Below are 288,358 nucleotides of genomic sequence, written 5' to 3' on the forward strand. Positions count from 1 at the left end.
TGTCTGGCCACGGTTGCAATCACAACTTTTGTCAGAATATGGAATATTCCTTATCTTTTAACATTTTATCTTAATACAATGAATTTGATTTGTTTTTAGTATGATCAATATTTAATTTGTACTCTGGATTTTCTTATGTTATTTCAAATTTACTCAAGTTTGGCATGATGGTTGGCCTGGCCAAATTCATGCAAATTCATATTCACATGTCTGAGAAGTGGGTGGGATTGTATTAGAGGTCGATGTTTTTTTTTCGAATCATTCAATTCAATTCAATTTATTTATGAGGTAAAAAATCACATGAGTAGATATGTACATTGTAAAATGTGAGGATCGAACGCCCTAGAAAAGCCAGAGGCTTGAAAAGCAGGGGGATCCATGACAAATAGTGATGTAGTGTCCCCAGAGTAACCACCCCCCCCCCCCCCCCCTAATAGGTCTAATGAAAAATATTTAGATATTTACATACATTGTTTCATTATTTATTACAAGTATAAATGCGCATGAGTTTTGAGGAAGAACAGTAACTATATATTGCATGGTACAAAAATATCTGTTTCTCCCCTCCTCCACCTCTCTAAGGTGGAAAAGGGAAGTGTTATTTGAGCATGATATGGTATATGTTGTAACTTAGATATGTTGAATATACTCTTCCATTTTCAAAAATTCTTTCTAGCAATATTCCTCAAAGTGCTTTCTTGATGATTGTATTTCTGTCTGTTTTGTATTGTATTCCCTTTTAAATGTGCCTTTTTGCATGTTTTGTGTTATGCGTCTGTTGGTCTTTTTTATGAATATTTATGTATGAGAATCCGGGGAATGGTTTTACCAAGAATATATATATTTGTATTGTAAAACGGAAGGTGATGAAATATTAAAGTGAAGGGATATATATATCATGACTCGTCTGTCAAGAAGTTGTATTTTCGTTTCTTTGTTCACCTTACACATGTAAATGTACGACACAAAATAATTACAACTGAAAGAAGCATTATTGAAAAATCATCACAAAACTTTATTTGGAAAACATTTCCAGAAGCAGAGGACGGAAGAAAATCGCAAATATGCTTTGGTTCACATCTGTATGGATGGAAGTCGTTAATGAAATATTAAATACATGTACAGCTGAAAATTTTATATTTTCATAATGCATAATTTGGTTCACTTTGAAAGCTCCGTACAGTTTGAAAAGTACAATCATGTACAAACAACTCATATATAATATACATATATATCACACACAACATATCTACATTTCATTTTAAAAATTTATGTATGTACATTCAGTCAGTCGTATTTAGCGGTGATATGCCACTGTTGTATAGCATATACATTAATAGACTTGCATCGTTTTCATCTTCTGAAGACCATGCTGAACTCTGAAATAAACCCCCCAAAAATCACTGCAAAAATGGAATTTTAAATTGTCATTCAAATTATTGCATATCAGACCATACAAACATCCTTCTTCAAACTCATATTTACAAATCGTACTAATAATGCTTGTTTCTTTACACTATGAATAAAAATTTGAATCATAAATATCCATATACTTATCCAAGAAGATAGTATTCATCAAGGTTTTCAGCACTGAATTCATTTTAATTGATGGTATGGATAAAAAAAGGGAGTTTAATACAACTTTGGTAACCATATAATTTGTATGAGAGGAAAAAGGAAAAAAAACAGTCATCGGGGCATTATGTTACCGAGTTCAATCCTGCTGTGAAATTTTGGAAACAAAAATTAATAATTTAGGTACAAAATGAGGAGTGAAAGGATGATGACTGCTTAACAAATTTCATTGAATTCTTAGGTGTCTCTTTCATGAATATTGAACAAAACAAAAACAAAACAAGTGGAATGCCTCTGGCCGTCTCACCTGCATCACGCGGTTCAATATAGCAGCAGTGCTCACTTTGAATACTACTCTAACTCGCACAAGATGTTCAGTGATACATGGTTACTCTTATTTCCCTTTTTTATGAACTAGACCAATAAACTTACAGAGATATGATGGTTATTCAACAAAAAACCCAACATGGCCAAAGTTCATTGACCTTACATGACCTTTGACCTTGATCATGTGACCTGAAACTCGAACAGGATGTTCAGTGATACTTGATTACTCTTATGTACAAGTTTCATGAATCAGATCCATAAACTTTCAAAGTTATGATGGTAATTCAACAGATACACCCAATTCGGCCAAAGTTCATTGACCTTTGACCTTGGTCATGTGACCTGACATGCGCACAGGATGTTCAGTGATACTTGATTACTCTAATGTCCAAGTTTAATGAACTAGACCAATAAACTTTCAAAGTTATGATGGTAATTCAACAGATACCCCCGATTCGGCCAAAGTTCATTGACCCAAAATGACCTTTGACCTTAATCATGAGACCTGAAACTTGCACAAAATTTTCAGTGATGCTTGATTACTATTATGTCCAAGTTTCATGAATCAGATCCATAAACTTTCAAAGTTATGATGGGAATTCAACAGATATCCCCGATTCGGCCAAAGTTCATTGACCCTAAATGACCTTTGACCTTGGTCATGTGACGTGAAACTCATGCAGGATGTTCAGTGATACTTGATTAACCTTATGTCCAAGTTTCATGAACTAGGTCCATATATTTTCTAAGTTATGATGACATTTCAAAAACTTAACCTCAGGTTAAGATTTCGATGTTGATTCCTCCAACATGGTCTAAGTTCATTGACCCTAAATGACCTTTCACCTTGGTCATGTGACATGAAACTCTAATAGGATGTTCAGTAATACTTGATTAACCTTATGGCCAAGTTTTATTAACTTGGTCCATATACTTTCTAAGTTATGACATCATTTCAAAAACTTAACCTCAGGTTAAGATTTGATGTTTACGCCGCCGCCGCCGCCGCCGTCGCCGTCGGAAAAGCGGCGCCTATAGTCTCACTTTGCTTCGCAGGTGAGACAAAAACCCAGCATTCCAAAGAAGTGTAGAAGTGTTTTTGTTAAGTCAGTGCCAGCGGGTAATTCAAGGTTTAATTAGGATATGACTATTACCAAAGTGACAAACAGGATTTTATTGTGAGATCCATGTCGTGTTAACAAAGGATCAACGTGGACCCATCCTTGTTAAAGTATCATTCACACTTGAACCAACTGATGGGAATATACATTTGACAAGTTAATTTCATGTTTGTCCAACTCATAGAAAGAATGAAAGGTTGGACTTAAGCAAACAGTGCATGTCCAATAATGAAATTGCATTGTTTTTAATCTCATGATAATCTATGATCACTTGCAAATTGAAACAGACATTTAAGAAAAAAAATATGTATATTAATTAACGTTGCTGCAGCTGGAATGTTTTAATCCCATGAGCATTAAATTTTTTGAGATACAAAGCTATAGATGTCGTGAATAACTTATCAGTGATCATGTTGACGAGGACAGGTGTGATTGTCTTCGTGAGAGGGTCTAACAGTTGCCATCAACCTCTCAGGACCTACAGAGAAAAAATCATATTGACCGATGGGAGTGAAAGTTTTATCGCCTACAAGCCTTGCGTGTGGCTTGCCGGTGACTATTTTTGCGACCCACAGAAGACCCACTTTGAGCGAACCGGTATCTCGCGCGCAGTTGCCCGCAGGAGTGCGTGCAAAGTGTGATTTGCCCACAGAAAAGATTTAAACACGCCCAAATCTTTGTTGTGGGCGAGTAGGACAGATGATTCATATCTTTCCTTTAATAGACAAAAGACAAACATGGGCATTCTGTTCTTCTTCAAGATGGCTCCAACTGTAGACAGTCCACTTTGGAGATCGCCCTCCTAGGAGGGTCTTAGAGAACTTTGCAGCCAGCCCTCTTCACAGGCCACTTGGATTCAGATATCTTATATTATCACCTGGGGGAATAGGTATGATCATCCTCTTAATAGGGCCTAATTGTTGCCGCCAGCCCTCTCAACGCCCACTTGGACGCCGAGATGTTATCATGCTTGACGTCAAGGAGAAAGACGGGTGACCTCGCACAGATCCTGGTAGGATACACGGGGCATAGGTACATCTCGCTGGTCCTCTGTTCGTTGTAAGCTGGCTTCTCGCTGTACGGCATGGTGGTGATGTGGATGATCGGGAGGAGGGTGGCACCGTGACGTGGAGGGGAGTCCTGGAGCTCCCCCGTGGTCTTCTCCCAAGAGCATCCCCAGACGTACACACCATACACGAACATGCCTTCCTGGGGTGGGTCACGAACCTGTCATAAAAAATAGAGAATGTTTGATATCAATAATAATACAAATAATAATTCTTATTTACCCAGCGTAGCCACTTAAGCTCTTATGAACTCCTCCCAACAGCAATCCTGCCAACCTCTGGGAATGAAAAATTGTATTCTGTGATCAAAAAAAGTGCATTTTTCCCCAAAAAAAGTGTATTTCATAAAAAAATGCGTGGCGCACTCGCTCACCGCGGCGCTCAAGCTGCATGCGAGCTAAAATGTGTACTGCTCTTGCAGATGAAAAAAAAATTTTTAATGATGTGTATATCCCACCCTGGTTTTAACAAAATGATTAAAAAAAAAAACAAGTGACATGAAATTACATTGATCTAATAAACATATTTGTCTAAGTTTTATGAAATAGAGACATAAGGAGATGATTTGTCTCAATACATTACTTTTTTGTAACAAAAATATAAAGTATATATTTTTTCGAAAAACATATTTTTTAAAGAAAAATTGTACTGCCGTATTTTAGTTGCAAAAACGTTGGCAGGTCTGGAACAGGCCCTGCATAACATGTTATTGATTTAAGCAGCCTGGAGTTATAGTGAATCATTCTCAAGTCTTTCAGATATCCTGGGGGATGTTTCTTAAAATTGGTCCAAGATTAAGCATGACTTTAAACATGACTCGTGACCATTTCTTGGGAGCTAAATCAACACCAATGAAAGTTTGGGGCATATCATTTCTCTTGGGATTAGGCCAAAGGATGTGTCATAGGCTAGTTCTGGGTCAATTTTCTCCCAAGTTGAGCAGACTTCTGGGTTCACAATAGTTCTGACTCTGGAAAAATTACAGGTACATGCTTCATAGACCAGACTTCTTCAAACAGTTCAATATCTTACATGGTCTTTGTCCCTGGCTGTGATCTCTGTCTGGAAGACGACCGGTTCTGACTGTGCAATGTTGTGTCCATAGGCCCTGATGGCGTCCTGTTTGAGTAGGGCTAGCAGAGCACGAGGGTGGAAGAATGCCCCAAGCCAGTACGCTGGGAACTTGTCCTTGCCCTAGTGGAAATCAATAATCAGGAGTAAATTTAAGTTTATAATTAAATATCACAGTTGTCCAAACACTGAATAATATTTCGTATGGAATATACAATGTACAATGTCTGAATAAAGTACTGTACTCTAAAAAAACTCCACTGGAGCATCACTTCTAACGCTACTGCGAAGTCAGGATTGGTCATACCAATGTTTTTGAAACTTTTGGAATAACAATAGAACTATATGGTGGGTGAGCATAGAGAATAAGTTGGTACGTCGTAATTGATAAAAAGGGACACTGTATTCAGATGCTTAGCCACGGATGCAATGAAAAAACGGGCACAAAAGACATCAAAATTATCTGTTTCTTGATAAGGAGGCAGGGCAGTAAACATTGAATATCATTTGGGTTTTGGGTTTTTTTTTTTTGGTATTGTATACCTGTACGATGATCCTTTCAAGATGTTGACATCGCTGGCTGAGATCAGACATCCACTGAGCTAGGGTCCAGTTAGGAGGCGGGGCCGAGTCACCACACATCTCGGCCCAGACAGACGGAATACGATGATGGAACAAATCAACCGCAATATCAATCAACCGCTCGGACATCTGATCACCAAACGTTTCATTCGGACTCTCACACAAAACTTTCAGTTTCTGTGAAAACAAAAGATAATGAAAAGAATATTATGACTTTAATTCATAGAATTTCAATCAAAATCCTTAAAATAAAAGTGTACAAAATCAATTTACAAATATCACACAGGGGATAACAAAAGAAACAAAGGTAAACTTTATCTAGGTTTTCCCCTCATAAACAAGTATATAAATGTACATGGACATATAAAGCTACTCATTTAATATTGATACAAGATCAACAGATGTATTCGCTGATTTACAACTAACAATTATACACAAAGACTTCAAAGGGATAGCTCCTTGCCGAAGTAAATTGATTTGCTTAGTTCAACTCGATCTAGCAATTGAAAATTTGCAACTGAAATTTGTTTTTGGTTGCAAATATTTTCTTCCAACACCCGCTAAGATTTGAATGAATTTATCTGTGCCCCTTTCGCAACTTACTTATGCATACGACGTACAGTGTATGCAAGCAACAAAAAAAAACAAAGATCTGGGTTATAATATAGATCTGGAAATCACTTTTTAAATACATATATTGCTGTCTATTGCCCCATTTAATGGGAATGCATTTTGTTTACAATTATACAATATACAACATAATCATGAAGAAAATATACATAAATAAAGGACTATCCATATTACCAAGTACATAATTTAAATAACAGTTTTGCATCACCCACCAGAATTCCTAGCTAGATCCTGGTGGGGGCTGGTGCCATCCTAACTGCTGCTCCGTTCAACGACAATTCGAGGGGCAAGCCCTGTCAGCTCAGAACTCACAGGAGCTCTAGCATATAAGGGCACCAGCCCCCTAAGGAAGCCAGTCAGACCAGTGAGTGATAAAACACAAGATTTAGCTTTACATGTATACAAAATTAATTTTTAAAAAAATTGGATTAAGTTGTCGAAGGCATTCAACTTTAAAGGTTGAAGAAATAGGTCTTCAGATGCACTCTAATGCAGTGGAGTGACGGAGTTGATTCCATAACTTGGCCTCAGCATGTGAGAAGGGCCTATTCCCCCCCCCCCCCCCCCAAGAATATTGTTACCATTACTGCGATGAGTGATTTCAACACAGGGCGGAGAAGGGAGGGTTACGTATGTTCTAATTTACTTCCCTAGAAATATTACTTACGTTGAATGTAGCCTTGAGATCAGCTATGAGTCTGATCATCATGTCAATCTCTCGCAGGACAAAGCGGTTAAATGGCGTATCACCTCCGATCTTACGAACACGCTCTGTAATGTAATCCTGTACAAAAAGCAAACATAAGCAAGTATTTAGACATTGAAATTTCATTTTTTTGTTCTTCCCAAAAATGTATGGAATTTCATTAGCAAGCAATATACAACACCATCCAAATAAAATTTCAAATCTTCAAAGTAACATGTATGGTCTCTTTAATAGAATATGGAAGTATGTTAATTCATTATTCACATTTAATGTAATTATGGTTAATATACACTGTGGAAGATTATTTAAAATAAAATTCCAGTAATGATGTAATAGAATAATGAGTTAAGTCTTGGCTTTTATTTAAACATTTCTAAACTATACTTTAATATCGTTGCCTACTCCAATTTCAAATTAATACCACTTATTTTAATTACTATCTGACATAAATTTCTCACTCACTCAACCACCCAGCAAACCAACCCACCCACCTACCCACTCTTTCAATCATACACCGACACACGTCCTCACTCATTATATCAATCATCCACCCACCTACCTACTCACTCACTCAATAACCCACCCATCCACTCACTCATTCACTGCACCCATAACCAATCACTACTCATCCACCCTCCCACTGATTCACTCACTCAATCACTTATTCAATCATCTACCTACTCACTCACACATTCATCCACCCACCTATCCACCCACCCATTCACTCATCCACACACACTCACCCACCTAACATACTCACCCACCCATCCACCTAACACACTCACTCACTCATCCACCCATCCACCTAACACACTCACTCATCCACCCACCCACCTAACACACTTACTCATCCACCCTCCGGTCTATTTACCCACCTCCCCACCCTCCCACTCACTCATCACACACCTACTCACACACCCACCTACACATGTAATTAATCACTCACCCACAGAATCTTCCACCAAAGAGGCACCTACCCATCCAATCATTCACTCTGAATCACCCACTCTCACTCTGAATCGCCCACTCACTCATCCACCAACCCACTTAATAACCCACACATCCACTAACCCACTCACTCACTCAACTAAAAAACCTACACACCCACAGACTCACTCACCTACAAACCTGAACATGCACCCACCAACTCACACACACACACACACCAACCCACTGCATCAACCAACTCACTCATTCATTCCATGTTTTGGTAAAAACTCACCCTGTTCCATCCTTTGGGTATTTTACTGATGATGTTATGACAGATCTCCCATATCTCCGTCTCTCGCTTGCTCTTGATGAGTGAACGGCTAGCGCTGGCGTACACCCCCATGCTGGCAACATTGGGTTGTAGGGCGGTACCATTCACTGAGGCAACAGAAGGACCTAGTACATACATGTAGGAAGAAAATACAGAAGAGGGAAGTTACCAACAGAAACAAAATAAACCACCATACATAATAAAATCTGAGTCTATGACTTTTGACCATGACACCCTTAAGGTAAAATGTCAGAACTATGTCTATTCCACAGAAATGCTGCAAGTGGCTTTTCTTATCCCTACATTTCATCAGAGACAGAAAAATGGGGAAAGCGGGGAAAGCCTATTCCTGTTAAAAGACGCAATATAGCCTTTGGCCAAGTTTCCAAACTACATGTAATCAGATCATCATTAGCGTATCCAGCATCAACTATGACAAAGATGTGTATGAGCCCATGCACAAGCATAATAGAGTCTCTATTGTCCCCAGACAATTTGGCCCATGAAATGCTTTGTAGGATCCGATGCTGAATACGCACCTCATCGTCACTCCTGTATACATACTTGGATCAAGTTGCATGAAGTTGATCCACCACAGCGATCTTCCATTATCATTAAATGATGGGATGGCTCAAAAATATATTGCTTCATATGGTCGATGGAAGCATGAAATGAGTGACAACAAGCAGACATACCTATATGTATATTCTTATTCTCCACCCAAACATAATATTGATTTGTAATATTCTGAACGAAACATTAAAGGAGAATGAGACCTTTGGGACATGATAGCTTGTGTGAAAACAGAAAAATCAAAGAAACAGATCAACAAATCGCACAAATATTGAGAAAGTTATTGGCAATACGACAAAGATGTGTAATGTCACTTGTGAACAATTCTCCCCATTACTTTAGTATATATTTCACTTAAATTACATCTTTTATCACATCCATCAGTAGACCATTTGTTCTTTCTACAGGAAGGCATGTAATACAGATTTTTAAAGAATACATCATGAATAAAGAGTTTGTATCACCATAAGAAAAAGCAAAAAGAGACATTTTGGGTGTATTTTTAGTTTATCAAAGGGAAAGTTGTTCAGATGTGACATCATACATCCTTGTCGCATTGCCAATGGGAGGATCTCCACGGCATTGGTGATTGCAATATTCAAATGCTCGTAACTTTCCCATTATTTGTCTGATTTTTCTCAAAATTTCTTTGTTCTTATTTTTTTATTTTTCTGTTTTGACACAAGCCTACTTGTTCCAAAGGATTCGTTCTCCTTTAATGAACATTCTAGACTGATTTTTATCAAATGGTCAGCACAAAGGCAGTCAATGGACTCACCATGGAAAGGTGTCGCCGGTCTCGGCTGAAGGACATGACTCAATGTCCGAGTTGATGGCATCGCATCTAAGACTTGATTCAGCCGTGTGAACACATACTGATCATCTCCTAGGACAGTCTGTTCAGACAGATACACAACAAGATGAATTTATAATAGAAGGTCATCGGTACAGAAATATACACCCCTTATTTTCCCTATTGACAGTGTATAAGGAGCTGGCAGCAGTGTAATTGCATGGAAAATTCCACTCGCAGTTCTCAGTGGGTTTTAGTATGGTCAAATCAATTAAAACTATCATTATGCATCTTTAAGCGCATAATTTCTGAATTCATTTGTAAGTATAACTTTAGTATTTTAGCAAATCCATCAGACCAAATTCAAATGATTTGAAGAGCTTTAGTGGTAACAATAATTTCTTTTTTATTTGCAGGCACAGGCAAGTTCAGTATTGTAACATAAATCAGATTTAGAGCTTTCTTTGAAGTTTTAGCGATCATTTATTAAAATTGTTTCATTTGATTAGTTCATTTTTAAGCACCTTTTTTTCAAATTTGAAGAAAATAACAGTTGCTTGCACTTAAGATACAAATATATAATCGAAGTTATTTTTTCATATATACTGTATATTGGGTAAGTTCAAAAAGTAGATCACTTCATTCATATTAAGCTGCCAGATTAATTACCAATTTATGAAAGGTTAGAACATTATTAGTTAATAGATTAAGAAGTCATAGATTATGATATTGAATCATAAGTGGGTTGTTTTAAGGCCCAGTATTAATATGCTACCATACATTTCACTTCAACCTCCTTGGCTACACTTATCAGTTTGTTTACTGCAATCAATGTTCACTCAAGCTGCATTTACTGAAATTCACTCTTTCACAATTATATATAGTATCTCTGCTCCAATAAATGCTTTAAAACTCAACATTCACAGCTTAGTAAGCAAAGAAATATTCACTGAATGCTACAACGGAACAAAAACACATTCAAATGTTAGCCAAGCCCATACATATACCTATAGTACACCAAAGTGCACAAGCAAGCAGAATTTATTTTAAATCAAGCTTGGAGAAAGATAATCATGCACATCATGTTCCCATATGTTCGAAAATATAATTTTCAGTAAAAGTCTGTCCTAATTAGGAATGTTATAAAACTCGTTCAAGGATGCACCATGCATATGTCATGTGTCATGTGTGATTGGTTACAGCAATGCGCAGTTTTGATACATCACTGTACATCTGCAGTGTAAATGCTATTGCTGCTAATTCTCTCATAACTGTGCATTACATGAATAATATTGAATAGCTTGCCTTTAACAAGATATTTATTCCTCTCATTTTTGGAGGGGCAAATCACCCTTTTGTACATTTGTACCTACCTAAATTCATTACAGGACAACTGCTAACAAGAAAAGTAGGATTATCAGGCATACAGAAAAAGAGATACCAATCGAATTCAATGAAAGCCATGAAAGATTTTTATCAGCAGAGAACAATCTGGATAGAAGTATGACGTTAACCCATAGTTAATCAGATCCATATACAAGACAGCCTGCTGAAAGGAAAAGTGATATGGCCCACTGTCCACGGAATCAAAGATGTTACATGTAATCACAAATAAAGAGAAAAAGAAAGCTACAAAAAGAAAAGTCAACAAATATTGTCAAAACTTAACCAAGGCATACATGTGCTCTTGGACACTTGAAATTCAAACTCAAAACCATATCCAGTAAACTGACAAATCCCCTCAATAAAATTTCTTTCAGCTGATAAAACTTACCTCAATAGCTGCCAAACTCTGATATATTGCAATGTTATTAATCAAAGGTAATGGCATAAAAAGTAAACCAGTCGTGAGTAAACTCATAAAAGAACAATTTTGTGAAAATCCCACCAGGTTGATTCTAAACTATATGCAAATATGTAATTTTACTCTTTCTCAAAGTGAGCACAACCCCCCCCCCCCAAAAAAAAAAAAATAGTGATAAAAACGATCCAAAAAAGAGAGATAATAAATGCATTAAACAGCAGGAAGGCTAAAATGATCATAAAAGAAATTAAAGAGAGAAATGGAGAGAGAAATGGAGAGAGAAAGAAATGGTAGCAGAGAAGAAAGGTAAAGAGAGTGAAAGAGAATGAGATAGATTTGAACAAGCATACAGGTAACACTGCCCGAGTCAAATCTATTGCAACCAAAGAAATCTTTTCGCTAAGGAAAAATCTGACATAGAAGAGGTATATATATCACATGGTCTACATCATGGAAAAAAAATTGCTCCAACTTTGGCAAATAATCATCTTAAGGAAAGTCAACATATGCCAGTTATGAATGGAAAGACCAGCAACAGACAGGGAATGCAAGAGACATGTGTTTATGAAGCAATTATTGGTTGCGCCTATTACTAAAGCAGCAACTTCAATGCTATCCTTCCAATCATACCATGATTCCAGAGAATTCCAGAAGAGCAAAAGAAGACCTGGTCCATTTCTCCTACAAGTTTGTGAAAGGACCAAATTACACATACTTACAAAAAAGTTAAAATTAATCAATTCCCCTAACATTTATATCAGCGCATATATATTGCACAAAGTGCCAAACTAGGACTACTACCCCACACACACGTGTACCAAATTTGCCAAGCAATATAGCGCCATATGGCATAATCTAATGGATATTTATCTTTAAAGATAATAATTCTATTCTTTTAGATAACTCCTTTTCATAGGATACCAGAAATATACCACTCTTAATAATAATAATAATGTCACTATTGCACTATTCTTTGTTTCATGCAATATTGACCCTAACTCATGGAATATTGGTGGTATCCAATTCTATGCTATCCAATAAAATATAATTACTGGAGCCAAAATTGTCAGCACATACCCATTTTCCAATTCTTGGAGAATATTTCATTAAGTGCACAAGAGGAAAACAATACAAAAACCCACCCAGTGAAGAATACAAAACAACCAATAAAATAAAAAAATATAATCAAATATATACATGTAGTACACATTCTCCACTCCATTAGGAATACCTCAGTGAGTGCTCCAACAATACAAAACTGTAATAGTGGAAACCACTTTGACAATAACCATTGAAACAAATGAAAGCAAATCATCAAACAAATACACAAAATCCAAAAATGAAACTAGGTAAGGTGACAAAGTCATCCCAAACTGCAAAAAAAGAAAACAAGTACCAAGTTCCCATAGCCTCAAGAAGATACTGTGACAAAGAATAATGGTATATCAAATGAATTTAACTTTTTAGAATTCCATACGAGTGAGTCAGAAAAAGATGAGGAATAAAGAAGGGACAGGCCACAAAAAGGAAAGTGGAAAATGGAAGAAAGGAAAGAGGAAGAGATTTCAAAAAAAAATAAGGAGAAATCTTGGAAATAGTGACATGAAGAGTAGCAAAAAAGAAGAGCTATAATGAGAGTCAACATAAAGAGATGTAAAGAATACCAAAACTGGAACGAGGTTGAAAATGAAAACAGAGATGAAAATGAAAGTGATAGAGCAAGGAGTTCCAAAAACAAAATGATAAAAAGTAAAGAGAGTTCAAACATCCATATGCAGAGGAAGATAAAATACAGAATAAAGTACGAAACAAGACTTATAAAGAGGGCCAAAAAATGAGGAAAATGAAGAGAAAGATAAAATCTGATGTTGAAAATATGAGTTCATTCACCAGACAGTTCTAGGGGTCTATTTTATACAAAACGTTCTGATTATTGTAATGTTGCTATTATGGTTACTATCATGGCAACCTTGATATTGAATTGTTGCCAAGCCCAGCTGTTACCAGATAATTACCATGAACGGAATTTTCAGACTTTCATGAAATGGGCACAAGGGGCCTGTTTCACAAAGGACTTACAACTTTGGTAACTTTGCCATTATTGTAACTACCATGGAAACCTTGATTGTGATTGGCTGTTGAGACCCTGTTACCATCAAAGAAGTTACCATATAATAGCAAAGTTACTATATTACTGGACCTTTATCAATCATGCCCCAGAACCTGAAGGAGAGCTCCAATGGTGCAAAGGATGTAAAAGTTGAAAATCTGCAAAGTCAAAATTTTGCCTCTAAGTTTATCAAACATGTGCAAAATTCAAAAGCATGTGTCAATTTCCTAGGAATTTCTCCTGCCCCTTCCTTTTTTTTTTGGGGGGAGGGGTGAGGGAATATCAGAAATTTGGGAAATATCTTGTGAATATGCGGAGTGATAATTTGCAACACACTCTTGCAAGAACCAATCTGGAACGGGAATAGATTCTGACAGACTTTGGTAAATACATGTATTGACCCTAATTGTTCACCAAATCATCAATTCTATTACACCGAAAATCATTTGTCAGATGTTATGTTATCTCACTTGTGTTTATTTTCCTGTAATGTGTAAATATCAAATTTGCTTGCCCCCATGAAGGTCCCTGTGGACTGCTTGGCAAAATAACAGTTGATGGTGGCACACTTTGTGAAATGAACATCTTATGATAGAAGAAAGAATGAGAGAAGGAAGACAGTGAAGACTGAAACCCCAAATGATTCATTTTCTTCCAAGGAGCAGACATTCTTACCTTTTGCACTTGGTTTCCAGCCATCTTACGCAAAAAACCAAATCAAGTATGATATAATCAGATTTCGTGAACAATAGGAAAGATCAGGGTCCCGTAACACAATGGTTAGTGGTTGATCGTATGCTTGAGTTTACGATTGATTGTACATTGTAGTCAATGGAGTAAATTGTAGAAAAATGTTCTACGATAATTGCTAACCTTTGTGTCATGGGTCCCAGGTTTATCTTCGACCAAAAATTAAAAATTCACAAACTAACATCCACTTTTGAGAATTTAAGATGAAAAATTCTGAGACCAAATAGGATCAAATCAATGGTGTCATAGGAATATTTTTGACAGTGCAAAAATGACAGAAACACCATGGACAACCACTGATTCTTGAATATTTACAAGATGTTAATAGAAATATTAGAATGGCAGTTGTACACTCAGCTAAAACTGTAATATAAATTGATTTCAAAGTACATCAAGACTACAAATATTTTCTAAAAAAAAAAACCATTCATGGACACAAACGGGGGTGGAGCATACAAAATGAAATAAAATGTACAACTTCACACCCAAAGTAACTCAGTGAACAACTTGCTGTTTTGTAGCCCCCCTCTTTTTGTAAAGCCATCTTCTAGCCCTTTTGAAATAAAAAAAAAATAACAGGGTACAAAATGGCAGAGTTCTATCAATTTTGCAGAGCTTAATACACTGTAATCCGAGTATGTCGTTGATATCTCAAACAGGCATTGATGTGTCAAAACATCTTTAGAAGGTTGAATGTACAAGGCTTGTTTCCATGGAACTCCCCCACCCCCTCCTTTTTCCCCAAGTAGATATTTCACAAATAAATTAAGACACACTTTGTAATCAAGTTAGTTTGGTCCAGCATAAATTGTACATTCATACACAGGCCCAAGACTGCTTCCATTCAATCTCAAAATAACACTAAATATTTACATCACTTAATCGTGAGTTAATTAAATTCAAACACTGATCTGTGTCAGTTAGTCATCTAACAACACTCCATTGTTAATGTCTCTGTCAAATAATATTGCATTTTTACACAATCCTGTTAATAATCATACAAAAAAATGTTGCAACAAAAGCAATATTTGAAAAAATGATAATAACTGCACAACAATTATACACCATATCACTGATTAGTCGTCACAGATACATATTACCAATTGTTCAAAAGCATCAATCACTATATCATCAGAGTTAATAATTCTATTAGTTCATACCAAACACATAGCTCATGACATTCACAAACAGTTTACATATTAAAGGGGAAGTTCACCCTGAAGAAAAGTTTGTTGTAAAAATAGCAGAAAAAATAATAAAAAATATTGGTGAAGGTTTGAAGAAAATCCGTTAAAGATTAAGAAAGTTATTAGAATTCAAAGTTTTGGATTTGTGACGTCATATGCGAGCAACATTCCTACATAGCGAATGGTAAAAAATCAATGAATTTCAAATTTTGTATGGTTCCTGATGACTTTATTTTGTTTTCTATTTATGATCGGGTGTGAAATGATTTGTCTATTGATATACAAAAGGCACAGTAAAAACCATTTTCAATTTTCTGAGAAAATTACATTTAAAAGATTTTTTACCACTTGCTTTGTAGGAGTGCTGCTCGCATATGACGTCACAAATTCAAAACTATGAATTCTAATAACTTTCTTAATCATTGACGGATTTTCCTCAAACCTTCACCAATATTTTTTATTATTTTTTCTGCTATTTTTACAACAAACTTTTCTTCATGGTGAACTTCCCCTTTAACACATATTGGGACTAGTTTAGTAATAATTAATGAGTAAACTCTGAAAACAGCAGCCATTTTAGGTGATATTTTCTGCACTCCAATTTCGCTTACCACAATACGCCATTCATCCTATTCAGATTGTTAGATTGAAGTATAGAGAGGCAAAAATCAAGGAAAGTTAAAAGGATAGATCTTCTTATAATAGGAGTAAGAAACATTTCATAAACAATAAATTTCATGCTTGAGAAATAACATGCAACATGCATATATGTACATTAGTAGTTTATTGAGAATTCCAGAAAAGTTATGATAGGGCCCAGTCTTATGAAGGGTTGAGATTGATCCACAACCAACCACAACTATGGAAAGCCAGCAATACCAACATCTAACAGACGTGTGTTTAAATTATTTTCTATATATGCTGAATATTCATACATTCATTATTTTATTGAAAATTCAGCGTGCTTCTCTTTGTTTACAAGGGACTTTGTGCAAAATTCCAGTAGAAAAAATTATGACATTGGTGGATTTCCATACAGATTGGATCAATCGTAACTCTTTGTAAGACAAAGCATAGCAATCGATCACAATGTTGATTTTTACAACTGATTGCACATAATGGACAATGCAATCAATTGTAAAAATCAACCCTACAATCAATTACTTATACTTGTGATAGAAGACCTTAAAAGATTTTTTTCAATGTGCGTCATATAAAATTGAATTGAATATATATACGATTGTTATGCATGCTGAAAGGAAAGTTTTTACATATCATGAATAATTAATGTGAAGAGGAAAAAAAATGCTGGAGAGAGAGAATTACATCTACAAAAAAAACAATTATTCAAAAATATACAAGAAATTGGAATGTGTGAAGGCCAAGAAATTAACCTTCATTTCTCATTGTCCCATACCATGTTTGTTGGATTTTTTTCAATGAAGAATACTTCAAAGTGTTTAGGATGTGAGACTTAGTGATTAAAGTGATGCTTCAAGATTTCATTCATATATGAAACTAGCACAAGATTAAGCAAATGCCTTCCCTTTAATTCTTCCTTGTAGGAATTTCAAACGGAACATAATGAGAAATGAAGATAAAATCTTGGCAACATATTCAATTATTTACCACAATAATGCATGCAAAGCTTTGTGAAGAAGAACCCAAATAATAAAGTATATCACCAGTGACTATCTAATTATATTATACACCACATTTAGTACAATTAGACAAGGTTGTTGTTGTTTTTTAGGAGAAAGCATGTATTAACTCCTTTTTCCTTCTTAATTTGTGAGTAAATCACCTCATGTATTTTATCAATAGTAACAAACAACTGATCATCAGCACCGGTCTGTGGAATAATGGGCAATGAGATGGGAATAAAAAATAAAAGAGATGGAAATTATCCATTCAGAAAATACTGCCAAGTTATGTATCAAACGTGCTCTTGCAGTGCCAAGTGTTTACATTTTAAGCGGCTTTACATTCAAATGCTACCCATGTACAATGATGATCTCCTGAAATTTAACAATTATTCGGAACATAGATATATGGAGATCTTCTATGTTCAATTCAAAGTATGATTTTTTTTTAAGTCTTCAATTATTCAAATATAATTTTCAATAGCACAATCCATAAAGCGCAGAAATAACGCGACAAAAGCATTTATTCTACTGCTCTACAAGAAATCTTGGTAGGCTTGTTATTAATTAAATACATATGTTTTAAAGTTTGCTTTGAATTCTAATATAGAAAAAAAATATATATCAAACTATAGAAATATAGAATTGTCATAGTACATTCTGTATAGGCCTATAACTATACAAAGAGTTATGATTTTTCTAAACGCTGAAAATATTTTCTATGATGCAAACTAAATGTATATGACACTAAATATTGAAAAAATTCACATATTTCACCAGAGTTCTTTTGTAATAATATGATATGGACAGGGGGGCATTTAGATTGGTAATGATGTGAAGATAATATATTATTATATCTTATTCAATAAACATCAAAGTTGCATGAAGTACAGCAAAAATCAAAAGTAAAATTCATTTGATTAATTTGCATTGTCAAAACTCATGAAGCTTGGAAGAAAAAAAACCTTTGCAAAGTAAAACTCAATTTTTCAAAGGAGAAACATTGCACAAATCACCATCACTTCAGTTGAATGCCTCATCATTTTGTCCAAGTTTTTTTTTAGCTTATATTCATGCAAGCTTGACCAAATTGGTAGAAGTAAAGAAATATGATGCCAAAGGTTATCTACGTAATATGAATTAGTTAAAAACCTGTGATGAGAGACAAATGAAGTCTGGAAGATGACAACAAATGGAAAATCAACTTCAAACAACAAATTTCAGAAACCTACCACAAAATGGAGTCACTTTTGCTTTCTTTATCATTCAGCTAAGTGTCTAACCATTAAAAAGTTTTCTGAATATTTTCATGCTACCTTCATCATAGAAAAACTTAGATATTTAGATGGTAGAACCAATCGCGAGGAGCATTTCATGAGAAGACTTGTTTAATGTTTGATCCGACATTGATGCTTAATCTCAATTTTTTTTATAGTTATCAAAAGAATTATGCTTCTCAGCAAATCAAAATTAAAGAAAGTCATCAGATATGACAACTTTTCAGACAAAGAATGTTGATAAAATACCCATCAGGGGGCCGTTTCATGAAAGGACTTGTCGGACGTTTTATCCGACAAGTCCCATTTTATCCGACAGTTACCATAGGAACAGTGCCTCTCAGCCAATCAGAATCAATGAAAGATGTCAGATCTGACAACTTGTCGGATGAAAATATTGATGAAACGCCCATCAGGATTGTGGACTACATGCATGACACAAGTTAACACAATCTAAGGGGAGATGTTGCCAATTTAATGTAACAATATTGAATAGTGGTAATTACCTCGTATGATGTGTGCATACCACAGGCTTCAGGGACGTCAAGGAAATGGTTCGGCAAGCCCTCTATGGCCTGACTCAAGGAACTCACTCGTACGAAATTGCTGAAGAAAGCCGGCGGGATGCGGAATTTCACTGCAGTGTTCAGTGGACAAAATAAGGATGAAAATGATGTGGATGTTTTTGGGGTACGAAACCAATGATTTGGCTGACGTGTGAGTGTTCTTTCTCAAAACCAGTAATATTGTCTCAAGGTGATGTAAAGCATTTCCATTCAACATAATTATGCTAAAAAATAATCACCATCAGATATAGGTACTATTTTTTCATACTTTTATTCACTTTCAGCATATCATCGTTGTTTTCACACAATATCACAAGAGGTCGAAATTGATGAAAAAATAGTTTTCAAGATACATGACACATGTAAGTCTTGATCAGATCACCAGATTTCTTAGATATTGCACTATAATGGTATTAATAGTTAGACTGAATGCCCTAATTTCAATCCTTTAAAAAAATACAAAACAAAGACAAATTCTTAACACATGTATCTCAAAATTTCCTTGTCTCTCATGAAAAGGGTGACAATATTTGAAACACTGATTTACACTGCTCCATTCAAAGTATATATTTTTTTATCACTTAATCAATTATGTCAAGATTTATGTTTAAGAAGGCAGAGATAAAGTCAAGTCTTAACCCTTGGCCTTCCATCACCTAACATCCTCTGTTTAAAACACTCTTGGGTATGTAAAAAATAGATAGATTTGAAACAACTAGAAATCACACTCAAGGACTGGTACTCACACTTTGTGGCTTCAAACTCCCTCTTGGTAGCATTTGGTCCAATCCAGTAGTCCACCATGGCGGAAAGGTTTGTCCTGTCGTAGTCATCGTTGATGTAACTGCCATAGATGATCTCAGTTAAGATGTATCTCAGGCCCATCCAGGAGATACCTTTCAGAGATTCATTCTCCGATGGGCTGTCGCTGAACACCATCCTAGCAATGTTCAATGCTTCCTGTAGGCAAAATTACAAAGAACTAGAAATCACTATCACTTTGTGTACCACGTACCATCAGCATTGGGCCAGAATTAAGGAAGTAGTTTGCTTCTAATTTTATTTTCTATGCAGTTACTGTGGCAATGCTTGAATGCCATCGTTGCAATGTTCAGTGCTTCCTGTCCACAAAATATGAAATGAATAGAAATCACTTTCATTGTGTGTACCAAGTATCAAGAGCATTGGGACAGAAGTGAGGAAGCAGTTTGTTCCAAAGGATTTTTCTGATTTTATTTACGATGGAATTTCCATGGCAATGCTGAATGCCATCCTAGCAATGTTAAATGTTTAGAAATCACTTTCATTGTGTGTATCAAGAATCAAGATCATTGGGACAGAGGTGAGGAAGTAGTTTGTTCCAAAGGATTTTTCTGATTTTATTTACTATGGAATTGCCATGGCAACGCTGAATGCCATCCTAGCAATGTTCAATGTTTAGAAATCACTTTCATTGTGTGTACCAAGTATCAAGAGCATTGGGACAGAAGTGAGTAAGTAGTTTGTTCCAAAGGATTTTTCTGATTTTATTTACTATGGGATTGCCATGGCAACGCTGAATGCCATCTTAGCAATGTTCAGTGTTTAGAAATCCCTTTCATTGTGTGTACCCAGCATCACAGGCATTGGGCCAGAACTGAAGAAGTAGTTTGCTCCAAAGGATTTTTCTGAGCAGGCAATTATTGTGGCAAAATGGAACATAATGTTAGTCATGTTCATTTCTTCTTGTAGGCAAAATTTCAAACAACTAGAAATCGCTATGTACTTATTATGCGTACCAAGCTGTAAAAAGTGCGAGGGTGCTCAAGCTGACTTTGACCACAAAATGCTCAACAGAGCTCTGGGCAAAACAATAGCCTGGGAAATGCTGATTCATTACAAAGTTAAAGCTGTAATATCCAATGTTGCTGATTTAGGGAGTAAGTTATGAAAATGAATTTTTTTTTTGGCATGGTACCAAATATCTTGAGCATTGGGACAGAACCGAAGTTTGCTCCACAAGAGTTTTTTTTATTTTCTTTGCTATGCAATTGCCAAGGCAATACGGAATGCTATCCCAGCAATATTCAATCCTTCCCGTAGCAAAGATTGAAAAATCAAAAGAATACCCAACTCGTCTTGACTTTTGTGCATGTGAATATATACAGAATTCAGAAAATACTTTAACATTCCTGATTTTCAATGCAGCCTGTATATAGAGCTTTTAATAATAAATAACTGAATATTTATAAGTATTGATGTATGACTTTAACAATAAGAAATATATACATGCGTGAAATAAGTTGCCATTAACTGATTAAGCCTATGAAATCATGTGACATCTTGCAATAATGTTCAACAGGTGATATAAAAGTCATGATGGTATTTCATGGAGCACATATTAATGCTTTTGAGTATTTTTTTATTTTTACTTCTAACATACTAATATTCTCATGACATGATGAATGCCAAATTCAGAAGACTACCAAACCGCTAAGAAAAGATAAAATCTACTCACAGTAAGTTCGTTATGAGAGAAATCCATGACGTCAGGATAATTCCATCCAGCGAGGCCATAGCGCCCTCGAAGTCTGATCATAGCATGAACCATTGCAATGTTATGAAGTAGGGGGACCCACTCCGACCGGGAACTGGCCTTGAGTTGTTCCGGTTCAAAGGAGCTGACTGCTCGCAAGAGAGACTCCTTGACGATCTGAGGATCGAATGGGGGACATGCGATGAGGGAGTACTTGAAGTGTTAGGATCACCACCATCATCAGTATTAACATTATCCTCCTCCAGCTTCTTATTAGTACTATCATCATCATCAATGTCTTCAGTATCATCATCATAATTCTAATAACCACTATTGCCATCATCATCATCCCCATCGTCATCATCCCCGTCATGATAATGATCATCATCATCATCATCCTCATCTTTGTCATCATCATTATCATTGTCATCATTAACATTTTCAACTTCATCATCATAATCAGTATCGTCATTATCATCCTTTTCACCATCATCATCATCATAACCATCCATATCACGTCATCACCACCATCAGCGTAATCACTACAATCATCATAATGAAAATCAAAACTTCCACCATTATCATCATAATATCCATCTTCATCATCGTCATCATTCTTGTCACCACCATCATCATCTCCATCATGACCTTCATCAGTACTTTCAACATTGTTATCATCCTCATCATCATCATAATCATCATCATCATCATCATCACCATAATCATCATCATCACCCTCATCATCATCATAATAATCATCATCATAATCATCCTAATCAACCTCACCATCATCACCATAATCATCATAATCACCATCATCATCATCACCATCATCGCCATATTCATTATCATCATCATCACCATCATCACTATCATCATCATCATCATCATATCATCATCAACATCATCACCATCATCATCATCACCATCATCATCACCATCATTATCATCATCATCATCATCACCATCATCAATATCACCATCATCACCATCATCATCATAACCATCATCATCATCAGCATTATCATCATCACCACCATCATCAATATCACCATCATCATCATCATCATCACTATCATCATCATCACCACAATCCTCATCATCATCATCACCGCCTCCTTGTCCTCCTCATCATCATCATCATGATCCCCATCACCATTACCATCATTAAAATCCTTGCCATCATCATCACCTACCTTGGGAGTATCAATGACAACCTTGACAGCATACTGGAGCAGTCTGACCGGTATACTCCTACTGACCTGTGCCGAGATCCAAACCCTGAAGGGGCTTTCACCGCCCTGCTTGTTATCATTCTCTTGTAGTAAAGTCTCTAGCGAATTCAGGAGATGCGTGGCATTATGGGCACTCTTTAGCATGACCCAGGTACCCTAAAAGGAATATTAACAAAAGATGGATTACATAAATATCTGTTTGTATCATTCTCTTGTAGTAAAGTCTCTAGCGAATTCAGGAGATGTGTGGCATTACGGATACTCTTTAGCATAACTATGGTACCCCTAAGAAGAAATTATCTTTGTCAGATTATATTCATTTATTCACCGAAATGTACAAACCGTCTTAGAGGCCAGCTAAGGCATAACATTACATTTCAGTTGGTTATCATTTTTTTGTTATTTAACTGTGGATGCCATAAGTTTTGAGGTCGTGGTACTTTTATCTCATACTCAGTGAGAGAAAATTAGTTTGCTTTATTGAGTTATAGTTGCTTAAAATCAAGCATTATTCTGATTAAGTTTTCAAATGTCATATTGAATCATTCACAAGAAAGACCATTTTCCTTACTTCTTGCATTGCATGTTGTATTGCTTTCCTGGCTCTCCTTTCCTCGTTATGTTCAGCACTGCTGAGATTGACAACCAAGCCCTGAACCTGTTTCTTGGCTGAGAACTCCTGGAAGATCTTCTCAGCCACATCACCCTCCCGGGTGTAGAGAAGCAGAATGGGAATGACGGGTGAGGTCTGCCTCAAGATCACGTTGGGATCGATGCTGACATCATTGGTATACCTGAAAGATTTGATAGATTACAATAACAAATATTTATTCCTTTTTCAATTTGTTTATTAATTTATCAATTCATTTAGATATTTTTAATGTATTCATTTCATCTCATTTATTCATTTACATCATCGGTGTGTGGGCTCAGTTGGTAGAGCGTCCATCTCACAACCGGGAGGTCGGGGGTTCAAATCCCGGCAGCATCAGACAAAAGACGTTAAAAGATGGGAGCTGCTGCTACCCTGATTCGCGTTCAACAATTAGAGGGATAGAGCCTCGTCAATCTGGCGCTGCACAGTGGCTGCTGGGCAAAGCAATCAAATCAAGTGGGCAAAGCAAATTTTCGGAGTATTACATTTCATGTCTATTTCGAACAATAATATATGGATTTTCATCATTTTTTCTATCAATCAATATTGTCATTTGCAATTTTATTCAATTACTCCCTGATTCATTCAATCATGCGCACCTAATTTTTTCATTAATAAATGATATCTATTAATTCATTCTAATGATAATATATATTCAAGACTACTTAACATGAGCCTTTTGGTGAAATAAACTGTTCAACTTAGGCAGAATAAAACTATTTCAGTCTACACAACTCTTTTCTGTCCTGGCTCCAACATGGAACATGACTTAATAAACAATATTTCGTAATTTCCAATATGAAATATTACATGATTCTATGCCTCCCCACTTCCCTCCCCTTGCGCTTTTAAAAGTAGTATACTTACTTCTTTCCAAGTGATTTGCCGACGAACACAGTAGCCGCTTGCATGATCCTGTCAGGACGGAATGCTCTGATAACCATGAGCCTTTGCATGGGATTATAATGATCATCCATCTTCTCGGGTAGAGGATGGAGTTCCGGGTTCTCGTGCTCTCCCAACGTACGCCACTGGGTTTCTCTGCCATCCTTGGGCATCCTCTCAAACATGTCTTGAAACCACTCAAAATTGATGGCAAGGGACTAAGAGAGAAAGATTTTTTTTTTAAATCAAAACTATTAGCAAGGGACTAAGAGAAAAAGAGAATAGAAAAAACAACTCAAAACTATTAGCAAGAGACTAGGAGAAAGAGAATGAAAAAACAAGCAAATCAAAACTAACAAGGGACTATTAGAGAAAAGAGAATGAAAAAAAACCCCTCAAAACTATTAGCAAGGGACTAAGAGAGAAAGCGAATGTAAAAAAAAACTCAAACTATTAGCAAGGGACTAAGATAGAAAGAGAATGGAAAAAAAATAACTCAATACTATTAGCAAGGGACTAAGAGAGAAAGAGAATGAAAACAAAACAAGCAACTCAAAACTATTAACAAGGGACTAAGAGAGAAAGAGAATGGAACAGAATTAATGCCCAGCTAAAGTTTTGGCAATGGGTCAATTCTGGGAATCATAACCATATCCCAATATTATTACAAAAGTGAAGCTGCAATTGAAACATTTCAACTGTCAATTAATTCTTGGTTAAAATTGACATTTAAACCATTTATATATAGCATCATATATTTTAATTTTCTTTAAAATGTGCCTTTTGAGTATTTTATCTTTCTAACTAGTAAGTAATTAGATAACCTGATCCTGAAATTTCAAACGTTAGTTTATTTTTTAAATCCATATACTCACCTGTAGATTATGAAACTGATCATCAAGCATCCAATCGAAAGGTTTCCTAATCTGACACACCCTATGATCAGAAGCGGCCGATAGACCAAGTCCGCTCATCGTCGCAGAGCCAAGCTGAGGCGAGATCACGTATTCGCGCTCACCGAACCCAACATTGCCAATCGAATCTTCCACCTGCCATGGAAAACAAATGAATCATATGGATTAACATAATTAAAGGTCAAGTCCATCTCAGAAAAATGTTGATTTGACAGGGGACAGGGGCAACGCATAATGCCCCCTCTGGACTTTGTCTGCGGGGGGCATAAAAAAGTGGTCTGTATACATGTACAGGTGGTCTTTGTGGACAGGTTCCTATAATATAGCAATACCTGTATAAAAAGATCTTATAGAGACAAAGAAAATGGGCTTTATATACAGTTAGTCTTTATAGATGCATCCGTCATACATGTGTCAATGGGACATACTACTCCAACGAAACCAAACTTGTAGCCTTTGTAGACACATCGTCCTTCTGTATAACCACATGTACATGTATGATCATTCATCGTTATTTTTAAGCTTACCTCCATAGCCAGGAAGACAGAGTAGATATGTCTATCTCTCTCTAGCAGCGAGCGAGCTGTTGCCTGGAAAGCATTGAACGTCAATCTCTCAACAACAGCCTTGACGGCAGCCCTGTCAATGAGATAATAATAATGACGACGATAATGATTATTACAAACATATCTTATTGATTAATATGCAGTAGAGCGAATACTCTTACATGTAGTACGATTTGACTAAAGCAGTGATGCCTTATACATGTATACCACACTTAAATCTTTGTGGCCCTCTGCCCCTTGTTTTATGTTTTCTCGCTAACATGAAATTTCAAGTCAAAAATAAACATTTCTCTTTATTATATTATATGCTTGTACAGTTATAAGATGATTAGAGGAAATAGCTTAACTGCGGGTGAATGTATATCTCCTCCCTTTAACATTAATATGATAAGACCCATTCTGGCCCATATTCTGAAATCAGGGACCATTTCATGAAAGTTGTCAGCACTGACAAGCCGTCTTTTCCGACAGTTACCACTGTAACAGTCAGGAGCCAGCGCCTTTCAGCCAATAAAAACCAAGTATTTCACTGACATTGTCAGCACTGACAATTTAATCAGTGCTGACAACATTCATGAAACACCTACCCGGTTTAATATACATGTAAACTCTGGTCTAAAGTAATAAATACATCTTTTTTTTAAGCAGCGGTATAACTATGGATAGCCAATTGTGACGTTACTATCTTACCATAGAAGTCCAATGTATCAGTCATTTTGACTCTGAAATCATTATTAACTGTCTAGGAAATATCAATGAGACAACTATTGTCTCCAACATTAAAGAATGAGGGGAGATCACAGTAAACATTAAAAAGATGCAATGTACACAGATTTTTGACATGTTTGGCTTTCCATAATTTTAGCACAGAGTTTAACCATGGACTTTTAAAGTTAAACTCGACTGCAGAATATGGGCTTTTGAATTTAAGACCTCATTTCCTGGGACCCCAACACCTCTGACTATTGACAGAGCATCATACAATGATAAACAAACAATCATAATACTAGATAGAAAATGCAACTATAATTGTTCATCAATTCATTTCACAGCATCATATTTAATTTGCAATTATCTTTACAGCCTTCATTTTTTCCACTGCCACTGTCTTTTTTTTCACAACAAAAGTGATCAATTTTTTTTCAGGGCACCAGAATATGCAAACAGACACACAAATGGAATTTAGCCATCACTTTAACTCTTCTTTGCACAGCACATTCATCCAATGAGGAAAACTTCTTCAAAGAACAGTTCAATTCATTTCAATATGTGCAAAACAATGACAATATCTGTGACTAAATTTCAAAACGAATGTCAACTCATTTCAAATAACTATCAAAAAGTCACAAGAGTTCAATATCTGATATACTACACTTATGGAAGTGCCATTTTTAAAAATGATAAAATTAATAGGAAAATAACAAATTATAATGTTATAGTTGTAATTGAATAGTATTGGTTAATATCACGGTACCATTTAAAAAAAAAATACCAGATGAAATGACTAAGGATGACCAAATTCTGTTATGATTGCAATTGATTTGCATCATTTATAGTTTTCGAAATAAATCTTTATCATTTCCATCAAAGATATAAGTTTAAAGAAATCAACTCAAAGTTGTGATATAGATGTTCCTTCATCTTTATAGGCACTTGCTACAATTTAGTTCAATGGTAACATAGAAACTAATCACCACAAATGTGCAAAATTGAAATTTTTGCATTCTAATAAAAACATTTTTGCAAACTAATAAAAACATGAAACACACTTCTATACAATGGACTAAGGTAAAAATGAGTGCAAGTATGGATATGTAATGCCAGGTTTTTTGTGTTTTTTATCTCTTGTTCGTAACTTTGATGGCAAAGTGTCAACATCTATATAGTATATGGATTGTGTAAATACTGAATAATCAATGTGCAATGATAAACTTATTAAATGGAATGAAAATTTACAGGAATGGTCTCCTATGATGAAGATAGAATTATGCTTTTCAAACTGCATTCTTGAATAAAGCCATTTATACAACTTAATTAAGAGATGATGACAAGAGAAGGAGGCAGAAAACAAAGACATCAAATTTTCTTTCCAGATGAAGTCAAGATGTCATTTGTCACATCAACAAAGTCTTTAATCAGCTTTAAGCTAAGATTTAGATCCTGAATTAGAAATCTTCCTTAAATTTTTTATTGTTATGGAATCTTCCATTAAAAAAAAAAAACAATGAAGGGATAGAAAAAAGGCTTCTGTGAAAGTCTTCTTTGTGGTGAATCTGATGGACAGGACTAAAATTAAGGTACCTTCATTTTTTCCTGTGCACAAAACATCAAGCCTGTTATTGTGAAATGAAACTAAGTGATTTTAGAGAGTTAAATGATAGTGTGTACCAGAAGAAATGATAAACTTACGATCTGTGGCCAGGGGGCAAGCAAGCAGGAAAATTGAAAGATTATTCATGCAAGTAAAAGTCAAATGAATAAAGAGATAAGAAATCAAAATGCTGAATCAAATATAACAGAGCTGAATAAAAAGTAAGTCAGGTAATGTCGAAATAAAAATTAACTCGTAGCAAACATGTCAGTATAAAAAAACATTAATAATTCAATAGAAACACAGTAATCATAAATAACCTGTATATTATTATGTAAACAAATATTCTTTTCATAAGTATGGATAGCTTGTTATATATGTGTAAATCAAAAATAGGGATACTACAATTGTGGCCTGCAAGTGATAATATCAAGCAATATGTATTATATTGGTATATTGTTTTCATTACTTTATTTTCCATGTACAAATTTCGGTAAGAAATATTTCATCTGTAATTCTACTAAATTGAGTGTACAATTCTCCATATTTCCAAACTTTTTATGTAAAATTTCAAACAATGCAATGAAATGGTGCGAACATAATTTTGTCTTTCACAATATGATGTAATATCTACGGAGTATGGTGCTAGAATAAATTTGATGTTTTTTATGATAACCATACTATCACTTTGCCAAATAAATAGTAGAAGTAATGTCATAATTAATCAGAATAGAATTTTTAAAATATGTCAACAGAATAATGAATCATGCATCTCATTGAGCACACTGAAGTTTGATTAGGAAGTAATAATAAAGAGCAGATATAAGGGAGAATTAACACATTTCAGAAATATAACTTTAGTTCCTGCAATCAAAAGTGAGTGCATTAATTATTAATGCAATCAAATATGAATGCATTCACTCTTCAATGCAATGAAAGATAAATGCTTTCACTCTTCATGCAATGAAAGATGAATGCAGTCTTGACTTCATGCAATTGAAGAATATTGGAATTATTATCATGTAATCAAAGATGAATGCATTCACTCTTCATACAATTATAAGAATACTGAAATTATTATTCATGCAATCAAATATGAATGCATCCAATCTCCAATAAATGAAAGATGATTGCAATCAGCATTCATGAAAGTAAAGATAAATACATTCATTCTCCATGCAATGAAAGAAATCATCATTCATGAAAATCAAAGATGAATGCATGAGTTATCAGAGTCGAGCAATCAAGTAGCAAATGAAACTACTTCTTGATTAAAACATACACTGTATACAGTTGTAATTGAGATTTCAGGGAAATAAATATATAGATGAATTTTCATAAGAGCGGAAAAAGAGAAAAGCATTATTATTCTTTCTTACCTTTCGGAATGTTTGATGGAGATGTCGAATGTCTCCAGGAACTGTTGCCACGACGTCTGATAGATGAAGTTGACCTCCGACATCCCTCGAGAGACGTCAAAGCAGACGGCTCCTCTACGGGCGATAGACCGGTAGCCCTCCCTTGCATTGTGAATTGCACTCTCAGAGATCTGGACACGCTCTTGGCTGAAGGGAAATCAACAGAGCAGGAGCCAGTTGTAGGAAGGGTTGTGTTTAAACACAATTCAAAAAAAGCATATGCAACTTTGATTTTCAAACACACACATTCAGGACTTGCGCTTGATAATTTCAGTTACACCTCTTTCTGTAACAAGCCCCAGATCAAAAAGGAAAATGGTCTACATTGGTTGGATATGTGCCAGGTAAGGGAGGACAGCCATGTTTTATGAAGGTCTTTTGAGTTTGTGGTGGACGGCTAGAAATGGAGGGGTCGGCTGAAGAAGACATGGAAGAAGCAAGTGGAACAGGAGAGTAGGAGAGTTGGGTTTGAGGATGGAGGATGCATGGAATCCTGTAAAGAGGGAGGGAGGGGGGTGAGGGCAGCTGTCATGAACGCGAGATGAATCCGACACAATCACACAATGTAAAATGATGAAGAGTATGGGCATATCCCAACAACACCATCTCTGCTGTAAAGATGCAAGAATTTTAATGGGACTCTGAAAAGGGATTTGGGATACCCTGTCTGGTGGGTGCTTCATGAAGCTGTTCGTAAGTTAAGAGCGATTTTGTGAATGACCGGTGATCCTTTCTTGCGGTGAATGGTATACACCACAATGTTCATCGGCGATGGTTAAGCATGTAAGAAAGGTTCACCAGTCTTTCTTAACGTCGCTCTTAACCTACAAATTGCTTTATGAGCCGGCCCCCTGGTTGGGTATATAGGGGCTCTGGGAAATTTTGTCCCTGAAATTATCAAAAGAGCCCCAAAACATCCCCTTTCATTGAAATATTCAAGCTTTATATACAATGATGGAGAAGATCGTAAAAAAAAATGCTCCCCCCCAATAAAAAAAAATCAATTTTTTGCCTGGTAAATTTAAACAAGAGATTTTAAAATTGCAATAATGATTTTTGAATTATTTTCTGCTATATAATTTTAGCATTGCTGTGATTGTATAACTCAGTAGAAAAGTAATGTCATCATCCAGTAATCAAACTATCAAATCCATATTAGTCCAACAAACTTAACCTAACGAGCCTGTATTTGCTTTACTCACCTCTCAACTGTTTCATCATAATGCTTCTTCATGTCACCTAGTTTCTTTGTAGTAGTTAGATCATTGAGGAGCCTGTTGTCGGAGGCTAAGCATTCTAGCATCTGATCCTCAAGCTGGTCCAGTTGCTTCATGTTTGAAATCCTCTCCTGTAAAACAAATCAAATCATCATCATTATAATATTAATAACAATATTTCTTTAATGCCCTTTCAACAAGATACAAACTGCTTTAAGATCCCATCCCGGATCAGCATAGGAGATATACAAATTATCAAAAAGTGAGAATAAAACAGAATAGAAACTTATCGGGACTAAGGGTGATTTTGCCTTTGTGACAGACCTTGAGATTTAGGCTTACCTTCAGGGCCTTGACTCTATCCTCTTCTCGTCTCAATTATGTACCGATCTCGAAGCTTTCTCACAATCAATTGTAAATATTAATCACATCTCTTTATGATACCACCCCCAGACCTGATGATTCAAGCTAACCTTCAAGTGTGTGATCCTATCCTCTTCAAGTCTTCTCTATGGTCATGAGATTATCAAAAGCTCTTATTCACAATCAGTTTCAACTATCAATCATATCCCTTTATGATACTATCCCCCACATCTCAAGATTCAATCTAACCTTCAAGGCTGTGATCCTATCCTCTTCTAGTCTCGCCTTCTCTTGGGTCATGAGACGATCAGAAGCTCTTATTCACAATCAGTTGTAACTATCAATCATATATCTCTATGATACCACCCCATTCCACCAAGATTAGGAAACTGCCCACAGACCATGAGATTCTAGCTTACCTTCAAAACCGTGATCCTATCCTCCCAAAGTCATGCCTTCTCTAGCGTCATGAATCGATCTAGAAGCTATTTCTCACAATCAACTCTATCAATCGCATCCCTTAATGACACTACCCCCAGACCTTTTGATTCTGACTTACCTTCAAGGCCGTGATCCTATCCTCTTCAAGTCTCGCCTTCTCTAGGGTCATGAATCGATCCAGAAGCTCTTCCTCACAGTCATCCCTGGTTTGATAGAAGTACATCACACTGGTGTAGGCAGCCAAGGCATGGGGTACGCAGTGAGGCTGGCAGGTGGTGTGAAGGTAGAGACGGAATCCTGGATGGCACTCTACCTCGTGGTCAGCCACCTGAAGATCAAGACCAAATAAGATGTTAAACACAGTCCCAGGGCCCCATTGCATAAAAGTGGCTATAATGGTAACTTTGACATCCAATGGTAACTACCCTGTAATCCTTGATTCTGATTGGCTGCTTAGCATCGTTACCATGGAAGTTACCGTTGGATGACAAAGTTACTATAATAGTAACTTTTATGCAATGGGGCCCTGTTCATAAAGACCATACCCAAGGGGAACATGAGAAGAGGTCTCAATGAGCAGGTTGGTGTTTCAAAAAGCTGTTTGGAAGTAACCAGGCATGATATTCCCCTCTGAAAATAATCTGAAAAATAGCCAGGGGTCGCTAAGTCAGCGACGAAGTCCGAGACACCCTGGTCGGGGTTACAAGCTCTTGCTTAGTGAAGAAATCATAGGTGATTTTTCAAGGTGAGTCTGCATAATAGTTTTATTATTTGACTTTAAAAAGCAGTAAAAAACAGTATAAGAATGTTCTTGGGCAAAGGATTTCATGAAAAAAATAATAAAAATAGAAAATAAAAATCTGAAAAAGAAATTATTTAAAAAATCAGAATTCCGATCTTAATTGGGATAATATATAATACAAATGACTCTACATAAGACTGGTGACCCTTTCTTGTGCTAAATGATATATTCCATGTAGCTAATTTAGCACCTGAGGACATGTTCCAGTCGCGCTTCAAGTTGTTTGTAGCTTTAAACAACGGCTTTATGAAACACTCACTGGGTAGTCTTTATAAACAGTGAAACCTGTATGTAGAGACCACAAAAGGCTCATCTTCATCATCATCATTATCATTACCATCATCATCATAATCATTACCATCATCATCTTCATCATCATCATCACCATCATCATCATCACCATCATCATCATCACCATCATCATCGTCATCACCATCATCATCATCACCATCATCATCGTCATCATCGTCGTCATCGTCATCATCATCACCATCACCACCATCATCACCACCACCACCACCATTATAACCATCATCATTATCACCATCATCATCATGATCTTCATCATCATCACCATCACCAACATCATCATCATCAACAATATCATTATCATCACCACCATTACCATGACAATCAGTGAAACCTCATCCCCCTCATTTCCATATCCATTTATGCTCTATATTATACTGTGTTTTTTTTTACGAAGTAAGAATGCCCTTCTGTAAAATTGTATTTGATTTATATTGTTTTATATTACTTTGTATTATGTTTTGAATGGAAATGAAATAAAAGAATTGAATTGAATTGAATTGAATCACCATCATCACCACATCCACTACCAAAACTGCCAACACCAATACCACCATCACCACAATCATCATCATCATCACAACCATCATCACAATCCAAATCAGCATACATACCATCATTTTGAAATTGCCCTTTCCGTTGATAAAAGCCAGTCTGCTCCTTAGTAACCTATAGAATCTTGGATCCTCGGCGAGTTTGTCTACGTCACAATCCATCAAGAGTAGTGGAGTACCTTCAGTCAAACAAGTCTCCAGCTGTGCTCTAAGCTCCTATGATTTTTGAAAGTAAAGTAATTTGTCGCTAATGTGCATTAGTACTTATTTTTTGTTAGTTAATCATTGACATTGTATAACAACATTTTGTTTGAATATATATCACCACTGGAATTTATACATAAAAAAACCAGTTCATCAGCTTTGACAATAACAGATGATTGGTCAACAAAATATTCTTATTAAATAGCAAAAACAGATCAAGAGGAAATATAATCTAGACAAATAGGACATGGTACGTCCAGAGAGAGATCCTGAAACAAACATTTCCATTCCAAAATTCATTAGGCCTACATGTATGTGTAAATGACTGTTATATTTGAGGCTCACTTATCCTCAAAACTAATATTCCAAAACAAAGAAGAGTCATACACGTGCACTACTCACAAAAGATTGCGTAAAATCTAATAACAGTGGATCCTTCCCCCCTCCCCAGTTGACGTATTTAGTGCAACAAGAATTACAATATCGATAGAATTACAAGAACATACATGTATGTATCTTAAGATCAATAAACTAGTAGGAAAATAATCGCTTAATACCTAAAACTTGATGATGACCAGTTGTTGATTGTGATTTGATTTGATTTAGTCCAGGATTCTATTTCTAAATTATCTTTTAATCAACAAATTCTATTTGAATGGTATCTTTAAATCAGCAAATTCTTATTGCATGGTATCTTTAAATAATAAAAAAATCTACTTGTATGGTATCTTTAGATCAACAAATGCTTCTTGTATGGTATCAATAAATCAACAAATCAATGAGACAACAATCACTTACATGATACTTGATAATGACCAGCTGTTGATTGAGATAAGATTTGATCCAATCCAGGATCCTACTTGTAGGATCACACAGAAGAGACCAGGCTGTGGAGCTATGTTCTTGCATTACAAAGCATGCATTGTCCTGTGAGTTGGGTGTGCTAGGTAGCTTCAACGTCTTCAAAGATTCAATCTCAACCTAGAGAGATATTATGGATACAAATTTTCATATTGCTTGGTTAAAAGTGCATCTAAATCAATCACGGTGTGTTGGCTCCGTTGGTAGAGAGTCCGTCTCACAACCCGAAGGTCGGGAGTTCAAACCCTAGCCGTGTCAGACCAAAAGACGTTAAAAGATGGGAGCTACTGCTACCCTGTTTGGCGTTCATTGGTGTAAAGGGGATAGAGCCCCACCGATCTGGAGCTGCACAGTGGCTGCCAGGCCTTAGACCAATTGGGCAAAGCAAATTTTTGGAGTATTTCATTTCATGACTATTTTCGAACAATAAAATATGGACTTTCATCTTTTCATCTGAATTAAGCTTTGCTAAAGAGTCATTAATGTGAATTGTATTTGAGTTCACGTATCATCTATTTTGCCAATCTTAGTGTGATGGCCATTAAACTATTTTTCTGCCATCGATTTACTGTGAAAATGTTGAATTTTGAATATTTTGTATCTCTCTTGTTGTATACAAAGATAATGTCCTGACATTTTCAGCCCATTCCATACTTGAGAATGGATTTTATATAGCCAAGAAAATAGGTACATATTCTTATCAATTTGAGACCAGTGTTTATGTAAGATAATCAACACAAACAGTGGATTCAATAATGCAGTGATCTTGGTAAATAGCATAAATTTCAATAGCGCACTGTGGTAAAAGTAAAGATTCATTATATTGGAGTTTCTCAATACACCTGCAGAATTAGGCTAAATAATTGCGAGAAATGTGGATAAACCTCGGTTACAAACCAGACTCAAAACAACCTTTGTCACTTCAGGCCAATGAGTGCATACATGTATATTCAATGATGGTAGTCGATACTCACGGGTGTGTAGAGGAACTGGATGAGAGAAACGTCTTTGAGAACGCGACGTTTGGGGATCGGGAATCCCGTATCCACGCAGACTTGGTTGATGTAATCTCCAAAGCGTTGACGGGAGTCGGAGGTCATGCCGCCGCAGTACGTCAGGAATGCCGCGGCCGTCATGCAGTTGCTTAGCAACCATTCGTTGTCGGCGTTCTCGTCTACGTACGTCTGCCATCTTTCCTTCTCTTGCTGTAAACTACAGATGACCATAGGTGGGGTAAAAAGAATGAAACATGTGAATAAATTTAGGAAATAATTATTTGCCAGTATACTGCTTCAAATGACATACTTCACTTTTCTTCCTTAAAAGTAGAGATTTACACAAGGGGAATCTAATTAACTTAAAGAAACACCAAGCTTCATCTAATAGGCCTTGGGGGGTGTTTCACAAAGATTTAAGTATGACTTAGAGTCGCACTTAAATACCGAGTTGCACACGATACGAAAGGCTTGACCGCATTGGTCAGATCATGTCATGAGGATGCGCACTAATGCTTATCTATCAATAAGATCGCGCATTGCATATCATTTACGCGTCGGCATTTAAGTGCGACTAAAGTCACACTCAAATCTTTGTGAAACACCCCCCTGGAGCGGTTTCTCAAAGCTGTTCCTAAATCACGTCTGAATTTACACCCGACTGGTGACCCTCTCTTGTGGTAAAAGAATGATATATCCCTTTGTACCTGATTTAGCACCTAAGAACATATTGAGTCATGGGTAGAGTTGTGCTTAATAGCACTATGAAACACCGCCAAGGTTCCTACCTACCATCAATCAGTTGGATCTGGGTCCCCGAAAAAAAGTAAGTGATTAATCATACACTTGATTTTCATGATTGATTGTACATTGTAGTCAATCATAGAAAAAATGTTGCAGTTGGATCAAGCAGTTAGATCAAGTAGTTGGATCAATCAGTTGGATCTGGGTCCCCGACAAAAGTTAGCGATTAATGATACGCTTGATTTTCATGATTGATTGTACATTGTAGTCAATCATAGAAAAAAATGTTGCAGTCGGATCTGGGTCAGTTGGATCAAGCAGTTAGATAAAGAGTTGGATCAATCAGTTGGATCTGGGTCCCCGAAAAAAGTTAGCGATTAATGATACGCTTGATTTTCACGATTGATTGTACATTGTAGTCAATCAAAGAAAAATGTTGCAGTTGGATCTGGGGTCCCCGAAAAAAGTTAGCAATTAATGATACGCTTGATTTTCACTATTGATTGTACATTGTAGTCAATCATAGACAAATGTTGCACAATCATTTCTAAGTAAGCTTTCTGCAATGGGCCACTGGAGACGGCATTTCATCAATATCCGTCATCTGACAAGTTTCCTTGATTTTGATTGGCTAGGAGAGTCCGACTGCAAGGTAATTGTCAGATAAAACATCTGACAAATCCTTTTGTGAAACTCTTCCCAGATCCAATCACAGAGTAGCTTTGAAAGGTCAGCACAAGCAATGTACTATGAATGGACTGATCCACACTTGTTTGATATTCCTGAAACGGTCCAAATGCCCTCGGCTATGCCTCAGGCGTGTTAGAGCCTTTACAACGGTACCTCGTGTAATCCTTACTAATGCTTTCGATAATGTGTATCATTTGCATATAATTTTTGAACACCATTACCTAACAAGTTGTTGCCCCGAGTCTCTCTTTACTAAACATGCAGTCTCCAACACTAACACAAAATAAAGGAGTGCTATATAAAACTGTGTTTTTCATTATCATTACCTAACAATCATATTAGTTGCCGCCCGGAGTCTCTCATTGCTTGCAGATAGTTCGATCTCCAGCGAATGCTTCTCGACGACGGAGGCATCAAACTGCCTCTGGAGCTCGGTGACCTCCTCCTGTAGAATAGGGATATCGGCTTCAGTGTACTCCTTCTCAGGCTCTGGGGCAGGCTCCGCCTCTCTGCTAGCCTCCTTCGCATCCTGAATATATAAAATACATTAAAATAATGAAAACAAAGGCAGGGCTTTTGAGATCAATTTTAAAGTCGAGATCAGAAGCAGAATTTGTTGATCTATGCCAGTCCTGATTCAAAGTGGACAAGTTTGAAATACAAAGAAATTAAGCGCAGGATCTGAAGTATACTATCGTACAGATAAATTAAGCAAAAAAATATACAACTGTAGTGCATATAAGGAGAAAAAAATAGTGCTCATGAAAATATTTCAATTATTAAAGCAATGTTTTCATACAAATAAACCAATTGGTAAAATATTAACAAAAGATTTTAGGATTAAGAAGTCAAGATTTCTAATCTCATAATATAACTCAGCATATTCATCTGAAATGATGAAAATGCCGATTAAAATTTAGTCATAATGCCTTGTAGATTACATCATACCCAAACAACATGCGTAAATATATATATATTTAGGACAATCAAGCGATCCGAGCCATAGACCTAGGTTTATTAGGTGAATTGGATCAAGACATATATATGCTCATATAATGTATATCAATTAATATTTTTGGTATAAAATACAATCATGAGGTTTTCAGTTATAATGGAAGGGTGCATACATGTCCATTTTATAGAAATAGATGACTTATTCTTTGATATTTTCAATATCAAGATGCATGAACTAGGTATGAATATACATATGTTTATACATAAATAATCTTAATAGAGTGAGTGTCCTTAAATAAGAATTTTCCTGGTATTCTATATACAGCTATGCACCAATTCTGATGAAAGGGGCTTTCAAAAGATATTTCTTGCATTTTCAAAATGACTACATGAATCCAACAGAATCACAGAATACATTAAACTTCTTTTCTAATGGATCTTAACATACTACACCACTTGATTTTGTTTAATATATATTTTCAATTAAATACAAAATTTAAATGATCCTTACTGATAAAAACATGGTGCATATGTTGAAAATTGCACAACAAAAACAGCTGTATCATGTTTATTAGGCCTATAAGCACAATACATACTCTAAATGCTAACAATTTTGATAAAACAAATGCACAGACTTTGGTAAGAACCACCTCTGCACATTCCTATTATGCACAAATTGTCTTGGGTACATGTACAGGTATATGTCATTTTTTTAATGAACTATTTAGAAATTTACATGCAGTCAAGTAGTTATGTCTTTTGAAAACCATGCAAAAGGTATTGCTTGAGAAAAAAAATAAAAACTCATGCAAGAAAACAAAAATGCCTGGAAAACATCAAACATTAATTTAATCAAAATATGAAGAAAAAAAATAAATAGAACTTCCCTTTGAACTTGAAAAGAGCCTTAATTTTTTATAGAAATGCATTAAAAAAAGAAGTGAATTCTGAATGGAAATCTGTATGGTTACAGCATATTACAATTATGGCATTAGATTATAAATACGAGATCAGGAGGAAAACATTCTCATATCAGAAAATTCTCAAGACAAAAAGAAGAGAGAAAATATGAAGGGAATCTAGAATAGGTGTCAGAGCTTTCTCAATCATGATACACCTCAATTTAAGAAGAAGTTCACCCTAATGAAAAGTTTGTTGTAAAAATAGCAGAAAAAAAACAATAATGATAAATATTGGTGAAGGTTTGAGGAAAATTCATCAAAGATTAAAAAAGTTATCAGAATTTCAATTTTTTTGATTTGTGATGTCATACACTAGCAGCTGCCCCATAATTATGTTATATAAATGTAATATAAAATGAATAAATTTCATTTTTTAGTGATTTTTTAATGATATGAAATGTTTATGTTTATATACTGAAAGGTACAATAAAATCAATTTTCTGAGATGATGACATTTATTGATTGATGTGTATGAGAACTGCTCTCATGTGACGTCACAGATCAGATAATTAAAATTCTAATAAGCTTTTTAAATCTTTGATGGATTTCCTCAAACCTCTACCAATGTTTTTTTTAAGATTTGGCCTGCTATTTTTAAAATGACCTTTTTGTCAGGGTGACACCCCCCCTTAAAGCCTCTCTGCTTTAATAGCCCTCCCCCCCCCCCCCATCAAGCATCTACATGTAGATTATATGAAAGTGTATATACTAAAACAATTATGCTGTGGAAGGTATGAAAAGGAAATATCTTTAACTGGATATTTTTTTGCAATTTCAAATGCCATATCAACTTGAAGCACAAGCAAAGAATAGTCATGTATTTTCATGTTTGTTTGTTGTTGTCTTTTTATACCAAAAAATTTCCAAAGCATGGAAATGGCTTCAAAAATTGCAGGATATAATGATCTTAGTATGTATCTTTCTGATTTATTATTATTATTATTGTACATGTAAGATAATTGCTGAAACAGAGTTTATCAAGAATTTTCTTTCATTGCTGAAGAGAGGCCACTGGATATCAAAAATAAGAATATTGAATTTTCACAGAAATTTGGCGCTAATGTCAATGGCTACTGAACTTCTGCATGCAAAAATGGAAATAAACATGCACAAGACTTCGTTTCTTTGTAAAAAAATAAACATGAAAATGAAAAGAAACTGATAATGATACATATTTCAGAAAAAAATTTAAAACATGTTTTTCGATAAAATAATCACCAGAAACTACATGAACAAACTATATAACAAAAGAAAAAAGTATGTGAAGGCAAGACTAAAGAAGTCTAACGAAATACGCTAATGCATGCAGTCTTACCAATTGGCTATCCTGTGTATGGATATATAACATGCAGTTTCGAAAAGAAAAGAGGAAAGTAAGAAACAAGAAAATCATTTATTTCCACAATCATTCCAGATGTTAAGCACAAGAAAAAGCAAACACACACAATGACGAGAATTCTGAGAATTTTTTAAGCAAAGAGAGTAATCATGCCCCCCCAAAAAAAAAAATAATAAAATAGATTTCATAAGTCTTACTATTACATTTCTTAATATTTTTTTTTTTGTTTTTCTGTCTGTTTGTCACACTGAAAATATTCATTATTTGAGAATATCATGCCAACTAAACTTCATTTAAATTCTTCAAGACAAGAAATATTTTGAGAAAAAACAAACAAACGTGCTTTTGATTTTGAAACAATTTTTTTGGAGTAGATTTATTTAGTTTCCTCTTAGGTGATTATCTTTCTTTCTAAGTCAAACAAAGAACAAATTTTCATGTGACAAAATTTGAAATATGTTGCAGATTTGAATGGCGTTCCTCAAGAAAAAAGAGTTTTGACTTGCAACTTGTATGTGCGGGTAGTTTAAAACACTGTTCACAAACCATGCTTCCATTTATGTGGGCCATAATGTAACTAAACATCATCCTCAAAAAATACTTATTAACCATGTTTTTGACAACACAATGTTACAATAAATGAACCCATGAGGGGAATGTATCTTCATTTTCTGGGAAATAAAGGAAGGATTGTGTGATCAAAACAAGGACTTCCAAATCAATATATTAAAAAGGAAATCTTCCCCTTCACCACTTTCTTGCTAAATCCAGAGATGCCAACTTTTGGAAATCAGAATTAGGGAGGATTTGCAACCGCCACCAAATTATGTGCGCATAGCGCACATCTCGAGCGCGGAGCGCTCGACCCTTGCGGCCGGGGTCCAGGGCCCGCCTTAGGGCCCTGGAAGCTCTGGGTTTCTAGATGCTCTCTGGTGCAATCTGACCCTTATTTTGGGGCATTTCACATGTTTTGAAATAAACATTGTTCCCACTTTTTTAACATTAAAAATATCAAATGCATTTTCACATGTATATAAAAAATGAGGGGACAAAAGAAGTACCTGTTCAACAACAATATAATAAGGATGAATTATCACTATCGGCTATAGGCAGGTTATGTTCCACTATAAATCCAGTAAAGAAAAGCTCAGCGCTGGTCCCTTGCTTGGTGAAATAAAGACAACAGGGTACTAGTGGAGCTCGAAGGTCTTGACATCGCTATGTCCGTAGGCCTATGCCGTTTGCTCCCGACCGAAAGTGCTTCCGAATTATCAATCATCATGACCTCCCTGCTAAACTGAAATGTCCACGCTGCAAATTGCGCAAAATGCATGGTAAATTCCTCTTTCCGACTTCCGAACACACAGGTACTGGAGACTGTATTCAGTCTTATACTTCAGAGACCATTTCTTGGTCTTCTGTTGATTTTCCGCCATTTCGTGTCAATATCAACCCATCAATACGCCGAAATCACACACCGATATTCCACCGCATGACTCGACAAATCCAGTGGCCGCGAGCGCACACGCCTCGCGAAGCTAGCCGGGCCTACCGGCCTGGTGCACAGTGGATTCCCGTTGGGCATATCACATGCACCAGCTTTTCGCTGCTCCTTATTTGTCTACTTTTCACACAGAATTTAGTAGCAGCGAACGTAATGGAGTTACTACATGCTTAAGTTAGCAGACGATACATGTCCTTCCAATCCAATTTGATCAATGCAAAAAAAAATCGTAATTTCGGGAGGATAAGGATGGTAATCGTAAGGGCGGGAGTTGGGATGAATTTTCGGGAGCCTCCCGATGAAATCGGGAGGGTTGGCATCTCTGTAAATCGCTCTTCAAATTTCAACTCACTTAAGAATGATCCCTTACCCTTTCATCTTTCTCCTTCTGCAGCCTCTCTGTCTCCCTCTGCTGTTCCTCGAGCTCCTTGACCTGTTTCAGAAGATCCTGCAACGGTCCGCAGTGATGCGTGTACTCCACCATGGCGCAGATATAAGCCACCAGGTTACCCGCATCCTCGGAGCTGTAGCGGGTAGCAGCAATGGTGATGTTGGGGGCACCGTCACCCGGAGAGGGGCTGCGTCGGGAAGAGGGGGGCAGTTTTGGCCCACCTGGGAAGAAGAATGATTGCAAGTGGGGTTACAAGTATGAAGAAAATCATACTTGGGTAAAACTGATTTCTGACAATAGGAACTATATGACTGAATGAAATGAATTGTAAATATATATGAAATTATGGATTGATTAGCTGAAATGACAATATATACTTAAATAATGTTTTAAAAAGTTTCAAATAATAGAAATATGATTTATAATCAACATTATGATCATCAACATCATCATCATCACCATCACTATCACCGTCACCATCATCATCACCACCAACACCATTATTACCATCAGTACCATAACCATCATGATCATCATCATCTCATCATCATCACCATCTTCACCATCATCACCATCATCATCATCATCACCATCATCATCACCACCATCATCATCATCATCATCATCATCATCACCATCATCATCATCATCACCATCATCATCAGAAGAAGATGAAGCTACCTGGGATGTCAAGCAAGGAACCTTCTCCGGTGACACCATCACCATCCTTGCTCTTACTGGGAAGGTAATACTCTACGTTGGCCAGGATGTTGTGCTTGAGACCGTTCTGCCAAGGTACACCATGAAGCATGTCAACAAACTTGACAGAATCCTGCAGGAGCACTGTGATCTGCTTCCATCTCTGCTTGTCCGAAGCTTGGTCTTTCCCCTCTGTCATTCAAAAACGAGACATCAAAATTATAGCAACATTGTAAAGACTTGCAATGCCATTCCTCTTCCAATAAAAAATGTCACACAGATCCAGTTTTCTAGCCTACAAATCTTCCCTTAAAGCATCCCTTTTTCTGCAATAATTCCTTTTTATATTTTTTCTTGAACATATGATTTCATACTTGTGGTATGTGCTGTGGTACTTCTTCTTTTCAGCACTTCAAAGTAATCATACCAGTAATTATTCTTATTATGATTAGTAATGGTTTATCATCATTTGAATATGTGGTTTTACTATGGAAGGCCACATGTGACGATTTTGTCTACCCTCATTATGCCTTGAATTGACCTTTGGTTTCATGCTCTTAAATTTATTGCATTCATCATTTACAAGAGGTTACAAGAAACCTACTAGAATCGACTGACGGTTTTCAATTTTCAATGGCAGCTACTTGAATCAAATGTCCGAGGAGGTCTTGCGTGAACCTTATTGGCAAATGGCTCCTAATATTCATGCACATTCAAAACATACATCCATTTCATAAAAAGCTTTTCATTTTATATTTTCTGTTGCAAGTGCTAGACCAGCAAATCAATAAAAAAATTGCAATTGATTGCAAGAATTATGACTGATTTGGGGCCTACAAATCAATTGCAGATGATCATAATTTGTAAGCAACTGCAAGACTTCTGAATGATTTTAGGAACTGCAGATTCCTTGCAATTGACATAAAAACTCTGAAAGTGAAAAGGGTGATTCTCAATCATGTCACCCCAAATCATCATCTACTTCCTGTGATCTGAAATGTTTGTGTTGGCAGTTTCTATGGCGACTAAATTGACATGCATGATCAGCTGACTAGGAGGCATGCAGTACTTGTCCACACAATGTTATACTCCTAATGTGAGATCTACGGTACACTTTTGCTACTCTGGTCACTGGTATGAGGGGAGGGGGGGGGACATAATGGCATTTGGGAAGAGCACATTCAGCACATAACTAGAGTAGCATACTAAAAGTGAAACATTGCAACATAAACATAGAAAAAAAATTCTTGCAAATACATGAAACAAATAATTTCCTTGATTGAGCGCAACTAATTTTTTTTTGTCACTACTGCAAGCAAGCATCCTTGAATTTCTACGCAAATCTTGGAATTTCAAATTAAAGAAATGATACTACTTCAACAACTGCAATATAATAATGCTATGCATAACAGCCTGTTATATGTACAAAAAGTGTAATGCAGGTCGTCTACCATAATTCATCTTTAGAATATCTTTAAAACTAAATTCATATCACGTGATAAATCAAAATATGGTGATAGGCAATGATATCAAGTGCAATACAAGTTTTAGAGACCCATGTGTAGAATGACTAATGCTGTGCAGAAATAGTGCAAAAGGAAACCTTGGCAATAATGCTAGTTTTTTAATCAACAGGAGAAAAATCAAAGATTGTCAAAGAAGTGTCAATTAACATTAGACCCTTAAAATGGAAAGAAGCAATAGGATTTGTAAAGAATAATCATTAAATACACTTCAAACTGGCTGGAAGTGAAACGTCAACTTCCGTTGAACAGGTGATGGTTGGTCTTTGAAGATACAAAGATCTATCTTGAAATGTACCTTATAGGAGGGAAAAGCAAGGAGAAATGACAACAGTCCCAATCACTCCCTAATTTAAGATGTTATATATGCATGGATCTAGTGAATTTATATTTTCCACGAAATGTGTAAATAATTTTAAAAATTACCAAAGCCTATACAGACGAAAAATTCTCCAAAGGCAAGCAGTTTTCGAAGTTGAAAGTCATAACTATATATGTACATGTATTACCCAATCAATAATTCAATTCAAATTGCATCGTTTAAGAAGAAGGTTACTGTACTGCATGTCACCATGTGATTTTTTTTTTGGGGGGGGGAGTAGCTCTTGAAATAACTCAAAAGGAGATCACAAAAAGTCCTTTTTTCAGGACAAAGTGATACAGTAACTGGTGTGTTGGCTCAGTTGGTAAAGCATGTCTCACAACCAGGAGGTCGGGAGTTCAAGCCCCGGTCACGTCCGACCCAAAGACATTAAAAGTTGGAAGTTGCTGCTAACCTTTTTAGAGTTCAACAATTCAAGGGATAGAGCTATGTCGATCTGGAGCTGCTCAGTGGCTGCCAGGCCAACGATAAGTTGGAAAAAATGAATTTTCGGACTATTTCTACTTCTAGTTTGTGTTTCATACAATAAAATATGGATTTTCATTTTCTTTTAAAAAATCTTCTATTAGAATGATGAAATTTTTATTTGAATTATCATTAGGGTTATCACATGGTGATATAGGGTAAACGATTCAACTATCATTCCATAACGAAAACAGATTATATCATAATATCATTTTTCATGTTTTCTATTCCACACCGATGAATTCATTGAAAGAGTGTAATCGCCATAAGCATGCCAGAACATCTAGGTGTGCATGTAGAACAGCAATGGTCGACTTTCTTTCCACCTACCTGGTTGAGGATTGCTAGTTTCTTTGGGCGTTTCACCGGTTAGTAAGGGTGCTGTTTGTTAAAAATTAAAAACTGGTAGTAAGGTTAGTGACAACCAGTACAGCAACTCCTGAAGTTTGATGGCTTTTAATAGTACAAGCACAAAAAAGGGCCATCAAAATCATTACCATCAGTATTATGGGTAAAAAATTGTCAGCATTACCATCATTATTATGGGTAAGAAATTGACAGCAAACATAAAAAGTACAACTGGCTTCAAACGTTTGAATGTTCAAATCATGGATTAAACAAAATATGAGATTATTGCAGATCTCAAAAACTTCAAAAATAAAGAAATTTTATCAAATGTGGATGTAATCTAGTATATGAACATTCTTGAAGAAATAAAATTAGGTGGCTTTTGGTATTGCATTCCAGAAATAGTAAATAATAATAGTACATTTCTTAAATACGCATAACACCTACTGGTCTCTATGTGCGAGTGACTAAATCAAACATTCTGAAAGAGGTGGGTTTTTAACTGAACTTTGAATTTCTCAAGCTGGGTAATATTTCTTAATGTCGGTGGTAGAGAATTCCATTGTGCTGGTGCAGCTTTCTGGAAACCATTGGAATGAGATTACAACCCTACATGTATTGATATTTATTTTCCATAATCTGTCTCGCTTTTTTTACAAGAATCCACAGAAATTATTTTATTCATTATTACACAGTATTCAAAACAAAAAACAGGTGATCACTACCTCGGGGTATAAAAGACATGAATATTCATCCTTCTGTACTAGGACACAAAATTACGACAATTGAAAAATCAAACAATGGGCTTTGATCCTGCTATACAATGTCCATAATTGCTATAATAATTGTTAATATGTTCGAGTTGGATTGTAATGAAAGATGGCTTACAATTTGGTTCTGAAATTAGAATCCAGATTAAAAAAGTATATAGACTTGTGATTGCCATCTTCCTGCATCAGACCCTATACACTATACAGTGTAAGGCCTTGACAAAAGGCTAATGATATAGAAGTTGATATACTAGTGCATTCTGATGGAGAATGATAGGCATATTAGTGCACTGAAACAACACAAGTTAGATGCAATTCATATATATATAGATTAACACTGGGAAAATCAAACTTGAATAAAAAGCTTAAGAAGACAAAAGATTTACAACAGTTCTATAAAAAAAACTTACTCGATTTGGACCCAGTATCTCCTACATGACGTAAGGATAGGCCATCGAAGTAATAAAAAAGAGTCCAAGATTCAAATTAATAAGCAGACAATTAAAATGCTTCAGAATTTTGTATTTTCCAAGAGATTCTGGAGCAGCATTGTCCATTGTCAATTTTTTTGGCCTGGCGCTGAGCACAGAAAACCAATAATTAAAAGTAGCTATGATATCAATTATAACTTCCATGGGAACAATGATCAACAGCTAATACAGGATGCCATGGACGTTTAATACCAAAGTGTGGTAATAATTTGACAATTTGGATGATGTGTGTCAATTCTATACAATGTCTCCCTCGTACATAATGAATTCATGAATTCATTAATTTTACCTAATTTGTTAACCCAATCGACAAAAAAAGTATAATTTAATCTTTTGTGGTGTTGCAATATTAGATACATGTACATGTAGCATGTGCTTTGAAAGGGTGTTAACCGTTTTGATTTTTTTAAGTATAAAAATTGCATGGGTGTTGTATTAAAAAACTTTAATCAAATATAAAATCACAAATAACACAAATCTTGAGTAATATAGGAGAAAAGGAAACAAAAACCAAAACAAATTTGCAACAAAAAAGTTAATTAATCTTTGCAATTAGAACAGGAAAATATAAGTGTGAATGTGTGCTGTGTATCAAAGAATTTAACAGCACAACAATTTAAAAATTAACTTTTTAAGTTTATAGATTTCAGAGAAAATACATGAAATTATTAATACAGAACTTGATGCATCTTGAATTTGTGATATGACTTTAAAATGTTGAAATTCGAAAGATTTTGATTTCTTTAAAACTTTTTATTTGAATAAATTGCCTGAGAACAGCCTGTCAAACGCAACATATCTCAGTACGAACGAACGAAAAAGATAAATCAAACAAATGAAATACTATTAAAGGCAAAATGAGACTTTTCTATACTTCCACATTTAACTTGATATTTTATATTTATGTACACGTACAGTATACATTAATGTCAGACAGACAGCAATGGCGTAATTTCCTTCAGCAAGAAATTCATCCACATTGTGCTGCACTCAACCCAGGTGAGGTGAATTGGTACCCGGCAGGATTAATTCCTCGAATGCATGAGGCAGCTCGAGCTTAAACCAGGTTGATAATCGAAATAGAATATTTCTAGATAGATGGTGCTACATAAATGCCTATTATTATCATCATTATTATTATTAATGTTATTGATTCCTCTGAAGCTATCATTCCATTCATGCCTACCATTTTCTAATTTGCAAGAGAATGACATTTAGAGCTTCCATCCCGCACATGTACCTACAGACATATAACTTTTACAAGAAGCAGACAACATATATTACATTGAACTATAATGCATCAAGCTGGGGAAATAGTTATTTTTGCAGATTGCTTTGGTTATTAGCAACAACTGAGGAGCGTTTCATCAACATTTTTGTCCGACAAATTGTCAGATCTGACAACTTTCCTTGATTTTGATTGGCTAAGAAGCACTGTTGCTATAGAAACTGTCAGATAAAATGGGACTTGTCTGATTAAACGTCCACAAGTCCATTCATGAAACGCTCCCCGAAATCAAATGTTAAGACATCTCTGGGTTACTCCCAACATAGACTGCCTGCAACATCTCTATTTTACCATTTTACATTCAGGTTGAAATTAAAAGATGTCTTTCAGCAATTAGAACTTCCCTAGCAAGTGTAATATTTCTATTCAAACTAGAGAAACATCCATGCCCTAACATGATGGTATCAAGTAATTTTCCCCAATTCATGATAATAATACATTGTTACCATGGCAACTCTGTACCTGACACATTTTAAAATGATGTGATGCCCATTTTCACCCAAGACCAATATTTATGCCTAGTTTCATGAGCAAAAACTGAAGAAGCACTAGTTCTGCAATATTTTCCCTCAAGTTGTTAGCATATGTTGTTACCATGGCAACACCCAATGCAATAAAAGAAACAATGTCTTTCCCATATTCACTCCAAGACCAAGATGCGTGCAGAGTCTAATGAGCATTGGACATGAACTGAGGAAGTAGTTTGCTTCGCAATATTTCCTTTGGATCATTACCATGTTGTTGCTTAAGCAAGCAACACAGTGGCCAAAGCAAAAACAAAAGGATATGGCAAATAAGCAATTTTGGAATGTACTCACTTGACTTCCATTTGGAAGGGCTCTTCATGCCACCGCTGGATGACGTCGATTGTCTTCCAGAGATCATGGATGATTCTTCATTGGAGGGTAGGTGTAAGGTTCTTTCTCCTTGATTTCCTAGAGGTTTGTTCTTGCCAAGGAGAGCCATAACCATCTCCATGACTTGTAGGACGATGGGAGGAGGGTTGGTGAACGACTTGAGACGCTCGATGCAAGGACGGTCGACCTTCTCCTTCCACTGCATCACCTAGTCATACAACATATACCAAGAAATATCCATTGTTATTGGAGATCTAGCTAAGCATTATTTCATTCAAGACAATTCAATCTTTTCATAATACAACATATATGCAAGTCACAATTTTTTACATTACATTAACACCTTTAAAGGCCAATGCTGGCATAATATTCTCAGAGTATAGAATGTTAAAGTCATATTCAATTAATTTTTTTTATTTTGAATTTCAAATCAACAATCTGAACTCAATATGACTTTATTAAGTTATTTGTCATATTCTATTAAGTGGTAAAGGTGAATATCATCAGAGTATTGCCACTTTAAAATTGTTGATTACATTGGCTTCATAGTGGCCCAAATTCTTAAGTCCAGTTCAACTTTGGCCATGGCCTAACTCTGTGCTAAATTCAAGGGAAGGTGAAAATGTCAAAATTATGTTTTATGTATTTGTTTATGTTCACTGTACGTTTCCCTCATGCTTTATTGATTAAAAAAAACTATTCACTAATTAATTAATGCGGCCATAATTGACTTGGTTTTGAAATGAGCTGATAAATGGAACCTGTCCTGTAAGAGATTTGTATCACGATTGGTTATCAAGATTTAAACCACAACTTTAGGCCAGAGTTTCATTATACCAGCGTTCAGAGAACAGGCCAATGAGTCTCTGGTCCTACCTGATCATGTATTTTCTGAAGAGTAGCTCGACACTCGTCTACTTTCTTCCTGACTGTAGCCAGATCCTCCTCGATAGCAACCTTCCTGGATTTGAGATTCTCCTCCCTCATACGATCAAATTCTCGATCGTACTCGTCCCGTTCATCTGAAATTATAAAGAGTTGTTTGTGCCAACAACCATTTTCTATTTCTTCTTCTACTTCAAGAGTTAACAACGGTAGCAAAATGTGCTATCATGCCCATAATATTCTGTGCACAACTTAATGGTTATTATTCCCAGGATTCCAGAGGGGGCTGTTGGACATAAACTGCACTGCGGACGGTGCCAGCTGTCTATTAAAACCAATATTATATATACAATGCAGAAGCCATGTTCTGAATGCCTGAACACTGACGATTCTCAGTTCACATATCCTTCACTGCTGCTTGAAGATTCTGGCAGGTTGTCTCTGCCAACTTCTGCTGTGTGAAGTGACGTCAGCAGATGTTTTGGCAAGCACCGATGTACCCAAACGCAGCATAGCGTACGGTACGTGGGCTGTGAGTCTGTGCATGCGCTGCACAGCCGGCTTATTGACAGCTCCGTGCAAATTACTTCAATGGTCTCCGCAATGAAGATGGTGGAGAGTACAGCATGTAACAAAACTGTCCAACAACGCCCTTTTGAATCCCAGGAACGATTGATTACCTTTAACACCTGGCGATCATTTCATCAACATTTATGTCTGACAAGCTGTCGGATCTGAAAACTTTCCTTGATATTGATTGGTCAAAAAGCGCTGTTTAACAGAAACTGTCTGATAAAATAATAATCGGCTAAAACGTCAAATACATCGTCTCACGAAACACTCCCCTGGTATCAAAATTAAATTTGTCAGATACAATAACAAAGTAAACCCCTCACCATCGATCAGGAGCTGATCTTCTACCTCCTCATCGCTCTCGACCTCATTCATGTGGAGGAATGCACTGAGGCTGTTACTGGCCTCCGTGTACTGGGCTTTCGTCTTCTCCAGGATGGTGGCCTTGGCGGTCAGCTCCTGGAGGAGATCAGCCGTCTTCTTACTCGCCTCCTCGTAGAGGGTGTGCAGGCGACGGATGTCCAGCCGCTTGTTCTTGCAGTCGCTGTAGGTTCGGGCCAAGCAGTTCAGGGCTTTCCTGCAGGATGAAGATAAGGTGTACATTACGCGAATCCTGTGTTTAAAAAATACCCCACCAGCTTATAACACAAAACTCCATTGCCTTGCGTGTTGTGTCAATGGGAGCTCAGGTGGGGTATTTGAAACCCCAATTTCAGATTTTGGGAGAGCTCTCGTTTAAACTGGGGTGGGGTTCACCTGACTGCTGATAATGCCTTGCGTGTTAGTCAATGGGATTCTCTACCCGGTAACTCGAGTGACATGACAGTGCAAATGCTGATCTAATTCTGCTGAGTGCAATAATAATAATGAGAAATTAATTTTGCTGCAACTCTTGTAGTTTTTTTTTTTTACTTCAATGAGATCTGGATTCATTCATTGCAGTCATGCGTTACTTTGCAGTCATGCGTTACAAATCAAATTTACATGTAACATCACAGCCAAGAATACCTCCTGATTTTCCATTTGTAATTATATACCTGTACCACATAAAAAATGCATTAACTTATTTTTCAGAAGATACTCATTCAAAATATATTTAAAATAATTCAGCTATGACATGTTTTTTTTTATAAGCTGGCAATTTTGAAGTGTAAATTCTTATTCTGATTCACTCAGTCAAATCTGAAATCTAAAAGCATGAGAAAAGTTCATATATCTTACTTGAGTCTGCCTACTTTGGCAGTATTCTCTTTGCTCTTGTTATTGTAGATATATCTGAAGCAATCCATGAACCGTCGGAACGTCCTCGGACCTACAAACAGTTCCTGTTTGCCTGGGCTATCAGCATGATAGTGTTTTTGCTACATAAAAATAAACAAATTCAAACAAGGAAAAGATTGTGAATTAGACATTTGAGCAAGTAACATACAAGAATGTGAATGTTGTCTGAACTTGAGAAGATACACATGTATACTGATTACCCTATTAATCCTAATACCATTTCCATTTTTGTCAGTTATTATCATCATTATCATCATTAACAATATAATTATCATCATCAACATTTATATCTTTATAGTAGTTTAGAATAGTGCTGGGCCAGGAACCGTTTAATTCAGAAGGGAGCATAAATAAGACAAATAAGGAGATTGGAAAATTTTGTGTTTACAGTCAACACAAATGTTACAGAAGGAATATGAATAGAAAGAGAAAAGTGTAATTAAACGCTTGCTACCACTTCCAGTGTAATAATGTTTTAAACTTCAGCTAATCATTACACATTCTAACTTGGCAACTCAATGAAAGCAAAAACAAAATCAGTTTCAATATAAAAATGGCAACTATTCATCCAAATATTCCATTCGCCATACAATGTGAGTGAAGATATATACATATGTTATATTTTGCAAGTCTGAAAATGAATATAAATGAATAATTGTCAATATAAGGATTGATTAATCTTTGACTTTTAAAGCTGTGTACATCCAGTGGCGGACCGTGACCCGGAGGAGACAAAGCATTGGGGGGGCACAGCATTGTTCACAGACAATGCAGTGCCCCCCCCCCCCCAATGCTTTGTCTCCTCCGGCTCACGGTCCGCTACTCTGTACATCTATATGAAACACAACCCTCGGTGATCAATGCATACCTTAATCCTCTCTTTCATGATGAGTTTAGTGTACGGTAGATTGTCGACCTTGTGGGTGTGGACCTTGACGATCTCCTTCTTGCCGTGGAGTTTGAGGGTGGTTAGTTTAATCTTCTCGTCCACGCTCCCAGCCCATGGGATCTGATTGCAGTCGCGCAGGACAAAGCTGTGTATGGTCGACATACAGGTCACTAGATTCTCTCTGAAAAATAACCAGTAAAAATCTCTTATGGGGGCATTGCAAAAAAAACTTGCAAAGAATTGGTCTATTTTCTTGATATTAATTGTAAATTTATGACTGTTGATGTAGAGGTAGGATTGATCCCATCAACCTCAGCTAAATGGATATCCATCAATGTCATAATTTCTAAGACAGGAAATTTGCACCATGTCCTTTGTAAATAAAGAGATTGAGAAGCACAATGAATTTTCAAGAATACAGTTAATGTAATTAATCTGGAAAATATTTTGAACAAACATGCAGATTAAATGTTGATATTGCTGGCTATCCATAGCTGTTGTTAATTGGAAATATCGCAACTCTTTGTAAGACGGGGCTCTGATTTGCTATAGTGAAAAGTGATCTTTCAATTGTAAAATTTAAACAGAGTATTTGCAAATGATTGCAAATATTTTCTTGCAAAACCTCCTCAGGATCAATCTTCAGCAAGTCGTCAGACAGTTCAGCAAATGATAGTGATAGGAAATACATGTATAGCTCGCTTGGTGGGTGTTTCATAAAGCTGTTTGAAAGTCATGAGTGCATTTAGGAATGACTGGTGACCCTTTCTTGGAAGCTACATGTAAATCAACACCAATGAAAATGTCAGTGTATCTCATTTATAATAAAGGGTAACCAGTCGTGTGTAAAATTATGTGTAACATACATGAAAAGCATCCCCCCCCCTGTACTGTGGAGGGGGTGGCATTTTCTCAAAAAATCTTAAGGGGAGAAAAAAAAGCTTGACGTGTTTACCAATACATAGATAGACTTACAGTGATTACAGTGACTTGAGCAATGCCACAGTTGAACTATCGCACCAGTAAAACCAAAGAAAACACAATAGTTTTTACCATTGCACTGCAAGAACTAAGCACTAGGGATATCATTACATAAAACAATATTGATTTCATATGTTCATGCTACTGTAAGTGTCACAATTTGTGTCAAAATTACACTATATCACTTAACTCGGCTGTGCTTCTCGGAATGACAAAATCAAAATCTGACCTCATTTTAGATTTTGTACTATTGCACTCTAAGGCATTTAATATTTGTATAATAGGGATACCTACCTTGTTTCTACAGAACTATCCTTGGCAAGATGATGTTTCTGAATGTAGTAACCTGCTTCTCCTAACAGTGCACTCTGAGACCAGTCGCAGACCCAATTCATCTGCATACCGCTCAATAACCCAGGGTATTGACTGAAAAACACATCGATGAGAAAATTACGATCATTCACATGAAAAAAAAATAAGTCGGTATAAAAATGAACCTGCAAGTAATTCTATATAACCTTGTACTTTTCTTCATCCTCCTCTTCTTTTTTCATGTTTCTCTTCCAGCATCATGCTTCTCTTTCTTCTCCTACTTTTCTCACCTCTCCTTGTCTCATTACATCATTCTCCTCCTGCATATAATTCTTTTTTTCCCTTCCATCTTCTATTTTGCGTTTGCACCATGAGCATCTTCTTTATGATGGATACTGGTGCATTACAAATGTTCATGTTATTATCATTATTTATTTTTGCCTCTTCTCCATATCTCCCTGAGCGTCTTTCATCATCACCACTGTAGCCACATTGATAGTCATCATCTCCTTCCACTTTTTCTTCAAAATCATCATAAATTCCGATGATATCATTATAACCATTCACATCATTATCATTACAAATTCCAAATACAACAATATATGATATACAATACTGCCCTAATCTTAAAGAAACTTCAGGTTTCAAAATTAAATTATAGATCAATGTCAAAACTTACCTCGGAGCTATCTTGAGTAGTCTGTGTGTTGGTGGAAGGCAGAGGATGATATGCAAATTAGTCTTGACCCTTGACACAAAGAACTTCATGGGGTCAACCAACACATTGGGGAAATGCCTCTTCATTGCCGGTGTCAATGCCTAGTAGTACATCAAGAAGAAAAATGAAATAAGAATATTTCACTCAGTGATTTATACATTTTTTTTAAATTTTCACCATTCATTTATTAAATTGTATTTCTTTACATATCTCACTTTCTATTTTATTCATTCACATACTTAATACTCATTTGGTTTAAACAACTAAATAGAACATGACTTTCTCAGCTCTAAAACTATTCTGCTGTACTTTGGCAAAAGGAAGCAAGTTACAAAAGTATCATTTGTTGTAAATGAGCAATGTGTGTATGTCATCTACATAGGCATCAATGCAATTTAACAGCAAATTTTCTTCAATGTTTCCATAGAAAGATATTTTCTTCCTCAAATTTTGCCCAAACGTGCAACATACAAAGGGTGTTCCAGAACTTGACTGATATGTAACTTTCTTTCTTTCGCCAAAGTTGGGCAGTATTTTCCTTAGAAAAGTTTTGAAAAAATTGTTTTTCAACATTCAACTATTTCTAAACCAAGCCTTTAATGTCTGCAAGAACTGCACCGCTGCAAGAAAATAACTGTTTTTTGTTTTTTCAATTTTAGGATCCACGGATACGCCGAGAAGAAAAGCATGAGTAATTACCTGTAAGAGTCCATCCAGCTCATCATTAGAGAAGAGGGGAGGGTATTCCCCACATATCAAGATACTGTTAATTGCATCCAGATATACATCTTCCTTCAGATCACGACCCTACAGATCATAAAACAATCAAAAATGAAACTCGCTGATGATGAAGGGCTGAGGAAGGTTGCACCCTCAAAGGCTGCAAACTAAAGCTTACCAAAAATACAATTTTTTTATTGTGGAAAAAACAGTTGTTTCCTCGTGTCTACACAACAATCAGATGGATCTATTCTTCTTCTTCTTCTTTAGGTATACTGCCAAACGACCCACAGTGGGAGCCAACCGTGCAGGAAGTGCGCAGATGTTAATGGCGCGGAGAGAGAAGATGCTTTTTTAGTCTTTGCTTTGCTTTGTATAGATTTGAAGTACGTTTCGCTTGAAGGTTTCTATGTTCTTGATTTCGATGGTTGGGGGTGTGAGGGAGTTCCAGTCTGGGATGGTTCTTGGAATGAACGAATACTTGTAACAGTTTTTGTTGGTCGAGATGGGAATGAAGCTTATGGATGAAGATTTCCGAAGGGGCCTTTGGACCGGGCTCAGGACTTTTCGCACTGGAATGGCTAGGCGACCCGCAAGCGCCTCGCGCAAAGTTGTTACGCGACTTACTTTTCTGCGCAGTTGCAGCGGCTCCCAGTCGAGCCTCTGCTTCATGGCCGAGACACTGTTATACCTAGAATAGTCTCCGGTTACAAATCGAGCTGCTCTGTTTTGTATAGCTTCAATTTGATTTGTTTTCATTAATATATTATGAGGCCCTAAAGCAAAGAAAATCATGAGTGTACATCAATCAGCTCTTATCATTTCAGGAGATATGAAGTATTCCCCACAATTACTGAACAAAACAGAATACATAATACTTAGTAGATACATTGTAATAACATAGGTTGCCTTACCTAGCACCAGGCATGTTACAACACATTCTGACTGCTGAAACATCTTATTTACAACATGCCAAAAATATGCATAAATAAATCCATCTGATTCTACCACGGATTTCAATTTTAAGTAATTTGTAATCAAATTCTTTTTATATTCCGTGAGCTGTACTTTTGTACTGGTGTTATACTGTAATGATAATTGTACATGTATGGCACTTAACACTTTGTACATTTACTGTTTGGGTGACAATATTCATATTGTCATGCTTATCTCTCACATACCTCTATTGCAATTATGCAAAGTAAAGTAAATTTTGAATTTGACATCCATCTGTGGTAGATCCAAAAGCACCCTTTACTTACCGTGAACATGAGCGTAAGCATCTTGCCCTCCGTACCGGAGAGCCTGACCGCCGAGCGTAGTCCGTCAAAGAATGTATTCGCCTTGGTGGTATCCATGGGATGTATGGGCATGTCTGCAACATGAAGGGCTAGGTTCACCAACGTGGTGAGATGACTACCGATGGCACCGACCAACATCATGCTACCGCTGCACCATGGATGGTGGAAAGTATGTGAGGAGAGAATAGAAAATAAGTATTAGCCTTAGTGGTATCAATGGGATGTATGGGCATGTCTGCAATGTGAAGGGCTAGGTTCACCAACGTGGTGAGGTGACTACCGATTGCACCGACCAACAACATGCTACCGCTAAACAACGGTGGGGAGAGTGGAAGAAGCGAAAGAAAACTGGTTACAATCTGCAATATCTAATCCCAATGAAAATCTAGCCGTCCCTTTGACATCTATTTAGACGTACAAGGATAAGATGTATACTGCCTTCCCATGACAAAATGAAGCAACTCTGTCGACTTAATTTCTTAGTAAATGAGGAGGTACATGTACTCGCTATATTTCAAAAACATTAAAAATATACCATTTAGGATAAGTATCAGTAATTTAAAGGTCAAATTGGCCAAAAAAGTATTTGTGTAGAGAAACCATTTTTTTTAATTTAATTTTTTTTTTTTTAAGAGGATTGTACCTTTTTTTGGCTACTTGGTAACAACATAATTATTGCGATATGAATGTATTGACTGGTGATTAGTGTGTGTTCTAATTCAAGCGGGCCTATATTGCAATACTGCACTGTTGAGAATGATGCATTATGGGAAATGAACTTGGCCAGATATGGGTAGTTTAGGACTTGAGATGGGGCTATTAAGGATGCTGGTTTGTATGCACTTTAACTCCGAGCATACACCTACCCATGGTGGAAGCTGAGAACACGGTGCATACGGATCACGTGGTAGATGACATCATCGGAGAGCATGATGTTGAGGGTGACATTGCCGAATTCTTCGTTGTACCGGGTCAGGTGGGACAGGATGCACTTGTGAACCATCTCCAGGTTGCACACCGGCTGGAGAATAACCTGCAAAGAAGAAGAGAGAGAGTAAAGCTTGGAGGAGGTAATAGTTCCACCACAAGCTGTATACCACAATGCATTTTCTTGGGACGTCGTGGTCTAGTCATGGTCTAGTGATTATGACTCTCGTCTTTCAATCTGAGGGACGTGGGTTTCGATTTCCAGCCATGTCCTGTTTTTCTTCAGCAAGAAATTTGCCCACACTGTGCTGCGCTCAACCCAGGTGAGATGAATGGATACCCGGCAGGAAGATATTTCTTGAATGCCAGAGCGCCTGGAGGTAGCACGGCTATAAAAAAAAAAGCGCTTTAAAAATCCAGCTATAATTATTATCATTAAAAAGGGCCCATTACACAATGCTTAGTGATTGATCACAGGAGTGATCCTAATAATTGATCATACGCAATACCCAATGCAACTAATCATACGAAGGAGCCCTGTGATCAATTGCTAGAGGAGGATGGAAAGGAAACAGACCTTGAGTGGGATTCCTGGGCCCCTTCTCACAAAGAGTTGAACACTGCTACAAAACATGGCTCACAGAAGTTTTTGAAGGGTAAGTAACTACCAAAGGCTGTATTACTTTCAATACAAATCACAGAGAGTTACTGACTTCTCAGAAGTGATGTAATGAAAAAGAAAATTAAGGGCTTGCATTAGACAGTAGAACTTCAACAGAACCTACCCTGACTGTTTTCTGTGACATGGAAGTGACTGGTCTCTGATATCCTCTATGTTCGATAGGAAACGTCACAAAGTGTTCAAAGATGCCCTCATCCTCCTCACCCTTCGGGATCTCCTACAGGAAAAGATCAATACCAAATATAAAATCAATTTTATCATGTAAGTGCCAAAATATGGCCTATGCCTAATTACATAAAACTTAGCTATGGATTGTGTGGCTAACTTTAAGATTTATCATATAGTACACAATAATCAATTGTAATAATAAGTTTCTGAATTCTTATTTGTGTTTTTAATCTTATTGGGCAATTCCGTGAAATAATCAACCTTCTTGTTCATCCGACCCTCGTTTTTCTCAAGAATTACTTTACTTCATAAACTGACCAAGTCATGGCCTTTTGACAGCATTAAAGACTGACATAAGAACCAGAAATCGGAGACAGAAAATTTCATGGGGTCAGACATGGAACTGCCCTCTTACGAATGTTACTAATGTTACATACATAACAGAAAGCAAGGGTAGTATAACTACATGAACTGATATTTCCATTTCACGTTTACGACATCTGAGTAGAACTGTCATCACTTACCGCTTTGCAGATTTCCTCCAGGTTTTTATCAAACCAATTAATGTCTGATGTTCGGCACAGGCGATCACGCATTATCCTCTGAACCTCGTGTCGCCATAGCGATGCCACCATATTGATTTCTCCTCTGGCTTCTTCTGACAGTCTCATCAAACACTAGACAAAAAGAAGCAGATGATAAAAATATTTTATGAGACTTATTTTATTTCTATACTCATTTTATGAAATGGATATATGTGATATTTTTCAATTCATTAGTAACATTTCCAGATATACATATATATTAAATCCATTGATTGTATAAGATGCATTTTCAAAATATTTAGCAATAAATCTTATCAAACAGTGCTATTCTTGAGTAGTAGAATTAACCAGTTGTCTCACGATGGATCAAACGTACTGGGAAAGCGACGTTTCGTCTGCAAGCTGCTAGACCTCGTCAGGCAATGAGCAAAGACGCTGCTGCGCACGGGTTATATAGCGTCGGGAGCTATTGTCCGGCTCCACTCGGGCGTGAGCCGCGCTGTGATTGGCCGAAGCTGCTGGCCAATCAGGGTCCGCACTGGTGCTTGGTGCCCGCTGGAACGTGCACCACACGCTGTGACTAGCCGATGCAGCTGGCCAATCAGCGTCCACGTTGGAGTCAGGCACCCGCCAGTGCGGGCGCTGCGCGCTGTGAACGGTGGATGCAGTATGCCGTCTAATAGTAGGAAACCACTCATCAGGGATCTCAATGCCGCTGTCCCTGTTGATATTGCTCGTGTGTAAACGAATCTGAATTGCTTCCTAAATGCGCCGCGCATACCAATGCTTATCATTAGCGATGCAGCTGACCTCATCCCAGTTAGGCGGATGATCGGAGTCCTGTTCTGCAACAGCAGAGTGCTATTCTTAATTATTTTTTTATTTTATATTGTTGTTATATTAACATTCCATACAATCCATGATAAAAAATAACTGGTCAAACACAAAGTTCCCAGTTTTTACCAATTTTGTTTGGTTTTCCAAAATTCAAATATAGCTGAGATCAACTGATTAGGATCTACTGATTGAAATCAGATTATAAAATGGCAATATGGAACCGAATAATATGATTGGTTGAAATCTATCACATGACCAGTCAATTATTTTAGCTAGTGGGTAAATTAATTGTTCTATTGAATAGTCATTGTTTTGAGATGAGGGTAATTTATAAAATAACAAGGAGCCAGATCACAATTATAGAGAACATATAATCCACATCATATTGCTCTAGCATTAGAGTACTTGCACATGCTCATTACCTTTGAAATAGTTCATAAGCCCTCGGCTATGACTCGGGCATGTCAGAGCTGTTCCAAAGTTACCTCGGGTGCATAATTCTTACCAATGCCCTCGATGATGTGTATTGGCATCACCTGTGCCTGGGAGGCGAAAGGTGAACTGAATGACTATGACCCGCAGGTCTCTCCTCCCTATATAATTGATGAGGGGGTGCAGGTGGACCACTGCATGGGGATTTCCCCCAACTCTTTTCCCAACAGTGCAATGGGTTCTTAATGTGCAAAGGTGGTGGCCTCCATATAATGTCCTATCCGAGGGATGGAGTGATTTCCACTGTAACATAGCCTTCATCTATAGAACAGAGAAGGGCATTTTTACACACAACTAATGGACAAACATACCAATTCATCAAACCTACCTGGAATGTCTTGGAGATGTCCCTGAGGGTGAACATGTAATGGTATCGCCCAGGCATCGGTGTAGGACGCAGGACATTCTGGACGGAGGTCAGGAGCTTACAGGAGGCATTGACGATAGCGTCCTGGAGCTCCTGGGCTAGAGACTGACCGTTGTGCTTGGTCATGTTGCCATCCAGGACAGCATCAACGATGCTGCTCAATGCTCCTTCCTTAGGCTCGGGCAGGTGGATGAGAACAAAGTGGCGCTGTGGATGAAACGAAGAGGAAATATTTGGAGTTTCCAATTTCTATGATGTTGTTTGTTAACAAGGAAGGATGATTGGTTTAATTGATATTGAATCAATAGGATACAAAATCATAGGCCAGCATCCACATCATCATTACCACAATCATCAGCATCATCATCATCGTCATCATAATCATCATTAGCAGCATTATCAGCATCATCATTCTCTTCCTAATCATCATCTTCAGAGCTGCCAACCTGAACAAGAACATTTCAGTATTTTCAAGGCTGAAAATCAGTATTTTGATGAGGAAATTAGTATTTTCACAGGAATACCATAGGACAACAAATAAACTCAAACTTTAGAAATCAGTATTTTGCATGAAACCATCAGTATTCTTCTCTATTTTCAGTACTAAATACGGAAAATCAGTACTACTTGGCAGCTCTGCATCATCATCAAAATCATCATTAGCAGCATTATCAGCATCATCATTCTCTTCCTCCTCCCCATTATCGTAACCACAAACATCATCAGAGACGTATATAACAAATCATCATCATCCTCATCTTCTACATCCTCATTGCCATTCTCCTCCTACTCCACCTTATCATCATCATCATCACCATCATCATGACAATCCTCATTATCATCAATCTCTTACTCTTCCTCCTCATCATCACCGTCACAATCATCATTATCCTTATTACCAACATTATTATCATCACCAACACCATCCCCATCATCATCAGCAAAAGTAGCATTAACAGCAGACATCGTTCCCCTCCTCCTCCTCTTCTTCATCATCATCATCATCACAACCACCAACATAATCACCATAATCACCATCATCATCATCCTCATCATCACCACCATCGATCACCATCACCATCATCCTCCCCACTATTACTGCAACCAAGATAACCACTTGAAGTGTTCTCACCAGTAATCTATCCGGTATCTTCCTGCTGCTAGAACTGGGATAGTTGTTCATGGTGCAGGCAGAGAGAACCACCAGATCTTCAATCGTCCTCCACTCAAACGGCTTCTGCAGCGTGATCAGAAGTCGCTCATCCAGGAGTTGGCGCATGAGCTCGTTGCAGCGCTGCACACCGTGCTCATCACAGGGTGGGAGGTTGATGTCGTCTATGAACAGCTGGAATCGCTTGTTGTCCCGGGCACCATAAACGAACCCTGAGGAGAAATCAACAAAGTGGTAATTGTACTACAGGACGTATTTACGACCAGTTTAAACTCCAGGTTCCCTGACATTTGCTGCAATGACACTTGCTCTGCTGCTAATTCCACAAATTAAATGGAGTAACCAACTTAAGGAGAAATTCCAGTAGTTGCAGTGAACACTGATTTCATGAGAAAGTCTGTAAAACAAGGCTTAATTGTCACTATATCATCGAGGATCTAGATCTGGTACAGTTACATAAACTGAACTTTGTGAAATCTTGAAATCTACGCTGAAAAATGTTCACACTGAAGATCACCAACACAGATAGGCACATGTGGGACAGTGTATTAATATTGCTGGAAATAAAGACCCGACGGAAGTGACCGAATCCGCGCTTATTTTGCTTATTTCTCAGCAATTACACAATTTCTTCCAGAATCCTTTGGTACATATTTTTTATTCATACAAACAGACACTTCAGTGGTCATTGTATTAGATTCTGTAAAAAGTCATTTTGAGGTCGTTACCAAAACTGGAATTTATCTTTAAGCCCTGGAATTAATACTATACCCTATCCTACACCTAACATAAAACCCCATTGCAACTCTAGCCCTATATCTTAGACGAAACAAAGCCCAGAGCAATTGTCGCCGGAGCAAATGTTGTGTCACCTTACCCAAAAGCACTATCTTGAATGACAATTATGATGCTTAAGAAGACATCTTATCAACAGTCTGTACCAGGGGCCATAACACAAAGGTTAGCGATTACTCATACGCTTGATTTTCACGATTGATTGTATATTGTAGTCAATGGAATCATAAAATGTTCTATTATCATTGCTAAGCTTTACGGGCCACAGGTCTAAGTTTTAGCAGGAATCCTGCAATATGGATCCTACGCATCTCTTTTAACGTAGCTTTCGTGCAGCCCCATAGTTTTATCTATGGTGATTGCAATGGTCTGTAATAAAGAGCTGATTGCAAGATCCTGCAGAAAGACCCTGCACTTGACTTTTGACAAGATGCCTAATACAGTATCTATGAGACTGTAAAATATTTCTTTTCATAAACAGTGATTCTTGTAAAGTTCTACCTTTCAGGATAAAAGCAGAGTTTGACCAAATGTTTATACAGTAGCACAAATTCAAATTGATTTATTTCAATCTCTTCACAAATACATGGATAAGTAGGTGTCGTACAATATGCCTTGATGAACAAAAGACTGGTAATATTGCTTTGTACCTTGTCTATGGTGTATGTTGGCCTCAATGAACTGCTGTAGCTGAGAAGCTGTGGATGCCCCGGAAAATACCAGCCTCTTTGTTATCTGGTTGCTTGAATCTGGTAAGGAATAAATCATTTAATTGCAATTAATAGAGAATTTCTGTAATACACTCAATTATCATTATGTGCATTCTAGCATTGTAGAATGAGAGACAACATGCAATGACGATAATCAGAGTTGGGCCATAATGCCAAACCTGTAAAAACTGAAATATTGTATAATTCAAACAATAAATAAGAAAAGAAATAGTGAGTGGTAGACATCATCAACTCTCCCATTTACATGTCACCAAAGTGTGCATATACATGTAACTGTTTTTATACATAAGCGAAACTTTAAAATGCCATAACTTACTTTATAATATTTTATATCCAAATTCTCTGAAACTTTCAGCATTATGCTTGTGTGATTTTTCTCTACTGATTCAAATCAACATTTTTTGGGGGGTGGACTTGACCTAAAGCATCTAATTCTACTATGTTTTATTCCAAAATCTTATCTTAGACCAATCGAAGGGTGTGCAGTGGCCTTTAGGGAACACACAAATTGTCTCACTCACCTAGAGTATTGATGAAGTCGTTGATCATAGCTGTCTTGCCACATCCTGGTGGTCCCAGTAGCATCACGTGCATGTTGGTAAGATTGGCAAACTCTAGAAGAACTCGCGTACGGATCTAACAAGATTGGATAAAATGGGGTCAGATACAATCACAGAGTGCATTGGATTCTCTACCCGCTTCTTAAAATAAACATTATTATAATTTTATTTGCCATAATCAAACCCATAAAGAACATACATGTATACAAGCAAGGATAAGGAGAGTCACGTGGATACTTAGAAACATAAAATGAGGTTTTTGTTTCCTGCTACAGTTATTGTCTCTTTTTATGCGCTAAGATGTGAGGCATGACTTTTGTATAAAAATCTGACATTAGTCACTGAAAAGAAAGCCAAGAATGGGCAGTAAGTTTTCCATAGTTTGCAGTCTTCCCATATCGGGGTTCCGTTTCAGCCAATCAGATTAAAGGATTTCAGTAGCTTTTAACTGTCATCGGAAATTTGTTATTAAAACAAGATTCATGAAACGGACCCCTGGGGAGCGTTTCATGAAAGGACTTGTCAGACGTTTTATCCGACAAGTCCTGTTTTATCCGACAGTTACCATAGTAACAGTGTCTCTCAGCCAATCAGAATCAAGGAAAGATGTCAGATCTGACAACTTGTCGGACAAAAATGTTGATGAAACGGACCCCAGATGTATCGCTGATGTTCGCATAAGTGTCAGACATGTAATTTTGCAAAGTCAATAATTGATGCTTCTGCATGGATGATTTTTTTATTTATTATTTCACATATTCAAAATTACAAAGCAATATAAAAAATTACATAAAAATTATACAGGAACGTGAAATATTTGATAGCAGTTTGCCCAGTGCTTCAGTCGGTGGCAAGGGAAGTGGAGAGCAAACTTAATCACTTATAAGCTAGTTATGTCCTTATTCCCCTTCAAAGAGATTCACAGACAGTGACATAAATACAGAGAGCAGTAATACTTACAGTATCGACAGTGTCCACAAGCACATCACCTAGGAGATCCCTGGTGTCTGTGTACGCTACGTCAGGAACCTTAGAGATCCAGGGGTCCCATTCACCCGACTCATCAACATAGTAATCAAAGACTGAGATATCATGGTCATAGTCAGGCAAGCTGAAAGATAAAGTAAAGAGAGGATAATTAGTCAGAAGATCTTAGGCACAAGAGATTAAATCCCCCTTGCGTGCGAACGGGTTCTGAATGCGCTCTGAACGGGGATTAAAAAAGTAGACAATAGACCCCGTTCGTTCAAGTTCGTTTACGTTCAGAATTCTACTGAAGGAGTGAGCCAAGAAGAGTATTGATTTTCATTGTCTTCTCGCACAAAAGGGGGTGTCACTGAACGGCAAAGCGAACGGTCGGATTATTAATGAATGGATACATGCGAACGTGGGGATTAATTCAAGCCTTGATAGAGATTTCTTACTACAACGCTGAGCATTTCCCGAATAAAAAGGGATGATCAAACTTTGAGCACTTCTTAAGTTGGACGAATAAACACGCATCCTTGTATTTATTCATTCATATTGAAAGTTTATTATCCACCTTCCCCTTTTTAAGACGGGCGTATTTGTTCATTTATAACCATTTTGACATTCAGTACAGATCGTTTGTCGATAATTTTAAGACATTTCCCGTGTATAAAGGAATGTCCAAACTTTGCGCTTTTTGATTTTGACGGACTATATTTTTTCATTTATATTTAAAGTCAATAAATCATACATTCCTTACAAATCGTCTAACAATAATTTTAAGACATTTCTCGAGTTCGAAGGGATGTCCAATCTTTGCGCTTTTTAATTTTGACGAACGTATTTCATTTAATTAAAAGTTGATAGTCGGACAACTTAACGATGTCGGCGCTATCTCTGCGACACCAGGTCCGACAAGAAAGTCGGCCGCTAGTTTATCCTAGACATTTTACTTCCCGTGGGTATCATTTATTTCATTCCCTGACATCGTTTACGTGATCATAAAATAGGTTCTGACGTCAGACAACTTAACGATGTCAACGCTATCTCTCCGACATTTGATCAGGCACGGAGGTCGTCCGCTAGTTTATTCTTGATATTTTTCTTCCCGTGGGTATCATTTATTTCATACCCTGACATCGTTTACGTGATCATAAAATAGGTTCTGACGTCAGACAACTTAACGATGTCGGCGCTATCTCTCTGCCATTAGATCAGGCGCGGAGGTCGTCCGCTAGTTTTTCCTTGATATTTTATTCCCGTGGGTATCATTTATTTCATACTCTGACATCGTTTACGTGATCATAAAATAGGTTCTGACGTCAGACAACTTAACGATGTCAACGCTATCTCTCCGACATTAGATCAGGCTCGGAGGTCGTCCGCTAGTTTATTCTTGATATTTTTCTTCCCGTGGGTATCATTTATTTCATACCCTGACATCGTTTACGTGATCATAAAATAGGTTCTGACGTCAGACAACTTAACGATGTCAACGCTATCTCTCCGACATTTGATCAGGCACGGAGGTCGTCCGCTAGTTTATTCTTGATATTTTTCTTCCCGTGGGTATCATTTATTTCATACCCTGACATCGTTTACGTGATCATAAAATAGGTTCTGACGTCAGACAACTTAACGATGTCGGCGCTATCTCTCCGCCATTAGATCAGGCGCGGAGGTCGTCCGCTAGTTTTTCCTTGATATTTTATTCCCGTGGGTATCATTTATTTCATACTCTGACATCGTTTACGTGATCATAAAATAGGTTCTGACGTCAGACAACTTAACGATGTCAACGCTATCTCTCCGACATTAGATCAGGCTCGGAGGTCGTCCGCTAGTTTATTCTTGATATTTTTCTTCCCGTGGGTATCATTTATTTCATACCCTGACATCGTTTACGTGATCATAAAATAGGTTCTGACGTCAGACAACTTAACGATGTCGGCGCTATCTCTCTGCCATTAGATCAGGCGCGGAGGTCGTCCGCTAGTTTATTCTTGATATTTTTATTCCCGTGGGTATCATTTATTTCATACTCTGACATCGTTTACGTGATCATAAAATAGGTTCTGATGTCAGACAACTTAACGATGTCAACGTTATCTCTCTGCCATTAGATCAGGCTCGGAGGTCGTCCGCTAGTTTATTCTTGATATTTGACGTCAGACAAAATGATGTCGGCGCTATCTCTCTGACATTAGATCAGGCGCGGAGGTCGTCCGCTAGTTTATTCTTGATATTTTTCTTCCCGTGGGCATCATTTATTTCATACCCTGACATCGTTTACGTGATCATAAAATAGGTTCTGACGTCAGACAACTTAACGATGTCAACGCTATCTCTCCGACATTAGATCAGGCTCGGAGATCGTCCGCTAGTTTATTCTTGATATTTTTCTTCCCGTGGGTATCATTTATTTCATACCCTGACATCGTTTACGTGATCATAAAATAGGTTCTGACGTCAGACAACTTAACGATGTCGGCGCTATCTCTACGACATTAGATCAGGCGCGGAGGGCGTCCGCTAGTTTATCCTTGATATTTTTCTTCCCGTGGGTATCATTTATTTCATACTCTGACATCGTTTACGTGATTATAAAATAGGTCCTGACGTCAGACAAAACGATGTCGGCGCTATCTCTTCGACATTAGATCAGGAGATCAATATCATACTGCTAAAGGCGACCCCCCCCCCTTTTTTTTAACAATTCAGTGCCCAAATCTAGTTACCAAGAATGTGTATAGCTTTTTCATTTATTTTAATACATGATAAAAGAACAATGCGGATTAAATGCCTTGCTCACGAACATAGGTGCCGCGGCCGGGGATTTACCCCCGTAGTGATTCTTAAAGGTATGAATGAAATCAAAGTGTATGTTATTGTGAGCGAACATATAAATCTCCTTTGACGCGGATTCGGGTCATTATTGTTTGGGTATTAACAGAACTTCTAATCCAGTGGGTAGAGGGGGGGGGGTCGAATATATTTGAGCAGGATAAATCCCACTAATAACAAGTATACAGAGAATAGCGAGGGAGTAGGAGATAATGATCACTCATTTATACATAGGCATATCATTGTGACCAATGTTTTTTTCTTGGGATTTTCATAATCATGATCGTTGTTGAATGAAACCATTTCCCCCCAAAACCCTAAAATTCGACATTGCTGTTTTGATAAATTCTTACTCCGACATCGGAGGATATTTTAACGACATCAGAGCTTATTATGTAATTTGCATTGGGAAATCATAGTCATCATCTTCCATCCAAATATGAGTCTCGCTTTTTCTCGATCCGACACGGCATGAAAAATGAAGGTTTAACAGTATAGGATATTAAATTCAAAGATGATTGTCTGTGAGCGTAATTCTGAATAATGAAATGATAATTTTGACATAATTGTGTGATTTACTATCTATCCTTCCACAATATACACATATCTCTTCTTGATGCTTCTCGATTAAAAGTTTTAAAACTGAAGTATAGAATATCGGCCTCAACCCCCCCCCTCCCCGAAATCGTCAAGCTCTCTGACGTCAGAACCTATTTTATGATCATGTACACGATGTCAGGGTGTGAAATAAATGATTACCACGGGAAGAAAAATATCAAGGATAAAGTAGCGGACGACCTCCGTGCCTGATCTAATGTCGGAGAGATAGCGCCGACATCGTTTTGTCTGACGTCAGAACCTATTTTATGATCACGTAAACGATGTCAGAGTATGAAATAAATGATACCCACGGGAAGAAAAATATCAAGGATAAACTAGCGGACGACCTCCGTGCCTCATCTAATGTCGGAGAGATAGCGCCGACATCGTTAGTTTTCTGACGTCAGAACATATTTAACAATCATGTAAACGATGTCATGGTATGAAATAAAGGATGACCTAGGGAAGAAAAATGTAAAGGATATTACTAGCGGACGACTTCCGCGCTTGATCCGATTTCGAAGAGATAGCGCAGACATCGTTAAGTTCTCTGACGATTAACTTTTAATTAAATGAAATACGTTCGTCAAAATTAAAAAGCGCAATGTTTGAACATCCCTTCTGACTCGATAAATGTTTTAAAATTATTGTTAGACGATTTGTAACGAATGTCTAATTTATTGACTTTCAATATAAATGAAAAAATATATATATATATCGTCCGTCAAAATTAAAAATCGCAACGTTTGGACATCCCTTCACACACGGGAAATTTCTTATCATGAACTCAAAACATCTGTAATTGATCAACTTTTAATAAAAATGAAGAAATACGTCCGTCAGAATTAAAATACGGGAAGTTTTGACTCAGGATATTTCTTAAAATGATCACCAACGATCTGCAATGAATCTCAAATCCATACACCGGCAAACTGCTTTTTTTCGTCACATTAATCACTTGGGAAAATCCCCTTGGACCCGGCTGTATCTGTTTCTAGCTGAGCAGAACCATTCTCTGTTCTGAACGGAGTACTTAAGCGCTTTCTATTGACTCCTTTGTTATTAGTAATCCTTGCGTTCGTGGGTATCGTGAACGGAGTACTTCAGCGCTTTCTATTGAAAACTTTGTTTACAGTACTCCTTGCGTTCAGGTGTATGCAGGGGGCACTACGAATGCGTTCGTTATGGGGATTAGCAAGACAATAGAGCATTCCGAACGCGCGCGAACTTAGGTGATATTAAATCTCTTGTGCCTTAGGTGTCTGGATACGCTACGTCAGGAACCTTAGAGATCCAGGGGTCCCATTCACCCGCCTCATCAACATAGTAATCAAAGACTGAGATATCATGATCATAGTCGGGTAAACTGAAAGATAAAGAAAAGAGAGGATTATTAGTCAGAAGATCTTAGGTGTCTGGATACGCAATGTCAGGGACCTTAGAGATCCAGGGGTCCAATGCGCCCGACTCATCAACATAGTAATCAAAGACTGAGATATCATGATCATAGTCAGGCAAACTGAAAGATAAAGAGAAGAGAGAGGATAATTGGTCAGAAGATCTTGGGTGTCTGGATACGCAACGTCAGCAACCTTAGAGATCCAGGGGTCCCATTCACCCGACTCATCAACATAGTAATCAAAGACTGAGATATCATGGTCATAGTCAGGCAAACTGAAAGATAAAGAAAAGAGAGGATTATTAGTCAGAAGATCTTCAGTGTCTGTGTATGCTACGTCATGGACCTTAAAAGACCTAAGAACTGAATATTTTTATTGTTTTTATTATTATTATCATTATCATTATTATATTCACAAATACATACTAAAAAACAGGTTATCAATGGGTGATATGAAAATGGATAGCATATTTAACTTTTACGAGCCTTCAAAGCTCAATCTTGGATACTGAAAAATGTTACAACCTGTACACCAAAATGAATATCAAAGATTTGAGTAGCAAAAATGCTAATAAATTGAATAACTAGTGTTAGACATTTGTATTACTTCTGATTGAAAGGTTCATTTAAAGTTGAAGAACTAGATAAATGAATCCTAAATTGAAAAAAAGCCATCAAGACTTAGGCTGCTGTGAAATTCAACAGTAAACAATAAGATAACCAAACTGAACTTAAGCCCAAATTTGGAAGAAAAGATCATCAAAACTTACGCTGATGTGAGAGTACGCAGTAGATCACTGAATCCCTTCCTATCGGAGCCTTCCAGAAGACCGCCAAACGTCCAGATCAGACAGAATAAGAATAGTCGCTCAATATGAAGCTCACCACCTATCTCAATGTGTTCATTGAGCATAGATTCTAGGAGACCAAGACAAGTCTTGAAGGTTCCTACTTCTGTCAGAGTGGCAAGGGGTCTGTAACGATAAACGAAAGATAGAATAAAAAGAGGCCTTCATTGACAATCATTCTAGGAGACCAAGACAAGTCTTGAAGGTTGGCAAGCGGTGTGAAGAGATAAACAAAAGACAGAATAAGAAAAGTTGTTCAATGTGCAACTCCCCTTGTATCTCAATAGTCAGGCAGACGTTAAAACCTTGCATCTCAAAATTTTGGAAAAATCAGAAAAGCTCTATACTAGACTTTTTCATATAGGATGAGGTTGTCTGCATTGTCATAATTCTAAAATTTAGATTTGTTCGTTTTTATCAAATTTGAGATACAAGGTTTATGCGGCAAACCTATGAATTACAGTTTCCCGGGTCCTGGGAAAATTTCAGAAGAAAGTGTGATCAAAATTTAATCATCGTGAAACTTCCACTTGGGAAATTACAGAAATATATGTATACCAAATATGCAGTATATAGTACTCTGACTTGACATATTAATTGTCCTATGTACACCAATCATTGATTTTTGGTAAATGAACTTTCTTGAATGTTGCGGCATCTAGATCTGAATCATTCAAGTGTGGCCGTAATTTTTGTATAAAAAATATATTCTTGATATATTAAAGAAATGTATTAATGCTACTGATGGTGTTTATTTGCTTGTTATTATGCTGATCATGAAATCATTAAAACAATTTTTTTTAATCTAAAATATAAATAAGAACTCATTTTTTTACACATTTCATAACCTGTGTCATGTGTAATTCATTGTGAAAATGGGAAGATATCATTAAGCCTGGGAAATAATTATTAGACCACACCTTATGGGATCTTGGTAGGAAAGTGGTCTAATGATTATTTCCTAAACTGTATACGGCAAGTGAGAATATATATATATTTAGATTTACTTTGTTCTCTAAGGCATGACGTTCATGTAACACACACAAACAAATGACAATACAGATGCATTCTTACTTGGTTTCAAAGAGGACATAGTTGACCACTGCATCCATGGTCTTGTTAAATGCTTTTTGAAGACACTGTAAAAATGAAACAAAAAAAAGAAAGGTTATTTTGAAGTTCAGAAAATAAGAAATAATTTGGGAGGTTTAATAGTCTTTTTTTGTCAATAAGGAAGAAGTACACTGTACAGAAATGTTCTTCAATACTCTCATATTCAAAATAGTTATGCCTCGATTTAATCCCTTACATTTGAGTCTGCGCTTAGCACAGCTGTCTTTCAGAGGAAAATAGTGAATTTGTTGTGAATCAACTAATTGTCAAATTTCACACTTTCAATTCAATTCAAGCCAATGTTTTTTGCTATATATTTTCCAATAGTTATTATTAATAACACAAAGCAAATTATTCATTTCTTTATACACATTTCTACAATTAATTTACAATTACTGATTGCACTTGTCATTGACGATCATGGAATATAATGGTTAGAACACCAAAGAACAAGGAACTGGCATCTTAGAAATGGGAAAACGGGATCTCTAGGGTAGACCTATTTTCACAAAAAAATACTCACATGGATCTCCTGTTGATTGCGATTCTCTAACCATGCTTGTGCAACCGGCCTCCAGCCTAACACCTCACGATCCAAGTAAACAATACCCTGCCATAATGCAATGGTACAAGCAATCAATCTTCAGAAAATATCAAAATACATTAGTCAAAATTAGTCAAAAATGTTCAAATTCTTTGTCATTATGAGGAATGGACATGCATACCATTCATTTCAGATCTACATGTAGATATCAACTGGAGAGAAATAAATATACTGAAATAAATGTTTCAAGCATAAATGATACAGAATTGCCCCTTTCCTCCGTTATCAATCATACAGAAAAGAATCATACTAAACTTGATTTTTTTTACAAGGAAATGGCGATTAATTTAATGATAGCTAATCTTCAAAATGAAAAGAAACCTTTCAATCTTTCAACCAAACTCAAAGATTGCTAAACTTTATGTTGGTCAAAACATGGCTAAAATGTCACTAGCCTACATGTAGCTATTTATCAATGTGTGAAAGTTTGAAGCTTGGAGATATCACTTCGCTTTCCTCCATCTTCTTATTACAAATGAAAAGACTCAAAGCTTGTCCAATGACATATAACCCCTTGCTTTACTGGAACCGAGTGGCCTTGTACAAAACATATGTGGATTCACAGAATTCAGTAGTCAACAAGTTAAGAGAAAACTTATGATTCAGACTCACAGCTCTGGCAACAGAAGCCGGTGATGCGTTGGACAAGCTGTCGGTTTCAAAGAGAAGCTTCACATTGTCTGCCAGGAAGAGGCGGTCACCGTTCCTCAGGTTCAACACCCGGTCACTGTCCAGGACCGTGTTGAAGTTATCCGTCCAGCTAGGGGTCAAGGGACCGTCCAGACACAACCAGGTGGTGCTCACATTCTATCAAAATAAACAAAAAGATCACGTAATTGCACCTGCTGGGATTGTCAAAAATCAATCAATATTTGGTAATATTTTAGCAAATTGAATGAGTAAATCAAACCTTATCACTTCATTTCATTACTATAATCATCACATCCATCCATTCACATCTCTTGATGCTATGTTTAAATAATAGTCAATAGGAAAATAGGTCTGGGGGCTGTTTCATAAAGCTGTTCGTAAGTTAAGAGCGACTTTAAGAGCGATTGGTGATCCTTTCTTACACGCAAAACCATTGCTAATGAATATACATGTAGTATTCGCCATAAGAAAGGATCACCAGTCGTTCTTAAACTTACGAACCTGGTCATTTTTAGTATTTATGGTATTCAGAATTCTTATCTGGACCAAACAGCATGAAGATACAATCATTTGCACAATGGATTGAAATAAAAGTCGAGGCTAGATCATAATTTAAAAATAGAATTGATTATAAATACTGCTTGTACAGTCAAACCTGTACAAACTGTCTTAATGAAAAGGTGATCTGTAAGTAGAATACAAGCCTATAGAGAAAGACAGGTGGTCCTTCTAAAAGTGGAACGAAAGTTTGCATATTTCAGTTACAGGATCCTGGAATTGCCGGATTAAAATCTGATTCACTGGATTATAATTCCAAATCTTTCCTCACCCTATTAGCCTTCTTCCAGACATTGGTGAAGACGCCATCCGTCCAGTCATGGTTCTGGTTGAGGTAGCCGAACATGAGCGAGAGATCATCCACCACCAGCGGACTGATCCGCTGCAGCTTGTGGCTGATTGAAGTGATGCTGGACACGCTGCTACGGGATTGGCGAGACTGGGCGGGGTTCACGGCAGAGAGAGCTTCGACCAGGATCTGAATGCAGGTGGACTTCCCGGTACCAGGGCCGCCGGCTATGATGACACCTGGATGGTAGATGGTGGGGAAGAGGGGGAAACAAGAGTGAAATATAAATATGTTGCCAAACTGTTTCCACAAAAGAAAGGAAAGCGAACAACTTGTAAAGAACCTGTACGGTTCTTGAAGAGTTGTTTATTGACAATGTGATATGGCATAGAGTTGTATAGCCCATCCCTTCGTGATGGGTCATAGGTATTGGACTAAAGAAACACAAACCATGTCAGATCAAACTGAACAACCCATCAAGAACCTGCAAGGGCTATAAATCTAAATTATGCAAGGACTAACCTATAATACAAAATAGAGCTAGATCGTCCCATTCTGTCATGGTGGGTCGTCTTTGAAAAGCACAAACCTCTTAAGTTATCAATTGAACAACCCCTACTGGAACTTACCATTCTTACTTGTGATGAATAGCAATTATCTTTCTAAAGAATGTAGAATTCTTCAAATTACGTACAAAAAAAACAGCACACAAACTGAATACTCCCTGAAAAACTTACCATGATTAACCTGTGATATTGCATAGAGCTGCATGACCTTGGCCACCCAGGTGGAGGAAGCAACAAGACCATTCTCCTGGGCCTTGTCGATCACCATGTTTTCCACACTCATCTTGTTGCGTCTGGCTCGGCTGGAGTGAGGGGTGGGTGGATCGCCCACACTGGAGAACACATCCTTGATCACATTGTTGAAGAGGTACAGTGCCTGGAGGAAATCAATTCAAGAATGATGGAGTTATGACTGGAGAATCTGAATATCACCACTTGAAAACCTTGTATCTCAGAATTTAAAACTTTTGAGGATCTAACATGATGCAGTAATTAGAATAATGGCAATGGTAGCAACCTCATTATATAATAAATCTCCTAACTCCTGCAGTTGTTTCTTGGCTAAATAAGGTCACTTCTGATATCATAATTCTACAATTGAGTTGGAATTTAGAGGATTCTAAACAAAATCATCTGCTGAACTATAAGTAGGAAAATATATTTGTTGACAAACTTTGTAAAACTTATCTTCTAAAACCAACACCATGAAAAACGGCCACTGGAAAAAAAAACTTTTCCCCATATCTTGCCATTCAGATATTCATACCTTCAAATGTGTTAATTGGTGAAAGGTGGCCAAAAAAAGGTCTGTAAAATGATATAAACAGTGAAAATTTTTCTCACCCTTGCACCATGTGTGAACATTATCATTTGATCAAAAATAACAAGAAATGGACAACTTACATCTGGTTTGAGCCTTGGTCCCACTATGTCCTGTAGAGCCTGTGCAACCACTGCATGTTCAGCCTTGGCTGCAGGGGTCATAGGGTTGGTGGCTCCTGTCTTTCTCGGTTGTTTCTCAACAGTCTTTAGCATGGCTGCTGATGCTACAAGGTCACAAAATAAAAGATGTCTTAGAATGAGCATGTTAAGGAAAGGATAAATAGGAACTTTACATGAATTTTCATTCAATTTTTAAATGCTGTCAACATTTTACAGAAACTTTAAAGTAGACAGAAAGAGAAAAAGAGTAGACGGAAAGATAGACTTACATCATGAAAACTATGAGTAAAGAATATCTCATGCAAAGAGCTTCCTGTTTGGACAAATGATCCTTGACTTTGGGCCAAAGAGAGTTCCTTTCTCAAAGGTCATGTCCAATAATAGCATGAAGTAGACAGAGAGATACAGACACAGAGATAGAGAGACACAGATGACAGAAAAAGAGGAAAAGACCAACTTAACATGCGAGGTCTATGATTCAAGAATGTCTTACGCATAGAGCTTCCGGGCTGTACGAGCGATCCTTGACTACTGGCCCTAGAGAGCTCCATTCTCTCTTCTTTGGTCAGCTTACGTCCCATGTTGGCAAACATGACGGTAGCTGCAATGGAGCCGATGCTGAACAGCTGATGATACTCCTTAGATCTGTGATGGAATGTTTATAAAAGATATAGAATCAATTAAAAACTGAATTAAGTTAAACAAGATCTTTTCTATAGGATTTCAAACACATGGCTTGCGTGTTGTATTTTTTCATTTTATATGTTCATTAAATCCATCATGATGATAAAGTCTTAGTATCTGTCAAATTTGAAACTCCAAAAGAGAATTTCATGAAAGGGCATGTTTGGATGTTTTATCTGACATGTCCTATTTTATCAAACAGTTACCATAGAAACAGTATTTCTCATTAATTTAGAATCTTTTTTCAAAATGTCAGATCTTACTTGTCAGACAAAAAAACTTTGATTAAATGGTAGTACACTCATGCATCAAAATCTTTATTGTAGCTTAGAATATCTACCAGTAGGAAACTATGAACATGAATTTTTTTTTATATGACAGTACAGTTATCAACCACGTTTTTTTAGGGAAGGTCTTGAATTTCCTTTGAATAATCAGTAGCAGCCCTGAGACCCAATACATACAATCCACAAGCAAAGGGCTTTCATGGGAATCTTGACCCATGATAGATGTACATGTACATTACATCCCAACGCATTGTCAGAAAACAAGATGGAATACCAAAGGCATCAGGTACCTCAAGTCTCTTAAAAGGAAATAACAAAATATAGAAGGGAAATTCTATAAAATAATCAACCTTTTTGTTCATCCGACCCCCATTTTTTAAATTATTACTTCACCTCATACACTGACCAAATCATGGTCATTTGCGAGTATTATTACAGACTAAAAGAACAAGAAATCAGAGACAGAAAATTTCATGAAGGTCCCACATATACGGGGTCGGACATACATATTTCATGGAATTGCCCAGAAAACACTTTTAGAAAAGGTGCATCACAACTGAAAGAAAACATACATGCACATCAAAATAACAGAATTAGTAAAACACTAACACAAAAGAAACACTAACACTTTCATCTGATCTTTTAAGGGGGTACAGACATAGGACAAACTAATTTACATAATTACTATAATGGTTCATACAGTGTAGAAATCGTCTCGTTCTGTTTGTTCCTTCTTTTTTTCTTCTTTTGTTTTAATTAGGCAATTAGTCCAAGTGTGTCCAAGACAATCAGTGTAAGACAGAATCTAAAAGGGAACTGCTTTAGGTGCAAGTCCTTTGAAATCTTGCAAATCAATTTCACAACATCTAAATATTGGTACATCTGAAAATCAACTTTTCACAACAAAACCAACCCAAGACATGCCGTGCTAAAAAATAAAAATAGAATTAATTAATTATAACAATTGGTGCACTCTCTTCCTCTCTCTTTGTAAATTTTACTGACAGGCATAACAATGAAAAATATGTTAAATAAACAAATGCAAATAACTTTCCAAGAAAGAAAAATAAAAGACCTAAAATTTCATTATCCTGTCTAGTACGAAACGTAAACCAAAGATCTGCTTTCTTTTGTTCAATAATCAAAGAATGTCACTTGAAAGATCAGATACAAAACATCCTGACATAGCTGATCTTTGTATATACATTTTGATTAATAAAATTTCTGAAAAATAATCCATTCAGTACTTTTTAATAGTTTTCTGTGTTTTTTTTAATTTTGGAAAGCAAATCTTAAAAACTAAGCTTGTAAGTTTGCTATTAATCATTTTTTTTCTATTTCAATATCATATCAAATGAATGACTTCGTTATCTCTAAACTCAACCAATCATAATACAATGTTTGAAAAACAAATCTATTAAAAAACATATAGTTAAATTTGCTTGATGAATGGTTAACAATAAAATCCTTCCTTTTAAACAAGAAACAGCCACCTTAAAGAAGAACATGACAATTAACATAAACCTGAAGCCCAGTGCATGAACTCAATGCAAGTGAATTAAAGTGCAGGGCACATCTAGCTCTCAGGTCAGACCAAGGTCAAACCCTAGGTCAGACTGAGGTCAAAGGTCAATTGTTTACCCTTCTACATCTCGCCATGAAGAGACGGCATGCAAGAGAACGGTTACCATGGATTTGAGGTTAAAGAGCTCCGTGTCGCCGGGGTTCCTGTGTGGGTGTGTGGGAAGGTATCATGGGAGGAGGAAGTGAAGATACAGAGGTCAAAGGGCAAAGGTCAAAGGTTATATGAGAAAAGTTCATTGATAGCCCAGATATACCAAGGAATGTGGAGTCATGGGATAGTTGATTAAGTTGTTATACAGAGGAAAGTATGTCAGAGAGGTTGGTCATGAAAACGAGATTGGTTATAATTTTGGGATGGGTAAAAACAGAGAGTATCGAGTCATTGGTTGATAGATTTTTGAGGAGTGATTAAGTGACCGTAAAGGAAATTTGACAGATAAAAGTGAATATGTGATATATTTAGGTGGTTTAGCAAAGAAAAGAGTTATACATGTAGGTTAGTTGATTTTTAGATTTTATGCGGAGAAAATGTGCAAGATATAAATTTAGTTGATTAAAATAATAGTAAGAGGAAAGTTACACCAAGGAAGTAAATTTGTGCATTAAGAGATACATGAAGGTTAGATGAATGAAAGTGAGAGAAATGAACTCGTAGAATAGAGATAAAGGTTTACATTTAGTATCATGGTATGTTGGATTTCAAAATACAGGCATATATGGTGTTTATATTTACAGGATGGTAAAAGATGGATGCATGAAAATTGCAAGTGGGGGATAAATTTTCAGAATGTTTGAAAGATGGAACAATACATTACATCAAACAGAAGAAAATTGAAGAGGAATTAAGAAATGGTAAGAATAGATATATAAAAGAATGAAACATTTTTAACATTTGTCATGCAGATTACAAATATACATGTTCACAGCAATCAATGATTATATCCAAATAAAGTAAGATGGGGATGAAATGGAGAGAGGAAAACAAACAAATGAAAATTAATATCGTTGTAAACTACAAGTAGATCACGGAAGACTTTACATTAAGAATTTTAACTGAAGGCTATAGGTAGATATAACACTTGAAAATAAACAATTTTAGAATATATAGAAGATAGTTCATGCAAATTAAAGTTTTATCCATGCACATTTATACAATCACAGGTGTCACTAGAAACTGTATTGAGCATGCACTTTTGGAGTATAAGGAGCTACTTTGGAGGTTATGACAGAAACTGATTTGGGGAGGGGGACTACTCCTGCACATCTTTATCAATATTCCACTGTTACAGTAAAGAATATAAAAGGATGAAGAAAAAAATCCTTTGTGAATTTGTTTTTTTATCTCTAAAATAAATATTCAAATACCAGTTACATTAGGCTAGATTTTTGACAGGGTAAAATTGGAGATATATTTAGATATTTTAACAATGCTGCAAACTGAATAGAATTACAGGACTTTACCACATGCAGCTAAAGAAATAATTGTAACAAGTTAAATCTAATTCTACTTCATTATTTCTAATGACCGCTGAAACATCGTAATCACCAATAATTGAATAATTTGATTATACCAAGGAAGGAAGAATGGAAATGAACTCACAGCTGGTCTTTGCATTGTTGGACGACCATCTTCAAACGGTCCGCTAGGACCTTGGGAGAGCGGAAGCCGTAGGCTGCGCAACGTGCCTTGAGGATCAAAGACATGTCGGGTACAACCAGGGAGACGGTGCGGAAGAGGAGTTTGATGTCTGTTGGTATGTCGCCATGGAGACCGGTCTCGCTGTTGACGGTGATGAAGAGGGCGATATTACGACCAAGCGTGACCTGGGAGAGGAACACAAATATACAAGTTGCAGCTGTAGAAATATATTTTTCATCTTCAATAATACTCTAACAGTATCCTCATCATCATCATCAGTACCATTATCTTTATCATCATTATTATCAATATCTTCATCACCATCACAATCATCTTTACTATCATCATCATCCTCATCATCCTCATCATCCCCATCACCATTATCATCATTCTCATCATCTGCATCACCATCATTATCATCATCATCATCATCATCACCATCACCATCATCACCATCATCACCATCATCATTATCATCATCACCATCATCACCATCATCACCATCATTATCATTATCATCATCATCATTATTATCATCACCATCATCGTCATCATCATCATCACCATCATTATCATCATCATCATCATCATCATCATCACCATCACCATCATCCTCATCATCATCATCATCATAATCACCCCCACCACCATCTCCATCAACGTCATCATACCTCTTCTCCATCTCCTAGAATGGCCATCTTCTTCCTTGCCTGTAGAGCTGATATGACAGCGTGGACGTGATCCAACACCATAGCGACAGCTTCCTTGTGAAGGAGCTGGAACTCATCAAAGCAACCCCAGCTTCCATCCTAAATCGCATCAAAACCAAGTAAAACTCTCAAGTTTGAATTAAAAATTATTACCAATTTTGTTCAGTCATTGCACAACACCAAAATTAAACAATGTTTGTTTAATGTCAGGGAAAAACTGAAGGGCTATTGGATTTCTCAAAGTTAGATCAAATATGTCATTAACTTGCCCTTGCAAAATACTCATTCACTATTCAAAAGTATATAATAATAAAAAAAAACTTCAAATAACCTAACTTGCTTATTTTTACAGCTACTATTTTCTTTGGTAAACTCAATATTCTAATCATTCAAATGAACTCAGTAGCTTAGCACACTTGATAATAACATGTTTTTGATGGTTCAGTACATACAATTTGATGTGTAATTCAAGGAACACTGCGTTTAATAAAAAAAAAAATTGATGCTTTATTACTTCTTTGTATTCTATGTCTGGTGTAGCACTCATTGCAGCTCCATGTGAATATTCTTTAGCATGGAGAAATATAAAACAAATAATTGACTGGTCCTACCATATCAATCTTCAAATGTCCTTACTTCCCTATTTCACATCTATTTCAATTCAAGTTTCCACTATTTTCAGTGGTTAATTCATTTTTTATCCATTCAAATAACTCAATATTTAAGTATAATATAACATTTCCTTTACAGTAAAAAAAAATTTGCTGGTCTTACCATAGCAAGTCCTTGAACTACTTTTCCCAGTGCTGCAGGATCTGTGTGCGGGGAGCAGCCAAATAAGGCAAGGTAGCGGCCTAAGAAGAATGCCAGGCCTTTGACGGTCTCGGTCTTGCCCACACCGGTCCCTCCCGTCAATGCACTGCCTCGGAACTGATTCAAGCACTGAAAGGGGAATAGTATACAAAAAACACACAATTTTGAGGGCACTGGTAAGAATTATACACACAATGTAGCTTTGGAATGGTCTAACATGCCCAAGCCTAAAGATTTTGACCACCAATAACGCAAGCACAGCAAAATTTGCACTATGGTAATCGGAATGATAAGCTACAAGGCTTTATTGTTGATTTTTTATTTCCTAGATTGGTTATGCTAACTTATACACAAACCATACTTTTAACTCTAATTCACAAAATAAAGCTCCATTAATCGTAGGTGTAAATATTTATAGAATTCTTAACAACTGAATTTTTACCCCCCAAGAAATTTTTTTTTTGAAAACAATTATTTATGTATTCAAAGGATTTCATGAATTTATTTTTATACATATATATATATCCTGAATTTTCCTCAGAACCATTTAGAAGCATATTTAGGCTCAAATCCATTTTTTTCAGCCAATGAGAGCGAAAATAATCATACATGTTGTGTAATTTCAGAACACTGAAACTTGAAAGAATTAAGTCAGAGAGTGACGTGGTAAAAAAATACTGCACAGAGGAATGGTCATGGATTAGGGTAAGAAGCAGCCAACAGAAAAAATGTATTCAAAATTTTCAACATTTGAAAATTCAGTCTTCTTTCATGTACGTCAGAAAGAAACAAGTTTTATTGTATTATCTTACCATAGCCATAGTGAGGAAGCATCTCTCAGTAATAGGAGTGACGACAAGGGATGATTGTCCACCGAAGAACTCATTACCGTATGGATGACGCTCCTCTAAGATTGTCATCTGAGGCTCATGGCTGCCATCTGCCAAAAAAAAAAAAACTTTGCATTTAAAATGTCTCTACTGGCGGGTTGTCTTTTAAGACATTTTCTTTCGTTGAAAATCTGATAAGCAATATGTAGTGGGAAATACAAACTGTGGACTTTATACACAGGTGGTCTATATACACAGTTGGTGACTAAAGTGGACTTGATCATACTCGAAAATATGAAATAATTTCTACAAAAAAGTAACTTATTTTCAAGAGATATCTGTAAGAGACACTGTATATTGTAAGCACGTTGAGAGTAGAATTTATTAATTGCTATGCTACCCAACATTGTCAAGCGCTATGACGAAGCACTATATAAATGCTTAAGGTATGCACATATGTAAGAGAGTGGCACAAATATTTTGATATTGTATCCAAAATGAACTTCCATAAATAAGAAATACAATATATTTTAGAGACACATATCGACATGTACATGGAGAAAAGAAATTAAGAACAAAATGCAATGAGCGCTTTTTATACCTAATAGTGTAAACACACTTTTAGTAAGTATATAATATCAAATTATGCTGACCACAAAATTGAAAAATAAGTGGGATCTTAAAAATCAGTTTATACAGTGGAAAGAAAATTATACTATGTTGACGAAAAGGGATAATGCCTCCGGCAGCCACGTACGGATCATGGAGTCATAAAAAATGTCACTGGTTTCATAGAGATATGTATATCTAAATCACCAAGAGAAAGTGACTTCAAAAAGAACAAATTTAAAATACTTATCCAGTATATGATAGGTAGGGACATGAATGGTCGTACTTATATTATATTTGGAATACCAAAACTTCTTGAAAAAAACAATGTCTGAACACAAAATGAAATACGTGTATAAAATGGGTGTAGATGCAATGTAATAAGATTTGAATATAAAACAGAGTGCCTACACATTGGGAGTAAAAATACCTTTTCCATTTTGAACGGGCAAAAATAATGAAATACACAATCAATATTCCTCCCCTATGATTTTCCTTACACAGTACTAAAACTATACGCCACTCATAGGAACTGTTATATATATATATAGCAGGCTATATTACCCAACAATCATCAAGAATACCTGATGCAGAGCTGCCAACCTGAACAAGAGGATTTCAGTATTTTTAAAGCTGAAAATCAGTAATTTGGCGAGGAAGGCTGTATTTTCAAAGAAATACCATAGGACAACACATAAAACTGAAACTTGAGAAATCAGTGTTTTGCGTGAAACCATCAGTATTCTTCTCATTTTTCAGTACTAAATACCGAAAATCCGTACTACTTGGCAGCTCTGCTGATGGTACCCTTTGCAACCATGCAATCGCTTTTTCACAGCATATTGCAAGTACGAGAATTCACACTTATCCAATTATTGTCATCCTTCATGAATTTGTGCAGATAGCTCACCCTTACTTGCACAAGAAAAAGTTGCAAAAGATTTCCAAAGATGTAGAGACCAAAACAATATTTAACACACACAATGATAGGAGAAAACCCATTTGAAGTGCGATGAGTGCTTGAATGTAATCTATGAATGGCCCCATGATTCGAATGTACATATGCAAATATCATATACATACATTTACGTCTTCCTTTCCCTATGGTAGGCAAGGATGTAGAACATAATCATTTCAATCACATTTCAATCTATATTGTTTATCATTTTGTTGTAATGGGATATTAACATTTGCTACAGACAGAAAACATACAAAATAACAACACACAAAATATATCTTCAACATTAATCGTTATTAATATTTTTTTCCTCAAAAGGGAACCAATTTTTATTAGAAATGGAAGCAAGACATTTTCCAATGCAGAAAGAGTACAATTAAATACAAACTCAAACTAACAAATAATATGGACTGACCAGAAATTTAAGAATTAATAACATCTTGTATCTACTTGGTCTACGAGCATATGATCTAATTCTCAGATCATGTAACACCATCATAACTAATCCTTGTAAATACAAGTTACCATTGACAATGCATTTATATTAAAATATTGGCGTTAATTATTGTAATTATATCTTATATAACTTTAACTTATTCATTATATAAGATGTTTCCATTGCTTGATGACTTTATATACATGTAATACGTCTCTCTCCCCCTCTCCCCCCCCCCCCCCTCTCTCCCTCTCTCTCTCTTCGTGCAATATCTCACATAAATAATGCCTAGTCACTGGTGTAACTAATTTTAAATTTAGGGTCCATATAATTTGATATTCTGTTTTATATAAATGCTAGTTTTCCCTATTTTATTAGTATTAAAGTATTCTTTCAATAATAAATGTAAAGTTCTAATGGTTTTCTCTGTACAATTTTGATAGTTTTAACTTTACTCATGATTTTTTATGAATCGAATCTAGTTTAATTTATGCCTTGTTATACCGAATTAAGTAAGAACTTAGTATTTATATAATTATATATTTTTTTTTTCATGTCAAGTATTTACAGGGTCATTTTCGTGGTGCACTTTGGATGATTGTATTCAAAGTTAATTTTCTACAGGTACCCCATTTGGGGTGCCTGGACTGGATGTGTATTCCTCCTTGCCGAAATTAAGTGCACTGCGAGAGTGACCCATTAATTTTAATTTTAATTCCTATGTAATACTTTATATTGCTTTTTGTCTTGTAATTGTTTTAATCTGTAATTCATGTTCATTTCAGTTTTTACTGCGAGACATGATGTTTTTAATAAAATCCATTTATCTATCTATCTTGGTATACTATCAATTTAATGCCAGCTTTCTCTTTGGGCACCAATACCAAACAACCTATGTGGAAATTGTTGTTTTAGAATGACCATGAATATAGGCCTCCTGATATAATGAAGACAGCCAGCTAATTTTTGCTTTAGGTAGACCCTGAATAGCACAGGCCTGCCGATAAAATGAAGACAGTTAGCTAATCATTGATTTGGATAGACCATGAAGAGCATAGCCCAAGAGATAAAAATAAAGAGACTTACCTGATCGTTGCTTTGGATAGACCCTGATGCACCTACGCCATTCAAAGTCAGTGAGTTCTCTCAGCTTTCTGTTGCCCATGTTATCAAGGATGTCACGCAGGTAGTAGGATTGCTGTTGGGATATCAACCAAGATTACAGAAAGAAAGGAGAATAAATATTAAGCTGGCAAACAATAGTATATAAATAAAGATAAGGTAGGTTATGTTATAAAAGTTTTAAAGATGTAGCCAAAAGTGCAAATGAGAGTTTCATGTCCATGCCTTAATTCTACACAGTCTTCCAGCCATGCAGCCCTGAATTTTGGGTGCATCAATGTTTCTTCTTGCACATCAAAATAAATGAGACACCAAATGAGATTCTTTTCTAGCATGAGCTATGGCAAGGAGTTTAATGCACTTTGCTCACTCAGGCGCACATACTTGATACACCTGTGATGTCATAATCGAAAGCAGAGCCCTGTCTTACAAAGAGTAATGATTGATCCAATCAAACGCGACTATGGAAGGCCTGCAAAGTCAACATATAAAATGCGTGTTTGTTCAAAAAATTCTAGATGTGAATGCATATCACTAAATTCATTGATTTCTTGACAATTTGGTGTGTTCTCCTTTGTTTACAAAGGACATTTTGCAAATTTTCTGTAGAAAAAATTATGACACTAATGGATTTCCATAAAGTTACGATGATTGGATCAATCGTAACTCTTTGTAAGACGGGGCCCTGATGTGATTTCTTCATCTATGCGATCCTACTAATCTGGGTGAATACAGCAACCATACTATCCAGACGCCAACTGTGAAGAAGAGTCACATGTTCCTCTGTGGCCTTCCATGTTCCCTTGGTAAGAATCTGTGTCAGATTTGACATGGTGGTCAAAAACTTCTTTGCTTTACTGATAAGTGACTGACAAAGATACTTACAGCTACCATACTTTCTAGACGCCATCGATGAAGCGGAGTTACATGTTCCTCTGTGGCCTTCCACGTTCCCTTGGTAAGAACCTGTGTCAGCCTTGACATGGTGGTCACAAACTTCTTAGCCGTGTTCGGGATGGCCTTGCGGTCGTTACGGATCTCCATGATACCTAGTTCGCATTCCTTGGTCCAGTATATGTTCAGACCAAGGCTTGCTACTTGGGTTGGGTACTGTGAAAGATAAGGAAAATAAGAATTGTGCAATAGTCTTATTCCTTCACAGTATTCAGACATTTTTACTAAACAGTCATGAGCCATGCATAGTTATTCCTCTGACTTAAGTGTTTATATGTATGAGCACGATAATGATAATGATACTAATAACAATACTAAGGATATTAATAATAATATGTAATACCTTCATAAAGCACTCAATACAATGTTTCCTGTATTTAGCACAGACACCCTGATCGGGTGCTTGTAAGCATGCTCTTCGACTGGCAGGCTATTCTCTGTGTTGTTGATCATATTATAAAGAATAATAATAATAGGCATTTATATAGCGCCATCTATCTAGAAATATGCTATTCCGAGGCGCATTGTTATTATTATTATTATTACCCCAGCTTTAGCTTGAGCTGCCTTTCAGCGCTCGTGCATTCAAGGAATTAATCCTGCCGGGTACCCATTCACCTCACCTGGGTCGAGTGCAGCACAATGTGGATAAATTTCTTGCTAAAGGAAATTACGCCATGGCTGGGATTCGAACCCACGACCCTCTGTTTCAAAGTCAGGAGACTTATCCACTGGGCCACAACGCTCCACAAGAATACAAGAAAGAATACAAGACAGTGTTGAAGTGATGTATCCAAAATGAGGCAACTTTCACTACCATTGATATGAATCAAGACATTATAAGATTACCGGGTAGGCAAGCTCTTCGACTGCCAGGCTATTCTCTGTGTCACTGATCATATCATAAACAATACAAGATACTGTTCAAGTAATGAATCTAAAATAATGCAACTATGCATCAGTAATGGATCTTAGATTACCTTGTAAGCAAGCTCTTCGACAGCCTGGCTTCCCCCTCCCCCCCCCCCCCCCTTGTAAAAGTCTATACAAGACACCATCAGGTAATGAACTTAAAACAATGCATCCATAACTACAATTGATAAATCTGTATCTAAGATTACCTTGTAAGCAAGTTCTTCCACTGCCAGGCTGTTCTCCATGTCCTTGATCATGTTGGAGACCGTACTGGACATGGTCTTAGTGATGGACTCCTTCAATCCCTTCAGCCAAACCTCAACACCATCTTTGATAGGAACCTACAATCAAGGTCAGATAAAATCATATGATTACGTATTGATTAGATTAGTGGGTGTTTTATCTGACTGCAAAGAAAGTATGAATGATCATTAGTTAGCATCAGTTCTCATAAAAAAAAATTAACATAGCTCCTACCAGATTATTAGTCATATCAATTCTAACATGCAAAAAGCAAAATGTGTCCCAACTTACCCCACCTTCCCCTACTATTTCATCATAACTTTTATGCAAATGGACTCAGGTAAATCAGAAAGACATACAAATTTCATTAAATTGACCATATGAACATTGTGTTACACCAGGGTTGAGAGCGTCAATCATAGATCCATGCCTACCTCCTGATCAAGACTGAGCAACTCTCCTTCCTTAGACGTGACGGCTATGGCCTGCATCAACCCTCCCTCTGTGCCATCCTGAACACCCCCCTCCATCCCAGTGGCAGCTCCCATTCTGCTGTCAACAGAGAGCCGTGATTGGATGCCGGTCAGCCCCAGGCCTGATCCACTTCGCGTGGGGGAGGCATGTAGCTCTTTGGTAGGGCTGTGCAAGATGCCTTTCTCCGGGGATGGGGCTACGCTGCGTTGTGCCTGGGCAGTGGTCAGCTGGATACGTTCCAGACGGATGTCGTACACATAGTTGAAGATACATCTATAGATGATGAAAATATATTTTACTTGCTCATATAGTGCTTATCACTTACTTAATTAGCAGTCTCTATACACTCAACAACACATAATATTTACCCTGGCATAACTGGAACACCTGTTACATGCTTATGTGTTTTAAGAAATATATGCCTAGAATTAAGTCAAATCTATATTAATTATCTACGATGCTTGCAATGCGTATCTAATTTTCACTCAACCTTATTTACCTATTTTTTTCTCCCTAATTTGCATGCATAGAGACCTAATGGTGTTATGCGTAATTACTATGAATTACTAAGGACTGTAGTGTTATAAAACGGGTTCAAGGATGTAGCCAATAGGGAGTGTGTATGCAAGTCACATGTTCATGCTTATAGTATATGCTACCATTCTGCCATGCATTTTTCATGCAACACTGACTGCACTGTGCATTTTGGGTGCATTGTTTTACCCATAGTGGGTAAAAGCTGAGATACCATACGAAATATGCATTCTTTCAAGGAAAAGGAACTACCAGCCTCGGCTCCATCCCTGGAACTTGCACTGCCTAGAATGATATCTTCATAGGAGCTACTAACCTGATGTGAGGTTTGACGGACTCAAGGTCAAAAGGTCGACTGAGGACGGCCAGGAGAACCGGGTCGGACAGGAAATAAAACCTTGGAAAAACCTGTCTCTTCTTGTCCAGGTATCCCGTCAGAGACTTGAAACAGATCTCAAGCTCTTCATGGATATGACGCAAGACAACTCCCTTTGGAACCTCACCGCCGTATGTACACTGAAGAAGATATCAAGACGAACAAAGTAATTAATCATCTCCTCTGTGTGAAAACTTATTTAACTCTTATTCCGAACTCAGGTTTCATTTAAACTCTGGTCCTATGTTGTAGTTTAACTACGGATTGCCGAGTCTGACACATAACTCTTAGGTTTGGGACTGAAGACCTGCCAGTTAAACGGTAATTTTAACCATTTCTATACTCTAGCAGATTCTCTAACTATCATCCAGGTGACATATTCCTTATCATGTAAAAGACACTGTTGTAATCATTGTTCTTCTCATTGCTTTGTTTATACATATACCTCTGTGATAATAATAATCATCATAATTATAATAACAATTATGATATGTTATTCTTCACTCACCTGTAGAACATTCCTGGTGTCGTAGGCTCGTCTCTGGATCTTACTCCAACTCTTGTCGATCCTGTTGAAACGTTTAGCCTCCTGAGGTAGTTCCTTGGCCGTCCTAGGTATGCTGAAGACGGCTTCAAGGTACTGCCATAGATCCTGGACCTCGAGCCATTGTTCAAGTACCTCTCCAACACCTATCATGACAAGAGTGGTAGATTCATTTCAGATTCATATCAAGAGGGGATTTTTTCAAGTTATTGCAATTCCTTCAACAGTCTCTCTCAACAAGAGTTAAGACTCTGAAGACAGTATATTCTTAAGGATTATTTGGCCGAAACTGAAACAAAACACAAATCAACCTTCCATTCTATAGAAATCATCAAAAGATGTACTACTGAGCATCCTTCTTCTCAAGCTATTATTCAAGTGCTTCACCAATATGAAAGAGATGTGGCACACGAAAGATGATGTAAGTCTTTAATTCTCAATAATCATACGCTTTTCAATTTGCTACTAAACCTTGAACAGCCTCCCTCAAAAATCCTTGAAACTTCAAAGACAGTTTATTTCAAAGGACCAGTTGGTCCCCAACAGAAACAAAACCCAATCAGCCTTCCATTCTACAGAAATCCTCAAGACCAGGGGAGCGTTTCATCAATATTTTCATCCGACAAGCTGTCAGATCTGACAACTTTCCATGATTTTGATTGGCTGAGAGGCAGTGTTCCTATGGTAACTGTCGGATAAAATGGGACTTGTCGGATAAAACGTCTGACAAGTCCTTTCATGAAACGCCCCCCAGGAGAGCATTTCATCAGCATTAGTTAATCTGACAAATTACCTTGATTTTGATTGGCTGACAAGCACAGTTCTGCATGTATGTTACATGCTTCTGCGTTTAAAGAAATAAATTCATGGAAGGTCCCATTTACCACACCAGGTTGATTACTTGATTACATTTTTTGCAGAAGGAAATAATGCCATGGCTAGTATTTGAACCCACGACTCCCTGTTTCAAAGTCCCAGAGACTAATCCACCGGGCAGCAACACTCCACCTTGACATTAGGGAGCTTTTGCTTCCATGACACACAACAGATTCAAGAACATAGGAAATGTATTATCAAATGCCCTTCATGACAAAGCACAACCAAGAAGTCTTTGTCAAAAATTCGTGAATCAAATCAGCAGTTTCATCCTGGACTCTGGACAAACGACATATTTGCAATTTTTGTCAGCTCTGAAACTTAGGACCAAACTGCTGTTACACTCACCAATTATCAGCAAAGAACCCACAGCTGTTCTTGGTCATTTGACGGGCATTTTCAAAATATTTGATGTGTTTTTTAATCCATCCCTGTTGCAGTTGAACAAACTATTACAATCTATTATAGAAACACAACCAACAAGCTACAATTCTGCAGACAGCAATTGCCAACTTGAAGACACTCTAAGCCCTACAGAAACAATCCAACGATCTCTCACCTCTCAGTTTTTCTGCCCATCCTGCAGCCTCCTCCCTCAGTGGTCCCACAAACCTTGACGTCAGCATGTTTGCCAGGATGGCCTGGGCGTTCTCCAGCTGCTCCAGGAGGTGCTCCATGGAGTCCTTCTCCAGGAAGATGGGGCCACGTCTCTTGTATTCGGTGAAGGTCAGGACCTGCTCTGTCCACTCCTCCTCGGTGATCCGGAGCTTGACCTCCAGTTCCAGCTCCTTGCTTGCGCAGTGGCAGATCTCCTCGATCTCTGTCTGGTGCCTGGGTGGAAAAACATAAGTAATGAAGGATGGAATTCTTAGCTTTGTTTTAGTTCAATTTGCTAGCATATTGAGAACACAAATTTGAACCCTATTCAAAATTTAATACTATGTTGCAATCATATCTTTATAAACAGGGAATGTATAAACATTACCTTCCCAAATGGCAGATATAAGATTCTGAGTAGAGTCATATTGTTGGAGTCCTTTTAAATTTTCATTATTTAATTTAGATTTGAATAGACTCCAGCTACATGACTCTACTTTGAGTTTTATTTCACTTAAGAGATTTCACTAAATGAGATATGGTAATAGTATATCACTTTTTCAATATATATCGTTGTTTATATTGCGATTTGTTTTCTCTGGAATTTACATATGGTGCCCTGCATGTAATTTATTAGTTCATGATCTGGGCTTATTTTTCTTTTTTATTGTGTATTCACCTATGTTCCTTTGTTTGATTTTTAATATTGAATAAAGTGATGATTACAAAAAAATACCATTCAATCCTGACAATCACACAAACACAGCTTTCCAAGCATAGCTACAACAAAATGATACTCACGGTATAAGGCCGATATCAAGAATATGACAGAGTTTGAAGACATTGGCCTCAAGCTGGAAAGAGCTCCCTGTCACTCCCATCACTTGCAGCCAGTGACGATTGCGGATTTCCTGCGATTAAAAAACAACATCAACATGGTCAACTGGTTGAATCAAAAGACTGCAAGATAAAGATATTGACTTTGTAGAAATCAACCTATGAATAATCACTAAGCATTATGTTAGGGAGCCCAGAGCAATCTAGTGCCACTGCTTAACACTCTATGCAAAGGATGTGTGGAGAATAATGAGCAAATCCTCAAAGAACAAGTGGAATGCCTCTGGCCATCTCACCTACATCACGCAGTTCAATATAGCAGCAGTGCTGACTTTGAAAACTACTCTAACTCGCACAAGATGTTCAGTGATACATGGTTACTCTTATGTCCACTTTTTATGAACTAGACCAATAAACTTACAGAGATATGATGGTTATTCAACAAAAAACCCCAACATGGCCAAAGTTCAGTGACCTTACATGACCTTTGACCTTGATCATGTGACCTGAAACTCGCACAGGATGTTCAGTGGTACTTGATTACTCTTATGTACAAGTTTCATGAATCAGATCCATAAACTTTCAAAGTTATGATGGTAATTCAACAGATACACCTATTTCGGCCAAAGTTCATTGACCTTTGACCTTGGTCATGTGACCTGAAATGTGCACAGGATGTTCAGTGATACTTGATTACTCTAATGTCCAAATTTAACGAACTAGACCAATAAACTTCCAAAGTTATGATGGTAATTCAACAGATACCCCTGATTCGGCCAAAGTTCATTGACCCTAAATGACCTTTGACCTTAATCATGAGACCTGAAACTTGCAAAAAATGTTCAGTGATGCTTGATTACTATTATGTCTAAGTTTCATGAATCAGATCCATAAACTTTCAAAGTTATGATGGGAATTCAACAGATACCCCCAATTCGGCCAAAGTTCATTGACCCTAAATGACCTTTGACCTTGGTCATGTGACGTGAAACTCATGCAGGATGTTCAGTGATACTTGATTAACCTTATGTCCAAGTTTCATGAACTAGGTCCATATATTTTCTAAGTTATGATGACATTTCAAAAACTTAACCTCAGGTTAAGATTTTGATGTTGATTCCTCCAACATGGTCTAAGTTCATTGACCCTAAATGACCTTTGACCTTGGTCATGTGACATGAAACTCTAATAGGATGTTCAGTAATACTTGATTAACCTTATGGCCAAGTTTCATGAACTAGGTTTATATACTTTCTAAGTTATGATGTCATTTCAAAAACTTAACCTCAGGTTAAGATTTGATGTTGACGTCGCCGCCGTTGCCGTTGCCGTCGCCGCCACCGGAAAAGCGGCGCCTATAGTCTCACTCTGCTATGCAGGTGAGACAAAAATGACTTAAAGTATAATTTATTGATATATACCTTTGATGCAAGCTTGTGCAAGATTGGAAAGACATCGAGATAGAACTTGATGCTATTCTTCATGTTATTATATGCATCCCAATCCTTGATCTTATCAGGCAGACTCTGGCACTCGTCCCAGTACTGTTCAACCTAGTCCAAAAAAAGACATCGAATTAGTCATCATTTATGATCTGATGAGAGTAAAAGGGACTGTACATTACAGGACTGCAATGTTCCTGAGAACACTAAATACCCACTCACACAGGTAGGTAGAAAGTGCAAATTTACCCAAACAAAAGTTTAACAGGGTTGTTGATTTTTTTTCCCTTCACCAATCTAACACAATTTGTGTGAATAATTTGTCTTTGAACACAACTCCTCAAAATTAAATGCAGGTCCCATATTGATATTTTTTTCATTAAAAAAAATAGATATCAAATGAGTTCCTTTCACTGATATATTTATGAAACAAAGCCCAATGGTTGAAGCTTTAAAATAATAATAAACTGAAAGTCAATTCTATGTTCATACAGTCCTATTTTGCCCATTTAATTTTTTTTTACCTCTCACTGCAGTATTATGTAAGGGCTTTTTTTCTTGATGAGTTGGCAAGTGGTTCTCCAGAAAACTGTGGTCCAAGTTGACTGATGGGGAACTATACTATCATCCTTGAACTATCATATTTTAGAGTCCATAACTCCAGCAAAAAAAAAATACTGAGAGCATCCTTACCTCCTTGTTCGCCTTGGGTAAATCAGCATCAGCCCAGAGTCTATCTCTAAATTGATTATCAAAAGCAATGAACTTCTGGAAGAGGCCATAGAGTAGGCCAAGGAGATCCAGTTCCTATAGAAGTAATCCAGTTTATAACAATAATTAAAATGACATTTCCGTTCCATATGCATTTAAATTAATGCCATTAATTCATTAAAGTGGAGTCAATTTTCCATTTTCTGACATGCAAACTGTGAGTCCTTCGATGCTAAAAAATAAAATTCTGTTTTCTTTGCTGACTTGTACAAAGCAAACAAAAAAATATTGTAATTCGTGAAAGTCGAAGAAAGAAAGGTAAACTTCAATTATACATGTATACACGCACTGCAGGGATATGCAGCATTGCGCGTCCCGATTTGACCAATTCGGGGATGCATTATATACCGCACACAACTGCAATTAAATTGGGACTAAAAACCCCCTGCAGTACTTTTTTTCAGGATGAAATACTGTAAAGTGCTTAAACAGGTCGTTCTGATTAAGCGCTATATAAAAGCAGAATATTATTATTAAGGAGAGGAACAGTTCGGATCTCTGCTGTCCCTACAAAATACAGACAGTTCGTATTAATGAAACTAGTAGTTAAAATATCTTTACTTGCCTCCCCAGTCTTGTCTAGTTCAGGGAACGGCTTACAGATGATACCAAAGAGCCTGGACACCGAGTCTAAGGTCCTTCTCTTGGAGTCATAGAGCTTAAAGATCTCCTGGAACTCATGAAGCCTTGCGACAGCTTCAGCAGGTTGGACGCCGGGGACTGCTGGACCTTGGGAGTCAAAGCTATTCCTGAACTGAATCACCTCAACCACAAACAGCTACAAGAATGAAGGTAAAAGAAAATTGATATTAACAATCATTTTAATTTTGTGGAGGATAAGACACAAGGCATTATTCAGATTCATTATCAAATCTGTGACATCATATTAAGTTCTCATTTGCATATGAAAATAATTATAATAATAGGCATTTATTTAGAGATAAACTATTTATCATTAATATTTAAATTATTATCGCTACTACTAATACCCAGGCTCTAGCTCGAGCTGGACGTATCCATGGCTAAATGAATTCAAAGAATTCATCCCGCCGGTTACCCATCATAATATCATATATTATATGAAAATAAGAAAAAAAAATCAAAATTAATATAATTTTCTTCTTTCACATTCACTTTGAATGAATTTTCAAAAAATTATGATTACTTCATTTTTTCCTTTTTAATTTATCCAAATTTTTGAGAGGGTGGACTTTCCCTTTAACAAAGTGCGTAACCAAACAGAAGATTGTCTTTATGACACTAACCTTGACTTGTTTGTCGAGCTCCTGCTCAAAGGCTCCACGCCGCTCCTTGAGGAGCTTGATGCGGCATTTCTCCGCCAGATCCACCACCTCCTGCCAGTTGTCTCTAAGCTTCTCCACCTCCTCCACCTCAGAGCGAGGGAGACGAAGGCGGTAGCTTCTGTAAATTGCGAAGAGTTACGATAAATAACATTTTAAAAACACAATTTGTTAAAGGAAAACCTATAATACACAGGAGACGATTGTAATAAAGTTAGGATGGCTGTACAATATTGCATACTTTTAGGAAGATGAAAACAGTGCAAAGTCGGGAGAGTTATGAGCAATAAAAGCAAAACATGAATAGGGAACATATCAGACTCCATCCTACATAATAATTCAAGTTTTATAAAGTGAACATCACTGCAGATGACACTCAAGAAGCACAATGGTAATTGATAAACTTACGTAATACTAATAATAAATAATGAAATAATAATCTACCCGCTAATAACCAGTAATGAATAGTAATATGTCAATCAAACGATGTTCTTATCCTTGCACAGACTTTTTCACACGTGGAGATAAATTGCAATTGGTAATCAATCACAACGTAAGAGCATACTGATGTGTGATTTATTACCACTGGTGAATGATAGCACTGTCCATCGTGACTAGCAATAGCATATGAAATAGGGAGATTTCAATCTTTAGAAAACGCCCTAGTGGTATCCATTTTCGTTACAATTGGACTTGCTCCGACTATATTCACTTACATGAGGGCCCTGTTATACAAAGAGTTATGATTCATCCGATCAATCGTAACTCTATGGAAATCCATCAGTGTCATAATTTTTTCTACGAAAAATTTGCACAATGTCCTTTTAATGCACAGAGAAGCGCAGTGAATTTTCAAGAAAACAATGAATGCATGAATATACATCACAGCTAGAAAATATTTTGAACAAACATGCATAATAGATCCTGACGTTGCTGGCCGTCCATTGATCGCATCAATCGCTACTCTTTGTAAAACATCATTGCTATTGGACTTGCCCCTGACACTCTTCACTTACATGAGATCAGCATACATGGTCTCAATGGGTAGGTAGATAGCGTCAATCTTATTCTCCATGTCCCTGACCTCTTCGAGAAGGTTGAGGGTGCCGTTCAACTGGTCAAGGGTCACAACGTCGGCCAGTAGCCTGGTCTTGATGCTTGACCGATAATTGATTGCATTGTCCAGTTGACGCTGTCGATTAAAAGGAAGTGGAACATCGTTTATATGAAATACATAATATGTCAATGATGTTCTTCAAAATAAAAGGCAATTCGCCAGTAGAATATGAATCTCTGTATTGTATTTCCTAAAATGAATACTTTGAATTTTGATTTTAATCTAAATAATAATTATAATAAGCAAGATTTTCATAACACTTGATACCATGTTTCTAAGCACTGCACACTATTAGCTTGGCTTTTTAATCGGATGGTTGACCACTTAGGCCATTCCTTCCATCGGGGTACCATTAATACTTTGCCTGGGTGGAAAGTTACAAATGTAGATACATGTATGATAACGATAACAACATGCAGCATTTATGTACCTCTTAATACAATTTTTTCAGCACTGCCGATTATTACCCCGGTTGTGCATGGCTACCCAAATGGGACAATCGAGAATTAAAGGAAATTTAATACCAGATACCCATAATACTACACCTGGATGGAGAGAGGCAAATGTAGACAAAACACCTTGTCAAAGGGCATGAGTGCTACGGTGGGATTTGAACCTTGGGCTATAGTGTCAAAGTCCAGGGACTTTTCCACAATTTAACCTTCAACACCTCTATGAATATATAAATTTAATTTGTCTAAATGGATCTTACCTTCCCTTCCTCATGCAGAACCTGAGCATACTGAGCCTTCCACTGCATAGCGAAGCCGTAGAGGGCATCGGTAATGGGTCGGGTCTCCAAGGAGATTGGACCGATAGGAAGAATCTTTGGGATACCCTGGATCTTGTCCTCAATGTGGAGGAGGCGTTCCACCTCTCGTTTGATCGCAAAGGTTCCAGGGTCGTTGGCGATGAAGTCGTAGTACGTGCCGTACATGTCGTCTTTCCAGAGGAAGTCGTAGAAACGGAAGTGGAATAGGTGCTTGTCAATATCCCTCTGGAGATCTAAAAAAGCAGAAAACGGAATAGTAAAACAAACATGAGATCCCATGTTTAAAAATTATTAAATATCAAAAGATAAATTAAATTAACAAACAAACGAATGAATGAATGAATGAATGAATGAATGAATGAATGAATGAATAAATAAGTGAAAACATTGCTTTCGATTTTCTGGGTTCCTTCAGTTCAGCAAAATTTTGGCTGCCATCGAACCTTTCTGAAAGCGGCGTCTCACAAACTTCTTCCTAAGTCCATCAAGTCATCCACCGTGTCTCCAACAAGTAGGATGACCGTTGCGATCTGACCTTTAGAATATCTTACCTTCGACAACACCATCCAGCTGCCTAAGTGAGCTCTGGACCATGAGTTCATCAGTGATGTCTGCTAGCATGGTCTCGCCGACACCTTCCCCGGCCCACCAGGTTACTTTGTCCGCAACATTGAGGATGACTTGCGCTATCTGACCCAAGGATGTCTTCACCGCATCAAGGGTCGGCTCTATGATGATCTTGGGGATCGCAAACTTGACTGCCACCTCAAACCTAAAGAGATTGAAGTTAAAGAATTCCAATATTAAATCATTTGAGGATAACATGAGATGGAAAAATACCACTGCATCTATTCATAAAGTGTAGTTCAACAGTGATCTTTAGATTGGCAAACTCGATTACTACATGAGATTTTTGACACAAAGATTATGATGGTAATTTGTTCAGCTTTGCCATAAAGATCAAACAATTCACTACAATACACATGCGGCTTTCTATATACACATCTGCTAAGGCTCCATATTTATCTCTGGGACAGCAAACCTACGCTAGTGAAGTACATAAAAAGGGATAATTTGTTCAAGCATGCAACACAGTTTCAGGATTTCAGCATAACACGACCATGGTAATTCCTTTAAGAACATGTATTCATTAATAATCATTCATCAGTGTTCAAGATGCTAGAGGAGAGGGTCACACCATGCCATACCTAAAAGCAGATCCTTGCACTGGCCCCTCCCCAACCCCTCTCCTATGCAATTCATCCAGTACTTGATAGAAAATATATAAGAAGTATAGTGATTCAAGAAGTGGAAAAAACTGCAAGACTTTCCTACTTCTATCTCACCTTAGATGGGTGTACTCCCTGTCCTTATTCAGAGTCCAGGTCATGTCTGAGAGGTACGACATGGAGGAGTCTGGTCTGCTGGTCCTGGTCCTGCCGGTACTGGCCCTGGACCTGCCGTAGTACGGCGAGGATTCTGGAGACATGGTGTATGGGGTGGTTGCTGGTGAGGTCTTGTGAGTCTCCAGGTCTTCGGCGATGGTTTCAAGGACACTGTCGCAGCCTGCTGCTTCCGCCAGGGTGATGAGGGAACGGCAGATGGCCGACAGGATAGACTGGTACACCAGGTCTGAGTAGAAGTCTAGTTAGAGGAAAAATAATGAAAATCAAAATTACATCACATCCTATAAGAAGTAATTCTAATAGTAATAGAATCCAGATTTGTTATCCGGTTTAGTCATCAGCAATGGGGGTAGCCGGTTTCACATCACACCCACAAAACATTTCCTCCCTCCCTCCAACCCGTCAAATACTGAACACGAAAATTCTGCTTTACTGCAAGCCTTGTGGTCGGAATAAAGTTCAAATCAGCTTCAAATAGCAGCAGGAAGGAAGATTGCAATGACATTATTAGGTTTAGATAAGAATTTCCCTTTTTCCTACAGGGAGAGTTGCAATAACCCAGAAATTCAATTTTGACATTCATACCAGTATTCAGAGCTAGCTTTAATCATTTTATAGGTTGTAGTGTTCCTATCAAAAGCTATAACAATTTTGTTATCGAAATAAAGAACGCAACCATATTATGCATTGTACATCAGACTAAGTTATCAAAAGTACAACTGAGTTAGGGTTCATCATCCTAACAAAGCAGATCAGGGGAAATTTTCATGGGGCAGGTTTTAATTGACTAATTTGCTCTGAGCCAATCAGATTCGAGGATTTCAGTAGCTTATAACAGTTGTGAGAGGAGGTTGACTTACAGAGTAGATCAGCCACCATGACATCATCAGCCGTGACGTCAGTGAGTCCTTCTTCTGATCTGGGAGACGGGAAGACCTGAAGATGCTTGGCTGAAAGACGCTGCTTAGAGCTAGCTGACAGGCTCTTGGTACCGGCAATGGATGGCTGTTTGCCCTGATAGAATAAAGATTTTTAAAAGTCATAAAAAGATGCTTCATCTCTGGCTGGAATAGTATGTTTCTATGTGTAAACAAAAATCAAACATTGAATTGAATTAATTTCAGTTCAATTCCATTTAAATATTTTTGTATCCCTGTATTGGAAATTGGACATCCACTGGTGCGTAACAATTGTAAAGATTTACAAAAAATGAAATTTACAAATGAGATCACGCACATACATCCGCAATATGTCAGAAGATAATCAAATTTATAACACAATGTTATTATAATTAATATTATCAGTATAATTATTATAATTATTTTTATAGATCACCAAGCAAAATGTTATTAGATCATGACATGCACTTTCGATGTCATTATCCTCCTCCGCCTCCTCCTCATCATCACCATTATCAGCAATACCATCATAATCATCTTCTGCATCATTGCCATTATCATCAATACCATTATCATCGTCATCATCATGACCATTATCATCACCACCATCATCATCACCATTATCATCAATACCATTTCAATCATCGTCATCATGACCATTATCATCACCACCACCACCATCATCATCACCACCATCATCATCACACCATTATTAATACCATTATCATCATCATAACCATCACCATCACTATCACCATCATCACCATCACTATCACCATCATCATCATCATCATCATTATGGCGATCTACATCAGCATCATCATTGTCATCATCATGATCATTTTGTTACCTGTCCAAGTAGAATGTTGAGTAGTTGATGACAAGCTGTCTTGATATCATTCACGTAGGCAAAGAGAGTTTCACTCTGGTCTCCGATACTGTCAAGCATTGCTTCGGTGAACATATCAGGAGGCTATGCAAAAATATAATCAATCAAGAGAAAAAAAAAATGACTAAGGATCAATGAGTTCATATCTTTGAATATCAATTTACCATAGATATAGAAGTGTACACCAATCACAAAAAACTTTCATTAAAATGGAAACTTACAGGTTATACACAAAAATGGCTCTTTGTATGATACCCATGGACAAGGCACAATATTCATGTACTACCTAATAATAATATGTCCATTTATGTAGCACAGTTATTATATACAGTTTATATTCTACTGCACTTCATACTTGGTATCATGTTATTACCTCAACTCTAGATGAGCAGCTCATAAAAATGCTAATGAGTTCAAGGAATGAATCCTACTGGGTACCCATTTACCTCACCTGGGTCGAGTGCAATACAATATGGATCAATTTCTTGCTGAAAGAAAATACCCCATGGCTGAGATTCGAACCAATGACACTCTGTTTCAAAGTCAGGAGACTTATCCACTAAGCCATTTCTGTTTTGCTCAAACAAAAGTTATTTGTGTTTGAAATTCAGATTAAACATTGATACATAAATGTGGTGTTTTTTATTGTAGCTGACAAAAGCTAAAACTCTCAAAGTACTTAACAAACATATAACTTTGTTAAAAGTGACTATCACAAACTTTAATATTGACTTACCCATGATCGTTCAAAAGACTTCTCCACGTCAAACAAGAACAGTTCTGATATCTTCTTGAGTTTGGAATCAATCTTTGTATCAATCACATGATTGACTTGATCCACGGTACTCCTCAGCTTAGCATTGGCTGTAAAAAAATAGATTTGAATATGTTACAAGGACAAGTTTCTCATGATTTGTAAACTACATGTATGGCAGTTATAATAATGATATATAAAAATAAATATTACCAACATACCCTTTCATACAGCTGTTCGTAAGTTAAGAGCAATAAGAACGACTGGTGAACCTTTCTTACGTGCTAAACCATCGCCAATGAACATACAATTTACAAAAAGAAAGGATCACCAGTCGTTCTTAGTCGCTCTTAACTTACGAACAGCTTTATGAAACACCCACGAGGTGCATAAGTGAGAATTACAAGCACAAGAGACCTCTTGAACAGTTCTCACACTGTTCCTAAGGTATGTTTGAAATGCTTCAAAGGTACCAAGAGTGTGTAATCATCTAATGTTTAAGCAAAATGAAATCTATCATATGTTTAATAAAATAGTGATACTGTTCCTCGTTGATTCATAAACAACCCTCCTTGAATAAAATATAAAAAGTCAAAGAACTATTTATTAGTACCAATCATTAGAAAATTTTCCTGTTAGCTAAAATATACAACTGGTTATGTGAAAGATTTTGACCAATCATTTGATTGGGATCCATATCATCATTTTACGATATATATTGATCACATTCTAGTTGATTAAACGAGCAAAGAAACTATTCAGCAGAAGACTATATTCTACTGAATTAAATCAGAACTCCAGATATTCTTGTTATATATGAAATGGATGTGTATAAAGTTTTTATTTGAAATTGTTAACTAATGTTGCTTTTTTGACTTCAAGAGGTAAGCTACATGTATTCTTGAGCTCTGACCTTGACCTCTGATCTTGACCTTTGACCTACCTGTATGTACTTGATGTAAGAAGGCATCTATGTTCATCGAGTTCCAGGCAAGTGATGATAGACCAGGTTGTAGGGCCACCAGGACAGCCCTAGTGTGGGTCTGGAACAAGCCATGGACCGGTTCTCGGATCTTGAAGCAGATGTCTTTGAACTCCTTGAGACACAGTTCAAGGTGGTTCATGTAGCTCTTGAACCGTTGCTCCTGCACACACACAAGAACATAAATAATAATGATATGAGGACAAAGACTGTATACACTTACATGTAGGCCCAAATTCACAAAGGTGGTTTTGAAAACCCAGTTGAGTCCATGGTTTATGCATATATTAAATAATGTCCAATGCTGACGCACGGTATTGTCGCAGTGCACCAAATTGACGCCTGTTGCTATGGTTAAGTACACTATTTTATTCATGAGTCCACTGTTTTGAATTAACGAGTCCACTCCTCAAACAGTGGACTCATGAATAAGATAGCGTATCTAACCATGGTAACAGGCGTCAGTTTGGCGCACTGTGACAAAAGCGCTCATCAGCATTGTACATCTTTTATATACATGCCCGCTACGCGATAAATTAAGCATAATTTATACAGGAAATCTGCATAAACCATGGATTCAACCGTGGGTTTTCAAAACCATCTTTGTGATTTCGGGCCTTAATGTTTCGAAACACAGCAAACCATTACCCAAGCTTTCACACATCTACCCTGATCAAGTGCCTAGTAAATATTCAAGGAATTCCTTCCGACTGGGTGCCCATTTACTACATCTGGGTGGAGAGGCAAAAGTAGATAAACATTTTGCCAAAGGAAAGCAAGTGCAGTGGGATTTGAACCCTGGACCTAGTGGTTAACAAAAGTTCAGAGACTTAACCAATGATCCATAGCACCTAAACAATTATCATTTTCTCAAAGTTTTTTATTCAAAGTGCAACTCAACAATTAATCTAAATTGAAAACACATTTCAATTTCACTAAGTTAAGAAAATATCTTTGCTTTGTAGTATTGAATCTTAAAAGAGCTTTTGGGCAAACTTTGCATAAAAGCTGCCCAGCTCGATAAAACTTGATGCTTATTAAGGATTTCATCATTTAAAAAGCTACAAGTGTTTGAGCATACCTGTTTGGCTACAGCCAAGGCGGATTCTGGAATCTCAATATCAAGTCTTTTCATCCAACGGCATTCTTGAACCAACTGTAAAACTCTAAATGAGTAGTCAGAGATTAAACAAACGACTTGTTAAACAATGTTTAATGATGTTGGGTAATTCCTCTGTGACAAATTTATAAAATATTAAACCAAATCAGTGCAAAGAAAACCTGTTCTTGACCTATTCATGGTGGTATACAAAAAGCATCAGCGGTTACATAAATATAGTAGTGATGTACAAATTTTACGACATTTCAGAGAGACATTTCTATACTAATATATATATCAAAGATATAATCTCTTAATAATTTGATTTCCAAGTAATCCTCAATAAACATAACATTTCGATACTCTATTGTTGTTGATTACATTACTCTTTATAATTTCTTGTTACTGTGCCTAAATTGACAAAAACTCATTCTGTAGTAAATCTTTTATAACTTCCTGTACCATTCCCGATTTAGCTGACTTCATAGCCCATATTCTCAAAAGAGGTTTCAATTTTACCATGGTACAAAACCATGGATAATGCAGATTTTTTTGTGTTATTTCCCTTCCTTTTTAGCACCCTTTGCCAAAAGCATGCATTTACTGTTAAAGCTGTTATTTTCGCGTACAGAATTTTTCGCGAATCGCGGAGGTCCCGACATTTTTGCGGGTTGTTAAATTCGCGATGGGAAGATGTACGAAACATTTCCACGGCATTTCAAAGAAGCAAAACTAGTGCAATTCATGTGCAAATTTACACTCCTCAAAATCACCATGCTGATATGTCTTTTGTATTTTTCTTAGCGTATGTGATAAAATTAGCATAATTATTACAAAAAATCTGCATATACCATGGCTTTGTACCATGGCACAACTTAAACGACTGTTGAGAATACAGAACATGTGAATGTTCACTCTAATCCTCTAGAAGCATTCAGCCTTACCTATCGTCAGCATTGACCACCACCTCTCCGGTGTTTGGATGTACGACGAGCAGCGTGGCCCTCAAACCCAACTTAGCTTGCTCAATACACCCCTTCCACTGCTGGAGCCAAAGGCTCTCGAAGGTCACCAACGCTGTGGCAACCCTGTTGTAGAACTTGACGATACGGGCGAAGTCCCGCAGGTGAACCACGGCTCGGTTCTCCCGGAATACCTTCATTGGTTCCTCGATGCGCTCCAGGAGCTGCCTGGACCAGTGGACGGCACCGGAGACGGGAGGAGCATTGCGCACCATTGGTGGGTCCTCCTATGGGTTGGAAAATAATAAACATCACTATTAAATTGCGGGAGTGCCATGTCAAACGGTTCTGACTGTCGGCTTTCAATCAGAGGGTCATGGGTTCAAATCCCATTCATGTTAGCAACAGGGACAGGAGGGGTGTTGTACACCTCGTGGGCAATAAATCAAGGCACTTAGCATAAATTATCCTGTAATCAACCATAAGCCGGGCAAGTCTAGGCTGTTCCAAAATAAGGTTAATCAATTATGACAGCATTCAGTTGCAAATACTTATCAAACAATTTCAAACTAGCAGGCAAGAACCTACACCTCTGCATTAGTCCTCATATTAACCTTATATACATGTGCATGTAAGAATGTTTCATTGTGTTAGCTGTTCTGGGCAACATTTGTCTGTATTCAGGCAATACACAGCTTAACAGAAACGGAAAAACACAGTAGTGTGAGTCCTGCTTTTAGGAAAATGGAGCAACTCCTACCTTGTTTTTCTCGTAGAGTTCTTTGACTTCTTCTAGATCTGTTTCATACCACTTGAAGATATCAATGTACTTCTCAGAGACTGTACGTTTCATTCCATAGCGATGCATTACAGGAATAAACCTGATGAAAGAGAATTGTATAGGGATCGAATGTCATCTTGTTAAAAAAAAATGCACTCAAACATGCTTTAATAACAATAAGTTATATGATAGGAATTTATGTAGCGCAAACTATTAGATATGATCTATTCTTAGGCACACTATTATCATAACCCTCCCCCCTTAAACTTGAGCTGCTAATTCCAGTTCTCAGAGCAGGTTTGTAACAGACCAACAGACTAGTGATCACTAGGTCTTTGCCGAACTTCGTTCAGGCAAGACAACTAGGTCTCTGCTAAACTTTGTTCAGGGGAGACGAAAATGTATCAGAAAAAATGGAAACCTTTCCCAGTACAGTATGTGGTGCAGAGCTAATCATTGCACACACTGAATTGGCAATGCCATGAAAGCAACAAAATCATTGTCTTAAAAATGCAAATTAGCGATTTTTCAGTAAATTTATCCCTTTTTTATAATTTTGACTCATGTTATATCCAAGTATGAGAATAAATAGAAAATTAAAAGTCAAAAAGATCTTGACCAGTGAGAATCATGCACTCCATAAATATTATAATTTGATGAGGTCAATCAAACAACTGAGATCACCTCCCTGCAGAACCTCACGCTTCGTAAATTCTTTTGATCCTGTTTCTTTGATGATTTGCGTAATGTTTATGCATAAGTATCATTATCTTTGTGTGTATCAGAAGACATTATAAATCCTTTTGTGCAAACAAATTGAATTTCCATTTGTACCTGAGTTCGTTATGGACAATACAAATATCTGAATCTGATTCTGTTGCCAATTTGAGGAGAAAGGGACATTTTATTTTTACCGTGTGAAAGCCATATACCCCTATGGGTTAACTCACCTTGTAAGTACATCAAGACCCTCATGCGTCTTCATCTTCCTGACAAACACTGCCTGAAGGTAGGCACTGAGATACAGCTCTATCTGCTGGACGGTGGTCAGAAACTCCTCGTAAGCTTCATTGAATTTATCCTTCTCCCGACCTTCAACGTCAAGCATGATGGCTGTAGTGATGTTGCCTTCGAGCAGCTTCTTCATGGTTTGCGTGTGGTCGATGACGATGGACCTGACGCTCGGACCGTCATCGTCCGCATCATCCACCTTGTACAGCTTACCTGGATGGGAAAAGAAATAAAATGTATTGTTTATCAAGTCATCGTTTTGCATGAAATATAATTTACATTACTGGAGATTGAGATTCTTTCTACATAAATGAATTACAACCTACTTTCAATTCCAAATTTAAACTTAGATATAAACTTTCAAATGATCCACACTTGTATTATCTCTATCTTTATACTCAATACTCTACTAATTGTCATAAAAGTCGGCCAACAGAACATAAAGATTAAAAAATCATACTAAGCTTTCTGTATTTTTAATTTAGCCTCCTCTCTCTTTCTATTGAGTTCCTTGGTATCACAGTTCTCTCATAAAGGTGTACAATTTGTTTCTTATACAGAACATATAATACGGGAAGGCGGGGTAAGTTGTGACACTTTTTGCCTTTTGCATGTTAGAATTGATATGACTAGTACTATTGTAGAAATAAGTACCTTGCCTTTAAATTTTATTCTTGGGAAATGTTTTTCACCTACATATAACTTTCTACCCCCACACTGAAAGTCATCGTGACCTTTGAAAAAACCGATGTCAAATGGCTCAACTTGCCCCATATATGGGGTAAGTTGTGCCACCGTCTGGGGTAAGTTGAGCCACAAAAACTATGTACAAAATGTATGGGGGAGAACCAGCATGTCAATTTTTTGTTTAAAGTATTTTTCACTTGCTAATTCTCTATAAATACTAATGTCATTTAAAAGGAAAAGAGCAATTCTCTATAAATACTAATGTCCTTTAAAAGGAAAAGAGCAGTCATGTAAATTTGCTCCTTTCAGCCTGCATTTCAATCGATTTTTATGGTTTGTTTGTTTTTTAAGATACATTACCATAAGAATTACCATGGCTCAACTTGCCCCATGCTGTTTGGCTCAACTTACCCCAGTCCGAACTTAGTGCGATAATTTTGTATCCACACATTTATTATGCATCCATCATATAAAAGACTATAACAAGAATGAAGATCCATACCTGGACTAACAATGTTGTTATCATGTCTTTACTATATTTAAAGACGTGTGTGTGTATAAAGCACTTATCTATTTCACACTCTTTTTTACTTTTTTGGCTGAAATTCATACTTTTCCCTCTAAAAAACTACTTTTTGTTTCAAAGTGGAAAACAATGTGGTGGGGTTAGGGGTTATGCTATGGGTCATCAATACATGACACCACCACAATGTCTGACTCATTCATTATTGGCCTGGGGCTGGTGGCTCAACTTGCCCCTATGCTCAACTTACCCCGCCTTCCCCTACGCATCCCACTTTATGTTTTTATAAATGAATCGTGCATGAAGCAAGGATGTTAGTCTCAAAAGGAAAAATAAACAAGGAAAAATCTTACGCAGCAAGGCGGCATTCTGAGCCGTCAGTCCAGTTCCGTTGTTGTTCATCTCATTGATCTCATCCGCGTTGGACATTGCCTCACTCATCGTGGGATCGTCAGGAGGACTGTCGGCCCTGGTGCTAACCCCTTCTTCCTCCTCTACGATGCCTTCCAGCACTCCTTGGTGTGTCATGGTGGCGGTCTTGGTCGGACTTACAGATTTGGGAATATCTGGATCAAGAAAATGATTTATAAGATAATAGACATTGAAAAACCAAAACAACAACGAATCCACCAGAAAAAAATGAAGTGCTGACATACCATTAAACTGAAAGTAAAAAAAAGAAAGAAAATGAGACGACGGTCTGAAACCAACTAATCTCAAAATTCCCAGTATACTTATTTAGTGCATACCAGTTATGAATGCTGCTGAATTTACACTTGTCACTAAGGTTACAGTATCCATCCACAGTTTTCCATTAATGATTCAAATGTTTGTTTTGATTAATTTGCATAAACATTGGACTTAAAAATAAAATAAACTTAGAATAGCTCCCTGTTGCAAAAGCGCATTTCATTATTGGACGCTGTTGCATTTTTTACAAGCTTCCACCAACTCACCAAGGGAGTCACTGGCCACACTACCACCTGGTCCAGACAGCTCCATGAGTTCATCGGAGGCATCGTCATCGACCAGAAGGTCTTCCTTGCGAGGTCTAGGAAGACCTTCTGCATTCCTGGCCAGCTTGCCATACTGGACTAAGGTGTAGACAGCATCGATGACTTGACGGATGCGGGAACAGAAGGAGTCCAGGTGACCAAAGATGGATTCCTCATCGTTGAAGGCCACTCCATGACCCTGTTCTGAGTCACCTGAGAAGAGAGCCAAATAATTGTATGTATAAAATTCAATAGTGGTTTTGGGGGTAAATTGCCACTTGACCTACACCTACTACTGTCTACTTTCCATTTGGTCTCATCCCACACAGTCTAAACCTATTTCATCTATGAATCCTAGTTGGTCTAGAACCAATTGATTGCCATTTACATATAGCTCATGAACCATTTTGTTTTAGTTCCAGTTAGGCTATATCCATTTGGTCTAACACCACTTATACTATATCATAAATGAACTTTTTATGAACCATAATTTGGGGAATGTAAACTATACAATACAGGTGGTAGGAGGTAAAAGAGTCTTATCTTTGTGATTTTTGCATAAGAATGACAATACATGCAGAATTAATAATCTTCCAAAAAATAATTTGCTCTCACATCAGGAAAGAACACGCATTCCCATAGGAAGGAAAAATAGAATTGTGGAAAAAATGGGAGATTCATATTGAAGCAAGAGCTAGGTTGGTCAGACTTCTGCTTCTGTTATCCATATGGTTGAAAGCTCCAGATGATAAATGGTGCACTGACACCAGAATTTCTTCCCAACACCAAAGAAATCAGAGAATTCATAATTAAAATGCAATCTGATACCCATACAAAGTCACGTGACTTCAGTTCATTTCTTCAGGTTTGTCATTTCAATAACAGTGCCACAAAAATAGCATCAATACCAACTTCACATTTTTCCCAAGAAAACCCAGACTTCAAACCTTTAACTATAAAAAGACAGAGAAGTGAAATATGATTCTTTCAAACTTTATATAATATTCATACAAAAGCTTAGCCCTCCTAATGGTTTGTGTGTTGAGAATGTTGTGATACTACTACTGGACAATTCCACAAAACATAGACGTCCAACCCCATATATGTTGGACCTATCTGAAATTGTTTGTCTCTATTTACTAGTTCTTACGAATAAAGGTAATGCTCTCAGGGAAACATGGATTGGGCAGTTCATGAATTGAAGCAATGGATACAAAACAGGGTTCATAATGCAAAATGGTTGATTATTTTTGTGGAATTGCCCTAATGTTGAATATCATGACTGATAGCTACTAAAAGAATCAAATATGTCCTCCATTTGCTACCACAACCAAACGCATTGGACTCACCATAACACATACTAGGGATGTCTGATTAAAAGAAAAATTAATTGCATTTCAAAAAGTTAGTTGAAAATGAAAAAAAAAACTTAAAAATGTTAAGAGGGCATATGGCACACAGCTAGCTCAATCAGTTAGGTTAAGAATGTTTATTGTGTGTTAAATGCTGATGCAAACTTTATTATCATTTATTTAATTCACGTTTTCTTCATCAGGGTTTGTGACTTAATCCTTTTTTGCATACTTTTTTCAAGAAACATTAATGTTCATCTCCATATGTGGCAGTGGCATATCGTGGAATATGTATGTTAAAAAAATAATGTATGAAGTAAATATGCTTCATACCATAGTTTAAACATGTTTGATATGAATAATTTGTGGAAATATTTCTCTTTTTGGAGGAGGGGCTGGATTACCTTCGCTCAATGATAGACATTCTCATAATAATCAATAAAAATCGCTTTGAGTAGATCCCTCTATTTATCGTCTTCAACACTATTCCCTCCATTGTTATTGTATCATGTCTTGCAGGGTTCGTATATATATCTGTAAATATTGATATTTTCAGGCATGATATTCTCTTCTGAAAAAAACAAAACAATCTGAAAAATAGCAAACCCCCAGTTGGGGTTACAAGCTCTTGCATAGTAAAGAAGTCGAAAGTAATTTTTCAAGGCGAGTCTGCATGATAGCTTTATCATTTGACTTTAAAAAAGCAGTAAAACAAAAACAGCATGAGAATGTTCTCTAGCAAAGGATTTCACATTCAAACAACAAAAATCTTAATCCGAAACAAAAATTGTTTTAAAAAAATCGGAATTCCGATTTAAGTCGGGAGAATATCATGTCTGTATTTTGTTATTGTGAATGTGACATTTTAAAGACCCCAAATCAAAGCAAAACACACTGACCTGCAACAGAAGGAGTCTTGGACGACTTCCCGTGGCTGAGCCCTGCCCTAGAGAGAACACCCCTCTGCGGCCGAGAGGACGGGGCACCAAGAGAACTGATGGAAGGGAAGTGGGTCAGGTTGTGAGCCCCTCCCAGTCCGTCCCTCAGGGTACGAACCATGTCCTTGTAGGTGTTCTGAAACAGATCATCAGGTGGATGTTATCATGGATTGAATCCAGTTACTAGTAGATGATCGAATAATCAAATCATCTGACATGATCATTGCTAAACCCAGGCGCGGATCCAGCCGTATTAGACACAGTACCATTTCAGGGGGGAGAGGCTATATATTGTTTTTTAACAATACCTGGCCTCCCAAAATTATTGTTATCTGACACGGATGGATCCACACCTGGCTAAACCCACTTGGTCTACTATCAGTTTGGTCTATTTGCCTTGACCAAATGGTCTACAGGTATGTAAACCAAAATCGTACCCTGGCTGCTATTGTTTCAAGCAGTTACCTGCTTTACTATTTTACGTGCTTCATTTATGTATTTTTCAACCTTATTCATCATTTATATTTTCGATTGTCACACAAAAATGTACTCATTTATGTCATTGTTATTGTATCATTTTCATTTGTTGATTTATGAATAAAATGCAGAAACCCCTGCAAAAAAAAAATTGATATACCGGTAAGACCAAGTGAGTTTAGCCAGGCGTGGATCCAGCCATGTCAGATAACAATAATTTTGGGAGGCCGGGTTATTGTTAAAAAACAATATGGCCTCACTTGGTCTAATACTCTCTTTGGCTACCTGCCATTTGGTCTAATGCCCTGATGGTCCGATATCAACATTGTCCACTTTCACTTTGCAATTGGTCAAATCAGAAGTTGGTTCTCAACTCTTTGCCCACTATGGACAGAATCACTCCTGAGCCACACTGAATTCATGGTGCAACCTGAAGAGGGGTTTGTGCATGGACTATGCTAATTCACATCCAATAGCTTTTGATTGCTTTACTGTGAAGAGCTTTGTGTATACACAATACAATGAGATACAAACATCATTATTGTGTATGAACAAAAGACACTCTGAGTGTATTGTGATAGAATGTGACAGAGTCAAACCTGGCACTTTGCTGGATGTGACTCAAGTCAAACAAAGCGGGCAAAGAGTTAAAGAGATCTTCTTAATAGACCAAGTGGTATTAGAACATGTGGACATCAGACAAAATGGGTATGGCCCAAATAGAAAGAAGACAAAATGGTAAGTAGCAATTCAGAGCAAATGGTTAGTAGATGAACTGGTTGCAGACAACTTTGTGTGGGTTATTTTTGTTCAATGTTGACAGGTTATATATAATTTTGAAGGTTAAGATCTGCTTTGAAAACTTAAACCTAAAAATTCATGTAGGGAAACTCAATTTGGGATTTCAAGGCTGATCGCCGTCAGAGATGCACTACTTACATAGAGAGTGATACAGGCTTTCATTCTTCCCAGGAGCGTGTCATCTTCAGGCATCACCTCCTTGCCTCGCTTCTTGACGGCCCGGCTCTTGCCCTGGGGGTCCGTACTCAAGATCCTGGTCTCGATCTCACTGTAGAACTTGGGCCAGAGAAGGTCATCCTGCCCTGGTCCCTGGGTCTCTGAGAGGATAAACTCCTTGCAGGAATTCACCAACTGGTTGGTGATCTGAAACCAATAAAGAATGTCAAATTAGTTCACAAGCTAACTTGCATATATTGACAGTCAACAGTTTAAGCTTTTTTTTTTTTAACTAGGGAGGTGTATCAACAGAGATTAAAGTCTTACTGAAAATCAAATTTAAATTCCTGTTTGCCTGTAGAATATAATGCATGATCAGCTCATTTGCCAGAGCATACGCATGTTTTGTGCGCTCTTGCATATCTATCAATTACATAAAGTGTTTAAAGTCCACCGCAACAAAAACATGATTTGAATAAAAAGAGAAAACTTCAACAAGCACAACACTGAAAATTTCATCAAAATCGGATGTAAAATAAGAAAGTTATGGCATTTTAAAGTTTCGCTTCATTTCACAAAACAGTTATATGCACATCTCGGTCTGTATGCAAATAAGGAACTGATGACATCACTCACTCACTATTTCTTTTGTATTTTATTATATGAAATATGAAATATTTTTATTTACTCGTCATTGTCATGTGAAATGAAGTTTCATTCCTCCATGAACATGTGGAATTCCATTATTTTAACATTTTGTGCTTCAGGCAAGGAGGTCCTAATCGTCAAATTCGTAAAAATTGAAATATTGTATAATTCAAACACAAAAAAAAAAAAAAATAGTGAGTGAACTCATCAACTCTCTCATGTGGATGTAACTGGCTCGTTCATATAACTATTTTGTTAAAAATAAGTAACATTACGCGAATCCTGTGTTTAAAAAATACCCCACCAGCTTATAACACAGGAACTCCATTGCCTTGCGTGTTGTGTCAATGGGAGATCAGGTGGGGTATTTGAAACCCCAATTTCAGATTTTGGGAGAGCTCTCGTTTAAACTGGGGTGGGGTTCATCTGACTGCTGATAATGCCTTGCGTGTTAGTCAATGGGATCTCAAGTGGGGTATTGACACCCCAATTTCAGTTTTTTGGGAAAGTTGCATTTCTCGCGTTTAAACTGGGGTGGGGTGACTGCTGCTGCTGATAAGAGCCGATAACACCGATGCCTGCCACCACAACAGGCTGATGAACAGCATGGAGTGGGATTGCAGCTGTCCTTGTTACCTAATAGTATAAACAAACTCTTCAGAGCTTCCTGGCTGACATTAATCTTGAAAGAATGAATTTGTATTCTATTTGTTTTAGGATATTAGCATATCTAAAAACGATCCGGAATTTAGATGAAGATCGACATGAAATTTTGAACGATGCAAAATGACCCACAATTGCCGAAATAACAATAAGTTTTAAAAAATCACCCTCTCTCTCTCTTGCTCTCTCTCTCTCTGCCAGGCCTTATGACAGTCACTTCTTGGGGGAAGTGGATTATCTGGGAGAGTGCGTGGTTGTTTACTTAAGGATAAACATTCCTTGTTGATATTGGGGATGGGGGGGGCGAGTGAAAGTAGCTTGGAATTTGAAATTGGGGTGTCAGATGAGATCCATTTTTAAACACAAATTTTCGTAATGAAAACTTTGAAATGTCATAACTTTCTTATTTTACATCCGATTTTGATGAAATTTTCAGCATTGTGCTTGTCTGATTTTTCTCTATTGGTTCAAATCAAAATTTTTCTGAGGTGGAATTTATCCTTAACCTTTAAACAAAACATGTTAGCGCATAGCTATGACTATATAAGTCACAGATAAATCTCTTGATGATATACCACTAAGATAATGAAAAACAAATGTAACATACCTCTTCTCAGTCAAATTTCATAAATAAAACAGATTTCTAGGGTCTCAAAAGATTTTACCTAGGTCTGCAGTCGCCTGCTCCCCGTTGCATAAAAGTTACCATTGCGGTAACTTTGCCATCCGATGGTAACTTGTACTGGAACCCATGATTTTGATTGGTTGGTGATCAGCATTATCATGGTAGTTATTGTACAACGCCTACTTAGCTTGTTGTACGCGATCAAATGGGAGGCTGAATGTCACACATTCGTACCGTTGCACACAAGACGTACCATCCAAAACGTACCATCCAAAATGTACCATTGCACGGCTTTAAGAGGTGACGTCACAATGCGATTTTATTAAATAAGGTGACAATGCGCGTACAGCCCGCTGGCTAAATGCGCAATGTTGTCCAAGATCATGTGCGCTTGTGGGCCCGGCTTGTGGGATTTTGCTTTTCGCTTTCAATATTTTTGCTCCCTTTTCATAGATTACTGGATGGATTTTTTCATATTTTCGCTAGATTCCGAGGCGTTGTACAACACAAATAGCGAATATTCTTATTCGTGCAATGGTGCCTAGGAGTTGCCTGGATTATCTCATTATATATTTGGCATCAACTGTGCTGCCAAATAAACCTGGTCACTTTTGCGACCGATCCATTTCAATTGTCAGACAAATTTGCTCTCAGTAACTGGCATTAAGAACAGGGCTCCGTAACACAAAAGTTAGCGATCAATCGCTAAATGAACTGACCCATCAAGATCAATGTTACATGCGCATTTGGTTTAAATTGCTGACCAGGGACCAATCAGTGCGGTTCTTTCATATTTGCAATCCATCGCAAAACTTTGTGTTAAGGAGCCCAGGTGTCAGTGCAAAATAAATACGAAACTGATTCCTATATATTGACACCAAAATACATAGAAAGACGAACTATGAACCTTTGTGAAGAGCAGTCCTAAGTAGCCTTTCCTGGCATAGAACCTTGAGATTGAGTCCATCTGCTTGACACTGCTCATCAGACCTGGTAACGCTCCATTAACGATTGAGATCGGTGTAGCACCGTGGTAGAGCAGCTCAAAGTGTCTCCGCAAGGCTTCGAGGTACTTCACCTTGTCTTTCGTCTCATTGGCTGCGTCTGTGATGCTGTAAGGCGGTATCAATAAGCAGTTTACATTCATTTATTCAGAACGAAACAATCTTTCACCCCAAACTCTATCCACCTTCCTGACAATATTTTTGTTGCTTGTTGCAAGACCTTATACCGAGGTATTTTACATGACTGCTAAGAAAGCAAGAATGCCTCAGAGCAAGCAACCAGGGGACCAACAGCTTAAGGTCCTCTCAGAGGGAACTGGTAATGAGGATAAATGCCTTACCAAAGGGCAGTAGCGCACCACTTGGGAATCGAACCCGGGCCAACGGAATCCGAAACCCCCGCTCTACCGAATGAGCTATTGTGCCTTGTTTTAAAGTATTCTTTTGATTCTTCCATGGACTTTTACAAACAGCAGTGAAATCCAAACATATACTAACAAATAACTTTATAAATAATAGATCAAGTTACCAGTAAAAATAAGTAAGCATATAATTAAATTTATAGATCAATTCAACTGGTCCATTCATTTTTCCAATTCACTGAAAGAAATTTTTCTCACATACCCAGTAACGAGATTTAATTCAACCCCCTCCCCATGTCTTATTCAATTATTCAGGAATGCCTAGATTCTAAATGTACTTTTCTTGTAATGAAACCAAGATCTACTATTGAAATGATTTCCAGATTCTTGACTCATTAGTCATTTGCGAAACTTATTTCTATCATAAACAAAACATCATTTGCATATATTATGTATATTTGTAAACAATAGTCAATTACATCATTTATGATAATTTTGTAAATGTGTCTGTTATGTTGAAAATGAAAATAAATGAAATGAATAAAATAAAAATAACAATCTTGTAGATTGATTGTCCTATACCTGGTGATCTATTTCATACAAATTCAAATCAAAGATTACATAATTGGACACGAGTGCATGAAATCTGAATGCACCAGTCGAGGTAACTACCTCCTGTGTACTTACATTAATTTTTATACACAACTTTAAACCAAATTACAAAGAAAATGCCAAGTTTACCTGGCATCGATGGCCTTCCACTTCTTGATGATCTTTGACTTGGATGTGATCAGGACACCAATGACAGTCTTACATTCCTTGCCCTTCAGCTGTTCTATGATGCTAGACAGCATACGCTGACGACGCCTCCAACGCTCCAGCTCGTTGAGTGGTCCGGAGGTCGGGTCCATAAACCTGGTCAAGAAACAGTAATGGGTAAAAAACCTTATAGGAAGTACACACTCAGCTTTCACGTGGTCAAATGTAGTGTTATTTTGATCCTCAAATTGGCAACAATAGTTAATTTGGTCTGGAGGTAAGATCCATTTAAACCTGGGTCCCGTATTAGGTTAGCAATTAATCGTAGGATGATTTTCAAGATTGATTGTACATTTTAGTCAATGCAATCTACAGTAAAATTATGTTCCAAAGATCATTGCTAAACTCTGTGTTATGGGCCCTTGGTCAAGAAACAATAATGGGTAGAGAGCCTTATAAAGACAAACACCGCTTTCATGAGGTCAATTTTAATCTTATTTTGCTCCTCAAATTGGTAACAACTAATCATTTCCATACTTAGAAAAAAAGATATATTAACAGTCAAGATTAATGATAAAAAAAGGCATTTAAGATTTGCAATTTGCAGTTTCAAGCAGTGACTTCGGGGCTTTTATCATGTTGCCAATTTAGAGTGTGTACTGATTAGCTTAGTAACTTGTATTCAGCAACAGCACCAGCATATAATGTAATAATAATAATAATAGCTGGATTTATAAAGCACTTTTTGCCAGAGGATACAAAGCGCTGCTATTATTACCCCGGCTTTAGCTCGAGCTACCATCACCGGCGCTCAGTGCATGCAAGGAATTACTCCTGCCGGGTACCCATTCACCTCACCTGGGTCGAGTGCAGCACAGTGTGGATAAATTTCTTGAAGGAAAATACGCCATGGCTACGATTTGAACACACGACCCTCTGTTTCAAAGGCGAGAGTCAGAACCACTAGACCACGACGCACCCACAATGGGAATGGGAATAGTGTCTTTTTTTCAGTACATCATTTTCAATGCATACATATATGTGACTAGACCACAGCACTCCCACTTACGAAACTATAACAATTCTAACATACTTATATAGCGCATCACTGCCAAATGCGTCCCTATGCGCTCAATTGGATATTATTACCCTGGCTTTAGCCCCGCTGCCTTTTACAGCATGGTGGCATTTCAAGCAATAATTTCCAGCCAGGTACCAATTTACCCCACCTGGGCTGAGTGCAGCACAAACTTGATAAATTTCTTGCCGAAGGAAATTACGTCATTGCTGCGATTTGAACCTATGACCATCTGTTTCAAAGACTGATCCACTGGGCTACAACGCTCCACTATAATTTTCTCAATCATTTATATGCAACATATCTTTCATGATTATGAGCGAAGTAATAAATGTCCAATGTAGCTTGTTAGTATTATCTCACCTTTCATCTCCTCCATCAGCCAAGGCATTGTCGATGGTCGAGATCCACTCCGTAACGAGGGCTTCATACTCGCTCACGATTCCTTGATCATATGATGTTGTCCGATGCTTGCTGAACTCCTGGCTGACAATATTATCGGGTCTTCTCAAAACCTGTAAATGAATACCACAACTAACATTCTCAATGAAAACCAGATTATAATATAGCAAGTATATCAATAACAGGTGACCTGTACAGTAATCATTTAAAATTTTTGCTGGTGTAGCTCTTAAGTGTCTTAACATAGGGTCACTATTCAGTCGGGGTGAATTTGGACAAAGGTCCGGAAAACGATATCCTTCAACCAATATTTGTTTCCGAAAATATTCTTCTGTGATATATTGTGAGGCAGAATAGCAGGGAGATGAATGCTGTATACTTCTTAAGAAAAAGGGGGATACAATCTTATTCAAAGATGTGCATATAAAGTAAGCCCAGTTGATAGCATTTGCTACTCCTACCAGATCTTCAGGTATCCTTTCTTTTCCATACAGAATTAATCATGGAAGCATGATGCAAAACAAATAATTTACCTTTTATATCACATTGAAATGAAGTATGCTTGATGGGGGGGATGTCCGGTCACTTTACAATTTTGGAGCCTTCTTTTTGTCATTACATTAGGCAAAATATATGAATTCAATAGCTGTAATCTTCTTCAATTTTGTTCTCTATATTTCCTAAAACTTTGCACCAAATATTTAACAAGCAAAGTTTTATCAATATTATAGATAAAACTTTGGTTGTTGAATTTTCCAAACCTGTCCGGATACATAACAACTGGGTATACAGACATGAAAATACACAAAAAAGAACAAAAATATACTTAAGATTCATTTCAAGGACAATTTTAGAATGAATGAGGTGATAGTGTAAATGACATCTGTCAGTACTGTCACACATACACATTATTGCTAGTGTAGAGACGTGATGTTTACATGATGTATTGGCATGATAAGTGAATGTGTGATAAGGACTTTAATTGTTACTTAATGCCTTTGATGCACAAGAGAAATGGAATACATGTATTCAAGAAATGATTTCATGAAATTAATGAAAGGCATCTATAGCATGCAATCTCTAACCTTTTTTTTATCTACATGTATGACAAAAATCACATTTTCAATTCTTCTACACATTCACACTACTTTTTTTAAGGAAACCTAATGCTTTGATAAGACCTGGCAATATTATTATTAAACATTCTTTCTATGTCGCATAGCGCAAATATAACCTCCCACATCATGATAAAAGCAATGAAGCACAACCAAAATGAAAAAAAGGCATGCACAAAACATGATATTCTAAATGAATTTCCTTGCCAACTACTTTAAAAGGACCAAACACTTGCATCTTTCATGCCAATCCAAGCAACATGCACATGCAATAAATACAAAACCCCTCACCACAGAAGTATACATAAAAGTAGACCCTTGTCTTGATATTAGAAGCTGTTAGTGTTAGACAATCAAAGGCATTACTTATGAGATATGAGTATGTATACACGTAAAAAAATAAACAAATCCACATTTTGACATTTTGAAATTTTAAAGAAAGAAAACAAATCTAGTGCGGAACTTTGCACAGTATTCAATTTGAAACAAAATTACATAATTTCCCCCCAAAAAAAAAAAGGTTTAATAACCAATTAGAATCTTATTTCAGAGCCAATCAAATTCATACTTTAAATTTATATTACACACTACACAGCAAATTTTACAAGGTCAATTTAAATGTGAAGGAAGCAAGAATATTTATTTTGAACTTTGGCATATGAGATAGGGTGTCCGTAATGAGGTGTTAAGTGGTCTTAAAGGCGAAATTCACCCCAACGATAAGTTTTGGTGAAGGTGAATTCCATCAAAATAAGAGATTAATGAAACTTCAAAGTTATTGATTTGTGGAATCGTATTGTCAGCAAGCACTACCCCGTATTCTGTAATATGAATTCCATTTTTTAATGGAACATGAAAAATATAATATAGTATACTGGTAAATAATAAACAAATAAATTTGAATGTTTATGAGTGCAATCTAGAATACTTCATGACTTGAAAAGTGGTAAAATCAATGAGATGCAGCCAAGTTGAATGGATCATTCATTTCACCTTTCAGCATATGAAGTATTCTGTCCATTGCATTAATTAAAAGAACATTCATTATTTGATTTATATGACATCTTTTTCATTTAAAATTTGATGCAAATGATGGAAAATATGCTCATGTACTGTCAGCCTGGTCTGTTGATTGTAGCATACATACACCACATGCAGTCATGCACTGCAAACACGAGTTCTTTCATTGGTGTGCCTGCGGTCTCGTTGCGCGCCTGCAATGGACAGTCGTAAGGATCCAAAATTGCATGATAAATGGATACAAAATTGCACAGATGACGTCATTGTAAAATGGGCTGAATGATTCATATTAAACAACCAATCAAATGACAAGAGTCCATCTCAGCAAATCTTCAGGATTGAACGATGCAGTCAATGTAGCTTGAAGAAATATAACAGATATGAAATGATGTATCCATATCCATCCATATTGCACACACAAAAAATCTATCATGCCTAACCCCCTGTGAGGCAGAAGGGTGTGCCATTCCTTCTAATGGAAGTCTTTTACTCCTGCCCACAGAACTTACATGCCAAGGTCTTGGGCATCAGTGCAAAGGATTATCCTTTGTTCACCGGAGACATCTATTGTTGCATCCCTGCCCCCAAACACAACACAACAGATAATCCTCTGCTCTGATGACACCCATGGCCATGGTAAATGTAAGTTAGCTCTACATGCATGGTACATGTAGGGAGTCCAAACTTTGCGTGTCCATAGTTAGCGGACGATCATTATCTAAAAAAACTAGCCAATAATCCTTAAATTCTGACATCATCAAAGTGAAAAGAGACCTAAAGAGTTAAGTTATGATTAGTTCATTATTCATAAAAATATTGACAAAAGATTGGCAAATTTGTCACCGTCAGAGCCCAATCCAAACAATCTGTTTCCCAACAAGCATCACGATATCATCATTTTGCAAGCAGATATCATAAAGAAATGTGAGTAAAACGTGGTATTGACCTATTCTTCAGCATTTTGCCGTCAATTTGATATAATTATCTCAACCATTCTAGCTTGATTTTTTTTTTTATATCTCCTCAAAACTTTGATCTGCAAAGTTAGGTCAAACTTTTTCAGAACAGACTCGCATTCATTGATCAGAATAGAATTTTGAGATCGTGATACTGGTGAATCCCCTTGACCTACTTTACATTTTCGTCAATGATTTTATAGTTAACGGTCTTGCCGTCAATGTGGTAGCTATTTTTTTTTAATGGTTTTGTATAAATTGTGAATATTTTGTGAATGAATTTAAGCCTCATGAATATTTTTCAAACGTCTGTGAAGTTTGGACAGCCCATCGTACATTTGTGAAACTCCCCACTCTTATTTAAAGGTTAACACAACGGCATGAAAGGATAGAAGGTTTAGAAATAAGGCCAACATTATTTAACATTATTGACTTTAATTTCTTTTTTAGGTAAAAATAGAAATGAGAAGCCATTAAGGAAAAAGGTGCAGACCTGCTGCCTCGCAGACGAGGGAACATTGACAGTCTCACTGAGAGCAGCAGCATAACGTTCTAGATTATTCAGGCATTGATTCTTATTTTCTTCGCTGCATAATCCCCAGTCTTTCTGAGCCTTCAGAAGGGGAAGAAAGATATCAGAGAGCAATGTGTTCAGGTTGTCCAAAACACTGTGCCTCAGCTCCCCACAGAAAATATCCTTTTCCATGCGAACCGGATCCACTTCTTTCTCGACAGAGTGCCGAAGAAAATACAGACAAGTTGTTTCCTCGATGTTGACATCATTCAGATTTGCAAGTGAATCAACAACATGCAATTGCCTGGTGCTTTGCAAACCGCTGGGTTGAAGAGCTGAAGTTTGAGGACGATCCGAATAGAAGAAGAGTTTATTCAGCCCTCCCTGTCCCAGGAATTGATTGATGAGTTCGAGGGTCCGCGGCTCGCACAAAAAATCTTCCAGCAGAGTCGGGTTGTCGTTGAATCCTCCGATGTGGAAAGACTCTTGAATTTTGGTGGCAATCCACCAATGTCTTTCATCCATGTTAAGGTTAGGTTGTATACAAATCCACAAAATACATGGTAGCAGCTCTCAGTATCATTGTGGTCAAAGTTTCAAGAGCAAAAACTTGGTTTTGATCCCGCTACGTCCCGTTAAAGACAGCACGTTAGCCATTCTCTGATTGGTCAATTAAGGAAGTCTGATAGTGTGTGCGTGTTACGTGCAGTCTATGTAGTGGGCTAGCTACGTAGCCGTAGCTCTTCTTCTTCTTCCTCTATCGTTCGTTACGACTTATGAGTAATGTAGATTCTTGCGAATTAATTTAAGATGATTTATGGGTTAAAAAAACATGTAGATCTATTTAATGTTCACGATATCTTGAACAACAGAGAATCTATGAACCCGAAACAGAATACAGAGCTTGCAATACTCGTTAGAGGTATAGGTATGTGTACGTGTGCGCGCGTACAAATTTAGATGCGAGACCAGTCGTTTTTCGAAAATGGAACAGTGCAATTACCACCATTAGAGTACCAAATTCAATCATAAATTCAAGGGAAGCGAGCGCGAGTTCTGCAGCCAGGGGCGGATCCAGCCTTCGCCAATCGGCCGCTCGAAGTTGATTTTAGGTTTCTTTCAATGGTATAGTCCTAATAGTCACTTCTATTCTTATTCAATTCAGTACATATTTCCAAATTCATTAAAAAGAACAAAATGAGAACTAAAGTATATATACACAAAGAAAAAATAAATAACATGAAACAAAGCAAAGGTATCAACAAAACAACTGAAAAATATAGTGGTAATGATAAAATTATGGTTGGCACATGATTGTAAAAATATAGATGAACAAAATAATGAATGGAAATCGGGCATGCACAAAAAAGCCATAAAAAGGCTTGTTAAAACGCACATACCCACGAATAAATGAATACTTTATGAATAAATGTAAATATATAATATCGTAATCCTCATTTATATAATGCGAGCGCGAAGCGCGTGCTAAATTATTTTGGAAATCTTATGTATTTTTTCTTAAAATATTGAACATTCTGGGCAATGTTTAATATCCCAAAAAGATGTGTATGCAAATGAGTAATTACTACGAACGTGAAGCGCGATCAGAAATGAACTGATGGAAAAGGTACTGCTTGCGGTTAGCAAGGCATGAATACGTTATATATATTTGAAAAATCAAATAATGCGATTGCGAACCGCGAGCTGAAATTTTTTGACATTTTTACCAAAGGAATGGAAATTCTCAGCACTTTTTGTAACTTAAACAGAATAGGTATATAACTAAACATTGATGCGAACCAGGGTGACCAGATTTCACAAAATGAAATACGGGACAATCGTCAAAGCACGCTGCACGAGCGGATGGACCGAGCCAGGTCTGTTAGACTTGTGAACGAAAGTGTAAAGAATTGGAAGGGAGGGTGAACGAAAGAATGAAGGGGAGAAAGAATAGACGAAAAAAAAGAGATGAATTGAGAAGAAAAAAATAAAAGGAAAATGAAAAAAATATATAAAGAATTGGAAGAGATGAAGGAGAGAAAGAATAGGCGAAAGAAAAGAGATGAATTGAGAAGAAAGAAAAAAATAAGGGAGAAATGAAGAAGAAAAAATAAAAGAAAGTTAGAAAATAAAAGAAGGATGAAAAAAATAATAAAAGAGAGAAAAAAGGTTTCAGTCATTCTTTGAAATGAATATAGGAAGAAAAAAAAAGAAAAGAAGGGAAGATTTATAAATGTGTGAAAGAAAAAAATAAAGGATAGAAAGAACGAAAAGAAAAAGGAGAGGAAGGGAGGACGCAAAGAAAAGTTTAAGGAAAGAAGGAATAAAGGAAATAAAAAAGAAAGTAAAAAAAGTAGGAAAAAAAGTAAGAGAAAGAAGGAAAGAAATAAAAATGAACAGAGAGAGAGAGATAAAAGGATCAGGAAAAAATAGGAAATAAAGGAAAAAAAATGGCAATCAGGAAGGATAGAAAGATGAAGAGAGAATGATAGAAAAAAAAGAAAGAGGACAAAGTTCAAGTTTCAAGCAAAAAAAAATCTAATCAAACAAAAATCATAATAATATTTGTTGTTTTTTAATAAAATTCAATAAATGAAATGTTTTGGAAATGAATTGAATTTCAAAGTGAAACATTGTCAAAATTAATAATTAGATGAAACATTGCGGCATCATACACAGACATCTCTCCCATCCCATTTTAAGTTCGCACAGATGACTCAAAACGAAAGTTGAAACAACTAGATCTAGTTATGAAAACTCAATAACTTGTTCCTCCGATTACATCTCCATATCAGTAATCTGATTATGAAGTAATATGATTATTAAGTAATATGAGTATGAATATTTCCCGCCGATTTTGTGATTATTTTGGTGGAAAACTGTTTATCATGTGAGATTGTTTGCACCATTGAGAATCTGCTCCGATCCTACATGCCTACCTAGTAGCCTGTCACACACAGGCAGGAGGCCAGTTTGTTTGCATTGCATGAAGTTAAGTAAGTTACCACACAACTTCCCCAAAATTTACAGTTCTCGATTTTATTGTAGTCTCTGCTTCGTCATAATTATGTTGGTTATTTGATGAAAATTTGTCACTTTATGTTTTGACTATATTTTGTTCAATATTCTGAAATACGGGACAAATAGGCGTCCCGGGAAGGTTTGCCGGGACGCCGGGACAAAGGAGCAAAATACGGGACGATCCCGGGAAATACGGGACGTCTGGTCACCCTGATGCGAACGCATGCAGCGCGAGCAGATAATTTCGAGATTTAGAACTACTGAACGAGACACTTTATTTAAGTTTGTAAATCATGAAAAGGATGAGTAAGTGGGGGTCTTCCTTACATTAATAATGCGAGCGCGAGCAAAAAAGATACCTGTTAAGGACTGCTTGGACTTAGCCATGAAGACGTTACATATTTCAACAGTCAAATACTGCGAGCGCGAGCTGAAAGATTTTGACATTTCTACATAAAATGTAAAAATTTAATCAATTTGTTTTAATCGTGAACAGGATAGGTATATAACGAAACAATTGATGCAAGTGCGAAGCGCTAGCGGAAAAAAAATGATTCACTCTATTCCTGTTTTGTAAATCATGAAAAAGTGAGTAATAGGGAATCTTTCTGCATTAACAATGCGAGCACAAAGCGCGAGCAGAAAATTTTTGACATTGTGATCTGAAACTGGATAATGATTTTAATAAAGAACAAGTTGAGTATCTGAATAAACATGCGCGTGCGTGTTTCATATTTAGACATAGAATCTAGGCATTCTTAATACACTCTTATCATGATATTCCGATCAGAAAAAAAGTCAATATCAGCTCTATATTTCAAGCACTTTGTAGGAAAAATTTGAGGTGGATATATGGATCGCACTTAATAAAGAACTGATATTTTTCATTATTATTATTTATAATTTTAACATAGGACATGGACATCATTAGGACATGCATATGAAAATGACTATCTCCCTATTCCTCTTGCTAAGCGGGAGATGAAACAAAAGGGACAAATTAATTATCAAATTAATATCTTATTCATAAATCTGATGACATTATGGCCTGAAAACTGGACATTTAAAGCACTTTTGTAATTATAAATAGGATGCATCAGTTAATATGTTTTGACCATTAGCGCGAGTGCAAATCGAAAGCCAAAATTTTTGGTAAAATGTCATAGAAACGGGATTTTAAGAGGTTTGTTGTATAATCAATATCAATCAAAATGCGAGCGTGCAGCGCTAGCTGGTACGTTTTGACAATCAGACATGAAAAGGGACATTTTGAAAACTTGATGGAATACACGAAAATAATAGGTACTTGGTACTTGACAAATCAAATTTTGCAAGCGCGCAGCGCGAGCAGAAATTGTTTATTTTCAGACCATATAATATAAATTTTTAGAGAGCACTTTTTAAAAATCAATTTGTAAATTAAACAAAATAACGAAAGTTCGTTTTCCGAGCTGAAATATATTTGTATATTGAGTTCAAAATTTGATATTTTAAGCTCCATATTGAGCAAGATAATGTAAATCACCTAAAACGCAATGCGAGCGCGAAGCGCGAGCGAAAATTGTATTATAGGGAAACGAAAGATTTTTATTTTCCAAGTCCCCCCCCCCCTCATCTTATTTCATTCAATTGTCTTTGTCCTTTTATGTTTCCCCTTATTTTTTCCTCTCTTTTCCGTTCTTTTTCTTTTTTTTGCTCTCTTTCTCCTTTTTTTCTTTTTTTTGCTCCGCCAATAGGGGGGGGGGGGGGCGGGCCCCTCTGGATCCGCCTATGTGCAGCATACCAGTGGAGTTGAAATTTGAAAACATCAACTCGTAGATTATATTGCCCCATTATAAAAGCATCTATTAGTCTAATTTAATATGATTTCATGAATTTACAATTTACAAAAAAAAAAATTACTTGGCGGAAGATTCAATGCACTAAGAGTTAGAAAAAATAAATATTTTAATTTTAGGGTAAGGTAGATAGGACTATTTAATTTTGTAAATATATTTTCATCATGATCATTTTCAATATACAAGGCAAAAATGTTATAGCAGGCCCTAAATATTGTAATAGAATTTCAAATACAAAAATAAAAATACATGTAATAATTTCATGAAGCCATTGCATGCAAAACAAGATTTTCTTTTCAGTAAGCACATTTAGACAGTTTGCATAACCTGTTAATTTATGTATATGTCACGAAAATGGCAACACGGCTGTCTCTAATTGCCATATAGACTATATGTCAAGAAAATGGCAACACGGCTGTCTTTAATTGTTATATGAACTATATGTCAAGAAAATGGCAACACGGCTGTCTTTAATTGTTATATGAACTATATGTCATGAAAATGGCAACACGGCTGTCTCTAATTGTCATATGACTATGTCAAGAAAATGGCAACACGGCTGTCTCTAATTGTTATATAGACTATGTCAAGAAAATGGCAACACGGCTGTCTCTAATTGTTATATGAACTATATGTCAAGAAAATGGCAACACGGCTGTCACTAATTGCCATATAGACTATATGTCAAGAAAATGGCAACACGGCTGTCTCTAATTGTCATATCGACTAGTATATGTCATGAAAATGGCAACACGGCTGTCTCTAATTGTTATATAGACTATAAATCAAGAAAATGGCAACACGACTGTCTCTATATGTCATGAAAATGGCAACAGGGCTGTCTTTAATTGTCATATAGACTAGTATATGTCATGAAAATGGCAACACGGCTGTCTCTAATTGTTATATAGACTATAAATCAAGAAAATGGCAACACGACTGTCTCTATATGTCACGAAAATGGCAACACGGCTGTCTCTAATTGCCATATAGACTATATGTCAAGAAAATGGCAACACGGCTGTCTCTAATTGTCATATGACTATGTCAAGAAAATGGCAACACGGCTGTCTCTAATTGTTATATAGACTATGTCAAGAAAATGGCAACACGGCTGTCTCTAATTGTTATATGAACTATATGTCAAGAAAATGGCAACACGGCTGTCACTAATTGCCATATAGACTATATGTCAAGAAAATGGCAACACGGCTGTCTCTAATTGTCATATCGACTAGTATATGTCATGAAAATGGCAACACGGCTGTCTCTAATTGTTATATAGACTATAAATCAAGAAAATGGCAACACGACTGTCTCTATATGTCATGAAAATGGCAACAGGGCTGTCTTTAATTGTCATATAGACTATAATATGTTAAGAAAATGGTAACACATGCAGTCGTTTTGTCAGTTTCATGACATAGTCTATATGTACTTTTAGAAACAGCCGTGTTGCCAAGTTCATGACGAAATTATAGTAATCGCTATTCAGGGACTATGATATCTTCGCTATTGTATTTCTGTATAGGAGGTACAGAGTGTCCAAGTCTGACAATTGATCTAGTGTTCCCGGATTACTCGCCTCATAATAGCCGCCGCCCTAATCATGCCCCCGCGGCTTTTAGTGTGCCGAAACCCCGCCCCCTCCTATTATACTGTGACGTAACTCTAAATGCACACCCTGACACACTTAATTAAGAGCTGTGTGAAGGCATTCTATCAGTAGGCATCAACATCATCAAGGAAATTAAGTATGAGGAATATACACATAAATACTCTCTGAAATAAAGTTGAAGTTTTTCTCCATCATGATGTCCGACGACCGGCCTCTATAACTTTATATTTCACGGCCTTCAAAAAAACATCAAAATCGGCTGTCAATTAACGCTGACCGCTGCTGCCTTACATGCAGACCTGTTGCCATTTTCATAGTGAGGAGTCATATATGATAATATAGTCTTCAATTTATGGACTATATATTTACCTTATAAGTAGCATATTTAAGTCTAATATAAAACGGTCCATTTTTCCCATAGCACATAATGTTTTAATAACATTTCGAAAAGGTTTCATTTATCTATTCCAAATATTGTTTTGTAATAACGTTTTTAGAACATTAATAAAACAAAATCATACGATTAATATTTTAATGTTTTGACAAAAATGTATGCTAAAAGAAAATAGTGTTTTTGAAACATCGTTATAACTTTTCCCAAAAAGCAAAAAAAAAAAAAAAACGTTTTAATAACATTTAAAATGTTCTATTCTACAAGTGGTTAAGTCTTACAAATATCTTGGCATCATTTTCATGATATATAGTCGATTTGACAATTAGAGACAGCCGTGTTGCCATTTTCATGACATATAGTCATATGACAATTAGAGACAGCCGTGTTGCCATTTTCTTGACATATAGTTTATATGACATTTAGAGACAGCCGTGTTGCCATTTTCTTGACATATAGTTCATATGACATTTAGAGACAGCCGTGTTGCCATTTTCTTGACATATAGTCTATATGACAATTAGAGACAGCCGTGTTGCCATTTTCTTGACATAGTCTATATGACAATTAGAGACAGCCGTGTTGCCATTTTCTTGACATAGTCATATGACAATTAGAGACAGCCGTGTTGCCATTTTCTTGACATAGTCTATATGACAATTAGAGACAGCCGTGTTGCCATTTTCTTGACATAGTCATATGACAATTAGAGACAGCCGTGTTGCCATTTTCTTGACATAGTCATATGACAATTAGAGACAGCCGTGTTGCCATTTTCTTGACATATAGTCTATATGACAATTAGAAACAGCCGTGTTGCCATCTTCTTGACATAGTCATATGACAATTAGATACAGCCGTGTTGCCATTTTCATGACATATAGTCATATGACAATTAGAGACAGCCGTGTTGCCATTTTCATGACATATAGTTCATATAACAATTAAAGACCGCCGTGTTGCCATTTTCTTGACATATAGTTTATATGACATTTAGAGACAGCCGTGTTGCCATTTTCTTGACATATAGTCTATATGGCAATGAGAGACAGCCGTGTTGCCATTTTCTTGACATATAGTTCATATAACAATTAGAGACAGCCGTGTTGCCATTTTCTTGACATATAGTCTATATGACAATTAGAGACAGCCGTGTTGCCATTTTCTTGACATAGTCATATGACAATTAGAGACAGCCGTGTTGCCATCTTCTTGATATAGTCATATGACAATTAGAGACAGCCGTGTTGCCATTTTCTTGACATATAGTTTATATGACATTTAGAGACAGCCGTGTTGCCATTTTCGTGACATATACATAAATTAACAGGTTATGCAAACTGTCTAAATGTGCTTACTGAAAAGAAAATCTTGTTTTGCATGCAATGGCTTCATGAAATTATTACATGTATTTTTATTTTTGTATTTGAAATTCTATTACAATATTTAGGGCCTGCTATAACATTTTTGCCTTGTATATTGAAAATGATCATGATGAAACTATATTTACAAAATTAAATAGTCCTCTCTACCTTACCCTAAAATTAGAATATTTATTTTTTATAACTCTTAGTGCATTGAATCTTCCGCCAAGTAATTTTTTTTAGTAAATTGTAAATTCATGAAATCATATTAAATTAGACTAATAGATGCTTTTATAGTGGGGAAATATAATGTACGAGTTGATGTTTTCAAATTTCAACTCCACTGGTATGCTGCAGAACTCGCGCTCGCTTCCCCTGAATTTATGATTGAATTTGGTACTCTAATGGTGGTAATTGCACTGTTCCATTTTCGAAAAACGACTGGTCTCGCATCTAACTTCGTACGCGCGCACACATACCTTACCTCTAACTATTGCTAGCTCTATTCTGTTTCGGGTTCGTAGATTCTCTGTTGTTCACGATATCGTGAACATTAAATAGATCTACATGTTTTTTTTAACCCATAAATCATCTGAAATTAATTCGCAAGAATCTACATTACTCATAAGTCGTAACGAACGATAGAGGAAGAAGAACAGCTACGGCTACATAGTCATAGACTGCACGTAACACGCACACACTATCGGACTTCCTTAATTGACCAATCAGAACATGGCTAACGTGCTGTCTTTAACGGGACGTATCCCGCTGTGGGGCGCCATATTGTGTACGGTAGTTATTGACAACAATTCGGTCTTTTTCTATTAACCGATCCGATTTTGTATCCGAATGATTTTCAGAATCATGTTAACGCCCTCTCTATTTTGGGCAGAAGACATTCGGCATACAGGTTTTGTTTGTTTCTGTTTTTTTTTCATTGTTTTATATATAAGCAATTATGCCTTAGTGATTACATAATTTTTCAATCTCTCATTTTATTCAGATGCATATAGTTTGATTGCCATACTTAAAAGATAATCTGAAATCTCATCCGTATCTTGACCCCTATTGAAATAACATCCATAGGCATATCCAAAAATATATATAATATACTGATAGACGGATCGAGGTGGAAGAATGGGATAGAAAGAGAAGAGCATGATGAAAAAAAAATCTTAATAGGGAAGAAAGTGGCCAATATCAAAACAATCCGACTGCGCCCATTCTCCATGACAAAAAATAATGTAAAAATTAAAAGAAATAATAATAATTTAAAAAAAAAGAAAACAAATAGCGGCAGGAGGGCGTGGGGATTTTTTTTTTTTATAATAGAAGAAGACAGAAGTACGCGAATGAAATGAACTCTTCCCCCGGCCACGCAAATTCATTCCCATGCCACCCACTGGCGGTCCAGGGGGTGCACAGTCGGCCCGAGTCCCCCCCCCCTTGAAAGTAAAGACAGTTTTTTTGCTTGTTACTTGTGATTGAAAATGATTTTTTTTTGGTCAAATTTTTCCCCGGAAAAATGTGGCCCTCCCCCCTTGGATAATCCTAGATCCGCACCTGCTGCCACCAATAAAGGGATAAACGAGGAGCTTAAAGAAAAGTACAGAGGAGAGGAACTACGAAAGTGATAAAGAGCTAATGAATAAATAAGAAGAAGTAATTATTTTTTATGTGAATTTGTAAGAGCCTTAAAACCCTCTTCAAATTCATACCGAACATAAGGAATGTGCGCGGACACAGGGGGCTAAATTGGTTTTAGCCCTCAATTGGTAACGGAAAAAGAGGGAGAGACAAAGAAAAAAGGAATTAAGACAAACTAAGAGAAAATGTAGAAAAGGAAGAACGGGATAAAGAAAAGAAGATGAATAAAAATAAAAGGAGCGCTGAAAGAACAAAAAATACAAGAGGGGAATTGGAAAATATTAAACAATTTTAGTTCAGGTCACTATATAAAGTTTCAGCTGGTGATTCACGCCTGCATTATTGTTAAGTGAGATACAGTATGCAGTGTAAATATTAATTTCAAGTCATTTGCAAAAACCTTTACATCTTGTGTTCCGCGCTTGCTTCATTTGTTTAATAAACAATAACGGTTCACTATTAAAAAATTATGCTTAAAATTCCAAGGTTTCAGGCCCTAAAACGATTACAGCTCGCACTTGGTGCTAGCTGTTTTGCTTAAGTGCATGGGCGGAAATCCCAGGGGGGACAGGGGGACGTGTCCCCCTACTCCAAATAGTAGGGGGGACACAATATCAAATGTCCCCCCTACTATTTGTGGTCTTTTATGATGGTCAGAAAAAAATCATTCAAAATCGAAATAAAACATGTATTTTAGGACGAGATTACCTCACTTTTTGGATAACCTTTTTTTTTTGCTTGTCAAATTTATTTTCGTCGAAATCACCTTAAATTTGAGGTGATAACTTATTTTTTTTGCTTGTCAAATTATGCAGCCTCTTGGCCCCCTATCTTTTGGAAGAGATTTCCGCCCCTGTTTAAGTGGGATATATCCTTTAATCATACTTAACAATTAAAGTTTTTATAATTAATACATGTATTTTCAAGTCAATAAAGTGTGAATTCATGAACAGAAGAACTTTGGCCTATGCCACGAAACAAATTGTGCTAAGTTATTTTGAAATACACTTCCCAAAAGTATTTTACGAATCGTTAACAACCATGGGTGTCGATCGGTATTCTTGGTTGGGGGATGATTGACACAATTTTTTTGTGGATGGGGATCTTTCAACATTACCCCCACTAAAATCACAAATAAGGACATTTGGGAGTGGTTGATATGCATGGTGTTCTTGGAAATTCCTTCATTGTTGTAGTGTACTAAAATTCAAATTGTGTTTCAAGTGAGCCTATTCTAAACTCATGCGAAAGAAAAAAAATGACAAAAATTGTCTGGACCATGTAGTGATCTGTTTATTGAGCATGATGTATACACAGGCAAAATCATGAATCAACGTTCTAAAGGCGCTCTATCACACAAAACGAAGAAACTCACCCACCCACGCATAGGCCTATATATATATATATATATGACTCGTGAGAAAGAGACACATATCTCACCCTCACCAACAATGCGAGCGCGAAGCGCGATCTGAAATTTTTTAGTATGACATGAAAACAGGAAAAATGTACCTGTTTAGGTATGTTTGTAGTAACTCATGAGGAGGATAGATACATGTATCTCACTAGAGAACGAGCTGAAATTTCTTTATATTTTGACCTGAAAGCTTGATATTCTAAACATTTTTGGTACCAATAATTGAGATAGTTATCTAGAAGAACAATAGATGCGAGCGCAAAGCGCGAGCTGAAAATTTTGATATTTCGATCTGGAAAAAAAAGACAGATTATTGGACGCTTTTGATAAAGAACAAGATATATATCCCACAAAAGATTATTGCAAATCGAAGCGGGAGTTCTTTTGAGGTTTATAGAACTGAAAACGGGACATTCTATTCACCTATTCAATCATGAAAAGTATGTGGTTTTGGTACAGGAATGATGCGAGCGCGAACTGAAAAGCTTTATATTCCAATCTGAAAAGCAGACATTTTGAGCACGATTTTAAATCAAAATCGAGTTGGTATCTCAATCTCGCTTGCTGATTTAAGTGTAGCATTACAATCTTATTTTTTAAGTTGCACAAGCGGAATTATTGAGGATCGACGCCTCTGTGTATACAACCCGACTGGCAATATCTTTTTTCTTCTTAATGCATGATGATAAAATGCAGATTCGGACCAATTAAGACTAGCACAAATTACAAACTGTGTGGCTTCTCGTGCACCGGCCATCGGGCTAACCGTCATTCCTTAGACGATTTATCTTGCCACCATTTTACTCCCGTTTATTTTTCCACCCTTTAGAATTAATTGATTTATTAAAATTAATTCATTCACCACTGGTGGGATGGAACACCCTATCAACAAAAGTTGTTTTTCGTTGGGGTCCTTTTATGCCGTGTGTTAAAAATATCATATAAATAAACATTTCATTCTTTTTTCATCTTGAATCTCCACCCATCTGTTTAAAAGTCCTGAAAACAATGTTTTTATTTAATAACAATATACACAAATTGCGAGGGAAACAAACTGATTGATGGCATACTATAATCATCATGATCAATCTTTTCATTTTTTCATCATCATTATAATTTTTCTACCCTAAATTATTGGGGGGGGGGTGATAATACAGGCCATCCCCCCACTTGAAATATTGGGGGGGATATATCCCCCCCATCTCCCCCGTGATCGACACCCATGTTAACAACCGTTTAAATTTGTTAGCAGGAGCAGTAATGTCACAGACAAAGAATAATGCGAAAACGAAGCGGTAGCCAAGGTATTTTGATATATTGACCTACAAAGAAAACATTTCAAGCACCGAATAACTCATGAAAAGGATTATATCCAGGGACTTGGTACATCACTGAACAATTGATAATAATCTTGCATGCTGATTTTTTTATATGCTGACATGAAAAAGGATCATTGTACCGTTTGAATTCATTAGCGGATCCAGGGGGCCTATAAGGGGCTGCCTCACCCCCAACTGGCGGCGCAACGAAAACAAGAAAAAAGGGGGAGGGGAAAAAGAGGAAAACTAAGCAGGAGGATGAATCCTTAATCCTTAATCTGCCCTTTTTTTAGAACGGAATATTAAATATTTTCAGCGCGCGCTTAGGAAGAGAAATAGAAAGATACTCATCATTTTCATATGATGACAAAATGTGTATGTACTGCCCCCCCCCCAAAAAAAAGAAAACTCAGCTCGTGCTTTAACCTCACATCATTTTTATGTTAGTGCCGTCGATATCCTCTTCACAATTTTTCGTACATAATTGCTTAAACTGACCTTTTTTCAGATAGGGAAATCAAAATTTCTCGCTCGCATAGTTGATTAATAAAGATACCGTTCCTTTCATATAAGGGGAACAATGTGTTTAGAATGATCATATTCTAGGTCTATAATCAATGGGGGGAAAAAGAATAAAAAAGTACCCGCACTTGAACCACGCATGTTTACTGAGGTACGCAGCTTGTTCCTTACTTAAAACGTGATTAATTTAACAAGTTTCAGACCAGAATATTATTTCTGCTCGCGCTTCACGCTCACTTTTTTCATATAGAAAAATATCAATCCTTTTTATGATTACAAAATATGAACAGAGTGTCCAGTTTTTATGCAAAATCTCATTTTTTTCTCTCGATCTCTCGATCGCATCAATTGTTTAGTAATATACTTATCCTATTCATAATTATGTTTAGAATGCCCATTTTTTAGGTATATAAGGAATTTTCAACTTGCGCTTCGCGCTCGCATCATTCATGTAGGAAGAAGATACCCATCATTTTCAGATTTAAAAATATGAATATTGTAGTGTCCCGTGTTTAGGTCTGAATTCTCCCACTTGCTCTTCGCGCTCGCATCATTATTGTTTGGTTACATATCTACCCTGTTCATGATTTTAATATATAAAACTGCTGAGAATGTCAAATTCTATGGTCGAAATATAAAACAATTTCATATCGCCCTCGCATTATTTGATTGTTGAAAAAAATGTATCGTCTTCATATGCGGATCCAGGGGGGCCGAGGGGCCCGCCCCCCCCCTATTAGCGGAGAAAAAAGGAAAAAAAGGGGGGGAAAAGGAAAAAGGAGGGGAGAGAGGAGAAAAAAGGAAGAGGAGGAAGACGAGTGAATAAAATAAGGGGAAGACTTGGAAAACGAAAAGAATCTTTCATGTCACTTGATAAAATTTTCGCTCGCGCTTCGCGCTCGCATTGCTTGTTAGGTGATTTACATATCTTGTTCAATATGGGGTTTGAATATTAAATTTGCAAGTCAATATACAAAACATAATTCACCTCGGTAATTGAACATCATTATTTTGTGTGATATACAAATTGATTTTTAAAAGTGCTCTGTAAAAATGTCAGTTTTATGGTCTGAATAATAACATTGTCTGCTCGCGCTGCGCGCTCGCAATTTTTGATATACCTATTATTTACGTGTATTCTATAATCTTTTCAAAATATCCCTTTCAGGTCTGATTTTAAAACGCATCAGCTAGCGCCGCACGCTGGCATTTTGATTGGCGAATTATGTATGTCTCAATATCGATTATAAAACAAGGTACTTAAATCCCCTTTGAATTCATGACAGCATACTAAAAAAAAATTGCTCGCGATTTATGCTCGCATTAATCGTTCAAATAAGTGATGCCTCCTATTTATAATCACAAAAAGTGCTTGAAATGTTCAGTTTTCAGGCCATAATATCGTCAGATTTCGTGCCCTCATTAGGCATTAATAAATAAGATATTGATTTAAATAATTAAATTGTTCATTTTGTTTTATCTCGCGCTTAGCAAGAGGAATAGTCATCATTTTCATATGATGACATGCATGTCTTAAGGATGTCCCGGTCCTATGTTAAAACTCAAAGTAATTAAGGAAATATACCAGCTCTTTACTAAGTGCGATCCGTATCCACTTCACACTTTTCCTACCAACTGCTTGAAATATAGAGCTGAAATTGATTTTTTTTTTCAGATTGGACTATCAAATAGTTTAAGCTCGCGCTTCGCGCTCGCGTAGATTTTCATGACAAAAGATGTATTTAGAATGCTTATGTAGATTCTAGGTCTAAATATGAAACACACGCGCATGTTTATTCAGATACTCAACTTGTTCTCTATTTAAATTATTATCCAGTTTTGGATCGCAATATCAACAATTTTCTGATCGCATTTTTAATGTAGGAAGATTCCCTATTACTCATTCTTTTCATGCTTTACAAAAAATGAATAGAGTGTCCCGTTTTTAGGTCTAAATCTCGATTTTTTCGCTCGCGCTCGCATCAATTGTATAATTAAATAGCTATCCTGTTCACGATTACAAAAGTTGATTAGCATTTTACACGATTCTTTATGTAGAAAAGTCAAAAATTTTTAGCTCGCGCTTCGCGCTCGCATTATTTGATTTTTAAAACTTGTAACGTCTTCATGGCTAATTGCAAGCAGTCTTTAACAGGTACCTATTTCATCAGTTAATTTCTGATCGCGCTTTGCGTTCATAGTAATTATTCATTTGCATACAGATCTTTTTCAGGCTAACAAAAATTGCCAAGAATGTTCAATTTTTTGAAAAAAGAACATAAGATTTAAAAAAAAATTGGCTCGCGCTTCGCGCTCGCATTATGTAAATAAGGAATATGATATATATCCATGCACATTCATAAGAATAACGCTAAGTGACTACACCTTCAAAATAAACCAAAAAGCAGCTTCGATGGGCCGATCGGGAAAAATATGGCTAAAAAAAAATTCCGGGCCCCCCTATTGGTGAAGGCTGGATCCGCCCCTGGTCTTCATGGGTAAATGAAAACAGTCCTCAACATGTCCCTTTTCGATCAGGCCAATATATTAAAATTGTCGGCTCGCGCTTCGTGCTCGCAATTAATAATTTCCAGTCACATAGTATGCATCTTGTTCATGATCACAAAAATGCTCATTGTTCAATTATTAGGACAAGGTACATGGAATTTAAGAAAAAATAGCTCGCGCTTCGCGTTCTCATTATTTAAAAAAAACAAGATACAACTATCTTGTTTGTAATAATAAACCTAAGTAGAAAATGTTAAGACTATACCCCTCAAGGGAAACCGTGCAACAAAAATCAACTTTGAGCTGCTGTTCGGGGATAATGGGGATGAAAATATTTTTTTCGCACCCCCCCCTCTATTGGTGAAATCTGGATCCGCCCCTGTGAATAGGTTATCACTAAACAATGCGAGCATGAAGTTTGAGATTGATTATTTTCATGTACTGACGTTAAACAGGCACGGCTCCTGGATTCTTCTTTTTAGGGGTGCGTTTCTCCCAAATTTCATTTTTTTTTCTTCCTTCGGTATTTTCCTATATGGGGAAGGAGATGTAGGACTGATTCGGCACGGCTTCCCCCCCCCCCCCATTTTCAAGTGTTCATCGCTTTCTCTTTATTTCCCTCCGCACCTTCTCTTCCTTCTCTCTTTATAGTTTTCCCCCTTTTTTTGGGGGGGGGGGTGGGGAGAACCTCCCCCCGACCCCCGTGGGTGCACCATCGAAATATATGGTCTATTTTCATAATAGGGTTGAGTGAGTTAAAGACGTTTTATATGATTTATGCGAATACAATATGTAAAATAAGTAGTTTCTATTCAAAGGGAAATTTAATCGGTAGGTCAAAATCCATAAAGTTGTAGTCTACCGCCAAAATCGGCAGAGAATGAACCTCTGAAAGTCTGCACGGTTGTGTATACACAGTGACAGATATCCATTAGAAGCCCCATTCCAACGCTGATATTTAGGTTGAAAGTCGTGAATAATGCATTCTCTATACATTTGCTGGGAGAAGCTGAAACAATATGAGTAAAATGAAGATGCCTTGGGTAAATATACGCGAGGCGTCGAGTAGGATAGGGATGGGTTTGTCTGACAAAGATTCGAGTAATTTCAGTGAAACTAGGCAACGGAGATATAGGAAGTAAACTGACGAGAAGGGAATGAAGAGTAAAAGAAGAATAAGGAGGAAGGAATTAAAGAGGAGGAGAAGGGGAAAAAAGAAGGAGGAGAAAGAAATAGAAGAAATAAAGAAAGAGATAAAATGATGAAAAAGAAACAAGAATTAAAAAAAGAATTATTAGCTCAATTTTTTTTATATCATCCCTCTCAATCGCTTCCCCTTCGTCAGTCGGTCTTAATTCCACTTTCCTCAAGAGATGATTACCATCATCATCATGATCATCATCACAATCACATTACCATCACCATCATCATCATCATCATCTCCATCATCATCGTCACGATCACCACCACCACCACCACCATCATCATCACAATCATGACCAAAATCATAATCATCATCGAAAGGCTTCATTAAGGATTAATGCAATGAGTGCTGGAAACGGTAGCTCAAGAGATGGAACTGGGGGAGTCCTCATAGTGCACCTAAGAATAGATTGTAGTATTGATAGACGGTGCTATATGAATGCCTATCATCATCATTATTACCTTTTTCATAATCAGTTACATGACCCAGCAGAAACTACATGTATTCCTTTTTTTCTTGTAAAATAGTTACAGAAAAACATCAAATCATTCTATCTTGAATCTTCAATAACAACCACAAACAAGTCACACTATATATGCAATAATAATAATAATGCTATTGCTAAATTTTAATTATAAAAACAAAATCAACCAGCAGAACTAAAGAAAAAAAACAAAAACAAATTTTCTCCAAACTAAACAAACCCAATAAACAGAATTAAGACAACCAAACCTTAAGTATCTCAGAAAAATAATACAAACAGGTCTACAGCTACATTAAAATGCATTATTGAATAAATGAAACTAAACGTAAAAACCTCAATTCAAGTACGTCATTGTATACAAAATATAAAAAATGCCAGCATAAAATATTCATTAATGGAACTTTAATAAAGCAAGATCATGGCCAATTATACACCAAAGAAGCCATCTATTTCTACACGCCTATATTAACGACGGAGTACACTCCACCATTATTTCATTTACTTACAAGCGAGCATTACATATTGTTATACAATGATTGATATAGTTATACAGACGCTTATTTCATTACCATCATACATATTTCATATGATACTTTACCAATGCAATATATGCGGTGATCACATTACAGAAACGGGACCCTCAATTGGTGCGAAGAGTGAATGATTACTCTTGTAAATTCATCAACGATTTGATGAATAGATTCGAAGCAAGCCTGGTACAGGTTGTATTGTATTGAACCCCATCGCAAACGAGTTGCTTGGTTACGCGGTATCAATGCACTTGCTCGTCATTCAAGAATACAAACTTGAAATTAAATGCTTTCTTTTGATTAATGCCACCCAATATATATATATCTCATTATTACTCTTCCACATCAATTACATATTGAACAACTCTCATTTAATCATTTTCATGGGTGAACATGTATACATATTGAAGTCTTGTGCATAAGACCGAATACATCAAACAATGCCAACCTTTCTGGGGGCCGTTTAATAAAGCTGTTCGTAAGTTAAGAGCGACTTTAAGAACGACTGGTGAACCTTTCTTACGTGCTAAATGATCACCAATGAACATTAATGGTGAATAACATTTACCACAAGGAAGGATCACCAGTCGTTCTTAAAGTCGCTCTTAACTTACGAACAGCTTTATGAAACACCCACCTGGATGACCTAAAGATTTTTTGGAGGGAATGGAGCCTAAGAAAAAATGAATGAATCAAATTCAATACCATATATTCATGAAAATGATGACATACATACATACAGAACATTTCAAGATATATATCTGTATATAGAGGCAACCAGGGGGGGGGGGGTGAATCCATTAATATATTGAATATTACAGACGAAACAATCCCACAGTACATCTCTACATTCAACCCAATATATGTCAATCCAGAACATATGCAATTACAAAACACAGTTCAGCCATAAAGAAAGTCTACGCTTACGAATATATATGTCTTTCCATATATTCATGTATTTGGAAGGGAATGGCAGAGTTCTAGCTTTGATAACACTGAAATGGCATGGGTTAGAACTTGAAATGAATAACTAATCAATAAACCTTGAGGAAAGATTAATGAAAGATAGCATCGCTTTCCAGCTACAAGTCGATTCATTTCCAAGGAAAATTTAACGGGCTACTTGGTCTTAGATTAGCAAAAAGATACCATGACCCAAATCAAAGCTGAATACATAACTTGATCATTTGAAGAAACAAAAAGAATACATGATTTATGTTTTCTTGGGGGATAACTATGGTTTAAAATAATCCATGCTCATATCAATAACACAGTGAATACTTTTTCAAACAACATTAAAAGTGCATGATTTGTTTTATTAAAATGCAATACAGCTCTCATGTGCTACATACAAGGTAGAATCATTTCAATCCAATTTGGTGCTACACCAGGCAAGCCTTGTGTAAGATTTGCAACATCTATATGAGCACTTGCCAATCCAGATTTGTCCATAAATTTCTTGAATACAAGACTGGCTAAACTTCCACAAAAAGAATCTGCATTTGAATTATTCCATACTGTAACCACCCCTACAACCACCATCCACAGGAGAGTATGAAAATGCTTGAGGTATTAATAAGATTTGCTTTCTGAAAGAGAAATGTCGAAAATGATGAATGGCTTTCGCCATGGAAGGTTTAATGAACTCAGGAGAGACAATAACCGCAATCCCCAATACATAATACAGCTAGTCTGCAAACACAGACCCTGATTGAAACTTAATCAACAAGTGGGTCTCGGCACAAGACTAGCATGAACATAACTCGTGAGTGGGACCTTCAGGGACTTTAGGCTATACATTCAGACCAATTTCCTCTAATGAAGGGAATGCATATAGTATATTACGGCTGTGTCCGCACGACTCGGGTGAACGACCCAGCTGCGTTCACACATACGTGAAAGTCTGCTGACATTCCCATTACTTTCCTCTTCAAAAATATTACCCAAGAACACGCGAAATGCGAGAAATAGATTTATGATAGCTGATTTCTTGGTGCGAGAATTATCGTTCATTGATGCTGCCATGAATTGTGTAGTGGGGTGCAAAAGAAAACAAATAAAAAAGTAAAACCAATGTCGATGCCTGGGATAATTTCCACCTTGTAAGAAGCCCATTCACTCTAAGCACCTTTCATAAATAAATATGGAGAAAATGTCATCTCTCCTATTTCCCTCAACAAGTTACGCTAAGAATTGTCCAATAATTTACAAGCCTCTTCAGTTTTACACCTCATGTCACAGCTCATGTACACATAAAACAATATCTAAAAAAGGAAATGCATGTATCAAAATAACAATGGATTATATAAAATAGATTATATGTAGCGCTTATATAATACCAGTACACCGTAGCGCATATACAAATACAATTTCAATGAATATTTCTTGGCATGAATACTAATACTATAGATTAACTTCAAGCATTAAAAAATAAAAAAGTCACTAAGCCAGGCCGATGCCTTTAATATACAAGTATACAGTGTTTTTTAGCATCGTAGATGCGTGCTTATATATATACAATATTGGTACAAAGTGCTCTGTATATGTTTCACAGTACAATAAAATTGTAATGCATAGATAAAGAAAGATTGGTGATTACAGAACACAGTATTCCCTAGTTGAACATAACTTATTTTTCATCATGTTTGAATATACAAAAATGATACACAAATACATGATTAAACTTTGCTCAAATATATATATACCACACTGTGCCCTAAACTCTCTCACAAAATATCAATTCTCACACAACCACTGATTTGTTCTCCTTTGTCAAAATGAATTGAATCATTACAATTGACTTATGGTAAGCATATCCCAGCGTGGATTCGAACACAAAACATAACTCATTCAATCTTTTTTATTGGTATACTTTTAACAAATACATGAGAGATACATATTTCTGGCTACATTTTATTATCTTTATTGTATATATTTTGTTATAACAGTATCCATTTTATTGTAGATTTGTACATGCTAAAAATGAAAAAAAAAGTCAAGATTGGAATATTTTCACTTGACACAGATAATTAACTGTTTCTTGACTAAAGATTATCTAACACAAGATCTATTTTAGGTTGAAACCGAGTTTGTTGCCCTAGCTATCAAAGCACTAAATACATTACCACATTTTCATCAGACTCGACTCCATACATGTGCATAAATAACACTTTATGCATAATACTAAATACATAAGGTTGTGTTCAGACATTCATTGGAAGCATGCAAAATAAGTGGAAACACATCATTTTCCTTTGCATACAGGTGCATTTCTTTCTGTAAATTGAATAATAAATTCTGCTTTAAAAACTTGAGAGGTGCTTGTTTAATCTCTCCTAGATATAGCAAAGTTATGATGCACCTTAAAGAAAAAAAAACGTCCTCATATGTCAAACACAGTTGCAGATATACATATATAAATAGATAATTTAGGCACATTACATGATGATATCATATAGAAATCAAAGGCAATATATGACTTTAAACAGAAAACATGGCACCAAACATACTAAAATGTACATAATGCATTTCATCAGCAATAAATCTGCAAGTATTTTTTGTCCTCAACATATGACCAATGCATTAACCCCCAGATAAAAAAAGAGGAAATTATATGAAAATATATGTATCTATGCCTGTGCATACACTGATAATGATATACAGCATCTACGTTTCTATCAACTTTTTTTTAGTTTTACAAGAGGTTTGGTTTAAAACCCGAGATGAACACCACCTTTAGGAAAAAAATGCTAGTTGCTCTTGAACTATCTACCAAATGAAGGATGATGTCCATGGTTTCTAAAAGATGTTCACTTTAAAACACTACTGTAAATGAACAGCAATAGGAAAAAAATCTAGTTGCTCTTGAACCATTTACCAAATTGAGGGATGATTTCTACATGTTTCTATAAACTTTTCTATACTTTTACCAGAAGTTTGGTTTAAAACCCAAGATTGACAACACCATTAGGAAAATTCTAGTTGCACATTGAAACATTTATCAAACAAGGGATGTTTTTAAAATGTGTTCGCTTTAAAACACTAGATGACCAACACCAATAGAATAGGAAAAAAAATTGGTAGTTTCTCTTCATCCATTTATCAAATTGAGCAATGATTTCTGCATGTTTCTATCAACTTCGGTTTGCCTTCAAACTATTTTTAGATTACAACCCTATTCAAATATCGGTAGAAAAAAAGACAAGCTGTTCTTGAACCATTTATCAAACGAGGGATGATTTCTGCATGTTTCTATCATGTTTGCTTTGATCTCAAATACCTACTCCAACTTCACAAGTGCTTACAATACAGGCGGAATGGGGGGAAGCCATTGTCCTGACAGACAGACCCTGACAGCTACAAGTGCACATCAACATGCAAGCACACGCACTTCTCAACAAAGACAAAATGCAACTAGGGCAATAATTACTCCTCAATCCACAAAATAGGGCTGCATATGTTTAAGAAACAAGTGTTGTATACATCCCTGATCCCTTACAGGTACGGAAATGTGTTGCAAGCTTATAAGTAGCTAGCTAGGAACAAGCTTTGCAGAGTTGAGCGATTAAAGAGTGATTACATGCTACCAAACAGTACATGCTCGCTAAAAGATGGCGTGAAAATTTCTCTGCTAGCCTGTTAGAGCTTCGAGCTTATTAAACCATCCACTAGCTAGTCGCTAGTGAGATGCTAGCTCGCAAACTCTCTGCAAATTTGACATTTCTGTGGGGGCAACTACCTATTTCTTGCTATGAAATGTGTGGTACTGCACAAAAACACACCTAACTTTCAAATTCCGGGGAGAAAATATCAATAAGTGACCATCGATCTCATGACACTTGAAAAACCGAATCATGCATGGGCCAAACTTCCTGGATTTCCTGAATTTTCAAGATGTCTTTAAAAATTGATGAAAATGTACATAGTTTGTTTCTAAAGCACATAAAAAGGAGAGAGACCGAGACCAAAAATGCATTAAAGTTAATGTACCACTGGGCGGATGTGTCCAAACATGTAATGAGGAATGATCATTAGCGCCTCTGATTTTTTCAATGAGGTGAAACATTTTGATAATTGTTAGGAAAGAGGATAGGAGAAGTGGAAGGTGAACTTCTTGAAAGGGTACAGTATAGGAATTTAAAACAGGAAAGTGCGAGATAATCAGAGAGTAGGTTTGATTTCAAGGTAAATTGAATAAATGAGCAACAAGGAACATCTGAACATAGGAGATGGACCCGTTATTCAAGGGTGATTGACCAAAAAAAAAAACACCGGAGTTGGGGTGGCAGGGGCACAGGGAGGATACCATTCTTAAACGGAAGAATAAGGAGGGAAGAGGAAAAAGAAAAATTGGGAAGAAGAATACGAAGAAAACATGTGGAAGAAAACTACAACTAGAAGAATAATCATCAGACATTGTGCAATGCAACTCCCAACCCCAAAAGCTAAGCCTCTATAACAACTCTAAATTAGCTAGTATGAGTGTTAATATTGGTCTCGAAGTCCCATGCCATGAAGCTTAGCAATTAATCACACGGCTGATTCTTACGATTGATTGCATTGACTGTTGTGTATGATCGATCGTAAGAATCAGCCCTACGATCGATCACTGAGCTCCATGCGACAGGGCCCTGGGCATGGTTTGCTGGCATCCTTGGTAATAATTCCCTGTGCAATGAAGCGAAGCGCATGACACCTTGAGGCGTCCAGAGTGGTCACTGCCCGGCGCCAGAAATATGTCCTATTCGGAAATTACGAACCTTTGCGAGCCGTCTCCTGGTCTACGGTCACACACCGTTTCATTCGTCAATATTTGGGATATTATAAAGTCATGCTTCCCTTCTAGAGGGGGATCCATCATGGAGATAGTAACTGATGTTCACTTGTGCAAGACCTTCCCATATGGCGCCGAGTTGACACACTGCTGTGCAACAGAAGTCACAATTTGAACTCCAATATGCCATATGGTAGATCTTCTATCCATACAGTCTTTATGTAAGAGTAATTTCACAAGTGTTTATAGACAGAATGAGGTTGGCCTCAACTTTTTTATTCGTGGGTGACCTGGTCATTTAATCATCTAATGAAATATGTTATCATGAATACACATCTTCCAAATTCATATAAACTCATTATTTGATATTCATATGAACAGACTGTTTAGATTTTGCAAAAAATATCACAGTGCCTCAGGGATCTTATTTAGGACCTTGTCTTTTTTATAAATTGTGCATAAAAGTGCATTACAATGCTTTTAATAAATGCCTTGAAAAACAATTGTACAGAGATGCAGCGCATTAAGAATACCTTTATCACTATCATATATATACATGTATATGGGTAAAGCGCTTAGACATATCATTAAAGATGTAATTCAGCACTTTTTAAAAGCGTATTAGTATTATTATTGCTATTATTATCACAAATTCTTCCTTTGATATCTCTTTCTTTCTGCATCACACGCAATCTGGGACAGGACAGAGTCACATCCTATGCATAGCTGGCACCAATTAAACTCGGACAGCTGGACGACTACGCCATCAACAGAGGAGGGGGTGAGAGCGTAAATATCAGAAGGAAGCGCAGAATCATGAACCATAGAGAGCAGAGTGGTGTGTAATCAATAGGAAAAGTGAGCAAACATTGGCTGTGATTGACATCTCTCTGGAGTCCGTGCGGGGTGACGGCCAGAGCGAGCACTTTCTTCTCCAATTCCTAAAAATTCTGCAAACACACGTATGGTAATGACGAGATGGACGCTGTATGTTTGTTTCTGCTAAGCCTTCAAAACAAATTCTATTGAAGCATTGAAGATGGAGAGAATGACCCACTTCTATACAGTACACCAAGCCCAAATGCTTGCAATGAAATGGCACAATGGTCCTAAATTGGATCCCTGAGGTACAGTGATATTTTGCATACATACACGTAAACTAAAAATTCTGGTAATGTATATCTCCCTGGTTTATTGCATCAATGAACATGGGGATTTCTAAACATTCTTCCCCCCAAAATGATTAACAATTTGAAGACCTGTGGAGAGGTTGACCCACTTCTACACTACAAAAATGCATGTCATAATATTGACAAAGAATCTTAAAGAGAGGTAATGACCTCTAATACAGTGAACCAATGAGCATGGTAATGTCTTACTTTCTTGAAAAAAAATGAATGACAAACTGACCCCTCAATCAAAAGGCATGTGATAATTCCCTTTTGAAATCACCATCTCATTTTCAAAATCCCCTTTAATATGAGACACATTTGTAGAATTGACTGTAGTTTAGTCTGTCTCACTGATTATTAGAAACCGCTCCAGATCGAAGATTCGATTGCTAAGAATGGGCCTCTATTGTAATAACAGTCTCACGCTTTACAAGTACAACAGAATAACCCAGACAAAACATCATGTTGCACTTCCCCTTAAGGAATATTGACTTGTGCACTGAAAGAGTATACGTCATCACCGGCACATTTAGACAATCTTGCAACCCATCTTTGGAAATATTGAATACGGCATGTATTGACATTGCTGTGAGAATTGGATCGCCTCAGAGTGATGCTGACATTGCGTCTGTGCATGCTCCCATGATAGGAGAGGCATCCAATTCAGAGGCGTTGGGAGGGTGGTGAATATTCACTGTTTCCAAATAAATATAAACTAATCATTTGATATTAACATCAATAAATTGTTGAGATTATGCAAAATAGAAAAAGGCACCTCAGGGATCTTAATTAGGACCGTGTCTATTTAGAGATTGTGCTCTCAAAGAAAATAGACCATCGCCAGCACATTTAGATTATCTGGCAAACATTTTTGGAAACATTGAATACAGCAAGTATTGACATTGCTGTGAGAATTGGATCGCCTCAGAGTGATGCCTACGTTGCGTCTGTGCGTGCTCCTGCGATAGGGAAAGGCATCCATCACAGAGGCTTTGGGCGGGAGGTGAATATTCATTGTTTGGGCAACCTGTCAGAAACCATTGCTGTCAACTGTCACCAGCATATGTCATCGGTGACATCGGATATCGGTCGGTATCCATTGAACAGGTGTGCATAGTGAGAGAGAGAGAGAGAGAGAGTGAGAGACTGTGTGCAAATGAGATTCTGTGACCCAATGTATGACAGAGCTGGGTAAAAATGAGAAAAGGGTATAGCACTTAAGATTATAAATCAATGTTGAAACATGAGACTATGTATAAATCAGAAAGAGAGAGAAAGAAAGACAAGGAAAGAGAGAGAGAGCTAGAAAGAAAGATAGAGAGATGTTAGTAGACATATACATATCTACACGAGCCAGGGAAGCCTACTCAGAGAGTATGAATGAGAAAGAAAAGAGGATTAACAAGCAAACAAGTGTAAGACAAAACAAAAGTAAATGACAGAAAAGGACTTAAATAGATGAGTGAAGGGTGACATTTAAACAATTTTTTACTGATATATATAGTCATGCAATTCAGCCGAATTTGGATGTGATAAGAAAATAAACTGGACTGAATTAAACTGATACAATAAAGAAGGAAAAGATACAGAGAATGGGATTAAAATAAAAGAAAGAGTGGAAATCTAGGACTGGAAAGAAAAAGGAGGAATAAATGTTTCATTACTGGTTGGGGGTCCAATGAGTGAGGGATTCTCACAATAAATTGATCCAGATATTTCTGCACAAATTGACAGCCACGTCAATCCATACAGATGAGTATACCACTAGAAAATGAAAGTACAAATATCCAAATAAAAAAAGAGATAAAATGGAAGCATATTTTTTTCTTAAAACTCTCATATCATTTTCATTACATTCCAAACTCAGAGCTACTTGAATTAAAGCTAAACTTATCCTTTGGTGATATTTGCTTTTTAAAGATTTGATATTCTGGCAAACGAATACAAAAAGGTCTTACATCAATTAAATAACTAAACTTGCATAATGAATACTGTGCAGTTGGCATGATATACAAAGTGAGCATTCTCCACACAAATACATGTACATGTAGGTAAAGGTACAGGTATTTTGGTGAAAGCAAATCGTTTGTTCCTCCTGTGATAATTCATCATTCCTTGTGTCGCTTCTCAAAAAAAATTTACCATCTTGAGCAGTCAAGCTGGCTTGATAATACAACACGATCTCTCTCTACAAGAAGAGTCACAGGTATTTCCATGAAAGCAGACTGTTGCCCCCTCCTGTGATAATTCATTCCTGCGCTGCGTCCAAGCCTAACAAACACCCTCCCATCTTGAATGCCTATTCATAGCACCTTCCACCCCTGCCCTCCTGTTGCATCACCCCCGGGGAAACTTTACCAAAAGATCATCACTTGGAATGGTAATTTGAAGAAAAAAAGAGAGAAAATGCCACGATTTCGAACATGAAAATTTGCCACACTAAATGGCATGTGAGTAGTCCTACATTTTATGATAAATCTTGCAAAGATTTATACACCTTTTATGAATTCACCCTCAAATACTCCAGATTGAATGCAGATTAGAATTATGCTGCTCTGCCTCTTTGTTTCAGATATAGTCTGCCTTATGGTTTACGAGTGTAGCAAGGAAATGGTGCTGCTTTTCTTCATAGTCAGTCAGCGCAGTGCCTGTGAAACAAGACCTTTGGCTGCAGAAAAGCCCCATTCTTTGGGAATTCAGTTCATGAATTCAAAAAAAAAAATGAGAGTGGATGCGGATCTGATTGTGGATGGGTCCTACTAAAAAGAGGGACTCAAATAGTGCAGCTTAGTCTGATCCTCGACCTCTCATGATTTGAGATAAGCCGGATCCGATCCGCATCCACAAATTTGTGAAAGGGGTATCAGACTGCCAAGACAGGACTGGATGAGAGCCAGCAGACAATGTTAGTACAGTGTACATATTCCCTTCACGGCTCTTTCAGCTGTGCACCAGTTAGCTCTCCCCATGTAGGCTAGGCATCAAAGGGATTGTAAACTAGGCCGACGCTGTGGTAATTACCTTCATACATCAGGGCCCATGTCTTACAAAGAGCTACGATCGATCCGATCAACCTCAAGTATATGGAAATCCATCAATGCCATAATTTTTGCTTCAGGAAATTTGCACGATGTCCTTTGTGAACGAAGACAAGCACACTGAATTTTCAAGAAAACTATGAATTTATGAATGGACATCATATCTAGAAAATATGTCGAACAAACATGCTTTTTAGATGGCGATGTTGCTGGCTTTCCATAGTTGTGGTTGATTGGATCGGTCGCGACTCTTTGTAAGACAGGGCCTAGATCAGCCCCATCTCTTAGGATGTAAAGATTACAGCAGAAACATTTCGTTTTAACACTCGGCTGTCGTCCACGTAAACTAAATTGATTTTCTTTCCAAGCAGCAGAGAAGCTCGTAAAGCCGTGTTCTTAGGAATAAAAAAGATCCAAACACCGGATTATGCAAAGGGAGCTTTGTCTAAGTATGAGACGACTACATCTGTGCCCACGACTAAATGGTATTCTACTAAATTATTCAAGAAATCATATTACTGAAGATATCCAAGATATGGCATACAGCATGGTGAGATATTAATATTCTGCCAAAGACTATACTTATCATTTCCATTTCACAAGGAAAATCATAGGAATATTGTTCAGAACTTATGTAAACGAGAGCACATTCTGCTGAATATAAAGAATCTGCATGGCAGTACATATATATCTACAGGCAAAAAGTAAGAATGTTTAAGAAATGTAGTAATGAGAATAGGTTAGTAGTGAATGTTTGATTAAATATGGTATATGATTAAAGTTGGTATGGACGTTAGTATGAGGTAATTTCATATTGAGGTTACTTCTGTAAAATCTGAAATATATACCATCTAATTTAGATTGGATTACTATGCAATGAGTTACATGTATATGTAAAATGGAACTTACTGAAATCACTTGCCTAAAACTTTTGCCATAAAAAACTTTGGCACAATTTTTGCCAGAGTTCTTTAATGTGTAATTTTCAATGGAATAGTTTTGTTTGCTAGAGTTTTTGTTTATTTGCCAGAGTTTTTTCATGGCAAAAGTTTTATGTAAGGGGTCCCAGGGGTCCATTTCATAAAGAATTACAACTATTGTAAGGTATTTACGGCAACTACCATGGCAACATGCCTGGACAGCCAATCAAAGTCAAGGTTTCATAATGGCAAAGTTACAATAGGGAGGTATGGGAATGATTTGACCTTTGACATTTTTACACATCCTGTGAATGGACACATACTAAATGCAGACTCACAAAACATTGAATGGATATTGAAAGTCAAACAAACATAATGAATGACATCATGTCTTACATAATATCCATGGTGGCATTTACAGGAATATTTAGGTAATATATTCATCAGTTTCGAGCTCATTGAATATTTCATTCAGTCAAAAGTTTAACTCTAAACTGACATATGATTGCAAGTTCTACTTCAACAATTATTACAATCCCCTTTTGGTCCTCCAAAGCCCTACATGGGACAACAAATCGCAGATGAACACCACGACACCAAACTTACTGCTCCCACTTGTCACACTGTTAAATACGGAATTGAATGCTTACCACGTCTGCTAACACACAATTAACAAAGGAATATGGGGTTCAGGTGTACTTGAGAATATACTGAGGGTATCTCTTGGTGTATATGCAACAGTCTATAATGATATCATCCTTTCTCGATTTCAATACCCCATACCCGATCCACAACTATGCCCCCTTTGGCCATGCAGGACTACCTCACCACATCCTCCTCCTTTTAGTTCAGCTTTTACCAATGTGGAATCCCACAGAAGTTTCTCAGGAACACCTTGATCCATTGACTACTGTAGTTCAGTTTGTATTCACATAGAGTCAGCGCAGGATCCAGCAGAAGACATTATCCGTTGGGTCACAGGAAGGACCTTCTCCCTCTTTCTCTGGATAAAGATCTGTACGTGGATCTCCCGGGCTCCAGACTTACTTTTAATACACTAGAAGCTTTTCAAAGGTTCTTGAAATTGTCTTTCCATTTTCCAACGGAGCCAAAGGGACAGTAATCTGTTTAAAGATAAAAAAGAAAAAGATGCCATGATTAGTAATCAAGGAATTTCAGATTTACCCCTGATTCTTTAGGTTTATTTCCAACTCGTCTCATGCCAATTTGTCCAATTGCCAACTCCTCTACTATCATTTACTCTACCATCAGTTTGTTCACTCACCACATCGTCTACTTTCATTTAGTCTAATGCCATTCCGTCTAACAACCAATTGGTCCAATAGCCATTTAGTCCATATACCATTTGGTCTAATTGGACTAAATGATAAATTGTGCAAGATGAATGAAAATTAATTGGATATTAGACCAACTGATTATGAGACGAAATGGTGATTAGACGAAGTGATGCTTGGACCAAATGGTTGTTAGACAAAACAATGTTGATGGACGGAATGGGCTTAGACTAAATAAAAGTAGACCAAGTGGTGAGAGGGCAAATTGGTAGTAGATGAATTGGAAATTATCATTCATTATTGCAAAAGTCAAGTGATGCAATAGAAAAATATCACAGAAGAAAAAAAGGAAGAGGATAAAGAGGAGAAGGAGGTAAGTAGGGAAGGAGGAGGAAGATGAGGAGAAGGGGAGGAGGATGAGAATCAAGGAAAAAACAGGGGGAGAAAGAAGAGAAGGGGAAAGGGAGGGAGTAGAGGAGGGGAAAGAGAAGAAGGGAAAGGAGGATGAGGAGGAAGAGAAGGAGAAGGAGTGGAAAATGAAAAAGTACAAGGAGAAGGGAAGAAGGAGAGAGGGAGGGAGAGGATGAGGAGAAGGGGAAGAGGAGATGAGGTGTGGAAAATTTCTTCCAGTTACAGAAAACAAAACTATTAGTTAAAAATGTAACAAAACCATTTCTTTAAAAGATTACTACTGCCTTACTTTTGCAGGTCCAAACCAGCAAAGTTTAGAATCAAACATGGACAGTCAAAACATTATTCCTTTGTGATATGGAACAAGCATCACTAGTACAAGTACAGGTCTATTTCCATACGTACCTAATATCAGTAACTAATCATTTCATATTCTCAATGAATAAATACTCATTTTAATCTCAAAAAGATTATCCATTTCAATGTCTGGGTGCATTGAGTTTAAATACATGTATGTTTCTTGATACGATTGCACAACAAGTACAAGTTTGTATAATATATCACATTCAGGGTTGCACTCTAAATCTCAAGGATTTAAAATGAATCCTGATTGGCTGTAAATAGTGACCAGCCATATGTCAGATTTATTTTTAATCTTAAGGATTAAATTTTCAATCTCAAATGAATAATTTATCTTTCTTTTTAAATCGGATGTTTAAATCTAAATCTAATATTCGACCACACTCTTCACAGCCGATCCAGATTTATTTCAAATCCTTAGAATGCACTTGGGTTGCTCTCTAAATCTCAAGGATTTAAAATGAATCCTGATTATTTCAAATCCTTGGAATTAAGAGTGTACTTGTTTGAAAGTTTAACTATACAATGTACCAGTTGAGCTTGCTAGCCAGCCTAATACATAGCACTCCTGTGAACATATATAAGTAGAACCGTTTCTATCCCTGTGGCTGGTAATTTCATTCCTTAATTTAATCAATTTGTACTGGAAACATGATCATTCTTCTTAGGGAGTGGTTGAGAGAGAGAGACATTCCAGGACAAGATCCCCTTAGTTAGGCCTCTTCTTATCCTCTATATCAATCTTAAGGATGTATCCCGCAGAACAACCCAATGCTTGCGACTGTAGCAGTATTTGGCTTTGCCACCTCATCTGACGGGTGTTGCAAAGGCATATGAAACCAAACACATGTTCACCAAGGTTTGATTTTAAAGATAAATTCCAGTTGTGGTAACGATTTCAAAATGAGTTCAACAGAATCCAATGAAATGACCACCAAAGTGTCTGTTTGTATACATAAGAAATATGTGCCAAAGGATTCTGGAAGAAATTGTGTAATTGCTGAGAAATCAGCAAATAGGCACGGGATTTGGGTCAAGCATTGGGACGACATTCAAAGCAATAATAATACACTGTCTCATGTGCGCTTATCTGTGTTGGTGATTTTCAGTGTGAACATTTTCAGCGTAGATTTCAAGATTTCACAAAGTTCAGTTTATGTACTGTACCAGATCTAGATCCTCGATGATATAGTGACAATTAAGCTTGGTTTTACTCACTTTCTCGTGAAATCAGTGTTTACTGCAACTACTTTCATTTATCTTTAAGGAGGAGCCATGAGCGGTCATTTTCATTGGTGAATTCAAAAGAACTTCAGCAACATTGTTCTACAACCTTGTTGAAGAAAAATGTATCCAATATTAAGGAAATGTTCATGATGATGGAGTTGGTGGGGATATTCGATGATGATGACAATACTATGTTAATAACTATGATTATGAAGATGAAAAAATGGTTATTTGTTGAATGTTATTTATTTTTTAATAGCCTTTTCTTAAATTTGTGTCTTTTTTCACTATTGATTAAATACCAGCAAGCCTTTTAGTCATTGCCAAAAATGAAGAAGACAAAACATTACACTTGTTGAAATTGAATATAACTGTGATTGAGTTTGGAATAATGAAGGCAAAAAAACAATTTTGTTCCAGCAAATTAGTTTCTAGAAGTGCAACCAAATCTGAACATGGCTCAAGCAATTCCTGACAGATTCTTCCATTTGCCTGAGACTTAAGGCTTGGCATAAAAAGCGGCTACACAATATCTTCACCCCAAAGCACTCAATCCTGTTCAGTAAAGAACCGCGATGGCGATGGGGCTATAAAAATAATTGCCTTTCTATTTTTGATGAGACGATTCATGCAATTTTTAACAGCGACGAGGGCCATAAATGAGTGATAGCGGTCCCACATGGGACTGTCAAGTAAAAGGAGACATTGAGCTCTGGAGGTGAGAGGATCTGGCCTTCTTTTCTCTGCCTCTGGTTGGTTTGGTGGAAGAAAGAGGATACATCTTTCTCAAACTTTGATGCCACGGCGATGCAGACACTCTAAGGGGGGTGCCTAGGGTTACATGAAAATTTGATGCCTTTGCGTCATGGCATGAATCAAATAAAGCATGTTCAGTCTATCCATGAACAATGCTCAGCTGTGATAAACTAATCTGTACACATAAAATAAATTGTGGTGTTGATTGGTGTACAGACGAACAAAATTAGTATTTTTATTCCAGTGTAAATTGTTTGGTGTTGGCTCAACACCTATGGGTGTTTACTGTTACAACACCTATTAAAGTCGGTTGTTACTTTTACACTCTTTGGTTTCATACTCCATCTCCAGGGTGTAATTTTAATAACACCTAAGGGTGTTATACTCTAGGGACCATCGATTGGTGTCAATTATAACACCCTTGCTTTTAAAGTGTGTGACATGATTTCCAAGGCCTAACTTAAACCATAGTCATACATTCTAACAGCTGCAGTAGTCTCAAAAAACCTTTTGATGCAAATCTACAGTAGATATCAAACTAGTTCAGTTTTTTCAACATTGAAAGGAAGAGTATATTGGACATGGTGGCTCAGTGGTAGAGTTCCATGACATTTGCTCTGGCGACAATAGCTCCACTCTAAATTCCACACTCTAAATGAGTGACCAACTTCAACCCTGGGTTTAACACATGAATGGGAGGTCGTGGGTTCAATCCTAGGAAAAATGGGACTCTTTGCACGCTATCAGTTCTCAGCATCTACACTTGGATTGTAGCAGGGTAAAACATATTATGCTTTATATACAGGGCCCAATGGTAGAGTAGTTTCCTTACTGATGTGACTACCCTGGGTATAAAATATGAAACACCTTAGTAGTAGAAGTAGTTTTAGTAGGTAGTAGTAGAAGTAGTAGTAGTAGTAGTAGTAGTAATAGTAGTAGTAGTAGTAGAAGGAGGAGAAGTAGTAGAAGAAGTAGTAGTAGTAGTAGCAGCAGTGGTAGTAGTGGTAGTAGTGGTAGTAGTGGTAGTAGTAGTAGTAGTAGTAGTAGTAGTAGTAGTAGTAGTAGTAGTAGTAGTAGTAGTAGTAGTAGAAGTAGTAGTAGTAGTAGTAGTAGTGGTAGTAGTAGCAGTAGTAGTAATTGTAGTAGTTTGTGGTGATGGTATTAGTAGTAGTAGTAGAAGTAGTATTAGTAGTACATGTAGTAGTAGTAATTGTAGTAGTAGTAGTAGACTAGTAGTAGTAGTAGTAGTAGGTAGTAGTAAGTAGTAAGTAAGTAAGTAGTAGTAGTAGTAGTAGTAGTAGTAGTAATAGTAGTATTAGTAGGAAGTAGTAAGTAAGTACGTAAGTAAGTAAGTAAGTAAGTAAGTAGTAGTAGTAGTAGTAGTAGTAGTAGTAGTAGTAGTAGTAGTAGTAGTAGTAGAAGTAGTAGTAGTAGTAGTAGTAGTAGTAGTAGTAGTAGTAGTAGTAGTAGTAGTAGTAGTAAAAGTAGTAGTAGAAGTAGTAGTAAAAGTAGTAGTAGTAGTAGTAGTAGTAGTAGTAGTAGTAGTAGTAGTAGTAGTAGTAGTAGTAGTAGTAGTACATTGTAGTAGTAATAGTAGTAGTAGTAGTAGTAGTAGTAGTAGTAGTACACCAGACAGAAAAATGGATCAAAGATGCAAGTGAAGCCTGCTATCTGTTCAGAAATACATCAAAATATAATAATCGTTCCACTTGATCTGCAGTGCATGGGTGGGCTTACAATGAAACTGGACACCATTGTTCTAAAAAGTGACTGCAAAGTGCATAGGGCATACATTGTGTGGTGGCGTGCCAGGATCCAATGATCGAGGTAATAATCTGTAGGCGCTTACATGTATACAGTATAAAGCGGATTATTATCGTTATTGCAGGTGACTCGATTCCATTTCATATTGGCTTCGCAAAATTGCGAGTGTGTGTGTTTGCTTTGTCAACATTAACTTCTAAAGATCCATTTCTATGGGTTTGAATTGAATTTACCCAGTATGTTCGGAATTGTATGTTCTCAGATAAACACAAAAAGAGATTGAGAAATGAAGAAGTGAAAGTTTATGAATGTTCTTATTCTTTTCGCTTTTCACAGTTGTGTCCAACGTGATTAGACGGCAAGTGAAACAAGTGCTTTTATACACAATATTATCAAATCATTGATGTTCAGTGATGTGTGGTCCTGTTAAATTATATGTTTTGAAGAAAATATGTAAAAAGAATGAATGCAAAAAATGTATATAAAAGAGTAAAATAAAAGTAAAATAATTTGATTCATTATCATATTTGTTTACATGTACATTATGAAATAAGGGTTCCTTTTGTTCTCTGGAATAAAAAGAAAGGCAGGCAAAAAGAAGCATCACCTATGTACCATATCAATAAAATAAGGTAAAACGGAAGGGGAAAAGAAACACCTCTGTGCCATATCAATTCAAAAAAGAAAAAGATGCACTTTAAAGAGCTACGATATTTGTTGTGAATGGTTTTATATTTTTTTTCAAGAAAATTCATAAAACTGGGCTTCCCTTCTTTCTGATACACCCTGTACTACCTGAAATAGAGCTCTTTACAAGGAAAGACATAGAGTTCAAGGTGGCACTGACCTTCATCCATGCTAACAAAATCTGTGATGGAGGATAGAGCAACATGCAAGCTTAATTAAACCATTCTGACGATTTTGTCTGTTTCACCCACCCACCAACACACCTTCACCTTCATACTATTTATCCTACTTGATATTCATACAGCTGGAGCGCCAACAAACAGAGCAGTGTTCAGACGTGAAAATTTATCGGTTTAAAGAACACATACAACATACTTTGTTCAGAGTTGGTGTTCAAGATCAAGCTTTTAAAAACCTATTTATCATCTTTTAGTATAATATCCGTGAAAGCACAAGGCAAGAAAAAACACCTCTGTGCCATATCAATTCAAAAAAGAAAAAGATGCACTTTAAAGAGCTACGATATTTGTTGTGGATGGTTTCATATTTTTTTTCAAGAAAATTCATAAAACTGGGCTTCCCTTCTTTCTGATACACCCTGTACTGCTAGAAATAGAGCTCTATTACAAGGAAAGACATAGAGTTCAAGGTGGCACTGACCTTCATCCATGCTAACAAAATCTGTGATGGAGGATAGAGCAACATGCAAGCTTAATTAAACCATTCTGACGATTTTGTCTGTTTCACCCACCCACCAACACACCTTCACCTTCATACTATTTATCCTACTTGATATTCATACAGCTGGAGCACCAACAAAACAGAGCAGTGTTCAGACATGAAAATGTATTGGTTTAAAGAACATAAATAACATACTTTGTTCAGTGTTGGTGTTCAAGAACAAGCTTTTAAAAACCTATTTATCATCTTTTAGTATAATATCCGTGAAAGCACATGGCAAGAAGTTAATTTAAAGATAATCTTGGGCTATTTTGCCATAGCTAACCTAACAAGATATGCAATATTGTAATAATTTCTTTTTATTATTTATTTGTACATGTACTTCATGCATTGGAGAGGCCCTTTCTTAATTTTCCAGGGCTCTTTATGGGTAATTTAGCCCCGTGCTCACTCTATTTATCTCCCCTGGAAAGCACTTTTGGCGTATTCATCAGAAAAGGTGTTATACATGTAAATTCAAAAATAGTACTGTATGTATGTATATATTTCTCGGTGAGTTAAATCTATTAAGAAACATATTCTAAACGAAGGGGGTGGGGGTTCACAAAGCAGCTTGCTCCATGTAACTTACGACTCTATGGATGACTGTTAATAACAGGGTAAGGGCAAATATTGCACTCAACTATGATTAGATTCCTTAACTTGTGTAATATTTTTGGTATCTCATTCTTCTTTAATTTTTTTATTATCAATTTTCATACTGTATAAGATATCCAATTTTTATTGTTTGCCTTGAGCACAGATATTCATATTTCATAAACATGTATGTGCTTTTTAAATCTACAAATTGTGATTATCATCATTGAGTTTATGAATTAGAGATTTTGTTAGACACCGGTCTCGTTATGCTTTCTAAAACTAGTTTACTGAAAACCGGTTCAGGAAACCAGTTTGGAAGATCACTTTGCTAGCGTTCCAATTTGATCACACAAAAAAATGTTTTCAAAATCAATTCATGTAAAGCAATCTTGTTGCTATGGAAATGTTCTAAGTGGGGTGACACGTTTTGCGCAAAATGCGAAACCGCAGGCATTCTACACCTGTCATGTGGAGTAGCGGGCTCAAAATGTGCAAAGATCATTTCTTGAAGAATGGTTGTGTCCTCACTTATGCTAAAACCAGGCAAAGCGATCTTGAAAACTACATCGCGAGGTGGTTTTCTGAACCAGTTTGGAAGAACACTTCCAAGATCGCTCTGACCATTCTCATTACACGCTAAACTAGTTTCCAGTAAACTTGTTTTAGGAAGGTAGTAAGAACAATGTCTGATATTCCATTACTCCCTTCATAATAGGCCTACCGATACGTTATACAATGAAATTCTACTCGTCTGAACAGGGAAGATTAGATAAATGTACATCATTCACACCTGAGTGAGTTATCTGAAAGCAGGTCATTTTCAAGCTACTTAGCGCAGAGTTAGGTCGGGACAAGATGCAATCTATCGTCAAGACTCAAGGAATGATCTGCATCTTGATTGTGACGGATCAATAAACACGGAGCATCTCTGACCGAGATAGCGCCCTTGAAAGCAGTTCTAACGATAATCTATAAAGGAAAAATAACATTTTTCACAGGTTGAATGGACACAAACTGGTTTCCTTTACTCCAGAGAAGATTGGCGGATGGTGGTCCTGAAATCAAACATAAAAAATCTGAATTTCAAGTATTGACTTGAAATAGATCTCAAAAACTTTCATGGCACTGATTTAATAAGAACAATTTAAGAACTTCAAATGGACATGAAAATTCAATTATTTTTTTTCCAAAATTCAAATAAACATTTACATGTATTTTCTTCCATTTTTCTCAAAATATCAGTTTTCAAAATGAGTCATCCAAAAATCATTTGTCATAAAAATATAAATATATGAGATATTTGCTAACATAAATTTAGGCGTAGTTCCAAGTAAGCGAAAGCCGCATGTATGTGTAACACAAATTCGTTTTAAGATTGATGAAAAGCTGATACAATATAGGCAAAATAGTTTTCTGTGGGATACAAGTTGCCAAAACAATAGCAGCCACATATACATGTAGAAAGTTGATACAGGAAACAAAATAATATCCTGAAATTACAAAATAAACCCAATATTTTCAGTCAAATGCCATCTTCTCTAATAAGAGCCATTCATCTCAAAGTAATAAATACACCAAGGCTACAAAGCTATGGTAACAGTTCTAAATAATCTTTCAGTTTCAAAACCTATTTGAATGGAGAAAACTGGGACACCATGGCATTCTAGATGGACGTAAATGTAATATGCATTCAAGCTTCTTTCTTAAATACAAAGCAGCATGAATCGTGCTTTATCATATATTGCAAATGGCAGTTTAATCCAATAGAGCAACATGTATTGAAACTCAGATGGCAATTTCATTTAGTCTATTACTCAAGCGGCAAGGATCAAAAAAGAGATTTTATACTACACCTGTACATGTAAGTCTATGAAAAGAATTAAATTTGTCTGTATTTCCTGGTCAGCCCTTAGTAAGGAGAGACATTACTTTCTTTTGGAAAGGGGGGGGGGGCTCAGTTGGTGATTCTAAATAAGTTCAAGTCAAAACATTTTTTTCTTCTCATTTTCTTGAAGTGGTGATTTCAAACTGCTGAGTGTAGATACTTCCCATATGACGCCTAAAAATCACACAATAAACAATACAAACATACATGTATAAACAAAACATTATACTTTCATAGGTACATTTGTTTGTTTGGGTTTTTGCTGTGTGTGCCTTTCAAAACTGTCATTAAATCTGTGAAATCTGAAGTAAGCACTGGTGTATAGATGGGTGAGGGGGACGGGGCTTTCACCCCCCCCCCACAAAAAAACGTTCATGGCCAAGAAATAACAAAATGAAAAGAAAAGGAAAGGTAAAAGCAATGAAACATCAAGTCAAAATCTACCGCAAAATTAGATTATAATTTTTGTTAAAAAGTGAACATATACACTCGCTCATGACTCTATCTATATTTATAATAAAATTTTTGCCCTATACATAAGGTTCTGAATACCTCAAAACTTTTGACTCATTATGCCACTGTCCTTATAAAAGCAGGACAAATGTTTTCATCTTCAAGACACACAATACTCTTGAAAGATGGAAGATTGAAAAGCCTTATAGCACAATATGTAATTCAAGTATACCATCCCAAGGGCCAGACGAGAAGATGTTACCATGGCAACAAGGGAGATGTTGTCAATTTGAGACGGATATTAGATTCAATGCACCTCTCTTTGCTCTATTCATCACAAGAATATCAACAAAATGTTGCAAAGCGGTTCTGTATCAAGCATTAAGTAATTATAGAAGCTTATTACATTATCAAGCATTAGACTTATTATAGAGAAACATGAATAGATGTGTACAAAAGCAGCTTTTACGATCATGATACTGTGGGAGGTAGAAGTTTTTTTCCAGGTTTTTCATGTTTCATCGCAACCTCAACTACTGTATATGTACACTGACATGGCTGCACATGATAACAACACTAAATCTCTAAAATTAACCATTTCTGATATGCTGGATGAATAAAGACAATTGTGAAATTATGCAAACCAAATGATTAACTTTATAATCAGGTTCAATATGATTATTTTGATTAGAAGTCAATCCGTTTGATTAGAAGTCTATCCATACTCAAAGAGTTTCAAAATGCTCCGTCAAAATGCATCTTCAAGAACATGATTTCTTACAATGACAGCCCTTCCTTTGCAATCACCTAATGTTGAATGAACCAAAATTGACTTGATTTTTACCTTTATACTTGCATTTTTGAAGATCGTTTTTTAATTCTCAAATATTTACATACATGTACTTGTGCACCAGTACCGTGAGAAATTTTAGATGAATTTGAATGCAGAAGAAAAAAATGACATAAAAAAAAACACATCAAATGAATAAATGAGTGAATGAAAGAAAGAAAAAAAGAAAGAAAGGCACTGATACAAAAATCTCTACCAGTATTTCAAGTGCTGAAATACCAGACTGCTACTGGCCGATAAAATTTAGAGCATGGATTGCGTCTCTACCTGTCACTAATGAATTGATTGCAATATTGAAGTGCTAGTAGATTACACGCCTCTCTTGGCAAATCATTTACTGCCATTGTGACATCATCACGTATCGATTGACTGTTTCAATTATTACATTTTTAAATGCACCAGTAATCTCTGTCTACTGCTCGTCATAAATCAATAGCACTTTGCAGATTGACTCTAGCAATGAATGCTGTTTTATGAACAGGTTACAATTCTTTATCATGTAGAATTGTCATTGATATATGGCATAGCATGATATTGTGTGTAAATGCTACATTCAGCAAACATTTTTTTCTGTCTCAATCACTATTTTTGGGTTTTTTTATTCTCTTTTTATATGAATTACAAATTTGCATCATATTTCCTTCCTTTGTGACTTTGTTTCAATTTGGAGCTTGCTTAATTTTCAATTTATTATCATTTCTGGATCACATTTCATGAAAACATTACATATTTTCTGGCATATTCACGAGCAATCAAAAGTGATATCATCAATGTATATTCAGATGTGAACATAAATTTAAAATATATGATATTGGATCCTTTGTCTTCCCTGATAAAACATAAAGACAATTCACAAACAGATATGAAGCTTAATTTACATTTTAGACCCCCCCCAAAAAAAAAAAAAAAACAAGGAGTGGGTCTGGCGAGTCTTGCCTGCATTCATACGCAATTCAAGAAGCAGCAGTGCTGACTTTGAAACGACTATAGAAAAAATCATTAAAACAACACCATTCATAGAGGATAAAATACTATGTTCATTGATCCTAAGCCTAAATGACATTTGACCTGGATCGTATGACTTGCAAGACGATCAGTGATACTTGATTACTCTCAAGTCCATATTTCATGAACTAGATCCATAAACTTTCAAAGTTATGATGGCAATTCAACAAATACCCCAACATAGCCAAAGTTCAACCTTGGTCATGTGACCTGAAACTCGAGCAGGATGTTCAATGATGCTTGATTACTCTTTGTCCAAGTTTCATGAACTAGATCCATATACTTTCAGAGTTACGACATTTAAAAATCTAAACCTTGGTTAAGATTTTGTTTTGATTTGATATTGACCTGACTTTGTTCATGTGACCTGAAACTGTAAAAGGATGTTCAGTAATATTTGATAAACATTATGTTAAAGTTTCATGAACTAGGCCCATATACATTCTAAGTTATGATGACATTTCAAGAAGTTAACCTTTGGTTAAGATTTGATGTTGATGATGCCGCCGCCGTCAGAAAAGCGGCGCCTATAGTCTCGCCAGAACAAACTCATCCAGACATCAACAACTATCTGGAACATTCAAGTGTTATATCATCACTCTGTTTGATAATATTTACCATACTTTAAAATATCATCCCAAGATGAATAGTGTAAAAATCAAATCATTCAATCGAACAAAATTCATTTACGTCTGCAAAGAATCTTCATATCAAATGATATTGATCTTTCTTTGAACACCGATTATCCCACTTTTCACAAAATGAAACGAGAAACGATTCCTTTAATATTAAAACATAGAAACCCAGAACAAAATAGCTTGCTTGCCACATAAATTGGCCCAATTTACTGATATTTTTAATAAAACCTTCAAACCTTCAATAATCAAAATAAAAACAATTTTTATATTAACAACCTAAAGGAGATATGTGAGTGACTGTATCTAACAACTTCTTTGATTATTCCTTGTGGTAGGGCCCCCAATTGAGAAAGGAAAGGTAATGTCTTATTTATGAGACTGGGGCCACAGTAATATATCAAAGAGTTAAAGCTGAGAGAGAAATAGAATAGATACAAGTGGGAGAAGAGAGAGTGGGAGAGAGACGGGAAAGAAAGAGAGAAGGAGCAATGAAACAGAGATAATAGTGTGCATATAATATATGTGTGTGGGAGAGAGGGGGGGTCCACTTTATTCATAAAAAAGGGGAAAAACCAAAGATACAAACCAACCTAAATCTAATTTTAGGTCAAATTTCGAAATTCTTTGATTTTATGAAGCGTTTAGTCCTAAACCAATTTCTCATTAATGGATGCAAAGAAGGCAGAAACCCGACCTAGATTTTGCAATCTGTGCATGCACTGAATGATTTTACAAACTGGCACAAACCATGGTTTATGCTCCTAAAAATAATTGCTCTGGTTTCTTTCAAAGCGGGAAGTTGTGACTTGATAAAAAAAAGAAAAGGAAACCCTCAAAACTTTTAACGTAATTTCTGTATCTCAAAATCATGTTATAGAGAGCAGCAGAGGTTGAGGAAGTATCGTACAATTGCTGATGAAGTGTGGGATAAAGCTCTGGCCCTGATACTAAATCAGAGCCCAATAATACAATACATTATCCCTTTTCACCATTAATTGCACTAATAAGCAATCAATTTTAAAAATCAACTGAATACTGTAAGCAATCAATAAACTTTGTGCACGAGGACCTAGTTCTTATAATTTACAAAAGAATTCATATTCATGCATGATCTTTGGAAATGTCAGATTGTCAGGATATGGAGGGGGAAAAAACCCACTGAAATGGAACTATGCTGTGCAAAGAATGGAATTATTAATATCAAGGTCAATTTGCAAAGAAATGGATTTCCTTTGGATTAGGTTTTATTTGTTTCCTTGAACATGGATCAAAAAAATTTACCATAACATTCAAATTGTTCAATGTTTTATTGTCAATTATGCACTAAAGTACTGATTACCGGTACTTAATACAAAGTGGTATTTCAAGCTCAAGCATAAAGATTTTTTTTTTTTTACAGATAAAAAAAATTGAACATGCACAAATTAATCAACACTAACAAACTGGAAGTAGGTGATTCTATGGAAATAAGTGGCTTGCTTACAATCCGAACGCCAAATTTTAAATAAAAATCCACATTGGACAGTGATGACAGATTCTAGCACATGTGAACTTGACCTAGAGTTCAGACATGAATGATTTAATGCACAAATAAGTGTATAAACTAAAGCTCCCTTTTTATTCATTCCCTCTTCACCGGTGCCTCCTGAATGTACACATCAGTCCCCAAGCGGCCCAAATGACATTTGCAACACGTTGTCATGGCGAATGTGCTGATAAGTAAACGCAACCGCGAATGTACATACACATATATGCCCATGATAGTAGAGTAGAAAGCATGCGAGTCCAGGGATGTACACGGATGCAAACATTCACTCGACATTGTTCGACTGCAGGCTTCGTCTCCTTGCTAAATTGGAATGTGCGTTTAAGGAGGCCGAGTTAATAGACATGGAATAGATTGAAATGTTTCAATTGCTCAATCTTAGATTTGATTTAGAACTTGGTTCAGACTCTTTATTAACATGAATCGCTGTGAGGGTCTGCTGAGGCTTTAGAGGTAATAGACTCTGAGATGGCAAATATTTCCACTTGGAAATACATGTAGGAGAATGAGATGTAGCAAAAGTGAGAAGTATAATATAGTCAACCTTAACTTCAAAATCTCATTTTCCTGTAAATTGTTTTACCTTATTTGGATGTGTTTAATAAAATTGCAACCACAAATTTATTTAGAGATTAGCAACACGTGGCTATCCATAGTTCAAAAAGTTTAGACCAGGGCTCCGTAACACAAAGATTAGCGATCAATCGCTAAATGAACCGACCGATCAAGATCAATGTTACACGCGCGTTTGGCGCAAAATACTGACTAGGAACCAATCAGAAGTGTTCTTTCATATTTGCTATTCATCGCAAACCTGTGTGTTACGGAGCCCTGAAGTTATAATCCAACCTCAGTTCAGAATATAGGCCTCAATACATAATAATAATCCGCTTTTATATAGCGCTTAATCCATCGGAACGACGTTTCTAAGCGCTTTACAGATATATTATTACCCCGGTCATCGGATTCAATCAGTCATTCCCGCACACAATGTGTGCACATCCTCCACTCCCTGGGGAGTATTCCAGTCAGTCACCTGTGAGGCGCACACAATACTGGACAAGCTACAATGACTTTCACATCCTACCGGGTACCCATTTAGCACCTGGGTCGAGAGTGGCAAAGTGTGGATTAACGCCTTGCCAAAGGACGCCAGACCGCGGTGGGATTCGAACACACGACCCTCTGTTTACAAGGCGAGAGTCAGAACCACAACACCACGGCTCCTCCACATACAGACCTACAGTATCTCTTTTAATACTTCACGGATCTTTACCGATTTCTCTCTAACTTGGGTATTGGATTTGATTGATGCATTTAATAGAAATGAGCAATGAATTCAAACTTTCATGTATTCTTGAATAGTGTTGGGCAATATTTCAATATTATAAAGTTATGCAATATTGAAAACAAAAACATTATATTGCATATTTGATAATGGTTTTATGATTACTGTGTACATGCACATGTATGAATAATTACTGCATGACCAAAATATTGTCTATTATTACAAATTAATCACTATTTATTTTCCAAAATGCTGTTTTGTAGTGTTTTAAACCAACTCGAGACTTTCAATAGTTGGTACCCAAATGCTCGCTTTTAATGGAGAAGTACCAATGACAGCCTAAATACTTTCATTACCTCTTTTCCTGCACTCACAGAATTGCAGCTCATAATGAACATACATGTACGGTGTATTTATCAGCAATATATTGCTAGCGATAATAATCAACTACATGTAAAATTGGAATGAAGTATTGACCAGCACTCCTCTTTAACTTTCCAAAAACTATGTTCTACATGTAGCTTTAAGATGGGTTGAGCGAATCCAATAACTAACTTGGACAGTATATTGCTTCATGTTATTACAAGACATTCATAATACACCTTCCCCAAGACAGTGTGCCTCAACATTAATGACTATCTCACATGAGAGCTTGTCAAACGATGTCTCTTCGCTTTCATCTCCCCTCTTCCCCTCTCTTCCTTTCCCTTTATCACTTTCCTCTTACTGTCTCTCCTTCTGTGTCATTTTATTACCCTTCATCTCTTCACATCCATCTTTACCTATTTTCAAAGAACTTAAGATTCCAATTCTACTTTCTCAGTTCCCTTTATTCATCTTTCTGCTTTGACTTCAAGTGTTTTCTTTTGGAAATATTACAAGTAATTTGCTTTCACACTGCCAAAAATACCTGCCATTTTCTTATGGGGGTAGTAGATCAGCATGAATTTTCCAAACAGAGAATATCTTGGTAACTGTATTCGTGAACTTGGGAAACAGTCTGCATACATGTTGTAGGCCTCCTATCTTCTCTCTCACTCTTTTCTTTCTATCTCTCCCTATCTTTCTTTCTATCTCCTCTCCCCCTTTCTCTCATCATGGCATGCAATCTCTCCCTATTCTTTCTATCTCTCCCTATCTTTCTTTCTATCTCCTTCTCTCCCCCTTTCTCTCATCATGGCATGCAATCTCTCTCACTCTATCACTACGCCACCTGCTGCAATGTGCAATATGCGATGCGTAGGGGCGAGATCGATTCTCGCAAAATTTGGTGATAGCGAGCATCCCCGAGACGAAGCCCCTGCAGGCACTGGCGGGTAGTGTGGCTTCTATCATCAACACCTTCTTCCCAACGCCTTTTAGAATAACTGAATATGCTTGTCTACCCCTCTGTTTTTACCGAAAGGTATGGTGGTTTGGACCCTCACCTTTGAAACCAGAGGGGCGTGGGTTCAAATCCCAGCCATGCATGGCATAATTTCATTCTGCAAGAAATTGATCCACCTTGAGCTGCACTCAACCCAGGTGAGGTAAAAGGGTACCTGGCAGGATTGATTCCTTGAGTGCACCAAGTGCCTTTAGCAGCTGGAGCTATTAAAAAGGCCAGGGTAATATATATTGCATCAGTGAATAAGCAACTAGATAATTTGCCCTTCAATTACCTTTGTCCCCCCCCCATTTCATAAGAGTCACAACCTTTGTAACTTTGCCATAATGGCAACTACCATGGCAACAGGGCTCAGCAGCCAATCAAAATCAAGGTTACCATTACTTACATGTAGTTACCATAGTATTTGCCATAATGGCAAAGTTAAAACAGTTGCAAGTCCTTTATGATACGCGCCCCATCTGATTTTGAATCAGACGGAATCAAATAATTCCATTTATGCTTCATGAATAAACACTGTTTGTCTAGTCATTAATGTGATATAAAGGTTCTTTCTTGCCACACTCCATCAGTGTGAATAAAGTTGAAACAATTTTCAGAAGAGATTATGCGCAAATTGTATTGTTTATTAAAGGCATCATCCTTCTAATCCAAATTTCTCTTTTAAAAAGCTGAAACAGAGTTCTTTGTTATCAAAATGCTCAATAGGCAGAGTGAGCTGTAATTTCTGAATAAAAAAAATTTTAAAAGGAAGTACAAAAAGTAACCCCAAAATTCAATACGGTACTGTTTATCCAGGGTCCCGTCTCACAATGAGTTACGATTGATCCAATCAATTATAACTCTGTGGAAATCCATCAATGTTATAATTTTTATACAGAAAATTTGCAAAGTGTCCTTTGTAAACAAAAATGAACACACCAAATTGTCAAGAAATCAATAAATTTATGGATTATACATTCATATCTAGATTATTTCAAAAATAATCATGCATTTTATATGTTGACTTTGCTGGCTTTCCATAGTTGCGATTGATCAGATAAATCGCAACTCTTTGGAAGACGGGCCCCAGGTACATTGTATGAAGCATACAATACATGATACTGTCCCAAGATCATAATCACCATCTAATCATACACTGTAAATATATTTTTCAGTGTTTATATAAACATTACCAAATAAAAAAAGATGTAATTGTTTCTCTCACAGCAAGGTGAGTCTAAATCCAAGATGGGAGGAGCACAGTGAACATGTACATTAGAAACTATCCCCGAAACTAAGGACATAACTAGATCGTTTAATCCCCAACAGACCGCTTTATATTAGATTGATCGTGAGGTAATTCCTCTAGGAGTAGTCTATAACACATGACCTCCAATAATAAGGCTAACATACGAGTAATAAACCTTTCACATTCAATCAGAAGGGGTTTAAGGTGCACTGGTAATGCAAGATGTTCCAAGGAATCGCCTGTGGCGGAAAGAATGAGATAGAGAGGTTTGCCATAGACAGAGACATACCCGTCTTGTTTTGCTGTGGTGAGGTAGGCATTGCCAATTTGCCCATAGAGATTTCTGCGGTTGCATGCGAAGGTATGCTATTCTAGGCTTGGAGATAGAAAAGAATTTATGCATGCATGTTCACCATGGTGTAGATAGGTGTATTCCATGTATGTTTTTCTTTCCAATTATGCGAGCTAAGAATAAACAGGATGTAAATGTCAATGATCACAAGAATAAAAAGATAGTATTTCTACTTTTAAAACAAAAAGAGCATCACTTGTGCGAGGACTTAAATGTCAATAAATGACCACAAGAACAAAAAAAGATGAGTGTTTCTACTTTTAAAACAAAAAGAGCACCAGATTTGAGGCGGAGGGACAAAGGAATAAGAAACTTGACAGGGGAAATAAAATTTAGAGTAAAAGAGAAAGAGAGAGAGGGGGGGGGGGGGGGGGTAAGAAAAAGAGATAAACTTAGAAAACAAAATTTAAGGAGAACATGACTGTAGGAATTGAGAGAAATAATGAGGAAAAAAAGTACAGTCCAGGAATATGCAGATCGCAGAACTTTTATAGAAAAGAAACAAACATTTTTTTTAATTATATGATATAATTAAATTAATAAAAAGAAGTAAGAAAAATTTTAAAAATGTGAGAAAGGCATAAAGAAATTAATACATGTATAAAGCAACAAGTGACATTTAATGGGAGTAAAGTACATACAGGTATGGTCTATATCCTTCATAGGCTCTATATTAAAGTTCAAGTAAAATATGACAAAGCATATAAACCAACGAACACTATCAGAAGCAGAATATACCACTCAAGACTACACATCCACTGTACTTTGTAAAAATGTACTAAACTTTCAAAATTAGAATGCTTGAAATTTCTACATCTTCTTTATAATGACTTCACATCTCATGTAGATCATGGGCACAATTACATGGCAGAATACACACATACTGTACATGTGCATGTACATGTACATACATGTACACGTAATGCAAAACTCCACTGCAATGTACAAAGAATACATGTACCTCAAATTATCATCAGGAAGATCAATATGCTCGTTTCTCAGCAATTACACATTTTCTACCAGAAATATTTCATACTGTACATCCAAACACCTGGGCGGTCATTTGATTGAATTCTGTTTGCGCTCATTTTGGGATTGTTACCACAACTGGCAATCTACTCATGTACATATATACGTTTTTCGTCTGTGTGAACATACATGTACAGACTCATTATACTGACCGTCCATGTCCCTGCTGCGATGCTCCAAGCACGACGTACATACGCACATACAATTAAACATTAAGCATATATTGACAAATCACTCCGTCCCCCTTTAGAGCATCAGCGACAAGGGGGATAATTAATTTTACACCATCCGCCCGATGAGATGTTAAAGTGGATAACGTCTCCAATGTCATTCTAGCCGGTATTATTGGCTATCAGTCCACGAGTATTTGTCAGAATTAGTGTTGGTGATTTAAACATAATTGGTAAATTTGGTTTGAAGGACATCCCTGCAAGCAATCATATAATTTGTTGATTTGTCAATACGGGCTACGAGGGCATGCGCTACCGGTATATATTGATCTGCTCCGGGGTGCGCCCGAGTTATATTGCGATAGATAACTAATTGAGGTATGCACTGAAAATGGATAGAGGATGTCTCCTTGTTGGAGTAACTTTCTTTTCATGTATATATTTTTCTCTACAATGTATTTTTGTTTAATAGCAATTATAGAATAGAAAGAGAACAAGTGGACAGCCTCTGGCAGTCTTACCTACATGTACATGTACATTACACTATTCAATACATGTATAGCAGCATTGCTGATCAGTAACTGACTTTGAAAACTACTATAAAATAATTATTCACAAAACACCAATCTTCACCTTAAGTCTTATTAAAGTCACATCATGTGACTTAAGACTTGTCAGTGATACTTGATTACCCCTATGTCCACATTTCATAAAATATATCCATAAAGTTATGACAGCAATTTACATCCAACATAACCAAACGTCACTGACCTTTATAAAAGCTCATTTAAAATGAGCTTTGACTTTGGTCATGTGACCTGAAGCTCAGCACAGGATGTTCAGTGATACTTTACTCTTATGTCTACATGTAAGTTTCACGAATCAGATCCAAAAACGTTCAAAGTTATGATGGTAATTAAACAAATACCCCCAACTTGTTCAAAGTTCATTGACCTTACATGACCTTTGTCATGTGACCTAAAACTCGAAAAGGATGTTCAGTGATACTTGATTACTCTTATGTCCAAGTTATATGAATCAGATCCATAAACTCTAAAAGTTATTATGGTAATTTAAACAATACCCAAACTTGGCTTAGTTCATTGACCCTAATGACCTTAGTCATGTGATTTGAAACTCATGCAGGATGTTTAACAATACCCAAACTGGCTTAGTTCATTGACCCTAATGACCTTAGTCATGTGATTTGAAACTCATGCAGGATGTTCAGTAATATTTGATTAAGTACTCTTATGGCCAAGAATCATGAACTACATGTAGGTCCATATTCTTTTAAAGTTATGATGACATTTCGAAAATTCAACCTTAGGTTAAGATTCTGATGTTGATTCCCTCAACATGGTCAAAGTACATTGACCATAAATGACCTTTGATCTTGATCATGTGACCTGAAACTCAGACAGGATGTTTAGTAATACCTGATTAACCTTACATGTATGTCCAGGTTTCATGAACTAGGTCCATATGTACATGTACTTTCTAAGTTATGCTATTATTTCAAAAACTTAACCTTCGGTTTAATAAGATTCGGAAAAGCCGTGCCTAAAGTCTCACTCTGCTACTGTACATGTATGCAGGTGAGACAAAAATGTACTGAAACAAAACATGATACAACTTCCAGTAAAGCATGTGGTGATGTCCCTGAATAAAACCTGTTCAACTGAAGCTTCACTGTAAACATTACTCACTCTTTTATTAGTGAATCTGCTTGAAAATGGACTTACATGTAACTATTCAATAAAATTTAGCTCTTTTTTTTTATTAATGTTTAATTAAGTTTTTTGAGATATGTATGAGACTAATGAGAGGAATCGGATGATTATTATTTGACTTATTTTATAATATCATATACTCTCTCTCTTTCTCTGAAATTGCCCGCACTTTTAAAAATAATAACTAGAATAAACTTGTTGGGAATTTCATAAGAATGACAGTTTTTCAACTTTTGGCATGGTGCTACATGGGCACTTGCCCAATTGCCCGGGGCAAGCAAAAATTAGAGTTGGGAAAGTGTTTGGAAGCAAAAGACCAAAACTACTCGCCTGAATTGGGCAAGCAAAATTCTTACAGTAGAATGACCAAAATTAGGGTTGATATGATATTGACCCTAATTTTGGTCATGGCAGGTAGATCAGTTCATGTCAAAAGAGAGAAAGGGTCAATGGTTTATAAAACCGCAAAACTTTCTTTTGAAGAGGTAAAACTTTTTTTCAAGGAATTTGGGGGGCAAGTGAAATAGATTTTGGGGCAAGTATATTCTAACTATTTGAAAATTAACTTGCACACTGGGCAAGTGCTTCTGAAAATTTATGAAGCACCCTGATTTTGGGAAGAGGTATAATAAGAGAAGACAAGTCACTGAAGTCAACGTGTTACTTATGGATCTGCCATCTCTTGAGGACTATATAATAGAGGGGAGATAGACAAGGAGAAATTAAATTCCCTATCATGCACACCAAAATTGAAATCAATACACCATATGAATACTTAAGAGGTAGAGAAAGAGAACTCACAGAAAAAAGAAAATTGTGAGACTACTTTTGGCTCTTTGGGCTTGCAGAGAGCGTCGGCTTCATTAGCGGGGACAAACGAATGTCATTAGTTTTCATTACACTTGATTGGCTGGATAGATATAGCTCACGAGGGTTTAATTACTCTCTTGGAGATGAATTTTCACACGCATCAAAACAGATGTGATCAGAGCCCGGCCAAGCAGAACGGAAAGTGCTTCTCCCATGGTAGGCTAGCCAAACATGATCTGCATGAATGATAAGGCTCCAGAGATCCGTCAGAATAGATTTCTGTGGATTCATTTCTGTAGGAAACTTTAATATAAATGATTTTTATGAGAGATAAAGTTCCAACAAGCACGTACTTCGAGATATAATCTAATCTGTATTCTCAACTGACTTAAAGAAAAAGCACAGTGAACTGATAAGAAAAAATAAAAACTCAATCCAGTCCAGTGTTGGAAATATTTCTCCATTTCAATTTTTTTTTCAACCTTCAAATATAGCATTTTGGTTTTAAAGGCATTAGCTAAAAAACATTGATTTGACTTTTAAAAAATCTAAGCTGCGAGGTCCCACTTGTCACCTGTGTCTGTGATATGTTACAAATGAAGCCCAGAAAAAATTGAGTCCCAAAAATCATTATTTAGTGCTTCAAAAAGTGAAATATAAAGTGACAGGGAAACACCATCTTCATTTCATCACATACACTTTATGTTCTATTATGATCGGCACGATAGAAATTACACAAAATCTTTGATTATAACGTATCAAAAGCATTTCTTTCGATTTTTTTTATTCAGAGTTTTTAGGTTGATAGAAAGGCATCCATGTACATATTTCATTTCTCCTTTGTTTTTTGTTTTTTAAATAACAAGTCTATATCATTATTGCCTTTCATTATGTGACAGCCAGTGAACTCTGCATGTTCTTTTTTCGACATTAATCTTAATAGCGAGTCTAACTACTGACCAAATACAGTGCAAAGAGACTTTTTTTTGGGGGGGGGGTAGGATATCAATTTAGTCACTTCAATAAAAAGCATTATGGTTTAAATTTCAATTTTCATAATATAAAACCATAATTTTGTTCTTATTATTTTTGAAAAGTAAACATCTTTGAGCCTTACTACCGACTTTTAACTAACAGTGCATTGCAATAAAGCACTCTTTAATCACAGCCGCTACAACATTGCCTGGATGCTGCATGAAAACAAATAACCACCCAGCCCCAAGCAAGACACTCATTAACCATCGTCATTTCTCGTTAACGCTGACACACACTGAATAATGAATAATAACTCCCGCCCTCGAGCTAATGAAACAAGTTTTTTTTTTTCATTTTGATTGAAATGTAGGGTGTGTTGAGGACTGTAAATCGGCATGCCGGCCGGCAGAGGATCACATTCCGAACATTCTCTGATTCATCATGCACAAGTAACAATGAATTTAATAATGATCAACATTTTTTCTGACTGGATCCTACATGTACATTGTAGCTCTAAACAATCATTTACATGTACATGTACATATTTATTTTCTTCCAATTGATATCCCCTTTTAAAGACATGAAATCATAAACTGTACAGTTAATAGTTGTTTAACAGTTAAAAAGTTCATAAACAGCTCTGTACATACATGTAAAAACAAAACATTGCTTTAACTGACGTGTGGAAAGAGAAAATAATGAGGTTTCGTAATGCAACGGAGACAAGAACGCAGTCAATGTACTGAAAATGCCAATCAAATGAAAAAGAACAGCTGGGAGATCTTTGTCGAAAATTAGTTAGCAGGGATAGCAGTTTTGTCCTATTACCGGTGAGTTGGCTCAGTTGGTAGAGCGACCGTCTCACAACCGGGAGGTCGGGGGTTCAAACCCCGACCGTGTCAGACCAAAAGACGTTATAAGAAGATGGGAGTTGCTGCTACCCTGTTTGGCGTTCAACGATTAAAGGGATAGAGCCTCGTCGATCTGGCGCTGCACAGCGGCTGCCTGGCCCACGATCAATTGGGCAAAGCAAATTTTCGGAGTATTTCATTTAATGTCTATTTCGAACAATATAATATGGATTTTCATTTAAAGTTTTGAGGCTAAAGAAAACTGCAAATATGTCGCTGTTCAGAGTCCAAAGCGAAAATGCCATTCATGATTCTGATTCATCAACTGTCAATCAAGAGTTCTAGGCTGTTCTTTGCCATGAAGGGCATAAAATACATTTTCATGATTTTCTACAATTTCTTGAAGCTGTCATGAAATGTGGAAGTGGAATCTCCACACTAATCTTCCATGCAAAACAGAATCTTCTATGGTGCATCATGAATTAAAGAAATCATTATTCATGCAAAGACATGACTCATTCCCAAAGCAAGTTGCAGGGAGGTCCATGGCTTTCATAATGTCATGATTAACCTGCCTTTGCTCCTTAGATTGGCAACAATCTTTATTAAACTGTCTATTATTTTGAAGGTTTGAAAACAAATTAAATATGGATAAAACATCGGTTAAATTGTAAAACAATAGGAAGTTTTATAGAGTTGTCAATTTGCTTCTTTAAAACAGAGATCTTCTTCATAATGTATGTGTTGCCAATTTAAAATTTGTAATCCAACATCAGTCAAATACATGTAGTATGGTTATCAGCAAAATCCTACCTAGTACTTACATGTACATGTAAAATGGAGACATCTACATACTGTATGCGGATTGGCATTTTTGAAACAGTGTATTTGTTGATTTCGTTGAATTGCCAATTCGGAGATGCACTGTTACCAAATAATATGAAAATGCTATTATAATTTTCAGTACATTTTCTCTTTTTCATCATATTCCATGTGTGAATGCTACATGTACATGTAGCTTTCAAAATATAGAAAAGTGTGTTCTTGTTATAATTTTTTAAAATCAGTGAATCATTGGGGTGGGATTCAACTTTAAATTTGAAGTGATGAGCAAGCTTCGCAAGCTTCCGCATCTTTCCTTTGCTGCTGGCAATACTGGGAGCAAGGCGCACCATAGAATGCGTCACAAAACTTCATCACCTATTCTTGAAGAGGGTGCTACTGTAGATCCTGCCAAAGATACGATAGCTCCGCCTATTTTCCTCATACCACACTAACATTTGAAATTCATGCTTAAGGGAAGCTCTGATATCATCTTAACTTCATTCAATTTTATGCTAATGCCAAGTCTGCTTATTCGTAATACAGGCCAAACCTGTCTTTGTGGTCACCTGTATATACATGTATACAAGGCTCCACACTAATATTTTTTCTTGGTGGCCCTATCGGTCCACCAAAATCATCAATTTCCTAATTTTGGTGGCCCAGATAGCAAATTTAGTGGCCTGAAACAATAGAAAACATTACAATTTATCCAAAATTTGGTAGCCCAACCGGGCAACTGCTAATGTTGAACCTTGTTGTGAAAGCCTATCTTTAGAGACCATCAAAATTGTCTCCCAATTGAAATATAACCTACATGTACATTTACTTGTGTTAAAAAGAACCCGTCTAGAGGTCATTGTATACAATAATAATAATAGCAAATTTTTATAAACCGCTTTTCCCAGAATGGCCAAAGCGCGTTACAGCATATTATTACCCGGTCATTGGATTCATGTCAATCAAGCACGAAAAGTGCACGATTTCCACTCCCTGGGGAGCATTCCTTGCATTCATCGCAGCCACATTATGGCGCTGGCAAAATCAAACATGCAATATCTTTCGCATCCTAGCGGGGGTCCATTTAGCACCTGGGTTAGAGTGGCAAAGTGTGGATTAACGCCTTACAATGCCCACCTTTTCTTTTCCCTATTGTTGCCTTTCAATGCAGTGTAGACAGAATGACAGTATTACAGTCTAAACATCTTTCTCTACACAATTTTCATATTCCATATATCTATTTTCTGAAATCACTATGAAAATACGAAGAACATCCTTCTCCAAACAAATTTATTTTAAGGCTGTTACATGTACTTTGCCTAACTTACAAATAAAAGCCTTTTTTCAAGAAATATTCAGAAAGGAACCTGTCTGAAGAGATCTTAAGGGACTTTGTCCCAGGCACCTGTTGAGAGCCCTTCTCTCAATGACCACCTGTTCACAACAGATCACTATTCCACTCCCTCTAATAGTTTTAATCAATTTAAATTGATCACTAAGGCCCGTATTCTGAAGTCGGTTTAACCATAGTCTAAATCTGTGCTAAAATTATGGGAAACCAAAAGTGTAAAAATTTATATTACATTGTAAGTTTATGTTTACTGTGCTCTTTCCTGATTCATTGATGGTGAAGACAATCATATATTTATATTTCCTAGACAATAATGAATGATTTGAGAGCCACATGAGCTGAAATATGATATCTCTACTGTAAGTGATTTTTTATTAGCTATCTATTCTTAAACCACAGATTTAATTAAATTTAAACCTGAGTTTATGTTAAACCCGACTTCAGAATACGGACCAAAGACTCGAATTTTTACTTGCACAATGTACGGAGTGAAGTTTTTGTTTTCTTATGGGAGAAGTGGAGGGGGGGTGAAGAGAACACATGCCGTGGCGATCGCTCAGATAGCGACGGAAATCCTCACCACCTGTCTTGACAAGCGGAAGAATTGTACCCATCATGCATGGATTCTTTACCAAAAAACATCAATCTGCAGAGGCAAGAGGGCAGCAAAACAAAACCAAAAAAAAAACCAGACCTCCACCTTCTTGTTTTTTCTTCATCTATAATTTTGCAAGCAGGTGTTGTTTAGTCAAGGATACCATCCTTTTGAGTTAACTTGTCCCGTGCCTTCGACGACGCACTTTCCCCCATGATCGTGATTGGTTTTTTGCAAAGCAGGTGGTGGAAGTAATGTATCCTATCAGCTACATGTATACACAAGAACTAAAACCACACAAACAATACAAAATAGAATCTTTTTTCCATTTTATTTCAAAAGAACTACCGATATACCTTTTTTTCACTTTGTGACCAGTGTATGTATCTGAAGATAAACATTTATTGTCTGTGATACTCCAAACTTGAGCTTAACAACAAATGTTGCTTATCGACTGAAGATCCTACAGTGTAGTTCTACTTTTTTCCGAAATCAAGTAGGAGTTTGCTGAAAAGGAATGTGGGATCTTGAAAGTAAGAGGTGACAAGCAAGCATGACCAATATGCTCTGTCATCTATGACTCCCCGCCAAGAAATTCTAAGAAGAAAGGTTTGGGAGAGAGTGTCATGAAAATTTCTCAGTTTTGGATGAGGTGGCAAGCAAACCTTCTGAATATTGCAGGCCAATTCCAGTTTGAGTCACCACTGCTCCATCAAACCACCTGGGTCTATCTCCTTTCCAATGCTGCAGCCAATTAGCGCCGGGGATTAAACTCATTAAAACACACCCCCTCATGTCCCACGTCCCGTGGTCACAGTCCGGCTAGGTGATGTGAATTCCTTGGGGAAAGAGACCTGGTGCTAAAAGTGCCACCTATTCTCTGATGAAGAGTCCTCAGTGTTGATGTCCCATTCCTCATCGGATTGATGCCTCTACACTTTCCCCCTAAAACGGCTAAAACTTTAATATGCTACTTGCTACCAATAGAGTAGCAGGAAAATTCAAAATTAGTGATTGTAAAGTAATTTTTCAACAGATGAGTTTGCCTTGCCCAGTTTACCATACCTACAAATACAAAAAATACCTGACCCGAAGATGTTAGCCATGGTCAGTCCCCATTTGAGGACATCAAAGATAAAATTCTACCTGTAAAAAGGGGCATGTTTAGGGCTTCAAAAGGTGTTTGTCTGAAACTGGAACATCAGGGAAATGGTTTTCTTGAGATAAGTGACAACCACATACTGAAGTGAAAGAGTTGTGTACTCAATTTGTTCATGAGAATATATGAAGGATTATCATCCAGTCTGAGATTACACCTGTGTGACATTTTAGAGTATTGTACGCAGCACTCAGATTAATCCAATACCATCATAGGTCATGGCCATGCATGTCCTGTTTGCTGGCATTTATGCCAGTCTAATTCATCTTGGTTTTGCCGTAAAAGTATCAAAATGCCAGCATCCATGTACATGTACATGTAAAACAATGTGATATTACACTTTGGAAGGTAACAAAAAAAAAAAAAGAAAATGGAGTTAGAGACAACTTACCTGTAGAGGGCAGCATATCAAACATCTACTGCAGAGTGTTCCGGGGTTTCTCGTGTCGCTCGGGTGATATCGCTGTAGACGTAGGATGTATGGTGCGTATCGAAGGTTTCCTTGGTGGCTTGCTTCATCTGGTTGCAGAACTTGATGATCTCTTTCCTTCTCATGAAGAGGATGACGATGGCCAAGATACCGATGATGCTAAGTACCGCTATCAGAAGGATGTACGATGTCTTCATCTGTTCGTCCATATCTGTGTTCCTGATGTGGGTGCAGGTCAAATCCTTCGGATCAAGGTCAATGATGCGCTTACCGCTGTGGATGATGCTCTCCTCTGAGCAGTTCAGCGTCTCAGGATTGATGACTTTTGTGCTGTTCGACTTCAACCAAATTACAAAATCCTCTAGCTGGCAGTTACAGGTTAAAGGGTTACCGGTCAGATTGATCGTGAGCGCGCTGGAGAATTTGTTGAAGCTTTCCAGGTTCTCCTCCGGTAACCCTGTGATCCTGTTCATGCTCAAATCGATGAAGGAGAGATTGGGGAGCGTTTCCACTTCAAACAGCTGAGGTTGAATCACGCCAAGTCTACTGTTCCGCAGGTGTATCCTGCTTATAGGACTGGAACCAGACACGTTAAAGTTAAAGGTGCTCGGACTCAGATCTCCAAGCATATTGTCATTGAGCATGATCTCTTCCAAGCTCGGCATGGCTGATCTTATGAACGTGTGCGTGAGCTGCTCCGACACACTTTGGTTTTTGTAGAGTGCATTGTTCAGATGTAGCCCACGGAGTCTATCAAGGCTCTTAAATGTTGTGTGTGCATTCAGCCTTAGGGCATTGTTATCTAAAATTAACTGCTCTAAATTTGGGAAACAATAAGAACTAAAGGACCTCGGTTTTGTGAAATTGATTTGGTTGCTGCTCAAGTCCAATCTCTTAAGCTTCGGCAACGTACCAAACATGGATTCACATTTGAGGAGAGTATTACGGGTGGTGTTCGTAATTGTCAGGGACTCTAAAACATCCATGGTTTGAAGTTGGGCCTTCGTTGGCCAGAAACCTGTACACACAAGGGTGAGTCCTGAACATACACAACCTAGAGGAATCGCTGAAGACGGTACATGTAGCTGGCACGATTCATTTTTAACAGAAGACAGGAGTGGAAGCAAAAAAACAAGGCAAACGGAAAGAGTCCTAAGGATCTCCATGGTGGTGTCTGGTTGATGGGTTTTTCTCGCGATAGGAGAAGTGCTCAAGTACAGATAGAGTATATCCAATGGCTAGCTGAACATCCTCAATGGCAGGTCACATCTGCAGTCAAAATATAAAAATGAAAAAAAAAATAGTGAATCATGCGTCCGGTAAAAAAAATCATGCGTCCGGTAAATTTTTTCATGCGTCCGGTAAATTCAATTTACCGGACGCATGAAATTATCATGCATCCGGTAAATCATTAATTTTTGTATTTTATTCAATAAATTTTTTCCATTCTATAAAACAGATGATGCATGGGTTTCTTTCGTGGGTCAGTGGAACTGTGTGCACGCGGTAACTTTGGCATTATGGTCTAAACCCACTCGGCTGCGCCTCGTGGGTTAAACCATGCCAAAGTTACCTTGTGCACACAGTTCCTACTGACCCACTCTAACCCATGCATCATTTGTATACTATTCAACAAAATACAAATACTTACTAGCCACAAAACACTATCTCACTTCGCTATAATCATGACAATCCGAACATCGTGACTGCATTCGACTCCATTTGATCGTATCAAAATCCTTCACAGGCATAAGGTCAATTTTAGCAAGTACCATATCTACCAACTAATGTAGAAGGCAGCACACGGCCGTGTGTTGCTGCCCTCTAAGTTCGAAGATGTACAGCACGATATCAAAATGGCGAATAAGCAAAAGTCGTTGATTGCTCAGAATGATGTCCAAAAAGCCCCAAACTTATCGATAAAACTTCATCCAACCCGAAATAATGCTAATAACGTGAAAGGTGAGGATGTATATGTAATCGTTTACAAATTACATCCGATGAACGTGGATTTTAAAGCGTTCTGGGTACAGAAGCAAATACAAATTTTGACCAACGCGATTATTGTGACATCGTTAAAATGCGTAAAAAAATTAGTATTGATTTATTATGCTCTTTTGTCGATGGTTATCAATATCGGAAAGATATTTTAAACGATATATCGACAGAGAATTTCCTTACCAATAACAGCACCACATGTACATGTAGCAATTACACTCGGCATATTACTAGCAATTCATATTTCATGAAAGAGGACAGTTCTTTGAACTTCATGTAGACATGCATATATGTACATGTATGCGTATCAGAGTGAGTACACAATGTAATCATTAGAGCACTGACATTCTAAAGGAAAAACAGAATAACAAAATCTCCTTCATACATACAGCATATACTTACAAACACAAACTGATCACATTTTACTTAAATCCTGGAGTGCAGTAAACTTGTTGATGGTACACATGTCGAAAACAAGCCTACATGTAATCATGGAAGCACATGTACCTCGAACCAATATGAGATGTCAAACACATTCAGCTATGTCGTTCCGTGCCTCGGGAAGAGCAGGGAGTTGTGACAATTCCCTGATAAAGAGGGTCCATGAAACTAAAGGATGCCTGCCCGCACACACCGGTGGATGGGTGTGCGCTGTAAAATGCAGAGCAAAACACACTTGGCACTCGCACTCCCCATGGTTTGGTGTTATGTTATGAGAATGAACAGTCCGTGCTTGCTACTGCCGCTGATGCGCATGTAAAATGTGTACGGGCATGTATACTCCATGTGACTACTTGAACATACATTAACTTCCAGAGCCATCACATTCCCAGAAATACATGTGGTTCAAAGGGAGAGGAGGAGGCAGGAGGAAGGGAACAAAGTTGGAGAGGATAAAGGAAGAGTAGAGAGAAGAAAGAGGGGTAAGGGAAAGGAAAAAAGAAGAAAGAGGGGGGAAATAGAAGGGAAAAAAGATAGAAAATGCTATTAAAAGAGCATAATGAAGGCAGTCAGCACAATTTGATATTTTGATGAAAAATCTGTACATTGGCGCTATTTTTTCACCAAAATTGGCATTGCCATTTAGACCAAAATAGGAATTAGACCTTGATCCTTGCCCCACCCATATAAAAATACAAAAGAAATACTGTTCCCTCAATTCTATAAACCAGAATGTGCACATTTACACTTTTTTGTGAAATAAACAAAAACTTCAAAAATCACAATTTCCTCAGTATACATTGCTGATATCATAGAGCTATTAACAGAAGGAGATCTGACTCTCTCAAACGCTTTGCCCCATGCGTGGCACCGCTAATCCCCTCTCAGCAGGGTCCCTCACGGCGCATTACAGAGGCCGCTCGTAAATCAGATAAGGAAAGTTGATCGACGCGATCAACAGCTCGGGTTTGCGCTTGCGCAGTAGTGTTTTCACCCATAATGCATTTCACATCGGCTTCACGAATTTTATGCAAACATGGCGGCTCACGATTTCGAACGTCGTGATTTCGAAGACGAAAATCTGGTTTTGGAACCAGCTGAATGCAGGCCTGACCAGATTTCACAAAAAGAAATACGGGACAATCGACAAAGTACGCTGCATGAGCGGATCGACCGAGCCAGGTCTTAAAAAAAGATCAACAAAGGAGGCTACACGGTGTTCGACTTGGGGAAAAATGTACAGAATTGGAAGGTGGGCGGGGGGGGGGGTGAACGAAAGAATGAAGGAGGGAATGAAAAGGCGTAAGAAAAGAGTTGAATTGAGAACGGATACAAAGAAAAAAATGAAGGGGAAAATGAAGGAAAAAATAAAGAAAAAAAGGAATGTTAGAATAAAATGATGAAAGATAGAATAAAAGAAAAAAATGTTTCCGTCATTATTTGAAATGAATTTAGAAGGAAAGAAAAAGAAAAGAAGGAAGGGAAGATGTGTGAAAGAAAACATAAGGGAGAGAAATAAAAGAAGCAAGAAAAAAGGATGAGGAAAGAAAGAACGAATAAAAGAAAAAATGCTTCCTTTATTCTTTGAAAGAAAGAAAGACGGGACAATCAACAAAAAAGATCAAAAAAGATACACAATGTTAGACATGTGAAAAATATAAAGAATTGAAAGGGAGGGTAAATGAAGGAGAGAAAGAAAAGACAAAAGAAAAGGAAAGGAAAAATGAACTGAAGGGGAAAATGAAAAGAAAAACATTAAAGAAAATTAGAATAAAAGAAGGATGAAAGAAAGAATAAAAGAGAGAAAAAAGGTTTCCGTCATTCTTTGAATATAGAAAGACAAAAAAAGAAAGGAAGGGAAGATGAATAGATGTGTGAAAGACAAAACAAAGAGAAAGGAAGTGAGAAAAGGGGAGGAAAGAAAGAATGAAAGAAATATTTTCCTTCATTCTTTGGAAGAAAGAAACAAACAAAGAAAGAAGAAAATAGGAAGGGAGGAAGGAAGGGAAAGAAATAATAAGGGAAAAGAATTGGAGGGAAAAATAAAATAAAGAATGAAAGAAAGGAGAAAAGAGAGGGAGGAAAGAATGACAAAAAGAGAAAATAATGGAAGGAGAGAACGAAAAAGGGGAGAGGAAGTGAGAAGGAAGCAAAGAAAAGGAAAGAAAGAATGAATGAATTCAGGAAATAAGGAATGGAAATTTGATAAAGAAAAGTAACAGAAAGAAGGAAAGAAAGACAAATGAACAGAGAGAGAAAGGTTCAGGAAAAAAAGATCGGAAATAAAGATAGATGGAACAAAAAATTAAGGGCAAGCAGGAAGGATATAAGGATGAACAAAGAATGATACAAAAGAAAAAGGAAAAAAGTTCAAACTTCAAGCAAAAAAGAAATCAAGTCATCTAACAAAAATCATAATGAAGTTTGGTGTTTTTTGATATATTTTCAGAATTTTGAAAAACTAACATTATTTAGAAATGAGTAAAATTTTAAAGTGAAACATTGTCAAACATAAAAATTAGATGAAACAGCGGCATCATACACAACAAGACTCAAAACGAAAGCTGAAACAACAAGATCTAGTTATGAAAACTAAATAATTGTTCCACCGATTACATCTCCAAATTAGTTTCATTATCTCTGCTTCGTCATCTGTTGGTTATTTGATGAAAAAAAATCACCACTTTTAAATGCAATAACTACATTTTGTTCAATATTCTTAAATACGGGACAAAAAGGCGTCCCGGGAAGGGTTTGTCGGGACGCCGGGACAAAGGAGCAAAATACGGGACAATCCCGGGAAATACGGGACGTCTGGTCACCCTGGAAGGGAGGGAAATAAAGAAAAAAGGACACAAATTAGAAGGAAAAATAGAATAAAGAATGAAAGAAAGGATGAAAGAGAGGGAGGAAAAAATTAAGGAGAGAATTTTAAAAAAGAAAATAATGGAAGGATCGAGAAAGAATGAAAAGAAAAGGGAGAGGAAGCAAAGAAAAGTGGAAAGAAAAAATGAAGGAAAAAAGGAAATTTAAAATAGGACGGAGAGTAAGACAAACAAGGAAAGAAAGAAAAATGAACAGAGAGAGAAGATCAGGAAAGAAAGATAGGATGGAATAAAAAAAAAGGGGCAAAGAGGAAGGATAGAATGATTCCAGAAAAAGGATATGAAAGAAAGAAAAAAAGTACAATCTTAAACAAACAAAAAATCTCCTAATCTAACAAAAATCATAATGATATTCAATGTTTCTTAATATATCTAGAACAGAAAGAGAATGTTTTAGAAATGAGGGGGGGGGCGGTCAGGCGTCCGGACACTTTATATTTTGGAAGCCTTTTTTTTCTTTAGATTAAACTAAAGATATGAATTCAATAGTTGTAATCATCTTTTATTTTGTTCTCTAAAATCATTTTAAATCATGATTATTTTTGGTCCTAAAAATTGTAAAACTTCGCTTGTAATTTTTTTTCCAAATGACTTTGTAACTTAAAATGAATCGTCCTGACATAGAAATGGGTATACTTCTTTGTGGTCCCAAACATGTTGTTTTTAATTTCTTTATTATGTAGAATAACAATTTTTATACTTTGTTCTCCTTTTTACTGGTTTGTAAATTAAATCTGTTCGCTCCGCGGCCCCTGCTATTTTCCAAAAACGATACAGAGACAAGAGCTGAGCGAGCACGGCTCCCGTCATTCATTACACTCACTTTCAACTTACACAAATAGGAATGCGTGGGGCACCGGAGGGTACTCCACGATGCGACAATCGCCAGAGAAATGCCCCGCAGATTCGTCGTTATATTATCGATTCTATTGTACTCTAACAAATGATCTTGGCATGAAAATTTAGCTCAAAATATGCTCTTTCATCTTATTATAATTTCTAAAACAGGTACGGATAGGAAAAGATTTAACCATGGAAGAAAAACAGACATACTTAAAATGACCAATCTCCAACTTCCTCCGTTTGTAATTTTGTTGAGTCAATTCAGATTGCACCGTATTTGGTATGTATGCATAGGGGATCATCTCAGAAGTTCAACCATACATAAAAGACGTACATCAGGAATCCGTACGAAGAGATATGGATGTTAGAAGAACAGCAAGTCGTGTTTCAATTTTGAAAAAAACACTGAGCTAGAGGGAAGTTATGTGGGAGAACGTTGTTTACGGCGGTGCCTCGCAGGGTCCTTCAAAAAATCTCTGACCTCAGATTTTACGAGGGGGCTTATCGCGTTATGTAAGCGTGCTCTAACTTTGGCCTGGCGGCTCGCCGATTGATGTTAGATATCATTCCTTCGCCCGAAGGAAGCAATAACAAAGGATTAACAGAGGAATTGGAAGATGGTTCTCCTTCTCTAATAGCTCTATGCTTATATAAACCTTCTACAGTGAAATTTGAGCATTATCTTTTTTTAAATTTTGCTATTTTTTATTAACCCGTTCGCGACGGCATAGTAGAATAGGTTCTAACACCCCAAACGAGATTAATCAGCCGGCCATGTCAAGTTCGAACAGCTCCATTGTTCCGTGCGTGCGAGCTGGATCGTTGATTACAAAAGCGTGTGTGCGATCCACGATGAGTGAATTGATCGATCGATAGTTTTCGCGCATGCGTAGTTCATTTCCTGTTTTGGCTGCACGGAGTTCAGAGCTCACCTGTCGCTCCAGTGCTATAATTATGTCCGTACAGAGTGACTTCTTTGAGAATGTATTGTTGGTGATGTGGGTTTTGAAGTTCTTCTTGGACTTCTTCTTTTTCGATATTACTATTATCATAATATTCTCTTAATGTTACTATTATCATAATATTCTCCCTTCCTTTCTTCTTCCTTTTCTTCTTTTTCGATCTTCTTATTATTATCAAAATTATTATTCTCATTTCTTTTCTTCTCATATTCTTCTTTTTCGATATTCTTCTTATCTTATCATCCTCATTTCCTTTCTTCTTTTGTTCGATCTCTGTCTCATCTTTTTGTTCTTATACTTCCTATTTATAGACCCCCCCCCCCCCTTCTCCCTTGATATAGTCTTGCTCTGTTTCCTCTTGCAAATGAAATCCTCCTTGTTTTTTTCTTCCTTTTTTATAATGCTCCCTTTTCATTTTCTCCTCCTTCTTCTTCTTCACTGATAATTGTGTAATCCTACACCTCCATCTCCTAAGTTTTCTCTTTCTATTTCCCTTCTATTTAATCTTGTTATGAATTTGCTTGTGCTTCTTTTTTTCGCCTTTTTTCTTCGTCGTCTTATCTTCTCTTTATACCTATTCTCATTCTTTTACTCCCGTCGTGTCCTATTTTGCTTAATTTTGTTCTCTCTGTTTTTCTCTTCATGCAAAATGAAAAAAAATGAAGAATATGATATTTCCTTTTAAAAGTATGCCCCCCAAAACATGAATCTTCAAAATATCGTTATATGCATACAAGTAATACTTTCTGAACAAGAAATCATAATCTTCTCGATTAAAATTTGCAAGGTGGTATACGACAATTATTATGAAGATTATTTATCATTTATCATCCAATTACTTAAGTTAGCCCACCCCATCCCCCATGATCACCATTATCTTCTCCCTTCATCTTTTTTTTCTGTTTTGTCTGCTTTTTTATTTTATCTTTTTCTTTGTCTTATCATTATTATATTCATAATCTTAACCATTGTTGTTATTATTATCAATGTTATTATTATTTTTTTTATTATCCGATTGTTATATTTTCTTTTATTATTTGTTATTATCATTGTTAGTGTTGATAGTAATGTTTATAATTGTTATCATTGATATTATGTAAACATTTGAATATTTTACATGTAAAGAATAAAAAAATTAGTTTAATTCGATTGAAAAATATTATTGTTATTGTCATGAATGCCATCCCCTCTACTCTCTCTAATCCCCTTACCTCTAGTCAACCTCTACTTATATTCTCTCTCTCCTCTATTTTCCCTTTACTTTTTTCCCTTCTATTCAATCAGTAGCTTACGCAGGGGGGAGAGGGTTCAATTTCATACGAGGCGCTTTTAATCGAAAAAAAATGTACTACAACACTGCGCAGACAAGTGGGTTATGCTCTCTCTCTCTTCTTCATCTCCCGTTCCGTGCCCCCGGCCCTCTCTCTATTTTTTCCCTTCTGAGTATATTCTCGTCATCACAGAAATATGTCCAAACCCGGCCCTCCAAGCCCAACCCATACTAAAAAATAGAACCTACATTAGGATAGGTGCCCGGCATATTCGGCCCATAATCAATTTCAAATGATTTCTAGATTTTATACGTCGTCGAGAAATGTTCAACAAAAACCTCCAAATTATTTCCTTAATTCAAAATCCAACGGAGACGTTGCCATGTATTTGTGTAAAAAAATGAATATTATGTATCAAATGATTCTAGTAATTAAAATTGTATTAAAAACAAGACATTCTGCCTTTCTTTCATTATCCAAAAATATACAATAAGTCCCTGCAAACCGTTTTATTTATTGTGAACTTACTCAATTCTCAGTTTATTTCACTAGTTTAGAACGTGTGTGGTTATTTTCTTGACATTTATGTGCAAAGGATTTAATGATCAACAAATGATTAGTAATTCATGGAAAATGCAAGAAAAAATAACTTAAGTATATGTTGGTCAATTTAAAATGGAAAAAAATGAGTGTGACCAGAAAGACATTTTCGGTTTTGCTGGTAATCTAGTTGTCAGAGATCGGCGGTGAACCAAGGAATTCTTGGTGGAGGGGACTATAAATGCGCTACTTTTTCTTTACTTTTTTCTGACAAGCAAAGGAGGGGGGGGAAATAGAGGTCAGCAATGAAATCGCAACCCAAGTTACACCATTACTATTTTATACCCTTTTTTTATTCTAGTGCATATAAATTATATTCCATCATTTAACCCCCCCATTTGTTTCGCCACACTCACTGTCAAATTTTCGGACAATATATGATTTGATTAACATTTTAGGAACTTTCCGTTCGGAATTATTATTTCCTGCGTTCAGTTTGTTTTAATATCCAATTTCGTCAAGATGAAAAAGGACTCTGAAAATAATAACCTGCATTGCCAAAGTATAATTCTAAAATGTCGTAAGTGTATATAATTTCTCACCCGGTACATTCACCTTTACAGAATTTCGATGTATTAAAATAATTCTTATGTTTTATTTCTCCACTTCCTTTTTCCTTGTAGCCAACAATCCATAAGAGCTCCGATGAAAATACAAATATAACGAGTTAATTAGAGAACTGTAAGAGGAAGAGCGTGCTTCAAAAGAGATACATAGAAAGGCCATTCTCGCCTGCCTAAATATCATATTCCAGCTCATATTAAGTGATATATAAATTATCTCTAATTAATTAATTAATTGTCTTTATTAATCAATTCATGTACTGATTGCTTTATCTCATATTTATCTTTATCAAAGTTGAACGTCTGTTATATTCTATGGAGTACGGCCAAAAATGAAACAAATAACTGAATGGACGTATATGGAATCACAATATGCTTTATGCCGTTTTTCTTGCACCCTTCTAACAAGCAATTAAAAAAAATTAAACGAGCCGCATGATGATGATTAATAATTCATATAATATCCACTAAACATTATGATCAAGGCGCTCTACTTATTCATTACCCGGCTTACATCATTTGTTCCGTGAAAAGCATTATAGGCCTGTTTGCAGACATAAACATAAATATTTTATTTTAATATATTCTGCTTTTCATTCCCTCTATCTTCTCGAATAATATATCCATGGAATGCATATTTACTCCATGCTCTGGATTCCTATCGCATCACATTTTTTTTATATGCAGGTCAAACCAAACCACGATAACATACTCAATCAGAATAAAATCAATTGGGGAAACCTTAGATTTTTTTTCGAAAATTCATATGAGATTACTGATATGGATAAAACATGCTTCATATACTTTGTACATCGTAAATAACACATATTAGTCTTCATTAGCATGATTATGCCTCTGTCACGGCGTTTATCACTCTTTGGTGTTAAACCAAACTGACAAAGTGTGAATTCATCCGTACATCCTTCCCTTTCAAGTCACTCTTTTACATTGTTAGTAAGTGGCAACTTTATTGACCTTCGCTGGATGCCCTTTTGTGATTTTCAAAGGAAAGGGGGCCATGCCTCCATCAATTACCACATCCGTATCGTTAGAACAAAATAGAGTGTACGTACGATCCGAGGTATTCTCAATAGCCAGCTGTATACACTTTTTGTTTAGGATTATAGAAATCGATATCAACTTAAAGTCGTGTACTCTCTTCTAGTTTGATCTAGCTTGATCAGTTCATGAAGTTGAATATTATGACAGCCATTTTCAAGAGGCAAAATAATGCACCTAAATGAAAGAAGAAAACAAAAATCGATGTGTTATAAACTGAAACCATGATTTTTCTTCTTCCTATATTTTATCAACGGCGCCATTTTTTTAAAAAGAAGTGCACACCTAGTTAGCAGTAATGCATATAGCATTTTCATTTATTTGAAAAGAGCATTGTAGATTAAATGCCTTGCTCACGGGCATAGGTGCCGCGGCCGGGATCGAACCCGGACTTTTTGAAACCTCACAAGCAATCTTATAAAGTATCGATCGTTTTCGATCTATCGTTGATCATATCAGCGCACGCACGCAGCTCTGCGTGCGTTTTGGGTTGCATTTCGCTGCTCCCATTGTTTTCCCTCACTTTTATTGATTACGGTATATACGTGGTTCTGCGAAACTGAAAATCGTTGAAATCAAGCTTCCATCGCGGCAATGCCCACTGTACGCCAATATTGGACTCTCTTCGAAGCATAACTCGTTTTATAATGCTTTATAAACTATAGAAACAAAAGGTAAAAACGTATGACTTTCTGGAATGTGTAGTTTAATTAATGGACATTGTAATTATAACACAGAAAAGGCAGAAACATAGTATGAAATTGTATATTTAAAGCCTGCAAATGGATGCGAGTAATAGCCTTTGGGGAACCGACTATATACGGCTCCCGTACATGAATAAGTTTTAGGGAACCGTATATATCCGGCTCCCGTTGGCAACGGGTTAAAAAATTTTTTCATTGGTTGGAGTGGACGTCCAATTTAAGGCACGACTTAAACTGATTAGTCTCGATTACTCGAACCCTTGAAAACCCAATGAATTTTCAAAGCATTTTTTTTTACAAATTTGTTGATGGTATGCTAAATCACAATGATCCTGCATTACTGCAAATATCAGACCTACAAATGTATTTGAAATAGTTAGTAGGGCTAGTTTCAAGTACATGAGGTAGCTTATTAACAATAGAAGTATACATCGTATTCCATGTATGAAATAGAGAATGGTAATATTTAATAGCTGGCCAATCTTTGGTTTTTGTACATGGTTTTGGGAAAAAGTGGGGGCTGAAGCCCCCCCCCCCCCTCCCCGCTTCCGGGGCCCCTGCTTGACCAGTGAACATTTGCACCAGTGCCTTCGTCTGGCAATTAATGTACACCTTTTGTGCCAAGGTTCAAGTAACTTGTTGCTGACAGTGTCACATTTCCCATTAAAAAGAGATTCATAGGAAACTGACACCCTTATAGTCTACAACAGACATTTTCTATTTAATATTCAATCTACTTTGACTACAAAAAATGTTGATTTCAAGACATTATCTGTCTCCCCAACACCAGGTATGTATAGGTACAATCTAGATTCCTTTTAGCAAAGTACAATTTTGGTATTAATATTGGCTCTCTATTTTGAATTCTTTTATAATTTTGCCTGCTTGGGCCAGATTGGACAAGATAGCTCATGGACCCCTATAAAAAACAGTATTTGCTGATAGGGTGTTCCATCCCACGATTGGTAAATAAATTTAGAAAATGATGATCCCAAAATAAGGGCCAGATTGTAAGAGAGCTTCTAGGACCCTGATCACAAGGGTCTTTGCGGTTCGCGCACATTTTTTCACCCATAGTATCTTCACCCTGGCCCTTTCAGGTTTACTTGGAGTCTCATCTGGCCCTTCAGAGAAAAAGTTTGAGAACCCCTGCCATAGGCCTTTCAAAAATGGGAGTTATTTATTCATCAAGGCATTGTATGCTGGTTTATGATGTTAGAATATTAAATTAAACAGTTGAACTATAAACTTTAAAAAGGTATTTATTGTTTTCATGTTACTGTAACTGTGTTATTCACTTTAATTAATACATGTAAATGGGTATGATATTTTAAACAGGCAACAAACAAGTGACAGCGACTACTACATGTACTGCTGCTGCTGCTGCTGCTGCTGCTGCTGCTACTACTACTACTACTACTACTACTACTACTACATCTACTACTACTACTACTACTACTACTACTACTACTACTACTACATCTACTACTACTACTACTACTACTACTACTACTACTACTACTACATGTACTACTACTACTACTACTACTACTACTACTACTACTACTACTACTACTACTACTACTACTACATGTACTACTACTACTACTACTACTACTACTACTACTACTACTACTACTACTACTACTACTACTACATGTACTACTACTACTACTACTACTACTACTACTACTACTACTACTACTACATGTACTACTACTACTACTACTACTACTACTACTACTACTACTACTACTACTACTACTACTACTACTACTACTACTACTACTACTACTACTACTACTACATGTACTCCTACTACTACTACTACTACTACTACTACTACTATTACTACTACTACTACATGTACTACTACTCCTACTCCTTGTACTACATTGTACTCTTGGTATAAATGCAAACAAATGAGCCAGAATATCAGCTGGCCAGGTCATAAGCAATTATTGGTCCTAAATTAGACTGTAAATGTACATGTATACATGTAATTTCTCAAAGCCCCCCCCCCCTTGGTTTTGCATATTAGATCTTTGTGTCGTATCTGTACTAGTTGCAAAAACACCCTTTTTTAATAGTGCCAGAATTTCGAAAAAATTATTGCTATAGATACATTTTTACCTTTTCCCCTTAAAAAAACTAGCTAAAAAACAAAACAAAACAAAACAAAAACATCCTTTACAAATAAAGACATTAGACATTCTTCATTAAACTTCAGAATAAAATCACACTGAAAATCAACTTCAATGAATGTGTTAAACTTCATAACATAACTTTTGCAAATGGATTTGTCTCTGACCAGTGACTTGCATACCTGAAAAGGGCCTTCCTATACTTGTGGGTTGTAAGTGAAGCCTCAATTGGGGGGGGGTTAATTAGCTCGCCTCCCCTCAACATTTCTCTGAAGGATAATTGAATTGAATGAATTCAATAACTTTATTGTCCATAAAAAATAAGGAGTGGATGACATCATCAGTCTCCTCATTTGCATACCAACCAGAATTTGCAATAGTGTGCAAATAACTGTTTTGTGAAATTAACTTTAAAATGTATAAACTTTCTAATTTTACATCCGATTTTGATGAAATTTTCAGTGTTATGCTTGATGGATTTTTCTCTTTTTATTCAAATCAACTGTTTGTTGGTATGGCCTTGTCCTTTGAAAAGCTCACATCCCAACTCCATTGTTCCACCACTTGCAAGTTGCACAACTGTTGAGAATTAATTTGCACCTCAAAATTATGCAAGATTTTGAAAGTGCACATCAGACCAAAACTACCTAAATTCTTTTCTATTAAAGCCAAACATAATAAAATTGTGATTTTCCATACATACTTTTTAACAATTTGAATTTTTAATCAAACTCAATTAATATTATCTTGTTTTATTACCAGAATAGGGCTGTTGATGATCTAAATTCTCAACAAGAAAAGTTAACAAACAATAACAACAGAGCTGCCAACATTGGATAGTTGAGAGTTCTGTTTTTTAGACAGGAATACCAGTCGTTTCTGGGTACTATTTATTTAACAATTTCTGACATTTTACTATCATATGATACATGAATGTATTGGTGAGTGCAGCCAACGTAGTTCAGCGGAACAACTAAATACAGAGACTGAACTGCAGCTCTTTTGGTCTACTCAGTCATACTAATGATGCTACAAGGGGAAGATCGGACATTTCGACGATTTTTTGAAATGCTCAATAAATGCTCATGGGGTAGGGCGCCCACTAGCGTTGAGTAAGTAAACTGTGTAAGAAACATCTGGGGAAAATGAAAGGGGATTTCGGAGAGGGCTCAAGGGTAGCGCGTTGGAATAATTCGACATTTTATTACCCAAAAACCTCTGAAATATATTCATCTTTGATTTAAGAAAAAAAAATATGAATAAAAGAAAAATTTAATGTAAAAATTGTCTACAGCTGTACTCTTTAACCTCTTCACCATTTCTCTCATGTTTTGTACACAACCATATCGCGATACGCAAAAGGTACAAAAAGGTTGTTACTTACTCAACTCTTCCAAAGCGTTTCATTACGCGATCTATGTACTGTCCGATCTTCCCCAGTTGTAGTATCTTTGGGCATACTCCATAGGCCAATGATTTAGGGGTCAAAATGAGTGAGATCAATAGAAATGCATGCAAATGTAAACAAAATTTTCGAGTGAGAAAGGACCAGAAAGAGTGAGTCTCACTCTTGATGAGAGTTGGTAGCCTTTGAGAATAACAGTTTTTCCCATGATGGTGTGGTGTTGTTGTAGTGAAAGAATTTACCAAGAAAAATAGGATTAGGAAAATCATATCGAATAAAAAGAACCTCCAGAAAGGTCATGCAGGTTGAGATGTATTTCACTTTGTTCAAAAGGTGACTCATCTCTCCTTACCAGTACCTAAACGGATAGTGAACAAAGACACAAGAGATCCCATGTTTTACGATTTCCCCAAAACACTAAAACCCTCAGTCATATCCACAGGAATTTGGTACCGTACTTGTCTCGACTGATTAAATCGGCCGTGTGTTCAGCGAGAGAAAATGACTTGTGTACATCAGAACGTACGCACATCGGAGCTAAACTCCTGAAATTCAACTAGGCGATTTCCACGTCCATACAATAATTGCAAGAGAAAGTATAATGACAGTCGATGTAAAGGTTAATTACTTACCAAGTTCCAATTCAGTAGGTGATATACCAAGTAATAGAGCCTCTGGTGTGTTAAAATCGTAACTTATTCCCAAATAAGTATCCAGATTCCAGTCTCAGTTACAGACGTGAACGGCTTGCAATCTATTCGATACATACACTGCGAGTACACGTACATCATATCAATAGCTGCATCGCATCTTCTGCTGTACTAGTCCAGATTGGACCTTGTTGTTTGGAAGTGCCCTTTCCCAAAAGCTAACATAGAGGGCACATGTCTCCCAATCTCTAATCAGCGCCAATCCACTCATCTTCGCTCCCCACCAAGGTCCAGTACAAAACTTTGCTGCGTCAGAAAAGCTACGCATCAATCAAACAAGTTACACGGTAGGGGGTCAGGTGCCCTAGTCTCACACACCAAACAAGACACATTTTTACCCAAACAACTTCACCTCAAACAGGGTTGAAATTGCAAAGTTGTGCTTTTTTTATACACTATAAACATAAGGCTCTGTGTTCATGCACTTAAAAAATATCTATTCAGCGCCTTGCTCCCTCGCCAGATGATTCCACCCATGAATCAAGTATCAAAGTTTGAATAAGTAGACTACACCAGTCACAAGGAGGAAACAGCTGGTAAACATCTCTGGCTCTGGCAGCATCAAGAGATGCTGACCCCCTCCCCCCATCGTGGTCAATGGGCAGTGGAGGGTCAGGGGAAACCAGACCAGAGGCCCACAGGTACGACTAGTCTCTCTTACCAAACTTTTTTCTCCACCAAAATACATTTTCACCCCAAGGACGACGGAAATACACAGATGTGACCGATGTTCTACTAAATAGACATATACCGCCATGACAATTCAATATCCACATCTCGTGCTAGCCAAAAAAAATCTTCTTACCCATTAATTTCATCCGTGGAATAAGTATTACAGTGTAAATGACTAGACTAGGCAAGTCAGGACGGGGCAGCTTCCATGAAATGACCTCCTGACCTCCGTGATAAGCCAGCTCCCCAGGGGCCACATGGCCTCAAATTGGTTGTTTGCATGACTGGGTTGATTTCATTGGACTTAGTTGATCGAGGTCTACAGTACATGATATTATAATTAATACAAATAGGTCCTAGAAAGGCTAGATCTATCTAAATCATTATGTGATGTAGTTTATCGCCCAGTTTTTAGATCTAAAGATCTAAAATCTCATTGCCACCTGGCATTGGCTCTGCTGTGACTGTGACTGAGAAAACTTCCATCCTATTTCCATAATGAAGTCATTAGAAGTCTAATCTAGCTAGATGTATTGAAAATGGCATCAGCAGCAGGAGGCAGATGGTGTGTTATATGTGGCTTAAATATATTGATAACTGGAAAGAACTACTATTTGCTACAGTCCAGAATCGCCTTGTTTGAGCTCCTGAAAGATGTTGTGACAGATGAAACTCTAAATGTCAGTGTCGATTCGCCGCCGGTCTACATTTGTAAAATGTGCTGCAGAAAATTGAACAATGTTCAGAAGTTGCTTAATTTGAAGGAAGAACTAACAAGAGACTACTGGAAAACAAAAGACCAACATGAAAATTCAGTTGCAAACATCACAATGAAAATAACTTCTGTCTCAATAACACCAAAGGAAAAAGGAACACAACCCAAAAGGACTGCATCATTCTCTCCAGGGACTCCGAAATCGAAGGTAAGTAGGCTGATGCAGTTTTCAAAGCTTGATGATGAGCATTAATTGATTATAACCTCGATCTCTAAGACTCAAGTCAAGACATGTAAGCCTAGCTTACAATTTTTAATGATTCTTCGTATTAAAAATTAAGGTTTGACAATTAAGCTTTTAACTTGGGTACATAACTGTAACGTTTATAGTCCTGGTGGATAAATGGGCTTGGTCTAGTGCCAGTGGTGACATATTTATCAAAGTAGACTAGGCCTAGTATAAAAAGAGGTAAGGGTAGAGTGGTCATCATTCATCAGCAAAAATCTTTTTAAAATGCTTTTTATTGTTCCTTCACTAGACTGTTTATAATATATGACAACAGACATCATTTCACACCAGCTCCTGAAAGAAAACAATTTTTTAGTCATTATGACCCATTGAAATTCATGTAGGGCCTAGACTATTATTGTACTTACAAACCTCTGCTGGCAGCTGTTTGTACTCGACATCACATAGTGAAAAAAAACACAATGACCTTCTTAATATTTGATAAATTTTCCTTTAAACTTTCCCCAATATTTTGTTATTACATTTTCCTGTATAAACTATTTTGTTTTTACTAATTATCTTGAATTAAAAGAACATAAACAGAAAATTACATGATATGTTTTAGACCTTACTTCAGATGGTATTTAGCTGGAATAACACCAAGATTTTGTACTTCTTTTTTGTAATCCAAACTGAGCCTCTAAGTGATTATCTTAACACTTTCCATTAAGGATTTCAATATTGAACTACTTTCTTAATTGATGTTTAACTTTTTTAGTTCTAAGTGGATTTATCACCAGAGAGCATTGTTATTTTTATGCTTTTTAATTTTATAAAATTTTACTTTACAGCCACAGGTAAAGAGACGTCAAGTAACTGAAGCGGAGAGGACCTCCTCTTCCAATATTCAAGGAATATCCAGAATTCCGGTACCCTCTCCACAGTCATGTAATCAGGTACATAATCAACTTTTCTTTACAAGTTTTGTTTATTCAGTGTAAGTACATAAATCAAGGTTTTACTGATTTGATTAATGTCTTTTAAAGCATTGAAGACTGAAAAAAAGACAAGGTATTTTAAAAATATTCACTTATTTATCCAATACATTATAGGCCTACCCTTTTAACCAAAATGTGCTGCAGAATCATATTCCTGTCTTCATGAAAAACAAAGAAATAAAAAGTCGACCCCCCCCCCTTCACAATTTCTCAGTGACATTTCATGAATTCAATCTGAATTTATTTTGAATTCCACAACAATTCATGCATCATATATGAGAGTAATTTTATTTTCGAGCATTTGTCCAAAGATGCCGATAGCTACCTGTTTTCTTCTGAAGAATCCTCTACAATATGTTTCTTGATAATTATATGAACTCGGTCCCACCATTCAACCCCCCTCCCAGAAAAAAAGACACACATACTTCTATACAGCTTTACTGTGACGTTGCATTAATCAAATTATGAACTCACATAAATGTAAATGTTTTGCTCCAAATTTGCATTTTTAAAAGAAAACATCAAATGTTTAAAGGCCATGCATTTTAAATCAGCTTGATAAATAGGTGTTGTGATATCTGCTCGACAATTTTGGGTATATTCCTTTAATTATTTCTGCTGATATATTGACAAGAAAAGATGTTTTTGACCAAAATAAAGCTTATGATATCATGAAAGCAATACAGGCGTACCAAAAATATTTAAAGAGTAATGTTACTTTAATTGGAATGACAGAAACTTATTGGAATGTTTGTTTACTAAATTTCTTGTCTTATTGATCAACATGAAAAATTATAATAAAAGTATTTAGATTTATAAATTTTTAGATGCATTTGTTAATTTTGGCTTCTTATTTTGTTTAAATTTGATTTAGCCAAAAGAAAAGAGATCGCAAGTAACTGAAGCGGAGAGGACCTCCTCTTCCAATATTCAAGGAATATCCAGAATTCCGGTACCCTCTCCACAGTCATGTAATCAGGTACAAAATCAACTTTTCTTTACAAGTTTTGTTTGTTCAGTGTATGTACATAAATCAGGGTTTTACTAATTTGATTAATGTCTTTTAAAAGCATTGAAGACTTTGAAAAAGAGACAAGGTATTTTCAAAATATTCACACATTTATCCAATGCATTATAGGCCAACCCTTTTTATAACCAAAATGTGCTGCAGAATTATATTCCTGTCTTCAGGAAAAATAAAGAAATAAAAAGGTTCTTAATCAAGTCAACCCCCCCCCCCCCTCCACAATTTCTCAGTGATATTTCATGAATTCAATCTGAATTTATTATGAATTCCACAACAATTCATGCATCATAATTATATGAGAGTAATTTTATTTTCGAGCATTTGGCCAAAGATGCTGATAGTGTAACATATCCACATTGCCAACTAAGGATGTCTTCGCTGAAGGAGGTGTAATGAGAATATTTTTTTGAATTTCACAACATTCACAAAATTCACCAAAAAATGCTGTCAACTTGATTGGTTTTGCAGAATTCTGCACTATTTGAATTTGTATGATGAAAACCAAGTTAGAGAATTAAAAAGAAACAAGATTCCTCTCTTAGAAAAGAAAACAGATTGTTTTTTATGCTATTTCTCTTTACAATACCGGTAATTATTTTTCTCATGGATATTCGGTAATTTCATATATTTGTATCAGACTTTACCCTTAACAAGAGTTGTAATATACTTCTTCTATTGAAGGGATGCTCCAGGCTGAGAATACTCATACAATTGTATATAATTAAAATTCATTAAGGAAAATACTTAAAATTTCATCAAAATCAGATATAACAAATAGCAAGTTACAGAATGAAAAAAAAAATAGGCAAATATAGTGTAAACAGTTATATCGTGGACTTTACTTTGTAGTTGGGTACATTGTTATATATGAATATTTATCAGATGGTCTGATGATGTCACATCCCCACTTTCCATTTTCTTTTTTGATATCCTACTACATAAAATCAGACTTAATTTTTTCATACTGTTATGAATGATGTGTCTCCTTAAAATGAAATAAGTTGCAACAGTGAATATGTAATGCCTTTGATCAGTTGTTATTCCGATATTTTTTTGTTCTTGAAGGAAAATATTTGAATAAAGTTTATTTTAGTGAATATGAGACATCAGTTTTCTCATTGAATGTTCATGAACACATGCCTGGAACTGCTTCACCAGAATAATGCAACTCTTTAAATACCTTAAATTTGTTCATTCCATGTCCAATTTTTATCAGATTTTCAGCATTTTGCTCAGTGAATTAATACTCTATTTCAATGTGACTATTTCCAGCCTGGAGCACTCCTTTAAAGGACAAGTCCACCCCAACAAAAACTTGATTTGAATAAAACGAGAAAAATTCAACCAGCATGTACTGCTGAAAAATTCATCAAAATCGGATGTAAAATAAAGTTATGACATTTTAAAGTTTCGCTTCATTTCCCAAAACAGTTATACGCACATCTCGGTCAGTATGCAAATGAGGAAACTGATGACATCACTCACTCACTTTCTTTTGTATTTTATTATATGAAATATGAAATATTTTGATTTTCTCTTCATTGTCATGTGAAATGAAGTTTCATTCCTCCCTGAACATGTGGAATTCTATTATTTTAACATTTTGTGGTTCAGGCAAGGAGGTCCTAATCATCAAATTCGTAAAAATTACAATATTTTTAAATTCAAACAATAAAGAGCAAAAGAAATAGTGAGTGAGTGACATCATCGACTCTCTCATTTGGATGTAACTGGCTTGTTCATAAACTATTTCGTTAAAAATAAGCAAAACTTTGAAATGTCATAACTTTCTTATTTTACATCCAATTTTGATGAAATTTTAAGCATTGTGCTTGTTTGATTTTTCTCTATTGATTCAAATCAACATTTTTCTGAGGTGGACTTAACCTTTAATACGAATAAAACAATTTTATTGTTTAAAAATGTTTTAAATCGTTTTGAACCCCTTTTTTGACCAATGTTGTAATTTTCTGTAAATCAATTAAACCGATTTACTTGTTAAGCTCTTGATATTCGAAATACTTCTGGTAGTAAGTGATGACTACAAATTTCTATACTGAATTTCCAACAGTAAAGGTCATATTCCCCCAAATAATGAATCATGGAAATTGAATGCTTATAAACAAAATAAGTATACTAAAGTAAGTTGACATTTTATACATGTAAGTTTATCCTCATTCATTGTACATGTATGCACATCTAGTCTCAGGTTATTTTTAGTCTGTCTATGTAGGTGGACCGATTTTAATTTCATTATGAGTATGAAATACTTTTATTTTTCAATCAATTATGCCAATTTTAATGCACAAAATACAAATTTGGTTTCAAATCTATAAACAAAGCCCTTGAACTTTTTACCTTTATATTGAGGAATTCTAATTGATGTGCTTTCCGATTTTCTTTCTAGGGAATTCAAAGCAACTGGCAAGCAAAGAAATCGAGAACCAAGTTAGTCTATCCGCATGATTCGATTGACCATTCAAAACAAACCAAGGTATTTATTCATCAATGTTCCGCATGTGCACTAGCAATCGTTGTTTAAACTATAAAAGACCCGTTTCTGCTGAGTCTGTGTGAATGTTCAGTCTGTGTACATGTACCATATTTAAAATTGCATGCTTATAAAAAGGATTGTTTGCAAGAAATCTTAGATAATGAGATCCCTTTTTAAACTTCAACATAATTCTTGATCTTGCTAATCTATCTGTAAAACTTGATCTGCATGTACTTGTACATGAATCCATTTTAAGTGCACTAATAGCTTGATGATTTTTACAAACGTTTTGGAAACTTTGGATCTCGGGACAGTGATATCAAGATACAGAGGCAGTCTTGAAAGAAAGAAAATCATGGATTTCTTCTTTGGTTACTGCACAGCTGCCATCTTCATTGTTCTGAAACTGAGTTTCATTATAGTACTAAAATCGAGAAGAATACTGCTACAAGTTACTGATTTATAAAGTTTCTGTTAAAAAATACGGTATGTCTTTTCCATGACATTATTTCTTTGAAAGTACTGATCGCCCACCAAATTACTTATTTTCAGCTTTAAAATTCTTGAATGTTCTTGAACAGTTTGGTTAGCAGTTCTGGTGCAGACAGTGCACAAAATATGAAGGGGAATTCACACAATGTAGTTGTGCATCTCTTTGCTCCAAAAGCCTTCAATTTTCATCTCCTTTTCTGTACCACAGGCCATTCAAAGTGATTTCCTTAAAGAACTGCAGAATGAAGCAGTTGCTCTGTGCCTGCCCAATTCACAGTCAGCATTTCGGCAGCATGATGCCAAATCGTTGGTGAGTTTCCAGTTCCAACAGCAAGAAGAGGAACTTACAAAGCATGCTCCAGGTATATTAGCATCAGTGAAAGCCATAAGCGAAAGTGACACCCTTGTCTCAAACACACAAAAGACTCAACTTTCCATTCTCCCCAAGCAAATGACTGCAGTGTCTATTCTTCTTAATGCCAGGAACCAACAGATGAACTCTCACCAAGTAATCAACAGTTTAATCTTAAAGGAGAGTGCCAGCAAAAAGGATGCATATGCACGACTAAATTCCCGGGGTGTGACATCTTCATATGGAACTGTTCAGAAAGTGCAAACAGATCTGGGAAAAGGATTTGATGAGAAGGTTAGAGAATGGGCAAAGGAAATTGAGGTGGAAAGTGAGAAGGAACTGAAGCTGAAAGAAGAGCAAGATTTTGTGGGTTTAGAGATTCTGAACAAAACTCGTAATGATAAAGGATTTCAAGTGGTGGCCGATAATGTTGACCTATTTATACAGGCTCGCCATCCTACAAGGAGCAACTACGGCAGTGATCTTCATATGGTGAACATATTGGCCATTGAAAATCGCATCACTGGGCACCATCTGCCAAGTGAGAACAAGGATGATTTCAATCCTGATGACATTAAATCCGAGATGTTTTTACCCAATGTTGGAGACAATGAGTCCCTCAGAAATGAGTGGAAAGTGCTGTGTGGCAAAATCATTTCTCAGTACATGCCCAAACTGAAGGAAGAACTAAAGGAGCTACAATCATCAATACCTCATAAGCATATGGAGGAAACAAGAGCTAAGTCAAATGTGGTAAGCACAGTTCAGATATTTACATGAATTCTTGATCACTGTCTTGTAGAGTGCCTTAACCATTCTAGGCTATTTTGTGAGCTTAATGTCCCGGGGATCTCGAGTCAATTGTAACAAAAATTTGCACGGAGGTAGAGAATAAACAGGCAAAATATGCTGTTGGACAGGTATATTGCGTAAATTCATTAAATTTTTTTACATAAATTAATTATGTTACTTAATATATGCAATCACATAAAGTAGCCCCCGCCCCCACCCTTTCATGTATTTAAGTTTTTGCCACCACGTGCCCGGGCATCACAAATTTAGTCTCACTATTTCTTTGATTCTTGGAAGTGGGCGGCACAGTCATAACATTTTTGCAGGGGATATACACCCCACGATGGACAAGGTTAACCTTTCGTTTCACCAAAGGTGAAAAATGTTAATTTGAATAAATAGAGAAAAACAAAATGGCAAAATACTGGAAATTTCATCCAAATAAAAGGAAAGTTATAACATTGTAAAGTTTTACATATTTTTAACAAAACAGTGATATGCACAACTCAGTGACATGTGAATAAGACAGACGATGATGTCGCTCACTCATCTCATTTTTTGTTCCACATGTTCAGGGAGGAATTAATTGTTTGTTTTGCTCCACAATGAGGTGAAAATTAGAATATTTCACGTATAACATAAATTTGAATACCGATGAGAAAGTGCATTTGATTGTTTTGTTAAATTAGGCAAAACTTAAAAATGTAATACCTCTATTTTACATCAGATTTTGATAAAATTTTCAGTGTTATACATAGTGGATTTTTCTCTTTTTAAAAGGAAAAATATTCTTTGTTGGGATGGACTTGTCCTTTAACCAAGTAATATCTCTATGTAATTCCAGTGAACCCCTATTTCGCAATAAATGTGTTACAATACACAAATTATCTGATCATGCCACTTGCTGACTTCTGAATTTGATGTTTCTTTCAACTTTTGACACTAAATTTTTGACATCTTTATGAAAAGAAATAATGAAACTTGAATTTAGGATAATTGACCTAGATACAACCATGTAGATTACATGTACATTATTCTCCAATCTCTACCATCCTGCAAATTATTGTGATATTGACTTTCACGAACCCCTCAGGCAGGACGAAGAGAGTAATTTTTTTTTTCCATTTTCAGCCTTGTTTATCTTGAGCAATTGTACAAATTAACGATTTATATAGCGCACTGTCCTGAAAACTGACAGTTCCATAGTAAAATAAATGTACACATGTATATACAGACCTCAATACCATTATTTACTCAAAAACAGTTTAAAACAAATGAAATGCTAGATTCATATTCGTAATTTATCAGGTTATAGTCACTCAATTTAACTGCCATTTGTAAAATAAATTTTGTACAATTTTAAGCAGCAGTTGGCATGCATTTTCATAGAAAATGTAAATGTCTTTTTTTTTAAAATCACATTCATTTGAGCACATATCTATCATTGAAGATATATTATGAGAATATGTACACTTAAAAAAAAGCCAGTGCCGTTTGTTAACAAAGCATGCTCTTAGTTTTTTAATTTGTGTCTTAATTTATTGTTATCTAGGTTGATTTGGGTGTTCTCATGCACGATGAAAACACTGCAGATGGGATATACCATATCATGCATCACCTTCATGGCTATGTTCCAGGACATGGGACATCAAATCCACATAAAGTCATCAGTGCTGGAGATTTGCTCACATGTGAACGTGAAAGTAGTTGTATAGAAGAGCAGAGAAATTCCTCAACTGCAAGTCAGAGATTAGAAGGACTTGTTCCTGTCATATCAGACTTCCATACACTTGCAAACTTTTACCAAGTAGGTTTGATTCCTTATAAGTCAACATTCTGTAATTGAATTTGTTATGACTTGATATTTTGTGTGCATATTTTTAGATAACTTGGAACCATAGGCCTACATGTAAATATGAGACCTTAAAATGTGACATCTTTAACTGCTTCTTACAACGAAACATCCACTACAATTGCAGATTTTTCTCTATTTGGGGGTGGGGTTGGGGTTGGTGATATCTATTTTTACCCCATATTGGTTAAAGAGGTTAATCCTTTATTATTTGTACAAGTTTTTAAAATCGAAAATCTTCAGTTTTTCCTCTCTCATGGCTAAATCTTATCCTGATAGTTCACATAACCTATTTTGATTTGATCAATTATTGCTATCTGACATCAAGCCTTTGAACTTTTGAAAAAATATTAGATTTCTTCATGAATAATATAAATACATACCTTTAAAAAATGTTATAATTATTTCTTGCAGGTAGTGTGGAAGGTGCTGTATGACCCTGCTTCTGCTGGAGACAAGGGGACCTTGTACCAGGCACGAAATTTTCTCAAAACACACAATGTCACGCAGGATCCAATAAAGAATATTAATGCGGCAGAGCATTTGATTGAGCAATACACAATCGCTTTGGTCCTGGCTGCTGCTCTCCATTTCTTTGGTATGAAGGATTGTGAAGATACACCTACAAAGAACCTGTTTCAATTGAATGTCCATGGTGACTACAACAATTATGCCAATGTGATCATGGGGTCATTTGTTGACAATTACGCTATCTGTCACAATGTTAACTTCAAAGAGAAGGACTTCTGTTGCCAAAAATGCAACAAAACATATGCTTCCAGGAAGAATCTGCAAAAACACATCAAGGATAAACATCCACACCAAGAACCAATCCAACTGCCATCTCCCACTTCAGAAGATGGTGTCTACAACTATTCCAGAGTGGCACTGGGCATGGGCTTGCTCGCCATGGATTTCCGAGATGCACGGCAGAATGGAGATGGGGAACGTATAATCCGGCTCCACAAGTTCCTACTTCTCCACTGTAAGGCGGCAAAGAAGCCAAAATACAGTTTCCACATTCTGCGCTTGTTGGCTCAGGTGCATGTATTCCTGTCACCTCGCCTGTCATATGAGTTGGTGTGGAATCGGTTTGCCAATCCTAGTGGCAGACAGTATGGTAATATGGAAGTAGATCGTCTCATGGAACACCACAATAGGGTATTCAAGGAAAGTTGTAGGGGTCTTCGTGGAAAGATTTCAAAGAAGAATATAGAGAGAATAAGTCGATCTTCACAGAGGGTTAATGAACTGCTGGAGGACATTGACAAAGAAGTCCCTGGAAGGAAACGCCGACCTTCATCAAGGCACAAGGTGGACAGGAAAGATGCAGTGGCACTTGCAGTAGACCTCCATTCACAGCTAATCTTTGAATGTCAATCAGGAAGAATGCATCACAGGTTCCCTGGCTTTCCTTCATCCCATTTCAGTGGCATTGACCCTGCTAGTCTCCATGAATGGATAAGGAACACAATTAGAAAACTGTCTCGGCAGAATCAATTTGCAAAGCACTAAATTTACCTATTCTTGGGCAGGACACCCCAGACATTATTTGCAAATATGTTGATAGAATGATAAAGATTGCAATATGACAAAGTATACAGACCTTAACAATATCCAGCCACTGAACCCCAGAATTGAATGAGACTTAGTTTAAATTATTCTTGAGAGAATTACTAAGAATATTTTAGTTGTCCTTAGTAATTAAGTTTATATTCAAATTTAGATTTTAATCAGTCGATTGGACATGTGTATACCAAATTGTTTCCTCACAAAAAGAAACAAAAATGCATGCAAGGTGGATCTAATATATATATTTTCCATCACAGTACCTAATGTGTAGTAATTTTGGCGTTTATTGGCTTACTCCATAAGTAAAAGTGAGTCCAGTCTTGTTTTCATTTTTAAGTTTTAAGGATACCTATTAATGTATGTAGTATCAAACTTATCATGAATTAATCCAATTTGAAATGTACTGTGGCTGTTAGATGTAAAAAAGGAAAGGAGAGAAATATTTTTGGGCTAAATTACACATTCAATAAAGTTTAGAAATGCTGCAAAAGTTAAAGTTTAAAACAAAAAAAAAGCAGAGTAATTGTTATTTGTTAGGTATGACCTCATGCTTTCAAGTTTGACAGTGTAGATTCTGACACTGGTGAATTTGATTTGTCTGAATCTTCAAATTCATTCTGGTAAAATAAGTAAGCACACCTCTTAAATAATTTTGATTGCTGAATACTTGTTAGTAGCAATAAAGCCTTCATCTGATGCCATTAATATTTTTCTCCTTTATGTTAAATCATGTGTGCAGATGACACATCACAAAGTGGCGACACTTATCATGCTGGCACAAAGGGATTTAGAGAAGATTTCATTATATATATTCACATTTTTTCCTATATTAAACCTGCTGACTTTCAGTTGTCACCATTTGGTCTATTTGTCTTTGAAGCCAAGATATATGACAAATCCCATGATATGAGTCTGATGAAATCATTTTATTCATAATGTAATAACCATAATAGATATAATAGATTTCAGTTCCTCAATTTCCTTTCAGAATATTATCAGTATATGATGTCAAACATAAGAAATATGTTCAAATTGATGAAATGGTGCAATTTTAGGGGGAAATATAGTTGTAACAGAAATGGGCCCAACTCTTAACACATGGCTATCTCAAAAAATAAATAAATGGCCATTCTTTTTATGATTTTTGTCTCCCCTGCATAGCAAATCGAGACTGTAGGCACTGCTTTTTTGACGTTGGTGGCGGCATTGTCCTCATAATTGAATTCTTAACCAGGGTTAAGTTTTTGAAATGACATCATATCTCAGGAAGTAAATGAAAATAGTTAATGAAACTTTGACATAAAAATATAGGGTAATCAAGTATTACTGAACATTCTGCTTGAGGTTCAGGTCACATGACCAAGGTCAAAGGTAATTTAGAGTTGAACTTCGACCATGTTGAGCATTGAAGCAATATCGAAATCTTAACCACAGTTAAGTTTTTGATTGCCGTCTTAAGTCTTAACTTAAAAAGTATTTAGACCTAGTTCATGAAACAAAGACATAAGGGTTATGGTGTATCACTTGAGATCCTGCCCGAGTTTCAGGTCACATGTCCAAGGTCAAAGGACACTTAGAGTCAACAATCTTCTTTGGCCATGTTTTCGGATCTAGTTTATGAAACTTGGACAGAGCAGTCAATTATCCCTGAACATCCTGTGCCAGATTCAGGTCACATGACCAAGGGTCAAAGGTCATTTAGGGTCAATGAACTTTAGTAATATTGAAGGTATTTTTTTAGAATTGTCATAACTTTGAGAAAAATTTATTGATCTAGTTCAGGAAAATGTGTGCTTTTATTTAAGAGATTGGATATGTGCATGTATGTTTGTAAGAGAATTCAGCATGAATCATCTAATTTTGTTGTGTCTAGAGTGTGTTTATCTCAATGATTAATGTAAATAAAATTGTTTCCATATCTTTGGTAATTGTTCTCCCCTGGGTTGTGATATTTGTCACCCATCACAATCATGAAGTTCAAGGGATCCTTGTCTATGAATGCGTAGTTTGAATTGATACCAAGCAAACAGTGAACACATTTGGATTCAACTGAGTGATTTGTTCCCTATTTGGCAATAATCATACTATTCCATTATAATTCTGGTGGAGAAAACATAGAAAGTGAGACAGTGATCGGTTTTCAGAAAAAGGGATATGATACAATCCTACTCGATGTGTAATAATTGTAAACTCCAGGAGGTTTTGAATTTACCAATGAAGTAATGACTTGTTTATTTTTTTTACAAATTCTAAGTAGCCTGTAGGCCTACCTGTTAACCTTTTTATTTGCAGTTGGGATGCCTGGAACATGTGTGAACAGATTTAGCCAACAATTGTCCCTTTCATTTGTGTACATACATGTAAAGGCCTGTAAGTTGAAAGAGGTACAAAACATGTTCATCGCCATGGACTGCATTTTTGGATGATTATTACATGTATTTCATCACATGCATGTATACTAAAAAAAATCAAAGTGCATACATGCTTGTGGCAAAGTGGTGCAATTCAGGGAATGCGATATTGCAATAAATCTGCATAATCTAAGGTTCTGTAACCATGATACGATTAAAAGCTCTTTCAAGAATACCAGCCTTAAAATTAATCTTTTGAAATTTTCAGTACATGTATATTATGCCTACATGTACATGTAGGTATGAATGTATATTTGCTTATTACCAATAGTCATGTACAGTGTACATTTTTTTATTGCAAATAAATCATACAGTAGCCATTTATTTCTAGTTTATTCCTTATTTTCAGTTACTGCTTTTATTAAAAAAAAACTACTAGTATCACTCAGAAGTGTCTCACTTAGCAGGGCTGCATATTCAGACCACAACTGTAACACTTGTGAGTGAAGGGTTGCATAGCAGCTACACTTTTATACTAAGTATTATCACACTCTCTTTCAAATATATTGCTGTACACATGCATGACAAAAAACACGTTAAAATGGTTGTTGTTTTTCTGTTTTGAACAAGGATGCCCTTGCACTTTCATGTATTAGGTAGATAGAAAACACCAATTAAGACAGAAAATGACTTTGGTTTTGAAAGGCAGACTGGTCAAACATATTTTGGGTATGTTTTTTAAGACTACCCAAACATGTTTAGGGTATGCTTTTTCCTCCTTGTTTCGTAAAAGTGTTCTGGTTATTTCCAATTGGGGTATTTTAACCCTAACTGCACTTGAGGGCATGCAATGAATATATTTTGACTGTTTAGGTTTATTGTTAGAACATTGCCAAACTTCTTAGGAGTCATATCCTGGCGATTTAGAGGCAAAAATGTGTAAATGAAGCCTGCTAGAAAACTACATGTAGTTTAGGGGGTTATTTTGCCCACAGAAAAACTTGCTTAGGGGGTGTTTGGAAATTATGTGGTCACACATGTGTACAGTAATACATTTGACTGCCCCCTCCCCCTTCTCATTCAAGTTATTTTCTCCCTGTCTCTCGCAACTTATTTTTTCTCTGTTCGTATTTTGGTCTTTCATCATTTCAAAATAGCAACTTTCATTTGTATATTTCTTATTTGAAAATAATTATATAAATCATTGTATTCATCACCTTGCTGCACCAATCAATCAAGCACTCAAATCAATCTACCAAACTTTCATGATACATGCATAATGAATCATTCAAATCAACCAAGAAATCAAAAATAAAAATCAATCAAATATCAATGACCGTAATAAATCAATCGAGACACATATCTAGTTCAGCTATACATAGAAGTATATTTATGTACCATGAATTTACATACTCTTTATATGCAAATTGAAAACAAAATAAGACATGACAACAGGTAAAAATACAATTAGAGATGTGTTCAATAGAATGATCCAAGTTTTGTGTTGAAATACAGTGTATGCACAGAAATTATCAAGAAAATTGAAACAAATTATTGACATGTCTGTATATGCAAAACAATATCTCCAGCAGGTAATACATGTACAATAAAGATAAATGAAAGTAGTCGCAGTAAATACTGATTTCACAAGAAAGTCTGCAAAACCAGGCTTGTCATTAAATCATCAAGGATCTAGAGCTGGTGCAGTTACATGTACATAAACTGAACTTTATGAAATCTTGAAATATTAATAGCAGTAAATAAATCAATCAAGACACAGCTACTTCAGCTAGTACAGTATATTTATGTACCATGAATAAATTTACATACTCTTTATATGCAAATTGAAAACAAAACAAAATAAGACATGACAATTAGTAAAAATTCAATTAGAGATATGTGTTCAATAGAAAGATCCAAGCTTTGTGTTGAAGTATGCACATAAATTATCAAAACAAAACATTTACATGTATATGCAAAACAATATCTCCAGCAGATAATACATGTACAGCAAAGATAAATGAAAGTAGTTGCAGTGAATACTGATTTCACAAGAATGTCTGTAAAACCAGGCTTAATTGTCATTATATCATCGAGGATCTAGATCTGGTACAGTAACATAAACTAAACTTTGTGAAATCTTGAAATATACACTGCAAAATGTTCACACTGAAGATCACCAACACAGATCTGCACACGTGGGACAGTGAATTATTACTGCTATGAATGCCGGCACGGCGCTTGACCTGAATCCCGTGCTTATTTGCTAATTTCTTAGCAATTACTCAATTTCTTCCAGAACCTTTTGGCACATATTTTTTTATTTATACAAACAGACACTTTGATGGATATTTCATTAGAATCTGTCATTTTGACATCGTTACCACAACTGGCATTTATCTTTAACAATAGTCAATAAGATCTGCCAGAAGAATAGTCAATAATGTACATGTAGCTTGTGTTTAAACCTGATACATGTAGTTCAAATATAAAAGTATATGTGAGCCTACATATACATGTACATGAAATTAATGTAACTACAATTAAAATTAAAAAAGAAGGGTAGTTAAAGAACATGTTTTATCAAAAATCTAACAACAGGACTTGATACAAATTAATATACAATTACTAATTTGATCTCAAATTTTGAAAAAAAGTCTTCATCTTCATGTACATGAGTGTCAAAAATTACATGTACAGCCCATCTCAAGTTGTGTCTGCTCTTTAATCAACTTTTATACTGTATGTTAAAGATATGAACATGTACAAACACTATTTCATACATGTAGATTGCCCACTGACGATCAAAACTTAAATATAAGTATAGGCAAGCCTTCACACATTTCTCCTTTTGAAAGAACAAAATATTTCTCATTATCAACCTTGCTGTATTCAGTGGAAAGCGATGAAAATGTCAGGGTAGCTTTCTAGTGTACATCCGATCCTGAAATTTGTAAGATAAACTTTCGTAGGACTTTTCAAACAAAAAAGAAGATAACATGCTGGGTATCTTCAAATAAATCATTCAAATGATCACAAATCACATTACATGTAGAATGATGGTACAGTTCTAGAAACACTCAAATATCATTACAATACAGCAAAATGTACATTGTATCCCCATTGCAATGCTTCGGACTGACATCAATTGTCACTGTCACTGTCGATGTGATAGTCGTCTAAAATAATCTCATCATATTCATCCCCAGACCATTCATCAGAATCATACATGTTTGTGCAAGTGGCTGGAACATCATTTTCATCACCTGCAATTGAACCGCGATGTAAAGAACCTGAGTAAATCCTCCAACATTCCTCTCCTATTTCTTTATTCCCAAACCTGTATCTTCTCAGGAACTCTACTTTAGGGATAACAACATTGATATCGAGCAAAATCATGTCAATAACTGATGAAGGAAGGCCACAAGCTATATCTGGTCCACTGTACAGGGATTCAGGACTTCCCAGTAGAGAATCTCTGTATTGCTTTAATGAACGCTCCAACTTAGCATGCTCCTCCTCTGATGGGACAGACACATCAAATTCACTCAGTTTTTTCTCCCTGCAGATTGACTCGTATGCCAGATGTTCCAATCGATAGCATGGTGTGTCACATGTACTCCCAGCACACATGCACTTCAAAGCACAAATGTCGCAACACTCATGTAATACATGTACAACATCAGAAGTTTGAGCTTCTCCGAAACAGTCTACAATCGCTGCTCGTCGGCAGGAATCACCATTGATGTATCTCTTGATTTCATCTGAGGTACCATGCTTTGTGTCTCCTGGATACTTCATGCAAATACTCAAGCTCTTCTTCCCATCTCTCCCGACTCTCCCAGACATCTGTACATAATCATCGATATGACTTGGCACTCCATACATGATGACGTTGTGACAGCCTTGTACGTCCACACCCATGCCAAAAGCAATCGTTGCCACAAGCACCCTAATCATTCCCTTGCTGTCTCCGAAGTCCTTCACGATATGTTGCTGGACGTCATCCTCGCTGTTGGTGTGATACATCTGTACATAAGCCTTGTGTGTGGGGGGCAGCTGATACATGAACATGGAATAAACTTCCGAAACAATCTTCCTTGACTGGCAGTAGACAAGAAAACGGTCACAGTCTCTTCCTCTATCTTGTAGCTCTTTGACGAGAAAAGCCAGATTGGTATCTGGTGAATTGGATGAAGATTTCATAAATGAATGTTTGATGTTACTCCGGTCTGGCGATGCACTGATTGTGGTGTAGTTTTTCAAACTTAAGGATTGGACGATACTCCTCCTAACCTCTTTGGTTGCGGTAGCTGTCAAAGCAACGACTGGAACTGGTGGAAGAATTGAGCGTAGCTCACCAATCTTGTTGTAGCTCTCTCTGAAGACCTTGGTTGTCCCAGTTGACTGACCCCTATATGAATGAAGAGATAAAAAGGGGAAAAGAAAGAAGGTTACACTATGTGATGAAATGTACATTTAAAGGACAAGTCCACCCCAACAAAAACCTGATTGGAATAAAAAGAGAAAAATTCAACAAGCACAACACTGAAAATTTCATCAAAATCGAATGTAAAATTATGGCATTTTCAAGTTTTACTTCATTTCCCAGAACAGTTGTATGCACATCTCGGTCGGCATGCAAATGAGGAACTGATGACATCACTATTTCTTTTGTATTGTATTATATGAAATATGATTTTTTGTCATCATTGTCGCGTGAAATGAAGTTTCATTCCTCCCTGAACACGTGGAATTCCATTATTTTAACATTTTGTGCTTCAGGCAAGGAGGCCCTAATCATCAAATTCGTAAAAATTGAAATATTGTATAATTAAAACAATAAAAAGCAAAAGAAATAGTGAGTGAGTGACATCATTGAGTCTCTCGTTTGGATGTTACTGGCTCATTCATAAAACTAGTTTGTTAAAAATAAGGGAAACTTTGAAATATCATAACTTTATTTTACATCCGATTTTGATGAAATTCTCAGCATTGTGCTTCTCTTATTTTCCTCTATTGATTCAAATCAACATTGCTCTGTGGTGGACTTGACCTTTAAAGAAAGACTAACTTCCCCCCTGTAAATTTCAGCTTAAATCATGTTGTAGGCCTATATAAAGAGTTGATCGATAAGATTTGTTGGTACATGTGGGCTCTGCCTCTGTGAATGAATAATCAATTTTGTACAAAATTTTATCTAGGAGGCATGTTCTTTTACTCAAAGAACTTTTTTTACTGAAATGCAAAATATCGAAAATAATGAGAAATTTAATATGCTTGCCGGATCTAGCCTACATGTACATCTACATGTATCTATTCAATTTTGGGCCAGGCAGGAATTCATATGTATAAACCGATTCACATTGATTGACCAGTGCAGTGACCACTGCAATATTTTTTACCTGTACATCTGCATGTATACATAACCATAACCATAGTTGTTGTGTGTCTGGACGATCAATTTTAGAAAGTCAGTTGGAAAAAATACAAGCAGTTTCATCAATTTTTAGTCCAAAATGTTAAAAAATATCATGGAGAACAAAATAGATGATTGCAACTATTGAATTCATATTTTTAGTGTAATCCAAATTTTAAAAAGGCTTCAAAATTATAAAGTGTCCGGACACCCGACCCCCCCCCCCCCATCCTACATGTACTGTTATAACTCATTATCATATGAAAAGGGTGACAATTTCAATCCTACACTACTTTTAATATAAATTTATCAAATTCAGAAAAATAATCAAAAAAAAAAATCAATACTGTAACAATGAAAGCATCTTACCATTTCTTCACACAGTGGCTTTCATCCACAAAGAGTCCACATAGCCGACCCCTCACAGTGCTTATTGTGATTAGGTCCCTTCCAGAGTCTCCTGTCAAAACTTCAGGGCTTGAGAGTATCAAGGAATGGCAACCATTAGCTAGCTCTTCCCTGATTTTGTCGGTGATTCCTCCACTCAAATCAACAGCTGAAATACCACTTTTCCTCGCAATATCAAGTTGGTCTCGGATAAGTGATTTTAGAGGCATAACCACTATGGCAAGTGAATTAAATCCGACATCTTGACCACGAAGAAAGTCCATGCATAGAGGAGCACCACGGAAAACTACACTCTTTCCAAAGCCTGTTGGCAAGCTAACGAACAGATCGTGTCCTAACAAAAATGAAGATAATGCCTCTTCCTGTTGCTTCCTGAATTTGATGGAAAGTTTTCCTGAGGCATGAAGTAAAGCGTCCTGTAAACTGGGTCTGGTACCCATTCCTCTAAAAATCGTCTCAAAAACTGGCTTTAAGTTTCAACAAAAATACATGTAGATGAACTCTAGTTTGACACTTTGTTTGTCAAACGCGAACTTTAGTTTGAACCAAACTTCGAAGCAAAAGTTCCAAAATATCTCGTTATAAAACAGATGTATACTAGTTGTGCTTCGTCTGGTAATTTAATCGGTAAAAATGTGAGTGGAAGAACAGTACTAATATACAGCCTGGCAAAAATCAAAGGGTAGATCTACTCGCGGAATCGAAGATACATGTAATACTATAGTGCATGTGGAAAAATCAGCTTGTATTAAACACACCATAGCTAGGGCATGAACACACAGCCAGCTAATCCAGCCAAACAAAAGAGTTATCCAACCATGCACCTGGCAGACAATGCAACACCAACAAGCTAAGTTTGGTGTGTAGTCTGATCATTCAAACTGTAATATTTTATTCTCGGATGAAAAGATTTTGTAAGATAGAAAACACTCAATAAAACAGCATATCATTGAAAAGCATTCCAATATTATGGCCATATGTACATTCAAAATGGATTTAAATTGATTTTACTTTGGTGTTTTAATGTTAATGCAATTTAAAACATTTTTCTTCGTATTATCTTGGTTTTATTATGATCATTGTATGTTATCGGTCTATTATCTGCCCTAGTTTATGCCGGGATTTTAAGCTTTTGGTTACTTTTTGATGAATATATATTAATAAGACTTGAAATTGAATTTGTTTTGACCAATCGATTTTAATAGTTATAATGTACTCAATCAGTCATTGTTGACATCAAGCAAAAACAGTTACAGTGTATATGCACTAAAAATGGGGGTAATCTTATTGTTATAATTTGACGAATTAAGCAACTTAATGATTATGAACAGCATTCCCTTTAGAAATATTTGATATGACTACTTTTACAGGGGGCAAGGGTTTGCATGCCTCCCCCAAGATTTACCACCGAAAGGTCAACAAATCATGAAAAGAATAGGATTCAAATTTTCCAAAGTATTGAGAAACAATGTACATATCCACATGTAGGCATAACCATGGAGGTATGGCATACTCATCGGGATACACTGGAAACAAGTGGCAAACAACCAATTAATGTTACAAACGCTGAATGCCCTGTGGCCCCTGGGGAGCCGGCTTATCACGGAGGTCTGGAGGTCATTTCATGTCCTGATTTGCCTAGTCTAGTCATTTACACTGTAATACTTATTCCACGGATGAAATTAATGGGTAAGAAGATTTTTTTTGGCTAGCACGAGATGTGGATATTGAATTGTCATGGCGGTATATGTCTATTTAGTAGAACATCGGTCACATCTGTGTATTTCCGTCGTCCTTGGGGTGAAAATGTATTTTGGTGGAGAAAAAAGTTTGGTAAGAGAGACTAGTCGTACCTGTGGGCCTCTGGTCTGGTTTCCCCTGACCCTCCACTGCCCATTGACCACGATGGGGGGAGGGGGTCAGCATCTCTTGATGCTGCCAGAGCCAGAGATGTTTACCAGCTGTTTCCTCCTTGTGACTGGTGTAGTCTACTTATTCAAACTTTGATACTTGATTCATGGGTGGAATCATCTGGCGAGGGAGCAAGGCGCTGAATAGATATTTTTTAAGTGCATGAACACAGAGCCTTATGTTTATAGTGTATAAAAAAAGCACAACTTTGCAATTTCAACCCTGTTTGAGGTGAAGTTGTTTGGGTAAAAATGTGTCTTGTTTGGTGTGTGAGACTAGGGCACCTGACCCCCTACCGTGTAACTTGTTTGATTGATGCGTAGCTTTTCTGACGCAGCAAAGTTTTGTACTGGACCTTGGTGGGGAGCGAAGATGAGTGGATTGGCGCTGATTAGAGATTGGGAGACATGTGCCCTCTATGTTAGCTTTTGGGAAAGGGCACTTCCAAACAACAAGGTCCAATCTAAGATGAGTGGATTGGTGCTGATTAGAGATTGGGAGACATGTGCCCTCTATGTTAGCTTTTGGGAAAGGGCACTTCCAAACAACAAGGTCCAATCTGGACTACTACTGTACCTGCTCTTGGGGTACGCACGTTGAGTGGATGTTGAAGACTGATTCATTGTAACATAGGGGTAGGAAGGACTCTTGGAGGGACTCGGGTAATCTCTTTGTCCTAATTTAAAGTAATTTGTCACACTTTTTTTCGGAAGAAATTAAAGAAACCACACATTAAGTCCTACTGAAATTGCATATACAATATTTATTTTGTCATATTCTCATAGCATTCATTGAATCTCGGTATCCCACAATATTTTTTTTTCTTTTTTCTTTCAGAAATGACTTTATTTTACCTGTATCAATTATTTATGTATTCGACTTGTATTATCGGAACACATCAAAAGATGCCGAGAAATTCACGGAGAACATAAACGTGAGAGAGCGACTCCATGGAGAGAGCATCAAAATGTAAATCAAAGTGTTTTGTTCAAAAGGTAATTTTTCCTCTGCGAAAATTATATGTATTTCAAGCAGGGAATTTATGATTCCTTTGTTCAATTTAAAATTTAACCCACGATACATTGACGAAAAGGATCACTTTTTTATGTTCGCATCCTTTGCATCGCGATCCTGAACCAGTTTGAATTCATCATAAATTATGATAGATATACTAGTATAGACTTTACATTACAATCCAACAGTTACAAATCATTTACCGATCGCATGTCATGCATTGCTTGATTATTTTGTATTGATTGATTCCCAACTTCTTCGGGTTTATTTTTCTTCAGTGTTATAACTTTCTATCCCATCTTCTTGCATCAAATCATTCGCGTCCTCGAATCAAGCGATTACACATTTGGGCCGGGGATTTGGGATTTTCTGAAAGGGTTTATGGCTTTTTGTTTCCATCAATACATTTTCACCTTGCTATGGTTAGGTCTGCATGCCAATGTCTATTTTTATACTATAATCAATTTTCACCAATAACCCGATTTCGATTCGTTTACAGGGACCATCATTGTATTGGTTATAGACTGCTTTCAAATTATTATATTTTCTGCAGTCTTCCCCCTGATGGTTCGCTGGGCTGCAATTCCCTATTAGACACGCCCATTTCATAACAATTCAAACCCACTCGTTATCCGGCTTTTCGATACCGGCGTCAGTCATGTTGGTGTCGGGATATTGATTTTATTTGCGATAATGAAAAGGGGGACTGGCTTGGCCTAACGATTTTTTGAGGAATGAAAGGGAGTTGGAAGGTTATCGATTGTTTAATTCAAGAGTTTTGCAACTCGGCTTTCTAGCAGCTAAGTTTGTTTAGACATGTGGGCTTTACTTGTAGCGAGTTTCCATGGGGGAGATTGGATGAAGCGAGGTCGAAGTTTGTTGTAACTACCCCCCACCCTTTCATCAATTTTCCTTTTCTACTGATTTTCATTGCCTCCCTTGTTTGCGCCTGTCTCTCTTATTCTTTCTTTCCTTCGTTTTTCACTCTTCTCCTTCTTTTCACTTTGTCAAATAATTACTTTTGGATGCTTTGTCATATTTTGTTTCAGGGATAATTCATCTTATAGTGATGATGATGATGATAATAATAATAATGATGATGATGATAATAATGAAAAAAAAACAATAATAAACCGGTGGTTATAAAGCGCATAGATTAGATCAAGTGAATATAAGACTAAATAGTTGTAGCCCAATTGAAATCAAACAAACAGATAAATTGGCTCAACGACAGTTAAATAAAATGGTTGACAGATGAACCTTTAGTAGAACTAGTTTTACAGTTGTTTCACTTACTTAGTTTAAAACCTTAAGAATTCAATAGATATTATTTCAAATCTAATTTAAATGAATTTAAAGTACAGCAATTATTTGTTTAAGTTATCTCTGTTAAAATCATATCTGAGACTGCAGCCTGATTTATGGATGATTGCAAAGTCAACGAGATACAAACTGCATAGAAATCAAGAGTCACACAAAAGAATTCACCTTTTAAAGGAAAGAAATAAATTCATTTTTATTTCATTCAAAAATATATGTACATGAATAAACAATCTGTATTTACAGGCAAATCACATCAAAGACACGCAAAAGTTTATGTATTTTAAAAATAAATACTGATAAACAATACTTAATGTATTAATTTCTTTGATAGCTTTAAGCACAATGTTTCATTTTTGCATTTATTGTCCTTTTCTCATTTCTGAGTAAAAAATGCAAAATACATACATTAACGTATCATAAACAATATGTTCATGAAGCAATTTAATTTTCGTACATTGACAAATGTGATTCTGATTTGATTTGTGGTAGAAAAACATCACTTTGTGGGGGGGGGGGGGGGGTCGAGAGAGAAGATGAGAGGGAGAGAGGAAAGTAGGAATAAAGAAGAGATTTATGTTGTTACAGTGGAGAATAAACAATTCAAAAAAAGAAAACAAGAATATGTCATTTATTCTTATTTCATTCCATGTGTTCACATACAAACTACTCACTTGGAATGTCTAGACGCCATGCAAATACGATGATCTAAGAGAAGTTGATAACAACATCAATTGTGAGTGGAAAAAACAAACTTCATCAAAACAATAATGAAGCATATCGTTAATTTTCATAAGAAACTTAACATCATAAATCAAATAAAAATCATGCAAACCAGTTTGAATTGTCATTGCAATTATTCATACATAATTTCAATTATATTTAATACTGTTACGTACATTCATAAGAAAAGAAAAAAATCCAAATTGTCCTTCTAGCAGAAGATGGCAAAACACATCAAGTTATCGTTACTTAAATACAGTTAAAAAAATAAGATACACGAGTATATGCCTCAGAGTAAAATAATATCAGGAACATCCCTGCTTTCAATTATATGTTTCAATATAATAATCCAAAGACACAAATAAATTAAACTTCTTCACAGCATACAATCCATTATGTAACAAAGGTTTCAAAATATATTTGGGTAATCATGTAGATTTCTATATTGCAAACTTGCAATACACATTCTGCCGAATACATCATTTATCATTTTGAAAACTAGAACTTCACACTAAACATATACATCTCCATAAATTTGTTCAGAATATGCATGTTTTACATGCCTGATAACATACTGTACATAAATGTATCATTCAATGATACAAAATAATCAAATATAGGAGAAAAAAAATGAAATACACAAAATTCGATAAAAAGTAAACAGTAGCAGATTTTATGATCTCGATATTTTCAAACAATACCAATATTTGATAGGAGTATTTATGCAAAATTTAATCAATAATCGGTTGCCGCATAGTTTTATTGATTATTTTTCATTTATAGACCATCCTTACAATACAAGAAATAGAGAAAAGCAAAATTTTAAATCTTGACAAAAATAATACCAATTTGGGAAAACAATCAATTTCATTTTCTGGTCCTACTTTATGGAATAATCTGCCAAGTAATATTAGAAACACCCCCAGTCGTAAGATATTTTAATAGCAAATCGTTAAAATCAATGCTACTGGAAGATTATAATTAATTTGGTATGGTAAAATACTGCCTGAAAACAAATAATTCTATATAAAGATTTTGTGAATAATTACGATATTTTTTTTTCTTGTAAATAGTGTAAATATGTTCACTGAAAATGATCAAAATTTTCTGCAACAGTAATAAGAAGAATTAGTATTGAATTTGATGTACAATATTGAGATTTAGTTAAATTTATTGTTTAAACTATGATAATGACAACATTTGCACAGTGAATTTTCAAGAAAACAATGAATGCATGAATATACATCATAGTTAGAAAATATTTTGAACAAACATGCATTACAGATGTTGACGTTGCTGGCTTTCCATAGTTGCGATTGATTGGATCATTGCAACTCTTTATAAGACAGGGCCCTAGTTTCAGTCAAACTCTAGTCTAAAATGTGGTTTGACTGTGGATAACCAATTGTGAATCAAAAATCTTAACAGTACTTTCATTTTTAAACAGTTTGAGTACTTGACACACCAATCATTCCTATCCATCTGGGAAAAAAAGTAATGTATTTTGTCTACAATGATAGTATAATGATAAACCAAAGTATTATGATACATTCGATGTGAACAAAATGTGAACATTTTCAGCTTCATATAATTCAAGTACAGGGTAAAAATGGCCTATCAGGTTAAACAAGACTTTATAATACAGGCTAGTATCATTGGAAATAATTGGCTTCCAAAAGAATGAGTAAACAAAATGAAATAATTTTCTAATTGTTATTACATGTCAGTAAGCTATCCTTGAAGCCACCTACATGAGAATAAATATGAACCGGACTAAATTTAGCAAAGATTTCATTTAGACTTAATTTGTGTATTAGCTAAGAAAAAAGGAAGAAGTTTTCAGTTGACAATAACTCAAATCATGATATTTTTATGAGTTAAAACATATTGTACATGTATCACTGACCCTGTGTGACTGTCCACTTTTAGCATGGTATGGCAATGAGTTGATAACATTTAATAAAGAATGACATTTTTTGTGCAAAAAAGTTGAATGCTTACAACATCAAGGGGCACTCATAGTGTACGCCTACCAACAGAAACAACAACAGTTCCATCATTATAATGATGTTAGATGACATTCAGCATATTTTGTACCTAGTGCAGTACAGTAGGCAAGAGGAATGGACATCTTATTACGACTTATGTATAGGGCTGGATGATATGACAATAATGATAATAAAATATCGTGACATTAAAGCTTCAATGAATAGACAATATGGGTCCACAATCAGTTGTCTTATATAATATTGTAGACAATTGTGTTTAACACAAGATAAACGTTAAGAACCCACTGCACTATTCGAATAAGAGTAGGGGGAACCCTGGTGTAGTGGTCCACCTGCATTCCCCAACCAGTTATCGGGAGGAGAGACCTGCAGGTCACTGTTCTGTATGCGCGCCCTTCCAGGTGACCCAGATTGGCTGGCTCCTCCAATGCGCCTTTGAATGTCTTTGAAAGATATATGGCGCTATACAAATGCTGTACATCATCATCATCTTCCCTGATCCAACTCACCAGGTTCTAATGGAAAAAGGTCATAAAAAGAATGTCATCCCTATCTGATAATTACATTCCCCATCTGCTGCTTTAATAAGTGCTATTTCAACATTACCATGACAATGTTTGAAAATTATTCATTGGGGATGATACACTATCATATCATGATTTTTTTTTCAGCTGACGATAATTCAATACTCAAATATGCTATACTGAGTAGCCCTACTTAAGTAAATAACTGAAGAAAATACCGGTACCATCTTTTTACACCTACAGTACACTTATGAAACATTTTACGAGGCAAAATAGGAGCACATGTCAAAAATTACTGTTTGTTGAAAATACATGTAGGATTTCAGTGGTCACACTGGCAGTCATTGTCGGTGAGTTGTATCATCTGTCGTCAGATTTTTTCTTCCAGAGGGGTGTAGCTACAGCACTCTGAACTCTTGCCACGGTGATATAATGACCTGGGTTTCCTGCTTCACCATGGTATAGGGTGTAAAGCTCCTCTATGGCACGCTCTTCAATCTGGGGAGAGGGGCAGAGAAAATAAAGAAACAGATGAAGAAAGAAAGAGATACAAGAGGATATGCAAGGTGGTTCGAAAAACGAGTTTCGCCTGATTTTGCAATCAATGAAATATGCAATATGATCTTTTGACCCCTAGATGACCTTTAGATGAAAACGAAAGGCACTGAAAACACAAAAAAAACTTCATTCAGCACCGTAGGATAAATTTCTTGCTGAAGGTTGATTCAGAGTTAAAATCACAAGATCACCCAGTGGATTAGTCTTCAAACTTTGAAAAGGAGGGTAATGGGTTCGAATCACAGCCAGGGCGTAATTTCGTTCAGCAGGAAATTGACCCATATTGTGCTGCACTCAACCCAGGTGAGGGAAATGGGTACCTGGCAAGATTTTATAGTTTGAAATGCATGTGCACTGCCAAAGACTTAGGAGCTTAAGCCAACTGAATAATATCTGAGTACTTTTGGAAAGGCCGAGAGATATATAGGGTAAGCAATATGCACTACACAAGAACAAGTTATTATCATCATCATCACCATCATCATCATCACCATCATCATCATCATCATTATTATAATTAGTAGTAGTAGTAGTAGTAGTAGTAGTGGTAGTAGTAGTAGTGTTATTATATAAGACTAGGTTCTTCACCATACCTGAATCTGTGCCAGCGTCTTGTTCTTTGCTTTATCAAGATTAGTCTCTTGTTCTGACTCAGCTCTGATGATATCAGAGAACTTGATAGACGGTGTAGGAGGAGACACGGCACCACTTCTCTGCCAAGGACTGCAACAAAATAATGTTTCATCATAATTAACATTAAAATACAACTCATAGATTCAGATATCTGTTAACAATCTAATGCTTTGTACACCCAGAAGAAAACACCAATGGTGGATGAGAGGGGGGGGGGGGGTTTCAGTTATCGGACCAAAGGTATGAAATCAAATACCAATTCAATTACAAAAACTTTCAACAGACAAATTATACAAGTCCCAACTAAATACTTGTTTGTTCCTCTCTCTCTCATTAACAATTTAATGGTGTATTGTTTTTTAGGGATATTTTCATTTCTACTTCTCATGCAATTCAATTATTGTTCATAAGGGAATTTACTTTCTTGAAGCACCATGAGAACTGAAGACTGGACCTGTAAGCGATATAAATAGTCAGTATTATCGTTATCATTTTCAGATGATCAGTTCAGTGGTGTATTACTGCATAGGGACAATTTTCTTTCAAGACTAAAACAAGAAAAGAAAACAAAATTCAATTATATTGCTAAAAATAGTGCTACAAATGAATCAAACTTTCATATCATGCATTTTGGCTGTGATATTGTATCAAAATTCCTGTTCAATTGCCTATCCATTTAACTTAATGGCAGATTATTTCCCTACCACTTTTTACTTCCCTTTTTTGCTTCATGAGCCTCCATTTGGATCAAGGGTCACAACATTTATAATCTCAGTAAAATATGGAAAGATGAAATGAGTATTTCTTCTTACTTGGTTACTTCTTTAGGGCTCTCAGGGGAAGCCGGGCCACTGGTACATACTGGTGTGATCTCAGGCTCCTGAACTCGTGATGACGATGGGGTAGCTAATCCAAAACTATAAGACCCAGAAATAAAGACAAAAAAAGAGATTAACAGCGGTGCTCAAAAGATAGTGAACCTCATCAGAAAATGAAGATAGTGAAAGTGTTTAAGTTGTGCCATGTTATAGATATTTAATTGTGAGGTAAGGTTGTAAAATAAAACTTTCAATAAAGTTTGTTGCTCTGGGCTTGCCGAACAATGTAATGTTGTTGTCTACACTCAACACTCAGCATGAAGGAGTGCATTTTGTGGAGGGATTCACTAACTTTTCAACAAAACTGTATCTGACATTCTGAGTTTGTAATAAACTTATCAAGTTCCATTTAGATCGATCCTACCCAAAAAATGAAAGTGCTTTATGAGACTGAAATACAGCAATCAAACCCAGGAACTTTATAATGTAGGATCAAATTTTCTAGTGTTGGATCAAACTTTGACCTCTGGACAGAAGACAAACAGCTGCAGGAGTATAGGATCAAATCTTCAATGAGTATCCTATAGGATCTAACTTTCTCTTATTATAGGATCTAACTTTCTAGAAGCATAGGATCAAACTTTCTATACGTGTAGGATCAAGCTTGATAACCTATGATTGAACTTTACATAAATACAGGATCAAAACTTTCGATAAATTGTACAGGATTAAAGAGAAATGCCAGTAGTTGCATTAAACACTGATTTCATGAGAAAGTCTGTAAAACCAGGCTTAATTGTCAGTATATCATTGAGGATCTAGACCTGGTACAGTTACATAAACTGAACTTTGTGAAATTTTGAAATATACACTGAAAAATGTTCACACTGAAGATCACCAACACAGATAAGCGCATGTGGGACAGTGTATTATTATTGCTGTAATAAAGACCCGACTTGAAGTGACCGAATCCGCGCTTATTTTGCTTATTCCTCAGCAATTACACAATTTCTTACAGAATCATTTGGCACATATTTTTTATTCATACAGACACTTGGGTGGTCATTATATTACATTCTATAAAGAGTCACTTTGAGATTGTTACCACAACTGGAATTTATCTTTAAACTTTAATACCAGGGTGCCGTTGCATAAATGTTACCATTATGGTAACTTTGCCCCCCCATGGTAACTACCATGGTAACGATGATCAACAACCAATCAGAATCCAGGATTCCATGCAAGTTACCATTGCATGGCAAAGTTACCATAATAATGGTAACTTTTGTGCCACAGGGCACTGAAGTGTAAGAACAAACTTTCTACAGACTTTGTAAGTTGTACCTCTTGAAAGAATTCATGCACCTGATTTCTGAGCATACACTGTATATTTCTTATTAAAGGTGATATTTAGTTTAATGCACAGAGCAAAATATTGCCACAAGATAACCTTTGATTGGTACCGTACATTGACTACATTCTTCTCTGAAAATTATTTACGATAATTTTCCCCCTTTTGATGCATTTCACAGGATTTTGAGGGCTCCACATCAACATTTATTGGACAAACCCCAAAATATGTCTCTTTAGATATGGAGAAAAAAACTAAATCAAAGCATCAATTCCTAACAAACAATATACGAGTATTGATCAATGATCTAAAATCAGAGAAGTCAACCATTTCAAATTATTTGCAGAATTTTGAGGGATGAAATAAAGTATTCTGCTAGAAAACAATATTTTCAATTTTCTGCAATGAAATTGTGAATACATTTTTTTTGGGGGGAAGTATGTATTTTCATCAAACCTGCAGTACTTTCATTAAAGGAGAATGAAACCTTTGGAACAAGATAGCTTGTGGGAAAACAGAAAAATCAAAGAAACTGATTAACGAAAGTTTGAGAAAAATCGGACAAATAATGAGAAAGTTATGAGCATTTGAAAATTGTGATCACTAATGCTTGAAGATCCTCAAATTGGCAATGCGATGTCACTTGAGAACAACTCTCCCCATTACTTTAGTATATATTTCGGTTAAAATGCCCCTTTTATCACATCTATCAGGAAATCGTGTGTTCTTTCTATAGGAGGGCATGTAATACAGACTTTTGAATACATCATGGATAAAGTGTTTGTATCACCATAAGAAAAAGTTATAAGACATTTTTGGGGTATTTTATAGTCTATCAAAGGGAAGGTTGTTCACATGTGACATCACACATCCTTGTTGCATTGCCAAAGGGAGGATCTCCATAGCATTAGTTATTGCAATATTCAAATGCTCATAACTTTCTCATTATTTGTCCAATTTTTCTCAAACTTTCTTTGTTCTTATTCTTTGATTTTTCTGTTTCGACATAAGCCTACTTGTTCCAAAGGTTTCATTCCCCTTTAAAAACTAAAAAATAATGCAAAAAGGAACAATTAGCATGATCTCTGTAAAGGACACAATCACCATACTAATCAGTAGAAGTGTTCACTAATTGGAGAGTGGGAGGGCAATTAACTAGTGCATGATGCAGAAATTGTGCCGCTGGGGTTGCTAGATCAGGTGTTAAAACTATTAACCTCTACACTGTATCTAATGGGTGTTTTGATCTGTGAGAGATTGCCTCGATGCTTTGAAGTTTGAACATTGCTTGAAATAAACACAGTAATTGTTTATATGAATGAAGTTTTCAATATCAGTCTATTCAAAAGCTGGTGATATCTTTGTGTGAATGCAAAAAAAAAATGTTTCTGAATGTCAATCTGTTACCTTGGAACTGCCCACTTAACTGTTACTTCATACTGTCCAGTAAACCTCAATTTTTTACCTTCTTTTGAATCTTGTCCACACCTCTTTAAATTAAGAATATGATATGGATATTGGAGAATCACATTTTTACGTATATCATTATGATATTGTTATGGGTATTAAAGTAATGGCAGGAAGTTATTAATGATTCATGTCGTTTGATTACATGTAGGTACAATATACTGTATTTTTCATCTTTGTGCATCATGCTTATTGTTAAAGGCCAAGTCATCCCAGAAAAATTTTAATTTGAATAAATAGGGGAAAATAAAAAACTAGCATATTGCTGAAAATTTTATCAAAATCGGATGTAAATTAAGAAAGTTATGGCATTTTAAAGTTTCGCTATTTTACACAAAACAGTGATATGCACAATTCAGTGTTATGCAAATGAGTCAGTCAATGATGTCCATCACTCACTATGTCTAGTGTTTTTTATTGTTTTAATCATATGATATCTTATTTTTTTACAGATTTGACAATAAGGACCAAGTTGACTGAACCATATAGTATTAAACAATGCTTATTCCACAGGTTCAGGGAGGAATTAATCATTGTTTCACTTGACAATGAGGAGAAAATAAGAATATTTCATATAATAAAATACAAAAGAAATAGTGAGTGGATGACATCATCAGTCTCCTCATTTGCATGCCGACCAGGAGGTGCATATAACTGTTTTGTGACATTTAGCGAAATTCTAAAACATTATTACTTTCTTATTTTACATCCGATTTTGATAAAACTTTCAGTGTCATGCTTGTTGGATTTTTCTCTTTTTATTCAAATCATCTTTTTGTTGGGGTGGACTTGTTCTTTTAAGCAATTGGAAACCAAATTTCTTTGTAGGCACACATTGACCAATACACGAATCTTGAATCTTAAAGAATTTCATCAAGATAAACCCCATGATTTCCAATGTATCCATGTGCATCCAGGCCTAGGCTAGTAGTAGGTTACTCCAAGTTAACGGCGAGTTGATTAAGTATGTCGATTGTAGGTTGATGATAAAACCAGATGTATAATAATAGCCTTTAACCTTTGCAACTCTCATTGAAAGTGAGTGTAGATTGGGAGGTTGTAATAACTGTCTGATTATATGAGCTTCGAGCAGATTATAATATACATGTAGATGTAACACCAGCACGATTTTGTGTGTACATGTATAGTGAAGAGGTGTTATCATTTTAGTGTATATTTAGTGTATCAAACTTGTGTGCAAATTTGTTTTCATCCAAAACAGGCCTTATCTACTGATATTTTTTTTTAAGTAAAGTGAGATAATTGTATAATAATTATGTATGAGCAGCGAGTAGTATGTTTTTTTTTTAATAAAAGCACCATTATATAAAACTAAACCAAATAACAATGGCAACACTCCACTAGCCAAGTTTGCATGTACATGTAGCGGGGGGGGGGGGGGGGCAAAATCTCCTCCTGGTTTATTGAAACACACTTTGCAAGATCTATCCTGTCCTACTATGACAAAAGGATGCAAGTGAAAAAATTGTTATATCCTGTAAAAGAGTTCAATGTGTGTAATTTACATCTAGGTTTCAAGTTGGATTTTCCAGTTTTTAAAAAACAAAATATTCATAAAAATGCAATATAAACACATAAAAGATTTGGATCCCTAGGAAGTGATGCTTGTAAATTGAAGCCCAAAATATATGTTGAAACATTTCAAGTAATTTACATTACAATTGATGCAGTAGCACTATGCCACATCTCCATGTACAATCAATAGTTTTTGACAAATTTTGCCTGGAACAATTTATAGGCCCCAAAATTAAAACAAATAAAAATTCACCTTTGGTTCTATATCACTCCTTCCTCTTGGAGTACCGTATATATGTTGATTAATTTAAATTCTAATTACTGTTAGGTTGTATCCTATCATGTCTCTTCAGACCAGTGGTATTAACCAACAATGTTCACTTTGTCAATCCCAAGGTATTTTCTGTGATCGTGCAGGTATGAAGGCCCCTCATAGCTGTTACTATGTCACTTAAGACCTTATGCCAGAATGAATTTGATTGAAAACTGAGAAATAATAGATATGACAGTGTATGATGAAATATGCATAAATACATTTGCAATCAAACAGATCTTCAGAATTAAAAGCCATAACTCTTTCAAGAGAGAGATGTTGATGACAATTATTCCTCTAGGGGGGGGGGGGTTCATGAAACACCTTGTCACTGACTAGTTTGCTCTGAGCCAATCAAATGCAAGGATTTCAGTAGCTTATAACAACTTTCAGTGAACAACTACTGACTATTTGTTTCATGAAATGCTCCCCCTGCTTACTCTCCTGGGGAGTGTTTCATGAAACACTTTGTGGGTGACTATCACCGACTAGTTTGCTCTGAGCCAATTAAATGCAAGGATTTCAGTAGCTTGTAACAGTCGTCAGTGTAAAACAGGATTGCATCACTCATCTCCTCTCCATTAGTCATGCATTTCATCTCTCATGAATGATGGTACTCTATGCTGCCAATTAGTTTGTGATATGCTTCAATGAAGTTTAATTCACAGCCTAATACAAGCCAGGATGCATGAGTGAAGGGGGGGGGGGGGGAGTTGAGGGTAAAATTGCCAATTCATCTATTGGCAACTCGTCCACTCATCACATGGTCTACCTTCATTTAGTCTAATGCCATTCCGTCCATCAACATTTCTCCTATCAACCATTTGATCAATCATTTGGTCCAATCATCACTTCGTCTAATCCAGGCCTGGTCTAATCACCAGTTTTGTCCCTGACCATTTCGACTCATAAATAGTAGGTCTAATATCCATGTTATTTTCACTCATTTCGCCCAATTAACACTTAGTCGGTTAGTCCAATTAGATCAAATGGTTTATGGACTAAATGACTATTGGACCAACTGGTTATGAGACAAAATGGTGAGTGGACGAAATGATATTTAGACCATGTGGATTGTGGACGAACTGATGGTAGACCGAATGATAGTGGACGAGTTGGTAATTGGACGAAATGGCATTAGACCAATTGAAAAATAAACCAGGAAGGGGACTGGGGTGGAGGAGGAGGGTGGATACACTCATTATCCATTGAGGATTCATTCAATAAAGTTTGTCAAATTCAAGTCAGGAAAGAAAGGAAATTCTAAATAAAAACCTGATGTTTTTATTACAACTAATAGCAATTAAAATTGCTTAATTTCAAATTTCCCCCAAACCCCACTATTGTTTGTATTATTAACAGCAATTAAAATCATTGCATTTTTTACATTTAAAACATTTTTTTTTTCATTCATTTTCCAAGACTGTATTTCAAATTATGAGGCTTTATAGGGCAAGTCCTTCTCAACAAACAGTTGATTGGAATAAATAGAAATAAATAAATCATCAAAGCATATTTAATACTGAAAATTCCATCAAAATCTGATGCAAAACAAGAAATGACTTTAAACATGTAGCTTAATTATTAAAAAAAAGTTATTTGCACATCATAGTCTGCAAGCTATCAGACAATATTCATGTATCAGACAATATTAAAATTTTGTGAAATCTACATTACATGATCTCCCATGAAAAAAACACCTGAGGCCTGTCATACAAAGATTTGCTATTGACCCAATCAATCGCAACTATGGAAAGCCAGTAATGTCAACATATAAAATGCATGTTTGCTCAAAAAAATTTCTAGATATGAATTTAAATCCATAAATTCATTGATTTCTTAAAAATTTGGTGTGTTCCCCTTTGTTAACAAAGCCATTTGCAAATTTCCTGTTGAAAAGAAATATGACACTGATGGATTTCCATAGAGTTAAGATTGATTGGATCAATCGTAACTCTTTGTAAGACAGGGCCCTGATCTATGGATAGACCTAATAAAAGTCCATATGAGTAAAATAGTAATGGGGGAGTTGTACTAGAGTAACATCATACATGTTGGTCACATTGCAATTGGAGGATGTCCACAATTCTATTCAAATTCTTATAACATTCCAACTATTTACTGTATTCAAATTTTTTTCAAACTTTCACTAATTTCTATTGTTTGTTTTTCTGTTTTATTACTGTCAACTGGTATTTCCTTCTCCTTTAGAATTATGAAATAAAAGCTTTGCAAACAATTCCACTTATCCATGAAACGGACTAGTGCTTAGTTTGGTTGATAGAAAGGCAATTTTTCAATTGACAAGATATGAAAAATACAAAATAAAAAAAAGGATTAAAATTTCAAATAAGAAATTGCAACCCATATTTCACAAAATAGAAAACCAGATTAAATGCACTTCAACTAAACTCAAAACTGATCTTTTCTGACGATAAACACTTTCAACTTTAAGGAAACAAACCCATCAAACAAGCAAACATCTCATCCACACACTTCAACTCCAATTTTGCATTATATGTTTAAGTGTTTACAAGAATCGTTTCTGCAATCTTCCATTTTTCTTTAGAATTTGACCAAAAGTCAATCCTTATCAGTCAGTCTGTACATACACATTGAAAGAATCTGAGTATGTGTAGATACAGTAAATCTTGTCTTTTTAGCCACCTACCTGTAGTGAAAAACCTGTTTTTAGTGGCCACCAAAATTGTCTTGAAATTGAAATGAATATATATCAAAGAACCTGTCATATTAAGGAGCATTGTGGCCAAGTGGATTAGTCTCCAGACTTTGAAACAGAGGGTCATGAAATAAATCCCAGCCACGGTATAATTTCCTTCAGCAAGAAATTGATCCACAATATGCTGCTCTCAACCCAGGTGAGGTAAATGGGTACATGTACCTGGCAAGAATGTATTCCTTGATATGCAGTGTCTGTAACAGCTGCTCTGCTAAAGCCAGGGTAATTATGCTTATTACTGTAGAGCAAGAGACTTCTGATAAAGTGTTATGTGCTATATAAAGAAGTATAATAATGATTAGGTTGTATCATTATTAAAGGCAACTTGTCTACAGTGGTCACTTTTTCTGTTTCAATTGGGTGGCCTTGATAGATAGGTTGGACTGCATCTACAGAGTACAGACCATTTGAGCTAAAATCCAAAACTAACTGACTAACTACAAACTGGGGCCCGTATCACAACGCTATGGAATCATTGTAGAATATCTTTAGGAATGATTGCATTGACCACAATCTAGAGCCAATCTTGAAAATCAAACATACAATCAATCACTAAACTTTGAGGTACTGAACACTGGTCTGTTCCCAGAAATTCCACTTCTCAATGTAGGACAAGAAATAATTGAGAACACCTCACCTTATTTTTCTTGATGCGGAGGTTCTCTTGTCCGGGGAAGATGGGATCGTATCCCAGATGGATTCGACTGCTCTGTCTTCAGCTTGAAGGTCACGGAATGAAACCTGTGATGGCTGGACTGGGGATGTCACCTTGGCCCTGTTTACACAATTATCAAGTATGTCATTAGGGGAGTGTTTCATGGTACATCCTGTCAGGGATTCTCACTGACAAATTTGCTCTAAGCCAATCAGATGCAAGGATTTCAGCACCTTGGTCCCGTTTACACAAGAATTATAAAGAATGTCATTATGGCTGTGTTTCATGAAGTATTTTGTCAGCGATTCTCACTCATAACTTGGCTCTGAGCCAATCAGATGCAAGGATTTAAATAGCCAATAAGTAGTCAATAAAAGTCACTATCTATTTCATGAAATATTATTGGACAAAATCCAGAATACAGAATATGGTCATGAACAATAATTGAACCCAGTTCTTGCTGTCGAACATATATTGTAAATGCAATTGATATCGTCACTAATTGATTATTGGAAATAATACAGTCAGAATTTGCAAAGACATTGCTGAAACCTTTGGTCATCCCACATGACACCGCACATTCCTTTCTTTTGTAGAGAAGTTTTATGAACATAAACAGCTTCATTAAATATCATCTAGGATGGTACTGGTTGCATGGATTTATAGGTCATATAAAAGGAAAATCCATACAGATGTTTATGTCCACACCCCAAAATATGCAGGACCTTTCTAAAATTATCTTTCTGTAATCTAGTTCTCATGTAATTTGGAAATGCTCTCAACCGTTCATGAGAAGTTTACAAAATACTGTAAAAATGGAGGAAAATGGGGGTCAAACAAAATGGTTGGATCATTAAATGGAATTGCCCTAAATCATTTGGCCATGTGAGAGAGTTCATAGACTCTGAACTATGAGGTTGTAAATACTGCGTGAGGATGAACTCACCAAGGACACGCCACAGGCTTGTGATATCCTGCCACCGGTCCATCTCTTCGTTCCCCGCCCCCATGCTTCTTCTCGTCCGTCCCGCCCCCAATCAGGGCAGCCTCCTTCTTCCTCTGCTTCTGCGACTTCTTCCCCATGGGGGTGTGGTGGCCCCTGCTGGAGGGCTGCGGTCTCTGGGTGGGGGAGAGAGTGGGGGACAGCGGGAGTGGTGATGTGGTGGACACTGAGGGCGCTTTGGCTGCCTGCCCTGTAGCATTGGTTTGTGCAGTGTAGGTGCTGGCCTGAGGGCTGGTGAGGGACCTGTTATCTGACTGGGACTGCATGATATCCCGTAGACCAGTCACTGGGCTCTTGGGGCTGGGGAACAAGAATACTTACAATTATTATTCGTCTTTGACCGAATTCATAATAATATGAAGCGATCCTACAAATGAAACCTTTGAGATGCTCGTCATGTCGTCTAATGATCTTTAATCAACCATTCTTTCAATTTGTATTCTTAACAATGGTTTTGCTGTGATTTCGAGGCAATTAATCTAGGCCATATGGGTTAGTGCGTCAAGATTAATTTAATTTGGAAATACACGGCAAGTGTTTTTCTTTGGAATGGAAAAAAAGCCAAGACGTGTATGAAATGTCTTTGATCGTTTTTTTTTTACAAAGAATGGAAATTCCTACCTTGCCCAACTCCAAGTCTTGGTGCTGCCAGATGAATGTTCATTCTTTTCTCCCTGTGTATAAAAGACAGAGAAAAGGTAAAAACATCCATAGTGCATGATTTTGATATTTGGAAAGTAGCAAATTATCAATTAATGCAGGAGAAAAAAATGTAAGGTAATACAAGGTGTCCAGTAGATGTATGTTCCAAGATACTCATCTGTGGAATTTTTAATCTGGTGGAATCTACTTGTTTGGTTTACTAGCAGACAGCCTTATTCTCAGATTTTTTAACATTACCATGGTCAAAACCTCTAGGTCTATATAAACTGGGTATAATTACTATTTGGTCCAACCAACTCTAGATCAAATACTCAATTAATAAACTGTCACCATTTTAGCGTAAAACCAAGTTGGTTTTGGTTTTACGCTAAATTTCCAATTTACCTACTCATTAGTTGCCCTTTCATCAAATGAAAGTTTGGCCTAACAGTTTGTGTTAGACTCTATGGTCTAGACCAAATCAATATTAGATGGGAAGGGTATACAGACCAAATGGATGTGAGAAAAAATGGTAGATGGGCTTAAAGGCAATTAGTCCAAATGGTTAGTGGATGAACTGGTAAAAGACAAACTAGGATAGACCATGTGAGATGAGAGTATGAGACCGACCAGAGAATAGACCAAGTGGGTGTAGACCTGGCGAGCGTTTCATGAAGGGACTTTGTCCGACAAGTTCTGTTTCATCCAACAATTACCATAGTAATAGTACCTCTCAGCCAATCAGAATCAAGGAAAGATGTCAGATCTGACAACTTGTCGGACAAAAATGTTAATGGAACGCTCCCCAGGTAGCAATTTACTATGGAATCAAATCAAAACAGGAAATAGAAGTGAGATCATACCAAATAGTAATTCAAATGTATTCTTACCTTAATCTCTTGATCCCCCTTGTGGACAGCAACTTTGACAGGATCTTTCTTCCTCTCTTTTCTATTGGCCATATTACCCTCACTTTTGTGTTTCCTCTCCAGTGCATACATCCCATCCACGCTTCCAGGGGGCATTACTTTATCAGGAGACATCAATGCTTCTGTGTTCACTTGATCAACAGGAGTAGGTGATACTGTTCTTTGAGCCTCTGGGTTTGAAGACACCTCTGCAGGACTTGAGATGGACATGTCCTGCAAGGCCTCACTGCAGGAGTCAGACCGGGCTGCCGCATCCGTCTTGTTTCCTTGGGAAATGCTTGCATCATCGCAGCTCTCGCTAATGGACATGCTCGATTGCTTGCCGGTGCTGCTGGTGCGTCGGCGTCCCTTCCGCTTTGCCTTGGCCTTGCGAGCAAGTGCCTCAAAGTCGTTTAAAGTAGGGTTCCAGGCTTTAGGTTGTGCAGGAGCGCTTGTGGAATCCTGATGGGAGGCATTATCTTCAGGTGGGTTAGGGTCAATGTGGCTGATGTCTGGTGCATTCATTGATGGCTTGATGAATCTGGTGTATGGTAGCTGTGAAAATTATCAAACAAATTACTTTAAATGATGTCTGAGATATAAAGATTTCATTGCACTGATGGTTTTTACACACTATAAATACGTTTTATAAAGCTGTTTGCATGTTGTCTAGGACTTTACACAAGGCTGGTGACCTGTTAATGAATTCTCAGTTTTCCAGTTCATTTGGAAAGTTGTTGTAATGCTACTTAATTTTCATGAAGAAACATGGAGGTCATATGTACAAAAAAGTTTAATTTATGGATCTGCCTAGCTGCTAAAATGCTTTATAAGGACTTTCATTATCATACTTGTGCAAGTTGAAAGCCTGAGAAAAAAAAACCTGTTGTGGAAGCGGAAAAGAGAAGGGCTTTGAGATGGATGGGCAGTGTTAAGGGAGAGAGGACCTGGAAGTGGATTGACATATCATGGAGAAATTGAATCAATACAAAATTTGCAAAAGGCCAATTGACTTGCATAATATGAACCCGTCGGACTAATGCGACAAAAGTTCGGACAGCACATGTTTGACCGAACTCGCGATTGTTACTTCTTAGCAGGTCTCTTGATTGCTAAACCAAAATAGATATCCTCTGTGAAGTTGCATGTTTCAAAGTGAAAACACACAGCTTACTTCTGGTTGGTTAGACTACTAACTATTGTTCTCCTATTCTAGTCGACCTCCCGTCTATTACATAACACCCCCAGGCATGCACCCGGGTGAAAGGTTTGAATTCCTTCTCTGCTCTGAGATTAGCCTTGATTTCCCATGATTTTTCAATTGAAGGTCTCTTTAACCCTATCTAGGCCGGGGTATTTTGGGAGTTCCTATGGCCGGGGGGGGGGGGGCCTCCCAGGCCCCCCCTAAGATCTCGGCCGTCGACCGCGTGATCGCGCCGAAAATTGGCACGCGGGTTGCCTGGGGCATAATCTACAAGATTGTATAGTAATTTATTTCATGCGAATCGCGATTAAGTGATTATGCTAATTTATGCGTAATTAGTATGCGAAATCATACTTTTCCCTCTAACTCCCTAAATAAAGCTCTAAATGTACTAATTTTTGGTATAGAAACTCTTTGTGGTGTCCTTAGCAAGCGTACATGAAAAAAATTGTGATATCGAATCATTTTCTTATGTATTATATTGCTTTTTGCAATTTCTTATGTATTTCTTTGTTTTTTGGACCTTTTGTTTTTCATTGTTTTTTCAATGAAATTTGTTGGGGACTCTTCTGTGATCATAAAAAGCATAAAATGAATACATTTAGACTAGAAAAACAATAAATAATCATACATTTATGAATTTTGGTTGAAAACACAATTTGCATTGACTTTGTACACGAAATCACGTTTTTGAGCAATTTTCGGTCTGACATGCACTTACATAATGTTGCGTAATTTCGGAACCACGTACCCGGGTGATGCAAAATTGGTCTCAAAAGTTGCGCAAGACTTGAAAGTAAAAAGTCAGCGAGCGGCGCGGTCAAAAAATTTCGCACGGCGAAAATATCGCGCGATTCGTTGAGGGGGGGCCTCCGAGGCCCCCCCCCCCCGGCCTAGATAGGGTTAAAGGGAATGATATGGTGAAGAAGGAAAGAAACGAGGTTGGTCTGAACAAGGAGGATGCACAAGACCGAAAGAAGTCCCAGGATCGGGATTGTCATCATGACGAATGTCAGTAACCCTCTATAAGAGGCAAATGCTGACTAAAAAAATTGGTGATTATCAATCAACTTACAGTTTGCTTGTACGATGTTGAGAGATCCTCCAGAACGTGTTGATCAAGCGGTTCTAGACTCCCAGACTCAACCAAGGATGCAAGGTTAAGGCATATGAACTGATGACAGCTTGCTTTGAGCTGCTTGGCTTGGTACATGCTGGCAAACTCTAGCAATTCGGCCACATTCCTCAGTGTTACTGTGGATATTGAAAATGAAAGTGATTAGGGTATTTAATACAGATATGTCCTTTGTTTCATATATAAAACTCATCACAAACATAAATTTCCAGCAATGGTTCAAAGCTGCCAAAATCATTAAATGTGATTGGCTGAAAGTAAAATTATTATAGAAGTTTTGCATTTATTATAACAATAAATCTTTATGAACTTATGAATGATATGGGTATCTTTCTGAATTGAGTTGATTTAAGTCTATAATAACAGGGCCCTGTTGCATAAAAGTTACCATTATGGTAACTTTGCCATCCAGTGGTATCTTTCATGGAATCCTTGATTTTGATTGGCTGATCATGAGCATTGCTACCATGGTAGTTTTATGCAACGGGTCCCTGGGCTTTTTTTAAGCCAAAGTATGTGTTATTCTACAGTCACTGTAGGAATTGTGCTTCTCAGTCAATCAAAATCCAGGAAAGTTGTCAGATCCGACAACTTGTCAGACAACAAATGTTGATGAAACACTCACCAGGGCCTCCAAACACAAAAGATTAGCAATTAATTGCTAATATGAAAGAACAATTCTGATCAGTTCCTAGTCTACTGAACAAAATTCGCAGCACAATTATGTTGATAGGCAATTTCATTTAGTGATTAGTCGCTATTAAGCCTTTGTGTTACGGGGCCCTGACCTGCTAAGAGGTCTTGTACATTACAAAATATTTGTCTTTTAATTTTCAATGCAGGGATTTATAAAATTTACAGAAAAAGGAAAGTCTCTTACCGAGGTCGACCAACGCTATCTCACACATATCCTTGAGTCTGGTCACAAAGAGCTGGTCCGCAATGACGATGGTGTTACACAGTAACTCTAGGTCCTGGCATCCATCAAGCTTTGGGACCTGGTCCATGTACAGGTAGTCCAATAGTAGGTCCAGGATCGAAGCTGGCATGGACATTTTAAGAGGTTCATTAGTGGAAGCCTGAGTGAGAGAGAAAGACAAAGAGGCACTCTTCGTGAAAAAGAGAACAGTACAAAATAAATTATACACATTCTATAGTTTTGAATCTGTAGTTTATGTGGATTTTATTTTTAAAATCAGCCTGTATATAGAGAAAGTGTCTAATGATGAATACATGCTTTATCACAGCACAACACTGTTAATTTGACGCTTGTTGCTTGAGGTTACAACAAAAAAGAGCCCACACGTTTACGGAGTGCCATTTCTCAACACATTCACAGCGAACGAAATGTAATTCGGTGGCAAAAAATTATCAAAAATAAACTATCGTGTCATAAAATGATAAGAACTACAAAAGAAAATATATATATAATGAATTTTAATAAATTAATTGATTCATATCTCTTCCATGGATAGAAAAGAAGTATCATGAAGCCCAGCATTCAATAGAAGTGTGGTTTGAAATTCTAGTTTAGACTAGGGTTAAACCTAAGTTTGATTCTCAGAATACCTCCTTAAGGGATGAAGCAAACTTTCCCACTACTACTACTACCGCTATTTAATTTCATCAACTCACCTCCATCCATCCGCTTCCCAGCATGCTTTGGAAGTAATCCAGCCGAGCCGAGAGGACACACTTATGGCATGGGAACTGGGTTCCTTCCTCCGACATCAGGATGACATCACTGAGATGATTGGTGCGATGGAAGCTCAGCGCAGACAGGGCTGGACCAAAGTTACTCAGTCTGCCATCTATCACCTTGACATTGTCCAATCTAAGAATCAAAACAATAATTATAATATTGAAAATCTGAAGAACTACTACTGCTACTGAAAGACATGAATTCCATTTTATATGAAAGCAACACTTTGGACATATTTTGATAATAATAATGATAATAATAGCTGAAAATATAGTGCTTCTTTTTCCAGAGGATTCAGAGAGCAAGTGCAGGTAACTCTGCCAAAAGTCCACCTTCCATAAGTCAAATGATCACCTAGGTCGAGGCATTTTCTAGACCAGATTATTCAAAACATGTGATATATATACTCTTCTAAGTCAAACAGATTATTGTGGTCCCAATGGATTCAACATATGCAGAGTTAACTGTCTTATTACATTATCTTTATCTTGAAGCTAAATCAGAAATGAGACATTTCACACAATCATAATCTTTATTTCACATCTGTTAACAATACATGTACTAGAATGTTTATACTGCACAATTTGACATAAGGGATACTTTGTTTTTGCTGTTAGGAATTCAATTACCTTTTGGCAAGAGACTTGATTCCAAATTTCTTAGCTTCTTCCACAACCTGTCTGACAGCTGACAAAGGTCCATGTTTCTCAGCTTTGAGGTGATCTGACTTTACTCCCTTTTCCTTTTTCTGCCCTTTCTTGCCTTTCTTCTTCCCCTCTCCGACCGTTCTATGTTCCCTATACACAGAATAAGCAGACTGGTGTCGGTTTCTCTCATTAATTGTCAGTTCTTCCCTGTTATACACATCCCCCGAACCGGGGTCACAGTCTATGCTTCTTGGGCTGGAAGAACAATGCTGTTTTGAGTGGCTAATGCGTAGCTGGAAATCGGGGCGGAGCGCATCGCAGGTACCGGTGTACATATACTGCATTAGGACGTGGAAGACGTCGTGGTCGATGATATCGGTGAGGTCAATGATTGTGGTTCCTTCGTCATCGACGACCACCTCTGGTTTGTTGGTTATCTTTCCATTGTTCTCAGATGAGGATTCATCGGGATCGGTAAAGATCTTGTTGAAATACTCACTGCCCTGAGCGAGGATGTACTTATGAGCTGCAATCCGATTATTAGCATTCTATGGAGGGGTAGTAGAAACATGGAAAAGCGCATGAGCATGAATTAACCTCTATGAAATTTTTCGTTCTCCCTATTAGAAATGTCACCAGGTGTTAACTGATATTACCCGTAAAACGAGAGGTAAAAGAGGTTGAACCTTAACAAGCTAAACATGTGTTTTTATACTAACTCTGTTCAACCTGCTGATTTTAACATATTTGACATCAATAAGGATCAATCCTAATAATAATACTTTGCTCTTACATAGAATTTAATGAAATTGGACAACATTTCTAAGCCAATACAGATATATCATGTCCCAGTTTGGATTGTGGCTTGCCTGCACAAGACAATACACTTTCTCCACCAGATCCATTAGCCAATAGGTTAACCTGTTTAATACTGAATTCCCATAGGCTTTGTACATGGATCATCAAGTTCTGGAAGGCAACAGGATAAGTATGAATTCTTTCAAAAATTCTCCAATGCTTCTTGAATCAAAATACTTTTATGCCAGTTTTTTGCTTCCCATTCTGAAGTCCACTCACCTTGATAAGTACATCATGGATCAAGTCCATGGAGTCAGCTTCCACCATCAGCTGTTTGAAATCATTCTCAATCTCCGATCCACTCAGTTCAGGAAGCTCTGTTAGACTGCAGTGCAAGAATGGATAACAATGGTTACAAATGAAACTAGAAATATCACCGAAGGTGAGTAATAATGTAATGTCATGATGGGCTTTACTCTGATGTCTGCAGCAAGGTTCAAGAGCATTGGATGAAAACTAAGCAAGAACTGAATACGCTAACTAATTTGGCTAAAAATTTGGTTTAAAGATTGAGCTAATCTATAGTTTGGTTAAAGATTTGGTTTAAAGATTAAACTGTGGTTTGGTTCAAGATTCAGTTTGAAGACTTGACTGTAATTTGGTTATAAAAGATTCAGTTCAAAGATTGAACTAAGCTATAGCTTGGTTAAAGACTCAGTTTGAAGATCGAATTGTAGTTTGATTATAAAAGATTCTGTTCAAAGATTGAACTAAGCTACAGTTTGGTTTAAGGCTTCAGTTTAAAGACTGAACTGTAGTTTGGTCAAAGATTCAATTTAAATTTTGAACTGTTATTTGGTTGAGGACTCGGTTTAAAGACTGAAATTAAGGTTTGGTTAAATATTCATTTCAAAAATTGAAATGTAGTTTAATGAAAAACCCAGGTTAAAGATTTAACTGAGGTTTGGTTAAGGGTTGAAGTTAAAGATTGAAACATGGATCTCACCTTGTTCTAGGATCCGACTGTAGGACGACAAAGTTGGCTCCTTGAGGGTCACAGGAAACGCCAGTAGCTCTGTGAATGACTGGTAGACGTTCTATGCTCACAGGCTGCTCCCCTTTGACATCCTTAGATCCCTTCTCTGTGCTAGGTTTACTGGATATGTCAGCTTCAGAGAAAGATATAAAAAAAATTATTGTAGTTACTATAGTACGTGGGTTTTCTTTTTTTACATTGGTGTGGAAAAATATTGATAATCATACACCATTTATCAAAGAATTAATTCCATGGAAAAAAATTGGTCTTTTTTTCAATGTGTCATTTCTTCCCCTTGTAATGAATTTACAAAACGAGAAGTTATCACGGTGAGGCATATTAAAAGTCAAAGAACATAGAAATCTTCACTAATACATAAACGTACATTTTCCTTTTATATTATTATAGTTTATAATCAAGTTATTTCATAAAACTAGAAACTTCATAAATTACTGTGCATCAATCAACAGAAAGTTAAAACTAAATTTCACATGACTACTTTGCCCTCATTTAACAAAATAAATCAAAATTCAAACAGGAATGTAATGAAATTATAATGTCTCATCTCATCAATTTTAAGTCCACTTAAGTTCTCAGTACAGAGTCATTTAAACACATGCATGCTTTCTTAGATATCATATAAAACAACAATACAAAGGAGTACAAGCATGATACCTGAATTTTTCTTGGCACTGATAAATTTGGCACGGAATCCTTCGCCCTCTGATGTCACGAAGACCATGTTCTGTTCATTAAAGGCGAATCGAGTTACTGATAGCTGTCGACGATGGGTCCATACGCAACGTCTCCATGAATTGTCACTCTTGCGCCAGCTGGTAACCTATGCATAAACAAAGACCATGTTCCGTTATAAGATCAAATTCAATCTCCTTTTTTTGGACCTCAAATTGGCAATGTTTATACCCTTTTCTACTCATTTTCTTACTTTGACAAAATTAAATAAATCAAATATAACATGAGTCATAATTTTAATTACAAAATTTGAACAGAAAGTTGCAGACTTTTTATTTGCTAACAGTGATTTTATTGTTTTCATAATGTTGCTAAATCTTAGCGGCCAGATGTCCACAATGATAAACCTGTCTTTAAACCTTTTATGTTTCCCTGGGATGGCCCACAATGATTTTCCAGAAAGATCAATAGGAAAAAAGAGTAGAAAAAAACAGCACAAATCACAATCTGAGCATTAATGTTGTTTCGTTGTATTACCTTGCCGTTAGAATGAAGAGCAAGAAGATGAAGTTCTTCTCCTCCCTGCTTCTTTAAAACATTTTCAGCCAGCTCGGCATTGAGATGACCACCAATCACTGCAAGCTGCTTCAAAGACAGGTGACTGAAAAGAAAAGAAGAGAAAACCATATGGCATGGTGACCTATGTTGTGCAGTGCCCCTTGTGCATATCACAATTCTATATCAAAAGTACAAGCGCAACAACCATAATCATTACATCTGCAATACAAAGACAGATATTCATTAAAGAATCCAAGTTAAAATGGGGAAGAAATACTAAATTTCAGGCATTTAATTTCATGGCCTCAAAATTCCGTAATCATCTGTAAAATTAATGGGTGCAGACAAGGGGTACCATTGATTTCCCCCAAACTAAAAATGACAGTTCATGGGTTTACATTGGCAATTCATATATTTTGCTTAAACTTTGATGAGATTTTTGGTGCTCTTACTCTTGAGAATATAAATAATAATATCAACTGAAACTTTTGTAAAATTCAAGAGAAATTTAATGTTTATATTCAATTTGTAGGTCTGCACACATGTGGATCCCCTTTTATACATGTACATCACATAACAGCTTGGCATCGGCATTTAGGTTGGAGCATAATAATAAAATAGTGTTGGGTTATGCACGACCCACTGATTTTTTTATAACTAAAGTAGTTCTGCTGGGAAAACAAAACTTTTTTTAAATGGGCTTCAATTAGGTTGAAATGCATTACTTACTTTGATGCGACCTTCCTGCACTGGTATTCATGAAGGACGTAGATATCGCCATCCTTGGTCAAGCAGACCGTAGCAGCATCACTGGTCACTACATCCTTAATGATGATATTAGGATGAGAGAGGGAGGTGACTTGATGGAAGCTACTAATGTACTTCTCTCCTTTGTAGTGACCTGCAAAGAATGATATGAATAAGAACAATATGAATGATTGAGATTATCAAAACCTACGTATTAGAAAATCAACCAAAAGGGTGAAACAGCATCAGTGATCATCCTACATCCTTAATGCAGGATGAGAGAATGAGAAAGAGAGAGGGGACTTGATGGAAGCTACTAATGTACTTCTCTCCTTTGTAGTGACCTGCAAAAATGATTAAAATGAACAGTAATTTCATAAAACCCTAATTACGAGAGAAACGCTGAAAGAGGATTAGCCCAGTCTTTGTCTTTAGTATGAAACATTTCTAATGGATTCACGAAAGCTGCTCCGGTGACAATTGCTCCGCTATGAATTCCACACTAACTTCAACCCATGACATTGACTCCAGCAATAATTGCTCTGAAGGAAAATCAGCATGTTATGCTAAACATAAAACCTAACTTCCAAAACTAAACCAACCCCAATCCAAATCTATACATTATTTTGAACTAAAGACTCTATCAAAATCTTAACTCTATGCCCTCTGAGAAATCACGACTGGAGCAAATGTTGCAGGAGCATATGTCATGTCACCAATTAAACACTACACCTTACCCTAAGCCTAACATAAAACCCTATTGCAACCCTAGCCCTACATATCAGACAAAATCAAGCCCTGAGCAATTGTCGCAGGAGTTGTGTCACCTCTCTAAATAGACATTGACACAAACCTAGCTGTCCTGCATTCAGTCCTAACGTGAACACAGCTTCTCTGGTATAGATGACTGTATGGAAGCGACCTGCTGCTATTCCTCTAATCTCCTTGTTCTTCAAGCTCTTGGTGCCTATTGTCTTTGGTATCAAACATTTCTGACCAATGGTGGAGTGACCAAGCTGGAGGTAGGTGTTTTCACCACAGGACATCACATTTCCACTGATGAAGAAAAAAAAAGACATAATATTGATCAAACAATACTATTTTGTTGCAAGCCATTTCATCAATTATTGATACCAGGAGATTTAGTATATTTCAACTTACATTATACAAACTGCTTAACCCAAATCCTCCTGACATTGTTTTGTCAAACATGATAACATAAAAATGTCTTAGAAAAAAGACATAGCCATACAGAGGCCATATTGCAGAGCATATGAAAAAGTCTATAAATATAAACAAGCAACAATGAAAATTCTAGCTATGCTCAGAGTGCATGCTGTGAATGCGGAAGCTTGAAGCTGAACTCCACTTTTGGTGGAGTTCAGCTTATTTCTAAATTTAATCAGCGTCTGATCAACTTTCCTCTTGTTCTCTCTTGTGGTAAAAGGATCTGTAAGCTCACAAGACAAACACTAACCTGTCCATGAGGAAGACAGAATGATCCCGCGCTGCTGCTACCTTCTTACACCGGGCTCCAAGAGATTTGAGAAGCTGTGGTCTCAGACAGGTTGCTTCATCACCAAGACCAAGTCTGCCACCCTGGCCATGACCGCACACCAACACTCTACCTTGGTGTGTTAGAAAGAGGGTGTGGAACTTGCACATTACAACCTGGTGGGATAGAAAGGAAAGTTATAACATACTCTTGACGTTTGAGAGTCCAAGGGAAATGAAATGAATCAGGTAAATCCAACTGTATCTAGAAAAAAAAAGGAAATAAAAATTCCAGAATTGCAATTGTGATTGTTGTGCGGATTATGGCATCCCTTACCTGAAAATGACTTTGTAAATTACCAATTACAAGCAAGAGGTGTTAAAAAAGATATTGGGCAAGTTCACGTTGCTTTTGACCATAAAAACATAGCCTTCACATTCTTATTCTAGAAAGTTTTGTAATTACTGCAATAAAGCCCTTCTTTAATTATATTGAATGCCTACAGCTAGAGAATCCACCAACTCAGGTAAATCTCTACTGCACTGCCTACCATAAGCCAGGATTTAACAAAGCCCTTACCTGTTTAATACTGTGATTGTCTGCGGCTAGAGAATCCACCAGCTCAGGTTGATCTCTGCTCCGCTGCCTGCCATGCCCGAGGTTAAAATTCGAGTTGGTTCCCCATGAATAAGCCTGGGTAGGATCCACAGGGTCAAAGGTCACATAAGCTGGTTTGTCTTTCATTACCAACTCCAACGGGGTCAGCTCATCCTTGTCGTATCGCTTCAACGATGCTCCATGCTAAGAATAGAGAGATTGTGGTGTAATAAATAATGTCTTGGAAATGAGTTCATAAAAATAAACACAAACATATGACCAAGTACAGACTCTTGTGGTACAAGCCATAATAAGTGTGGGTTACTTGTTCAACAATGCTTTTTGAACCAGATACTTGAGTATTCTTTTCTATTCTTATATCAAGTTTGATGGCCTAGAAAATATAAAGAACAGTAAGTGATTACTGCAAGAATTAAAAGAATCTCATTCGTTGTTTATTTCATTTTTATACTAATCTTGAGAGCACAAGGATGGTCATTTTTTTCAATTAAAGATGTATTTCAGAGACTTCATAAAAAAAAACACTGGCAAATCTTTAAAATGAAACCAATTACAATAAGAATGTCTTCAAAATATGCACTTATGTGCATAGTTTTTCCTCTGGGTGTTTCAAAAAAAGTAGAGACTTAATGTTCATGTGTGTCCATAGAAACAATCAGATCATAAGAAAACATTCGCTCCTGGTACTCATCAACAAGATTGAAAAATACCATACGTCTTTGGCACTTTACATTCAAATCAAACTTAGATTAAACTAACTCACCCGTATTAGACTGATAGCACATGAGATCTGTCCAAAGAACAGACTCCTATGCAGCGGGGTCCAGCCAGACTCCTTGTCCCTTACACGACAATCTGCTCCTTTGGCCAGAAGCCATTCCACAACCTCTAACTTTCCACAGGAAGCTGCAACATGAAGAAGATTCCTTCCGCTGAAGTCAGAGACAAAGAATGGATTGAGGCAGTGGGAGAGGATGAAGGTCTTGATCTGATGAGTGGTTCCACAGGTGATGACCGCAGTCATGTCCTGGCCATGCTCCTGGGAACGACATCGAGGAGTGCACTCCCATTCAAGGAGATGCTCCATTGGTGATTATGTTCTGGAAAATAGCAATGTCCAGAGTCTAGTTGGTGAAACTTTAAGCAGGAAGATAGGTTGTTACCTTATAAGATCCCTCACACTTCTCAAATAGCTATACCTCTCTTGTCTAAATCAGTAAACAAAGATGTTATCAATGGTTGCTAAATCACAGAGGAATGCTTTTACGGATCCACCTGAACCAATGTTAATGATCAGACTTGATGATTACTTTCCAGTTAATATGGTGAAGAGTGAAACTTGGTGTGTAAACTTTAATCCAATCTTGAAGATATTTAGACACGCTAGTTATCACTCGGGCCTTGGATATTCTCAAGATTCTCTAGCTATTCAGATACTCCGGCCAAACCAAAAGGCTTGATGATGCTCAGATTCTACAGCCAATCCTTGGGGCTTGAAGCTACTTGAGACTTTCTAATCAACCCTCAGTGCTTGGTGATTCACAGATACTCTTGTTGACCCTCAAAGCTTGGAGATATATACTAAAATACTCTGGCCAACCCTCAAGGCTCGACAATACTCCGATTCTTTGGTCAATCCTCAGAGCTTGAAGACTCTTGGATACTCTAGTCAACCCTCAGGGCTGCTACTCACAGCCCCACAGCCACAAGGGCCATGGTGACTAGAGCTCAGTTAAGCACACATAATGGTCAATCGGTCAGCCTGCATGTAATAGGGGAAAAAAGTACCACACAAAAACTAGACTTTTAAAGAGTTCTTAATACCAATGCCTACACTAGAGTGTCAGATTAATGATTTTCCAAGTCAAGAAATACAGCATGTAGATGAGCATCCATGATTCTATTTAATCAACAAGGCAAAAGCGATTTTGTGTCTCGCCCACGTATGAAAATAACCAGAAATATCGTGATTCGCGAGGGCATGCAACAGAAATGTATTGAAACTTCATTGTAATATGACTGGGATGGAATAACACTTGCCTTAAGAGCCTTGCACGTAAATTTTAATGTTGACCTGAAAATGACCTTTGACCTTATCATGTGACCTCCGACTGCAGCATAACATGCAGGTCCCCCAAGTCAATCTACCATCCAAGTTTGGTTGAAAAGCACCTTACGGTTGCGGAGTTAGGTAAGGTTGACCTGAAAATGACCTTTGACCTTATTGTGTGACCTCCGACTGCAGCATAACATGCAGGTCCCCCAAGTCCATCCACCATCCAAGTTTGGTTGAAAAGTGACTTACGGTTGCAGAGTTAGGAGTCATAAGAGAGTCTTGCATGTAAACTTTAACGTTGACCTGAAAATGACCTTTGACCTTACCACGTGACCTCTGACTGCAGCCTAACATGCAGGTCCCCCAAGTCCATCTACCATCCAAGTTTGGTTGAAAAGCGACTTACGGTTGCGGAGTTAGGTGTCATAAGAGAGTCTTGCATGTAAACTTTAACGTTGACCTGAAAATGACCTTTGACCTTACGATGTGACCTCCGACTGCAGCATATTATGCAGGTCCCCCAAGTCCATCTACCATCCAAGTTTGGTTGAAAAGCGACCTACGGTTGCGGAGTTAGGTGTCATAAGAGAGTCTTGCATGTAAACTTTAACGTTGACCTGAAAATGATCTTTGACCGTACCATGTGACCTCCAACTGCAGCATAACATGCAGGTCCCCCAAGTCCATCTACCATCCAAGTTTGGTTGAAAAGCGACTTACGGTTGTGGAGTTATGTGTCATTAGATTTGTGACAGACGGACGACATTTGGATCCCTAAGTCTCGCCTTCTACTCTGGTGGGCGAGACAAAAATGTATTAAACTGTATTTTAATGCCAATATTGAGTATTATAAAGTTATAAACCATTGTATTTTTCACAAGATGTCCATCTGCAATAACATCAACGGAAATTTCCAGAAATTTATCCTTCAGATCCAAAGAAATGTTTCATTCAAAATTACATTTATAAGCATTTTATTGGTAGTTTTACAACAAAATCAAAATTGCTTTACTGTAAAAGTGGAAATTTTCAGGGTGTGGAAATTTTTCGCGTATTTCGCAGCAAGATCGGTGAGCGCGAATTTATGAGCATCTATTTCAATGCAAGTTTTGAACCTTGGTTCAATTGCATGTATCGTTTTGGCAAAGAGATTGCATAATTTGATCTAAAGAGGGCGGCATTTACCCAAACAAGCTTGAGCCGCAATTTCATATGCATCTCGAGAATTTGTTCCAAAGCACTGCGATCATTTTTTTTAAGTCGCAGATCGGTATTCAAATTATGATTTTTTGTTGAAATATAAATTGCTTTTGCTGTTTGATTGGTGAGTGTTTAGATCTGTTTAGTTTTTGAAAAGACGTTGGGTCAATCGCCCATGTTTGTTGATTGATCCCATGCACTTTGAATAGCCGTAATCCCCCCGGTCCTTATCCGGTGCTCGGCCCTCGCTGCCATTGAGTACGTAATTCAATTTTGGAGATTTAGCGCCACGCGTAAATCATTCCATCGATGAAGCGCCACGCCGAAAAAAATAGCGCCACGCCAATTTCCGCGAACGCCAAGCCTGAATTGCTCGAAGCATTTTCTACCTCCTTGGTCGAAGCAAGCGCCTGGCTGACCGCTACCATGCATGCCAGACCCGGGGATGCCAGCGCTAGCGCGCTCACCACGGCACTGATTGACTCCAGCACATCACATATTCACCGCCCTGACAGTGTAGGCATGGCGGTTGAAGTGAGCTTGTTTACGTTATTTGCCTACATGGCGAGCTGGTATAGTGAGAGAGCTACACATTTTCTCTCAATATATGATGTATATCCAGGGATGTACACACACAATCAATGACTGAGAAAGAATGTATTGCTCTGAATTCAGTATTCTCGAAGTCTGTGCATGATCGAGTATTTCAAAATTAATTTTTGATGATTGTTTTGAGTGACTTGATAAAGAATTAACTCCATCAAATGTTATATGTATAATTTTGTTTACCCTTACTTTCCGACCTACCTTTTTATCTGTCAAGTTTCACAACTACAGGATGTTTGTGTTTTTTTTTTTTCTTAATCATATTATGGGCCAATAGATTGGCGCGGTTCCAAAATTTGGAGGGGGTGGTTGTGTCTCCTAAATTAGACGACCTCTCTCCACTATAAAAATAATAAAAAATGCCATCATTCATAAAGGAATTTTGTCCCCCCCTGAAAAATGACAAGCAAACTAGTAAAAAAAGTCATCAATTCCAAACTTATTTTGGGTACATGTATGCACACACCCCACCCCTGGATATTGTTATGTCGCTAATCTACAATTTCTCTTTCTTTGATGGTACCCGTGACGGTAATGAAATATCTGAAGTTCTGAACACTCACAAAATAGAAAACGCCAACTTAATTTAAACATGCAGTTGGCCTTTACAAGGTAGTACACAGGTCACTTATATCATTTCTTCCTATTTTTGTGTAATACAAAGAAAGTCGAAGTTGTAATTTTTAGTGGTAGTGGTGAATGGTATTCCATGGTTGAATGTTATTTTAACTGATTTATGAATGTGTAATATTTGGGTTGAGGTGAGGTTTTGGTATTTTTTTTACCTGCACGAATTGTCAAATCAATCTTGAAACTGAGATATGCCTTTGTTTACAATTGTTGGAGTGCAAAGTTTCGAGTGTTGGATAATTGTGATTTTTTTCAAGCAAAGATAAAAGTTATACAACTTTTTTTATAAGTAATAACAAAAATACCTAGGGTAGCCACTTCAGTTTCGAAAACTGTTCTACCAGCGGGCCCTGCTATTATTATTACCCCGGCTGTAGCTGAGCTGCCTATAGGCGCTCAAGCAGTCAATGAATTTCTTCCTGCCGGGTACCCATTCACCTGCCTGGGTTGAGTGCAGCACCATGTGGATGAGTTTCTTGCTGAAGGAAATTACGCCATGGCTGGGATTCGAACCCACGACCCTCTGTTTCAAAGTCAGAAGACTAATCCACGTGTTTGACAGAAAATAAGTTGAAAAAGTTTTTACCAAAGTTAGGCAATAGAAGTAATAGATCATGAATGCCAATATTTTCTATGTTCTTACCATTATATTTCATGTCTCACAGTTATGCTAAAACTGGCCAAAACGGTACATCATCATGAATGCTCAAGAAACCTCGATATCCCTTCAAAGTCAAATAAGCTTTGTCTCGCATTTTGATCTGACGGTATTTTCCACCCTCCCCCAAACACACCTCCCAAATAGAATGAAAACCTTAGACAACACAAGTATCAGATTTCTGATGACCATGTGCTTCTCGATCAAGATTGCGCAATTTGTACTTTTCCGTAAACAAAAGGGATGGGAGGAGGGTTCGTGAAAGGGGCTAGTCTACGTTTTCAGTCGGTTCTAAAATGTCAAACTGCCTTGCCAAAATGCATATTCTTCAGTAAACTATACATGTATTTAAAATAAAGAATAGTTGGATTAAACTAAAAACATTTGCATTAAATATGACTGGAAAACGTCCATAATTGAATTTGAACCACGACTGGTACTTTTATTGATCATATCGTATTATCATTGATTTCTTGCCAATAAGGCAAGCCTCCAATTTAAGACTAGCAAACTTCTTTATTATCATACTCGTCCAAAAGAATGATGAAAGCTGGAACGTAATTTTCTCAATATGGAAGAGATTAACAACTCGGGGATAACTCTGAAATGAAGTATATACAAGGATATGAAATTAAAAATATATATAGCATGTGAATTGAAAACAGATTTAAAGAAATAAGATCATAAGTGGCAAAGTATCTCATGCTAAATATATTATTCAATATTATTTATTCAATCTAATTAAATTTGGTATCCTGTTCCAAACACTATTAAAACGAAGTACAACTTGTTAGAACAGATATAAAGAAAAATAGTAGAGGAATAAAGCATGGAAGAAAAGATGATATGGAGGAGAGACCACTCAGACCAGCATGGAGAATGGCTGCATTGTGCTCTGATTCAAGGAAAGTCAGAGGAACTGATGCCGAAAGGAGGGACATATGGAGTTGGAAATTGGTACAAAATATTTTTTTCCGGGGTGGGGGGTGTTTTCATCTACCAATTGAGCAGATCAAGTTGACCAAACTGCTCACACAATCCACACACAAATTACAGTGCAAACATGTGGTGTCACTCAATGGTCAGAAAGATTTAAAAATAAAAGTTGTACGACCCTCGTAACTCACTTGCCACTTCGAGCCTGGGGATCCACTTGTTAAAATAACTTGATCGACTGTAAATAAAATGTAACCTACAATACTCCTGGTGGACAAGCTGTCCTTATCTGACCTATAGTCAAAACACTGATCAGGCTAATCGAACAAGATACGAGAGCCAAACCAGAGAGGGAGATCAATACGAAATGTATATAAAACTAATTCTAAGCCATTAAATACACTAAAACAATTCTAAAACATTCTAAATCGATCATTATTCTGAGATGTTGGTGACTTCTGTTCGAGAACGGGATTTCAGAACGAAATGTATGTAAAATATATTTTTATTTGTCAGCACCTCAAATCAATTTAAAAACGTTCCCGATTGTCTGTTTAGTAATCTGAGATATTTAGGACTTCTTATTTCTATTCTGTTTTATTTTCCTTTCCGCCGTTCCTTTTGGAGGACGGGAGTTCATAACGGAAGGTATATAAATTATATTTTGACTTGTTAGCACCTCAAAACAATTTTAAAACGTTCCTGGTTGTCCGTTTAGTAATATGAGATATTTAAGACTCCTATTCTGTTTTATTTTCCTTTCCCCCATTGTCTAAATAATATTATGTCATTTATATTTATTTTTTGGAGAACGGATTTCGTAACGAACGGTATGTAAAATATATTTTTACTTGTTTAGCACCTCAAATCAATTTTAAAACGTTCCTGATTATCCATTAAGTAATCTGAGATATTTGGGACTTCTTATTTCTATTCTGTTTTATTTTCCTTTCCGCCGTTCCTTTTGGAGGACGGGAGTTCATAACGGAAGATATATAAAATATATTTTGACTTGTTAGCACCTCAAAACAATTTTAAAATGTTCCTGGTTGTCCGTTTAGTAATCTGAGATATTTAGGACTTCTTATTTCTATTCTGTTTTATTTTCCTTTCCGCCGTTCCTTTTGGAGGACGGGAGTTCATAACGGAAGATATATAAAATATATTTTGACTTGTTAGCACCTCAGAACAATTTTAAAATGTTTCTGGTTGTCCGTTTAGTAATCTGAGATATTTAGGACTTCTTATTTCTATTCTGTTTTATTTTCCTTTCCGCCGTACCTTTTGGAGGACGGGAGTTCATAACGGAAGATATATAAAATATATATATTTTGACTTGTTAGCACCTCAGAACAATTTTAAAACGTTTCTGGTTGTCCGTTTAGTAATCTGAGATATTTAGGAGTTCTTATTTTAATTCTGTTTTATTTTCCTTTCCGCCGTTCCTTTTAGAGGACGGGAGTTCATAACGGAAGAAATATAAAATATATTTTGACTTGTTAGCACCTCAGAACAATTTTAAAACGTTTCTTGTTCGTTTAGTAATCTGAGATATTTAGGACTTCTTATTTTTATTCTGTTTTATTTTCCTTTCCTCCGTTCTTTTTGGAGAACGGGAGTTCAAATTGGAAGGTATACAGAGTATTTTTTAAAATTCATTAGCGCCTCAAAAATCAATTTTAAAATGTTCCCGATCGTCCGTTTAAGCAGCGCGCACGCTCGCGCGTGTATCGTGAGCGCACGTAATGCGCGCGCGCGTAACGGCGCGCGCTAACTGATTTGGGTGTTGGAAAATATTATCAATTCTGAAAAATGCGCCACGCGTAATTCCTTACTTTGCGAGAGCCCTGGTTACCCGGTGCTCGGCCGTCCATACCACTCCAGCAGCTAGCAGCCTAACAGCGCCTCCGTTTTGCCTTTCCTGATGTCTGCCTTGCAAAAAAAAGTTGCGCTAAATGTCACAAAAGCTCATGATTAGATCAAAACAATGCTGAATTATGCCGCCCTAGAGCTAGAATTATGATCAGAAAATACAATTTCGTTGCTGAAATTTTAATTAAAACCATTCACAGATGGGCAAGAACTTAGAAGGAAGTGACTTTGTGATTATGGAGTGTGCAGCACGAATTTAAAAACCCGCGAATATGTTTTGAAGCCGCAAAGCGCAAAAATTAATCCCGTAAAAATAACAGCATTTACAGTACTTCACTATTCGGAGCAACAGCATTATCTGTCACTTATGCTAGCTGAAACTTGGTCAGGCTCCACTGGCAAAATTAATATTAGGATGCCAGTATAGAAACAAAAACGCAAAAGCTTCAAAAGCAAAAACCCCTCCATCTCGAGAAAGTTTCTATACAGATCAATCATATGGTCTTTTAAAAAAGCATGATGAACTTCTTGAATCTCATCACATCCCTCTTTGCACATGCAATATTCTTAAAACTTAAAATGGAAATGGTAACACCACCAAGAGTGTATTCTGTGTAGGGAAAGAGAAAAGAAAATCACCTCATTTGATATCATTCAAACTCCTTAATACAAATCATAATTGCTCAAACTTCTCCAAATTTAATGCCAAATGCAAATAAGACTTTTGCAAATTAAAAAAAATCAATTATCAAAAAGGACATTCATTATGACATGATTGAGACCAGTCCACAGACCATCCCAAAATATCAAATAAGACCATTAATAATCAATGACATTTGCGTGGGAACTTCGTGAACTGCTCAAATTGCGCAATTATGTTGCAATGAATTTGAAACTGGTTGTGCGTATCAACCCGAGGTCGCAATTCCCAACAAAATGTACAAGACACAAGTGGAGACTGTGCACAGCGAAAACATAGGATAAGATTAACAAGATCCGAGGTAATTTACCGCCATTTAGGTTAGAATCTATGTTTAAGTTATCAAAAAGCAAATACAAAAGAAAAACTGAAAATACCTTCTTTATCTTACGATCACGATGGTAAAGAAGTGGAAAAGCTCTGGGTTTGCAAAAACAAATTGAAAACAAGGATCCATTTTCGTCCAGCAAGTCAAACAAATTGAAAAAAAAGATGACACGTAACTTTTCGTCAGCCAGGTACCGTACTTAAAGAGGTCAAAGGTTACCAGCTGATCTGGGATGGGCGCTGCCCCAGTGTTTCCACAGAATGATCCAAAACAATCTTCCGAAAATGAATCCCAAATTTCACGAAATTCATAGAAATTTCCTGGAATTTTTAAGCTTGATTTTAAACAGATCTCGGACAATGATAAAGCAAGCTTACACTTGGTCTAAGCGACCAAAATCAAGAAATTTAACCCTTTATTTCTTCACGCCCTTTTAAATAGGAATAAAATTATGAAATGTGAGCGCGTAGCGCAAGCAGAAAATTTTGATCTATCTATGAGACAAACAAGTCTTTAAATATAGCATGAATATTGAAATTGATTACGTTTATTTGTTGACTGATTGTGATTTTCGGATTTCCAGATATTACCTGGATTTTTTTCATCAGTCCCAGCTGGGACCTGCAAATGATCTGGATTTCCCGGACTCGGGTAAATTCCTTTGAAGAGTGTTAATAATAATGATAGCCAATTTTTGTAAAGCGGTTTTCCTAGAATGGCTCAAAGGGCGTTACAGTATATTAGGCCCTATTACCCCGATCATTGGATTCATTTCAAGCCCACACGAAAAGTGCACAATTTCCACTACCTGGGGAGCATTCCTTGCATTCATATATCGCCGCGAGCCTCATTATGGCGCTGACAAGTTCAAATATACAATATCTTTCGCATCCTACCGGGTACCCATTTAGCACCTGGGTCGAGAGTGGCAAAGTGTGGATTAACGCGTTGCCAATTAGGACGCTAGACCGCGGACGGTGGGATTCGGTGGGATTTAAATCAATGCTCAAACTCACTTATTTTCAAAATAGTCTTTATACAATGTTGATTATATTATGTTGTTAAATATTGTAAGTTTTCATTTCATTAGTGATGTAACTTTAGGCCTATGTATTGATTTAATTTGTTCTAATTTGTATGTTAAGTATTTTAGGATTAAGGTTTAAGATTTAACTAGTAATTTATTAAATATAGGTTGTAATTCCGCATAGAGAGTCTTTTGACTATTATGCGCTATAAAAATTTCAAATATTATTTTTATTATAAAAAAAATGAGGGGGTCAGATGTGGCGAATCGAGCAAAATTTCACATTTACGTGGCCAAATGTAATGAACCCTTTTAACAAAATAAGAAAATTTATGGGGCAGCTGTCTATCTGAGGTCATAAATAAAAACTTCAAAACTGTCATATTTTCAATGGATTTCTTGCTGCCAAACCTTCACTGATATTTTTATTTTATTTTATTTATTTTTTAATTCATTTTTCTTTCGGCCTGGGGAGCGTTTTATCGGTTACGTTTTCGTCTGACAAGTTGTCAGATCTGACATCTTTCTATGATTCTGTTTGGCTGAGAGGCACTGTTCCTATGGTAACTGTCGGATAAACTGGTACTTGTCGGATAAAATGTCTGACAAGTCCTTTCATGAAACGCCCCCCCCCCTGATTGACTGAGAGGCACTGTCACTATGGTAACTGTCTGATAAAACAAGACTTGTCTGATGAAACGTCCGACAAGTCCTTCCATGGAACGCTCCCCGATGTTGCCGTCATAAAACGACGAAAAGTGACCCATAATCAGGGGCCGTGGAAGGGTCACCAAAGTGGGGAGGGGGGGGGGGGCTGACCATTCAAAAAATCGAAATCATATGGTCACTTTTTCGTTTTTGTACACGGTTTTGGAAAAAAAAAGTGGGGGCTGAAGCCCGCCCCCACCCCCGGTCGCCCTCCCGTTTCCGCGGCCCCTGAATTAATTGCCACAAAATAAACAACACCGACTTATCGCTTATAGAGATAATACCTTTTGAAATGTAAAATGACCAACTTCCCTCAATGACATGGAATTTCCCCCCAAATATATGAATTGGGTTATCATCTGTTCCGGGGCTTTAAAAAAGAGCTTCGAAGTCCTCCATTTTTTAAAAAACTATTAAGCCGTGAAAAGAGACTCACGTTCAATTCCAATTCCTGCGCACTAGAGCGTAAATCCTAAAAACAATCATATAAGTGATTTGATCAAATGCAAATTCATAGTTACTTTATTTAATGCGACCTTCTTGCAATGCCTATTTTGCTCAATTTTGGTCGGAATTTCTTTGAAATTGAACGTATATTTCTTGCAACGCCAATCATATCTGAACCTGTACCCTATATAATTATTATTCAACACTGAAATTCTGTTAATGTTCTTTCAATGGCTTGCTGCAAAAAAAATGAACGTTTTCTCTTCAAAGGGAACGGCATACATGTGGTCCCGAGGATATATGCACTTATTACTTATTATCATCTATCTCTCATCCCAGGGGCGGATGCACGATTTTCTAAGTAAGGGGGGGGGGCATTTTGTACAGGAAAATTTTGAAAACAGAAAAAAGGTCTTTACTCCCAAATCTAAATCATTTTGTTCCATGAACAATTAGACAGGAAAAAAAGAACATCCTCACGCCAATTAATGCAAGACATATTCCACTCAAAATTATTTATTGTGCCTCTCAAGGGGGGGGGGAGCACGGGCCAGATATACCCCCTCTAGATTCGCCACTGTCCCACCCCCTACCCTATCTTTTGACATCCACTCATAATTCCCCTCTTCGTGATATAATCCTATGTGCCTTGAGTTTCACGAGTCATTGAGTGTGGTAAAAAATCATTTTTTTTAATTGTTTTAAGATCATGGCTGTACGCAGCGTGGGGGCAGTTGCTCCTAGCTCTCCCCCCGAAATTTTTGAAAACTCACATTTTTCACTGCAGATTTTCAAAAAATTCTCCAAAAATATGCACAAAATCCACCAATTTCACTTAACAAAATATGCAAAAGCGCCTCAACAATAAGCTCGGTCGCTTCACTTCCTCGATTTTAATTTTTTTCCAACAAGTTTATGTGTGCTACCCCCTCCCCCAGCGAAAATTTTCTGCATATGGCCATGTTTAAGATAGTGCCCCTTTTCCGTGTGCCTCCCGCGCCCCCACACTATCAACTTCGCTCCACCGAGCCGCCCCTGAGGGCAATGATAATAATCTGTTTGGATAGGGTCATACATTCAGAAAATACATTTCACATTTTAGGAGCGGCGGAAAGTATTTTCGTTTGGTGCGGATGGGGGAGGGGAGCAAAGACGAATAGGGAACTTATTATATGTTAAATGGACATTTGAAAAGCAGATATTTTCATCAGATTACGTTTGAGCCTTCAGTATTAAGTTGAGCAAACCCTTTTAAAAAAGAGATTTGAAAAATATATACTAAGGCTTTATTCATTCTGCGAGCGAGCGGTTTAAAAGAAATGAGTTGTAAAAATCTCTTTATGGTCAATTCTGGCACTAATTAAGGCTGCTACTGAAATGTCATCCTTCCACTTGAAGTGATTTTATTTGTTAAACAGAAAGTGACCTTAACTTTGCAGGGGCAGATTTATCTTTTGCCAAAGGGGGCGAGTGGGCCAAAAAATATTGTTATCGACATTTTGCCCGATCGGCTGCTGAAAGGCTGATTTTGTTGTTGGTTCTTCAAAAAGGTAGTCCTTATAAAGTACATTTTAGTTATACTCTTCCAAACATATCTTATTCAATGTTATAGGGCCTAAATAGATATTGCAAGGACATTTCATGTATTTAGTAGAAAAGCAGTTTTTGTAATCATGAAAGAGATGTGTATCCAACTACAGGACTAACGCGAGCTGAAATTTTTTTTTATTCCGACCTGAAAATAGGACATTCTAAGCACTTTTTGTAAAAATTAACAGGATATCATGAGTAAACAACAATGCAAACGCGAACCATTTAAAAAAATCTTACCTAAAATGTATGACATTAATTTTGAAAAAAAGAAAACATTTTTGTCCCACGAAGATTTTGGAGAGCATGTGCACCTAGTTCCGCCTCCTCGGTCACATTCCATTTCCGTTACTCTCTTTTTCTATTAATTTTGTTAACGATTTTTATTTTTTTTTTTGGGGGGGGGCATGGCCCCCGTCTTTTTGCCAGACGCCAGTGCTTGTAATCCCTCTTCCTTCGTCAATCTTCCTCTTTTTACTCCTTCAATCTTATTTCCTCCTTATTTTTCCAACCCATCTCTCTTCCGACTTTAATCTAACTTCTCCTTCCTTCTCATCTTTTTCTTCCTATCTATTTCTCAATTTTCAAATCATATTCTTTTGTTCTCCTTCGATCTTATTCCCTTCTTACTCTTCCAATTCACTGCGCTATCTTCTATCCCTATCTACTTTACTCTTAAATCTTTCTCACTTCTCATTCTTGGGACTCTTCCTTTTCTGTTGCCCCTAGCTCCCCCTCCTCAATCTCTTTATCAGATTTCAGAATTTCTAAATCCACCCTGGACAGCGTATCATATAGCTTAGCAAATGACCTTTGCATTGATTTTTTTGTATGATCAATTAGAAGAGAACCCGCTCCACGTGAGGGCCCTGGCTAAAAACCCTTCCGAGTTGAAACGAGTTCTGGGCCCCATCTTACAAAGAGTTGCGATTGATCCAATCCATCGTAACTATGGAAGCCCAGCAACGTCAACATCTAAAATGCATTTTTATTAAAAAAATAAATTCTAGATATGATGTACATTCATTGTTTTCTTGACAGTTTGGTGTGTTCGCCTTTGTTTATAAAGGACATTTTGCAAATTTATGACACTGATGGATTTCCAGAGTTATGATTGACCAGATCAATCGCAACTCTTTGTAAGACGGCCCTGATCCTACTATAATAACTGGCATGGCCAAAATCAAATAAGGTACGACCATTTTTTGAATGCTTAAAAAATCGAGGAGGGGTTTAATCCCTTCTATGGCTTTAACATTTCTCTCCATCTCTCATTTCTCAAAGCTGACATCGATGACATGATATTACACAATGAAGGGGGGGGGGGGGGAAGTGGCAGAAAGGGAAATCATTATGCAACAATAATGCATTAATGATCACCCATTATGATAATTATCTATTGAATGAACTATTTCCTTTAGAAATGGTCACATGAAGATTAAATCCTCTTCTATGCAACTCCTCTCATAAAAAAAGAGTATATGGTATAGAAAAATAAAACATAACTACACTAAAATAAAACATACAAGTACAAACAATTTACGCTGTTTCCATCGTTTATTGATGATACATCAGCTCTCACACAAATATCAAAAAACAATTGACGAAAATTCAGACAAATTTGTCAATGCTTAGAAATACATATTACATTTGCTTTTTTTTTAAGTAGAAAAGAAAAAAAAATACATATTCATATATTTCATTAATCAACAATCAACATTCCACCTGCATATCTCTGTGTGAAAAAAAAAATGTAATTAATTACAAACGACTCTTGAATGATTTTATTGAAAATGCCTGCTTTGGTTTTGTTGAGAGATATTTCCAATAAATTCTCTCACATTAACACTCTATATCGACTCGAAATTTGTGTTGAAATGATGTTAATTACATTGCGATACATCAAATTATATACTGCCACGTGAGTTTATTTAATTAGGCACTCATTGTCGCATAAGGCACTTATTCTTATATCAACCATCCATTTATGAATGTTAAAATTTGCAGTCTTCATCTTTGTAAGTTCATTTTTCTTTTTTGTAATCTGATATGAAGATTGACTTTTTTCACTAATCCAACAATGTTAAAGAATCAAATTTGCCATGTAATAATTTTGTTGCCGTTTCCAAGAAATATTCCAAGAGGACAAAATCAATACATTTTTTTAAAAATAAGTATTCTTTTTTGTATGGAAAATAAGTATTTTGATAATTGAACTAAAGTATATATTGTCAATAATCTCACTTGTATCCTTCGATATTGTAGTATTGTGGTATTAACTATCAAATTCAAACAAAAATCTTGAATGTTCCAAAAGTAGTCTTTTACTGGAATCCTCTTGGTATGGAACATGAACACAGCAAAAAAATGATGAAATTTTAGAAATGAAACATTTGACTTCGTAGTTGGGTAAATTTGAAGAAAAAATCTGTAATAAAATATCTGTAATAATAATCTGAAATAAATCAAAAATTTTCAGATCAATCATTGCTTCAAAAGTTTGGATGAGAAATATCAACTGCATGCAGTTATACTTCTTTGATTTCATGAGTTCATTTCATTTACTAAATTCATTGATTTTGGATCAAATCCTAAGCAGTTCTTTGGTTTTAATCAAGACCGTTGCATTTCAAGAAGCATTTTTTTGGAAAAATACAAATAGGCACTTGGTGAGAATGATTTGATATCATTTTTTTCCGTGATTGTCTATTCCAAATTCAAAAGACAGCTTTCCAAGTCTATAAATTAACAATGAATTATTTTAAATCAAAGAAATTTTCCCTATTCATCCCAATGAAGACTTTGCATGATTTTCTTTTTGTTAAAGATATTTGAGTTTCTGCTTTTACTTTGCATAAATGGTGTGATTTTAAACAAAAACTCTTTTAAGGGCAGTATAGATGTTACCTAATAATAACAAAATCAACAGAAAAAAAATATATAAAGCAGCAAATGGTTTTAAGTACTTTGCATATATACTCTGTTTCACACAATATTTTTGCATACTCATCCTTTATACTTGCATATTAAAAAAAAGAAACCAAGTAATTCATTACATATTATTAGCTTTTATGAGGAAAACATTTTAAATGCATTTTACTACTGATTATTTTACCCTGAAGATGTTTGCTACTCGTAAGTGTACAAACTTTGCCAAGTGTAAAATGAGACCTCCCGGATGTGGGATGTGCAAAACTGAACATTAACAATAGCGAAGAAGAATTATCAACACTGAAATTAAAATATTTGTCTTATCTATTGCTTTGAATATACTATTAGCAACATGAAAAAAATTAAAATGCATTCATCTAATCGATAAAGCAGAGGCACTTTTGTGCTAAAATGTCTACATAATCATTATTTACCATTGGAAGAACAAAATGGAAGTTTACACAAGAAAATATAAACATTTATAAAATACATCAAAAACGGAACATAAAAAAAAACTGGCCAGGATTTTTTTCACAATATTTTTTTAAGCCTTTATCTAAACATACTAAAGCATAAACAAGTCAATACACAGCTTACACTAAACATTTATAATCATCTACCCAGATTCTATACCATGTTTAATGTAGGCCTATATACAATATTTTTTTTGCCAAAATGATCCATTTGAGCACACATTTTGAAAAAGTAAAAATATAAGGGGGAAATTGGGGATAAAAGAGAGGAAAAAGGGTTTGTAATGATAAATCAATCTGAATCAAATTAAATCAGTCATACTTGGCAACTTTTGGGGTTCTCAAAAAATATTTTCATATGTAATATTCAAAATTTTGAAGAAACTAAGCCAAAACATTGTTCCAACAATAAAATCCACTCAAGAAAAGTTGTGAAACTTTTAAATTTTCATGTCAAGTCAAGATCAGTAGGAAAATTTCTGCTATATTTGTTCATTGATTGATTTGGTAGATTATGGAATTTAAATTCAATTGATCTCAAGTATGCTCAATCTCAAAGAAGTTGATCAAAAAATTTTCATATTTCAAATTTCCAGGACAATTTTTGATATTTATCAATGGAGCAAATAATCTTTTGTGAGAGGGGGAAACATAATAAAGCAAAAATCTTCATAATAGCTCATCTCCCTGTCTTCCAAACAAATACAGTATACATGTATACGTTAACATTTCTTAATATCATAACAACCCTGTCTAAATAAATACTACAATGCTTAATTTAGCCAAAATGAGTTTATCGTAAAAAAACTACCCTAGTCTTATTTCCTTTACTACAAAAACAGCCTCGCTTCTACCACATAAATAAAAGAAATATTAAGAGAAATCCCTGGTGAATGAGATCTCAATGTTTTGTGTGATGATATATAAAAAGGAGGAATTAGATTAATTTGGGCCAAATTTGAAAATGCTGCTCAAAGGAAGAATAATTGTGGCCATAAACGAGTTTAAAAGAAATTGTCTATTCTTTTCTAATATTTGAGCATTATTATTCATACTAGTTATTCTTCCCTCTAAACTATAATGAAAATAACATCTACAAATTATAGAAATCCTATTTTTCAAGCACCTCATTATCGTAAAATGGTACAATCTTCATACATTTTCACACCTGGCCAATTCTACAGAATTACATACATGTATCATCATAATATATCATCTTCATTATTTTAAGTACAAAATGCGACACAATGGTAAAACACAATATAAGTACAGGTCAAACATCACTTGGTGTACTCTACAAAATATCCTTACCTATCTACATTTTTTTTATTCAGCCTTGTCTGTACTGCTTCATCATTTTTTAAAACATATTTTGTATAAAAACAACTTTGTACAGGGATAACATGTAATTTTTTGTTATCGACAAATGGATAACACATTCGATTTGACGTGTGTATATTATAAGCATCGGTCATCCAAGAAACGCACTTTTTGTGAATCCACGTTCAGCAGCCTCCAAAATCTTTTTAGCACTTCAGTAGTATATAAAATAAATGAATATTGGCACCGGAGGACAGTTTTCAAGGGGATGTACATCAGATTTGCGGAGGGTGCGAATGTCGGACTAGCCACACCTAACATTAGTATAATTTGTCGATAAAGTTTGCTGTCGGGGGAAAAATTGTTTAAAACTGTTTACAAAGCTGTTGTACTTTAGTAGCTGATTCTATGCAAATGTTTCCAGCATTCCACCAAAAAATTGACAGCGCTTAGGTACATTTTTTGGGCTTTAACTTTTCATGTTGGAACTAGCCCTTTCTTACAATCACACCCCTCGTAAATCAGCTGCGTGCTCCGTGAAAACCGGGCCTCAGCCTTTATCCGAGGATGCCAATACTCCATAGCCAGTTTCCCTGAGTTTGTTATTCCTTGCATCAATACACAAGAAATGAAATAGGCTGCTGTGGTATACAAATATAAGTGTATTACAAGGCACACTTGGCACAAGCAGATTGAAGTAATCCAAGATCCATTTGTCCCTTTCTTTGATTTTTCATGAGTTTTCACTAGTTTTATGAAAGGTGACTTATATAGCACTTCCTACTCTTTAGAAATAAAGTATTCAGAGCGTTTACCATCCTCAACATACCAATAGACCTTATATATTCTCAGCATCGGCTTTCGAATAAAACCCAATTCTCCTTGTCATGATTAGCAATGATAATATGCATCAATCTTCCTTCCTGATTCACACACATTTTGAGTTGGAGTGGAAGACTGCATATTTATTCATTCTCTGGAAGACTTCATCGTCTCAGCTTTATTCATCTCTGCGTCAGAAGACATTTTTTTTTAAATAATAAAACGGCTCCAGGTTTTGATTTAGAAGACTTTAAAAGAAGTGCTGAGGAATACTTGATGTCTTTCCGAAGGGGAAGGGTTTCTCCCCATTTAAAAAAAAAAAAACTTCAGCTTTGAATTATCTTCCAGGAATGGGACACAGTTTTTGACCAAATCATCCGAGGACAACCTCAGGAACTTTAAGTGTAGTTGGTTACAATTCACAGATTTATGGCAGTCGTTGCATCTGAATAGCAGCTGGGGTCGATGTCGACGAAAGGGGCATATCCAGTGCCGTCTTTTTAGGATTTTTTTTTGTTTTCTTCATTTGGCACTTTTTGTATTTCCTAACAAAACATTGCTGCCATGTGACTTCACTTCACGTCACGACACACACACACATCCATGTCGGTTCATCCCACAGGCTCGAGCACACTCCCATACAGTGCTTAACATAACTCTTTGCCAGCCTCATCAGGGTGTTGTCTTTAGCGGACAAACTGGGTTCCACAAGTGCCACATCTCAAAAACCCAAGCTGATATAAGATTTTAAAAATTGAACGAAAACCAGTCTTTGGACGTTAGAAAAATGGAGGAGGAGAGTGAAAAAAAAAAGGTTAAGGATGCAGAATTTGGTTCCTTCCACTCTAGCATGCAGGAGAATGATTTAGTTCATGCAGAATGGACGTTGGTGTTCTTTGAAAGACTGTTTGAAGGCACTTCGGAACCTGCCCATCACCTTGACAAGGGGCAAGTAGTCATTACAATCAATTAGCACTGCTTCTTGCCAACTACAAGGTGTGTAAAAAAAATTGGGTAGCAACATCACATGTGATCACACACTGCCATATCTCGGAACCGTACTGTGCTTGTTCCGTCCCGTCTTTTTCTTGACACACCTTGCAGGAGACATCGTCATCACAGATTCAATCCAAGTTTCTGCCACGGCATGATTTCATGATGTAACTTCAGAAAGAGGCTAATCATAACACCTTGAACTATCACGAGGCCATCTAAACACACGTAGATTAGTCATGTCGATTTTGTATTAGAATTGCTGTCAATGTTCGGATGAGCCTTTTCTGAGGTATCAGTGCTACAGAGGAGAGTATCTTAGCACACATAATTTCTTACTTTCTCTCTCTATCGAGTTGTTTTCTTTTCCATGTCAATAGCATCATCCTACAGTGACAAGTGATATTATGACTCATGATTACCTCTTTACAACATAGTTCCATCACTCTTTGCATTGCCATGACAAAAACCTGGATAATACCAAACCATATACTCTACATTAATGTGGTAAGTATATATCACGGTGCAAATTTTTTTTAAAGACAAAAAATATTAGGAGTAACTGACCGGTCCACCCTGGTTACTGCTTATTAAGTTAAATGTATAAAAGTAGCTTGTGAAAGAGCATTTGCTTGTTAAACAGACTATCACATCATATATGACAATAAGTAATGAGAAAGAAAAAAACCTTCTACTTTCTACAGTTATCAGGAAAGATATACAAACTAATAAAATTAATTTGTACCACAATGTGAAAAAAAATGTTCAGAGCACTAGTTTGGTTGGCAATGGTTATTACGATTCGTCTGACTGGTTTGTGTTTTTGTTTGAGAGATAACACAAAATTAGATGGAAATTAAAAATGGAAGCATACAGGGAAAATGATGAAATGGCAATGAACTAGTATAGCTACAAGGTCCTGAAGCCTAAGGAGCTCAGTCAAAACAAGCGTTAGAACTCGACGTCAAAAGGTTGTAAGTCCACGTGGAAGCATGGTAGCATTTATGACCTTCTTGGTTGTCAAATGCGAGTAAAAATGACAAGGTTTGCCAAGACGGCTCATTTTTTCCAGGGTTAGCTTATAGATCAACTTTCGAGGAAAACGGACAAGAACTGGACTAAAATCAATCACCTGTTTAAAATTAATGTTTAACTGTGGAAAATTTGAGGAAGATGTCTCTCCTTCAAAGTTCGAGATTCTGTCATTTCCATAGGCTTTTGATGAGGAGTTGTCCCTTTCGTAAATGGGTAAAAATGGAAAAGCTTGGAAGATGTTAAAATGGATCGTTAGAACTTTCCAGATTACCCATATTTGCACAAAGATCGAGTTGAAGAGAACTCAATTTTGCCTCTTCATCAGAGTCCACATCAATACAACCTGTAGACACGAGAGGGCGCCATGTTTGAGTGAGCTCGTTAGGAAGACCTTCAACAGTTAATCAACTACAAAATCATAACAAGAAATCTACAATATGCAAATGATAAACAATTTTTTTTCAAACATCGTTAGCAGCCATGAGGGGGAAGACTAATGCCTTTCCACAACCAAATAATATTCAGAATTAAACAGGGAATAATGATAGTTTCAACACTGGAACAGCTGTTATATGCTATAATGAAAGAAAACTATAAATTTCACCCTACAAGAGTAGGAGAGAGGATATTCTCATTAGAAATTAGATGCATACGAGGACAATTTTTCCATGAGGGTTATTAAGAAACTATAACAACAAAACAAAAGGGATATAAGTATTTTTTAAAGTACATATCATCGATTAGTTGGGTTTTTCTGAATATTTCCAGATGTGACTTTTCTGCAGTTATGACAGTGATATTATAAATTGAACAAAATGACACAATGTTTTTTTTCTGCCATTGTCTCGCATTAATAAGAGGTGATAATGAAAAGAAGTATTTTTCTTTCTTTTTATTTCAGGCACGATATAAAAAAAAACAAGCCTCAAAACTACAATGAATAAATGTAAAGCAAGAAGGTTAAAGAGTTCACAGCTCTTTAGCAGTGAGATCACATGACAAGTCACATGATCACCCTCCTGGTTAATCTCTTTGTTTTCTTTGATATAACGAAGGAGAATTGATTAATTCAAACTCAGCGTGTGTAGTATCACCAGTGTGCGAGTGTGTGTGTGTGAGTGTGCGGCTTGCAACACTTGAAAGAAGAACGAAGGCAACTGATACAACGCAATGAAGGTCAGGTCAGATGATGAGGTCAAAGGTCATTGATGGCACGGGAAGATAAAACGAAGTAGAGTACTTGGAGTGCGTAGGATGCATGTTAGTTCAGGCTACGCTAGTTGCCCGCGGCGGCTGGGTAGGATCAAGTTAATGAAAAACCAAAAATTGGGAAGATAAAACAGAAAAGAACCTCGTGTTAGTAATGACCAGATATTAGCCCATTTGTTTGTTTTTTGTCATTGGTTTTCTTCCATTACTTAGTAAAATTATCCATTATCTGAAGCGATAAGTAAACCATATAATCACAACAACAAAAACTACATGTTAATAATTTTCCACAATTTCTTCGTTTTGCGAACTATTTCAATATATTTCTTCTTCTTCGTAAAACAAGGACTTAATATTCTGGTTCGGAGAGTAATAAACAATGCATGCATGAAAGGTGAGTAAAGCAAATGACTTGGGGGATTTCGACATCTTTCGATCATAAAAATGGGATTACTTCAGTTTTATGTTCCAAAATAAGGAATAATTACAAAACACTAAGTAAAATTAGGTGGAGAGGAAAAACTTCAAAGTGATCTTCATCAGCCAGACCTGTATTGTCTTTATCATGGCAAGAGTTCTGTGCTTCACAAACTAAGTCTCATTTTTTGATTTCTTGGATGAAATGAAAGGAAAATTGGTAATGGGTCTCTTTTCTGGTGTGTTTTGGCTCTTGAAAACTCAAAATAATGTCTGTATCTTAAATTGGTTGTAAAATGATCAGTTGATCTTACCGTGGAAATATGATACTGTAAAAGTTGTCATGATTCAATTCTCTTATCTTCTAATTACTAATAATTTGTTTTATTATTATTCTTTTTTTTTGGGGGGGGATTCAAGACCTTTTTTTGGTTTGATTTAGTGATATAAGTGGGACAAAATGAAAATAAAAGAAGCAGCTTGTGTTAATATATGGATCTGAACAGTGAATACCATAGCAAAAAAATAATTGTAACTAAATTATGATATACAAACACCACTGATATAGGGACAACATTGTTAATATTGTTCAGAGCAAGCTCTTTGAGATGGATTAAAAGTTCTGAAAAGACCAATTCATGCCATGTTTCTCAATTTTGTACACATCTTCTGAAAGGGGGAAAAATTGCGAAGAGAAACCCACGTGGGGTGGTCTCGTACAAATGCTAAAATCATAGGAATTGCAAGAAAGGTTGGTCAAATTAAATCAGCATGAATAAGAGACAAAAGCGTACACATGCTTGAACAATCTACTATTTGTGTGAGAGAGAAAGAGGAGACAACATAATGCTATTATAAAAAAGAGAACGAGACAAATTTGAATGAACAGGGTTATATTAAGAGATGATACGCAAGATAACCAGTTCGGTCATTTTTTTTTGAGGGGGCAGACGTTTTGTTTTCATACAAGTGCATGTGTTTAGAATAATATGAAATCAATATCAATCAGTATTTTGTGAGTGCAGTTCTCTTGCCATGATAAATTAGTAAGTAAAAACGATAAATAACAGATTCATATGAATGGAGTTAGTTTCTTCTACTTGAAAATGGTGGCTTAGAAATGTCCTTCCCTAGATAGAAAAGTAAAAAAACAAACACACGCACACACGGACAGACAGACACACATGAAGTTGTGTATGCAATCCCATACGTAATGTCTGTATAAGTTCATCCAATACCACATCATGAAAGAATAAACACACACACGATGAAAACCACAGACTGGCCATATATATGGTTGCTGCAAATTGAAGCAAGAAAACTACTACAATTTGTGTAAGAGACTAAAAATCATGATTTCTGACTGAAATAGGACATCACCAAATCAAGAATACATGCTGGCTAGCAGTTTTAAAGAGCAAGAAAACAAAATTATCATAAGTTTGAGGTAATGATGGCAAATGTTCAGGAATGGGAAGAAATATTATTTAAAAATGAGCATTTATCTAAATTATCAACTGTGAAAAGCTAGTGTATATTTACAAGACAATGATGGAAAAAAAAATTTGCACAACTATATAATATGTCAAAACCACTTTCTTAAATCACACAAAATATGCTTCAACTTTAAGATTGCAGTTATATATATCATATAAGCATATGTTTGAATAATGTGGAGATACTTGGCCTTAAACCTTTCATAGCATATAGTTAAGATAGGCAGTTAATAAACAGTATGCATACACATCTTATTTTCTTCTTTTCTGTGTCTTTCCAAGATAGCATAGTTATAAACACCTGTTCGAAAAAAGGGTTAATACGAGTAACATACCAACACAAAACTATAGGGTGCATTCATACTTCATTCAAAACGTTGATCTGTTTAAGAGAATACCCACAGATGTACCCGACATATATCTAAATAGTTCTTAATTATCATAGCATACTGTTATTGGGAGTTATATTTTGAGAAAATGTGCTTGGAATTGTTAGAAGTTATCTGTTACATATCCTCTTGTCCAATCATGTGTTAACAAAATGTTACATTCAAACTTTTAAGAGAAGTGTGAAAATAGAGCCAAGATAAGCACATCAACCATGTTTGGAGCCCAGCGTAGCCTGGGTTGGCACGATAATTTTTTTTTGTTCATTTTAAAACCGGTTTCAAAATGATTTTAACGCAATGTATTACAGTCCTGAGCAGAGCCCTTACACAGATCAATGCATATTAAAAGTTAAGTATGAATGCGCCCCTTTGAAAATGTGAGTTTAGGGTGTATTATGATGAATAGATGGATGAGAAGGAAGGATTCCCCGCCAGGCCCTGTTCACATGCAGCCACAGCCTACGATTCAAAGAAAGTGCTAAAAGTGGCCAGATTAATTCATTAAAAGGCGTAAATCAAGCAGAAAAATAACAAGTCAACAACAACTTAAATAATGAAGTGATTGGTTAGCTGTTAATTATTAAATCATACTGACCAGTCTGAGCTTCATCTACACGATCGATCATCAAATTGGCAAATCAGAGAGAAGTGGGTAAATACAGCAGTTTCAAAGAACAAAGGGCTAATTTAGTTCCATTTGAAATCTATCTCATCTTATAATCAATCTCGACCAAAACTTAAAAAAGAGACTTTTTATATGACCAGTGCAACGATATTGCATGTACGATGCATGCATCTTTCTCAAAAGAGGGGGTAAAAAGAGAAATTGACTATGCTGGCTGTAGGAAACATGGTTGCCTTCTCTGACATGCGCCAATTTGATTGTCCATCAAAACATTGCATTCAATTGTCCAATCAAACTTCATTTCAAACAAACTTGACTAAAACCTCACGCAGCACAGAATTTTGAAAGACACGGTTTTTTTTATTTTCTTGATCTTCATTCATTCTCATTTATTCAACTGTTTTCCTTTTTTTTTAGGTCAACTACAAAATCTTTTACAAAGATAACGTCATCTTCCCAACTGCTATCATGAAATAAATTCATCCAATGTTTTCACCCCCAAACCTAAATTGTACTTTCCCATATATATAGATATATATACATCATATAACCTGTCCAATGTACGATATCTCACAAGGCCACATTAAACAGTAAAACACATGAAATATTGTTCTTTGAAAAGTGTAACAAAAGTAGGAATTCTAACAAGAGAAAAATAGCACTAAAATTTAAAATGATCCCCTCTACTCCCATACAATCTACTTCCATGTATATTCCCCGACTAAAAAAAAAACTTTCTTAAATCATACAAAATATATTTCAAAATATGCATGCATGCATCATACATAAAAAATATTAACCTCACCCCCCCTCCCCAAATATGAATAAATATATCTCCTTATAGAGATATACTGATTTATCACAAGAAAATATAACAAATAAACATACCATGCTTAAATATACATATATTGTGCTGAAGATAGTAGAAAAATACAAAATTGGTCCCACATATACATAATTCATCTTAATACAAAAATATGCTTAACATCATTTTCATAATCAAGTCACAAGTTACTAAAGCCCCTCTAAGGAATTGCTTTAAAAATCACACAATCATTCTGTCCACATGAAGAGTTTAAAATCTGTTATAAGCTTTTATCAAAATGTCAAGATTAAATATAGCACACTTTTGGCATGTATTTAAATATTTAAGGTTTTGATAATAAATATGTACAATGTAAAAGAAATCTTTGTCCATTTTGGTGCAAGTGCACTAAACCGAACATGCTAGCACACACTAATCTAATAATGACGATTACTTGGTTTTCTCTGAACTAATACAGATTTCTGAATCACTTAACACAACTCTTAAACAAATTCCAGCGAGATTGAGAAATCGCACCATATGAAACTACAAACAACAACATTTCAGGATCAAAGCCTGACAACCAACCAACAAAAATGAAAGTTTTAGTGATGTATGTATTAATGTTGGTGAACCTGAAATAAAAGATAATTAGTGTTATGAGGAGAAATAAAATGGAATTATTAGAATGATGCATTCCCCTTCATCTCGGCACCTAAGGATACTGGTGAGGAAAAAAACTGAAGTTTAATAACCAAATAAAGAAATGAAAAAATAAATAAAACTGTAAATATAAAAAATGGTTTCCATCGCTAATTTGAATTAAATATAGAGTCACAAATTGCATGAATAATACCATGGTCACATTTGCTCTATGGCGGCCGTACGGCGAGTCATAAACAGCCGTTTTAATAATGTTAATTCAAACCACCTGTATGCAGCTGGTACAAAATATGTTAAAACGGCTGTTTTCAACTCGCCGTACGGCCGTCGTAGAGCAAATGTGACCAAGGTATGAGGACATTTCTATTCCTAATTATTGATGCTGAGTTCAAGAATCAACTCCTGGGGCCCCCGTGATATAAAGCCTAGCGATTAATCGTAGGGCTGGTTTCTATGATTGATTGCATTGAGTATCGTGTATGATCAGTCACTAAAATCAGCTCCACAATGAATCGCTCTAAAAGCTTTATGATACTGGCCCCAGGATGTTGATTTCACAAAGCGACACTTGCACTCTTGCTCATGAAATCAACATTCATACCTCATGTGCCACTAAGTTTTCATGACTCCAGGGGGGTGTTTCACAAAGATTTAAGTACGACTTAGAGTCGCACTTAAATGGAGACATGCACATTGCATGCAACGCGCAATCTTATTGATCAATACGCTGTTGTGCGCGTCTTCTTTGCATGATCTAACAAATGCAGCCATGCCTTTTCTACAGCACTCAACTAGGCATGTAAGTGTGACTTCAAGTCATACTTGAATATTTGTGAAACACTTCCCAGCCATGATATATTTCAAAGGAACAGGCTGCTAGGCAAAAGTATGAACCCGCAATTTTCCCACACTGCATCTTTTGTCAATGGCTTTGCCGATCTCCAATTTATTAATTTTACATGACTCGGAAGTATTAGGAAAAAGAAAAGACGCTGTGTGGAGAAAAAAGAAAGCCGAGAACTGTGTCCCAAGTGAGATCCGACTTTTGTCAAGCTACCTTAATTGAGAAATACATCAAGATCTTGCGACTTATCCTTTTATTTAATGCTGCAAAGGTGTTCGTGACTATTTCATTTTGGAAGTCAAAATCAATCATTTTAAAGATTGAAAATAGGGGAGGAAAAGAAAAATATTCCTTCTTCATTTTGAGACTGACAAAAGGTTCATCACCAGGGACGCTTTGGACAATCCTCTATCATTAAAAATTATAATTTTATTCTCATTTCAATCAACATGCTTTGATAAATCACATTTTTTCGAGATTGAAGATGCCTTTCAAATTCAAAACATAAATTTGAAAGCCGAGGAGTTGAATCTGATTAAAAAAGGAAAAAAAAAGAACTGAACTTTCAAAGGGTCCCTGGCAATGATTCTCTCCTTTCAGTCTTTGGGGGCTTGAAAAAAAAAATGGGAATGAAAATACAACATCAATTCAATCTAATTGGACTGATGCTAACTACAAAACACTTAAAAATTAAATCCAAAAATGGATTGAAGAGACTAACCTCTTGGATCAAGCATTGCCCTCTGGTAAGGATGATCCCTGATGGCTCGTCGTAGCTTGGGTGCTATACCTGCTATCATGGGGGTATATGGGGGAGGTCAAAGGTCATCATGCACAGGGGGGAATCCACCAATCACAGCCGAGCACCAGTGTTAGTCCATTTAGTCAGAATTTTTTTTTTAAGTTAGGTCAATTTTTATCCATAATATTCCAAAACAAACAGGGCAAGTTGTTGGGATGGATTATATTTTTTTTAAGTAGGATTAAAAAGGAAATAAAATAAATTGGTTAGACAACTGGTATGACATTTAAATGTATTAAGAAAAAATTAAGGTACTTGTTATCCATGTGAGTGAGGTGGTATTAAATACTTTATTGCATCGTCTTTATTGCTTCGCGTTAATGTGATTTAAAACTCTATTGATTAGGAAATTAGTCAATAAAACTTTATTCTATTAAAAAAAAACTAGATATCAAACATGTCTGATTGTACTAGGGAACGTATTGAATGGTATATTCATAAATTAGTCGTCTTTACTGGCAAAGATTTAAAGTGAATACGTAATTCTACATTTTTTGCAAACATGTGAGTTGCTTTCTTTTAGTTTAAAAAAAATCATAAAAATTACAAAATTTATCGTCCATAGCTATCATATTCTTTTTGTACATACTGAAAAATTTGAGTTGTATTTTTCATTCATGAGTAAAAAAATTCAAGAAATACAAATATATAATTTTTCAAGGTTTTCAAACGTGGACTTGTTTTCAAAATGCAATGGAAAGAAATAAAACAATATTTTTCTTTAAAAAGTTTTTATTATTGAAAGACTGCCTAATATATTTAAATTCATACATTCATTCAAGTTGCTATTATTTCCATGGCATACAAACGACCACTGCATTACTATAAATAATGTTAATAATATCAAACTTGAGAAAGCACATTCACTAATATTCATCTATTCAAAAACACTATAAAAATACATGAACAATAACGAGTTGATACCACATCAAAATTGTATGTTCTCTCAAAGAAAACAAACTGTGATATATTTGTATAGGATTAATGTTTCCACTTGTTTGTAAAAAAACAACAGATATCACACACTGAAATGTCATATGGTCTCACACACTTTTTCCGCACCAGAGCATCCAGTAATAGAAAATAAGGTTTCTATTTTTTTCAAAATTTCTCTGTAAAAATCTCATCTTCATAATAATAATAATAATCAGATCAGGGTCAATATTTGAAACCAATACCTCCTTATTTTTCAACTCTTACTCGTCAACCTCTCTCTCTCTCTCTCTCTCACTTTCACTTATAGAGGATCATAAATATAATACAAATTTAAACCAATTGGTTTAATAAATATGTCCATGATTCTCAAAAATCGTTTCATTTCTTGGTCTATTTTCTTAGAAATGATGCCAATAACTGAAACCAAGTTTCTGTTATCAACTGACGATGTTTATGAAATTTTACTTCCTGTATGGGCCAGTACTGAAAGACTTTTTTTTTTAAAAGGCCAAGAAGGGAACGATCCAGCTATGAAATGTGTGCCCTATCTATATAACTATTCTCTCGATCAAATTACAGACATAAATATTGCCAAAAAAATATGAAGGAATGATGTATCTGAAATCTGTTTGGTCAGCCTCTGCTCAACAAATTTACGAAGACTTGTATCCCATGAAAAGTTTGGTGAAGCTCTGGGGAGCGTTTCATCAACATTTTTGTCTGACAAGTTGTCAGATCTGGCAACTTCCCTTGATTCTGATTGGCCGAGAGGTACTGTTACTATGGTAATTGTGGGATAAAACAGGATATATGTCGGATAAAATCCTTTCATGAAACGGTCCCCAGAGCAGCTGGCATTTGCCAATAAAAAAACCACCCATTTCTATAAAATAGGTGTATTATGAGATATTGCTTAACCAAAGTCTTCAAGAGATTGATAGGAGCTAGGGGTAATACCGCCAGAGCTAAGGGGTACTACCACCGGAGCTAGGGGTAAGCCCATGGCACCCGCTTGGTGGAGAGAACCTAATGTACCGCAGCCATGAACATACCAAGTGAACCATCTGAAATTGTAGGTGGGTACTCCAACATGGTCGGCGTGAAGGCATACTGTTGGTAGGGGTCCAGGGGCATGAGGATATTGGAGCCGTCGTGGGAGTGCATCATGGTGGTGGGCGCCGCCTGGACTCCGCCCAGCCCGTTGACCATGGTGGTAGCGGCCATGCGGGGGAGGAGCTGCGGTGCCAGTATGTGCGCCTGGGCGGCTGGCGTGGGCGATCTCATCGGCTGGGGTACTAAGGCACCGGCTGGAGCTGGCAATGCTCTGGGTGAGGCTGCAAGAAAAGATGTGGAGAGCGTTTCATAGAGCTGTGATTTTCACTGACAACATCAGTCTACTATAAAGGTAATGAGATCAGGATTTCAGAAGCTTATAATAGGATTTCTGTCTCATGAACTAAAGCAACACCAACGGATATAGCGCATGTTATATAGAGTACCAAATCGATGTCAGTTGCCATGGTGTCATGGTGGCCTGGTTCTAAACAAATGAACCCACCAAATGGAAGCTTATGTTTCTCTTAGGAGAAAATGACTGCTATCGGAATTTGATCGCTTGCAACCTATTTTTCAGATGAGCCAATGTGTACAGACGATCATCAGCTGCAACTCTGTTTAGAACCAGCCTGCCATGTCACCATGTCAACTGACGTCACACTTCGGTACTCTTATTTTCCCCAAGAAAGGATCACCAGTCCTATGCAGAGTTTACTTGTAACTTTTAAAAACATCTTTACGAAACACCCACCTGGAAACTAAAAAAAAAAGATGCCCTGGAAAATCCTCATTCTTGCAAATGTTAAAGCTTATCCAAGTTGTGAAAAGTATCCCCGAAAGTAAAGATATATATTTTGCATGCAATACTTACGAAGTGGTGTGGCAGCAATACTCGTTTGAATTTTGTTTGTGTTATCTCTATACGTTCCTTTTATCAATGCTAACTCTACTAATTGCCTCTTCTTGAGTTCATCCTCGCCTTCAGCCTGTAAAAGAGAAAGAAAGAGAGAGAGAAAAAAAATATTATCAAGGGGTAGGAAATGGGATGTAATACCTTTCTGGTGATTTTGTGATTTTGATATGTAAAAGCTAAAGCTAAGCATTTGTGATTGCAGCAAATAAGTGATGATTTCATGAGAGAGTCTTACTGTCACCATATCATTCATTGTACCTGTAGATCTATATCAATCTAGCTCATTAAACCAAATTCTGTGAAAATATGAATGTGAGCTGAAAATATAATGAAAGTGAAGATCACCGACACAGAAAAGCACATGTGGAACAAGGTATAAAATTACCAGTGCGTGGAAAAATATGACACTCGGCTTGAATGCCATTCCTTTTCCTTCATTTCTCAATGGTTACACTTTTAACCAAAATCATTTGAAACATATTTTTTTCTTAAACATCTGAGTGGTCATTTTATTGACTTCTATTTGATCTAATGTTTAGGCTTTACTGCAACTGGCAGCAATGTTGTATCTAATCAGTAACTTACATAATCTATGAACCTACACATTATATTTAACTTGGTACTTTGCCTGTGGAGTAAAACATCACATTTCTATGTCTGAACAGATCTCCTTGGGGTATAAAATCATCAACATTATTTTTCTCAAATCAAAATTTCTGAGCTACTGCCTTCTGTCCAACAAGCTTTTAGTACACTCCAAATTACGCTCACGGCTAATTATGAAAGATTGATATTTAAATGCACGGCAAGGCTCGTCACAACGGCGGACATTTGTCACATGATGCTGGTAATTATTAGAATGAGAGAATGTTCAGTTCCTTTCACTCGAGACAATGAACGACTCTTCCACAATGGAAACTTATGTAGTCAATTAATAACGGGCAGGGGAATAATGTTCATGCAATCTTTAATGGTAATTTACACTAATTGGATTGAACCGGTAGATAATGATAACATTGAATAGAAAGGAAATGAGAAATAGAGAGTGGATGAGAAATGACGTTATAATGAATATGTAACCAATAATGAAACTGAACATTAGTAAAGGGTTTATTTTCTTGAATTTCTTCATATCGATCACACAAGTCTACCATCTCAAAAACTCTGATTGAAAATGGCCTAATCACTTATGTACAAGTAGATTAATCTAAAATATGAAATTTGAATTTTAAACTGAAGCTTTAATCTATTAAGACATGAGTTATCTAAAAAACCCTGTTATCATCAGCCTTTCCTTGACCTGCAGAAAAACTTCATCTACACCCCGCAGAATGTGTAGGTTAAAAGTGTAATACTCTCACCCAAAATACCATAACAGACCAACAACAATATCCAAGGCCCTGGTAAAATTAATACAATGCTGCCCTCTTGTGTTTGAACATTACACAATGCTTCTCACATGAAGGTTAAAGGGAGCCTGTCTCAGCAGTGAAAAGGGTGTGGTTCGTTATAGCATTTTTTTTGGTTTATGTTTAATGCTTTAATGTAGGTGGCCTTACTTCAATTGAAGCAATATGATTTCTTTTGATATGATTTATATAAAAATGTCATATCCAAGAGTATATTTTTTATACTAGTTTCACCAGAGATGCAAACTAAACCAAGTTAATCAAATTCCTTTCAAACCCTCTTATTCTGGCAATTTTACATCACATTTTCTGGCACTGTGTAGTCTGTGATGCAATATATGGAACAAAGGAAATGCTTGTACCATGATGGAATTTTAATGTAATCTATCAAGTATCTTATGAAATTTGGGAAACTTTTTTCAGGTTCATTTTCTTTAAAAGAATAATATAAATTTAATTACGTGCAATGTCCGAGTAATCTTCAAATTATTTGTAATATGCGAAGATTCATTGCCTATCATTTACTACAAATAGGAATGAATACCACTATTTCTTCAATTTTGAATGTCTGTTTGGTTAAACCTTATGCAGTTTCATTTTGTTCAATATCGCTTGCAATGTTCAAGTTACCTTCAAATTCTTTGTAATATTTGAAGATTCACTGGTAATCTTCATCGTTTTTTTTTATACCAATAATGGCTATCCTTCAAAGAGTTCTTCAGCGAATCAACAACATTATACATCTTCTCTTTGCAAGTTATGTCACAAACAGGCTAAAATCTCTTGCCTTTCACAAAAAAGTCATTCAATCATTATAAATGGAGTAAAATTGAAAGGAACGTCCTCTACAAGAACCCTATAATTTCAAAATAAGCCTGGTTAACTACATCTTGAAGACTTGCATGAATGCAGTGATTATTTTTGTGTCCAGGGTTGGTTATTGTAAGAGGGGTGAATTAAAAAGGACGCTTACATAACTTTTCTTTCACTCCATGAGGTTTCAAAGGAGTTTTTATACCATGTGGTTTCTTTAATATGCATCCTTCAGACAGGCATGAAACTGTGTGTATAAAGTCAATAGAATACCAGGCATCGGGGAAGAAACTGTGAAAGAGCCAAAATATTTATGCTAATTTGTTAAAAAATAGCAGTTGACTACCAAAAAATTCTTCGATGTCAGACCAGATTTCATTTTTTTTGTAGCAAGAACAAACACATTAAAAGACATCACTTGTATGTGCATTTTTAAACAATTTGGTAAGAATTGGCGGGTTAAACATTTTACAGTGAAGCATTTAGTGCGCCAAATTTGAATATCGTGAAAAAAGATGTTGGGAGCTTGACTTTGTTGCACCTTGTTCGGAACAGCCAAATGCTCTGTCAGCCCTGGTCAAACCGGATCAATATACCTCTTTGCCCGGGTAAAATGCTTTCACATCTCCCACAAAATTATCTACTTCAATAATTGTGATGTATCCATCTACTTTTGGTCTTTAAAAAAAAAGAAGTTGTTTGATGGAAAAGGGGTGTAAGAGAAAGATGAAGGAAGCCCTAAAATACCAGAATGCCCAAAGCACTGATCTCTACCAAACAAGGCGTTCTGTCATGTAGTTCACTGAAAATATAATGCACCATAGTTGTTTTGAAAGAAGATACAATACAGAGGGGAAGAGGTGGGGTGGGGGGGGGGGAAAAGAAAGGAGAAAGGGGGATAACCTTCAAGTACTAAAGGAGAAGACTTATTGAATTTCATTGCATTCCTAAACAAATATCCATACTTTCAGGGTTACTGATCATGTCTATTCCACCCCCTTCAAAAACCAACCACAATTGTTCCCCCAGCAAAAGAATAGAAGGGCTCCTTTTAGCCTTTCTAAAGGGCCCTGTTTCGGAGTCTCTTTGGTCCTATTTGTGAAGAAGTCTTTGGCAGGATCATCCCCCTCCCACTCACCCATTCAAAGTGTGAGCTGGCCAATGGAAAGAGAGAAAGAAATCAATAGACTGATACAATGGACAGAGAAGGGGGGGGGGGGGCTGGGAAGAAGAGTAAGAGTGAACAAAAAATAAGCCCAATCAGAAACATAATGTGTGAAGTTGTACAGGATGACAACTATTTTCAGACCTGCAAAACCCTTACAACCAAGAAATATGAAGGTACAAATTACTAAGAAATTTGCAGAATCAACATTCTTGAATTTCCAATTCAATCCTGCAAAATATTATTCACAAAAACAGCAACGTACAAGTTATCCCCCCCCCCCATAGGAATATTCTTATATTAGATAGGAACATTTGCCAGTTACATAATTTGTATAGATAAGAAAAAAAAACAAGGTGGGAGGGGGGGGGGGCGACTTCAAAATAAGTTATCATGTTTGATAAAGAAAACAAATAATGAAAACTACTAAAATAAAAAGCAATTTTTAGTTAATTCAATCTATACACCTCTCTTGTTTTTATCCCACAGATTCTTCCGTACCCTTCCATTATTAAAACATACTCTGTCCAACTTTTCCCACTTTCATTCCACTTTCCAATTTTCTTTACACCCATCACTTAATCACTACCCGTACATTTTTTCAAGCCTCTCCTGTCTCTGGAGAGAAATCCCCCGATAATTATCCCCGATCAGCGTCATAAAAGCAGATATGTAAAGAGCTTATCAAAATGCGTCGCCTGTAATGGGGAGGATTTGCAGAATGTAGAGCGGGTTAGTTTCAGCTTGCCAGCACTGCTCACAGCTTTTCAAATAATAATTACAAAAAAATAAAATAAAGAAAAGAAAAGGGGGGAAAAAGCATAGGATATTGAAACCTGGGGCTTATGAAAGTTGTTCCTATGAATTTCAATATTTGCTCACTTCCAATTTCCTAAGTAGGCTAAGTTGTTGTGAGAGATAACTCTTATATTTGGACTACGATAAAGTCAATGACCTAGTAGTCGAGATGTATAAGTTGCAGGGGGAGGAGGATTCTTAAAAGGGGTTTGAATCCATGAAAGTTTCATGCTGGAGAATACGAGGCCAGTGAATCCCAGTCCAAGTCCATCTTTAGAATACAAATCTGGAGTTTTTGAGAAATTCATCATTATGAAATATATAGATGCCTGCATGTTATATTCATAAAGGTCCTTCATGAAGGAAAAAAAACAGCAGCTAATAAGAATACAGATATGCATGTATATTGAACTGTTAAGAATACTCCCACTGTATTGTCAAAGACTTATCAAACCATAAGAAATAGCCAATGTCAGAGAATGTAATGAATACATGGCATCAGATGGTTATTACTAGTATTGCTGTTTTTCTTCAGCCCCCCCCCCCCCTCTCTCTCTCTCTCTATCACATCCATCTACCACATCTTTACTTTTCTATAATATGAAACAGATAATCTAGATAATTATTCGGGACCCCGCCATTGTGAGCTCCATGATTAGAGTAACTAGTAAGTATCTGCTAAAACCCATAACCTCGTTGTGAGCCATTGAGGTATAGAAATCTAACAAAAGGACGAAAGTATGAGGTATTCAATGAACTAAACCTCATCAGTGATTTATGGGTTTAGATGCTATTTGGGGCTACTTTCACACATCTTTTGAAAGTCAAGATTTCCACAAAAAAGAATAGCTTGCTCTTTGAAAGTCAGGAATGACAATAGTCTGATTAGGCACTCTGAATGATTTTCTTAACTTTCTATGCTGTATTAGTTTCTATGATAATAGTTCAAAGGGTTGAAAGGTTGCTTGGAACTTCTGAAAGGTATAGACTTACTTGATTTGAGTAGGTTGTGTATAAACTAGACTTTGCATAGCTTCGAACTGTAAGATGTAGAGGTGCAGTCCATCTACACAGACGGAGCAAATAACTTGACTGTAACTCGTCTTAAAACACTTTTAGGTTTTAAGATCTGCAATGTCTGCATAGTGCTCCGAGACAGTGCCAAGACTTTATGTGACTTACAAACCCATATTTCTTTTATGCAGGCAGGGAGTATATCACAAAAACTAACATCAATCATATCATAACTGTCAATATCAACCTTTAGCAGGTTCGCAATCCTAAGCCATAATTCATTTATTGATATCAAGACATCGTTAATAACCAAAGCAATATAAAACTATCACGTAGCATCTCTAAGGAGTTATTAACACTTGCCTGATCTTAAAAAAAAAAACCCACTTAATTTGTAGAACTTAACCCGAGTCCAAAATACACCATGAATGCAACATATAGGGGCACTATGCATGAAAATTTGAGAACCATTTCAGGCAGATAAATAATTCAATTATCTACCATCACATGCAGATATACATCTAATTATTGACAGAAGTGTTATTTTGTGGATTTACAACCACTCGGAAAAGATAAAATTTCCCTTAATTATGAGCCAGTAATGTAAGTTTCACAGTCATACAGTATAGAAATGAAGTGCATTTTTCTCTCAAGTTCTAAAGCGGGATCATAATTTGCTTTTTAACTGAAAGTATCCGAGGGACTTTGGACAAATCCTTGCAATAATTCTTGTTTCAAAAACATTAAACTACAGGTATCTTCCATTCAGAGGTATCATAAGTATTCTGCTTGGTTAATTTTCAATTGGTCCAACTACCAACTCATCTACTATCATTTGGTCTTCCATCATTTTGTCCACTATCCACACGGTCTAATTGCCATATCGTCCACTCACCATTTCAACTAATAACCAGATGGTCCAATAGCCAGTTAGCCCATATACCGTTTGGTCTAATTGGACTCGGTGTTAATTGGATGAAATGAATGAAAATAAAAAGGGCATGACTATTAGACCAACGGGTTATCAGATGAAAATGTCATAGACGAACTGTGATTAGACCAAATGGTTAATAGGCGAAATGTTGATGGACAGAATGGCATTAGACTAAATGAAGGTAGACCATACGATGGGTGGACGAGTTGGAAATAGACGAATAGGCAAATTTACCTCCACTTTTACACTGGGAAAGAGAGGAGGTCTTTTTAATTGGGGCGGGTGTGGAAGCTTTTCTGGATGATTTTACCCTCATCATATAAATCGGTGAAGCCACTCCTTCATACTCCGGATTCCTGGGGAATGATTCATGAGGAATCTCGTCACTCATTTTTACGAACACACTTCTGCTCTCAGCCAATCGGATGCAAGGATTTCAGTAGCTTATAACAGTTTCCAGTGAAGATCACCACCTTTTTGCTCCGTGAAATGCTTCCCTTGCATCATAACCCCCCATGAGACAACAACAACCCAAAATAATTGCCTTCAAATCATCCAAGACAAACCAGCAGCGAAATAAAAAGCCCGGAGATTTAGGGATGGTAATTGCTGAAATCGAAGCGCCAGTTTACATTACCCGATACCATGGGTGTTTGTGTATATTGTCAACTGCTCCTTCAAGAGACAGTTTACGTTAGAGGTGTCGGGCAGGGTCAGAGCGAGGATGAAACGCAGGAGCGAGGAGTTGGCAAAGGGAAGTGTTTTTGTTCACACACTCACATAAGGTCATGCTTATTATTTGTTGTGGTGTTTGTGTGTACATCATTCAAACCATCTCCAAATGAGAAGGATAAGAGAGAAATGTGCAATTATCCTACTCACGTAAAGGACCAATTCCATTTGCATAATTCTTAAAACCTGCAAGTGACTGTCTGACTTGTTTGTAACCTCTGAATATATTACAAAAGATTAATTGATCTACTCTTCTATCCAGGGCAGCAGAAAACGTAAAAATGATTGATATTCATGAAAAAAATGCTTGTAACCACTTTCATTTAGGGACAAATAAAAGCTATTTATCATTTCATCTATATTGATTATCACTTGTAATGTCCCATTCGAAAGATAACCTCACTTTACTATTGTCTGCTAGGAAACCATCTATTCTCATTTGACATTTCAAACAGTCATCGTTAACAATACTTCAATATATCACTGTGTCCACAACCGAAGTTGTTTTTACACATCAAAGAAAACAAGGACGAGTTTTCAGTCAAATAGCCGCAACCCCAGTACATGTTTTTGCTTCTCCATCAGAACGTGCTCCCCTCACAAAACATATTCTGGAATAACACCACCACAAGGCTTCTCTCATCATGTTTTCACACGACAATTCAAAAACCTTCAACAAACAGCCAAGATGCAAATGGAAAGCCTGATGTCGGTCCAGGTAAACACTTTGCATGGCCATCAAAAGACAATCCTATGCTAATGTTCAATGGAGCAGAAAAGTAGAATATCATCAAGAATTGATTGTTGTCGATTCCAAGAATAGGAACTATAGCGGGATCTTCAGTTCTCCAGACATCCCCGGAGACATTTTTTGTTACAATTCTTGAACAAAATAGCAGGTTATCTGGATAAAGGATCAGAAAAGGGGCAGAATAAAATGGTTTTAGCATTTAACAGGAACCAGGAGAAAAGGCTACAAATACTATTTAAAAAAATGTGTCTCAATGGGAAAATGACTATTTCATCAGGGAATGTTCAAATCTGTCAAATGCAAATAGGCAACCCTTGTGTTCACCTTTAGTTTTAAAAGAATAGGGCCTACACCTTTGCTGATAATGGTTTGCTTTAACATGGCTTCATGCGTCTGTTGCCGTTAAAAGACTGCTATACATGTATGAGAAGCTTCTATGCTGAATCATTGAGAATTAAAATGTGAAGTTGCCAACCCAATGCAACTCGTGCAGTGAAATATTTATCAAGGAGCCCCCATACAACAGCAGCGGGTGAACGAGGGAGTCCGAAGCAGTTTCACTTTCAAGAGCGGGTGGATTCAAAATGCATGCTATTCCCCGTCATCGGTGTAAAATAAGCATGTGGGAGAGATATTTGGCAAACAAACAGAGAGTATATCGGCAGGAGGGTATTACAGTTTCGTGAGGAGAGTGGAAAGTGATCAGGAGAAAGCCGGAATCCAGCGATAATTCCTGAATAGACCCAGAGCCCATAGGGATACCAGGTTGCAAGGGACAAGGACGTAAAGGGGAAGCTCATCCTGATGCGAAGTAGGAACTGTAGGATTCAATAAAACAGACAAATTTGAGCAGAATATGGTGAAAGTTAGATGAAACATCCTCAGTGAATAAAAGGGAGTTATTTGTTCTCTTTTTTACTTTGAACTTGTGATGTCACAAGCAAACAAGTGCACCATATATCATGTAATATGTGAGAAGTTCAGGATTTGGGGTTGGAGTGTAATACAATGCGATGAATGCAACAACGGCAATCTATTCTGCAGCAAAACAATTTCATGTTTCAAATCTTTTGATGTAACACAAGTGCATGTAACTTGCAGTTGTTCCTCCTCAAAAAAGAATATCACTATTTGGAGATTCTCAAGAGGGCATTGGTTCTAACCCCAGAACATGAGATCATTTCAGACGACAGTTACGCTGCTTATGCATCTCAAATTGAATTCAGAAGATCTTCAACATTCAAGCACCCCTGTCTGCCCATCCCACAAGAACACATTCAGTCAATTCAGTTAAAAAGCCACAAAAACCTCTTGATATTCGGATAAAAAACAAAGTTCTTGAGGCAAGATTTAGGAATAAATAAATTTTCAGCTCTCAAAACTTTTACTTTGACACCATCTTAGTCATAGCTAAGCCTACTTCTGTCCCGAGGGCAGTTTCATAGAGCTGTTTGTACAGAAAGTTATTAATGACTTCACGCAAGACTGGGACTCTTTCTTGTGGTAAGTGAAATATCCCTGTTGCGGACTGAACACCTTAGATCATGTTTCAGTCGTTCGTAAAGTCGTTAATAACTTTCCAAACAGTTTTATGAAACACCATCCTGGTATATTTCCCAAGGTGCCAAGAGAAAACAGCGTACATGTAAAGAACCACTTATGAACAGGGTTCGGTATCACATGTCAGTATGGGCTCTCCTACTTGACGCTCACCCGCATCAGCCCAGCGTCACCATCAAACTCCTCAAAGATACCCGCTGCACTACGCAAGAGATAGGATGGTATTAAAGAGAAACCAGATTTTTGTTAAAATGATACTCTCATAGCATTCCTATCCTCTGCCAACCATATCATGAATTCTTAAAAAAAAAGTTCCATCTTCCTGACTTTGACTGGTCTGCGATTCCCTATACACCTACTTCGGACACCAAACCAGACAGACAAGAGAGACGATGTCTGCTTACAGTTGCATTGTTTTACAAGTTAGGTAACAGCCACACTGGTGATAAAAGCTCCAGACAGACCAAGACTATTACCTTAATTGCTAATGATATAAGTTCGGTTCATTTGGAGTCAGTTTTGTTGGTGCGACTAGGGTATTAATCAATGTTCATTATCAAGATTCAAAACAGCAATCATACAGTACCTTTTGCAACCTTTACTAATCATTAAGAGACAGGATTTGTAGGTGACAACCAAGCCTTGAAATAAGCATTTGTGAGACGGGGGCAATTTTTTTTTCAAATTGCCCCCGGCTCACGGGCTTTTTACAGGAACCGGGGGCAATTTTCTGGAACCAGGGGCAATTTTAAAAAATATGTATATAACGGTGAACCACACCGCAAATTTGTTTATAGTAAGCGCAGTTCCTGCAATTTTTTAATTAGTACATGAATAGCATATGCTAAGTATTAGGCTTATTCAAACATTTAAGAAATCAGATTTAAATGTTTAAGTGTTTTGACACCCTCACTCCACATCCCCTTTACAACCACACACACTTATTTATTTTTCGTCTTTAATGAAACATGACCAATGAACCCCCCCCCCAAAAAAAGAAATCCAAATAAATGAATAAAATAAAAATTAAAAAAGAGAGAGAGATGGAGAAAGAGAGAATTCAGATCAAATAATAAATTTAGAAAAAAAAATTTAAGGTTTTTTTATGGTTTGAATCACGGGAGTGGGTGAGTGTTTGTGTGTGATTGTGGCTGTGAGGTGCACTTGGATTGCATATAAATTATGTTAAAGAAATTTAGAAACGAAATAAATAACTCAGTCTATTCAAATTCCAGCACATAGCCACAGGCTATGTACATGTATTGTAGGTTCACGTACCTTAAGTTTTTCACAAGTTATTTGAAAACGCAGATCTCCACAGAAAATGCCTTTCATTCTGGGAGAGTCTGAATTCGGTGAAAATGTATTCATTAATAACTTAAATATTCATCACAATGAAGAAATAAAGTTTTTTGACAGTTTTCAAAAATTAACATGAAATCTAAACTCTATCTCAAACGGAAAATCACCATCACTTAGGCCATTACTGATAGAATTCTCACCCAGAGCTCTGGCAGACAACATGAGCTCAAAACTGGCTTGCTAACACCACACTCAACTGCACGCGGCGTCCTCCTATTTTTTTTTAGATGGAGCCTTGTTTGATTATTTATTGTCTGATATTTACCCCTCTCCAGGAAAGAAATTAAAAAGCTACAATTCACAACTATAAACTAAGTTATTTTGGATTATTAAGGCTCCGTTTTGACAAGCAAGGTCGGCGGCGGTGAGGATAAAAGACTTGCACATCGTATGTGCTGCTGTGAACAGGGATTTATCTCCTGTGATGTGCAATTCGAATCACTATATCACAGAATTGTGATATCCCAACTGGAAATGTGTGCATTAGAAATTGCACATGGTGAAGTATGGAAAACCGCTACCGGAAGAACGCGCGCACATGTATTACAGGAGAAAAAAAGACGGACGTAGCTCACTTTTTATGGTACAGAAAAAAGACACACTTGGCGATTTTAAACTGTGTTTATCGTAAATTGAAAGTTATTTGATTTTGGCTTTACAGATATTTAAATTACATGTATGGTATGGCTTCACTGCTCACTCACGGCGGGCGCAATTACTTGGAAAATATTTGCGCCCGGTCGTCAAAATTTTGTTGATTTGGGGGCTTCATGGGCGCAATTGATGGCGTTATGAGCGCGAATTTGCGCTCAGCGCCCGCTTATTTCAAGGCTTGGTGACAACCTTTACTAATAAATAGACAGGATTTGAAGGAGAGTTCTATTAGAGTGACACAAATCTGAACAAGGCTTGCATAAGGAAAATATAAAAGAAAAACAACTTCCTGTGTCTTGATAGAAGATAATAGGCCTACCAGGAAGATTCTTCAGAACTGACTAGCGACTCGAGTGCTACCGTTGCTGCTAAGGAGACTTGGCATGGTATCACATCACAAGGTGATTACTGCACTGAACTTGGTCTATTAAAAAGAAATTATTCCCTACTATTCACTTGATTCTGATAAGGGCCACAAAAAATGAAAGGAAACATCAGTGAAATTTGGGTAAAATGTAGAAAAGTTTGAGCAAGATATGTGACATCATTGCCAATATCTCTCTAAGGAAGGGTTTCCACTTTCTTATTCATCTGAATAAAACATCACTTATGAAATATTCACACTGATCATTTCAGAGGCATTGGAACAAAGCTGTATTTCACAAAACTTGTCCAAAAATCAATTTGCGAATACTGGTACTGAAAGAGATATATTTTATTGGCTGACAAGAAATGGGTCGCAGAAACTGAAACACTTGATGAAAGAATTCTTCAAGATTCATATCTCGGTAATTCAGTTATCTCGGCAAAGGTATCCCCATAAAGATACATGTAAATGTGTTAGGAGAGTGATTATATCATAAAGAATTAGTCTGACGGGAGTGTTTTCATGAAAGAAGCTCTTTCAAATGACTTCCCATTAGGCCATTCAATCTTCTAATAAAAGTAACCCATCTGAAAAGGTGAGCATCCCTGCACAAGGTAGGTTGTGCATTGGTAAAGAATATCCCCAAGCAAATCATCGCTCCAATGGAGCTAACGGCCGCACTGCAATGCTTCCTACCTTCTACCTGCCATTGGAATTCAATTTGGCTGTATTTAGCCCAGATAGATTGATTCCCTCAGAGAATGGTGGGTTAGTGTTCCTTTTCTATGTTTGTGGCTATCGCAATTCCATCCTGAAGGGGCAAAAAAGTGAGGAAGCTAGGACGTGCCGGGTGACATTTCTCGATAACAGGAAGAGGGAGATATCTATACGACAGGGTGGTAAAACAAATGGATGCGACATGTATCTAGGATAGAAACTATATTCCACACTCCTAGGGACTCAGCAATGCACAAAGAAGCATGCACATGAAATCCTAGTCCAGAAAGTAACAATAGATGAATATGCAAATTGATTACAATAGATGAATATGCAAATTGAAGATGGTCAAACTGATCTTACAGACACCCCTGTATAAAATCCATCTGTTTGGAAATTGCCATGAAGATGAAACTGTACTGGTACTACTGCATTATGGTTTAGTGGATCTCTCTCCCCAGGTTCATTCAATCACAGGGTTGTGGGTTCAAATCCTCGCTTTGACACATTTTTCCTTCAGCAAGATATTTACGCATTGTGCTGCACTCAACCCAGGTGTAGTGAATGGTTACCAGGCAGGATTCATTCCTTGAATGCATATAGCACTGGAAAATTGCTGCTTGAGCTAATTCAAGTCAGGTATACTCATATCACTTCTGCTCATTAGAGGACAAGTCCACCCCAACAAAAACTTGATTTGAATAAAAAGAGAAAAATTCAACAAGCATAACACTGAAAATTTCATCAAAATCAGATGTAAAATAAGAAAGTTATGGCATTTTAAAGTTTCGCTTCATTTCACAAAACAGTTATATGCACATCTCGGTCGGTATGCAAATGAGGAACTGATGACATCACTCACCCACTATTTCTTTTGTATTTTATTATATGAAATATGAAATATTTTCATTTTCTCATCATTGTCATGTGAAATGAAGTTTCATTCCTCCATGAACACGTGGAATTCCATTATTTTAACATTTTGTGCTTCAGGCAAGGAGGTCCTAATCGTCAAATTCGTAAAAATTGAAATATTGTATAATTCAAACAATAAAAAACAAGAAATAGTGAGTGAGTGACATCATCGACACTCTCTCATTTGGATGTAACTGGCTCGTTCATATAACTATTTTATTGAAATTAAGCGAAATTTAAGATGTCATAACTTTCTTACTTTACATAGGATTTTGATGAAATTTTCAGCATTGTGCTTGTCTGATTTTTCTCTATTGATTCAAATCAACACTTTTCTGAGGTAGACTTGACCTTTAAATGGAGATTCCCAGTCTGTAAAAGCCATCATTTATTGCACCAGCATTATAGTAAAGGCTTACTATTCCATTTTATTTGAAGCCACCACGTCTTAAAGTTTTTGAAAATTTTAATGGCAAACTGATCTTGATATGAAATAGTAAAAATCAGCTTAGCTCAACCATTAAAAAAAATCACTGTATCTTCACAACGATGTCAACATAACAAAACAAGTTTTATTGTTCTGTTATGCTTGAATAAGAAAAAGAACTATTACATCCCGAGGCAGAAGATAAAAATAACTTGAAGTGATAAGTGTAAAATGCTCACAATATATTTGACTCTCAAAGATCTCAAATATCTTCAGTCCCATCCATTAACTTTCCTGTACCACATCAAATGAAGACTGATGACACTTCTCTTATTCGTCAAGTTGTGCGGTTTGTTGAACGACCATCTTTGGTGGTTTTCCCTCAAATCACTCAATGGTAATATGAGATGCTTTCAATCCATACAGCTTGGTCATTCTCCTTTTTTCTATGTCTTCATTTCCTTACTTTCTCAACTAAGCAATTAATCAGAAAGGCTTCCATTAGTATCACAAAGTGTCTCGGCAAGACTTGTCAGCCTTATATGGTCATTGTGTTTACTGTTCATAGTGCCGTACTGGGATTAACACTTTAGAAAAACAATCATTTTACACATTTTGAGGTTTGATTCAGTAAATGGGATGAACCAGGAAATATGTCAGATGCCAGCAAAAATGATGCAGCATACTCCATTTTCTTATCTATATAAGTCTTCACAAAATCAATTTCTGATGTTTATTTGGCTGAATTCAACATTTCTGTTGAACAATATCTCTTAAGCCCTTCTAATTTATTTCTTTATGAACATATTCAATTCATCACATGATCAGATTAATTGACAGAGGTCTAGTTTTAACCGACCATAATCCCCCTTTTTTTTAACTGGAGGTCATTTTTTAGCAAGGGAATGGCTGGATCTGTGAAGATTAATGAGTCAATACTTTGGGACAATAAATTGAAAAGCAAATTCAAGCCAGCATTAAATCATGCTCATTATTTCTTGCAATTCCTATTTATTTCTTTCTTTTGCATGAAAACAAGACTAAAATCCTGGCACAAGCCATCTAAAGCAATTAATGGTTCATGCTTTTCATTTC

General features: G+C 36.5%; 6 protein-coding genes across 6 annotated transcripts; 1 reads left to right on the forward strand and 5 right to left on the reverse strand.

Annotated features, from left to right (window-relative positions):
- Positions 1 to 2,971: 2,971 nt before the first annotated feature.
- On the reverse strand, positions 2,972 to 120,917 carry LOC121413912 (dynein heavy chain 8, axonemal-like). Its single transcript, XM_041606916.1, has 88 exons — positions 120,276 to 120,917; positions 116,653 to 116,804; positions 115,194 to 115,367; positions 113,994 to 114,198; positions 111,133 to 111,357; positions 109,678 to 109,852; positions 107,388 to 107,639; positions 106,785 to 106,997; positions 105,161 to 105,434; positions 104,190 to 104,310; positions 103,412 to 103,716; positions 102,450 to 102,534; positions 101,330 to 101,531; positions 100,369 to 100,496; positions 99,594 to 99,716; positions 98,705 to 98,858; positions 97,785 to 98,082; positions 96,990 to 97,210; positions 96,379 to 96,671; positions 95,566 to 95,741; positions 94,514 to 94,670; positions 93,814 to 94,026; positions 93,171 to 93,284; positions 92,457 to 92,588; positions 91,000 to 91,109; positions 90,161 to 90,432; positions 88,690 to 88,871; positions 88,122 to 88,321; positions 87,232 to 87,544; positions 86,761 to 86,895; positions 85,571 to 85,795; positions 84,650 to 84,761; positions 81,543 to 81,670; positions 80,692 to 80,859; positions 79,879 to 80,016; positions 79,169 to 79,392; positions 77,626 to 77,712; positions 75,507 to 75,658; positions 74,975 to 75,117; positions 74,243 to 74,447; positions 73,488 to 73,744; positions 72,620 to 72,814; positions 71,927 to 72,013; positions 71,365 to 71,429; positions 70,213 to 70,416; positions 64,591 to 64,741; positions 63,592 to 63,706; positions 62,990 to 63,088; positions 61,506 to 61,756; positions 60,335 to 60,580; positions 58,657 to 58,809; positions 58,068 to 58,181; positions 57,222 to 57,388; positions 56,317 to 56,503; positions 55,034 to 55,141; positions 54,296 to 54,435; positions 53,599 to 53,730; positions 52,303 to 52,504; positions 51,375 to 51,514; positions 50,477 to 50,730; positions 49,572 to 49,717; positions 48,657 to 48,903; positions 46,470 to 46,490; positions 42,554 to 42,763; positions 41,852 to 42,093; positions 37,049 to 37,251; positions 35,268 to 35,505; positions 34,231 to 34,413; positions 33,289 to 33,444; positions 31,682 to 31,891; positions 30,745 to 30,890; positions 29,504 to 29,689; positions 28,223 to 28,225; positions 25,775 to 25,886; positions 25,209 to 25,382; positions 24,316 to 24,551; positions 23,365 to 23,587; positions 22,755 to 22,949; positions 21,541 to 21,735; positions 19,790 to 20,003; positions 18,984 to 19,114; positions 17,362 to 17,409; positions 9,692 to 9,809; positions 8,302 to 8,465; positions 7,041 to 7,157; positions 5,705 to 5,920; positions 5,123 to 5,284; positions 2,972 to 4,250 (listed from the first exon to the last, which is right to left on the reverse strand). Exons 1-88 carry the CDS (start codon positions 120,819 to 120,821, stop codon positions 3,927 to 3,929), a joined length of 15,819 nt encoding a protein of 5,272 aa, XP_041462850.1. The 5' UTR covers positions 120,822 to 120,917; the 3' UTR covers positions 2,972 to 3,926.
- Positions 120,918 to 148,030: 27,113 nt separating this feature from the next.
- Positions 148,031 to 193,105, reverse strand: LOC121413914 (protein artichoke-like). The gene is made up of 3 exons (XM_041606917.1): positions 192,950 to 193,105; positions 177,404 to 178,711; positions 148,031 to 150,186 (listed from the first exon to the last, which is right to left on the reverse strand). The coding sequence occupies exon 2, from the start codon at positions 178,606 to 178,608 to the stop codon at positions 177,421 to 177,423; it is 1,188 nt and encodes a 395-aa protein (XP_041462851.1). The 5' UTR covers positions 178,609 to 178,711; positions 192,950 to 193,105; the 3' UTR covers positions 148,031 to 150,186; positions 177,404 to 177,420.
- Positions 193,106 to 193,189: 84 nt separating this feature from the next.
- LOC121413915 lies at positions 193,190 to 205,530 on the forward strand. Its single transcript, XM_041606918.1, has 7 exons — positions 193,190 to 194,622; positions 195,495 to 195,599; positions 196,516 to 196,620; positions 199,076 to 199,162; positions 199,863 to 200,759; positions 202,351 to 202,605; positions 203,065 to 205,530. The coding sequence occupies exons 1-7, from the start codon at positions 194,239 to 194,241 to the stop codon at positions 204,163 to 204,165; spliced, it is 2,934 nt and encodes a 977-aa protein (XP_041462852.1). The 5' UTR covers positions 193,190 to 194,238; the 3' UTR covers positions 204,166 to 205,530.
- Positions 205,531 to 209,563: 4,033 nt separating this feature from the next.
- LOC121413916 (probable Werner syndrome ATP-dependent helicase homolog 1) lies at positions 209,564 to 213,296 on the reverse strand. Its single transcript, XM_041606919.1, has 2 exons — positions 212,362 to 213,296; positions 209,564 to 210,987 (listed from the first exon to the last, which is right to left on the reverse strand). The coding sequence occupies exons 1-2, from the start codon at positions 212,838 to 212,840 to the stop codon at positions 209,718 to 209,720; spliced, it is 1,749 nt and encodes a 582-aa protein (XP_041462853.1). The 5' UTR covers positions 212,841 to 213,296; the 3' UTR covers positions 209,564 to 209,717.
- A 6,139-nt stretch (positions 213,297 to 219,435) lies between these two features.
- LOC121413917 (inhibitor of Bruton tyrosine kinase-like) lies at positions 219,436 to 252,335 on the reverse strand. The gene is made up of 21 exons (XM_041606921.1): positions 252,194 to 252,335; positions 243,922 to 244,920; positions 243,120 to 243,341; positions 242,523 to 242,716; positions 241,899 to 242,101; positions 241,028 to 241,199; positions 240,278 to 240,401; positions 239,723 to 239,888; positions 239,018 to 239,180; positions 238,291 to 238,396; positions 237,196 to 237,761; positions 236,500 to 236,698; positions 235,745 to 235,943; positions 234,805 to 234,983; positions 232,508 to 233,080; positions 231,597 to 231,649; positions 230,919 to 231,275; positions 229,955 to 230,092; positions 221,905 to 222,009; positions 221,053 to 221,182; positions 219,436 to 220,399 (listed from the first exon to the last, which is right to left on the reverse strand). The coding sequence occupies exons 2-21, from the start codon at positions 244,243 to 244,245 to the stop codon at positions 220,262 to 220,264; spliced, it is 4,311 nt and encodes a 1,436-aa protein (XP_041462855.1). The 5' UTR covers positions 244,246 to 244,920; positions 252,194 to 252,335; the 3' UTR covers positions 219,436 to 220,261.
- Positions 252,336 to 269,424: 17,089 nt separating this feature from the next.
- LOC121413918 lies at positions 269,425 to 273,719 on the reverse strand. Its single transcript, XM_041606922.1, has 3 exons — positions 273,604 to 273,719; positions 272,729 to 273,010; positions 269,425 to 270,731 (listed from the first exon to the last, which is right to left on the reverse strand). The coding sequence occupies exons 2-3, from the start codon at positions 272,958 to 272,960 to the stop codon at positions 270,655 to 270,657; spliced, it is 309 nt and encodes a 102-aa protein (XP_041462856.1). The 5' UTR covers positions 272,961 to 273,010; positions 273,604 to 273,719; the 3' UTR covers positions 269,425 to 270,654.
- Positions 273,720 to 288,358: the final 14,639 nt, after the last annotated feature.

Source organism: Lytechinus variegatus, chromosome 4, assembly GCF_018143015.1.
Source record: "Lytechinus variegatus isolate NC3 chromosome 4, Lvar_3.0, whole genome shotgun sequence".
Classification (NCBI taxonomy): Eukaryota; Metazoa; Echinodermata; class Echinoidea; order Temnopleuroida; family Toxopneustidae; genus Lytechinus; species Lytechinus variegatus.

Excerpts from the sequence above, each read along its gene's own strand:
- LOC121413912 (XM_041606916.1), bottom strand. The coding sequence starts at position 120,821 with ATGGATGAAAGACATTGGTGGATTGCCACCAAAATTCAAGAGTCTTTC. Across the intron at positions 107,640-109,677 it reads CAAGACTCCTTCTGTTGCAG|GTGACTCAGAACAGGGTCAT; the intron begins GTCAGTGTGTTT and ends CTCTCTTCTCAG. Across the intron at positions 35,506-37,048 it reads GCAACTAATATGATTGTTAG|TTTACAGCAAGAGAAGGAAA; the intron begins GTAATGATAATG and ends GGTCATCTGTAG.
- LOC121413917 (XM_041606921.1), bottom strand. The coding sequence starts at position 244,245 with ATGGAGCATCTCCTTGAATGGGAGTGCACTCCTCGATGTCGTTCCCAG. Across the intron at positions 239,889-240,277 it reads CTCTTCATTCTAACGGCAAG|GTTACCAGCTGGCGCAAGAG; the intron begins GTAATACAACGA and ends GTTTATGCATAG. Across the intron at positions 239,181-239,722 it reads CAGTGCCAAGAAAAATTCAG|CTGACATATCCAGTAAACCT; the intron begins GTATCATGCTTG and ends CTTTCTCTGAAG.
- LOC121413914 (XM_041606917.1), bottom strand. The coding sequence starts at position 178,608 with ATGGAGATCCTTAGGACTCTTTCCGTTTGCCTTGTTTTTTTGCTTCCA.
- LOC121413918 (XM_041606922.1), bottom strand. The coding sequence starts at position 272,960 with ATGAGATCGCCCACGCCAGCCGCCCAGGCGCACATACTGGCACCGCAG. Across the intron at positions 270,732-272,728 it reads AATTTCAGATGGTTCACTTG|CAGGTATAGCACCCAAGCTA; the intron begins GTATGTTCATGG and ends CCCCCATGATAG.
- LOC121413915 (XM_041606918.1), top strand. The coding sequence starts at position 194,239 with ATGGCATCAGCAGCAGGAGGCAGATGGTGTGTTATATGTGGCTTAAAT. Across the intron at positions 199,163-199,862 it reads ACCATTCAAAACAAACCAAG|GCCATTCAAAGTGATTTCCT; the intron begins GTATTTATTCAT and ends TCTGTACCACAG. Across the intron at positions 202,606-203,064 it reads CACTTGCAAACTTTTACCAA|GTAGTGTGGAAGGTGCTGTA; the intron begins GTAGGTTTGATT and ends TATTTCTTGCAG.
- LOC121413916 (XM_041606919.1), bottom strand. The coding sequence starts at position 212,840 with ATGGGTACCAGACCCAGTTTACAGGACGCTTTACTTCATGCCTCAGGA. Across the intron at positions 210,988-212,361 it reads AGCCACTGTGTGAAGAAATG|GGGTCAGTCAACTGGGACAA; the intron begins GTAAGATGCTTT and ends TCATTCATATAG.